At 44.0% G+C, this 243,869-nt stretch overlaps 1 protein-coding gene and 1 long non-coding RNA gene across 17 annotated transcripts; both read right to left on the reverse strand.

Annotated features, from left to right (window-relative positions):
- Positions 1-35,772: 35,772 nt before the first annotated feature.
- LOC311209468 (uncharacterized protein) lies at positions 35,773-227,594 on the reverse strand. 16 transcript variants are annotated; one of them, XM_084286822.1, is made up of 13 exons: positions 198,130-199,343; positions 197,187-197,262; positions 193,852-193,939; positions 189,008-189,155; positions 187,640-187,819; positions 154,285-154,455; positions 153,192-153,303; positions 149,676-149,747; positions 133,328-133,441; positions 102,082-102,713; positions 91,908-92,068; positions 39,023-39,184; positions 35,773-35,898 (listed from the first exon to the last, which is right to left on the reverse strand). In XM_084286822.1, the coding sequence occupies exons 10-13, from the start codon at positions 102,206-102,208 to the stop codon at positions 35,803-35,805; spliced, it is 546 nt and encodes a 181-aa protein (XP_084142948.1). In that variant the 5' UTR covers positions 102,209-102,713; positions 133,328-133,441; positions 149,676-149,747; positions 153,192-153,303; positions 154,285-154,455; positions 187,640-187,819; positions 189,008-189,155; positions 193,852-193,939; positions 197,187-197,262; positions 198,130-199,343; the 3' UTR covers positions 35,773-35,802. The 16 variants fall into 16 exon arrangements, 15 of the variants coding, with proteins under 15 accessions (XP_084142948.1, XP_084142946.1, XP_084142947.1 ...); XM_084286820.1 differs by having other exon boundaries at positions 193,852-198,264; positions 198,784-199,343; XM_084286821.1 differs by lacking the exon at positions 197,187-197,262.
- Positions 164,162-179,474, reverse strand: LOC311209161. The gene is made up of 2 exons (XR_014618377.1): positions 165,627-179,474; positions 164,162-165,537 (listed from the first exon to the last, which is right to left on the reverse strand). It is a non-coding gene; the product is annotated as an uncharacterized lncRNA (long non-coding RNA).
- Positions 227,595-243,869: the final 16,275 nt, after the last annotated feature.

Raw genomic sequence — 243,869 nt, forward strand, 5'->3', positions numbered from 1 at the left:
AGGCAATGCCTGAGCCACATCTGCACCAGATGGCAGGGGGAGAAAGGCTTGGTGAGAATGACTCCCCTCAAACATATGTATTCCTGTACAGTATTCCTGTAGCAGACTGAGATATTCCTCCATTATCCCTGGCCTGCTGCACATCTCAGACAGGAGTTTAAACTCCAGAGCAGAATAAAGCCTGCAAAACATGCCTGGCACTAGGGAGGCGGTGCCCGAGCATTTGCGTGGTGCTCTCCATGGCTAACTGCTAGCATCCCACCATGGTGCATACAGGGAATGGAGCCAAGTGCAACAGCCAGAATAATAAACAGAGATTCCACAAGAAAAGTTTCTCAGAGTTAATATTAGGATGAGCAGCACACTGGGTCACAGGCTCAATTAACTCAGAAAGAAAGGGGTATGATTTCAAATAACTTTTCCAGTGCCTGACTGCAGCTGAATGCTCTTTGCTATTAAGAGGAAAATATGTATGTTCTTGCCATTTACGTCACTATTTGTGCATGTTTCACAGTGTTGCCCATTAAAGAGTTTAAACCTCAATTATTTTTCTCATTGACCTTTAGGAAGCCATCAGTCTCCCTACCTCAGGGATCCAAGGAATCCAAACTCAGCATAAAAGGGAAAGAAAGCTCTGGGCAATTCCAAGGCGAGGAACCGAAGGGTACACTCGACTCTAGGAGAGACTTTCCCATAAAGGAATGTCAGCATAGGCTTCAGCGTGCAGCTGTTCAAACTCAGAGGCAGTGGTAAGAGCCCAATCTTGTTCAGTCTGTCTCTCCATTGGCTTCCGTAGACTTGGTGTCAGGGCCTGCTGGATGGCAGAAGGTACTGCTTGCTCGCTGACCCCATGTGTATGGCATCTGCCCCTAGCACAACCACGGTGTTATCTGGCAGGCTACAGGGGGTCCTCCTATGGGGAGGGATGTGGCTGGGTCTGCTCTGGAGCCCTGGTTCTGCTCATTGGACAGTCAAACACAAGGCAGCCTTATCTCTCACTCCAATGAAAGGTTTCTGACAAGATGCTTACATTGCACTTCATTACGGCAAACTTGTATAAATGACAGCAGCAGAAGGAGCTGGACAGATGAAGAGCAAGCGTGGAAAGATGCTTTTCAATTTTTCTGTGCCCTCCTCAAAAGAGCTTGATTTGGGACACACAGAAGAGACAGCAGAGGTGTGTGCCGACAGGAGATTTCTTGCTGCATCTGACAACACTGAACCAAGCTCTGCTTGTGGGTTCATCTCAGAGAGGCATCCCTTCGAGCAAGAAATTGAGAGATGCTGTGTTTTTCTCTCTGCAAGCACAGCCCTCATAATCACGATGATGATTTTATAATAATTAAAAACTAGAGTGGGGGGATTAGCAAAAGAAAGGAAGTTCCTTGCAAATGAGATCAATAACATCAACTCAGAACAGGAGTTCCTGCACTCCAGTTCAAAGCTTGTGGCTCATTCTTTGGATGTATTCATCTGGTTAATGAAAAGCAGACTTTTGTTTAGAAAAGTATGAGCCAAAAGACAAAGTTTTGCTGTTTATCTTATTATCATTTATTTGAGGATTAGGTCTTTTTTAAAGCTGGAATCAAGCTACTTTCTCTTTTACTGATTGTTTTAGGTTCTTCGCTGGTCTTAATCCAGATCCTATTTTGGAACTTTTGCACTATTTTTTTTTTTTATAATAAACAAAAATAACACATGACTCAAGACTGCTTCATTTCAGAGTCCGTCCTAGGGAGGGGTGCACAACTATGAAGGGCAAGTCCTGCAATGGTTACACGGTCATTTTCTGCAGAGAGGTGACAACAATTTCCAGTAACAGCACACTCATCACTGCAAGTCTACAGGGCATAGGCAAGATAGCTCCGGCCACTCCCTTACTGACACCATGGGGAGCTCGTGCACCCTGCTCTGCTGCTGGTTACTCAGTCCCAAAGGACAAATTACAGCCACCAAAAATCAATTATAATTTCTATGGCTGTCGCTTAGGCAGAAGTGTGATCACCTCCAAGCACTCGCTGATCTTGGCAGCTCTGCAAGGATCATACTTCCAGCAGACAAACTGTTCTTAAACATTTTTTTTTTTCTGCCTGCATTAGACAAAAGCAGCACTTGCTGCTATTTTGGGCTAACTCTCATGAAAAGCCCTACATGACTTCGTCTGGATGCAGCCAACAGAGCTGCACAAGAGCTTGAAAGGATTCCATAGAGGGCACTCGACCGAACTGAGCATGAGGCCTTTCAAAACTGCCCTGGGGTGTGCTAGTGGAGGAACAGCCTTGCAGGTTCCAGCTCTACATGTCCCAGATCCTCCTGTGAGGGCTTGTCTGGAGCCCCAGCAATGCAGCTCTGGTGCTCTCCAGACCTCCTTGCTCTTTGCCAGGCTGTGGCAAAGCAGGGCAGGATAAAGCAGAAATCAAAAGAGAGGCAAAGCAATCTATGTGCACATTGTATAAGAGGAGAGGGAATGACCTGTTTGTCCAAGGAGAAGTCTCTCTACAGTGGTTGTAGTTGAGTGGCAAACAGGGGCCTGGAAAGGCTGCGGGATGTCTGTCCATGGTGAGACTGTCACACTGAACAAGGCCCTGAGCAGTTCTGCCCCGCTCCACTGTGAGGGAAGACACCAGAGATTCCTTTGGCTCAACTGTTCTGTGATTCCACCCAAGGGTTTCCTCAATCCACGTTCGGCTTGTGGAAAAATTTTGGTTAACATTTGGTTAATAGTTTTCAGCATGCTCGTGCTTTTTAGTTGGAAATAAATACTGCTTTAAAACATATTTAATTTGATCATAAAAAGCCTGAAACTGAATGAAATATTTCATTTTGAGTCTAGGAAAACATTCTGTTCGATCCCACAAGAATTTTGACAGATCTTGTCTCATCTGCTGAAAAATAAAGTACCTTTGTTTCCGACTAATCCAAAATATACATTTTCTACTCTACAGTGCAAGGGAACTGCAGGTAGGCTGGGTGTTCCTACTTTCCCTACTGTATGTGCTCCTGCGAACAGTCCTGCTGCAAGGGAAATTGAGGCAAGAAGGACTTTGCCCAAAGCTCTCTGTTGCACCACGTCAGATTTTCTGGGCTCCACAAGCTATGTTTTTAAAAGCAATGTCAAGTGCTCACGGGCGCTCAGGCACAAACACCCGTAGGCACAATCAACACCCTGCACAGAGCCAAAATCATTTACGCTGCCTCCCCGTGTGCAGCCCATGAAAGACTAAACCGAAGTGCCTGCCTGGGCCAAGGAAACCCACCGCAAGCACACGGACAAACACACAAGTCATGGTGGCATGGGACCACCAACCCTTGCCAAGATGCCGATCGCCTAAGCCCCTCCATCTCCCATGGGGTGGTGGGGAGCAGGCAGCGGGGCTGGAGCCCTTCTGGGGAGCACACAGACAGTAAGGGACTTTTTGCTGTCGCTCTATTCCCTTTCCAGATTGATTCCCCACTGACCATTCGATTGTTGTTCGTATTCTAGCCTAAACACTTCCCTGCTTGAAGCACTGAAGCCCGACTGATCAGGGCACATGTTCTCTCCTAACAGGATGTGTTGTTTCTGCCCACTGTCTGACATTTATCTCAGTGTAACAGAATGGAAGTGCCCGGAAAATTTACCTAGGCTTTTGTTAATATTGTTTGCCTGTTTTGCACTCCCCACTGGCAACAAAAGAGTTGTCAGAAGTAATGTTTATAATAATTTAACGGATTATTTGCTTATTAGATATTAATCATTCTGCTGTGGCTGGGGCCCGTGCTGGTGCTCCTCTCCTAGAACAGCGATTCTGATCTCAATTAGATTATGTCTCTCTCCTTTACCTCCCCATAAATCATTCCGGCAAACTGAAATTAACAGCTACTGGAGCGCATTAATAATCTGCCCCACACATTGGAAAATGCATTAGCCGGAACCCTCCCATCACTCTGACTGTTAAGCACATCATTTTGTTTATGAAATATAAACATTTCATGGAAGAGCTCTCACACATTTCTCCAGGCCTTGTGACAGCTAAAATGATTGCCCACAATTGCCAGTCAGTCAAGCGCCCAAATAAAGTTTGTTTAAAGCCATGACTGCCCTATTTTTTCAGGCATTTAAAAGACCAGGTTTAAAATAAAATTCCTCTTTATCTGGGGAGAATAGAAAAAAAAAATATATCTGTAGGAGTTGCATGGTGACAGATGTGCACTATGCAAAGGCTCTAGATTTTGGTTTCGCTTCATGCCAGGGGAAGCGCTGCCAAATTCTGTGCAAAATAAAGCTCTGGAACAATTTAAGGATGATCTAATCAAAACATTTCACTTCTGACAAACTGGCATTCAGCTCCACATGCTGAGTAAGGTTATGTTCTCAACATTCGGTATCATTTTGTAAGGGATGTTCACAGAAAAAAACACAGTTCTGTTTCAAAACGAAATACAAAAATGCACTGCACAAGACCATCACCATGGCACGTTATAGCGTCACTAGGCTTTTTGGTGGCTTTCTTGAGAAGAAAATATCAGCTGGTAATTAAATGTGTTGCAAGCCTGCTCACTGTGTAGTTCAGCGGCAATGCCTCTGCTGCTGTGTCTCCTCCACTCAGCTCTGATTTTCAGACCTGCCACCAGCCAGGAGTTTGGGATTTTACATCCCGGTGACCCAAGGCTGCAGCTGAAGCTCCTCAACCCAATGAAGCAGTGTTGCAAAGCCTCCTCCCCATGGCTCCAATCGCCCTCCTCCTGCTGGCCTGGCTCCCTCCCCGTGGGCCAGCTCTGCTGAGCACAACTTTGCACCCAATGCCAGCAAGGAAATCAGGAGGTTGGAATTCCTCCACTGGTCCCAGCTCCAGCTGGCTGTGGTGGGACGTGACTGGTGCCCAGACCTCATCCCTCTCCTCCGCCACCAAGCCCCTCTACAACCCTGCTCAGCTCTCACCAAGATGACGGGGAGAAAAGTAGCTGTTACTTGTGCATTTGGCACCTCAGCAGCAGGGGCACACCAGCAGCCACGGCATTTCTCCCCTTCTGCTGGGAGGTAAGCCCCTGGGTTTCTCAGAGCACAGATTGTTTTCATGGGTTCCTGGAGAACTCTGTGCATCAATACAGCATCTCAAGTATAGCCATGACAGCACCACCCTAAGTCAATAAATTCAATGCTCAGCTACTTCTAGGATGAAGACTGTATAGGCTAAATTAAGGAGCAAAAATCAGAGAATGCACTGTTGGAATGCAACATTGAGTTACATGAACTTTAAATGGTAAATATACACCCAGGTACTCGCAGCAACAAAAGCAAGACAGCATCTGTGGTACAGATAAGCACCTTGCACACAACACCCTGCCTAGAAGTCAGCTACAGCATCTGATTAAATGTAGCAATGGTCCTGGGAGCACCTCAATTCCCACCTCTGCCAACCCTCACCTTGAGAAGAGCATAACACTTGCCCTGAAGCTCTGAGCATGCTGCAACAGTTCGGCACTTGTGACCACTTCAGCTGGAGTTCTCCTGTGCATTTACCCTCTCATCAGCCTCTGGCAGACCCAAAGCAGTCCAGCTTGGACTGAGCAAGCTTTTAAAATGTGTGCTGCTGTAAGCCCTGGCTTCTGTGGGCACATGGCCTTGGTGAAAGCCAGGTGTGTGCTCACATCCCCTGTCAAACTGGAGCTTGCATGAGCAGAGCCGCTCGGGTACTGGTGGCAGCATGGAGCTCCCGATTGTAAATTCCTGCGGGTACAGGCTGGGCCATTCTTGCCAGGTTGTGGTCGTCTGTGCACTGATAAACAATAAATAATTGTAATGAATGGTAGTATTTTTTAAGTACAGGAATGAGCCCATTTAATATTTAGCTGAGTTTTGTTTATTATTCTCAAAATGCATTCACAGCATATAGAGTAATGTCTCCAGAGGGCTGTTCTGCCATGGAATATTATGCGACTCTCTATCAATAAATGACACAGCTTTTTACATGTTTTAAGGAAAATAAATAATTGCTGCTCCTTGTGGAGTTAGGCAATTAATTGCCTAATTATTTTGTTAAGTGTCACTACTAAAAGAAAAACATTACTGGAGCTTTATGGGCAAATTCTAATCTGAACTAAGGGTGAAATTCTGGGAAAAAGTGTATATGCTGTATATCTGCACCATGTTGAAGTATTAAGCTCCTAATAAAAATGTCTTTGACTTGGGGAAAATTGAATTTGTTTCTTTATCAGTAGCTTGGGGTGATTTTTTCATACTTAAATTTTTGCAGCCTCATCATTTATGAGTTCTCCCAGGCTTCCTCTGAAGTGCTAATGTACATCTATGCAGAGCCCAGCTAGGAGAAAGGCAAGGTGAATTTGTCTATAAGTGACACACAATAAGGATGGGTATTGCCTGCACTGTCAATAAGTGCACAGCATCCTTCCCAGTACAGATTCACTGCTGGTGCCAGGAATGTGGGGCACTCAGTGTCCCAGGGCAATTCATAGTACTGCCATCACCCATACACTTTGGAGTGATGCCCCTCAGTGATCTGCCCAAACTTACAACCACGGAATGACCCGTCATTAGAGATAAAAACAAAGGCACGGGCTCCTTGTGACTGCTGCCACTGGTTGCAGCAGGGGCTCAACAGCCTCCAGACACGTGTTTGCCAGTGCAAGCAGAAGCTACAAGCTCCTGCTTCCACTGGGACCATTCAGAAGGCACCAATATCCTCTGCTCACCTGAGAAGAAGGCTGAGAAGAAGACAGACACAGGGGGACAGCGCTACAGCAAGAACAAGTGGCGTCCTTCCCAGTAGCACAAAATCATTAGCAGGGGCTGCTGAGCAAGGAGAGGGCAAAGCAGAGCAGGGCGGCAGGAGGCCAGGACACCTGCGGTTCCTTCCAGCACTGGGCCAGGGACAGCCCCACTTGACTGCAGGTATGGGCTTGCTGTATTGCCTGTGGGAGAGATGGAAATGGACTTGGGCTGTCTGCGGGCTTGGGGATGGAAGAGACAAAGGAGGCACAGGAACCCAGCCTGCAGTAATGGAGAGTGCTGTGGAGGACAGTATCATATAATTGTCTTCATAAACCAATCAAGCTTCATCTTAAAGCTGGCTAGGGCTTCAGTTCCTTCTTTTCCTATTAGAAGGCTCTTCCAGAGTCTCATTCCTCTGCTGGTTAAAAATAATGTAATTGCTCAAATTTATTCACGGTCAGTTCAAAGCCATTTGTTTCTGTGCCAATATTGTTCTTTAGCTCAAACAGCTCTCCTCAGCTGCACAATGGGCAGCAGATTCCAGTTTCTCTGAAACAAGGGTTGTTTGGGACACATAAGAATTAGTCAGGGCAAGCTGCAGCAGATTCAGAGGTTACACAAACACAGGCAGTTCTGGTGCGCTGTGCTATTATGGCTGTGAGCCCATGCTAGCAGATGCTGCCTTACAACTTGACTAAATCTGGCTTAACTCTGTTTTCTACAATCCTCCCAGGCAACAAGTTTCACCTGAAATTTTGAGGGAAATTTTTAGTTCAATGTTGGTGGAATAACAAACTATTTACTCTAAAAAGTCTACTGTTTACACTCAGTAGGAGCGCTTGGGAGAGGTCACTACTGCTCATGGCATTTCATGGAAGCCCTGTGCCTCACAGGACACAGTATGGTCAGATGTGAGAGACATCAGCACTTTATTCCATCTCTACCTGAACTGAGGTCAAATGATTTTCCCCACAGCCTCCTACATGCTGGGTGCAAGAAAGGCAGAGGAAGAAAATCCTTTTGCTGCGGTCTATTCCCACTAATATCCAGTCCCACTTACTCCTTCATGTAGTCAGCATCTACTTTAACAAGCAGCAGTCACTTAGTATTTATTTTACTTCTCCTTTTCTGAGATCTGTAGGAAGCTTTGAGAAATGGCTGCCACGTGATGTTTATCAATGTTTTTCTCTCCTGGCGGAGGAGAAAGCATGAGGAACATATTTCATGATGAAGTGGGTTTCTACTTAACAGGACAAAATTAAAGCCAAGCCATAGATCAGCATAATATGTCAAAAGAGAAAATAGCTCAATGTATTGTAAATGATAACCCAGGTTAAAAAAGCATAATGTTGGAAATCAAGATCCTGATTTAGGAAAGTACTCGATGATGTGCTTGAAATTAAGCACATACTTAAGTCCTGGTGAGGCTAGAGGATTTAATTGTTTTCTTCCATTAAAAAGATTACAAAAAAAATAATCTTTTATTTAGGTACTTCCTTGGTGCTGCAATGAGCCCTGTGCATGTTGCTTACCAGAGACAGTGCGGCAGTTTCTTCCCACTGTAAATATTCTGAAAACATCTAGGGGAGAATGCAACTTAGCAAATATTTTATTTGATGCACTAACATCGAAAAAATGAGACTATTTTATTTGATGCACTAACATCGAAAAGGAGACAGGTTTGTGGAGCCTCAACAGGCAAAAGACACTGGGCTGAAACCACAGTGTCTAGCTTGGCTTGTGTTGGCCAAAAGAAGGGCTGAGAAGTGCTTTGTGACTTCTGAAGCGAGCAAACACCAGGGTCATGCAAAAACTGCAGCCGCCGGTTTATTTTTTTTTACAAGGTAAGGGCAGTTTTCCCACAGGAAAATCTTTGCCAGGTGGTTTCACACCTTATCGCTGTGCACACTGTCTCTATCAATCCGCCTGTTTGTTGATGCCAGCAGAGAGGGACTCTCTCTTCCCACAGAGCCCATGCTACCAAAATCCCACTCCACCTTTACTTCGCCACTTCGAATTACCATCAGTCCCTTGAATTAAGATGAAACAAATCTGAAAGTAAAAGCAAGGGTAGAACCCCATACATGCTGCCCCCACTGCTTCTCTCCTGACCCAGCTGCCAGGCATCAACCAACACGCCATGGGCAGCAGCTCTCGAGTGGCGGCTTGATGGGGAAGGGGCTGCTCAGCCCAAAGTGTGCTCAGCAGGACCCAAACGTTAGGAGCCTCCTTGCTGCTTACTTTTGCTTAGAGCCCTAAAGACTAAGTCATGGAAAGCGGCCCAGTTTTCAGCTCTTTCCAACTCCACCAACACCAGCCCCCGCAGCTCAGGGGCCCCCTGAGGCCTGTGGCGAGGAACGGGGCTGGGCCGGCCCCATGCAGCTGCATTACGCACCCGCCCCACACGCAAGTGTCCGCTGTGCTATTTCACGAGCAGATGTCCCCTGTGTCGCTGCAGTGCCACTCCTTCCTGCTCCCATCAATAGAAACGTGAGCTGAGCAGCCCCGTAGAAGTATTTAAGGAATAATTTTCAACTGTTGACACTGCTAGGCTAAGCGGTGAATGCTAAAGTTTATGATGTATAATGTCTCTGGCTACCCCGGCTCCAATTTGGACAAACCTGCCATTAACACTGGCGTGGCAGTTATTTTACTGGGGGTGACAGATTGTGAGGTAGGGAGAGTAATTCAGACTATTACCCAGGTGAAGGCATGAAAGCTCTGTGATATATGAAGACCACTTAAATTCATTGTATCTTGTACATCACATCTTTGATAGATTATAGCTGTGGCATTAAAATGGAAATGGTTTCTCAGAGGCCTGACAGGGGCTGGGGTGACCCGTGACCTCCCTCTGAGGAATGTGACTGACCGAATTATCAGTTAAGAGAAAAATCTATGGGGAATAGACTCACTGTGATGGAGAATCCACCATGCATATATATATATTTTAACTTTTGCTCTGATTGAAAGCTGCAGTACACGAACCTCCCCCCCCGTCCGCTTCCCCCAGCCAATCCCAGGCTCCTCCGCTCCAATTCCAGATCAGCAGGGCCCCCAATATTGATTGAAAAATTGTTATTAGAGATAGTAGGTCTTGCTGCATGCTGCCTACTGATTTAATTTGGAAAACATTTAATTTTATGAAGCGGTAAATGATAGTGGCACGCTCTCTCGTGTTAGGGAGCAGCTGGCTCTTTAGCTGCTTGCCGTCACTACTCCCAGGTGTCCTCTTTGCAATCATGTGTTCCCTTCCCCTTTGCTTAACAAGTTATTTCAATTTCTAAACGAATGCTGAACAAGAGAAAGACAACATGCAAATTGAGATCCCAGCCGCCATTCACACATGAAAAAGTTCCCTTGGAATTCCCTCAACTCTGCCCGTCCCTCCTGCCCTCCCTCTGCATCTGTCAGGAAAAAACAGGGCCTTGTTCTCATCAGATTGTTTTTACCAATGACCTGACACCACCATCTATAATTAATTACATCATTTACATTAGACTATTGACTAAACAAATACATAAATCATAGGCAGAGTCAATAGATGCAGACATATTTAATCATGTTCTAAACAATGATTACTGCTCCCATAATGCAATAATTATTTTCAGCAGCTGACTTGAATTAATCTTCTGTCACAGTGCCATCTGAAAGGAGAAAGCAGGCGGAGATGGAGCGGGCAGCCCCGGTGCCGTAGAGGCCGCCTCGTGCTGTGCCCGGGCTCCCCCTCAGCCCCGTCCGGGCCCTTGCTGCCCCCAGCCCTGGGGGTGCTGGCGGCACCCCTGGCCCCTGTCTCTTGTGATGGAGGAACCTGGCTACACGCACCGAGCACACCCAAAACCATGCTGAGGTGGCCCCCGACAGACAGTGTTCTCCACCAAGGCTAATGTAATTAGTGTGAATTTAACTCTCATTTACTTAAAAGCATTTCAAAAGGCATTTAATTAATTTGCAAAGCACACATCTGGTCTATAGTGCCGATACGGCTGGCACGCTTGGACCGTGGCATGCTTACATCGGTGCAGTGCTCCTTCCCCTTGTTCTGCAGCCACCCCAAGCCACCTTCCTGCAAAGCCACTTTGAGAGAGGCTTCGGCAGCAGCCAGACAGAGACCCTGCTCCTCACAGGCCCAGTCCCCCGTGGTCTGCCTGCAGAGTGGTGACAAAGGCAGCACGGCATCCTGCTGAGCAGGAGGCATGACGCCCTCGCAGACAGGGGTGGCCATGGCTCCCTGCAGGCACCCATGGAGAAGAGGTAGGGAAAGTGCATGCAGAAAACAATATCCTGTTTTTTGTGCTGGACATCACCCTCAAGCCAGAGGTTTCTGGCCTGAGAAAGGCTCCTGCTCCAAAGCTCACACTGCTACAGAGCGTGGCTGTATGTGAGAGCAGCAAGGGAGAAATCTCTAGTTGGGTGAAATACGGCTGTTCTAGGAGGTACTTCATGTTCTAGCAGACACAGGAGCAATTTCAGAGAGGGAGAAGAGAGAATTTTCTTCTAGTTACTGACTAGGCTAACAGCCTTTTGCTTAATGAGACATTTTGATAACCTGTGACTTGATAAAAGCAGTCCTGCAACCACAGGGTGGTTTTAACTGTAGTCACTATTGTTGTCTCACTGTACTGTGTACAGAGCCAAAAATACTCTGCACCTGATGCTGGACAATGCTTGAATCATTCTGCAAGAGAAGAAACCCTCCCGGCCCAGGCAATACCTAAGTTGTAACAAAACCGAGGCAGCATATCTCTGAACTGACCACAGCATAGCTTTGTTCCTATCCTCTTACACTGTCAAGATGCTACGCCCAGCACGTTTGATCCAACAAAGCCATGCTGCTGTTCCTGAGGATGAAGAAAGAGCAGTAGTGAATGTCAGATCATTTCAGAAAGGGAACTGCCTAGGAAATCCCATCACTAAATCAAAGCCTGCATTGCTCTTAAAAATCAAACAAAAAAAAAAAAAAAAAAAGCAAAGCAAACAACAAACAACAAAAACAGGCAAGCTTCAATCCTCACATTTTAAATTCCCAAGTAGGAGGTAATTAAACCATGCGTTGCTCAATAACAACACGGCTCCAAGCATATGGCTGATGCTTCCTATCAGTATACATGTGCATCCACGCAATGCGTTTGTTGTAACACGCGTAAAAAAGCCTGAGGAGACGAAATCAACAACATTTGGATGGGTAGCTTAGTATTCACAGGACTTGACAACATAGCACTTCTGAAAGTTTTTCTAAAATAGAAGAATCAAGCAGACTACACTGAAATATTCATGAAGGATAATGAAAAAAACAGCCATCAATGACAGTGTTATAGATTGGTTAATATTGTATAATGAGTGTGTTATAACTATAAATAAACTTAGAAGTATAAATGATAGTGAATATAAATAATCACTAATACAAATAATAAATAATAAAAAGTAGGCTTGAGAGGGAGAAGTGATAGAGTCAGGATAGGCATCCGCTACTGAATGGTTTTCCCTCCTACTCAGTTTCTCAGAAAGCACTCAGAGCTGGCAGTATTGCTCTTCTCTCAAAATGAGAACAATGCAATATGCTGTGCTTCTTTCTCTTTTAACATGCATTAATAGCATTTCCACAATATGCTACTGCAACAAAAAATCACAATGTTGACCCTTTAGAGGGTACCAACCTTAAGCAGGCAATGGGCACAAAGGGAAGAAATCAAAAGAATGTACTGCCAATGATGTTTTCTTCTTCACTGGAACTAAAATGAAGGCATCTCAGTGAGCCATCTGTAATTGCAGTTTAATGCAATCTTCAAACTCTGACTTTAATCACTGAAGAAAAAAAAATGCTAATTTTGCCGGCTGTAGAGGTAAAATAGTAAACACACAGAGAGGTGAGAGACCTTCAAAAGCGTAAGTGGCCAAAGAAAATGGAAGATGAAAGTGCTCCTGTGGCCAAGAGCCTGACCTGGATGGAGACATGAAAACTGCACATCCCCTCTGGGTCTGTTATTCATCTTAGATGAGAGAAGGGGCAAATCATTGAACTCTCCCAATTTCTTGTTCAAGCAGTAAAACAGGAATAGAAAATTCCTGATGCCTTCTATTCTGTCTACAGGTATTGATAAGAACCAACTGAGCCCTGATAAAGACAGCCAAACGCAGCAGAAAAGTTAGGTGCAGCAGTGATGCCTGATCACAACAGCACAATTCAGCTTTGCAACTGTACCCTCATGGGGTGGATTAGCAACCTTCCCAGAAACATGTCTCACCCTATCTGGCACAGAAACCAGTGTAACCCTCAAGAGGTGCTCCCTCCTTAAACCAGTGCCCACTGGGAAGCTATCTACAAGGTAGCAGAAATGGGGAAAAGCTGGAGGGATTGATGTGGAAAACTGCACAGGTGCATGCCGGTAGGAAAACACAGAGTATGCCAGGAAAGTCACACTGACTCTCCCTGTTTCCATGATGCCTTCCGGATTTATCTTTTTTATCCAGGTGTGACACCAAAGGCATACCTCAGTTACATCGTTATGCTGGGCCTTGACCCACTTGTCATCTCTGACGTTATTCTGCCCCCCACGTGCCTGCAGACTGTAGGTGGTTGCTGAGAGGCTGCGGTACAGATGGAGGCTTTCTCAGGGAGGTGCCCTGTCCAGTGTAGCTGCTCACAAACCATTCATCAGAGCCACATCTTAACCTCACCACAAAAGCCCCTGCCAAGCACTGGGGTACTGATCTGGGGAAATGCTCAGCCAACCCAAGGGCACCAACTTGAGGCAGCTGCCTGAATCTCAGTACTTTATTGCCATCAGTAATTTACTTTGCAAGCACAGCTGTCCATGTAGATGTTGAAAGGGTTGCCCACAGTGCCTGAAGTTTTTTTTCCATAAACAAGTTCTTAGTCATTTCTTCAGAACCCTGCTCTGCAATGATGTTTTTCAGGACCACTTCTTGTTGATTTGTTTGGCTTTAGAACATGGCTTTTAAATGTTGTTCTTCTGTTGACCTGTGTTTTTTCCAAACCAGAAGAATAGCCCTGGCCCAGTTCTTTTTATTGAAGATGGTGGCCAAGAGGTGGAAACATCCTGGCCTTCCTGCCCCCTGAGAGGGATGCTGGGGGAAGGTGTGCCTGCTGGTATAAATAACAGCATGGATATAAGCTTACAGCCCACCCCGCAATCTTTAATAGAGAAATAAGGCTCCCTTATTACAGGCAGAGGTAAGTAGCCAAGTGATACGGTTATTTATAAATTTCTGTTAAACATAGCTAAAAATGACAGACTTAAAAGCAACCTTTTAAAATGATGTCTCAGGAACACAGTCAACAGCAAGACGAGCTGGTCTTTGGCTTGATTAGATTTTGCTCCCTTTACCTTGATGAAATGATGCCTTATTAGCATTCCAAAATGAGCACACGCTCTAAATGTAAGTGGATTTTAATACAATCTTTTCGAGAAAATGTCAAATTTCTCTTCCCCAACCCCCTTCTCCTCTAACAGCTGAGTTCAGCAAGGAACAATGCCAAAATAATGAGCAAGGGACACAAGGAATTTGGGAGTCAAGGTAAAAGGTGAGAAATAAATTCTCCCAGCAGTTACACCACTGCAGTTCTGCTGCCATCTGCTTCACCTAGTGCCTTGTCTTTGCTTGTGCACGGGTGTAGGTCACACCAACAAGGCTTTGGCTCCACAGTTCTCCCAGCTATGCAATCGCACATATAGCCACCTCCCAAAAGGCATTGCTGGTGAAAAGCGGTACCAAAGGGCACAGTGGTGTCATCTGGAAACATAAGCTTAAGCCCCACTCCTTGTTGCGCATCCTGGTTTGTTCAGGAAAGCTGGAGCTGTGCTGGTGGGGTCTGAAGAGGTTCAAGGTAACCTCAGCCACTGCCACAGGAAGCTGAGCAATCCAGAGTCAGGAAAAGGTAAGAGAGGCAGAGCGTATCTGCCTAAATTAAATTAAATATTAACATCCCCTGCTTTAGAGTTACACCATGAACGTAATACGTGCACTGTTAATGAACCGCAATTTATTTACACCTCAAACAAAGAGCATCCTCATTGCCCAAAAGTAGTTAAATTGCCCTCTTCCTAGTGAAATTTATTGCCATTTAAACATGCCAAAAGGCCATTCTGCTGGTCATTACGATAATCTATCATTTCTGCAACTGCTGGTATCCTGTTCTGTGGTCAAATTCAATCTGAGAAGGGTCAACAGAATTTTTCCAACAAATGCTTCCCTCTCACCTATCATCAATTTACTTTTGTCAACAAAAAGGGCATTACTACCGAATGAAACAGAAGATTCCCTTAGGACCTTTGGCAAACAGCAAGAGCTTCTCTGACGTTTTGCATCCTTTCTGCCTGCAGATGTACCCACGCTAGCACCATGACCGCACTAAATGCATGAGCAGCAATTTTGTAGTGTTGGGCTCCTAGTACTCAAGTGAACATTCATTTGCAACCTCCGTCAAGAGCTGAACAATATTTACTGCTTATCTGTAAAAAAAATTCTTCTATAAATGTTTTTCAGTAGGCAATTATGATTGTGTTAAGGACTCCCATTTTTCCCACGCTGCTCTTCTACTTGGCTTAGAAAAAGCGTGAGGAAAATCAGAGCCCCTAACACACAGTTGAGGTGCAGAACAGCCACTGCACGCACCAGACAACAGCTGATGGTTCACTCAGCTTCTTCGGGCCAGTTCTGCTGCCCTGTACCTCTGTGTTGCTATTGCTCCAACTGGTGCCAGGGAAGCAACACGATGTACCCACTGCAGGTGGAAATTCAACAGCTGGGCAACTCATGATTCAGTTGAGAGCACAGCTCATTTTTGGCTAGGTTTCTGAAAATCCTAGGGAACAGTCCAATGATGTTTAATGAAAACACTAATAAAAGCCACCATGGTAACCTTAAATGATTTTTCATCTGCTAGCGTGAGGGAACAAACCCAAATGAAGTCAGTGAAACCACTCTGAGCCATCAGCATTCCTGCTGTGGAGCTAAGAGATCCCAGCACTGCATCCTCTTCTTCTCAGTGCTGTTACACAATGATTAGGTATTTATTGCTAATAACGTGTACCCAATCTTTGCCACAAAGAGCTAATGGGCTAACTTTTCATGTACATATACAGAGAGAGAAATGAAAGGCAGGGAAGAGTGCAATGACAGTGGATGCATAATTTGAACTCCACCAAGGCTTTTACCTCAGCAGTTTCCTTCTTGCAGGAGCCCTGTAATGCTCTTGTTTTGCCACAGCTGGTCCTGGCTGGCAGGACAGTGTTCACATGCTGGCTCATATGCCAGCTTAGTGAAGACTGTGCAACTCCTAACCAGTGGCCTAGAGAGCAGCTGAAAGCATTTCCTGGTGCAGGGAGGCAAGGAACAGCTGGATGCATTATGAATGGAGTAAGGGAAAGCACAAGTGACAAATATGAGCAAAGAAGAAAGAAACAAGCAAGGCCATGAAGCAACCAAAGGCCACGAGCACCTGAAGTACTGCGTTCAGTACTCAATCAGGAGTGAGTTTCACTGCATTCTTCCCATCTTGGCCTTCTATAGTATGATCACTCACAAGAAACCCTGTTGGTGTTTGCCTCTTTCCAACTAAAATCAATGTGTCAATTCATTTCTATAACATTCCAGAGCCATATATTTTGATGAACTGCTGCACAGATTCAATGCAAAAGCCACTCTTCACATCCCCCCCCCAGACAGTCAAGGAACACACTTCTTTCTCTTCCAAAGCTAAAACAAAAACAACAAAACCAAACAAAACCTTTTCTGCATGCTCTGTCTCCCATATGGTTTTCCTGGCCAAAAGAACATGGGTTTTGCTTTGGAAAGCCCTAAGTGGTGTAGGGCATGATGTTTCCCAAAGGTAAAGTTTTCATGCGCTATCTCCAGAACATCATTGACATGAAGTGCCCAAGCTAACATCCAGAGCAATTAATGCACAAGGGATGGTAAGGGCAGCAAGCTGAAACGCTACTACCAAGGTATTTTTTTTTTTTTTTTTTTTACTGAAGAACCATCTGAACTTGGTCTACTTATTTTCTTCATCAGATGACTTTCCTGCATGTGAAAACGTGACGATCAGATGCTACTTTTCAGGACCATCAGTTTGGATGACTGTGATGGCACTGCAGATTTGAAAATAATGAGACAGCTTAGCTTTCCTTTTTGTATAGGTCTCGACAGACACATTCATTGAAAACAACATCCATGCTTAGAGCCAAAAATTCACTCAAATGGTCTTGTTTGAGCTTTGAAGCAAAACCCCCTTTCAAAGAAGTCTCCAAAATAATTGTGTCAAAGTTATAAAAATGCTAACAATTTATTCTGAGAAAATTAAATCCGCTGAAGTGAGACTGGGAGGTGTTAAACTTAACACACATAAAAGTATATAGCCTGGCTCACAGAGAGCTGAGACTTCTTGAGCTGGCTACAGTCCTCAGCATTCCCTCCTCTCTGATTTTTAATCACTTGGTAACATTCAGAGTCTTCTTCTTTTTGCAGAAAGATGATGAAAGCTGCTTCCGTCTTTGAGTATGATGCCAGAGAGGAGCCTGTGTCAGATTATAGACATTACTTGTCTTGACTTTTAACAAAGATTTGGTCAGCAAAACAAAACAAAGGCATGGGAAGTGCCCCCCTGCTTCTTTGAAGATCCCATGGCTAGCCACTGTCCCCATGCTGGGGCAAACAGCCTGCAGGTGGGCATAGAAAAGATGTGGCAAGCAAAGCTGCATCTCCCCCAGCCCCAAGGCATCAGCCAACAGATCTGTATGAAGAGGTTGTAGCAGGAAAAATAAAGACCTGTTTTCCTTAGTACAGGCCAAGTCCATATTATTTTGCACTCAAAGGGAAGCCAAGAACGGTGGATACCCTCAAGACATCCCTGCACAGGTATTATCCTTCAAAGCATCAGGAAAAGCCATGTGAACCTTCAGCTGCAGCTGTCACACCAACCAGTATGTCTGCAAGTAACCGACCAAACAGGCTGTCTGCTAACACACAGACCAAACAGGCTGTCTGCTAGCACTGGGCCACTACATGAATCTTCCATGCCCCCACTGATGAGAGGTGGGCCAGGGCCAGCAGGACATAGAGCCCATACAGTGATACTGTCGACCTCGCAGATGCACCAAGTGCCCTGTCTCCCTTGCATGGGAAATAAGATGCAGGTCAGAGGACCAGGAACCCACAGTACTTCCAGGAGTCCCGCCGCAAACCAATATAATATACTTCTCCATTGTAGAAATCCACCACTGTAGCTTTCTGTGTCCATGTGGTGAAAAACTGGTATCAGTTGCTCCCCCCCCAGCACTGTGGTGCCCCTCGCTCTGCCACTGGCCATCAGGGAGCCCTGACAAGGCTGCGCTGCTCCGCTGGACAGGGCTGCAGCTCCACAGAGGCTGGGATAGAGCCTGGCCAGTGGCTGCCTGGGGCTCACCTTTGCCACTGCTCTGCTGGGCCAGCTGCTTTGGGGACAAGGATAGCAACAGCATCAGTGCAACAGGCCAGGCACAGGACCCTTTTTGAGTTTGTGTTTATTTATTTATTTTTGTAAGCACTAGTGCCTTTTTTTTTTGTAGTTTATTTTTTGTTTTTAAATAGTTTTTCTACTCTTATCAGAAATATAACTTGGTTCTGGCTGGAGCTGCTCACCTAGATCTCTACTGCAGCAGTTTATATTGAATCTATAATGACAAATTTTGAAGGCTGAACTAACATGAAAGGCAGAAAATTAAATGATAAAAACTGAACATCAAGAATTGTCTCAGTCATACACAAAGACTTCTTCCTTGCTTGGCCTTGCATCAGACAGCAGGCATGAGATAAATTGTGAGAAGGGCCTGCACGCCAGGACAAATTCTCAAGTAAGAGCACTTGATCCAGGCAGCTATTTGCCTCATAGTAATGTTTCAGTATTTCCTTCTGCCATTGTTGAAGGTCTTTGTGATTGAATGTGAATTTTGTTTTTCACACAGACCAGGTTTTGTTTTGTAGCTTACAAGTCAAGTGAGACTTAATGGTACGCACCTGGCATCACCAAGTGTAGAATGAATGGGAACCTCACAAGTCAATCCTGAAACCGAGCACAGCACCTGAGCAGGACAGAAGAGATTGCATGGGAGGGAAAAAGCTTACATAAACAGCAATAATTATAATAACTGGCAACACAGTTCAGAAAATCATATAGCCAATGACGACCTTCTCCAAAACTCATTGCAATCAGCTGAAAACATCCTTGTATGTTCAAGGGGAGAACAGCTACGACATGGAAGTAAGGCTTTGCCACAGTCACACAGATGGTGACAGCCTTTCAGTTTTAATCTATTGAGTATGCTCACTGTTGCCAGATGATATCGTCTATTGACAATGGTTATTTTATGCAAGCCTGGTTGTTTGCCATAGTAATAAAAAGAGGGGGGAAAAATAAGGAAAACAAGTCATGGCTTTGTCATAATAAAATTTAAAGAGGCAATAATTCTAGCTCATACCCAATGGGGAAAACCCTGACTTAAGTCTCTCTGGTTAGCATCAAGTTGCCTGACTTGAAAAACAGTCAGACAAACCTACCATGTTTTACAGTAAAATACTGTCAATTATTCATCTATGTTTAATAGTGTAAAAGCATCACAAGAACGTGCTGTAGCACATCAACTGGGCAGGGCTAAACCCATTAAAAATATCCTGGATCGAAGTGACTGACAAATAGCATTATTCTTCATGAAAACCCCATGCCTCATGTTCTTTGTCACTGCTGTCTAGGCTGTGACAAACATCAGGCCTCAGGCAAGAAGGCACAAAACACTTTGTGTCATCAAAACATGAATCTGAGCTTTGCCTGACACTTCTCCAGTGAAGGACTGGGGCTGACAGCTTATGGCCACGCAGAATTATTGCTTGCCTAATGTTGAATAACGTAAGCCCTCACAAATCAAGTCTCTCTTTCCAGGTACCATAACAACTCACTGTGTAGCAACATCTCTTCCAATGACTGCACACTGAGCTAGAGAAGCCAGCACCAGCGCTGGGAAGTGCTTGGCATAACAACACATCTGATAGTGATCATATTAAATGCTTATTTTGTTTCTTCAGCAGACACCCAGCAGTTGCTGAGATCCTGACTTGCAGCCAGCCTTGCCAGCAGGCAAAGAACTGTCTGAAGCGGCACTTGGACAGTCAACCTCCGACAAGCTCTGCCTATTATTTTCCTATTCCTGAGCCAATAGCTGAGATCTTCAACACAACTCTGCATGACACGGGGGGTTGTTACAATGCAAAAGATAGTATCTTCTGACCACCCCATAAAAATGCTCTGAGGTCCTGTGAAGCTGAAGAAGTGCAGGGCACACGTAGCAAGCTGAGGATTCGTGAGTCACCCTCCCATCAGTGGGTGTTGGCTGGGTTCAGCTTTTTGTTGGTGCTTCTCGTGGTGCATCGTGAAAGCATCTCTTTCACCCCCAAATGGATGGGTGAGGCCAAAGTTGCCTGTGGGTCAGAGGTCGTGGTGAGTTGCATTTAATTCCATCTGTACACTATGCACACAGAAATGATCCAAGGCAGATTGCTGTACAAGATATAAAACTCTGTAAAAGCTTTTTTGCCTCCTCTCCTTCAGACTGCCATTTGTTTTTCTTTTAGTTATTTGGCAAGCTCTCACAGACATTTACCCCTAGATTCCTTGCTTAGCTTTTACCATTTCAGTTACAGTTTTGAAGCCAGTTTTTGAGACTCCATTCTGTCTCTACCTGAAAAGCAAGGGATGAGCTGCTTTTCTGGAGACACGTCTCCGCCCTGAGGCAGCCTGAACAGCTCTGCTGAGAGATGCCAAGCAGAGAGATTTTAAGATGCTCAATGAAGCAAAAGAAAAATCTTACTTTGTTTTTCAAGCAAGTTGGTGACTGGACACTTGATTAGATGGACTGCCTGCTCTGGTCCAGTCAGACTATTTCTACAGTTTTGTCTTCCATCATAACATAAGTCCAAGCTGAAATGCTACTTACAGAGAAGACAGACCCGAGACAGCCCAGGGGAACTAAACTGGTGAGCACATCCCTCACCAGGTTCAGGAGCTCCTTTGTGGATGACTGTAATGCCAGTTCTCACCAGCGCCTGTCCTGCCTCACAAAGGTAATTAGCCAGTCCTTCTCCCAAGCAGAGCAACTGACTGTGCTACCATGTCTCAGCTTCCCTGTGCATACCTCTTAATAAAGAAGAAATAAAAAATTAAGGCACCAAGCGGTATCTAGAGTTTAAGAGGTCCAGATCCAGCTGACAAGCATTGGTGGAAGGGGACCGCTAACTAAAATTGAAGACATTTCAAGCTCAGTTCTGAGCTCAGTGCCCTAGAAAACACTTTTTCTTTTTTTTTTTTCAAAGGTAATGGTGGACCAACATGTTAGGAAAACAGTTTTCAGAGAGTTTATTCTGCAACCCAGAGAACTTCCAGGGGAAGGCGAACAGTAGAGCTCTGAAGCTGAATAGTGGTGAGCAGGACTAATTCTCTACATGCAGAGGGCTTCCAAGCACAGTCGCACCTGGCAGAAAGCCTGGGCCTACCCGCAGGCACTGGACTGGGTTCTTCCCCGAACAGGGAGGACCCAGAGGCTGCTGGCCTGGCTCCTGCTTGCAGTTACGCCACCTTGCTGCTACCCTTCCGTTCCTGCTGCCTGCCACCACCTGCAGCCATCTGAAAGCTCACATGAGACCCTTATGTATCTGGCACTGCACCTCCACGGCCAGCACCACTCCTCTCCCACACTGAGCTGTGCTGCAGGGGCTCACAGAATGAGCGGAGACAGACCCGTTACATGTCCACAAACACCCAGCAATTGCATGCACAAGTAACTGCTTTTCAATACATGCTTCTAGGTACTGCTGCTACCTAAAACTTGTATGCAGAAATAAACAGAATATAATAAACTGAAACAAACTGAAGCCTCTGTGCTGCCACCAAGGCAGAGCACAGATTTCCCCATGGAGAACACACGATTTGAACAGTAAGCATTACCACAGTGAAGGCCAAGTTCTGGGAGAGTACATGTGTCCTTGAGCCTGCCCTGCCTAAGAGGCAGGACATGACTGTGCCCCAGGAGCCAAGCAAAGACCCAGCACTGCTGTGGCTCTGCACCATGCACAGGCTGCCTACAGGAGGTGGCTGCAGTTCTGTCCCTGAGCATACAGCCTCACCCTGCCCGACACAGGCAACTGGGTGCTCCAGGAAGCAGCTCCCACATGCCTGGTTTCCACCTCACATGTTCAGAGCACAGCAGACCTTCTCCTTTACACGTTCCTTTGCAGAACCGGGCTTCACACAGCCACGTGCTCGCCCATAGGGGCTCAGGAGCCTCCTACTGCCTATGCCCACAGTACTGCTGGGTCACGCACCACAGGATCATCAGGCCTCCCCCCTGCTGCTCCTTCCTGGAACACATGGACTTCAGAGATCCTGGACAACACTTGGCTCCTTTACCTAGGCGTGATCCAGGCACAGAATACTCATTATATCCCCTTAGAAAGGAAGTAGGCATGCTGCATGTCACAACAGCAAATGATCCTGTCTTTCTGCCAAGGCTGTTTGGGATTTTATTCCTCTTCCATATTATTCTCCCATTTATTACACTTCCATATTACTCTTGCACTACAGAGCAGATATTTTTCACTCTAAACAAAACAAAGATTTCTTTGAAGACTAACCACTGTTAAAAACAAAAGCACATCCTGGAAGCAACACTGCAAATTCCCATTTGAACCCTTAAACTTTCCTGGGCTTCTCCCCAAAATCCACAAGCCGTTTTCTAACAAGACGACCTGCCAAACTCCACAAAAAAAACACCTGTCTGAGGGCAGAGAAAGCACCCCTAACACCCTCCCCCCGCTCCCCCCCCCCCCAAGCTTTAACTGACAGGTTTCCCTGTGCCATGTCCCCATTAGCAAGCTCAGCTCCCAGGCAGGCAACTGCAACCACCTACACCTTAATTCATGGTGTACATATAGAAGTCAAAAATGACATACTGGAACATCTAAGTTTAGCAATTAACAGCCATACCTTATTTAGCTATCTTTTAATTAAGTTGAACCTACAAAATTAAACTACGTGTGCCAGAATGATTTCTGATTTCTTCATTCAGCTGTTACAAAGGAAGTTATGGTTTATAGGTTTGTTTAGATGTGTGTCTCTAAAACACAGTAATTACAGGAGTAGATGACCTATATGACTAATCAACTTCATAAAACTTAATATTTTGTATACCTTGCTGCACGTATACAGGCAAATGCTGGACCAAATGCTCCACCACTAAACACTTTGAACATCTATGTACTTTAATAATGGCTACGTGGTTTCATTTTTTCTAATGTTATTTTGGCTTTGCAGATCCATCTCCCAACACTGTGGTAGTACTCATTTCCTGCAAGACGTCTTTTGAAAGCTGCCAGAGTGGTACATATGGGAGTCTATTAGAAGAAAGGCTGTTTAACAGGACAAGGTCACCATCAGCAGCCCTGTTCCCACCTCAAGGAGGAAGCAGTTTTATGGTTTCCAACTCAGAGTTTCTGCAAAATGACAAAGTGACTGCCAGCACGTGATGTCCTTGGCAGTGACCAACATGGCTGATTCCACTCTGTTCAGACACTTTTATAAACCAAAGTGAGGATACTTGGCCAAATTAAAGCTTGCATCCAACATGATTGCTTTGGGCTCTATTTCCAATTGTGTTTGATACACCATCCCCAAGGTCTGAACCTGCCAGTCTTGCACAGGCGTGCAGGAGATGACAATCCCACCGAATGAGTTTTAACATCATCATCTTGCCCACACTGTGCTTAGTGCAATGCTGCAGGTGTGTGACAGAGGGGAGAAAAGACCTGGTGAGCACATCACCCTGGTAGTCATGTGGCTTTGGGCCAATGTCCCCTGGGACAAGAAGCACAGAAGATGAAGTGGAAGGAAGATGGGGTAAGGCTGTCTACAAATACTGACATTGACCTGCACCCCTTTTCTGAATACTACCCACAGTTCTCAGAGGAGAGCATAAAGCTGTGCTTGCATTGCTAATAAATGGCAGCCAAACGCAGCAGTCATCTCAGCATTTTTCTATGCAGAAAGGGCCATGCCTTCTGAGCAAAGCAGCAGGCTGCCCTCAACAGAAAACCCTGTTTATCACTTGGAGATGCAATAAAAATAACGAATGCCCAGGGTAAACTTAATTCACTGTGCTACTTAGTATTTGAAATACATAAATATGTCAAGCAAAAGACCTCTAATAGACCCTTTTATCCTGGTAATAGGGTACATATAATTTTCCTCTCATTAGTACAAAAACTACCTAGGGAACTATCGTCCCATCCTTCATCCATTTAATCTGCATTAGTTTACTTTTACCTTGTGTTTAATCTGCTTTCCCTCAAGGTATTTTGAATAAATCAATAGAAATACATGATTGTTTAATGATTTTTAGAAGAGCTCCCTTCGACCACAGCTGCATGATTTAGAATGACTAATTCCACTTTTTACAATTGATCCCGCCGCACACGGCCCATCCATTCCTGCCACGCCAGGCTGGGGGGACCAGCAGCTCTGCTCAGGGATGTCTCAAAGGGTCTTGGGCCACCAATGCACCCATCTGGCTGCAGGGGGCTGCTGGTGGGGCTGCACCACACCACCCACACACAGACGAGCACATGCCCATGGGCACTGCTCATCCCACTGTGCCTTCTTTGCCCTGTCTCATCTGCTCCTCATACTGGGGTTTTATAAGGAAGATGACACCCCTTAGAGGAATAAGGAATGAGGCTGACCGCTGTTGGTAGCTCCCTAATGCAGCCCAGCCCTTTACCCAACCACCCCTCATGGACTTGGGGCGCACAGCAGTTCCTTGCTCTTTGAAGCACTCCAAGGTGACAGTGAGTTTCACACGAGGTGCTGTCTGGGTGCTGCAGGAGCGACTCCCGACACCAGGATCCTGGCCATGGGTACAAGTACACATGCTGAGCCTTGGCGTGCAACAAGAACTTGCCTGATGACAGACACAAAGCCCTCCTGTTTTCAGGTGCAAAGGTCCCAGTCACTTCTCATTTCCATCTCTCGTTTACCTCGAAGTCATTTGCAGCAGTGTGAATAGACTGGTGAAGAAAACCATCACTGCGAAGTGCTGTTAGAACCTATGTCACACAGCTCCTCAATGGCAGAAACGCGCAGAGCTGTCACCTCTCTGGTCCCCAGCGCTAGCTTTATACATGCAAGACCACACTTCCTTCAGAGAATTCACAAGATGCTCAAGCCCCCAGAGCCTCTCCATCTTGACCCTCTTTTACAATACTGGTGGGTTCTGGATCAGGCTGTACATAAAATTCATCTGTCCTCCTAACACTAAGTTCATCTTATTTCAATGTTAGTAAGCTGCACGAGATATGAACACATTGGCAAGCAGAGCAGCACTATATCAACCCTCCAGCCTGACAGTACTACACTGCTTGAGGAAAAAATATTGACAGTTCGCTTCAATAAGTCAGAAATCTTCTTTGATTGGGATGCTGACAGTGATCGAGACAGGCTGTGTAAGACTCCTTACAAAGAGCCAAGCTACAGAAGATGTTACAGTTTATGGTGAATAATCTATTTCTCCAGGGTTTTTAGGTTGACTGCAGTCCAACAAAGACTGTCAAAGCTTGCCGCTGAGCACTGGCCGAGCATTTATTATTTATTCTATACTCTGCTTGCTTAATCCATTCCCAAAGCTCTTTACAAGATGATAAAGACTTTTGGAGACACAAAGAGCTCTCATGTAAAGATCAGAAAGGGATAATGCTAGGGAAGCTGGCAATGCCCAGGGGTGCATGAAGAGCCACTAACAGCCCGCATGGGAAGAGCCTGCTGCATGCACCCGAGGAGCATCCTTGGGGTACGGACACAGCAGGAGCACAGGTGCCTGTGCCTGGAACCCTGGAGCCAGGGCTGCCAGGAGCTGCTTGATGTGGTGGCCCCTGGGGTCAGCCACCCCCTTGCAAGATAACATGAATATTCTGAGCTGCCAATATGTGCACTGAACATCATGCCGCTGCTCTCGCGCATGCCCCACCACCCCATCAACAACAGCAGCTGCTGAGGACAGAGGTATCATAGGCCAAAGACATGCTGCAAGTCACGGGCCTATGCAGGTATCTCCACTTACATTCAAAGGCAGAGGGAATGGAGGGAATTTTCTTCTTACTACTAGAGTAATGAACTAACATCATGTATGCATTGTGTTTACAGGCACACACAGCTTCTTGGCTGTTGCTGCACATTACATCAACCACCTTGGAGTGCCTTTTTTTTCCCCTAAGCTTTCATGTAAGTAAAACATTTACTTTTTACTGGTTGACCAAACGATAAAAGCCTGTTTCTACCAGTAGACCAGACTGAGCTGCAGTTGGGAAGAAAGAAGGCACTGTCAGAGAAGGCTGTAAGAACAAGCTGAAAGGTAAAGGATGGTTTTGTTTCATTGCCTCCCTTCTTTTATCCTGTCTTCTAGTGATTCACTGCATTTTTCCCAGCCTCACTGGGTTAATATCCCTTCCCATCTTGTTATTTACCATGAACTCAATGTTCACATGACTCTGTTCAGCACACCCTTGTGATACAGCCAGGCCACCAGCATGCTGTCACCCTCTGGGCAGGCTGCTGAGCCTCAGGCTCCTCTCAGTTTTAGCACACTTCAAACCTCCACCAAAGTCTGACCAACTTACTTTCAGAAAGTTCATCTGATCAAGTCTGCAGTAAAATGCATGCCATACAAATGATTTCCCTGCTTCCCTCTTCTAGTGTTCACTGCCACTTCACCAGACTGTTTCCATGTTTCTTGTCTGCACTGTGAGATGACAGTTTCACAGGTTGTCTCATTACCATCACAATTCCTTTTTAATCATAAAATACCAGCCACTGTTTGCCAGCCAAGGAGGTCCTGCTTCCTTAGGAAGGGCAGAAACACCAGACCAGAGCAGCGTGCACTGCCTTTAGAGCAGCAGGCTCTCCCTAGACACCTGGCATGCACAGCACCAACACCTGCTTGCCATCAGCCATGAGCTGCCAGCACAGGTCACAGCTGTGCAGCCTCACACCTCCAAGGCTGCTCTTCAGCACTTTATGGATCTGTCCCCAGCACCAGTCCCTAAACAGAAGCTGCAAAGTTCTGCAGATCTAGGCATTTAATCATACCTAGCAGGTGGATCTGTCAAGCTTTTAGTGCAATACGCTTACATCCCTGAGTCAATAGCATGCCAGAGGGACTTTGACTCCATCTCCAGGATTGCAAATCCCTAGGCTGTATGTTTTCTCTTACTCTGCCAGCTCTTAGGAGCAGGGCTTATCATGGCTATGTGTGTGGGCAGTGAAGGCAGTACCGGTGCCATGAAGACGCAAGCAAATATTAATACCTCCACAGACCAAGTCTGCATTCCCACAGGAGGGGCTCGAGATGTTTGTGCTGGAATTGACATGACCGATGCAGCATTCATGTCTTCCACCTAACATAACCTTGTGGCAAGCCCTAAGGAGCAGATCAACTAGTTTCTCTGCTCATTTACTGCATCACTGGTCACTTTTACTACTGAGCAAAAGTGCCCCAAATATTGCCAGTTTGAAAGGCTCATGGTTAAGCCCTATTGTTTTTGAAGTGGTAAAGTGTGCCAGAAAACCAGAAACAGAAGCCTGCACTTGTTATTTGCATTTGTGAGCAGTGAAACTAGCCTGCAAGCATCACGCCGGGTAGATGCAAGATCTCTTAGCTGACTTTAGAGATGATCCAACACAGATCAGGACCATTATTTATCTCCATGTATTTCCTTAATAGACAAAACCTGGTGCAGAGATGTCTACACTTGCACTGAGATGCTCTTTTGGGATGTCTAGCCGGATGGGCTAAACATCAGTCTGGCTAATCTGCCTTAGAGCAAGCTCAGCCCCTAATTAAGTATAAAGTTTAATGCTTACACTAACATACCCTAATGCCTACACCTCTGTCTACCAGAAGCACGTCTCCACCAGCAAACTTCTAAAAAATTTTGAGAACCTAGTTCTTGTCAAGTGTTCTACGATTTGCAAACATAAGTTTCCAAAAAATCCCACTGTGTTCTTACACATTTCTTTCTACATGGATTTTGCAGGAGCTGGGCTGGGTGCAGGATGAGGCCCTCCTAGACCACTGTCACTTCCTGGCCTCTAAAACAGTCAAGCCTCCACGAAGCTAGGATTATGATCAACTGTGGCTCCCAAGTCTCCTGTGAGTAATTTCTGAACATGCAAAGACTGGAAAACAGCATTCATAAACAATTGCTTTAGAGCCCTTTTCAACTACAGCAACAGATTTTTTTTCCTACTCATCCCAAGATACACAGATAACCTCGTTCTTCACAGGATACCGGAAGCAACCCTTCTGACCTGACAGTAGGACAAAAGGAGTATTCAACTGTGACCTGGGCCAGCAAGACATTTCATGATATTCCCAACTACTGCAAAAAATACTAAGGGAGCCAGCACCCTAAGTCAACACCTTGCTTCAGGGTAACACATCAATGGCATGCAAAATAAGGTGCTATACTCCTGGGCACTGCCTTCCTCATCCCAGGAACCATTAATCCTATTAATTGCATATAAAAAGTCTGGTAGCAATCCTACAAATGAGTAAACACAGAGATAAAAGTGTAATTGTACTAGCACAGCAAATTGGATTCAGGCCCTCATTGAACATTCCTGTTTCATTTCAGCAATTTTATTATCACTGTTACTGGAACAAATTACTTTATTAAACAGAAAGGGCTTTTGTAAAAGAATTTCTTCTTGTGGGCAATATCATGAAGCTCTGTAACACAAAACCTGCAATTACACTTGTCAGGGGATTTCTTTAAGCAATTCAGCTAATGGCTTATGAACATTTGAGTCTTACCCAGCATTCAGGCCTTCCCTCTGCTATACAGATACGTTTTGTCAGCACACAAACATGCTTTTAGTGAAATGAAAGCTTTGTGCAGCAACTTGGTTGAAATTCTGTAACAGGCAGGAAGACTTGGGGCAGGTTTACAGGTGGGATAAGGAGATGAGGCAAAACATGCTATTTGCATCAGGAACGTGTAAGGACACTTACACAGCAACAGAGACGCAGATATCTGGAGCAATCAAGACAAGCCCCACTGCAAGGGGGAGTGGAATAGAAAAGCGACTGCTGCTGCACCCATCAAGCACTGTGCCAAGCAAGTCTCCAGCTCCTGATGATTTCAGATCAAGATGGAAAGACAAGCCAGAGCTAGAAGATGTTTCAATCAAAGACAAGCTACCAGGCTCACTGCAGAAGTTGCTGGATGACAACCCATGGCCAGGTACTCTGAGAAGGCTTGTTTGGATGCAATTCTGTAAGCTACACCATTTATTACATGTAGTAGTTGAAAGTCTGCTGTCCTAACCAAGCATGCTTGGACAAAGGACTGCGGGACCAATCAAAGAGAAGCATCCTATAAATAAAAATATCAAAGTGTTATTTTAATAAAAGTTGGAAAAAGAGCTTCAAGGACAGAAACAAATTTCCAAATAACACCAACACTCAGAGGTGCTGCGGTCTACCTTTGCACAGGCTATGAGGAGGCTGCCACCTCTGAGAATTAAGGCTGGGGTGCCTCATTTGCACCATGGCTTTGACAAGGTCAGGCGATCATGCTGTCAGTTGTTTGTGGTGAGATATCGGGTGACATTTTCCATCTGTTCTGCAGTTACCCTCCTCCTCTCAGGTTCTTCCCCATGGTTCCATGAAAGGGTTGGCCATGACTTAACTACTGTTGTGCAGAACAGGTAAAGAACAGAAAAATTTAACTTCCAAGCTTAATATGACATCAAAAGTAACAAAACTAAGCCCAACTTCAAGAGTCTCTTCTACCTGAGAGTTAAAGCAACTACACCAATTCCCAGGTGACTGGGACCAAGCGAGTGTGAAACTATATCAGACACCTATCCTTCATTGTGCTTGCATCTGGGTTTGTCTTTTGTGCACACTATGGAGTAAGAAGTTCAGGAGAGTTGATGCAAATCCTCACATTCTCATTCTCCACGTACATAGGCTACTAGGAGTCAATAGCAGGGCCCACCCAGACTCACGGGAACTTCAGCAGGGAGATCTGTGCACAGCTCCATTCAGGCCTGGCATCCCCTGCCTATTCTTAAGCTGTTTAATTCCCAAGGCAAACTGTTTTGGAGTCATCTTGGCCCCCACCTCCCTTCCTTACACACAAACAGCTCTTCAAAAAGGGAGGCCTGTGCTGGCCCTGTTTACTTAGAGCACAAACATATTCAAGGCAGCGATGTCAGATTAAAGGAAGAAAGGGGAGAGAAATCAAAGTCTCTAAACTGCACATAAAAGACAATCACTGGCAACCAATCTGTTCTACTTCCAACTCTTTGCACTTCATGAATAAAGGTCAAGCTGGTATTGGCACCCAAATGTTAATGTTCTTATACTGGTTTAAGCTGCTTTAACAGCTGAATAAGTGAGAGCGATGTGCAGGGCCACACCTCGCCATCCCCACAGACAGAGCTCTGCAGCGAGACCCGACCGTATAGCATTGCTTACCGACTGCACTAAGGACACTGGCAGATCAAGCACCCCTTATTCTTGTTTTCCATCAGCTCTGCCTGCCGACTGCTGTTACATGTTCATCCTTTTTGTTGTGCAGGGCTTGCCAGGCTCCTTTCGGGTTCTGTGGCTGTGGTCTGCAGGACATGAGCTGACACACGTGCCATTACACCCCAGCCCGACTGGGGAGGACTCCTTTCACCTTTCCTCTTTTAAGAAAGATGCGCTTGTTTTTGATCACTTTTTCTTTTGTCCCTCAATTTAAGGATAAGATGGCACAACTACCTACTCCCCTGTTCTACAGCAAAAAGTTATGGGCTGAACAGAAGCCAGACCTTATCCCCGTTTTCTTCCACGACCCAGGATCCAGCCCTCTGTAAACATATAAGTTAACCCAGCTCTCGCTTTTGCAGGCTTTCCCTAACTGTACTCCAAGTACCACCTCCCAGAAGGAGCTAGCTATTCAATTACCTCACCTAACTCTCCAGGAGGCAGCAAAGACCCAACAATGTCCACGCTTCCAAACAGCCAGCACGCTCAAAAAGCCCCACACTGACTCAAAACACCAGCTGCAAGCACCAGGCACTGCACAAAAGAAAAGAAATTTTGAAAGAAAAGAAAAGGGAAAAAAAAAGAGTCAATATTTGGGATGGGTTTTCATAAAGTCAGGACAAGTGCACTGCAGAATTAATTCATGTCTGGCATTTACAAACAGTAACTTGATCTTTTAGCTGGTGCCCTTGCCAAGTCGAGCAGTTTTTAAAAATTAAATTTCTGTAAAGGTGAATTTAGTGCTAATGAAATTGAAAGACCAGTCGTAGTAGCTAGAGCACGGCAGTGGCCTGGCAGGCTCTGCAGGGCTGCCCATGCCTGCTGGCATGGCCGCGCCGGGAGCCCTCCCAGGCAATGCCATGAAGGGGCCAGAGCTCTGCCAGCCCCCAGCCCTGTGGCACACTGACTCACTCGGCTGAGGGCAACACGGGCCACAGTGCTGGTGGCACAGGCAGGCCTCTGCCGCCAGCACTGCCAATGGGCCCCTTCAGTGCAGCCCCCAGTGCCTCTTCATGGAGCTCGATTGGGTTCTGAGGCAGCAGCCTTCCCTGAACACCTGTGTTCCTGTTCCTCCACCTGGATGCTTACAGTAACCCAATCCTCACTGAGGGTTCTCTCCTCCTGCCTCTTCCTCTCACAAACACAGATGAGCCTCCAAGCCACGCTTTCCGCCTGTTGAACTTGTTTTCCACATCATTAAGTACAATTACCTACCTAGCAAGGGGATTAAAAAGCAAGCTCCAGCTCAGACTCTCAGAAGGGCCAAGCAGAGCATAATTTCCATATCCTGGCTGCTTTTTCTCTGCAGACACAGCAGGGCAAACCCACCAAGGAGCGCGATAAACAAAGAGCCAGCAGGAGCAAGGAGCAGCAGTGAAAAGTGCACACATGGTTTGAGCCCAAATTCCTCCACGATCAGCCCGAGTTACCCAGCAGCGCCCGGCAGGCCCGGACCAGGGCTCTGCTGTGAACCCCCCCGGGGTGAGGGGTGGGAGGAAGCCCCATGCCTGGCTCCTGCAGCCACACACGCGCCCCCCCCCCGAGCGTTGGTCCTTGAAACGCACACGGAGCCAGTCCCACCTTCTGCCAGCAAGCAAAAGACGTCGCAACGCATTCTTGTCTTGTGGGGCTGCCTAAGAGCCTCTAGACCCCCAGCATTTACCCAATTAAACTAATTGAAGGAGCCTCCAAAGCCACATCTGTAGGCTGACGTCTGTCCCTGCCTTTCGCTTTAGGCTGGGGGAAACTGTTCTTCATCCCATTGATCCCCGAATAGTCACGCCTGTCAGGAAGCCACATCAACCATTATCATTCTAATTTTACTGCCTTTCTTGGTCCCTAATCTAATTTGCAATGATGCTTAAGCATTTCGCAAGGCCATAGCACTTTCTTCAGAATTTCAACAAGAGCATTAAACCCTCAATTTACATTAATGAAGTCCACATTTAATTAGGGGAGAGGGTAAATGGAGGGCTCTTCAAGAGCAGTTTTCGTGATGCGATAGGCACTCAGAGAACAGAGATGTACCTGATAAAAGTCTCCCTCACCAAGGCCTGCCTCCCATCGCTACCCCTGTGCCCCAGCCCGGTGCTCACTGCCCCAGGACACCCGCAGGGCTGCAGGGAGCAGGGTGTGCCAGTAGGAGCACCCCCGGAGCAGGGCAGGGGGCACCACCTCCGGTATCAGGGAGGGAAGGGGACATGAGCACTGCCTGATCCTGCACGTACCTGGGGCGGCAGCGAGTGAGATCTGTGGTCAGCAAACCCCATGCTTTTACACACAACCGCGTGCACAGCCGTGGCCCCACACACCCACAAGGTTTGTGCAGAGCCCTCTGCTGGGGCTTTACCCCTGAGGGGCACCCAAGCACTCTCAGACCTCAGCTCCGTGGGGCAGGCTCTCTCCCAACATTTTCCCTGTAACTGAAGCCAACCAGGCTCCACACCCAACATCAATATACACGTTACAAGGCCACTTATGATGCAATACACCGCTACAGAACACTGCTGTGGGCATGCCACCCCTCTGCATACTCAGGACCCCTGTGAACAGCACAGCATCCTAGCTTCCCTGTGCAGTGAGGGCCATGCTGTAAAGGGACAGAGGATGTGCCCTCTTCCCTTCCAGATGAAGGGGAGTCTACTTTTCCACCCAGTTATGCTCATTGCAAAAAGTGCAGCTGGCAAAAGACAGGATGCTAAGATGCTGAAGTGCCAAGACTTACTTGTGTTACCTTTGCCTGCTGTACAGCCCTACTAGTGGGAGTTACTCATGGGTTATATGGGTCCATTTAACACACTTCTCATTCCCATACCACTCCCAAGAGGAAACGGAGGGCACATTCCGGTATTAGAGGGGACTTTTAGAGGGGACTTGGGTGAAAACATGCTTTGAAAAAGGCAGTGCTCTCTGAACAATTTATCAAGACTGCAAAACGTGATGAAGGGGAAGAAGAGCAAAGACTATGTTTAGACAACATAAAAGCACCATGCAAAACCTGCTACAAGAGAGAGGATCGTGAAACAATCCCCAAACTTCTGACAGAAATATTGTCAGGTGAACAGCAGGATGAAAAAGGTAACACGAGAACACAGAGAGAGAGATATGTTGCTTTACAAGGGGAGGACTCTGAGAAGTAAAATAAAGGAAGTGATTTAGCAATGAGCAGCTGACAGAGTGGGAGCTGAGTGATTTCTAACAGCAGAGCAGCAGGAGACAAGCCTTAAGAAGGCAAGGATGAGGGTGAGGGTGAAGAGGTTAAGCAGCAGAGAATGAAGACATGAGAGAAATGTGAGAGCAATGCATCACAATTATATGTGGGCTGTTATGTCAGCTGAGACACTTGGGGAAACTCAATGCTCGCAGCCATCCCGACATAAACAAGTCGATCAGTGCTACAGACCACCACATGGAATGAAGACCCTGGCCCCAGGGCTCACCTGGGGACGGTGGGGCAAAGCAGCACAAAGTTTTGTGTCCTCACCCCTGAGCTTGCAGAGGAGTCCATCAACCCCACTCCTCCACCAACAGCCACTTCAGCTCCTGCTCAGATAGCAAAAAGCAGGTTGTGCTGCACACAATGGGCACAAGCCATCAGAAGATGGGCTGGAAGAGCCCACGTATGACCAATTCACACTCTATTTATAGTGTCACCCCCCACGTCCACCCCCCACTTACAGTTTGTTATCTTGCTGGGAGAAGAAGAAAGCCAGAGCAGGGCCACCTCTATCAGAGGAGCCCCACCAGAGCTGGAGACTCCAACTCAGGTCCCCTGCAGGCCAGTCAGCCCCCAAAGCTGGATTCCCAAAAGGACCACAGGACTTGGAGACCCTCACACCCTAAGGTCCTCACCATAACACCCAAACCCTGCTGAGGTGGGGAGCACTGCTGAAATAATCTCCTGGAGAAGCCAGGCAGGCCAGGTACCTGTGATGAGCAGGTGGGCAGCACCTGCCCCCAGCTGTGGCCCCTTGCTGGTCCATCAGCTCACCACAAGCACCAGCTGGGTGGTTGCTGGCATGGAGGCCACTGCCCCACCTTTGCTTGCCCAAATGTCACCTGCAGGTCAAGTCACTGCTCTTCTGGAAGAGAGAAGGCAGGGCAGGGCAGGGGAGGGGAAGCATCTGGGGGAACAGACAAGGCTGAATGCTGCTGTGAGCCTGCTGTGGGATGGTGATGCAGCACAGCAGTTTCTGCCTTATGTTGCCAGGGAAAATATCACTTTTCAGGCTTGGGGGACACAGGTCTTCTGCTACAGGATCTTACAATTTAACACTTGGCCAGCAGATCTGGATTTGGTTCATGGACTACTGCTATTGCTTTTTAAATATGAAAGCAACAATGGGTTCTCCTTTCCAAGAGTTTATCATAAGCCCAACTGCAGAGTGAGGGCCATTTAAACTGTCTTCTGGTTTGTTGACTTGTGTGTTTTCTTCTGCAAAAGGTAAGCCCTTTCCCAGTTAGTAGGATAAAGCAAAGTACTTGCTTAAATTCTGATGCCCCTGTGCATGGAGGTGTTATAAAAACTAGAGGACATGTGACACAGACCAAGTGGATATGGATAATGTAAATAAAACTGAGACCTCATGCTGCTATTGCCTTCTTTCTTGGAGTTGCTCTGCTTTCTTATGCCCAGCCATTGTCCGCCCCTCTGCGGGTGCTGGACAGAAGGTCTGGGTTTGGGCTGCCTGGCCCGACAGCACTGCATATGAGACCTCCCCAGGTGAGACCCAACAGAGTGCTACTGCCTGGCCCCTGGGGCAGCCAGAGCTGTGGGCAGCAGTGGCTACACTCACCTCACCTCCTTTCTCAGATCTGGGATGAAAAGCAGGGCTAAACATTTCTGCTGCTAAGTTTCACTGTCATTGCTGGTCCGTGACCCAGAGGCAGACTGCTGTTCACAAGGCATGGCTGAGCACTTGGAGGCTGTCAGCATCCACCAGTGCAGCTACGTATGGCATCAGCCACCTCTCCTGGCACTGTATCTGCACCCAAGCAACACAGAAATGCTGTCCGCTTGTGCCTGACTCTGCCAAGGTCTTTGTCACCTGCATTCCCACTGCTTGCCATTGGAAATCTGCCTCACTGGTGGTGGGGGCTTGGCCCAAGAGCTGATGGAGCTTTCGCTTAACAAAGGACCACGGTATCGGGCCACGCTGCCCTCCATCTGTGCACACATTGTGCTGTCTGGGACAAGGACAGGGTTTTCTCACCGCTGCCCAGCAAAGATGCTGAAGTGGCTTTTTTTCCCCTCTTACTTTGATTTCGTGGCACACAGATTGCTTTTTCCCAAAACTGCAAGCAAAAGATACAGTAATGTAAAAAATGTGGAACCTTTTCTCACTCCTTTTTTCCCCCAAACAGTCTAGAGGGATTTTTTTGAGTTCACAGGAGAGGAATTAGGCCCAATTTCCTTGTAAATAAAATGCTGTATTGAAGACGTATTTGTATCTCCAGTCACAAGTAGCACATGAGCAGTAGGATCACAGGGTTGATGCAGTATGGAATCCCATTTCTAAACAGAAGAGTAGCATCCAGCAGAGTTGTTGAAGCCTGGAGAAAAACAAACAAAGCATTAAGGTGGAATCAAGCAAGTTAACACAAAGCAAGAATACAAGAGCAATAACAAAAATAGTGAATTGCTTTACAAATGTCCAAACTTGGGAAACTGTTTAAACATCATTATTTCTTTTTAGTCAATCGTTCACAGAAAGTGTTAACTGCTGTTTTTTGATGTCCATGTCAACTAGATTACATCTTAGATGGCAGCTGTGCTAATTCATCTGTGTCAGGAGCCTGTCTGCTGAGATGATAGCAAGCTTCTTTCAGAATTTCTACAGCTGTGCTAGTCTGACAGGAACCTCACCAGAAGTCCTCCAAAAGGGAGAAGAGAAGGAACTACCAGAGTTTTGTAGCCTTAAAAAAAAAGCCAACAGAAATCTCTACCAACTAACTTCAAACACTTAAGAATTCATGGAGTTATTTTCCACAATATATTTACAAAGTCTCTGGATGTTATACTAACGTGAGTGTGCCCTCCCAGCATACCAGGACACTTTTTGAAAGCTTAAGATCCTTTTATAGTTCTAATTGTCTCCAAAACACAATATCCACTTCATATAGGTTTGACCTTATTTTTTGACCACAGCATGTTTATTTAGTAGAGGACCACGCACAATACATTTCAGATGGCTTTGCCTCATTTTGGCAAATTAGTAGAAGGAGGAAGCATGCAAGTTATCCATAAGCTGCCAATTACAGAAAGTTACCTGAAAACTACTGGGCTTTTAGAAATGCCCGCTTCCCACTGTCGGTAGGAGTGCAGGAGCTGCTGGCCTCTGGTAGTGTCTTTATAAACCTTGCAGATCTGAAACCCCTCCTATAAATTTACCTTGTGACCTGAGGTTAACCACACACTTGAAACACCGTTTCAGGAATCTGATGCTCCTGTTTCAGTGGCCTCCAGAACAGGGTGGGTTTCTGCAGATTAACGGAAGGCTGCTTAAGCTCTGCAAGGTGCCAAAATCAAAGTAATAATGAAACGGAGCATTTGCAGACTTCGTATTGCTGGGCATAATTCAAGTGCTTACCAGTCAGGGGGTAGATGATACACTGATAGCATTTATGACTGCTAACTGAACCAGCGCCGAGAATAACTGTAGCCTAAAGACTGGAAGCGAAATAGCTGCAAGGCCTGCAGTTGGGTACATGAGAAGTGACCCATCTTTTTAGCATCTTAATATGTTATACTGGGGAGCAAAAGTTGATATTTGAATTGTCTGGCTCTCATTTGCCCCTGCTAGGTCCCCCATTTCTCCCCACTGAATTTGCAGAGGACATGCTGAATCAGCCAGCTGAGGATGAAGACTTCCCTGGGAGGGCAGACCAGTGCTTGGCCCCGTGTGGCCACCAGCACTCCAGGCAGTGACAGTGATTTGGGCTGTGTCTGCCATGCTCACAAAGAGGCATCTGAATTTTTAGTGTGTTTTCCCAGTGGTGTGATGTTGGGCCATGTTCTCTTTTGTGTATGTTGCACTGATGAAGAATCTCAGTTCTGTCATATGGCCATCTCCCTTTCCACTTCTATAAAAGATAGCAGGGCTAACACCTTTAAATGCTATCCAGCATTAAAAAGTTAGGCTATGAAAGGGAAGAGGAAGGGTTGGGTTAGGTCTGGCAGCTTTGACAAGCCTTGAAGCAGATGCTTTTTCTATCTTCTGTCCCTAATACTGCTCCAAAACAACTGCATAGGAGAAAGCAGGTGCTAGTGAGAGTGGGACTATCCCATCTGTAGGAAATCTCCGTCTGTTTTATATCCAAACTGCAGACATTCATCAGATTTCCCATCACTGCTTTGCCATTTACTTGCCCAGTGCTATGGAGGAGTGAACTCTAACGTGAATCTTTGCCTTGTAACACGGTGTAGGTGAATACAGCACCGTGTAGCTGTTAATGAGAGCACGTGTGATACTGCCCGTCAGCAGGCTGCCTGTGGAAATGAGACGTGTGTAATCACCAGAGAGGCATTCTACACATTCAGTCATAAATAATTAAGACTAACCTGCCTTCTCCAGCCCACTGAAAGAAGATAATGTCATTTGGCTCAGGTTTGGAGAGGTTTCATTTCCCTTTGGTACAGCTTCAAAAAGCCTTATAAATACACGGCACTGAAACAATCACCTGAGGATAACTGCAGCAAACAAACGGGTTCTTACACCTGAGCCTCCCGGGCAGGGACTGCAATTAGTATCATGATCTGTGTGACAAAATATTATATACTAACAAATAGCGATTGCTTTCTGGGAAGGATGTGGATCAGGAGACAAAAGGAAAGGATGAATGAACTGAATCCTTTAACCGTTCAGAGAGGCAGTGGGAAGATAAGCACAGAAACACATTTAGGATGCAGTCCTCCAGGGAGGGTGTAATGGGTTTGTTAGCAGGAACGCACTCCCATACAGCATGCTCCTGAAACCATTCAAAACTGGGTGCAACGGCATCTTTCAGTGCACAATTGTCTCCTGCAGCCACAGACTCCTGATACACGATTCCCAGTTCTAGCATGTCAGGAAAACATTTCTGAGCACACACCAGCATTTTTGAGCACGCATCTGTTACATGCTCCTGAAGCACTGGTATTCTTCTAACATAACACAGGCATTTGTGAACATTTTTCCACAGCACAAGTGGGAAATGTGACCTTTTCGGGTACACGTGCTCCACCATGCTGCACCCAGTCAAGAAATTCTAGTTATCCCAAGATACTGCTGTAACAGTTTGAAATGTAGTATTTTTGTAGATAACTATTTTTCTTTGCTTTCTTGTCCATGTTTATTTGCATATGCTGAACTCTCAACAAATTTACTTTTTTTGCTTTTTCCAATCATCTGTTCACAGCCATTTCTTGACTACAGTTTGTACAGCTTTATATGCATACAAGGCTATAAAGCATTCACTGTTAACCTTACGATGAAAGGCAATAGCAAACATTTTATTGCAGATATTAATATGAAATTATTTTTGTCTTTTGGTAAACTACAAAACTTTGTTCTTGTGCAGGTGCTTTCCCTGACTAATAAATAATAGACAGATATCACACGGATGTGTGGCCTTATTGAAAGTCCACTACTGTGACTTGTAAGAGTGGAGTGGAGCAAACAAAATAGCTGATGTTTACCTGGATTCCTGAGATGAGGACGATGCCTGGTTTGGCTGCACAGCTGCAGTTCACATGTTTATTTCTGCTTATTTCCTCCTGCTTCCGCTTTTTGTTTCTCTTTCCTTCTCCTATTTTCTGTCTCTCTATGCTTCTCGTTTCAAGTCTTGTTTTGGGCAGGTGCTATGTGTGAAGGAGAGACAGCCTAATAGCAGGACTACATATTTGTCAATCATACACTCTTTCACTGAGCAGAACAACTGAAATATTAGAAACAAATTAATGATAACATTCACTGTTAGATCTCAAAGCTGGGGCTGTAATTATTGTTTCGTTGACTGAAAACCTAAAAAGCAGTAAAGGACAAAGTGATTTGACCTACACTTAATGCAGAGGATCAGTGGTAGAAATTTGAGTGCGGTGCTCAATGCATTGATGATTGTAGCTACCCTACAGCCCACTCTGACCCAAGACTGCTATTTACAATTTAAATACTGCTTAAAATGTCTCCCAGAAGTGTCAGTTTTGATGTAGTCACTTATTTTCAGGTGCTATGAATACACTCCTTGCTATCTTGGCGGCAGAAATTCAGCCTTGAGCTGCACCCACCAGCTACACTTCCTCTCAGTCATTCCTGCTTCTTCCTCATTCCACACAGTGCCTTGCATGTGCTCTTTCAGGAGCTCATCTCTGGCACTTTCCTACTTTCGCTCATTCCCTAGTATGTACAAATCTTGCTTATCCAAATATTCTTGTGTCTGCTTGTCCTGGTATTTTTGGTCTCTGCTAGCACGACCCTTTCCCTAGGGTTGATTTTTTCACAGTCAAGCTGAGCCCCATTCTGTGCTGCGCAAATTGCAACTACTTAAAGGATGAAAATGAAAAACACTTGTGCATGTGTTTTAAGGCTAAATTGCTGCAAAGTCCTCCAATAGCACTGTAGCAGCTGAGAATCCCCAGAAGAGACAGTACAGTCTAAAATCATGTGAAGTATTTACTCTTGAGGGGAGATCCACCACATACTAAGCAAATTTGGAAATGGTTTTCCTTTCTCTCTTTCTGTTTTCATTTTTTCTTTCCTTTACAGTTGTCTAACACCAGGATGGTGTCTCTTCATCAACAAATGCAGAGCAATGTATACAGGTATATACATGTATATATGTATATATAAAATAAAAGGAAGAGAGTCTATGCTGAGTTTTCAAGCTTCTTCACCTCCTTGTCTGTTTGAGATGCTGGTCCTGGTGTGGGATAAGCTGCCTCCTGGAGCACCTGCTTGCTATCATTTACTATTTCAGACTGGGCACTTCATCTGTAGGGAGCTCCACCACATCTACCCAAAGCAGCTGAAATCCTAGCAAAGATTCAAATTAGACTCTTCTTACAGCTTTTGTCAGTAACTAGCAGGATTCAAATCAAACAAAACCTGTTTTAATCCTTGCAAGGTATGAATTTTAACCAGACACCTCACTAGCAACAAGGGAAATACTTTTTTTCGTGAAATCTACACACACCCCTGCTTCCACAGTTTAGCGTAATCTGAAGCAAGTTCATTCATTCGCTTTTGTCCTCACAGCCTTAGTGTAGAAAGAAAAAAAGTGTTCTACAGTCTGATGAAGGAGGGTGTTAAGGGGAAAATGAAGCTTGTGTGCTTTGTTCTGAAATAAATAATTAGGAGTTTTCTGAAAACCCACTTATGAGAACAGTAGTAGCCTGAGAGCCAAGAGAGAGATACTATAAAGGGTGTCAGTCCACAGCCTAGAAATAATCTGTGACTCAAAAATAATTTGGTATGAGATTATTTTAATTTTGCTAAGTGTTCATTATTGGATTAGCATATTTATCCACTTCATATACACAGAAAATGTGCTTAAAGGAGTTGTGGAGCTGCTGTTACAAGACCCCCCCCCCCCCAATCCAACCAGAAACACTCTCCAAACCAAACCCTTTCTCTCCCTGTTCAGCCAAACACTGCTTATTTTTAGGCTTCTCTATTCACTTTTTTTTAATACGTAGGCTTTCATTGGAGATCACAGACTTGAATTTCAAATCTTGGATGCATCTGGGGAAGAGAAGAGAAAAAAAAACGGCAAACACAGAGGGGCTGGCAGTTTGGGTGGTATTAAAAAAAAAAAAAAAAAGTATTCAGGCAGAGTGTAGTGAGAATAGTGGTTTGAAAATACAACCCTAAAGGAAGAGTCTCTAGAGAAACAATGGGAAAGGAATAAATAAAAAGAAAGTTATAAATTCATCTATTTGCTCTTCCCTGACCCTTGCTTTTACTCCTCTTCACAGCAACTACCCTGGGAAAGGCACAATGCCTTCCCCTGTCACAATATTGAGAAAAATTGAAATGAGGAAGAAAGACCACCAGATGCTTTATTGTCTTAGGCGTTTCCACATAATTAGCTGGGAATAAAGGTCCTCTGCATGGTTTCATTGCGCTGAATGAACTTGGATATTGCTACACAGTAGTGTGTTTTATGATTCATCCTCTGTTATCCAGTGGCTTTTTGAAAACTGCCAGCTACTTTATCACTGACGGCCAAGCCCGGGCCTACAACTTAAAATGCAGCAATGCAAAGTTAACTGTGCATGACAGATGTCCATGAAATTGTTTAACACATGCACATGCACATACCACACACACACAAACACACACGCACACAAAGCTGTCTCTCACCCCCTGCTCTCTCTGCAGCTCTCACTGCAAGGTCAATGTCACTCCTAAATGCGAGTATGAGCGGTTACCGCAGAATATACAGTGGGTGCCCAGCGGAGAAGGCAGGCTCCCTCCCACTAGGCCTGTGCCATCCAGCCCCAGCTGCTTCTCCATGCTCCCCTCCCTTCCATGGCATTCCTGCCGACAAGAAATGTGAGGGGAGGGCCCAGGATTTTTAAGTTGTCCTCAAATTATCAGAGCCTGCAAGGCTTTGCATTAGCAGCAGTACTTCCACAGGAGAAATGCAAGGGGAATAACCTTCTTCCTTAACACCTTACGCCCATTTCCCACTGATTTCCTTGGCAGAGGTTCAGGCCATGTTCCTCCTCCGAGGCCAGCCCTGGACCATGTCAGCATGGTTGTGCCCTGTATGAAGTGGCCCAGAAGAAGCAGGCCAGGGCAGGAGCGAGCTTTTGGCTGGGGGAAGCGCAGTGCTGCGGGTACAGGGTATTCCCTGTGGGAAGCACAGGTTCACTCCAGCTTCCCGACCCACTTGTCAAGCACCGTGGCGTGAAGCAAGAGAGGGGCAGGCATATCCCTCTCCTTTCTTTGCCTTCCATGAACAGCTCTATTGATTGTGATTGGGTTATTAGCATGGGAAGGTGGTACCCAATGTGAATGGAAGTGACAGCAGCGAGCCAAAAGAAAGGGAACGGTGAATTGGCTCCCCCCAGAAAGAGAGGGGAGCAGTCCCCTGACCCTGCTTGGACTTACTTTGTATTCTGCAATGGACAAGCCCCTTCCCCAAGGTCTCCTGGCTGCTCCAGCAGGCGGGCTGGAAACCCTGAGAAACCCTGCAAGTGCTCAGCAAATGGAGGGGACGCAACACAGGATCAATCTGTCAGATCACAAAAACCACCCATGACAAATGAAATGTGCAAAGAGAAATCCAGACCCAGGCACGAAACAGAGAGCCTTTTGCTGCCCATTTCCTTACATTGAAACAAACACAAAATTCACTTCTGTTAACTTCACAGTATTTTGCAAGGGAAGTAATAATACCGCTACGGGGGATATCAGGCCAACTTCTCAGCCCTTGGGCAGGCATGCTTCTGTTTTCACAGAGGTGGCCCAACTTATCCTTCTTAGAGATTTGGGTTTGTGCCTAACACTTGGTCAGCAAAATAAATCCAAGCCCAAACTGAAGAGGATACTCACAATTCCTAACAGACCTCAGGGTAAATTCTAATCACAGAATCATCTAGGTTGGAAGAGACCTCCAAGATCACCTAGTCCAACCAATGACCTAACACTAACCAATCCTCCACTAAACCACATCACTAAGCTCTACATCTAAACATCTTTTAAAGACTTCCAGGGATGGTGACTCAAACACTTCCCTGGGCAGCCCATTCCAATGCCTAACAACCCTTTTGGTAAAGAAGTTCTTCCTAAGATCCAACCTAAACCTCCCCTGGCGCAACCTTAGCCCATTCCCCCTCATCCTGTCACCAGGCATGTGGAAGAACAGACCAACCCCCAACTCGCTACAGCCTCCTTTAAGGTACCTGTAGAGAGCAATAAGGTCGCCCCTGAGCCTCCTTTTCTCCAGGCTGAACAAGCCCAGCTCCCTCAGCCGCTTCTTGTAGGACTTGTTCTCCAGACCCCTCACCAGCTTCGTCGCCCTTCTCTGGACCCGCTCAAGCACCTCGATGTCCTTCTTGTAGCAAGGGGCCCAAAACTGAACACAGTACTCGAGGTGCGACCTCACCAGAGCTGAGTACAGGGGGACGATCACCTCCCTAGCCCTGCTGGTCACGCTGTTCCTGATACAAGCCAGGATGCCGTTGGCCTTCTTGGCCACCTGAGCACACTGCTGGCTCATATTCAGCCGACTATCCACCATCACTCCCAGGTCCTTCTCTGCCAGGCAGCTCTCCAACCACTCCTCTCCCAGCCTGTAGCTCTGCTTGGGGTTATTGCATCCCAGGTGGAGGACCCGGCACTTGGCCTTGTTAAACTTCATGCAGTTGACCTCAGCCCATCGGTCCAGCCTATCCAGATCCTCCTGCAGAGCCTTCCTACCCTTGAGCAGATCGACACACGCACCTAACTTGGTGTCATCTGCAAACTTACTGAGGGTGCACTCGATGCCCTCGTCCAGATCATCGATGAAGATATTAAAGAGAACTGGCCCCAGTACTGAGCCCTGGGGGACTCCACTAGTGACTGGCTTCCAGCTGGTCTAGAAGACATTTCAGGGTGGAAATGAACCTGCAGACAGGTGTCACTGATATGAATTTGCCCATGAGATTTATTTTTTTTAACAGGTATTTTTCGCCCCTCTGACACCCACTCAGATCTCAGGTCTGTTTTTAATCCCATCTTGCATGCCTGGGGCCGAGCAGAGCTGCTGTGACACAAGAGCATATAGGTGCCCTAGAGATGTTGAGAGAATGCTGTGCTCTGGTGCTGTCCCAGGGAGCAAGCTGCACGACTCCTCATTGTGGCTCCTGCTCCTTGGGGCGAGCGGCCGCAGCCCAGCGGGACACTGAGTAAGCGCTGCGGGATGCTGTGTGTGTTGCCGTAGGGAGGTGTGCCTGCCTGCCTGTGTGTGCATGTGGCTGGTGGGTGGCCCGCTCAACATTTCGGTGGATGTTTCATTCCCACCCCTTTTACTACGACCCTGGTCAGGCCACTTTTATGCCAGTGACAGCTTCATGAAGCACAAAACATGGAGCAATACATGGCATGAAATTGGCAACAAAGCCGAGCAAAAGAAGGAACAATTCTCTGGCAGGATGTGATCACAATATGGCTGATTGGATCTGGAAGCAGATGCCAGCAGTGGGTATTGTCCCAGTGACTGAAAAGACATGACCCCCAAGGTACAGAAGACAACGAGGCCCTCCTTATGAACCACAGGGGGAGGGGAGAGGAGGTGAAACCAATGAATAAATCAGGCAGTGGAATCAGGGGAGAAAAGAAAATGCTAAAGAGGACTTTTATGGGGAGCAGGGCAGCTCAATGCACTATAGCCCTACCTCCCCAGCTAGCTGAACACTTTCTCAGACAATGGCTTTTTAACAGATGGGAGCCCTGCTGAAAGGGGCCAAGTTTTGTGTGGTTGAGAATCCCTGTTTGTTTAGTCTGCTGCTTGGGCAGGTGTCTGCAGAAAGGCAATCCAGCAGGTTAAGTGTCTCAATGGCCATTTAATACAGGCAAGCCAGCGTATCGAGGAGGACTGGTTTCACTGGCAAGGGATGGACCTCGCTAGACTGGTGTGTGAAACCCTGGGGATAGAGAGGAAAAAAAAAAAAAAAAAAAAAGACCTCTTTTTCCTTTTCTTTTAAGGATAGATTTTCTTGTGCTGAGGCAATTGGGCCCCAGCAATAAACCCTGATGGTAAGGCTGCTTCATTTCACAGACACCGACAGGGCATGAAACAGCACAGCTTGCCAGGTCACAACTCTGTGCTCCTACAGGCGTTCAGTCTTTCCCTCCTCTCCAACAATACATTTGAAAATCCAGCTGCTCACACTGCATTTTTCTGAATGGGCTTCCTTATCTATTTCTGAATTTACCAAAGGTCCTCGAAATTTATCTCACATAGCTCCAGACCTCAGCAATGGGGAATTCTCTGCCACAGAGATACTGCTGTTCCAGTCAATTACAGAGGTGTGTGGTGTGTGCATGGTGCCGAGAGAGGCCACACCGCATGAGGCAGCCCACAGCAGCAGGCATGGCTTTGTCCTGCATGCTGAGAGGTGGAACTGATGGCACAACACAGGGCTGTGCCCACCACAGGCAGCAAGAAAGCTCTCCTGGCCCACTGGCAGCCTCTGGTGATGCCAGCCCCTGAGACTTCCATGGAGGAAACTGCCCTCTTTGTGCAACCCCCTTGTGTTCACTCAATGGCAGCCACAATGGGGCAATTTGCCAGGTTATAACAAGACGGCCTGTTCCAAGAACATGAAGCAAGGAGAGTGGGAAAGGGAAGAAAAATGCAGGCAGCATCACTCCTTTCAGTCATATTGCTCATAAGACATTGCTCCCTTTCTAGCAGGGCAGGTCTCTGGAGGATAAACAGGTGTCACTAGTTTTAGGGGCTGGATATAGCATCATGGAAGCATTGCTAACCCAGTGCCCTACTACCCCAGGGCTCCCTCTCCTACACGTCCAGGTCTGTTTTGAAAACGGTGGTGAAAGCTTCTTTCCTACAAAGACTGCGTTGCTGCATGGCTACTGAGCCCACCCACGAGAGATGTGCCAGAACATTTCAAAGCAATACTCACTGTACGGAGAGCTTTGTCTCCTCCTTTCTACTTTCTTTTCAAAAAAAAGCCAAACCTTTCTCCAGCTGGATTGGGTTAAACACTACAAAATACTAACCTCCACAGACAGCTACATATGCAATTAAATCTTTGTTACCTATTTTCTGGCATCAAAAACTGGGGTCTTCAACTAGCAGCCTAGGCACAAAGGTCTTTCTAGTTAATTTCCAACCTGTAAAGCCCCTTATTTGAATATTTTTGATACAAATTTAAGCATTTTTTTTCAAAGCACCTAACGACAATGCTAATGCTTTTTCTGAATTTTCCCCTTCCCATTTAGTTATCTTTGTACTATTCATTTTAGAGGCTTAGAGTAGAGTTTATACAGCATTAGTATTCATAGGCACATGCTAATTTACTCTCATGTTTGGATATGTAAGTGGTTTTCTTCAGATTGAAACAGAGGGGATTAGATCTAGATCACTTGCTCTGAAGAAAAGTTGTAACACACCTCAACTTTCTTTTCTTTGCAACGTAGAATCAATTACTAAAACTAAACTTCGTATTCCTCCTGCCAAAAGAAAAATAAAATTAATTTGCCGCAGTTGTGCAAAAAGAAAAACTAATGTACCCCAGCTGGAGAGAATCATGTAGCCTGCAACCTCTCCCTCTGCCTTCCTCCCGCTCTGCACGGAGCAGTGCCACCGCCAGCGGTCCCTTCCTCGGCCCCGTGTACCCACTCTGACCCCAGAGACCAGGGCGAGAGAGAGCCTTCGCCCAGCAGAGGGCAGGGATGTGCCTGCCCCAGGCAGCCCCGGCGGCCACAGCCAGGGGAGCAGAGGGTGCTGGAGGCCAGCACATCCCTTCCCTGGCTTTAGCAGACATAGAAATGTGCTTAAACCTACACACGCGGCTGAGAGACACTCGTGCAAAAGCACTTTTGGAGTGTTCAAAAGCGTATTCACCATATGGTTGGAGAGCAGCCATACTGTGTCTCTGACCATTTTCACTTTATAACTCAGATTTTAAATGTTATTATTCTTAAGTGTATTAACATCTCAAAGTCAGCTTGAATTCCCATTGCTTTTTCCTGTATTTTCTTTTTGGAAGCAGACCTACCTCCCCAAAAACCAGTTACAGGGTGAATTAGATTTGGAATATGTAACGCTGTGACACAGTAATGAAGTCAGACAGGGTACGAGCAGCCCTCAGCTGTGCTCTCAGGCCACAGAGACTATGAGCCCACCCCTCGGCAAACTCTGCATGCCTTCTGTCCCATCCCGTAGCACCATGACAGCCCGCAGGCATGTCCACACAGCATTCATCTTGTGTTTCTTTTTGATGCCCAGTACTACTGCCAGCTCTGCTTTGCCACAGTGGGAAGTGAGCAAAATGTGTAGCCTGGCACCGCAGTGCTACACGGGAAGGTGCTCGGCCCCAAGGTGCATCTTGAGCGCTGCCAAGGATGTGCCCTCCAGCCATTGGGCAAGGCATGGGGAGGAAAAGGCTTCCCTGCAGGCACCTTTTTATCCAGAGCAGCGCAGGTAACTGAGCACCAGTAGAAAAATGTCAGTACCTTAAAAATGTAAAAAGAAACTACTCATTTGCTTAGGGGGATGTATCAAAGACATTCAGTAGTGTTCATTACCTGATGACGTACCTCGGGTCTAGTGTGATTTTTAATGGCTATTTTATATTTTTCCCTAACTATGCCACTAGCGAGCATTGACAGGAGCCAGACAAGTACACAGAAACGACCTGGGTGTACTAATTTTGCACAAAATCAACCAAAGAAACTAACAGCTTCACTGAACATGTGGGACAACCACGTCCTGAGCACTGAGGCCTGGCGCAGTCCAGCATTGTGGCCATATCACAACCAGGGCACTAGGCGGAGGAAGGATATGGGCAAGCAGCTGTCCAGCCAAGCAAGCTGCTACAGCTTTCCCCTAGCACCCTTCTGGCCCTCATCGGCCAGCAGTGTCCCAGAAGACGCCCTGGCATAGCTCCGGAGGGTGAGCGTACCTATCCTGGGATGGCTTGCAACAAGCTGGGCGCAGGCATCTCCCTGCCCTGCCAGCTGAGCGCATTCAGAAGCCAAGCTGCAATCTGTCCCTTGCCACTGGCCTCTCTGCCTGTGAATGTTCCAGGGCATGTTTAATTGTGTCCTCTTGTATAACTCTGAGATTCACCCTCCCTTGGGAGGTGAAATTACAGCTGTTGCTTAGTGTCAAACTTTAAAACATTGCCCTGCTAGAACTTAAATGTTCCACAGCAGCTTGCTGTACAATCTACTGTGTAATCCACACAGAAGGGAATACAAAGTCTGTCATTCCTGAGAGAGGGCAATGACAACCACCCACTCTCATGGTTTTCGTCATTTTCAAATATCTCTACTTGCTTTTCCCAGGTACTGAAATAGTTCTGATTCAGCCCTGTATACATCTGAAGTACGTTCCTGTTGACTTTGGCTGTAGAAATTACAGCACGGAGATACTACCATAAGCATTCCATCTTAAGAGTCCAGAAGGCAAAGAAAAAGTAAGCACCTACCTGTGGTGCTTTTAATTGAGTCTCTGCACCAGGCAGAGGCAGCAGCCCTGTTGGAGGCAGGATGGCAACACAGCTCGCTATTGCACCACTTCCCTGCTCTACCTACAAGAGCAATGTAATGCCTTCTGCAGTTGTGTGCCTTGCCAATCTGTGTTTTTACTTTGTGTTCACCCCTGAGTCCTAATGAAATCTGATTTGTTATGGACTATGTAAAATGTACTTTTCACTAGATCTGCTCAGGTTGATGCTTCACACAGTATTTGGGCATCCAACACAGAAAAGCTGCCTTGGAACAGACAAGAACAGGTGAGTGCAGACAGGAACCTGGCCACAGCGATGGACCTGCTCCTTCCCAGGTTCCTCTCCAACAGCTTAATTTTCCTGCAGCCAGCGAAGCCCACTCACAGGAAAAAACTGGCTGACACAGCCACTCTTGTTTAGCTAAAAAAAGGTCCTGGCTGGCCTAAAATAAGGCATACAGAAGGTCACACTGTGTAAAAGAAGAAAGAAAACAAGTGCCATTTAGTGATAGTGCCATCAGAACCTGCAGTTCTGCCAGCTCTCAACACTTCACTCTGAACCTCACAAAATACTCCCATTTTCTTTAAGTTTTGTTCCTGCAGAGGCTAGATTGCCTGAATGCCTCTGGCTTTCAGTGGAATAATAAAGCAAAGCATTGCAATTCTTTGTACAGCACAAGGATGCTCAACATCACCCCGGCACAGTTACTGCTTCAAAACCAAAAAGCTGGGGAGTCCCCCCTCTACACATCCCCATTTGGGATTTCTGAAAAGCTTGCCATTTGCACAGCAGCTTCACACCAGCTGGGTCTCCACTCATGCAAGGCTCAAGCTGCACATGTTACATACAGGCTAAAGCAGGGCTCACCTGTCTTGCCCCTCTGCAGGGACTCAGGAGGGCATTTCCACTCATGAAACCTCTCAGGGGCAGGGACCCGTGGGCACAGCACGTGCCTGGGGCTGACCTGCTTGGCTCTAGATATTCTCCTCAGACACCTGGGGTTTGATGTGCCCAGGGAGAAATGTTTGCTGAGGGCTGCTGAAAGCACAGAACAGACAGAACATGTTGTCCATTTGTAAACTGGCTTCCACGGGCAGAGCGTTTGACAGATTGGGGCTTCCAACGCTGCTTGTTTAGCAAGGAATGCTCTCTTAATTTCTTTTTGTTGTGCATGAGATTTAGTGCAGATCCTTTAATTTAAATGTCAGAATGTGAGTGGTAATTTATTTCCATAAAATGAAAAGCAATAAAGTCAAATATATTAAGCTCTGGCTGTGAGAGCTGAGATTCTACAATTTATAATTGTAAAAAAACCACACCACCACCAACAACAAAAAAACACAAACGGCAAAAAACTACACCACAAAGGATGAGTTATTGTCACTCACTTAAGCATTTGATTCAGAGCTGGTGAAAGCAGCCATAAGAGAAAAAGAATAAAAGAGAAAGAAAAGAAAACAGGAAAAGCCAAAGCATGTGGGACATTGAGAGGTCCTCAGGGCAGCACCACCAGCTGACATATCTGTGCCTCCATTGCTGCTCCCTGAGGCTTACTTTCACCTCTCATTTTCACACCCTGGGTCTGATTCTTGGTTAACCCCAGGTCCCTCCACACAGCCCTGGCTTCTAGGAGCGAAGCCCTGCAGGACACTTCGGTACAAAGCGATCCTTGCATAGGCAAGCACTGGTGAAGCACCGCTGCCAACCAGCAAACTGCAGGATTCAGACCTTTTCCGTAATTGCTTTTTACCTTTCCAACTGCCACCAGTAACGAAGACCCCAAAAGCTCCTAATTTTGACAGTGCTTTCAAATTGACACTTGCAATGACTCACCTCATGCAGATGAGAGACACAGGTGAAGAAGCACTGTTGGGTCTGGGGCGCTGCAGCCACCGTCCCATGTGGGGAGCTGTGGTGCCCCCTGAACTCTGCATCACACAGCCTTGGGGTGTTAGAAAACAGAGTGACTACATTTAAAATCATGACAAAGGGACACATGCAATTACCTTGATTTCCACTGAGCCTGTAAGAAACAATGGAAAGTAAAACAACGTCCTTGTGCAGAGGTAGCATTACGTTGGGACTTGAGGGGACCAACTTAAGACTCAGCTTGTCTAGAGACACGTGGGATGATTCCTGACAAATTATCTAGACTTTCCCTGCCTTGCCCTTGTGTGAAGAACAATTTCTTTTCTATTAATCCATAAATGCTGCTGGACCAGAGGTCTGCTTCTGTGTAAAGCAGCAGGTTCAAAACAAGACGAGAGGGAGGTTCCTCCCCTGGCACACTGCGTGTCTGCCGTGGGACACGGAGGGCGCTATAAGCAGGTTCAAAAACCAACAGCACAGAAGTGAGGCAGGAAGATCCCCCCAGGCCCTTCAGTATGGTGACATCCCTGATGTGGGAGGTCTCTGACCAGCAGGTAGCTGTCTGTGGGGCGAATACCACCAGGCACAGCCCCAGCATGTAAGGGAGTCAGACTGTCTTCTCAGTAGCAGTGACCACCTACAGGACCAGCACCTGAGACAGCAGAGACCTGGTCTGCAACACTGCAACACCAGCAATGAAATAACTCTCCACCATGATGTGATAGAGGAATTCAAATGATGATCACCTGAGACAAATCACAAGGACTACATGTATAAGTACAGCCACACCACAAAAACACGTTTCTGAAGGTAGCAGTGGTATTTCAGCTGCCACCTGCACCAGAATTCAGGGATTTGGAGCTTTAATCCCTGCTCTGTCAGTCTAAGCCATCCCTAATATGACCATCTAGTAACAGGGAATATCTAAATTATCCCGGCAAAACCTAGAATTTGGAGGAAGCATGTAGACATTGAAGAGCACATTTCAGTCCTGCTACTTGTCCCTTCAAATGCACTTCAAATCCTCACTACCAGCATTTAACTGACAGAGCAGAGCCTGAACTGAGGACAAAACACCATTCCAAAATTCTGCCACATACTGCAGCAGTTTGAGCGACTGCAGACTAACAGCAGCCACTGAAGCTGAACTAAAGCAACAAACATCTGGTGGCAGTGCAACTTCTGCTGAGCCTCCCCAAGTTTGTGGCTGAGCCTCAATGCCCTGTGATGTGGAGAGGCTGAGGAGCAATATGACCTCTGAGCCTCTTTTGGGGAGCAAAGCCCAGCCCCTCCTGGGTCCTCATGGCTGCTGGGTCTGGTTTGTGCTGGTGCACATAATTATTATTGTTTGGTCCCTGGACACAGCAGAGCCTGCAAAAGCTGCAGTGGCAGCAGGAAGATCACCTGCTTGCAGGAAGGGCTTCCTCAGCAGAAACCAGCTACTGCACTGCTGGAGACCAGCAGGGCACGATCTGCTGCAGCCACAGCATGCCCAAGGGCTCAGAAGGACCAGGAGGACAGGGTGCTGCATTTTGGGACCTACGTGATTTCATCGCTTTCTCCACCTCAAATAGGCTGGAGAGCCTTTGTAGTGGCTCTTCCACCACCGCTTAATGCCATCACTTGCCTGCTTCAGGGAAGCTTGAGGAAATAGTGATTAACAGTATTCACTCCGGACTGGGGCGTACGCACACCCCTCCTTTTAGGTAACCTGTAATGTATTCATTGCCTTATTTTCATACATGCTGATTGAATAGCGATTTATTCCTCCAGTGCTAGGCTGGTCCCCCCATACTAAATGTGAAATCTTTATTCGCACCAACGTCTAAATCATTGTTTTCTGGCGGCACAGATCATGTGGCAGAGATTATTAATAGCTCTGGTCTCTACACCACTTGACACGGCGCTCCAGCTGTCATTCTGCTCCCTGGCTCGTATGATTCTTGCACTGGTGAAGTGCCAGGCCTGGGCCGAGCCCATCAGTCACTGTCACCCAGCACCCAGTGATGAATAGCCCCGCGAGCGCTGTGGCGGGGCCCCGGCTCCTGTTCACACGCGCCTGACTTTTACCAGCTCCAGCCCGCCAGCTGAGGCCAGTCCCAGCCGAGGTGGGCTGCAGCGACCTGGAAAGACCACCCCCCTGCGCCCCGGATTAGTTAAAAATGAAACAAATCCTAATGCGATCATGTCACTAATTATGCATTTAATTCAGTTATAAGGAGCTAATGGCTCCCTCAGTGACAGCTTTCACTGCTAAAAGGCAATTCATTCCTGAAACTGAGAAATCTAATTACACAAAATGCTTCGTCCTAATCCTTTCAAAGAATAATCTTATTTGTAGACATTAACATCCCAGATGCTGCTGCTGTTTGTCCATTATGACAGTGTTTGTCCTGAATAATGTATAAATAGCTCTTTCTGGACAGTTGCATGTCACTAAATCAATACAATTTGCTGCCTTCTGTTACATTAAGTCAGCCTGGGCAAGCTAGAGAAAATTAACCTTTTGTTTCCCACTCAAAAGGGCCTTTGAAATTAGAAACAAGAAAGGGCTGGAGGGCCTATAGGAATCATGAGGTCTATTTTTTTTTTTTTTTTTTAAGCCTACAAAGTGTTCGGCAGAATTGCAGGCTGGTGATAGATATATTGGCAACACATTTCCAGGCAGCAGGAGAAGCACAAAAGGAAAAATTGTGTTCTCCTTTCTCATCTCCTCCTTAAACTTTTCAAGTTTCCTTTACCGAAGCAGCTTAATTACAGTAAATTCTCACCATAGTGTTTTGTTGTCAAGGGAACAGTGCTTCTACTGAGATGGTCCTTGACAGTTGTAGCTCCCACCATGAGCGACAGCAGAAGCATCCCTGCAGTGTTGCCCTCTGCACAAAAAGCCCTTCCAGCAGGTGGAATACCCTAGAGAATAGAAAGTCTTTTTCTCACGTTGTGCACAACTGAGAAGATGAGCTGAAGGCATGCAGCTTCACATAGAAATACCACCAAGTGCAGAGCTGGGTTTCTCTTGTAGCCTGTTTATTGCATGCAGCAAGTAATAGCTGCCTTCATCTACTGCTGTGCAACGGCTTGCACTTAATTTTAGTATCAGGGTTCCAAACTTCCATGTCATGACCTAGTAGTATCCCAAGAGACAATCAGTGGATTTCTCAAAAGCCACTCACCTTTATGAAAGCCTCCAAGATACTTGTTTCTAAGCCATAAACCCTGGCCCTACTGAAACCTCTGCCTTTGCCAGGCATCAAGAGGGCAGCTGAGCAGTGCTCAGGATGGAGAACAGGGCTCTGGTTGAACAGGAACTCACAGCTGTTACCAAACCCATACTCCAACTCACAGTACGGATCAAGGGTACGTACTCAATGTTCCACCATAAAGTCATTAAGAAGTAAAGTTCCTGGAAAAAAAAAAAAAAAAAAAAAAAAACAGCACTAAGGAATTATGCCCAAGCTCCTTACCAAGTAGAAGTGACACCTCCGGCTCTTATTTTTTCCCTGGACTTCTGTGTGTCCATGCAGGGAGCCTCAGAGCAACGCACTGCCTTCTGAAACACCACTGAGGGAACTCAGCAAGCAGAAGGATTGGGGGAAATTATGAAGTAATCTGCTACCCAAAGAGTGCAGAGTACCAAGCAGAAAATGCCAAGGCTCCTAATTGTGATTTCACATTATGTTTGGGTTCCAACTTAGCAGGAAAGCTTTCAAAGGGCCGTCTTCAGGGCACAGAACAGATGAAAAAGGGAAACCAGAACAGAGCTTCACCAGCATAGATGCACGTACCTGTTCCTCAGACACAAGCTTGCACAGAAGTGCAAAACCACATCCTTGCCAGCATGCAGCTCTAACAGATGCTAATGGCATAGGAAGAAATCAAAAGCTTGCTCTTGAAAACAAAAATCAAATAACAGTCTATTTACTCAGAGAACTAACAGCACAATAAAGCATTCACATCTGCCATCCTGTGAAAGGATAAATGAGGGAGCTCCCCATGGCAGTACAAGCACTACATAGCATTAGAAGGATTCCCCTGCATGGTGAGAGCAGCCATTCTGATTTCCTTCCAGACAGATAAACCACATCTGATGGCAGTGCCCATTCCATTTTACTGTGATTTCAGAAGTGTCCTCTCCCTGTTTCCTTGTTTCACGTATTATTTTTTTCTCTTCCAAGCCCACCTGAGTTGCTTCATTTTACATTCAAACACTTCTCAGGGCAAGTTTCTGCTACGAGGGATGCAATTCAGCTCCCCAGGATTTTTTGACATTGCAGCTTCCCTGGCAACCTGATTGCAGCTGTTTGCTTAACCAAGTTTACCTTTGCTTTCTCATCCTACCAGCAGCAGATCTGAAGTGCTACTTACACAGCTTCTTTTGCCGTCTTTCCACAGCCTCCCATGTGGTCGGATTTGCAGGGTCTCAGGCCAAATCTCCTCATGAGAGCAGGGAGTCACATGCAAAATTGCAGTTTTTTTCTTGAGGTCCTAACTATTGCCTTTTTCCAGAAAAGAAAGGTGCCAAACACCCACCCTTCCTCCCAAAGTGCTATTTAAAATACCCTGGCCGCATGCCTCACCTGGGCTTGCATTAGAGGCAGAGGCGAAACACCAACCTACAGTTCTCCCATGGCTGCTGTTCCATGAACTGATGGCCTCAGCCAAAGGAGGATGACTCCACAATCTCCATACAAATGCATATCTTTACTCTCTTCAAGTCAGATTCACAAGGCACTTACCAATTATAATGGTTTTGTTTGCCAAGCTGATTTAAGAATTTCCAGATTTCTCTTATCCTAACTGCTTGGTCTAGCTCTGGCACAGGACTGAAGAAGGGGCTGGGAATGGAGCATGGTGATGTTCTTAGAACTGACTGCACCACCACAGAAAATACAAACCCCCTTCTTCAGACTCCCTGCTGTTACTGCTCTGTGGCTAGGAGGAGGAGATAGATATGTAGTTATGTCAGGTCAGCACTTTCCACATGTACTAAATGTATTTAAAATATTCACTGTATCCATTTGAATATTTTAGGGGGGATTAATTGTTCAAATCTAAAAAGTTTATGCCACTCTAATGGACTACTAATGGAAGAAGCTTTTAAAAACATCTCTGCATTGTTCTGAGACTGGACTGTGACCTAGCCACCAGGTATAATATGTACCAATATCTCTTACCCTGTGAAATTTAGATTGCAAATCTGTTATGATAGAGTCTGTGTCTTTATGTATTGTGCACTGCTGAGCAAGCTCACAGAGCTCAATAAATAATAAGTGGTAGGAACTTGACCTTGAATATTAAACATGATCTGAACCATTCTTCACCTAGATTTTTGGGTTCTTTCTTCCCCAGAAGCTGTATCGTGGGGACCGAAGGGCAGCTGTGACAGAGAAGAGAAGGGAACACTGTATTCTTGTGGGGCTGACTGATTTTGAGTCATGGCTGTTTTCTTTACTGATGGAGACAGGGGGACAGCACTGCCCACCTTCTCCACAGGGTTCCCGGCTACACATGCGGATGGCAGAAGACTTATGGAGGAGTTTACCTGGGGCAGGAAACGCAGCTTCCCACAGGATGGCTTTCAGGTCCCTACACCAAACCCAATCCGACAGATTCTGGCAAGAAAACGTAATAAAGCTGTTTGGCAGTATAAAGCCTGCATCTCACCAGCTGCAAAAAGAAAAGGCCATGATTTTGTCAAGTATTTCAAGTAATCTTGGGAAGATCATCCCCAAAATACTTCCTGTACTGGTTAAAGGAAGACAAGGATAAAACACCCAAGCACTATCTACTGACCATAGTGGTTTGAGTGGGTGCCTGGAACCTTGTTTAGTAAACAGGATATCATCATGTTACTAACTTATTGCTGTTAGTGAAGAGGCCATGTAGAAAGGGCTTTCTTACAGCTCTCATGATAAATGACGGTTCCCTCCTGCTTAGTCAGTAACTATTGCTTACCGGTGGGTTTAGTTTTCATTTAATTAAACAAATCAGACATAGCATCTGGTTACCTGTAAGAAAAGGCCACAGAAACTGGCACATGCAGAGTCAGGAGTGTGAGAGCAGTTTTTGATATATTTTTATTTCCAAAGGAGTCATGGTTCTTCAGAAAAGCCTTTTCACCCCTCATGGCATACACTGCCGCTGATCTTTGCTGTGGAAAATTGCTGGCGAGAATGAAATACACATGCAAGAGACAAGGGCTGGGGGGCAGAGTGTGATGCAGATGATCTCTACTCCAGTGGACACGAGAATGGTATAGTACTTTGGTTTGGAGCTTCCCCGTGCAGGGGCTGCCTTCTGCCACTAAAATACTAAGGACTGACTTGGCAAAGCTACGAGCTACAACACTGCCTGAAGAGCTGGCCCAGATGAGAAGAGAACCATGTCTGCTACAGGAGTAGGGGAATTAAGAGATCCAGAGCAGAGAGGAAGGCATAGATGTGAGTATTACATGGACAAATTTGTCTCCTGATTAAACAGTGCATCACAACTGCATCGGTGGGCACGATAAGGGAATCCCTTTGAATCACCAAGTCTTTGCAGTTTCCAGGTGCACTTAGAGAGACCACACATCCAAGGCAAAGAGCTGAACCCATCCTGTGAAAGGGAAAAGCACAGACTTGTATCACACCAGGGGCACACATGCGCCCAGGAATAGCCTCAGGAAAAAAACAGAGGGAAGGAAAGACAGGGAACAGTGAGTTCCTGACCTCTGCCTCAGGCTTGCTATTCTCTCATTTCCCAAGTGAGAGAGGGTGTGCTTTGGGTTGTATCTAATGTTATCATCATGCATATGAACGAAAAAATGAGAATTACAAAGCATATCCCAACTAAGTCCTCTCTTTACAGTCTGGAATAGCTTCCAAAAGGAAAATCTATCAGAATGTGATTAAGGAGGGAAATTATTAATCCATTTATTCCCCCCAAAAAATACTGCTGGAGAAGTTGGCTGGACACTGGCTACAGCACCATACTTTCCAACTGTACTTTCATGTTTTCTAGATTTCTTCACTATTAGACCATTTTAACAGGCAGTGAGAAATAAGAAGGAAACGATCATGAGCATGATGTGCTTTATGAAGACGGAATGAACATCATCAGTTTCAGAACTATCAAAAAATTATAGATGCATGTAGTAAGTACCTTAAAACGTAAAATGAGTGTGATATTACTGCTTATCCAATGATCAGTGTAGCAACATTGTCATTCCAGCTGAAAACAGCAAGGTGATCTGTGCGCAGCACCAAAGGCTTTGTCCCTTGGGAATGGCACATCAGGCACATCGCTTGCACCGTGCACCCAAAATACTGAGGTCCCTTAGAGGTCATTGGAACAGCATCCAAAGAGTCAGATGCACAGGAAGAGCAGCGTCTGGCAGGCCACTGCTAGCTCTGCTCTGCCACACGGCTCACTGGCGAGTTGGTGTCTGCCTGAGCAGCCTGTGTGGTCAGGCAGAAAACACAGCTGCGCAGCAGGGCTTAGGCACCCCTCCATCACTGTCACTAAGTGAAATGGAGGGCCCTTACATCATTTCATTTACTATTTCAATGATTACATAGATCATTGCCTTCTCATTGTTTCAGTGATAGATTTAATTAACTTCCAATTAATCATGGAGGGTGATATTTAATGCTCAGACCTGCACCAAGCGCAGTGTCACAGACCAAAGAATATATTTTGAAGGCTTCAGTAATCAAGAGGTCATAGAAGATAGATGTTCCTCACCAAGAGAGAGAGAAGATAAATTTGCATGTCCACTCTACTCTGGCTAGCTGTTTTAGGATAATTGTTTCACATCCAAATTATAAATTTCCAAAAGGCCCATCCATGTACTAAGCTAGATAAAAGGGAAGAAGAGGGGCGGATTATAGGGTCATCTTATAGACACTCCATAGGGCTGTAATTCTCATCTGCAGGCAGCAGCAGCGTTTGTAGCTGCAGTGGTTAAGGCCCTAACAAAAGGGCAGAATGAAAATTTCTGTAAAGATACTTCTGTTTGGATAGAATGACTTAATCAAACAAACCAACTCAAATCACCAACAAAAAGGGGAGCTTCATTACACGAAGGGGGATTACACAAAGCACAAACCCCGAATCTCATCTGCTGCCTTTCTGGTGGCCAGGTGTCAGTGTCAGGCCATATGCCAGTGGACTTTCAGGAGGGGCTGAAAAGGCCTCCATTAGAAATACGAAGCCCCGTTATTTTAGCTAGGAACATTTCATTAATGGCACTCTCCTGACGTATCCTGATGAACATACTTGGGGTGCCTGTATCACTTCCAAGAAAATCAGGTAGTAGGCATTACAGATCTTTGGGGCATTAAAAGCAATTTGCTTCTTTTTACTCTTTTGGAAGCATTCAGGTCAGGCTTGTGCCTAAGAGAGTGCCCAAAGGCACTACTGCTCTCCACCTCTGTGTTGTGCTGCCCGCCTCAGCACCACTCCTTCCACTCAGAAAGGGTCATGGCAAAGGGGGAATGCTTTCAGACCCACCTAACAAGCAGAGCACCTAAGCCCATTTTGTGTAGGGCAATTTCTTCTGCAGTATGTAGAGTGAAACCCAAATCAGTGAGAAAGAAAGGAACAAGTCTGTGCTTGCTGAGAAATCTTCCCAGAAGGCTTTCCGCCATGCAGGCAGTCCTGGCCAACCTGACACGAAGACAGTAAATTCAGCTACATGTATGTTTGTATATGTGAGTGGGATGGAGGCAGAGCAGGAAACCTTCTAACAAATGCAGAGTATGATTCTTCCCTTTCCTTTCCTATAGCTAATCTCTGAGTGCAGAGTAATTATCTTTCCCATGACTTCAAATCTCTCTCTCTGGTATATTCTTGCCTGTCCAACATGACTTTACAACTCCTTCATCTGGCACACAGCTGGCATGCCTCACGGTGGATTCCTCTAAAGAGTGATTTAAAGTTGCTTTCTATCAGTGTAAAACTAATGAGCAAGAAACATCTTGACACATGGTAACTGTAAACAACACACTTGGTCAACTGCATACAAGCAAGACACCCTCACTTAAGGCTTTCCAACTGTTCTCATACAAGCACTCACAAGGCTCAAACCCAGGATGCTTATTTATTGGGATCTTTGCTTACCCAGGTGTCTCTTTTCAGATACACTCCACACTTCTAATACAGCTGCCCAGCTGGAAGTGCTGCTTTTCTCTCCCACTGTTTCTAGAGATGCACTCTGGAATTGATCAGTTTTATATCACAGGATATGCCCAATGCTTTCAATTAAAATAAATAAATAAATAAATAATCAACCTGAAGCTTTTTTTTTTTTTGTAGTGCTGAGCACCATGCTACCTCAGGACCCTGTCATAACAGAATTAATAGGCCTGTTAACTTTCCTCCATGATGCTAGACTTACTTCAGCTGAACTAAAAGCATTGTGAAATCATTTCAGTTTTACAAAGCCACATGTAAGAAGAGAGTATGACCCCATACTAATTTATCTTCACTTCTCCCCTGTGAAACAGAGAAGCCTGAACATAAATGACACATTGGGCCAGCCTTTTCTAACACAAATACCTAAAGCTAGGCTCCAAGCAGATTCAGGCCTCTAAAGGTAAGCATCCTCATTCACTTCACCTTGATCGAAATAACTCCTGAGTGACAGGAGTTTCAGCGATTTGGCTCACTTGAGCACTGGCTTTTTTATTTAGTACCTGGATGGGATTCTGTGGTCACTTTCAAAACCATGAACACAGCTGAGGTGATACTCACTCAGCATCTAACAGCTGAACATTTACGACTCTGTGCTTCATAGACTAAGTTTGAAACATGTCAGCCGTAACATATCCTTAGCACGAACTCATCTGTGGGGAATGCCTTCTCCTCCCATGTGTGTGAGACCACTCAGCTCCACTTGGAGAGCACTAAGACTCTCTAAGGCCCCTGGTGCTGTCTTACTTGAACATACATAAGGTGAGGCTTGCATGATCCCAACCAGATGCAGTTGTGGGAAGCAAAATAAACAAGACAGAAGAAAGCCTTTACTCACAACAGATGGAAGGACAGACTGAAGACAAACTTTTGTGCCTGGAAGTCTGGGTGCTTTTGCCAAACCATAACAGTCTTCCAGGAAAGAGGTTCCCAAGCCTGGAAGACTAAACACTCCAAGCAGGCCAAATTACCAAACTAACACCAAATTCACAGGCATTTTCCTTTAAATACTGTCGTTTATAAGTCCTTAGTCTACTGTGCACTTTCTGCCTTCTCAGTGCCTCCTGAGCTGTACTTACCAACAAATGCTTTCTCCTCTGCTCTTTGTGACAAAAGCACTTTGAAAAGCCACCTATTCATAAAAAAGACAATAAAGAGACCTGCAAGCTCTGTGGGCACTGCTATTCCTTCTCTGCATTGAGGCTGAAAAGGCAACACAAACAGGGTGCTGTAATGTGCACCAAAGTAAAATTAAACAGTACAACCAAACAGAAGCGTCAACACTGAGAGCAGCCAGAAGGGAGGTTTGTGCTTCAGAACGCCTTCCAGTTGCCCCACTGAGGAGGCAAGCCTCAGCAATCTGACCAACAGAGAGCCAGGGAAGGTGCTACTAGCAACAGGGAAGAGGTTTCCATAGGACTTCTACTTGTGACAAAAATTAACTGGATTTCCCCCGCTCTGCTGAAAACACTGGATTATGAAGCCTGAGCATCCTTCCCCTAATACCCCTCTCACAGATGACAGTACTTGGTGATTGCTTTCATTATACCGTTGTGTGAAGAGCTCTGTAACTAGAGGGGCTTTCCTCTTCCTGCTGCCCGAAGCCTAGTTCCCATTCTCAAATGCAGCTCCCCACCTGCCAGATGGGCACAGACGTCCAGCCAGAGGGGCACCCTCCGTGCTCCCCTTGCACCACGGGAACATGCTGGCTCCACCTGCAAGGGCTGCAGAGCTGGCTGCAGAGTGCAGCAACGCACACGGAGCTTCTCCCCGTCACATCTCAGTGCACATGCAACCGTAGGGCTCACTGCAACACTGCCGAAGAAGAGCAAAGATCAGTCCCTTGCATATTCTAGCCTTTCTGTCCCATTACATGAGCACAGTATGAGCACTTCTTCAAAAGGAGCTCTGTCGGCACTGAGCAGACGTGTAATATGGGGGGAGGGCGAGGACATGCACACAAGCGCATGTATGGACACGCACACATGCTGAACGCACCACCCACGAGTGTGGCCCTGTCACTGCATGACTGACAACGGGAGTGAGGTCTAGCAATGAGCCTGGTGTAGGAGTATCTTTCACTTGTATCTTCATTATTTAGCAGCCCCAGGCACTCGGGAATGCAGCGTGCCAGGGCCCTGGCACCTGTCCCTGCCCTGAGAGGCCCCTGCCTAAGCAAACGCATGCAGGGTAAGTGATGGGAGAGAGGCCCTACAGCAATGTGGTACTGCGAGATCCAGCCAGCTTGTCACCTGGCAAGCCCGTGGCCAGGCTGAACGTGATACCTAGGATATCCTGTGTGAATCCAGTGTCCTGGCCACAATCCCTCTGAAGCACTGCAGAATGAATAGGCATTTCAGTTAGGACCCCAGAATATCTTCTGCAATGACACATCAAGATACTCTGAAAATGAATCAGCTATAAACCTATTTTCTAGAAAACAATGTCACTGCTTGCTGAAGGACATTACTCATAGTTTGGATAAAAATAGCAGTATAGTGCTATTCCCCAGAGGCTATATCCACAGTACCTGGCCATTCCCTTTCCAAACAGCGCAGAAAGGAAGATCCTGATGGGTATGAACGTTGAGGTGAGTTCCCATTTATTTAACAGGGGCAGACTGAGACTGCTGGCTTATCCCAAGTCAATAAAGCAGCCTGCTGCCAGGGTCTTTCTGAGTCCCATTCCAGAGTCTTCAGTTCCAGACCCTCCTGCTTCTCCTTTCCTTCCAGTGACAAGAACAAGGAACAATCATGCAGGATTAACTTCGGATTTATTTTCAAGAGGCAGTACTGGATTTGGGATATGCCTCAGCTGTCAGTGAAGGCATACACAGGGATCTAAACGTAACTTAATTCAAGAACACCACAGTGGGATCAGTTTTTTACAGGGAACTATCAAAACCTCTGCTAAGCCTGAGTTAAATTGTGTTTCCTTGTCACTGCCTAGGATCCTCCTCTGATTCACTTTCATTTTCTCTGGCCAAGAGACCTGCACGGTGTGTAGAGATAAATCCAGGTCATGCTCTCTGAAGGCGGATCAATAACTCCATCAGAAGCAGAGAAGATGTGCGTTTAACAGGTCTGTGGTCACTGATGGAATTCGCAGATCAAGCCGGTATGCTCTCTTCCTCCCTAAGCTTGTGTAAGACAACATTTAAAAAAAACCTGCTGTCTGAATTTGTCGCCTGATGATAGTTCGGAGTCACGCAGGTGGCCCTTCCCAAAAGTTAGGAACAGCAGGGGCAAAACCCTACTGCTTGCTAAAAGTTGTGCTGCTTCCTTAAAAATATCTGGTGCTGGACACTGTGAATGCTGGAAAAGATGAATTGCTGGTCTGATTTAAGGCAATTCTAAATCTTTCCAGCCGTCTACCTCTCCATTTACTTTCAGAGGTTATAAAACACCCAGGGATCGAGGAGCATGTTTATAGAGCTGGAGGCTCCTGGACATGCACACAGTGAGGAGACGTGACAGAAGTCCTGGACAGCTGGATCCTGTTAACCTCAAGAGTTTAGGTTTAAATCTCTTTCTCTGCAGCTACTGGAATTCGCCCGTTCTTTGGGTCAATGATGTAAAAGATCAGAAAAGCTGTCAGAAAGAGAAGAAAGAGACAAGAAAAAAGGATTTGATCCTTTATGAAAAGACTAAACAATGCACATCTCCAGTGCTGGAACACTATTTTGGAAACATCCTTAGGCTGCCTAATTGCCTTCAACAAGGTGACTGCCAGACTCACTCCCTTTCTCAGCTCCTCAGCGGTGTTCTTTGTGTCCCTGCTCACAGGAGCCACACAAAGCTGCTCCATCACACTGGCCCCCAGGGATTTGGTCACTCTGAGACAGATCTCCACTGTGCACGTAGGAGCACTGCAAAACCCACCATTCAGACATGCCCACAACACTGTCAGGTGCTGGTGTTTATCCCTTCTTTTTCTCAGATGGTCAAAACCCCAGCCTAAGATCCCACCTATTGGTACAGCACATTGCTGTGCTGCATCTCCTTAAATACTTCTTTCTAGTGTGGTGTCCAGCTCTCATCTGGTTTTTCACAGCCCAAACCACAGCTTTTCAGGTGCATTGATAGGTGAGAAGGAACCTCGGGCCATCCTCTGGTCTGGACCTCCCTTGTAGCTCCCAAAAAAGCACTCTGAGTATTCATTTTTGTATCCATGAGCACATTATCACAGGCTTCTATGCTTCCAAGACAGTACTTCTCAACATCTGAATCCCCAATCACCTTAGTTTAGTTTATTTGTAGTCTTAACAAGGTGCTGTTTCACTTAACTGCATGCTTTAACTCTACTGACCTCTTACCTTGGTGCTCTTATTGTAACAAAAAAGCAAATATAATTCTGTATACTACATGGCCAACCCCCCTAACAAATAACAAACAAGTTAAGAGGGCACCTGTCGACACACTGTCTTGATGGATTTCAATCTTGCAACCTTTGCGTCTCTGCCTCTGACTGCATCAGCTTATTTGGCCTAATTAATCTGAGTTTTCCTTGCTCGACAGAAATCATCCCCATGAAAAAGATGAAGCTTGCAGATTCTGAGAAGGGTTTTTCTGTTTTGAAATATGAATGAGAACATGCTCCAGGCACTGGCTTTAGTAGATTCCAGAATGGATTTATTACAAATTAAAAAGGAATTTTGGGAGTCTATTTTTTTTAGATCATTCTAGCGTTTACATATAGCTTGAGACTGCAGAAGTGTGGTGATGTGCAGTCAATACTTGAACAAAGGTTCCCCCCAAAATCATTCTTCACTTCTAGTGATTAACCCTAAGGTCTGGGGTATTGGTCTTTGTGTATAGGAGCAGATATTGTGGCTTCTCAAAGACAGAGTTGTTCTTGCAATAAAACAAATGTCATGGATAATTAATGTCTGGGAAGTGTTTGCCATGTTCCAGTGGGGAACAGGTGTACCCATGGAAGAAGTCAGCAGGACCAACGTGCACAACTCACCAGGTGAGCAGTACCAGCATGTGAATGCTGAGAAGTACCAGCATGCTGCCCACTTACTGCCACTACCTTTGGCAGAGGTGCTGCCAAGCAACGTGCTGCAGAAGACATGGAGCTCCTCTGCACTAGCCCAAGCAACTGCCAACCTAGAAGCAGCAAACCAAATGCATGCGATGCCTAAGCTCATACAAATGCTGTAAAGGCAGGAATTGTTAAACTGAGCATTGTGAACATTAATGCAATTGCGCTGCTAACGAGACCTGAGCAAGTATCTCCATATGGTGCCGCGCCAAACTGTTTGGGGAGTTCAACAGGGCACATCACATCCCTTGTGTGATGCTCATAGGACATCAGATTCCTACAGCTGTTTGGTGGAATTGTGCCTTTTCCATGCAGGTTGGTGATACTAATCTGCCAGAGCAGCAGCAGGCACTGGGAGCTATCATCCAGCTCAGGAATGAGCATGGGTTTGTTTCTCTGCTTGCCTGTTGTGAGACAGGAGCAGCCTTTAGTCTTTTGAGCACAAAGGAAAGAAATAAAAATGGTGGGAGAGCAACCCTCAGGTATTCTGTTGCTGCAGGAGTAAGAGCTTTAAGCTGGCAGTTTTAAAAGCACAGTTCTGTTAAATAAATAATCCAAGAAATTGGGAAAGCTGATTTTCTAGTCAAAGAACAAACTCATTTCTGAGTAGTTTCACTCACTTGGGAATAGTGCATATTTAAGAGGAAAGAAATACCTACCAAAGCCCAGAAGCAAGATTTACATTCAGCTGAATGAAAAAGGATACTGAAAAGAATTGCTACATTTTGGTGGAAATCTTTAGCTTTTAGCATTTGTGAATTTAGGAATACTTTCATTTAGAAGAGCTTTCACTGAAGCATGGCTATCCCTAAAAAAATAAAAAAGAAAGAGCAAACTTGCTGAAAAAATTAATTTCCAGTGGTTCAGTTCTATTCCCCCAGGTCTTTAAAAATCTCAGATTGAAATGGATGAATATGCAAGTGCCACTTATTGATGGCCTCCCACAAGCAGTGAAATCCTTTGAAATCATTGTGGAGGTAATTGTAAAAGAAGTTATATGCATAAAATTACTTCTCTGGTGCAATACGGATCATAAATCAGTTCACAATCAATCTATCTGCAACTATTTCAATCTAGAAGGTTTAAAAATATGTATCTGTACGTAAAAACCCAAAGTGGAATGATCAGTAACAAAGGACCATGTGATTGAAAAATGTATTTCTCTCTTAATGTGATGCTGCACGTAGAAGCTACAGAATATTTTCATATTCATTGGATTTAGCCTGGCAACTTGCTGGCAGATGGGTTTTGTATTACCTAATAACAATGAAAATGCTGGGACAACCCTGGCCATGGCAGTTACTGCACCAGCTAAAAGAAGTAAGGCAAGTGAGAGACACCAAGATTTCTTGGGTTTTGTGCTCTTCTCTTCCCACTGCTTCGTTAAGGGTGCCCAGACCCAGACTTCTGCCTGCCCTCTGACAGGCATCTATACCAATCACCACCCCAAACACTGGACTCCAAGCACAGCCCAAGTCCAGTCCAGGCTTTGAGTACTTGGTTCTGCTAATAGGGTTGGGATTACTTTTTCCCCATCAAATGCTGCTTCTGTGTAAGGCCAGAAGTGAATGGTTTGACTATACGTGTAGCATAATTTTATTCTTCCCTTAAACCTTTTGAAAGTTAAGAAGTCACCTGCACAGAAGCACAAGGGCTCTCAGTGCTGCTGTACCTGGTCATTCCCTCTAACACTTTAATTGGTTTTAATGAACCGGCTTACAGGTGGGGAAGAAGGCACCAGCTGCAGATCAATCAGACCACTGGTGATGAGGAGAAAGCTGTGTTTTTCTAGAGAACCTGGCAGGCTAAGTATCGCTAACAGCATTTGTGTGAGATTCAAGCCAATTTGCAGCTAATCGCATAAAAACATAAATCTCTGAAAACAAGGTGCTCTTTTTAATGGATCCTGCACTTCAAAACACAGCGATTTTTAAAGGTTCACAAGAAAGAATAGCAGGGTGGGCTGAGATGACGGAGAGAGCAGGACCTCTAAGGTCCACACCCAAATTTTATTTCCTCCTAAGGAAAAACCTTATAGCAAGCCTCTAGATCAACTGCTTCATTTTGTACCTAAGAAAATATTTTAAATTGTGAAATAAATGCATTCAATGAACCCAGAGCTTTATAGAGGAAAAGACTCTGCAAAAGGATATTTCCAAAGGACAATATGAGCAGATTCTGACTGTGTTCACATACTTACAATAACAGTAGGTGAAATACATTATTAGTGACTGTTGATGTTGACTTTTACATTTTCCAAGGGTAAGGTTTACGACTAATGAGTCCCATAGTAGCTCCATGTTACCAGAAATAACACCATTATAATATCAAAGCAGTAACCAGGGCACAGAGCACACTGCAATACAAAGCCGGAGGGGAACTATGCTTACGCTGTGCGTTTTCTCCCCTCTGCTTTAAAGAGATGAGTTTTTAAATAATAATAATAATAAAAAAATGATGGTAGCTTTTCACCTCAGAAGCAATTTGGAAAATTACCTCTGACCTCCCTAAAGTTTCTCGCCTCATGTGCGGTGGGGGCAGATGTCGCTTCCCTTAGTCGCGGGGCCTGCTGTGCAGCATCCCCTGCAGACCCGCGCCGTGCTGAGTGCCCAAAGCATGGAGCTGGGGCTCATGCCTCTGCTCCACATCAGTGACAGGACTGAGGCCGCTGGGCTCCCTGCCCTCTCCTTGGAGTGCTGGATGCTGTCTTTCTGGGCAAAAGCAGCTGGTCTTTGCTTCTGGCTTCCTACAGGATTTCAGCTTTTTACACAAGTCTGTTGGGAGGCGCTGGCCTCTCGAAACAGGCATTAAGGAACCCTACCAGGTAACCATGGGGTTGTGGGAACAGCCACTTGCAGCAAGCACCTGAAATACCTTCAGGAGCATCTCTACCCCAGAGAGATAAGGTTGAACACTGACATGATGTGCCCCCAACACAAACTGCTAGAAAGCAGCTACCCAACTGTCAGAATCACTTTATCATTATAATCCAGAGTTCTTTGCTATGTATTTTTTTCTAATCTGCAAATTATTCCTGAACATTTCCTTCTGCTGACTTTGAAGAACCAAGGCCACCCTGAGTCTTTCTCACCACTCATGCATGTTTTTTTCTTCCCTCCCCCCCCCCCCCCCCCCCCTTTAGATTTCTTTCTGTTTGTAAAAAAAAAATTGTCTTGACATTGAAAAAGTTAGTGTGGATAAAAAAAGAAAAGTAACTTGAATTCTTCTACAGTCATGTTTTGAAAGCTGAAGTGGTTTTGAATGTTACGTATGATATAGTCAAATCTGTTTAACAGAACTAGTTGAACGGAGAATCTTTTTCCATTCCATTACAACCAATGCTAAAAAGAGAGACAAAGGGGAAAAAGCAAGCTGTTCAGCTGAAAGTTTTCATTGCCAAATTTTTCCACTTTAAACAGAAAAGGCTTATCTAGTTGCACTGTAAAAAAAAAAAAAAATCTCATTTAAAGTAATCAAAATTACATATTCCTGTGATAAACATAACTTTTAAAACACTGTCCATAAAAACCTGAGTGTATAACATCATTGACACTGTGAAAAAATGCTCACAGGAATGGTAAGATGCTCCTTTTATAGTTTTCTCACTACTATCAGCAAACCTATGATATTCACACTGTAAAGCTGAGAAGGATCGTAATTAATTAGCTTTGAGCTCTGCCTACACATCTTACTGATTTCATCAGGTCTGTTAGAAGTAAAAATCACGCTCCCAGTAGCTACAACAGTAAACCACAGTCCCACAAGTACCATTTAACAAAAATCTGTTCTTGCTGGTGTAACTTAGTACCCACTCTTCCCACACCCCGTTGCAGGCACCAGAAGGCTTGCCACTTGCAGCTCTACCCAGTAAGCCCAGGTTCGCAGACCCTTCCTTGCAGCTGAGGCTCGCATGCAAAAGATGCCCATGAGGACAGAAGCACAGGTACCACATGGTGTGCAAGCAGTGAGCATGAGGTGATGAACAAGGCAGCAGAGGCAGACAATGCTGCACACCAAGCTCAGTGCGACTTACCAACAAACTCCCTTATTTTACAGCATGTTACAAACGGCGGTGTTTTCCTTTAGGGAAGCTGAACCAGGCCATAATATGCCCCATGTTACTACCTACAGAGAAGAGGATACTTGCCAGGTGGGGGCTCAACTGCACTTTGTATCATCCTCTAAAATATTTGAAAAGCTGATCCAAGACATGATATCATAAGAAAAACAAAAGTGAGTTTTGAAGCACTGGCTGGAACAACCTGAAAGTTTCTATTTTGTATTCCATGGTCATAGATTTTTGTTATGTCTTTTAGATAAAAGCAGTCCCGCTGGCTTCAGTGAGTTTAGGATTTAATACTTTTTCCACACACACTCCCATTTGAAAAAAAAACTTCTCACACGAATATGCATGGTAATAAAATAAACACGGACAATCACCTCTAACCCAACACCTTTGCTCCATCACCTGGCAATGCTCATTACTTTACATGGGCAGCTCCACAGAATGCAGCCTCCCCCTCCTTAGCTAACTTGACCATTGCTCAGCTGAATAAATAAATTGTTTCAGGTAGCCATTTTTATCTTGGGTCCATATCCACTCCCAGAGACCCACCCACCCCTTCTCCCCTGGCTACAGTGCTTTCACGATGACTTTTTGCAGCAGGACATAGGAGCAATGAATATCCTGTCCCATCCTTTCCTGAGGCTGCCCTTCTTCCTTACTTCTCAGAGCTCTCAGAAACAGCGAAAGTCAAGAAAACATATACAGCTATTATGGGTTGTACTTCTTTTGCCCCATTTTTGCATTTTTTTTTCTTTTATTATTCCAAGTTTCCAAAATGATCATGACTTTCAGTTTAAAATGCTTCTTGAAGCACACCAAAACATGACATTATTGCTTTGCATGATTTTCCTTTATTCCAACTCAGGAGCTACCTAATCAAGTCACAACTCTTCAGAAAGAAGCTGTAATTGCTGCTTAAATTGCTAGCATCCACAACAGGATCAGATCAGACATCTGTGACAAAGTCAATCAGTAACTGCTCCTGTGTAGCTTGTCTTCCTTGGAGCATTTTCTCCTTGGTATACATTAAGAGGCCTTTACATACTCACAAGCTCCAAAACTATGTGATATTTGATTTTAAAACGCTGTGGTCTTAGCTATGAAAGTGATGAAAACAAGGACATCTCACTAGCTTTCTGTTTCTCATCAGCCACCTCCTTCACACACCATCTCCTTCTCATGCAGAGTCACATGGGTTTTACTTGTGACAGCCCCACGTGCACTACAAGAAGCATTTACCCGTTCTGGGGGAGGAAGCAGGGCATGGCTGAGCTTTTTCATTACTGCAAAAAGAGCAGCCATTTCCAACAGCTGCAAATATTGAGAGTGAATTAACAAGACAAATTAACCGAAATACCAGGTGTCATACGCCTGCCATTTTGCTTGATTGACGTGCATATCTGCCCACTTACTATTACCTTAATGAAGATGCCATGAAATCCCCTAGTTACTTAAAAGACAGTAATTAGTACAGTTTAAGCGTGCATAAACTGAGGAGTTGTCACGCCACCCGCGCGGTGGGGTAGCTATTAGTGAAATGGGAGAGGGAAGGCCCAGCATGCAAATTGCAGTCATTACCCTCTCGGGAGCAGCATGGTGGCTGTGCCAGGCGGCCCCCAGCCCCTGCCCGCTGCCGGCTGTTCCTCCCACACCGTGCTGCGCTGCACGGCCCTGCTCGCCGCTGCTGCTGGTGCAGGGCTGCAGGCGGGGGCTCTTCTGCTACGGGCCCTTGCACAGCTTGGGCTGCTGAGAGGGCTTGAGGTTTCTATCAGTGACGATGTGCAAAATTCTGCTGTTTTTCTTGACTACTCACAATATTTGCAGACAAAACTTAGACGGAAGCATCTACCCGAAATCGGTGGGCATGGATCTTGCCAGGAGCACTGGGCTTACCACAGGAACAGCCTTCATCTCTCCTGAAACTTTCAGGGAGAAACTGCGTTTTTACCAGAAGAACTTTGGGGAGAGAAACCCCCTTCCAGCATGCCCCCAAAATCCCCAAATTCAAATTGTTCCTGGTCTTTTTCAGTGCAAAATTACTTTTCACTAGTGTAATGGAGACCTGCAGGGTAACCCCCTTGCTATGAACCCTGCCTTGCTGTGCCCTAGTGCAGTTACTGTACCATGGGGATAGCAGGATGCAGAGGACAGAATCACACAGATTGCTAAGCTGCATCGCAGTAGGAGCCTCTTATCTCTTGTCTGTTGGGTTGAATTTTAGCTCATTAAACCAGACGGTGTTGTATTCGTGTCATTTTAGTGCCACAGTCCTTTACTCCACCAGTTTGGTTTAAAAACCAAACACACACAAGTTCTGTGACCACGACAAGCTTGAAATAGCGGATCTATGTGAAAACATCAGCTGATGTGAGTGGCTGCTTTAATGCATAACTTGCTGCAGATTTAACTGCAAATTCCACACAGCAGATCCAAAACAACGGTCAAAATTAAATCTCCATACCAGAATAGTTCTGAACTTATAAAACACAGCTCCTCATCTGAATTATTCAGCTGAGCTCATTCTCTTGGTTGTATCTATAAAACCCAGAGTGTTCTGAGAATGTACTTTTTGAAGCAGATCAAAATGTAGCTCATTACTAAGTCAGTGTATTTGTTTTGAGGGTTGAGGGGGCTTTATTTTTATTTTTTTCTTTACATGACTAATACAGAACCACAAAGATCTTGCAGAATAAACAAAAGAAATGTTAGTTTTTTTTTTTTTTTTTTTTTTTGTTTTTTTTTAAATAGAAATGTTCACAGTGATGATTAGCGGTCTGGGGAACTTTTACTTTACAAAGAAACATTAAAAAGGAAGTGGCTGTTTATCCAGTTCCTGGGAAAATAACTAAATGCTGGCTGGTATTTATTCAGCTGAATTATTAGAATAGCATTTGCTTCTATACTTAAAGTTGTGTCAGCATTTCCATTATGAAACTTAGCACTTAAGAAAATCAACCCAGAAACAAATTGGTTAATAAATAAAAATAACCCCAATGAATCAAATTAGCATTTTATAAAGTTAAATTGCTTTTTAAATTCTGATGGCTTAAAAAGATGTTGAAAAGAACAAAGAAAGCTTAGTAGCAAACTGTACCAGAAAGCCTTCAGGAAATGCTTTTATTCTGAGAACTATATAAAATGTCTGTAAGGTGAGATATGAGAATCACTGACTTTTTTCTCAGTATGTATCAGAATAAAGACAAAATTGGGCATTATCTGCTGGACAATTTTGTCACTTTTAAGTTATTTTTCTATGGAAAGAAATGAACTCTTACTTTGAATTTCAGATAATTTCTGTGATATTTCTCATCATTTCATTAATGGTTTTGTTTATTAGAGGCTGCTTTCCCATTACAGAATTTCAGTGAACTGAATTTCTTAATAAGGATTTTGATTAATATGATTAAAAAGCCTTTTCTCAATAATTACTAAGTACTATTCCATTTGAAAGATATTGACACTCTCCTGAATATTTCAAGAATAATAATTTCCAGTGACTATAACAAATTGCCATATGCTTCTACTCAGGCAGTACGCATATATCCACACTTTCAGTCCTATTAAATTGAAGCTACTCTGGTGTGCAAAGTTATGCACTTGAACAGGTTTTTGAAAAATCGTCTATTCTTTTTTTTCCACAAGCAACAGCTACAAATCCCAAGTACTGAAATTGCTAAACGTGAATGTACAGAAGGGTCTCTGCCAGAACAACACGGGCATTTTCTGGGTGTACACAGCCAAGAACGAAGCTAACCCTGGCATGGAAGGCTGCCATTTAGGCGCTGTAGAGCTGGGTGCTGAGCAAGGCCCGTAGGGCCCAGCTGCTTCTCAGGACACCAGCTCACCCACCCCAGGACCACTGCCCCACCCTGCACCCTCCCTGCAGTGTCCCACCACCTTTTCCTCCTTAGTGCAAGTCTGCGTTTTTGTCTCCAGTACTGGGAGAACCGACACCCCTCAGCAGCTGTCCCTGAGCAATGTTCCCCCTTGTCTCCGTGCACAAGCTCCCTTCGCTCCCCGCTGCCTGCCCACAGGATGAGAAGGATGACCACGGGTGTCTCTGCGTTAGCACTCCCCACTGCTCGCTCAGCGTCCAAGCCCTAACACCTTAACGCTTCTTGCTGCCAAAAGGTTCACCTGCAGGACAAACCCAGTGTGCTGGCACAATATGCACCCTGTTGTTATTGATAACATTATTACAAGCTTAATCCACGGCTTTGCCGTCTATTCATGGAGCTGTGTTAACAGAAACATTCCTAACATCGGTCCTGACATCCTTCAGATTACATTTAATGGGTGTGTGACCGAAGGTAACCCCCCGATGCACAATCATGATGCTAAGTGGTTTATTTATTTATTCTTCCTTATTTCAAATGGTTAAGATGATTAATGCAGCTACCTTTACTGCAGTGACCTCTGCTTTCTGGGGGCTGTTCTTGAAGGACATCCCTTTAAAGAAAATGCTGATAAATCTAATCTCTCCTCCTCAGGCTATGCAAATGATGACTCTATTAGACCCTGTGAACACCTACTTCATAGATGTGAAAATCTGCTGGAAGAGACTTAGAAACTTCACTGGATGTGGCAATAATCCACAGCAGGAAAAAAAAAAAAAAAAAGCTACTACAGTGAGTAGCAGTGGTGTAAAACATGACACTGCTGGGGAATGAGGCTGCACAGTTCAGATCGGCTGATGGAGAAGTAAAATACAGCCAAGCAACTGGAAATTTCCAGACGTTGTCTTTAAGACAAAGAAGAGATGGAAGCTTTTCTGGTGACACCGGCACACTCCACAGCTTTACACAGGCGGTGTCTCCATATTTGATAGCTGTTACTACACGTTCAAGAAGAGTATTTCATGTTAAACAAATGAGAGTGATTTCTCCATTTCCTGCCTCCACCCTCCGATTTACAGGCAGATTATGATTTTCTTGGACAGTATACATCTGTCAGAATGATTCACCATGCAGTTCCTGTGAACAACCTTTTGCTCTAGAAAGTTTTTCAGGAACATGGTTAGAGCTTGACTTGAAGGCATCTCATTTAATCTCTGCTCTTCCACCTCTACTCCAACACCTGAACACCCCCTGCAAAATCAACTGCAGATGCAAATGCACACCGATCTTTGCCAAAGATGCATTTGCTAAGTCATAATTTTGCTCTCAGTTAGATCATAGGATTGCTTTTTAAGAAGCTTTTCTAGTGGTCAATTTCTTGTTTTCTATGCCAGCCCATACGGATGTGCTTATGGCAAAAGCACAGAAATGGCAGACTGTCACTTCTGGGTTGGAAAGGCTTTTCAAAAAATGGAGTTCAGTATCATCTGCAAAGGACAAACAGACTAGGTGAACGTGGCCATATCTGGTAAACAGCAGCATTAGCTGAAGGTTTGGTAGTAGTCACGGTGGTCCAAGCATACAGATGAGGTGAGGTCAGCAAGATGTAACATCTTTTCCAAGTCTCATTGAAATATGTCATTTTATCCCCAAGATGTGTCCATCAGTCATAGGAAAGAATCGAAAAAGACCCTCTTCCCCCTGCAAGTCGCACCTGGCCTACAGATGAGAATGATCTTAATACAGATAGGGCACAAAGTGCCTTTTCCCTTTACTTCTCTCAACCAAGAACAAGGGGAGTGCTGGAAAAGATGGTGGCAGAACCTAATTGCTCCTCATTGACTTGGTCATGGTTCCTTCTAATGTGTAATGGAGTTTTATACAGCATACCACTTAGGATATGATATCTAAGAAGGAGCTAGAACTACCAGCCAAAATTTCTTCCAAACCAAACAAATTTAACACTGGGTTGCATATTTCTTTGGCTAAATTATGTCTGTATTTAATTTGCACATGCCTGCGTATTTCTGAGTCAGCTGTACTACAAAGTGAGAAATTTTAAGAAAACTTGCTCTTGCGGTATTCCCAGCTGAGTCAGAAGTCAGCAGCATCCAGACCTCACGGCAAAGCCACTGGGCGAGCTTCCCTCCCGCTTTCTGGGCTGAGGAGGCTTCATGTTTGTAGACCCTTAGCTGAGAACATCTGAGCCAGAGGCAGACAGCAGAGGTGAGTCCATGCTTCCCAGCCACTTGCCCAGCAGAGGAGCCGAGGGGATCCTGCCTGCGGCTCCGCCGGGCGGAGCTTAACCTGCCGCAAGCAGCCAGCCTGGCGGCCCCGGTGCCCCCGCCGTGCGGGAGCCCTCTTCTGACCGAAGCCGGGCACAGCTCTGGCACAAAGATCCCTGCACAGGACACCCTTCGGGTCACCCACACGCCCCGAGCCTGTTGGGATGGTGTGGCAGCCTCCAGGACAACTGCTTCGCCGCCCCCCATCTTGCAGACGCAGGTTCTCAGCAGCAGGCTTCATGCTTCTGATGTTTTGCCTTGTTATTCCGAAGAATGAAATTACCTGTCAGGGATGTTTGCTGTATAGTTTCACCATCACAGCAGAACTATTTTAAATACTACTAGATTATTAAAGTTCTCCTTTAGGAATACTTCAGAAATAATTTTGCTGCCCTCTAGCCTATTGCTGAAATCTCTCTAGCATGCCAGCATTATCCTTTATGAGCGTTTCTGAAATAGCTTTACTCACTTTACTGTCCTTTTCATTACTATTGAAATCCTTCCAGAATGCTAAAGTTAACCTTCAGCTAGATGCCAGAATAACTTTCACATTCTGGAAGGGTTTCAATACTGATTTAAAGGATATCAAAATGCACTTTTATCTTGTTTTGTTTTAGAGGAAGGATTGTGGTGGTAAAATATGGATGTATGCACTTCACTGTGTCATGTTGTGTGTTTGCATCAACACAGATAACCACTCAGGTAGGAATAATAGTGGTCCTGCAGCCCAGAGGAAGTTATTTAGAAAAAGAGCTTCTAAAAATTGCCAAAGCATGAACTGAGGTGGCAACAGGGAATGTAGTTTTCTTTGCTTAATGGACCTGTAAGTGAATTCTGCTGATCCTGCTCTGACAATGGAAGTTTTGAGAGCATGAGCCAACTTCTTTGATTAAAATGAGAAAGATCACCAACCTTTGCCCCAAACTCTGCCTGAACCCAAATTACATCTATTTTGAGGCGTGAAAAGTTCCTTCTGTTTTCTGTTGCTATGCACGCCTGGGTTCAACAGGGGAAAACATTCAAAAATGCAACAAAGACCATGCTCGTAACACTCCCAGCTCCACAGAACAAGAATGTCCCAAAGTCCCAGGATATGCTTCTAACACTCTCATCAACACCTGAAATTATTAGGGAGTCCAATGTATCTGATGCAGAGAGCACTTACTATTCTCAATAATTCCCTCAGTTCAGGCATCTGTATTAAACCAGACACAAATTTAAATCAGCCCCAGATTCCCACAGCTGACCTATGCATTCCTGCTACTAGCTCGCTGCAAACACCAAAAAGGCTTCTACTTGTGGCGTATGGAGAAAGCCAAAACCCCACCTCTTCTGTCAGTCGAACAGAGCGCTCAGCAGACAAAGGAAACCCAGAGACCTCCTTTTCCAGCTCAGAGCCACCCTCAGAACTGGGGGGGGCACAAAGGCTCCCTGGCACCTCCTCCCAGCTGCACGCTGGCATCTGCTCAGCTGGCAGACCTTTCCCCAGCTCAGCCCCTTCCCCAGCCACCACGGCCAAGATGCTAGGTGCCTCATGGAGGGCTGTGGGTACCGAAGGCAAAAGGCACTTCCACGTCCCTCCTGCATCCAGCCTAGTCAGGAGCAGAGCCCTTATTTAGGAAGGAATAATTGTGGTGGTTGCTAGCATTTTCAGGCTCTGGCATGCAATCCTGGCTCTGCTGAAGCCTAAAGCTCTGACCAGAATCAACAGAATAAAAATAAAGCGATGAATGCCTAAGCAGTCACTGACTGTTTCTTTGCATGCTTCTCTTCAAAGAGATTTTTGTCCATGAGTGATTTTTTCCATTTTACTCTGCAATTGCATCCATAGCTTGTGGAGATCAGCTAGGATGATGGGGTCAACCAAACTTCCCAGAAAGAGCCCAAAGAGTTTTGATTTAAAATAACATCTTCTGAAAAGATTTCCTACTGTGTCACTAAAAAGTTCTATTAAACTTTCATAAGGTATCCAATGATGTTTTTAAAATGGTTTGTCATAATGGAAGCCTGTAGCTAAACCAATACACAAACACATTGATGTGACTTTTTGTGAACACCTTATACAAATATTTTTAACAATAGTGCTATGGAGAAATATGAAGTTTGAAGAACCTGATCGTATTTCATCTTTCTGTCTTAGTATAAAACCAAGACTATTTGTTCTATACAGGAGAGCTAACATGCTTATCCTGCTGTAAAAACCTAAGGGCAACAAGGTTCTTTACCCCAGCACAATGGTCACTCCATGCACAGGGTTGCCTGTTAAACAGACAAGCTACCTTGAAAAAAGCCATCGTCTCAGGACTGCTCTGAGGCAGCGAGCTCTTTTTAAGATCACACCTGTATACACACTAGAGAAGCACCTACATTAGGGTCCACAAGCAGATGTTACACAATCTGAACGTTAAGCACATGAGTGAGCCCTGGGGATTAAAGGGATTATAGTTTCATTTTCACACAAGAGCTTTGCAGGATTAAGATCTATTCAATTGATACAAAGCAGTGACAGGTTCTCCTCTCCAGATCATGAAAATGCCTCTTGGATTAAAAGAGTACTTGCAATTGTTTGTTTTAATTCATAGCAGCTTCATTTTCTTATTGGAGGCAAAAACATGTAACTTTTCCTGTTCAGTATGGCATCCCTGATTCTTCTACTGTGCTGCTGCTGGAAGAATTAGAGTACAGGGGTAAAAGCAGTCTTGATCACATTCCCTGCCCCACCACATATTTTCACTCTTTCCCAAGTTTCCACTTCTGAATACCAGCTATTCCTCATCACAAGGGGACCTTTACTACAACAAAATATTATTTCAAAGCCATTCTAACAGTAATTAGAGGCAATTGAGTTTTATCAACTAACACAAACTGTGGGATTTCAGACTTGGATTTCAGCTGGTATTTTAATGAAGTGTGCGCTAACAACACAAAATCTTCTGTCACTCCAGCAGCTGAGTTTCATATACAGACCTTTGATAGGGAGACCATGTGTTAACACTCAGCTGCTTACAGCACATGAGCGTACACACCAGCAGCCCATAGATGACTTAGGTCAATTCGCTAACCCCCCTCCCCACCCTAGCAAAGGATCTGATGTGGTGGGTATGAGCTCTTGTTCAAGCCCCAGGAAAGCCAACTTCCAGAAACAATCCGGCCCCAACATCTGTGCTCCCGGTGTGGCACCCAGCACTTTCGCCGTGTGTTGGCGCACACTACAAATGATGTTATGTCCTACAGACTTTGCTGCTGGGGCTGATCCTCTGTCCACCACAGCAGAACATTTTGCCACCAACTGAAGCAGGAGATTAGACACTGCACCCCTGGCACTGCACTGGGGAGGAGACTGAGTGCCAGATTCTTCAGCAGCCTGTGGCATCTTTCAGATTGCAAGCTGACTGGATCAGATCTGTCAACCAACCTGATTTTGGTGTCCTATGTAATGCTTCGTAAGCTTTCTACTGGCTAGAAATATTTCACTGTGGGGGCTTCAGTGCAAACCCTTTGCAGCATGTAGCCATCCTGATGGGAAGCAGATATTCAAAATATCTACAGGAAAGAGTCAGGAATGGACAAATCTCTTATTGGTACTTATCAAGCTTTCTGCATGCAGATGAAAAGAAAATGTTCTGAGCTTAAGCGAAGGTTGTCTGTAATTTTGCAGAAGCATTCAAAGGTGATACTGTGATACTTTCTCCTTTCTCTTCAAGTTAACCACCTGATTTCATATCTGACATGACACATTCTCAACAAAATTTGAAGTATCCACACTTATGTTATCTCTTTCACCTGTTGCTGTAACAACCACCAGGTAATAGATACATCAAGTCTGGAGAGAACAACATGAAAATTCTCTTGCACAAAAGCAAAATGTTTTGAGTATTTCTTAAAGCCATCAGAAAGCACACAGGCTTATTTAGAAGGGTCTGTTTCTTCACAGAGCAGAAACTCCAACATTCAACTTGAATTTGTGTGAGTTTTTTCCCTCTAAATCTCATCTTGATACAAATCACAAAAACTAACTAAACAACAACTTTGATGAAGATAAGGCTTTCTTTTTTAAGAAGCTGGCCATAAAAGATCTTACAAACTTGATACTGAAGATGAACTACCAAGCTCATTGGTACAACAATTTGATTAACTTTGAATTCATCATCTGGAGTATTGCTATTTGAATAATTGCAAATTATGCCAGAGAAAAGCAGTATGACTTTGCTCGAGGTAAAGCATTATTCTTTACAGATGTGAGACTGGTGCTGAAGATGAGCTACTCAATTGAATTATATTGCAATCTGATTAGTCTAGAACATCTATCTACTCTAGCAGCTTTCTGACTTAGGATAAATGAAGCAAGTGAAAACTCCCATTAATTTGTTCTGATGCCTAGTGACCCAGCCTATTTTCTGCTGAGACATCTTTCTCTTACCTTGACAAAGTTGCAAACGTTTTTCCCAACATCCATTGCTGTTGATGCTAAAAATTAACTCCAGTCTTTGAACCCCTCTGCTGACTGGGCTGGCTGCAGAGAAGGTGACAGCCCAGCAATCAAAGAGGAGAATTTTGGAAAGGAGAAAAAAGATGCTCAATTTACATGCCCCAGCAATATGATAGTGGAGAACGGGTACAGTTACAGAAGAGATGTTTCAGTTTGAGTCAGCTCTTGGTACAGTCATGCCTGTACGTACACTCAGGACAGGTCACCGTTTGGGTTGGAAATACGAAAGATGCATGATTCTAGCCTCCAGAAGTCCATGGTTCTGGAGCAATGTTCCTGCAGGCAGAGTGGCAACTAAGTTCTTCATTTTACATGTGAGCTTGATGAAGGTGTGAATAGGACTGCTGGATGTAAAACCTGTGACAGCCAAAGCCCAGATGCAATGACACAGAAAGCACCAGTATGATGCTTCAGTTTTCACTACCGAAAGACATATGATGATGTGACTAACAACATTTTAAAAAGAGAAAAGTGTGGCCTAGGAGCTCAACAGAGAGAGATAATTTCCAGACTACCCCAACAGATGGGCTTGAATTCAGAGGGTGATGCTTAGGTGCACTTTCATGACAGAGCCAAGTAACCAGAGATGAAACACTACAGAGTAACATCTAAGTTTCCTTAAGGTTCAAGTTCTCCTGTCCCTGACACAAGAAATCTTCAGAGTACCTCAGATACCAGCTTGTATGAATCGTGATCAAAGGCATTTTGATCCCGATTTTTGATACCTTCGTTACTACAAGTGTCTGTATGGCAGGAAAATATTTCTGAAACCCATGTCATTCCTCTGCTTTCCTTCCCAAGATACATAGAAGAAGAAGGTTATTCTCATGCAAATGCAGACACGCACACATCACGCTGGATGCCTGCTGTCTTACCAGAAGAATTTGGCAGATCAAAGAATTCAGATCCATTTTTCCCAGGAAGAAGGAGATGTTCAAAGTTAAGTGGGTGGACAGAAAAATGTGAGGAAGCCTGAGCTTGTGCTTAGGAAGTGTAACAACTGATGGACTGCTGGAGAGATGGACATGCAAGCAGACCGACGAGAACAAATACTCAGTGCAAACAAGCATTTCCGGCTGCAGGCCAGACGAGATGATCACAATACTCTCTTTCTGCATCCTAATCTGCAAACCATTTGTATACATGCAAAGAGGGGACTGGATGTATAAAGATGGCCACATGAGTACACAAACCAGACTCTGTAATGGTGCGCAGTTTAGCACACCTAATTCTGGCAAGCTGATTTCTAACATTTTTGTTTCCCATGTGGTATTCACAAAAATGCCACAAAAATACAATGTGTGTGGCTAACTCTTTCAAATACAGTCAGAATAAATTGCCTTAGGACTGTATATTATTGTTTTTATTATCTGCTATCCCACCAACCAGGAACCATTCAGTACCAGTTCTAAAGGTCCACATAGGAAAATTAAATATTAATCTAGTACTTCTCAAAACTGCTCATTTACATTTCTCGACAACCTTATACCACTCTTGCCAGATTAAGGAGGACTAACGCAAATTCTTTGCTGACATGGAAAACACGTGTGAACAAGGACACTGAAGGCTTCAGCTCCCACATTCATGCCCATGCTTAACATGTGTCGTGCTGGAAGAATGGCTGGGTTGGTGCAGCCAGCCCCTGCGCCCTGCTCTGAAAAGACAGGAAACCCAAGGATGCCAAAGGGAAGCCCCTTGGCAGAGCCTTCACAGGGGCCAGCAGGAACCCCAAGTCCCAGGAGCCAGCCCATCACCACAGCGCAGCTGGGGAGCCCCAGGCTGTGCTGATCCAAGTCACGGGGCCAGCCTTCCTTCCCTTTCCTTTACCTCAACTTCAGTAATGCTTTGTCTCAACCATTTGTACAGCGCCAGAGATGTCTGTCATGACAACTGACCTAGCAAGGATTGCATAATGCAGGCACATTAAATATTAATTTAAAATGCAATGTGGTGAAGAAAATCATACTTAATAGATGATAGCTTAATACTTAATAGGTGATACCATAAACTGTATATACGCACAGCCATTTCTCTTTTTCTTTTACCAAGGCAGGTACAACACACAGTAACTGACTTTCTGGACGTCAGGACACTGAACATTCTGCAAGTCTCACCTGTCAAGGACTTGCTAACCTACACAAGCAAGCACTAAAAAGAGCACCATAGTATATTTTGTTCCCGAGAGTTTGATTTTGGTTTGATTTTGGCCTCAATAAGTTATCTAAATGGACACTCTGAGACATTGTGGAAATATGGAAATGAACACAGGAGTAAATAAACTTCTGCTTAAACTTCTCCTCCACCAAAGCTCAAAAGGAACTAAAGAGGGAAGCTATTTGCTGCAACCTATGTGTACCACTGCAGATGAATATAATGGAGCAATATGATTATAACATATGTAAACTAGGACAGACACATTTCAGAGACTCTCCTACAAGAATTATGTGTCAAAATAAGGTGCTAACAAAAACTAATTTTAAATTACAAGCTCCCTGTTTTATTTAGGACAGAGCTTTACATTGCACAGTTTTCTACATACCAGCATCAGAAGCATGTGACTGCTGGCAGCTGCACGATGTGCTTGTTGGTGGTCTGCAGGAATGCCTTTCAAATAACGAACAAAGATGCCTCTCTGTGGCTTTGAAAGCTCTCTGTCTCTCTTTTGGAAAATCATGCTATTCAGTGATCACATGGTGGAATTATTTATGGGAGGACCTGAGTACCTGGATACAGGTGACAGATTTCTCCAAGGGACATTTTAAAAGAAGAAATACCACAATGACTAGTGTCTTTCTAACTAACTAGGTAGATAATATCCCCCTTTCTAAAATGCATTACAACATGGACTCGGCTCATCAAACAACTCGGTTGTCCAACAAGAACTTGAAGCAGAGACAGAAAAAAGAAACAGGGAGTAGCCCTGTAAGTATACATGCTCAGCTCTTTCCCACAAGGACTTAGGAAGCTTTATGTCAGCAAGAGCATCAAGTCTATCATCTTACTGAAGGTTAAATGATAATAAAGGTACAATAACAGAAAATATATCCATTTAAATTACAGAACTGAAAGAGTAAAATTCTTTTGTAAAAACAAATAATCTCATGGTAACAGAGGAACTTAAAGAAATTAAAGAAATTAAAATAAAAATTGATGCTGAAATAAATGCAAAAGCATCATAGGAGTGAATATATTACAGAACAGCCATGAAATGACTGCAATTGGTAGCCAATATGCTTACGACAAAGTCATTTTTTTTCCTTAGCAGAAGAAAAAAAAATATTATATATATATATATAAATAAAAATATAATACTCATTAATGAAGAATAATGCCTTGAAAATGTGATCTAAGTGCAGAAAAGTGGTGTTTATCTTTGGCTTGTGATGCTGACATCAACAATAGAGCTCTCTTATTAACCCACTGCCCTTAAAAATAAACAGAAGTGCACTTTAATCTTGGCAATTTTACTTTTAACTGAGATTAGTCCCTCCACTTTGTTGCACTACAATTAGAGTGGGAGAAAACATGTGGAAATTAAGCAAAAATTATGAGTACTTTTTAGAGCACAGGAATCTGATTAAATCCTAGTTCAGGCTCTTACGTCAAAACATTTCTAAGATGCATGAAGCTCTGCACCCTTTCAGCTTCATGGCAACAATCAACAATTTACAACAATTGTGTAAAACGTTTTAAAAGTATTTATGTTCCTCATGTTAAAATATTAGTCCTTGTAAACACAGCCCTCAATGTTTGCCCCTCTGCAGTCCCCATACTGCTGTGTTCAAAGTTTCCAACTGGGGGAGCCCCCAGAAGTGCTGATTTCTTCAGGCCCCCATCCAGCACTCCAGAATCTGTTCCAAGTGATGCCTTTGATTTGAACTGGAAACTAATCAAGGCCAAATTTTGGTGGTTAAACAAGCACTCGGTTTTCGGAAAGCTCTCCCTTGGAGTGGAATTCCAGCAGGGCACAGGATGAGAGGAGGCAGTGGTGCAGGTCTGGCATCGTCTTTCCCAACAGCAGGTCTGGGGAGGGGGTCCTGCTGCCCTGGCTGAACAGGTTCGCAGTGCCCGTATTCTCCAGCACTCCCTGGTGGTATTGAGCTGTTCCTGACATCGACAGCTAAAGCCCTTTTTTTCCATGATTCCCTTTGCCTAGAACCAATGTGCTTCCCTGTTAGAATCAATGTCCCAGCTTCTTTGGCCGCAAACAATAGGAAGCCAAGGAGAGATCAGATGGAGACTGAGATGACTCCCAGCAGGGGAATTAATGGAAACAAGGAAAAGCAGCAAGGCATGCACTGCACCTGGATTACAAACCGAGCAACACAAACTCCTGCACCGTCTTTCTTTCAACTACAGGTCTAGATGGAGTGATTTGCTTGTCTGCTTATGCTCCTCCTTGATGCCATGTTTAGTGTCTCCAGTGTTCTTGCAATGAAGATTTGCCCTGCCTACCTGATCGGAGTGTGCATTTCACTCAGCAGCAGCAGGTAAAAATGTGTGCTGAAATGTCGCTGTGAATCTGTTACTTTAGGAAGTTATGATTACTGCACTGAGAAGAGGCTGTTGGGGAACAAAGGCCTATTTTCTGTGCTGAGCTGCTCTAGCATCAAACATGTTACACAAAGCACTATAATGTAAACAAGCTGGAATGAGATTGACCTTATTACACAAGGATCACAATCTAGTGGAAAGTTTGAGCCCCAAATCTGCAGTTAACACATTCTAACTTATATGAAAATGCTCCACTGGTATCACTACCCCCTGAACTGTGAAACACAGAGCAAAATTAAAGAATGACTTTTTCAGTTTCTCTGAACAAAGAAAAAAGCAAGAGCCTTTTTGATCCAAATCAAGGAATCCAAGAAACATCTGTTTCAGTTAACAAAACCACTCTTTTATCTGTTTCTAGCTTTTCACAACTTTCTGAGTACTCTAAGCACAGCCTTTTCAGGCAGCTTGTTCCTCTCTGCATCCGATGCGCATTCAAGTGCGCAAGGTGCCCCTCAGTACGTCCAGTCTTTTGTGCAAGGGAGCGTTTAAAGAGCAGACCACCCAACTGTATCCTGCCAGATTGGAACTACTGAAAACAGCACCTTACTGTGTATTTTATTTTTAAGTTATTCATGGCCCATAACACTTTTCTCTTTAAATCACTCTTCATTTTATCAACACACAAATGCCAAAACTTGGTGTGACTGCTGTACCTAGGAGCTTTCAGAGCTGAGAGAACAGCGAGCTAAACACTGGTGTGAAAACGCATGCTGATTGTCCTTTAGAGGAGCAGCGTGGCAGACAATGCAGAGATAGAAGTTTCAGCCTGCAGCACACACGTGTGTCCTATGCACAAGCACCTTTCTGGTGTGTTCTGCCTTCACGCTGCTCTGTCCACAGCTGAGATGAGAAGAGAGTCAAGGACCAGCTAAGAACAGCATGCGCTCGTCACATTAACACTGCTGGTGAGACAGAAATCAGTTCAAATAATAAACAAGATGACAAATGCACACAATCATTTTAAGCCACTTGTTGGAAGGAAGGAAGGAAGGCAGAGAAGGAAAATAGAGAAAAAAAGTCTCCATTCCCAGGTGCAGAGTGTTTTCTCAAGGGAAAAACCCAAAGGGAGAGACTTGCTGTGTATCTGACCCTTTTCGGGATGATCAGAATCAAGTGCTCTGATCTTGTAAATTCAAACAATTTTTTTGAGGATGGCATTAACCCTACACTTGTGATTTTGGCATACACACAGTACCAAGTGCATTTTGGCAAAATCTTCATGTGGAGGCAAGGCTCACTTATGACAAGCCTGGAGGTGGGGATGTACAGCAACAGCAGTGAAGGGCATCCTCCATCCTCTCCTCATCGGCAGGAAGGAGCACCACAGCATGCCACACTGTGCACATCTGTCACGGGGCTTCTGCAACGTGTGGCATGCAAGTTGCAACCTCTGCAAGCCTCCCACAGTCTGAGGAGCTGCGAGCTGCAGGAAGCCATGGTCCCGACCTGCTGTCTGCCTGGCGGCCTCCATCAGCAGGCACTGGAAAGCAGGGCCTGGCTCTGGAGAGGAGCACATCCCACAACACTCCTCACTGGATGTGTCAGGAACCTTTCTTCACCGCGGGGCTGCTGCCTCCTGCCAGGCCCCAGCGTCACCCCCTCGTGCTTGGTTTACTCACACAGCATCAGCCTATGGGGCCTTCACAAAGATGCATTATTCCCCAGATAGCCTGGTTCTCCATACATGCCGATTTTTGGGTCTTTTTCAATTCGCTCTTCACATTTTTCAGGAAACAGGTGAGACAGAGGGCACCCTCTGACAGACCTGACTTTCTCCATAAGCCCTAAAAATTCTTTTAAGATGAAAATATGGCAGACAAAAGATGTTTCATCTCCCATCAGCTACAGCAAGAGGTTTACGGCTCACTGGAACTCTTCTTCCTGCATGCGCAAGCGTCTCCTGAGCATTCAGAAAGCTGTGCATGAATATGTAGGTATGCACAAGGCAAGCAAAGCAGATGTTGCAGGGATCTCCACTGAAGCATCTTAGATCACAGAAGTTAATCTACGACATCTTTCCCAGCTGCCAATTTGCACGTCCCTCCTCCCCTTGAAAACGCAGAGATCTCCCCTGCTGCCAGAGTGAGCAGCTTGAGCTAAAGGAGACAGCCATGCTGACAGGGCTGTGAGTGCGGCTCACTGTTTTTCCTTGCAAGGGCCTCAGGACATGTAGCTCTACACCGCCAGCTGGCTGCAGTCACCACCAGAGCACCCGCACCTCCATGGGTGAAGACACATGCACAATCCCGTGTTGTGCACCAGGTCTACATCGACTGCAACACTTAATTCTGCCTACAGAGCACAGGGGAATCACACGCTGGCAACACCCTCTAAATTCACATCGTGGTAGAACTGCAAGACTTGCAATTCCCCATATGCCCCACTGTCTCCCCCCACCATGTTGGTGGGGTTTCATGAAATAGAGCATTTCCCATGCAGTTTTGCTGGTAGGGGCAGTGGGCAGCATCCCACCTTGTCCTAGGCAGGGCATGGCCTCAGCAGGCACTGGGAAGGAAAGGAAAGGGCTCCTCTCATTGCTCTGCTCTGCTGGCATGCTCTCTACCTTGCTGCCACTGCTAGACGTGGGGCACAGGCATTGGAGTTTCCACAGGGGCAGGTGAAGATGTCCAACAGCAGGAGCTAGAACTGTTTTATGGGCAAGCCCTGGCAGCTCAGGAGGATCCCACTGTGTTGTGCCTGATACAGAGCTGGGGGAGCAGGTGGGATGAACTGCTTTCAGAAGACTCCATCAGCTTGTCAGGACCAGGGAAAATGCAGCTTAAGGGAGGAAGAGTTAAGGTTGCCGGTTACAGAAGTCAGCCCATGTCCCTGTCAGCTCCCACATTTACTACCCATTTACCTATAAAAACGTCTGCATGACCATCAGAGCCCAGAAATCATCATGGTTTGGGGGAGAACAGTTTCTCACAGCATACAATATATCACTCCAGACCTTTCCTATGTACATACTTGTTAAAAAAACGCAAATGTGTTGTTAAACAAACCAAAGTGCATGCCAGTGCTTCACATCAGAAAGCAGCAGTGAGCTTGCACTGGGAAAGCAATGAGGATAAAGCCTGATTATATCCTCTCACATTAAGGATGTCAGATGAGAAGCACAACTCTGTCACTTTGCTCCACATGATGCACGGACATACAGCATTTTTGATAGCTCAGTGAAGGAAAAGGATTCATTCTTCTGTAACGGAGACATATGAGAAACATGACAGCAGACAGCAGCTTGTACAAATGGTTCTCTGGCTGCTGACACTGGTCAATGATAATCGTACAACTTAAGCGGGAAGGATCAAATGACTCAAGATGTAGAAACAAATGAAAACAAAATCGAACTAATGTCGGGAGAGACTTCTGGAGATCTGAACGTTCAAGTAGACTATCTCCACTACACAGCAAGAGTGAGCTCATTATAGAAAGCATGAGGAGTCAGACCCAGAAGAGGCATGGACAAAACTGCAATTCCCTCTTGCTCAGAGATGAGTGCTCAGCCCACATCTGCTCCTCAGAAAATCTCAGTTTCCTTTCCGACGTGTTGGGTCATTGTTCTATTTGACCACCATTACTACTGAGATCTGGTTTTAGGTTTAAGCTTTTTTTTATTATTATATTTATATTATTTATTAATTTTATATTTATAATATTTATATTTACAATATATTTATATTATGTATTAATTTTTAAAATTATTTATTATATTTAAATTATTTTATGTTATTATTATATAATAATAATATAATTTAATATAATAAAAAAAAAAAGGCTAAATGGAGAATGATACTGTCTCTTTTCAGCAGAGGATACTGAACAAATGCATAGTTTCCTCTGCACGCATGTTCCTTCAGGGGCATTTCTGCAGCAGAGATGACTAACCACACACAGCTATGCCAGCCATTTGTGTTTGTCTTCCCTTCTGTGTCTGGATCATATACGGGCTTACAAGGCAACAGCTGTTGACAAGCTAAGAGAAGCAACAGGGCAGCTCAAGCTGGGAGACTTCAGTTTCCAGGTTCAGAAGTCCCAGGTCATTTCCAAAGAGTGACCATCCTTATGTCTCCATGAGATCAGCTCAGCTGCCATCACAGTACCAGCAGTGACTCCTGGCGTTTCCCTCTGCTGTACCTGCACAGCCTCCTCAGCTTCTGCCTGATGACATCTTGTGTGTTTCCTCCAGGGTGACTTGGACTGTGAGGCTTGCAAGCTCCATTCCGCACATCTTGATCCTGGGGCTACTTACCAGGGGAAACCCTGGGGCTACTTCCAGCTCCATCTGGTTCTGTCCTGCAGGCACTGTTGCTGGGATTCACCCACCAACTCCACTCACCTCCCACTATGTGTGTGGGGTGGGAAAAGTCCCTCCACTCGGTGTTCCCAACATAAAAGTCACTGCCAGTGCAACGAGGAGGGAGCACCTCAATGATTTTAGTGCAGCAAAGGATCTCACTTAGCTCAGGAAAAGAAACATAAAAACAATTGCTCAGATGATTTTGTCTCATTTTAAAGAAGAGAGCAAGACCCACAAGGCTGGGCTTCTCCAGACAAAGAAAACCACAAGGGCTATCTCCAAAAATACCTGTTTAAATCTGGAATGTTTCTTTTGTATCCAGAGTGCCCACTGAAAGTAACAAATAGATGATGCTTTTTTCCCCACTCCGGCTAAGTCAGAGAAGCTAATAATTCGAGGAGCTGGCATTCTGTGACTCACTTAGCTCAACTGAGGCAGGCATAAACTGTGTCCTAATGCAGATGTTTGAAGGGGGAAAAAGCTGTATTTTCTCTGGGAAAGAACGAGGAAGTGACAGACATTGAGATTTAAATGACAGCATGTGACATTAGGAGCCACAATTAAAAGTCATTATGGGCTCCACAGTAACAAATTATCATTGTATGCTACTCCTTTGGGAAAACAGCAACAAATTAATAGATAGACCACTGCCTTCAGTCACGAGGGAAAAAAAGACCAGGAAAAAAATGCCCTTGGAGCTAAACTGACTTGAGAAGAAGGGAAAGAAGCCCAGCTGGCTGAGAAGTACTACCTGGGCGCTGCCAATGCACCCATGGGCATGCCACCCCGGGCAAGAGAGCTGCAGGCTGAGGAGGGGGCACATGAATCTGACATGCAGTGTCTTTGTTAAGGCCAACTCACAGTTTATTATGGGAATGTTTGGAGAAGCTGCCTTTTTGTTCCCTTCCCCATCAGTTCAAAAAAAATGTGACTACTCCTCTGTATCTACTGAAACTTCAGTAAAGCTTCCTCTGCCTGGTCCACAGTTATGGAGAACTCCTCTCCCAAATCTGCTCTGAAAGCATTCACACCACAGAACTGAACAGGTCTGTGAGAGTCTTGAGCTCCTTCACCAGTTTTTGCAGACACAATCTTCATGTAAGTGTTTTACAGAAAACACTGTAGGGCTCTGGCCAGGGTAAGCAGCAAGGGATAGGCTGCAGCCTGTTGGAGATGTAGTTCTGGACATACCAACAGCTGTTTGATAAAGCTTATACAATAATAATATAATTTAGCTAAGTGCTGTTCCTTCCTGGTTTGTTATTTCCAGGTCTGGAAGCATGTCACTTCAAAGATGAAAGTCCCATTCCTTTACATCTGTCCAACTATTTGACACAATATATACAAATAATAACAATGATCACCAAAACTTTTGATAGCTTACTAATATGAATCATACTGGCTGCATTTTCTTGGATGGTTCCTAAAGGTGACCATGGGTTGTTTTTACTGTCTGAAATTCACCTTCAGTGAATAAACAGAAAGGTTATTTCCCTGCAATGTTGGAGAGAGAAATTGAGAGTGCACGGATGGCCAACAACAGGCTGTCAATCAGTGCCATGCCACTGATTTGAAAGCTTACACCTGCAAGTTACTTTCGTTGCTGGCTGAGCTGCGTGGGTCCCTAAATCCAGAGGGGAACAGCTTGGCAGCTTGGGTTTGCTGAGCACTCATCTCAGCTCTAAGTCTCTGAACCAAACTGAAATGAAAAATAAATAAAACAAAACAAAACAAAACAAAACAAAATAAAATAAAATACAATAAAATACATTAAAATAAAATATGAACTCAGAAGGTCTAGAGGCCGAGTGTCCTGAAGTGCAGGGTCACATCCACTACATGCCAGAGCAGAGGTCTCCCTCAGATATGGGAACAAACATCTTTTGCCTGCAGAGCGAAGTGCTTTCAGTAGGAAATGGAAGAGCAGGACAGCAGTTTCTCTCTAGCAGTTGGTACCCAACCTTTTCTGTCAGTTGTCAATGTTTTCTTCTCCCTCACTGATCCCTCTGAGTTACAATGCGGATAAAACAAACACTGCTATGGCAGAACCCAACATACTCTTTGTATACTGTAAGCCAGTCCTGCACACAAAGCAAGATCTTTATTTGTAACCAAACACAAGAATGAATTTATTTATTTCAAAAAATAGAGATGCAATTATTGCTTTATATGCCTGATCAGCACCTAGCAGCTCTGTAAGAAACTGGAGCCTTACAGTGACAGGTGAGGTAGGATTCTTTTGCTCAAATCTGAAATTACTACAGGTTAGGTATACTAATAAGAGCTAAACACTGTAGGTCGCCTTTCTGTTCAGCATAGGAATTTCTAAGCAGCAAGTTTATTTCCTCACAGAAAAGGATATCTGAAATAGGTCGGATGAAATTTACCTGGGAAAGCCCAATTCATTCTGTACGCTGACTACTGACAGGACCCAGACAGTGACACCAGGTGCAAACACCTGTGCACCAGATATGAGAAAGCTGCCAGTCCCTTCAGTCACAGAAGGCAGTCCCACCCAGGAGCTAATCTTTTGCAGACACATGCCCACAATGACAAAAAGGAGCACAGTACTTCGTTCTGCTCACAGCAAACATGCCTGATCTGACCCTCCAGGCCAGGCACCATGCCTCAGATCATGCCTTTTAACCCATCCACCTGCCATTGGCTTGTCTACTGGCAGGTCACAGCACTGCAAAACTTCTGTAGGAGGAAAAAAACACTATTAGTGAAGAAGCTCAGGAGTGGACCACCCTTCAGCTTCTTGGAGAACAAGGGACTTTTCATCGCTTTCTGAATGGATGCTCATAGGATTTCAAAGAAAAACAATAACTTAAGCACTCCTAAATCCTTCACATGCGTACCACCACAGTCCATTCAAACAGGCACGTGCAAAAATGGCAACATACTGTTATGAGAGGCTCCTAGTTTCTCTTCCACTTTTTCATGGAGTTTGGCTGTGGTATTATTTCTGTTTTTCTAAAAATAATCCTTCTATCACCAAATCTCTTCCATAGAGTCAGCAGTTTCACCCTTTACATTCTTTAATTAAAACTGACAAATGCAAGAATAATATATAGGTCTATTACAGTACTTGTATCATATCTGTGATATCCCAGTTGTAACAAAAAAGGTTATTAGCATATATTGAAAAGCCTGAAGAAAAACAGTATGACCTTAGAGCCAGATGAGAGCAGCTGATACAACCAGAAACAATTAGAACCCGATTGTATGATTACAAAAAGATTATAACATCTCCTAAAACCTAATGATGGGTGTTTCAACAGCAAAAAACCCATATTGATGAAAACTCAGGTAAAACATCATGAAGTCAAAAAGTGAAATGATCAATCAAATTAAAATCTCTAGCTCTGTAAATGAAAACACCTTTGCTCATTACAGAGATGCATTTTGTTTCACTTATCTTTTTTTTTTTTTTTTTTTTTTTTCCCTATACCATGGCTTTTTCTACCTTGCTGTATTTATTGTGATGCAGAACAGTTCGCTCATTTTCTGAGGGCTGATTTGCTTCTACAGAAGCAGTCATATCTCTGCACCGAAGCACATACGTGTTTATACCAGTGACAGACTCACCTTTAGCTATCTTCATTTCACTAGCGAAAGATGGGGTATGAGGAGGCCAACTATAGCCTCGCAAGACATCCAGAATGCTAAATGAGCAGGGCAAAATGTGCATGAATTTGGCTTCATGATTTGCTCAGCTCTACTGCTGGATTTGCTTTCTGTGGGGACCAGAAGGGCTTCCCCTTGTTAACTCACATTTGCATGCCTGGTTAGCAGAAATTCTCCTGGGCCACCAGAGCACCTGTGCCGTTGTTTGCTGGGAGAAGCTCTCCTGCTCTCCTGTCCCAGGCAGCCCACAGAGCACTGCAGTAACATACAGCTTGCAGACCAGGGGCAATCTTCTGGCACATGAACATCTGTGGGGTGAAAAAAATAGTTCCTCCAAAATTGGTCTGCTAAGAAGACTGAGCCCACCAAAAACCTCTCCTTGCCTCCTCCCCGCTCCTCCCCCTAGCTCCCATCACTCACACCCAACGTATTTATTCTTACATCAGAGCAGCATTTGTATTATTTATAACAGCCAATGTTAATCATACAGACAGAACCTTCAGTTTTTATTACGTGGGTCTGCACTCAGCTGTAAAACACTTCTGCAGGCTCCAGCATGAGCAATAGGCTGAGTGGGAGGATGACCATCAAAGCCTGGGCCAGTGTCACAGAGGTGGCTGCTCAGCCTGAGACTCTTAAATCCTCTCCTTCTTATCTTTGTTACAAACAGAGGTGAAGAGACAGAAACATCTCTCTTGAGCCATTCAATCCATCTTCAATCACTTGATGGGATGTCAGTAAATACCAAATACATTTTCCTACTATTTCCATGAATCATTACACTGTAATACAGCAAATACAGTTGTGTAACTGTGAAGCTACCTTTTGTGTGCTGCATGTACACTGTAAATTGAGAGCTTCAGTAGGGGCACTCCCCTTGTCAGCTCAAGATAGCTTGTGATTACAGAGTTATTCACATACACCATGCTCTCCTATAGAAACCTCTCTCCCCCTTTCTTGCTTCCATGTTTCTAAAATAAAGGTTATGTGGAGTGAAAGAACATTTGTTTTCCAAAGGAAAAACATAAAACTTAAACTGAAACCATGCCTCCAGAAACTTCTCCCTAACATGGAGCCATTCGTTTGCTCTCTGCAGTAGTCATATCACTTTATCTCCCTGCCTTTCAGGCTGCTCTTCATTGTGAGTGGCTGTCATTCAGGAGCCAGCTCCAGAGCACCAGGTGATATAATATAATATTTATGGGTTTCAACCTTTTCACTAGCTACTCCTCTGTATGAAACTATATATAATATATACAAGTTTGTTCAGGAAAGCAAATTGAATCTTTAAACAAATGTGGCCTACATTATACAGGGGGTCAGAGAAGGTGTGCATAATAGTCCCTTCTGGCCTGAAAATCTAGGAATCCATGAATTTAGAAATAACTGCATAAAACACTATACTCGCACCCTAAATTTTACACTAAATCTTTTCAAATATTAATGAGAAGCTGTGCAGCTGAGAGAGGATGATGCCCTTGGATCCCTGGCTAAGGGATGTTTGCCAAGCTCTCCTGAAAAAACTTTTAGCTTCTGAATGAATGAAAGCAATAGCCTTACAGGCTGGACCAGTGAGTAACAAGCGTATCAGCTCATTAAAAAATCATCATTGCCATCCGCACCACCACCACAAAACAACTCAAAGACATTACCAGCCAAGCTAGCTGCAAAGAAATTAATTGAAAAGCTTAAGTGACACCGCCAGGTCATTACCAAGGCTCTGCTGTCCCAGTGCCTTTCCAGTGGAAGACTGGCAGCTTAAATTTCTCCAAACTCCCTGTGTAGCGTAGGCCCCCTCAAGGCCTGGGCTTTGACAGCAGCCAGCAGGGACAGCAGAATACCTCTGGCACAGACTGACACAAGTGCAGGCAGGATGACTCCATTAACTCCAGCGCCTGCCCCTTGCACAGCCTGGAGGTGGGATGGTGAGCCCATGAGGACTGCAGCTGCACTCATCGCCTCTCTCTGGTGTGTGCTAATGCTTCTCCAGGCTGTTATCCCTGCTTCCTGCAGGAGGTTATCGGCCCCATGAGCTGCCACCCCAACAGCTCTACACCCTGTGCCAGCTACTGTGAAAGGCTTTAAGTAACCACTGTTTGCTGCCTGGGGTGAAGGCAACCAGCGGACTTTAAGGTGAGGAACAGACACGCCTCAGGATGCGGCGGGAGGTGGGCAGAGATTAGGTAAGATGATGGCAGAAGCCTCCTCCAGCAGGACAGCTGCAGGTGATGTACACAGGTCTTGCACAAGGCCAGCTTTGCAGAATCAGCCAGGCTCCTTTGTTCTGCTCTGGCTCTGAAGTCGCACAGCCCAGAATCCATGGTAACTGTCATCCCATAAGCAGAAACACGGGTCCCCATATCCTGTGGGTCAGGTAAGGGGACGGCATCCTCTGGTTTTGTTAATGCTGCTCTCCTTTCTGTGCGTTCCCAGGTATGCTCTTTACTGCTACAGATGTTTTCCTGTCTCTACCCATGCAGATACATACAGCACAGAGCTTCCATACAGCCAGACATGGGAGCTGCTGTGAGTTGTTTGACAGGTTGGGTTTTGGCATGCAATGTGTTTCAGAGAAATTAAATCATGACTCTCTGAGAGGCACAGAAATCTTGCTTTTTGCCTCCTAATACTGCTTGAACTCGAAATGTGAGGAAAACCTTCCAGGCTTGCATGGGCATATAGCTCAGGCTATTCCCACTTGTCAGAGGAGACATGAGACCCTTTTTGAAATTCATTTTCATGTCCACAGTCTCAGCGACGAGGCCTTGTTCTCTCACAGGGGACAACACAAAGCCTGTACCTGTCAGTCATCAGGATCATAATGCTAGTGTTGAATCCTGAAGAGACAATTTGAAGAACTAGACAGGAAAAACTGTGTGGTCTTAATCCTAGCCTAATTCAGGACACCAAGTGGTTTAAAACATCTTTGGGAGCCAAAGAATGCATTGGTGTGTTAGTGGCACTAGCTACTTGCCTTCTTGCTGGGATGAGGGGAAGACAGCGAGGGCTGGAAGGAGCTGCTCTTCTTTCCGAGACCACAGGACTCCCTCAGACCGCAAGTGAGGGCACCACTCTGAGCAGGTGGACTGACATGTGCACGACTCTTTGAAAGTACTGCTGCAAATCAGAGCTGTTGGCTTTACTGAGCTGTCTGGATCTGGACTAGGCTGTTGTCCAGTTCCATGGCTGAATCAGAATTTCACAGGTGACAGATGCAATCATATACACGTCCCCTTCAAAATATGCTGGGATGGTTTGTCCTTGCACGTGTGGCGTCAGGGCAGATAAAATCTGCTGAGCTGAATTCTGCCTCTGCACTTTCCAGAGAGATGCCATCGAGACCTGACACACAGGGGTTTGCCAAGGCTCTTTGTTCTTGGAGGGAAGGTTTGCTTTAGAATTTGAGTATAAACTAACCAAAATTACAACAACAGGAGCTGCAGTCACCTAAAAGTTCCTTGAAGTTTGGCTTGACCACATCTGAGATAAGACAACATGGAACAAAGTTTTCCAAGACATACCAACAGGAAAGCAATCCAGTCCAAAGACGTTTACTTGGCAGCTTTTTGGGCAGCTCTGCCAGGTAGTTCCCAATGGGAGGGGGGAGGACTCCTAAAACGGCCTGACCACCTCTGATAATCCCCACCAGTTTATTCAGGGCTGGGCCAGGAAATCCCCTTCCCCCAAGACATAGAGGTTGGGCTCCCAGCCGAGGAACACCCAGGTCCAACAAGCCAAGATCCTCCCTGCCTCCCCTGGACATTTGTGTTACAGCCATAATGTGACAAGGTGAGCTGTCAGATGGCCGGAGTAGGGTTGCTATTACAATGTCTTTAAAAGGGGGAGCCAAGAAGCACAGAAATGTTATTGAAATAACCGTTACAGTAAAGGCCTCCTTCTTCAATTTTGTCTAACACTGTAGCAGGAAAAAACGCACACCACATTTCTTAGCTAACCGCTCTTAGTAACATAAAATCCTTCAGTGAACAACGCCCTCCCCCTTTTCCCAAATAATGGGGCACAATGGTGAGATTTACATTTCTGAAGGCAGTGTGTGAGTGAAAGGAGAGCAATCCTTTAAAGAAAATTAAAACAAGGGGGGAGTGATATCCCCTCACAGCAAGGATAAAATTGTCTTTCCACCATGAAGAATGAAAACTCTCCTTTCCACAGATGGATCTCCACAGCCTGATTGTTCATCCCCCTGTCTGTCCTGTTTGGGCAGGGCACCACACACAGACAAGATGCTGTGCCATCCATGACGAAGCTGATAGCACAGCCCTGCACTGGGGGGGAAGTTTGGAGAACTGTGCAGACAGGGATGCAAGCAGATTTAAATATTCCTTGGAATTTTTGAAGAAGTAGACATTTAGGTGAATGTTTCCAATAGCTGCTTTCAAAACCGACCTTCTCAGTGCAGCCAGTGGGAGAAAAGTACAATTAAATGGTGCTGCAGATAGACTACTATCTGCAAATCACACATTCGTGTTCAAGTTGTGAGCAGAAGCAGCAATAAGGCAGGGAAATCAACATTTTACTACAGCTTTAGCAAAAATTGGAGAAAACAGTTCTTCCCTCCTACGAGAAGCAATCATGTTATTTTTATTTTATTCAACTCATGTGCCTTATCTTCAGCACCATTTAGAAATATCAAGTGAAGTCCCAGCTGACAACAGTGACAAAAGATGCTCCTGCCTTCACTTAACTGAGGATTTTATTTATACTCCTGGCAAACCACCATGACAGCACTGCCCACGCCATTCTAACTCTGTTGGTGACTGTGTGTTGCCTCCATTTCTGAAAAGAAAGGAAGCAATAAAAAGGGGAGCATAAGGTGGTGTGTTGAGGCCTTAGAAAACAGGTATGGAGTATGGCTATTAGTCTCTTCCTCCTCTTTTGGAAATCACTGAAATGACACAAAACTACTACAAGAGCTGGTCCAGACAGTCACACCTCCATCATACACCTACCTGCAGGGATGGCTTGGTCTAAAATAACCATGGTGTAACTACGCCTTCACAGACTAGCAGCTTGTATAAATAGTCTGAGGGCTTCACGGGTCTGTAGGAAATTTACCTGCATGCAACAACACTAGCACTTCCTTTCTTAAATGCCTCCAAATGTGCTGGGAAAGTCATTATTAGTGCATTGCTTTTAAAATTGTGCAGGAAATAATTTGGAAACAGGAAGCCTCTAAAGGGATCTATGAGACGCACAACCAGGGATGATATGAGTGTCACAGACCCTCAGGTACTAGAAACCGTGTGTGCCAAGCCATGGAAAAGCTCACAGTGATTGCTTATTCATTGAGGAACAACGGATCCTAATCTTAGAACTTCAAAACAAAACAGAGAGAGAGGGATTTGCACCTTTGTTCACAAATGTGTTTAAAAAATCAGACTGATGACTTTCTATGCAGTTGCAGTGCACCTGCGCTTATTTTGCACAGCACCCTAAGACCTAAATCACTCACCCATTCACATGCTTGCTGCAAAGGTAGACTTTACAGATGCAGGGGAAGGAAATCTGTTTGGATTTTGTATATCCATATGTCTCGCTCTCTCTGACTCTTGTTTTAAACAGATAGATGAACACAAACAGTATGCACATGCATGAAAATATATGCTGATACAATGTCTTCAGACTGCATGAGCTGGGGATACCTGCTTTAGCTACAGCAGGGAGTTTTCTCCCCCTCCACCACCCCAAAAAACATTGACATGTCACAGGGAAACAGTGGAGGAGGTGAAAAATGTGTGAGAGAAGGAAGAAAAGCTGAATGTGACAGGAGGTGGGTCACACATTCCCCCAACCTCTGCAAAGGACACAGCACTGGCTCTGTGTTATCCAGCAATGTCCCCCTGGCTGAAAAAAAAAAATAAAAAAAATAAAGAGAGGCACATGTAGTATACACAAATTTGAATGTACCCTACAGCCCTGTGCGATGGATTCTCCATAACATGACTAGCTGCACACACCACTAATTGCAGAGGCTGCTAATCCATCCGAGGAGGTAAATTACATTAGCGTTCAACAGGATTTACATATATCCAGTCTTATTTCTGAATCAGCCAGCAATTACAGCTTAAACTATTGAACACGCAGCTTGCTGTGGGCCTAAATAACATTTAATAGCATTAACGACACACTTGCCAGTAAGCCTCCCGATCTCTTTCTGGGCGCATCGATGAACACAAGAACACTGCAGCGCAGCACCGCAGCACAGCCTCCCCCGAGGCCTCTGCTCCTGCAAGCTATGGCTGGGTGAGCCAAGGAGCACCCAGGGCCATGCACATGCCTCAGGGACGCCCCTTGCCTGTGGCTGGCTCCGCGGCACATGGCACCTCTGCTATTGGCAGAAGTCAACAAGGTGGGGATCAGAGCACCATCTGCACCACACATATTGCACAAACCACACCTGCTCTCAAGAAGACCCGTGGCAAAGCTTTCATTTTCCTGATGGAGATCCGAAGTTAACGTGACAAAGGTAAGTGCAAAAACACAGGTGCTTTTCTGAACCAGAGCCAAAACCCATGCAAAGTATTTAACAAGTACGAAAGGTGTTTGCTTTTTTTTTTTATTCTTTTTTTTATGAGCACCTCTGCAAATTGTGTTATTGCAAACATTCCCGCCTGTAAACCCTTTTGCTAGCATTTTCTTCAAAACGGAGCAAAAAAGGTGATGTATTTGTTCACAGGGAGGCCGTCCGAGGTAGACAAATCAGATGACTGTGAATGACCATCTGTAAGTCCTTGTGCAGTACGCACTCTGGTATGTCAAATAGTCATTACTATTATCAGAAGGATTTAACACAGTTGCTCCACCATAACTTCATCATCCATTACTAAATCATTCCCACTTCATTTTGATTGTCTTGGTAGCAGCAAACAGACCTTTGAAACAAAACAAAACAAAACAACAACACAACATATATTTATACTTTTCTATCTTAGTATTCAAGATATTAAGGGAGACTGAAAAGCCAGCTGTAATACAGGGCTGTCAGTAATGCTGTGCATTGCTCTTCTCCCTTTGTGATGTACTCAGTTGACAGCAAGTAAAACGAAGTGAATCCTACTAAAGATGAGTGATCTCTCAGGGAGGCAGATGACTCTGTATATGCACACAGCCAGGTAAATATGGTGATATGGAGTAGCCCTTAGAAAATAACAGCACCATTCAGTGTGAAACAACTTTGGCATCCTCTTTCCTTCTGAGCAAAACTGGGCTCCCTTAGTTTTCCTCACTACCACTTTGTGAGTAGACAGGTACCGAGTGATTTTTGATAGCACTTAAAGTATTTCAGAAAGATCACTCAAAGAGACCAAATGGTGTAACTAGATGAAAATGCAACTGCTATTTCAGTGGTCAGAATAAATGAACTGGGTTTATTTGATCATGACAGCAGATAAGAGTTAGTATGTACCCTTTTAAAGTATCAGTTGATCTGCTGGAGCCATAAACGGATAAGACCCAGGACTTTTCATAACCAGTCTCACAATTGCTGCCTCTCACCATTCTGCAAAATGAACTAATTTATTAGTGCCAACTTAGAGCACCTCGCTGACACGGCCCCAGCTTCACTCAGTGCAGCAGGGACGGTATGCCCTACCACCCACGACAGGGAAGCCCAACATCAAACATGATCAGTTCCCTACTACCACTTTAAGACCATGAGGCCTGCATCCCTAACATCTGTCTGATTGTTCTCAGGTCCCATGACCAGGGAAAATAGAACCTGGATGAGAACTTGGTACAGGGCTTGCTGCAGCTTATGGCAGGCAAGGGCTCAGCTCTCTTTTGGCCATATGCACCTGTATAAGAGCAGATGTATGTTTGTTTTAGTGCAGTAAAAGATAGACATGGGATGACCTCAATATTTCAGGAAAATAAAAAGCAGATGAATGGCTTTCCCAGCACTTCTTGGATGCAGTTATTCAGGCCAGCAGCAGAAGAAACTTGTCACTTTTATACAAAGATCACTTAAACTGATCTGTACTTTACTGCAGCCTCAAAGTCACTCCACTTTTAGGGATGTCCAAACAGATTAAATACCAAAAACAAACTACTAAGGGTAGTCTAGTGAGCAGGGGCTTATGTCAGGATTCAAGAAAGAGGGTTTACAGATAGCCTTTGGATTCACCTGAAGACACAACTAGGGGAGGGATTAAGAAAAACAAAACCTCATTAATGTTTTTAGCAAGTATGAGTGATGAGAGACAGATATTTTTCTGCAACAGAAAGACAACAGGCTGCACCTTAACACAAAGCGTCCCTACAACAGTACCATGTCTTTAAGGAAAGCTGTGTTCATTTAATAGAGGCAAAAATGTCAATAATGAACAGAAGAGGAGAAGGTTGGAAAGCTCTGAGAAAGTGACCGACCTGTAATTTTCAGAGGCAGACATGAAGCCAAGGGTTATAAGGTGTGGGTACATAAAATAAAATTATATACATGTGAGTGAATAAGGCAAGAAAGGCATCCAATTACACCATCATCTAGTCCTGCAAATCTGTACTGGTGCCAGTAGCTGCATCACTCCATTCCTAAGGTGGTTTTATCACAGCTGCGTTTGCACTTGGAGCTTTTGGTCTCTTCAGGACTCATACCCTCGGCTGGGGGGACAACCCAAGCGCTCCCAGTGTAACTGGCATGGCCATTACCATACAGCACACCTGCACAGTAACTTGCACCAAAGGGCTTGGCCACACAAGGCAGCAGAAGCTCTGGGCCGGTCAGTGCTGAAGCAGCACGGAAGGACGTTATCATTGAGCTTCTCCTCTCCCCTGGGCAGCGCGTCCTGCATGCCAGGTCAGCTGCTGCCTGGGCCAGACTCCCTGGTGGTACACACTGCCGCAGCATTGCATGCCACTCCCACGGCTCCCTGGTGCATGCTGGCTCCCTCTTAGCAAGGGGATCTTGCCTGAGTCCAGCAGGGCTGCTTCCCCGTGCACGTACAAACAATTAAGGCACCTGAAGATTGCAACCGGCTGTCTCCTACCTGATCACCAAGGGCATGGCCGATGCAGACACTCTTGCTAACGTGCACCGTATTAAATGCATGTCAGGCACAGGCTGGACCGGGGCAGGTCAACAGAGCTCTGCAGTATAAAGGAGCTATAAATAAGGAAGCAGGGCTCCAAAAATCTCTGAGTGGCTGCTAGCTTCAACAGCAACAGCTTTTGGTTGCTCAGATTTTTATTTTGATTTTTGATTATTTTATTTTTTTTTTAATAACAGACACCCCCTGGTGAAATATGTGCTAGGTGTTTAGGAAATCCATCCATTCTATCTTTAAGTATCCTGAAATCCAACCAGTAAATCCCCCACATCTGACCCTGTTCTGATTTAAAACGGTGGGTTGATGGGAACAGGTTCACTCATTAAAACTTCCCTGGTAGGGAAAAGTATGATATGACTGAAGGTATCCATAGCAATCAGTAACTTCTCCAAGCTGTAAAGTTTGCTTTTTATACAGTCAGTTAGTAAAATTTAAATGGAAGTCATTTTGTAGCAAACATTCTATATACTCTGAGTGCAGTACTGTGAGAATTTAGAACTACCTGTTCTTGTCTACAGATGTGTCCATTTATATGAACAGAAACCTATGTGGAGAGCTTGTGCTCAGCCTCAGATCGTTTGGGTCAGGCAGAAGGCCTCCATGAACTTTCCTAAAAAACAGACGCTATTTGAGGTGCTATACTATTAAACATGTACCCTATGCAGATCATGCAGCTGCAGTCTGGCAAGGCTTTCTTTCTAGTATAATCTCTGTAATATACAGAAGATTCACACAAGCTCTGGCATATACTGTGGGGCAGGAGGTTAACACATCTGGCATAGGATGAAAACATTCTCAATCACAGGTCAGAGGAAATCCGCCCAGTGATTTTAATGGCTCTGGCTAAGGCCCTGTATAGACAGCCAGATGCACACAGGTCACACTTGCTTCGAAGCAGGTCTTCCATCCTGCACAAAACAAGTCTTGTAAAAAAAAAAACAAACACCCTGCTTAAAAACCACAGACTGGAAAAGCTGATTCTCATTCATCTGATGGTTATCCTAGAAAATAATTCATACATCAGAAATTAAGACCGATGCTGATTTGCCTTTAAAAGCATGATGTAGAACCCATGCTGAAATAAATACTCTGAATGAAGCTTAGAATTTATGCAGTGAGAGCATGATTGTTTCTAATTAAATGATGAGCACTAAAGCAATCCATGGTAGAACCCACCTGATTTAATGCTGGTGGGAGTAAAAAAAAAAAAAAAAAAAAAAAAAAAAGAAGAACTGATTGATTCACATTATTCAGCATACCTTCCTCCGGTACTTGCTGCAAAATTTCTCCAACGCTTTGTGCTGAGTTTATGTAACAGGATGTGCTGGAGACTGTACAGCAGATTTGGCTTGGGAAAGAGGAGAGCTGCCATTCTGAGAAAGCCATCCTGGGTCATCTGCCTTCCGGAGCTGTAAACCTTCCTAACTATCTGTCAATGTAGATGCTGAACTGCTCCAGCAAGGAGCTGAATTCAGGGCTGCTATGAGACTCATGAAAGCACAGAAACCCATCAAGGGAATCCAGGGCTGCCTTTCACTTGGCAGCAGTTCAGTTACTTCGTCATCATTTGACTGGGCACCTGTCTCATCTGATTCATTTTCTGGTTTTGCACAACATCAACTCTCTATCTTCATCTGTGAAATTTGAAGAAGTTTCCATGGTGTACACTGCCTGCTGCTAAATGCCTCTGATATCTGCCTGTGACCTCTGGCAAAGCTTCTATAGAAGCTGCAGCAGCTGCTGTGGTACAAGAGGCTTCCACAAGACGGTGGTATATCACAAGTCTTTTGCTCCATCTGGACCGAGCTCTCTACAGACTTTGGGGCCACACGTTGCTTTATGCCAAAGCCCAGGAATAATTCACTGCTGTGGAAAGGCCACCTCCAGAGAGCTAGAAAACAAAAAAGGACAGGCGGTGCAATTTTCTGTTATTAAAATTCAGTTGTTCAAGCAAAATTGCATGTCATCTGCCTCACATTTCTCATTGTAATGGTCACTTCATTTTCATCCCTTTCTTTTGGAGCATTGGTGTCAGTAAGCTTCGCCCAAAGCCATGTTATATTGCAAGCATGTTTGAGATGAATGGAGCTGCTGTTCCCTCCAGATAACATTGTCAGAGCTGAACATTTTTGGCCCTAAAGGTGAATGACAAAGCTTTTGTAATGCCGTATTTTTACAACTGTAAATGATCCCAAGTAATTTAGAGAACATGGGCAAATGCCTGCTTTTAAAAATCAAGGGGGTGAAGTGCAAGCAGCTGAACTATGCCAGCTCCTCACCCAGCATCAGAGCTTTCCTACAGCTGCACAGCCGACATGCTGAGGGTGGGCCAGCCCAGGGGACCAATTTGCATCTACCATTTGCAGATTTTGCTCTGTCCTCCTATCAGCAATTAATAAAAAATCCAGAAAGGCCTTGATTGCCACTCCTTTGGGAACTATATCAAAACAAACAAACAAACAAACAAATCCCACCACCTTATACGAATTAATTTTTCAATTTAGATGAAACCATGTATTCAAGATGACCCTGACGAGGAAATGACATGGGTACGAGAACCTCCTGCCACTTGCTGGGTTTCAGTGCTGATGACAACTGTCCTGCTCTGAATTTCTTGTTCCCTGAAGAGGTAAAACCAGAAAGCTCGCTTTCCTCTGCTATTATTTTCCCTAGAGAAAATGGCTTGCTATGTCCAAGCTCAAAAGGATGCCAACAAGTCCAAAGATGAAACACTTAACCAGCAGTAACAAAAGCAAATGAAAAAATAAAGTCCAAGCTGTTAAATGTTGGGGGACCACAGCAATACTCTCTGATGTCTGTGGGAAGACTAACAGATCACACCGTGACTTCTAATGATCCAATCTGCATTGATGCTGATAAGCAAGCCGGAAGTAACACAGTTTGATTTTCAGCTTCTGGGGAGTCTGTCCACTGCTGGCAGTTTGGAAAACCACCGGACTGCAGGTAGCTAAGCACCTTTGATATCAAATTGCTGGAAAAAGTGCAACAGCTTTTTGTGGCCCTCAGTTTTACAGCTGTTTGTCAGTTAGACCCACACCGCCAAATACAGTACATTTGACTTTTCCTGTCTCCAGAGTTACAGAAATCTAGAGCTTCTGTGTTTCTAGCCTCCAATACAATGAGCCCCTTTTCTTGCTGTCAGATGGAGCAGCTAACTGATATACTTGTACCAGTGAGCTACAAAAATGTCCTTTTGTAATTACAATTGGAGAGTTTGCCATATCAAACAACCATGAAGGGCATAATCAAAGCTCTTACTTCCTACCTGCCTCTCTGTCAGGCCCTTCTCCACTCAATGGCATTAGATTGTTTCCATTACCATCCAATTCTTTCCCTGTATATGCTTGAATTGTTTGGTAGGATGCATGACATAGATATTAAACTCATACCAAGCAGATAGTGTGTATATCCAATTAAGTATAAAATGGACACTTTTCTGCATAGGAGCTCATTGCTTATGCTTGTCTGGTATATTGAAAAATGCATTTCTGGGAAGCTGATATAAAGATTTGTAAAACATACTTCATCACAGTGATAAAAATAAACTTACATCTGTACTGAAAGATGATATTAAGTAATAAGGCAGAGATGATTTTGTCTGTTGGAATAGCCAAGGAAGCTTAAGGAGAATGTTTACTCTGAGTGTTTGAATAGCATTTAAGAAAAGACTTATCTCCAAATTCTTCTTGCAAGACAAGAACCATTTTGGCAGAAATATTTTTACTTTCTCTCTCTTGTGCCCTTCAGCACAGAGAAAAATGCAAGCACACTCATAGCTGTATAGCCTTTTTGGAGTGAAGCCCATAAGGCCTTGGCCAATTGAAAGGTACATCCTAGTCCAGTACTGTATATCATACCTTCAAAAATATGTAAAACCAACCTCTTGTAGGCCCTGTCACCTTGTCTCCCATGTCCACAGACACAGGCAGGGACAGTTCTTAGCCACAAACACACAATTGCGTATTCACCTAGCACAGCGTGAAGTCTGGCTGCCTGGAAAAACTGTTAATCATTGGGGAGCAGTTAGAAAGGGGGCTGAGGACTAGAACAACATGGTCCTAACACCAACTACTAGCCATGATGTGAACCTCTGGGAAGATTCACATCTGACACTGGTTTTACATCATTCTAACTGTGCTGGAGTTAGGGAAAGATCTACTCCACACTTCCAGCAGGATTGTGGAATCTGTCTCTGATTCTCCCATGATGTATCTGCCAGCTTCAGTTCCCTGTCATTATTACCTAGTGCTGTATACCCCCTGCTGAGCCTCAGATCTGCCTCTCAGGAAGGAAAGACAGGTTTAACTGATACTAGATCCAGTTTATTTCTGTCCACCCCAGCCTAGAAAAGCTTCTTTCTTCTCTGTGCATCAGCCAGATACTGACTTGGTTCTCTGGGGCAGCTGCTACGTAAGGCACACTGAGCCCACTCCTGATGCTACACAAAAGCAGACACCACAGCTCTCATACAGCTCTCCTACATATATACAGCAGCATTCCCTGCTCCTTAGCAGAGGTGTGCCCCCTTATGGTACAGCCACTAAGACTTGACTCCCTTTTGCCTTTCTTATCAGTTTTCAGTTTTCTTTTCTTTTGAAACCTGGTGCTCTGCAGTGCTCCATCACATTTCAATGCCAGGCTGAGATCTACACTTCACAGCTGCCTGTTGTTCTTGCAGGTCTCATTTCTGGATAGACACAAACACTTTCTGGTAAATGATAAACACAAATATTCCATCAGGTAGCTAACTCTAGTGAGTATTTAAATTATTTTACTTAAATTGGATTACGTGGCTGGTAAAAAGGTAAAATACTGCGATGATAAGCAGGATATCAAACTAACTTCATGCAGCTTTAGCAATGTTATGATTACTGTGATTGGAGAAATGACAAAGCTGTAGCACTACCCTATTAACCTAAGCTTTCCACATCGTTTTAACTCAGAAACATGGTCCTCCTGCTTGTATCCACTACCCTGGTAGAGTTGGAGATGTTGAGGGAAAATATACCTTTTAAAATGAGCTCTTGGATCTAGGTTCTGACTGGGTCACCACAAAGATCTAAGACGAGGTTGAATGAATAGTGAGGTGGAACATTTCTCATTACTTGTCAGATGCTTTAAATTCTGCATTTTCCTTTGAACGGCAGTCCTCAAACTGCAGGATACAGGCAGTAATAAGGTGATATATTTGAGACATCAGAATAAGTTTGCATTATAATAATACTGACTAAAGTTACAGCCATGCTTTACCAAGTCTGTTGGAGTTTGATTTGCAGTACCTCAGAGGACTGCAAATTCTTGCTTGGGAGACACTGCCTGTAAATATGCTTTCTTAACTTTACCTGTGCTATTGCAGTTAGTTTTCAAAAAATATTCAAAGTGGTAAATGCTTATTTGTGGCTTTGTGGCTTATTTACATATGAACATATAAAATCCACAGCTAGGACTCTGAGGAATTTCTCCAAATGTTTATAGATGCCAGTAAACTTAAAATTAAAAAAAAAAAAAACTTCTGTCAATAAAAGTTCCCCTTTTGCTATGTTGATAATGATCCTTTTAAAACCCTTTATTACACTAGAAAATCAAAATTGTGTCTGCTAACTCCTGAAACCATTGTTTATGCAAAAGCCTACTAAATGAAGTGACCAATATAAAATACCCTTGAAGACAGCTTTAGTAACTTCAAACCAAAACTGTCCTCCAGACCTGACACAGGACGCTTGTATGAGGCCTTTAAATTACCACACGAGTAGGATGTCAAGGCACTACACTGCAGCCAGATGTTAACTCACCGTGCCCATGTCCCTAGAAGATAAGTGCTCATTTGACCGGCCCATCAAGGCAACCAAGGCAGAGTGGCCATATACATTATCAGCTGGATGCATTTGCTAAAAATGTGTGTCTGTGTGTGTTTAGATCAATACCAAACTAGGAGGGCCACATGTGCTTCATGCCCAGCCAGGCTGTGACCCCAGGCTGTGCAATGAGGAGTGTGCCGACAGCCAAATGGCTCCCAGCAGCACACGCCTGCAGTTAGCTGTGTACTCTGTTTCTCCTGGAAATCAAGTATCTTTCAGGTTCTTTGCATCTAAAATGGGCAGATTAATGACTTCCGTGGTAACTGCTTGAATCCAGTTCTGGACTTTATTTTTTTGATCATTGCAGTGATCCAGAGGAAACCATTATGAGACGTGTAGTTATTTCCAGAGGCTATCCCTCCTGCTTTCAAAAGCCAGTCTTCATCATAGTTTCTGGAGAGCCTTCTCATCACAGCATCCCCCAGATAAATACACCTGGTTTACAGGTTCATAGCAATCAATGGACCTTTCAAACAGATGCTGTTGGAACACATAACGTGTCAATTCCCAGTCACCCCCTCCTGCAGAAAGATGGCTCTTGGATTTCGATGGAGAGATGGAGGCCAAGCAGCCAACTGCAAACATGAGGAACTCCGCCGTACAGTTGCCAGGGGATGCCACTGTGACATTTCAGATTAATAGCCATGTTTTGTTTTCCTTATCCAAATACTGCAGATTTTGGTTTCTTTTTCCGCTGACACAGAAGTCTCCTTCTCCAAGTGGGAAGACGGGAAGGGAAATATTTTACTACAACTTTACACGGAACAGTTTCCTTCCTAGCACTGCTATCCAGACGGGATGGTTTATTGCATATATTTCCTCTAGTATTTTCTGAATGTTGTAAATTTGTCTCAGCCTCTATGGTAAGGAAAGTGTAGAAGTGGGTTCTCAACCATTTTGCTTACTTTTTTCTTTTTTCTTTTTTTTTTTTTTCTCTTCAGCAGAGTACTTTTTAACTCACTTTATTATTCACAATTAAGCTTGTGCCTTCCTGCCACTGAACAGAAAGAATGAACGCCTGACAGCATGAACACCATGCTGCTTATGAGGACTGCTTTCGTTGGGTAGCAGTTTGGAACAACATAATTTATAATAATTAACACATTAACATTCCAATAATAAGTAGTCTTCTCTGTACTCTCAGAGTACACTGCAATAACACCATCATCATAATAGTTAAAACATTACCTTAGCCTGCCAGAATCACTGGCTCACAATCTGCAATGCTGAATTAAGAAGCTCCTTCTATTCCCATACACTTAATAGGTTATTTATTTTCAATGTAGCCTTTGGTTCAGAAACCATAACCACACCGGTGCTAGGCCCACCTTTCCTCCCTTCTCCTTACAGATCTGTACTCATCACCCCCACATTACTGTCTCTCCACCTGGACCACAGTTACCCTTCAAACAACTGTGCTGCCACAGCCACAGGTCGGGGGAGCAGCCATCCCCTGCACCCCCAGCCTACTGCAGAGGGTTGTAGACTTCATCTCTCACCACTCCCAGCAGGCACTTGCTGGTGTACAAAATACCACAGAAAAGAGACTAAGTCAGGGTATTCTTAGTGTTAAATCTGGAATATGCTACTCTATTCTTTCATTTACTAAGCAAAAAATAAAATAAAAAATGATGGGTGTAATTACTGCACCTCATTCTGCAGCCTTGGTCAGATGATTTGCACTGCCCCAACACAGCAAGTGAATCTCAACCACAGCGTGCCTTCTGAATCCACACATGAAGTACCAGGGAGGTGCCCTGGCACCAAGGAAAGGCAGACGAGGGAAAGGGACCACCGGCAGTCAGAGCCCAGCTTCTGGCTCTGCTCCACGTCCTACCTGTTGCTGGTTGGATGGCGAGGGCCAGCACCCCGCCATTTGCACACAAAGGCCCAGTTTCCCTGTTCAGACAGAAAATCTCCAACACTGTCGTGGCAATGTGCGGCCCCTCCTGCAAAAGGGACTTTGATCTTCTGATCCAAACAAGACTCTGATCTTACCCTGAGGCTCATAGGTGAAAGTGCTGAAGAAATAATAACAGATGGAATATCACAGTGATGTATTAATTACCATACAGAACCATATAAAGCTAACCGGGGAATGTTTCTGGGCAAAGATCTCATAAATAAACTGAACGCGAATGCATAAGTAAGTAGAACGCAAAAACATAGGGCCATTATAACAGCATATGTGTGAAACTTATTTTTGTCTCTATGTTAAGCAGTCCTTGACATCTCTTTAAAAATTTATATATTTATACTGGCAAACGAACAATCCCGTCCACCTAAACTACAGAGAGAAACCAAAAATATGCTGGATAGCTTTACCAGCAAGATCTATTTTGTCTTTCAAATGTATTCCAATTCCTTCTAATGCCTACCTGCCCATCACATTTCTCAGGAACTACGTACTGCCACCTGAGGAAGGTATTTGAAGTTACATCCATGCTCTAATGGTCAAAATCATAAACTAAGCAACACCTTCGAGGAAGAACGCATAGTAAGAACTACCTAGTGAATAATTTGGATCTGACAAATCTTGGTCCCTAAAAGGTACTGGGCTTTCTAATGCTTGCTCCAAAGAAGCCAACTGCTGCCTGGAGGTGTCCAGCAACGGCCCCCAGCACCGGGCTATCTGTGCTGCTGAGCCCCTGCACAGCACATCTCAGTCACCTTCCTGCTCCTCCCTCACCTATGAGCTGGTTTCAAGCTCCATTGCACTCTGCCATGGCTCCACCAGGGAAGTGACAGTACCAATATGAACATTCAACATTTCTTCTAAAACCAGCCAATACGGATAGCCACACAAACACTGGGTCTAGGGATAGCATTGACTTAACTAATGTGTACTGCACAAGGCAGGGTTTTCTCCAATATTCTGGAGCATTAAGCTCCTTTGATGAATTGCAAAGTGTATTTTATGATTTTTCTTAAAAATATTTCCTTTAAACTGTTCAATACAGTGATCAGGATAGTAATGGCTATTTTCAGCCTTGGCAAAGGTTTTCTATTATAATTCCTTGTCCTCTGTTGCTTGTAATTTTCCATAAGTTTCACCTCTCAGGCTGAGATTTTCCAGCCCTGAGGTCTGCCCCAAACCAGAGGTTTTTTTTTGGAAAGCTGAAGAAACTTTCCCTTCAGTTAAGCAGTGCAAGTTTAACAAGGGTCCCTTAGACCAGCGCAGTAAAACTCTCCCCGTTGAAACCAAAACCAACACACGTTCTGGTACCTATTGCTACAATCAGGATGCAGAAACAGGACAAAAAAATTATTCAGGCTAAATAAGACTGTTAGATACACTAGACTAAATTCTTCCATGGTGTCAGCTATGGTGAGCTCCCCACCGCCAATGGGATTACACTGCTTTACACCCAGGCTGAGCCAAGCCTGCTCTCTTCCTGTGAGTGCACAGCTCAGGCTCTCCCTTGTCGCTCCATACCGTTCCAAGATCTGGCAGGCTGTCCCTTTGAAGTATTTAATCCTCAGCGAGATCCCCTGCTGCAAGTTCAGGACGTTTCAGTGCCACACAGGCTGCTGCTGCTCCAGGCAGGGCTCGGTGAACACCCCCTAGCCCTGGCGCTGCATCCCTCCCAAGGCACCCTCGCTCCTCTCTTCCCACTGCCACACAACCGCTCAGGCTGGGGAGGGTGAGCCCTCCCAACTGGAAGGTCTCCAGACGTCTGTGTCTTCCCCCTTCCCTTGTGCATGCTGGAAGGGAGCCACGTTGCACAAGGAGCAGCCCCTGCACCCTCACGCATCTCTGAGGTCTTTGTTTGCGCTATGGGAAGCAGTCAGGCTCCTGCAGCACCAGACACCCGGCCCACACAGGTCCTTCTCCAGCTCCAGCAGCCAGTTCTGCTTCCCTCTCCCCAGGGCTACAGGATCACCTTCTGGTGACATCTGGTCACCACTTCTGCAGGTTCTTTTGCCTCGGGCAAAGAGATCAAGAGCCGCTGGTGCCAGCCTGCCAAACATGGTGAGCAGGCACCCAGTGCTCACACAGCCCAGGCCTGCTTCCACCCTTGTGCTCCCTGCTCCCAGGTCAGACCTCTCCCCCGTCTCTCCAAAGACATGCACAGAGACAGATAAAAGCAGAGACATGCAAAGAGACAGATAAAAGTACCTACAAATGGTAAGAGGATGAATCCTTTTGGTTCTGAAACAGACTCCAGGCCTTAAATTCCTTATATTTTTTTTTTCTTTTTAAAAAAGTTCTCCTGTTAGCACTTATTCAAGTGAAAATCACCACCTTGCTATGTTTAGAGAAATGGGCTCTTTACAGCTAATTAATTATCTGCCCGTTAAACTCAAGCATTCACCTAAACATGTGTTTGCCCTGTGGGAAAAGTGTGCCTTTTTCACACCTCTCATTATAAACCAGGCAGAAATACAGGCTGACGACAGATGAAGGTAAAAACCACCTGCTCTTATTCAACAAGATCTATCACGACAGCAACCCCTTCTAACAAACCTGTTGATTAAATAGAAAAAAAGGATCCTATGGAATTATTTATTGCAATTAGAGAAAGCACAAAGAACACACAAAACAACAACCAAAACCTACCAGGAAACATCCCAAGATTCATAAAAAGGACTATTTACTTTCTCAGCAGATCTGATCCGTGCTTCTGAACAAAAATCTTTGTCTTGTCACATGGAGAAAATGGTTCGCTTGCTTATACATATGGTATAATGATCCCACTTGACACCTTGAAAGGAAACCACACAATTGCTGACACTGCTCAGTAATTTGCTCAGCTTTGGATTTTGATCTGAACTCTCCCTGGTTTGGGATGAAGATCAGTTTGAACACTGTTAAAAGTACTTACCTTGTTGACTCTGAGCAGTTTAACTTGCTCACAGATCAACTGCAAAGAAGAGGACGTTAATGGCAGCCAGGACAGTTTCCCACGCTTTAGACCTGATTTGCACTTCAAACTACCAAGACGAATTACGTGAAAACAGCAGGAGAGATCTCAAAATTTAATTTTTATGCCTGTTTTTTCTCCCTCCCCCTGCAAGTCCCTGGGTATTTGGCCCATAGAAAGATTGCAGTGTCAGCTTTCATAATCAGCACTGGAAAAAGGTAACGAGTAATCAAAGCATCCCGTCCCTGTCCTTAGTGCATGTCCCGGGAGACTGCTGCTAAGCTCTCAGGAGCAGGCAGTGCTTTGGGCTGGAGAAGGGGTCAGCAGCCACCAGCTGACGCAAGAAGGGAACTGCAGCAACAGAAACGCTCACAGAGAAGAGAAGCCAACTCCATCACTCTGGAGGTCTCATTTGTGTTTGTTTGTGTTTTTTTTTTTTTTTTTTGATAAACGATGGATATATAGGAGTGAGTGCATAAATAAAGCTGTTGAGGTGTCAGTGCCCTTATGAGAGAGAGTGTGTGTGCTGGAGAAAGTGGTCCAAACCCCCAAATCCCCTAGGGTGCAATGAAACTGCATTAGTACTAACAGATTGCACAAGTCTGCTCTCTGTTCATAAATGAGGACCCTGATGCGGGTCTGTCAGCAACTGGTAAGCTGAAGGAGGAGACAGCTACACAGAGCAGCTCCATCTCCCTCTATTAGAACATCAAACCCCGGTCCCATTGTCAAACTTCTCCAAGTACCATTTGTTCTTCCCACCACCAGAAACAACCTTTCCATATTTAAGAACAAGTCCTTCAGGACTGTTACAGTTCCTAGATATGCTTGAAAACACTTGAGTGATGTATCTATGCTGTCCTTACATTTTAGCTACTAGCACAAGCAGTCTCTTAGGGCACTCTTCCACATGAGCTGTGCAAGCATGTCCTCCACATGTCACAGCTCTGGAACAGAGTTCAGCTATCGACCACAATGATTCTCCATTTTCCTTTTTATTGTTTTGCCATGATTCTCATTGTGCTGTTTGAGGTACCAGTTATGTTCCCAGGGATACTATCTGTGGAGCTGTGGAGTCAGATGCTGGGCTCAAGAGCCCGAGGCTTGCAAATTTCTGTCTTAACTCTGACTAGACTACAAAACTTCCTTTCTCCCACCCTTTTAATCATCAGAGTCCATAACAAAGATCCTCCCTTAGAGGACTATACAGAAACGGGGACACAATATACCTTTTTTTTTTTTTTAACTCTAAGGAGTGGAAGAAACAGAGACCCACCAGTGATCTCCCCTCTCTCCTTGCCACCTCAGAAACACATTGTATGCAACATTAACTTGTGAGTAACATAGACAGATGATTTGCTTAAACAGGATCTCTTGATCCTGAACCCAGGAACATCTGAGTTAACGGGAAGTAGTTAGCACAGAGGCTTGATGAAGTGCTTATGGCAGTTTATGCTGCCAGTATAAAAGAAGTTCATGCCATCTCCCATACAGCTAACGCTGCTATCAGGTGGAATAACAACACATTTAGGCTCAGACTGCTCACATTGCTTGAATGGAAGCAAAGAAGTTTTCATTACACCCACAGTAAAAACAGCAAAAGTTTAAACAACTTGTTATTAGCTGCAGCATCTCCCCTTGATTGAAGCTAGTGCTTTGTTTAACCATTCACAGTCAGCTGAAACACCTGTGCACAGGCATGGCACTTTGGCAGCAGCATGAGGTCTCTTGAGTCAGGTCTGATCTCCTGATCTTCTCCTCCTAAAAACAACATTGACCTGAGTAGCTTTCTGCAAGTCTCAGAGACTTAATGTACCTCATCTGTCAGTCTTTAAGACAAATAATACCAGGCTGAATTCAGGGAATCTCATGGGGCTTGAAAGTAGTTTGTAAAAGAGCATGGGACAGACCTAAATAAAATTTGCTTGCGGAAGTTGATGAATTTTGGCAATTCATCAAGGCCACCTCTTACACCATAAAATGCAGAAGTGATTGCTACTATTGTTTCTTCCATTTAAAATGCAGGGCATAAAGTGACATGTCTAAACATGCTAGTGAAGAGAGGGTAAAGAAGTGATAATTTATTTTATGAAGAAAGTGGGAGATGCATTGCCACTGAAAGACTTAAGATCAAATAACTGTATGCCTACTAAATGGAGTGGCTGAAATTCTGCACCACAGCACAACACAATTGATTTAAAATAATTTGGTCCAAGTGCTGCAAAAACTGCTAAACAGGCAGGGAATATAGCATTGGCTCTGAAAAACAGTTTTGGCTGAGGAGTTTTTGGAGATGCACTGCTATCTATCAACAATACACAAATAAAGAAAAAAAGACACAACCTTTATAGAGTTGATGTGAAAAACAAAGTCCAGAAATTCGGCACAGTATTGAAATTCCAGGAGATTAAAAGCTCCCTGGTAGTCAATAAACGACAACTAGATACATTTCTTCTTAAAGATCTTCCCTGAACAGAAAATAAAAGCATTTCCAAAGTGAATGTTCACTGGACACAGTACATTTTCTCCCAGCTGTATTACCAAGGCAGGACAATTTTGCAAACACTTTGCAGCTTGCATGGCAAATGGAGACAATTTGTTTCCAAGGAACTGTGAGGAAAATAGTAATGACAGATGGACAACTGCCCTTCCTGGTTCTCTTCCCTCAGGAAAGGTGAGGCGATTTCTAAGGAGTCTTAAAAAATAAAATAAGATGCCCGCTACCTTGTGTAGAACAGCTTATGCTGCTGGTGTATTCTTTACAAATAGTCACTATGGGTTGGCAGGGGACCAAAGGACTATGAATCTCACAGTTAGAATTCAGCAGTCGCCATCTAGAGGGCCTAAGATCATTTTGTTGGATTCCTGATCCAGGAAGAAAGTAGCCACCGACATGGTTAACAGCATAAAATGAATTCCCTCTCTCCTCTTCCCCTCACTATACGAAGCTCTACCCACCTTTTCATCTGCTCACAAGTGGCAACATTTGCCACTTCACACTGTTCATTGCATGTCCATCATTTTCTTCAGATACCTGTTATACAGTGAAAGGAGACAAAAAGAATGTAAAGGGGGTTGAGAAATGGTGTGGCAACCCTGTTGTCTCCCAGTTCCCTTCCAACACAAACCATCTGCTCTCAGCATGCTAAATGCCAGCTTCCTAGCAAAGCATTAAACCAAATACACTGACCTCAAAAGACTAAATTGCTGCCTAGATTAGGGCTGATAGACTGCAAAAGTTCATGTAGTCCCTCCAGTTTCTGAAAAGAGGATGGAATACGAAGCAGTCCATACAACGCTCCTTTCTTACACAGAAGACAATGACAACAAAATATGGAAGGACATCTCCTTGAGCATTAACCTCATCATTAGGCCAATTCTGAGCATACATCATGCTCTGTCACTCCTCTGATTAAAGTCTGTCTGCAGTATAGGTAGTTCCTCTTCAGGTAGTTTTATTTTTTTCCAACATTCAGTTTATAATACCACCAAATGCCTTTCTTGCATAAAGTGCTTCTCATGACTTGGAACACTATTTGTTTTTATTGACACAGGAAAGGTCAACACTTTATATCTGCACCTTGTCATCAGTGGTAGGCATAGAGAATGTCCTTTCTGTAGATAAAGGAATGGTTCAATAGCTATTTATGTCCATAAAACCTTTACGAACTTGTCTAGGCTGAAGAATGGGACGATCGTGTGGGGAGGGCTGCATCATCATCTCAAAGGAGTCTCCAGAATGCTAGTAACCAGCTCAACTTTGGGTGTGAAAGACGATGTCATTCAGAAAGTGGCACTTGACCCAAAAGATGTGGGGAAGTCTGCAATACGCACAGTTCATTTAGACTTGTAGCATGAATTAAGTAACAGCTGACATATCCAGAGGACAGCGGTTAGTATGTGCAACCAGTCCTCACTACCTAATCCAACCTGAAATGTAATTCAATTGATTTCTTCTCCCCCAAAATGACTCACTCCCAAAGTCAGCTCTCAGAAAACTTCACCGATGCAATTTGTTGGCTCTCCCAGAAAGCAAATATGCTTCTGCTGCTTGTCACTAGCACTGATTTTTCTCAGTGACAAAGTACTGTCTTCCAGCTTGGGTGAGTTATAACTTCTTCGGGTTCAAGTTAACAGAGAACTCAATTCTTTAGTACCTAGCATCCTATTCCCGATCATCCTTTCCACTTCTCCACTTATTTTCAAGTCTGAAAGGATCAACACTCACTCTAAAGAGCATGTAAGCACCACCCTCTCCCCATCAGAAACTAACATTCCCCTCCTCCTTGCTTGCAGAGCCCTCGTCGTGAATGCTCTGCAAACCAGACATTTACAAATAACCTGTTCACGGTCCTCCACAAGGAGGAAAAGATACATCCACTGAATTGAATTCACGTAATCTTAACTACCTACAACAAAACTGGGCAAGGCATGCACTGAAATCAAAACTGTAGTATGGGCAGAGAGCTATTTACAGAAAAGAGCAAGCCACAAACACTTTGTAGAAGAGGTGGGTTTAGCAAACAGACTTGAAGAGGTACACCAATGCAAAGAAAACTCTCCTCCAACTTCCACTGCAAGTTTTTGAACTCTTTAAAAACTGGAAGGTGCATATATGGCTTGAAAGCACTATCAGGCCAGTCATTATTCAGCTAGAGCCCCATAAGCACGCATAGAGACTGGAAGCAGCTAGAAGAAAGAATGGTAACGAATTGAGACAAAAAATTAAATGAGAGCAGTTGAAGCAGTAAGATTATTCCTGACTTGGAAGATGAAGGTCTGGCAGGGGAATATGGCTTTGTTAAGGCTCATGAAGCCAGAAGAAGGATTCAAACAGAAAAAACGTCAATTACCCTGTGCTGTGTGAAAGGAAGTCCATTTTGGCAACCATGTTTTGGCAGATGGCAAGGGACAATGTGACACACAATGGATGTAGAGAGATTATTTTAGTCTGCTAGTCAAGATCTTGGCATGGACACAAGGTTTAACGGTGAATGATTAGAAGACCACAGGATGTATTAGCCTTAATTTTTCGAGACTGCTCCTGAAGAGACATGTGCCAGACTACGGCTTGTTCCTGCACTTTGGTTTGTCAGAGCCTAAGGGAAACACAGAAAAGCACTTCTCTGTTGCCCTGGGTCTGTGATTCCATGCAAGTGCTTCGCGGTACACACCAAGCTGTCACTGTCCATACCTCTGAACACAACTCTCGGTGGGAGGGCCCCAGAAAAGAGCTTAGACTCACACAGCACAGTATAGATGGTAACAACATGGCTCATCTACACCTGCAGTCCGAGGCAAGGCTCATGTGTGCTTCTACTGAAGCACAGTGCCCGGCCAGATTTTCTGTATGAATTCCCAGCACCCATCTGTGACCTTGCTGAGAAGCAGCACAGAAATGGATCCACGGTTCACAGGGTGTCTGACAAAGAACCTCAACGAGAACAGAAGGCCAAACTCACCACACAAAGTATATTCGTAGCACAGTTTGGTGCCATATGGATGAGAGGGGGAATGCTGCCCAGGAGCCCTCAAGTTCAGTGAAGCTGTTGAGGATGCCCACAGCTTTCACAGGACATCTTATTTTCACCAAGTTACCAATTTATCACATGCTTTACTTCCAACCACCAAATTAAAGACTTTTCAATGCAAGGTAGATGGTGGAAGAAGGGAACAGCTAATCAGACTTCTTGGGACTGCAGATTCTCTCATCAAACTTTTGTTACCTCCTGCTTCAAGGCAGCATATCAATACCAAAAGCAAATAATTTCTCAGAGCTTAAATTTGGTTTTCCCAGGTTTAACCTAATCTAATCTAATCCCATCCTAATGCTAAGGCTGTGTGAGCAGAGGTTAATATAAAGAAGGCTCAATCAAGTATGTAACTCACCCATGGCTTTTGAAACAAATCCAAAAGCTGCCTCTCAGTCAGAAAGTCTGTTTGGCGTGAAGACTTTCAAAAAGTACATTTTCTGAACACATGGAAACAAAGATCAGAAGAATACTTTAATGCTGTTACAGGCAGTTGAGCAAGCCAGAAAAACAGAAAATGAAACTAAATCAACAGGGGAGCTGATGCCACACAGGCTATGCTCTGTGCAGGCTGCGAGCCTCCTCGCTCACACACACCGAAAAGAAGCCAATTATACCAAGACTTAACAGGCATTAAAAACATCAAGTGTATCAACAGTACTACTAATCCTGAACTAGAGGTAACACAGCTTACTCTTGTCTACCTCATGGAAAGAAAGCTTGGAACATCATCACATCTTTCCTCGTAACATTCTTGCCTGAGATGCATGTATTTAGCCCCACTGCTGCCAGCAGCAATTTGTGACTGAACTTTGGACCACCATTACCCTTCCCTCAGAACAAGGAAAACATCTCCATACTGCTGCTTGAGCCAGAAACATGCAGCAAAATACTCTCCTCCCATATTTCCAAGACAGATGTTATAGATATTTTCTACTCTTAAAAGACTCTCTCTAATAATTTAACAGCACATACAGGTGCTGCCATAAGTTCATCTCAGCTCCCAGTAGTGACTGGCAAACCTAACCACCACCAAGTTCCTCATAATACTGGAAGAGGGTGAAGCCTGTGAAGGCCGCATAGCAGGAATCAAACCTCTCCTTTGCATGCACAGATCAGGAGACATGCTATAAAGCGTCCCAGGTCTCTTACAGTCCACACACCAAGCTTCCCTTCTGTGGACACCAGAGGTCGGAGATAAAGTATATGTGTGGCCTCTTCCCACGTGGCACTTCTCCTTGGTCCAACACTGCAGCCACAGCCAGAGCCATCTGTCTGAGGTCAAACTGCAAACCTGAGGCCACTTGCAGACCCAACCTGAGGTCATGCTCTCCAGCTTCAACCACTGGGTAGTGAATCCTCCAGTACTGCTACATAAGCTTGCAGCACACATCTTCTTCTACCCAAGCGTGCTAAGCGAAAGGCGCATTAGAAGCTGTGTGGATTAAATGTGGTGGTGTTTTTTCTTTTTTTTTTCCTTTCTTCTGTGCAGAGACTCTGCTTATTAAACACCTCCTGCACTATTAAAACAGCTGCACACTGTGCAGCTTTGAGCACAGAGGTCCCTGATTCATTTTCCTGTCACAGCTAAAGCCATGATGGTCAATGCTGGTTTGCAATAGCATGTTTTGAAAAATTACTTGCCATGAAAATACTCAGTTGAGAGCAGCACTTTTTTTCCAGTCATCTTTCACCCCTGCTTCTTCCTTCGTTTTTTATACAAGCATCAAAGGAGACCCAGCACAGGATTTCCATCAAAAGCACTGTATGTCTAAAAACTGAATCCAAAATACTTTAAAACCTTAACTCAAATACACTGGACATGCATATTGCACTTTTTTTCCCCAACAGCAATACCCAGTCATAGAAATTTATCCAGAAACAAGAGAAAAAGACATTCTATTGGAAAGCTACACAGACTTTTAGAATTGCCTCAGCTTGGTCTAGTTCACTCATTTGTTTTTTCTGCTTCCTGTTGTATTTACATAACTTCGTTAATATTTTCTTCATGCTATGTTTATTTAAAAGTTAGAAACTGCAAGACAGTTAAGCTCTAATGTACTAGTAAAAAAAAAAAAAGTGAAGATTATGTAAAATCAAACAGGTTGCATATTTCTTCTGAGTGTTTTAGGCACACGTTCCTCAAGACAAATAGACAATGCTTCATTCCCCTTCCCTAGAAAGGAGTCTACAAAAAGTGTTCTTGCTGACTTTTCAAAGCATCTGAACCTACCTGTGAGGTACGCTGCATGGTGTTTCACAGCCCATCAGAAGGTTTAAACTCTGTGTATGCCTTTTTGCAGCCCATACCTTTCTGCATGGCAAGAAGCAGAGGTCTGGAGGTAGTTGCAAGCACCATCTCTGCTCTGGAGTTGCTGCTACAAGATTTGGTTGATGTGGTGCATTCAAAAGACTCCTCACCGCGGTGTGCACTTCACTGGAAGTGATTCTGAATCACTTCCAGTGTCAGCACACTAAGCCACCTTCAGCATCATCACAAACCTAGACATTAAATCCAAAAACACATTAAAGGGCTCAACCTGCCTTTCTACATTGCTTTATGTTCCCTAACATCCTCACCAGCACTCGCCTACCGGAAAAGAAAGGTTGGGAGGGAAGGCCTCTAGGAAAGGAAGATAACAGACAGCACTCAAACCAAAATAACCATTTAACAGCAAACCGCAATGTCCTACTGCCACCAGAGTCATGAGTGCTGTAACAAGTCCAGAAGAAAGGCCCAGCAAGGACTCTTCAGCAGTGTCCCAAAGGGAACCTCGGCCCTGGTGGTGATGGAGATGCAGCCAGCAACTGTGGTATCATGCTATTGACAACTGGCTGCTCTGAGTGTCTGGGGAAAGCAGGTAATGAAAAACTGACATGTTAAAAAGGGGGGATTGACATCTCCCCCACACATTCTACTTCTACATTGCACATAAGATGTCAGACAAAACGTGGGAGAGCAGACATAGAAGACAACCTGGGAGAAGACAAGGCTCAGGGGCAGGGGAATCTTACCCATGTGTTTAAGTCCCTGAAGGGAAGGTGCAGGAGACAGAGCCAGGCCCTTTTCAGTGGTGCCCAGGGACAGGGCAAGATGTAAAGGGCACATACAGGAGCATAGGAGGTTCCCTCTGACCATCAGGGAATAGTTTTGACTGTGCAGGTGGCAGAGAGCTGGCAGAGGCTGCCAGGGAGCTTGCGAGTCCCCCTCCCTTCAGACTTACAAGCACTGCCCAGATGTGGTCCTGGGTGGCCCTGCTGGAGGGGCTGGGACCAGAGGGACCCAGGGGTGCCTCCAGCCTCTGCACCTCTGGGATTGTGCAATGCGAAATGACTTCCCACTGAACATGCTGCTTCTGCATGGATATCCTGGGACTTTGCAGCCTGGGTTGTCAGAGTGCAGTGCAGCATTAATTGCCAGGTAAGATGCATGGGGCAGTTCAAGGCTTACACTGCAGTTTACAAATTCTCAGTTGTTATAGTAGAAAGGAAAACTAAGTCACTCTAGGATCGCTTGAGAGTTAGAGAAAACATGTAAAACAAAAGGAAGCAGTTGAATGCATTTTTAAAAGCCAAAGAGGTATGTCGAGGCAAAGTGAGAATCAGTCTGGCTTTTGGAGATTTCTTAACGGGACAGCAGGTTACCTGTGATTCCCAAAACACTACAAAGTAAAACAACATTTGTATATAAGTTTGACCTGTGGGCATGCAGGGGAAAACATCACCAGAAATGTCTCAGCCCTGCTTGTCTATGGAAAACAAGAGACGGCATAAGTGGCCAGTTCGGTGTCAGCTGCAGGTGCTGTGGTACATTTTGCAGTGAAACAAATACTCGTCCCCCTTCCAATAATTCCTGTCTCAGTAGCATGATGACTGAATGCTAGGACATTACAAGTAATAGAGAAAATCATGGGAAATTGGATTAACAGAGCTTTCCAAAGCTAAAAAAGAAAAACTAACAGACTGTACAGAACTAGCTTATGCATGAAGCCAGTGCCTAAAGTCAATAAAATCTGTTAGTAAAGTAACCTGAAAACCTTTAAGAAATTAGAGTACACACGGATTTATTGAAACATTAACTAACAAGACGCAGGTCAAAAGTAGTCCAAAATTTTTTCTCGTAGGCATTCGGAGGAACAAAATATTCCCTGTTCAAAAGCAAAGCATTTGGTAAACAGACCTACTGTTACAAAAAGAAAATGTTTTGAAAATATTCATTTTCCAAGTCTTAGATGTCATTTCAGTTGTATTTTTGCGCACTTTTTATCTGATCTCAGAATTGTGCTTTTGGCTTCCTGAGCTCTCCTCTACTTGCAACTGCAAGAGGCTGTTAGCCATCTCTGCCAGGTATGCTGTTCTGCCTACTCTTGCTGAGAAGCTAAACATTTACTTCAACACTGTAAATGAGAAAATGGACAGAATGGTTTCAAAGGGCATCTGCTCACTCTGCCACCCCACCATCCCCATCCACACATTAGCACTCTCCAGCAGTGTGTCAGCATGCCAGGACATTTTGTACCTCTAACAGTTAGATGCATCACACAGATAACGCTGTCAGCAGCGTCCCAGTACTGCCCACAAGGAACCAGTGCCTCCACAGTGTTCCTTACAGGATGGTTAGCAGGGAGCTGGGGCTAAAGGCTCAAGGCTGACCAGCACTCCACAGCTCCCACAGCCACTTTGCCCACAGAGTGCTCAGGACTGGCGATGCCAGGAGGAACATCGGATGCTTCAGCCAGGCAGCCCTGCCAGCAGCCAGAGCAGTCAGCACTGCTCATGAGGCACGGACGGAGTGGTACGTGTCTGTCTGCTACAGCACCGAAGGGGCAAGGTGTGGACTGTCAGTAAATGATCTGGAAGGCTTTCTGAGCAGGTACCATAAAGCTGCAGCAGTAAAGTTCATGTTCCACAGTTAACCCCAGAGGCTGCCAAAAGCACGAGTTCAACAATGAAATCGTCAAGTGCTGAGGGAATCTTTGCCAGTCCCTACAGAGGCTTTCTGCACAGCCCAAGGTGCCAGCCACACTCTGTAATGTGATCTAATCTCATCAGGCTTTACGGAGAGTTCAGTTTACAATTCCCCCAGTCTATTCCATTTATCACTGAGTGACTTCACCTAAAAAGAATCCGAAAAAAAACACACCCAGCCTGTATTTTGGTGTAGTTCTCTTCCCTTCATTTTTTTTCCCTCCTAGAAATTGCCGCCCAAAGTGAATACTTGCAGTGTTTCTGTTCCATAAACAGCTCCGTGCTTAGCAGCGGGCAGCAGCCAGGTTCAGTCCTCTCTCTGATCCTGTGTTTACACGGAGCTGTAGGTGGACTTAGACCATCTTCCATATTTGGGATCTGCTCAGAGCTGAGTGACCTCAGGGCAATCCACCAATGCTCCATCCATCTCCTAGGGCTGCAGAGGGGCCCTCGGAGCAAGCGGAACACAGCCAGAATGTGCTCCACTGCCTCTCCCCCTGGCAGGGGCTGCCCCAGCCGGGGGCTCCTGTTCTGCCTGCACACAGCATCTGTGCCCCACGCCTGCACAGAGCCACAAGCACCCTGACTGTAACAGCCCCAGGAAAACAGCAAGTGCAGGGCTGCACAGCCTGGAGCAATGCAAGCCTCCCCTGAGGCCCATGGATTCGAGGCATCTGTGGGGCCATCAGGATGCAGCAGGTCTGGAATGGGCACCCGCCTGCCAAAGTGTGCACCATGGTGGGTGCGCTGAGCACAGAGGGGCTGTGGATCAGGCAGCCCCACAGAAACTGGCTGATGTGCCTCATGAGAACAGCGCTACTGAAATCATACATCATGAAAATCTGCCTTAGTGAACGCTGAAACAGGAACAACAGGAAGAAAGCAAGAGGAGCCCAATGAGGCACCAGAAGCTGTTAATAAAGACAGAAGAAGAAATTTCTGGTTAATCAACATCGAGGTCACAGTCTTGTGGAATAAATTTCATATACAGTGAATAACTCACACAGGGCGATGGCACGTTTAGCATCAACTCTTGCCAAAGATTTGTTTGCTTAATGACTTTTCTCTTCTTTTTCAGGCCAGCCACCTCTGACAGCAGAGAGCTTGTTAAAAGAGCTAAATGCCATTGAAAATGTGCTGCTAATCCTACTCATCAACAAACGTTAACCACGAAGTGATAATAAAGAGAAGAAAGAAAAGATGTGGCTCCAATCGGGATTACGCCTGGTAAATGCAGAGACCCCCATCACTCTCTGACAAGCAGTTCTCATACTGTTTCTCCAAATATATGTCACCATGCCTGATTTTGCAAAAGTGCTTTGATGTTCTTTTGCAGACGGATATGCTGCACTTTTCCTTTGGCTTGTACAAACAAAGACAGGCATTTTAGTTTTCACGGCAAATACTGTCAGATGTTTTATGTGCAGCAATGAAAATTAAGTAAATCTTTGGTATTACAAGTCTTCCTCACTTGAAACAGGCTTGGCTTAGCTACTGGTGAATGTGAGAAAAAATATATAATTTTGTTCTAGACAAACAAGTTTACAGATGTTCATAATGTTTTGAATAACTCAGTACTCACCGACTTTAATGATCTCTGTGGAATCTGTTGGGAAGCAATAGTTGTGGAAACGAGCACATCAAACTGGCCTTGAGCTCTTCCCAGATTCTGACCTTTTCTGCGCACACACCCTCTCACTCTACATCATCTCATGGATCAATGTAATTCCATCATGTTGCAGGCAACTATTCCGCTCTCATTTGAAGCTTGCTGCTTAAATTTCATGTTGAAGGAGCATGCTAGCCTTCAAAAGCTTGCCTGTTCCTCCAAACACACTGCTTTCAATGAAAAGAACAAAAATTCATGTCTACAAAAAGTCACTGCTCCTCCATCAATGCTCACCTCCCTCTGGTTGTGCTGTTCCATTTTCTTTCCAAGGAAAGCACTTTGCCACCTCCCCTCTACTCCTTTCAAGACCAACCAGTAACACTCTCAGGATGCCTGAGCAAATTCTGATTCACAGTCAACTTCTCCAAGCAGTTCTGCATCTTGTTAAGTGCCGTTTTTGAGCCTTCAGATGAGTCACTTACAAACTGCTAGGCCACTAGTAATATTATAGGGTTCAGCTAAATTTGTTCTTTATTACTACTGCTAGAAGCTACAATAAAGTAAGCCTTAGGGTCAGGGTTTGATCAAAAGCAGCACTGAGAGGCTCTCTATTTCACATGGAGGTAAGTGGAGCTAAAGGGGGAAAATAGCTCCTTCACAGAACATGGCCTGCTTATGTGCTATTGTGTCTTAAAACATCTTTGCTGACATGTTCAAATAGTTAAATGGTTATCTGCAACACAGTAATGTCCTTCTCTAAAATATGAGCTTTTCAGTTAATAATGATTTTGCTCAAGAAAAGCAAGTTTAAAAGACATGCTTTTTATTTCTGCCAATCAGACAATATAAGTGTAAAGTAACTAGGCATTTCTTGGTATAGTACAAATACACCTATATAAACGATAAGTAGGTATAAAAAAAATCCTTCCCCTGAATGTCTTTAGTATCTGAAAACCATTCAGAGTCCTGCTGTACTTCTATAACGTTTATGTTAGAAGTGCTTCTAAGTGCTTTTTTTTGACCATTTCAGTTATGTTTTCCTCTAGCATTGAGTAACCTCATTTCACAGTGTTGTGGAATGCAAAATGACAGAGTATAGCTACTTATCTATGTCTGCACAAACATTTCTGTTTTGTCTTTTTCTTTTTTAAATCGGGGCTGAAGTTATTTTTGAGGCATTTTTATATATCCACTAACATTTTGCTTTGCTTTTATTTATATATATATATATATATATATATATATATATATATATATATAGTTGCTGCTGCTCACTGCTGCAGTTAACAGTGAAGCAAATGCAGCATTTTTTTTTCCTAGAAGACAGCACTAACATTTCATGTGTTCAAGCTTCCAAGTATTAGGAAGAAGCATGTGGAAGCTTTGTGAACCTCAGTGTCAATGTAAGGTATGAAGGTCCAGCACACTTACACCAGGCTCCCTCTTTCAGAAGTTGTCAGGTCTGCCACTGCTTCTCAGTTTCACAAGCCTACCACATAGCTGATGATTTTACAGCCAGCCCACAGATTAACAGGCTCTCTAAACCACAACTCTGAAGATATTACTTTGGATTTCATGAAAGTGTAAACATACTGTGTTTTTTTTTAAACATCACAATTGTCGTTCAAATTTTTATCAAGCAGGAATTTTATGTGGGTGCCTCTAGGTGTTTGTTTCTGACCACTTCTCACAAGTATCCACAATAAATATAAGCACAACTAACACTACTTGAAATGAATTACAGCTCAGACTCCAGCACCACAATCTGGAAGGCCTGCAAGTTAGGGCATTTACAGAAACAGTACTTGAAATGGATACAGATATAACAGCTAGCAGCTCTGCTCTTTGCTCTGGTTCCCAAGAAAACACCAGTCCAGCCTCCAGTGCCCTTCGACTTCACAGCACCAACAGGTGGTGCCATCTCGCTGAGATGTGTTCTGCCGCCACAATCTGAATGCAGTCACCATGACACTGCCAACATGAGCTCTGCCAGCACCTTAGGTGCAAATGGAGTGATTCCCTCAAAAACAGGACCTAACTTCTTTCCAAATAATGCAAGTCTGCACCGTTTTCAATAATAAATGCAAAACTTTTCCTGAATGGTGACAACCTTCCATAAATTAGGCAGAAATACAAAGTCTTGAGGGAATAAATTGATCTACTACTCCAGTTGGCCAGGAGGAAATGAAGGCAGAGAGAATTACTGCTACTTGGAAATTCCAAGCAAGTGCTCAGTTGCTCAGGGCAGCAGAAGCAGTGAGCATCATCACAGAAATCCCAACATCCAAGGAGCACAACAGGAATCAACTGGGTTTCCATTTTTCCATTCCTATAAAGGCTGACTCCAAGGGAAAACAGAATCCCTGTTACGATGAAGTTTAGTTTCACACTTCTGATAAAAATAGTTAGGACACCCCTAACTGTCAAAGTAAAGCCAGGCGTTATCAGCCCCAGTAACTTCAATCTGCAATGAACAAGAAAGAGTAGGAGACCCCCAGCAAAGGGCTATACACATTCTGCTTCAGAAGACCATCACGCTCTTCACATCATTTTCAAAACAGTTTTGTATATTTTAAGGTAGGTCCTTACAATTTATTCTTTCATGCAAAGATTAACAACTACTGAAAGAATAATTCACCATCTCACTTATCACCAGTGTCCTCTGATCTTCTCTCATTTAGTTAGAGCTATGTCTATGCATATATCCCCCCTAAACACATTTCCACGTGTGAGCACACACTCAACCATATTGCTTTACATTTAAATAGATATTGCTTTTAAAATTTTAATGTAGATGTGACTGAAAGATCTTTGGTAGCAGAGAAATTAGATTGTGAAGTCGAGTGAGAAAGACAGAAAACACAAAAATATTAAAATACCATTTTCTATGCAAGGGGCCAGAATTTGATCTCCTTTTTCCGTGTATAATCTCACATCACTTTTACTGAAGCTGGAGGGGTTTAAAAATGCAAAAAGTAGGACAGCATGCTTACCCTTGCTAGAAAGCAAGAGGAGACAAAATTTGAAAGCACAAGAGTCTTTTTTTTTTTTTCTGCAGTTGTAAGGTTTTGAAGTCCTCTCAAATCCAGACAGATGTCCTAAGTCATGAGTATCATGAAAAAGATATGTAAAGTAGGCTGAAACTTCCTTTCCTAAAGTGGAGATAGGGTAAGTACTCCTGGGCGCTGCAGAAACCTGCAGCAGCTGCAGGGCAATCATCACTTGGCTTCTATATTCAGGCACCTGTTCATAGGGTGGTTCCCCACTTCCTGCTCTAACTTATTCTTCCCGACAGACACCAAGTAGAAAAACAATGTTCAAAAGGAGGACATCTCATTAGTTGCCCTTACAAAAAAGGACAAAGCTGTTAGATATTAAAAAGGGCACAGTTGCCTTTCTATGGAAGGAGATAGGATCCACACAGACCTTTCAAGTGTTTTCCACGTGTAGCAAACTGCTGAACCAAAATACCCACTTGGGTTTCTGTATACATCACAAAGAAATGAAAGTGAGGGGAGGATCAAAAACTGCCCTGAGCTCTTTTCAAATACAATTAAGGACTCAACAGGACATTTCAGTTCTTGATTTTGTAGTGGGTTTACGTGGCAAGGTTTTGGTAGCAGGGAGCCATAGGGGTGGTTTCTGTGAGAAAGATCTAGAAGCTGCCCCATGTTTGGGAAGGGCCCCACTGTTTTCCAGATCCGAGCCAATAAGCGATGTTGTTTTGCGCCTCTGTGAGAGCATATTTAAGACAGGGAAAAAAACGCTGCGCCACACAGCAGCCGGGAGAGTCAAGGGAGTGAGAGAACAGCCTTGCACATGTCAAGGTCAGTGTAGAGGGAGGGGGAGAGGTGCTCCAGGCGCCGGAGCAGAAGTCCCCTGCGGCCTGTGGTGAGGAGCATGGTGAAGCAGGATGTCCCCCTGCAGCCCATGGAGTACCACGGTGGAGCAGGGTTCTGCGCTGCAGCCCGTGGAGGAGACCACGGTGGAGCAGGTGGCCCTGCACCGACGGAGGCTGCCGCCTGTGGAAGACCCCTGCCGGAGCAGATTCCGGGCCGGACCTGTAGCCCGTGGAGAGGAGCCCATGCAGGAGCAGGTGACCCGGCAGGAGCTGCTGCCCGTAGGGGAGCCAGGTTGGAGCAGTTTTCTCCTGAGGGATGGACCCCGTGGTACGGACCCATATCTGGAGCAGTTCTGGAAGAGCTGCTGCCTGTGGGAAGCCCACGCCGGATCAGTTCATCAAGGACTGCATCCCGTGGGTGGGACCCCACAGCACAGGGGACGAGAGTGACCGAGAAGGAGCGGCAGAGAAGAAGTGCTGTAGACTGACCATAACCCCCATTCCCCGTTCCCCTGCGCCGCTCGGGGGGAGGAGGTGGAAGAGGGTGGATGGGGGGGGAAGGTGCTTTTGTTTTTTTTTTCCTTTGTTTTCTCACTTCTCTCGCTTGTTAGTTGTAGGCAATAAATCTTACTATCTCCTTATGCCGAGTCTGTTTTGCCCGTTACAATAATTATTGCGTGATTTTCTCGTCCTTATCTCAATCCTTGAGCCCTTTTCACATATTTTCTCCCCATTCCTCTTTGAGGAGGGGGAGTGAGAGAGCGGCTGTGGTGGAGCTCGGCTGCCCACTCGAGCGGAACCACGGCAGATTTAGAGTCCTCCCCACTTTGGCAAAAGAAGCAAAGGAGCACTGCCCTTCCTAAGCCTGAACTTCTGACTTCGCCCCACATGGACAGAGCATGCTTTACCACCATAAGGTCTTCTGCAGGGATCAAATAGATCACTCTCCCTGTTCCTCTCACCAGCTACTGGTGCCAAGACATTCTTCTAGGGGGAACAGCTTTGACAAAAATGTCACCTGAGCTCCAAGCATGGAATTACGCAAACTCTGTTTTGTGTACTACCAGACTGAGTTATTCCTATGGTACAGAAACCTATATGCCAACAAATCTTAAAGGTATTTTGCTACTCAGGCCTTTCAAGCTGTTGCCAGTCTTAGCAGAACTGCCCCCAAAGCACTGCACAAACTCACAAGAATTAGTGAGCAAATGAACATTTGATAGGAGGGAGTGATAGGCATTATTTGGGAAGGCCAGTCACGCCACGTTAGAGCTAGTAAATAGTTTGCACTCTAGGCATCCACTACAATATGAAGACTCAGAGAGCTTTGCTCTCCTGCTCTCACCACCCTTTGTATCATTAAATCAAATATTCACATAAGGTATTTAGGACCTGCTTGCCAGATTGCAAAGGTAGATGTTGCTTTTGGCTCTCCCAACACAGCCAAACCCTGAAGTGAAGCCAAGACCTGCAATCATTTGCCTTGGTTGAAACAAAAATAAACACACCCCGTACCATATGCACTTCTGAGGTAATTACTGCCATTAAATCACAGCCCGGAAATGAATTTTAAAATATGCAATGAGGCTGAGTACAAAAAACCTATGTTAAAACCGTGTTAAATGCCTGCTTATACCATGCCAAAGTGAGAAGAGCGCCACTGAAAGAAGCAACTAGAACTCCAGCCCACCTCATTGGGCCCAGCCACTGTGACCCACAGGATTAAGCCAAACCATCTCTGGGTAGGGGTGACCTGCAGGCTCAGATTGAACAGGCCAGTTACCACAGCTGAGGTAATTCTGCCTCTAGAAAAATAGGCACTGTGCTCCTACAACCCTGCCTGAAGCAGACATTGTGTCTACTGTGTGTTCCCCACTCCCTGTTCTTCGATTTCAGTTTCTAGCTGTGTGACTCCGCTACTGCAAAAGGGCATACCAGCTGAGCACCATGCAGCCAACACTCATTCTGTCCAGCCAGCTGCCCCCTGAACTCTACAGCCTTACACTAAGGCCTCCATCTCCTTGCATGGAGTGCTGGAAAGGGACACAATACATAGAGAGCACAAGCCAATTTCAAGTTCCGGACGAGCTTCACAGCTCAGCAAAACAGCTTTCTCGTAACATTATAGTGTGAAACCATTTCAATCCAGTTTTAAATGATTTACCTATGTTAAGTCAGATCTTACCTAACAACATTCCCAGTTGCTGCAGTCATTATCATCAATGGTTTCAAATGCTGTATTGTATGCTAGAGAGAAGACTGAGGACTGCAACGCATCTACAACTGAGAAACACTTTATGGAAAGTGTAAATAGAAAAAAAAAAGAAACTAGTCTGTTCTGGTACATGGGAGAAACAACAGAGCAGCAGTGAAGTTGTTCACTTGCATCGTGGCTGCCAGAAGCACACTCCTTAGCCGTAGCGTGACACTGGTAGCCATGTCTGCCCTTCCCCTGACCTTGCTATTACTTTCAGGACTGCTCCTCACTGTGGCTCCAAGGTCCTTTGTTAAACTTACTGCTGCTGACCCAGTGACAACACCACCAGATCTTTAGCTTCTGATTCAGAAAACAGTCATTCAAATGAAGGATACACTGACAGCCCATTAACTACAGCAAAGATTGTTGTTGTGGCTACAGTTTGAGAGAGACCTATTTAAAAACAGATTAGGGTTTTGGAAAGCACTCAGCTTATTCTGCCTTTTTCCCTCTTCCCTGCGAGACAAGTTACCAAACCAAATCTGGCATTTGCTTCCCCCTGATCTAGTTACAACTTCATTATGGCAATACTGGCCAGCAGAAAGTAACTCATTAAATAAATGCCATTTAAGTGCTTCTACCTGGGCAGTTGTCTCAGAGAAGGGAGATGGGGCAAAGCCCCCTGCTGCCCTCCCTTGCAGAGCTGGGCGGCCCTGCCCAGCAGCAACCCAGTGCTGCAGTAAGAGGCCGATTGAGACAGCCCGTGCCAGGCCCCGCAAGCTGCTTACAAGCATCACAAGAGAATCCTCATTCCCATTACACAATCCCAGTCCTCTGCACTTCCACAGCTGTAGCCAGTGCTCCTGCAAGGTGTCTTTGTTGAGGGTTTCTTGTACCCTCTCGAGACCAACAGCCCCCAAGGAGCTGCCATGCCACAGGCCCAGCGGGAACCACGTTGCACCAGCAGGACAGGTGACTTGTCCCAGGAAGCTCTTCCCCATGTACACGTTGCGCTGCAAAGCCCTAGTGTCCACCCTAGAGATGAGCACAGGCATTTCTAACAGCCACTGCCAACAAATTAACTTCTCAAGGAGATGTTCGACCTCAGGAATTTACAGCAAGCAAGACCAGCCCAAACCACAATACTGCAGACTTTTGGGGAAGGCCTGCTTAACATCACTTGTTGATGCGCATCCAACACCACATATCTAAAGATATCATCAATGTGGAAAAGGCTAATTAAAACCTTCATCTGTTCATAGAACGCCAGAGACCTAGCACGTGCTCAGACCATCACTCACAAGGCAAATACTCCACCACCCCCTGCCACGGCACTCAACCCCAATTGGAGGACTGGACACAGATAATGACTACAGAACATGGGGCACTTCTCGGTCATTTTACTGCGGTGTCCAGAGTTGACTGTGCTAGCCTGGGTTTATGGTTTAGGGTTTTTTTTGGACATCGAGGGGTAGATAAGCTTCAGGAAGGCATTTGAAAGAAAACAGTAATGGGACCAAGAATATCCAACCCAGCATCAGTGTATGTACATAAACTAGCCTGTTTATGTGTGCGTACACTCAATTCCTCCAATATTGTTGGCAATCAACAGATAATTGAAATCTGCCAGAGTGGAGCAGAACAAGAGGTATGCTCAAAGTTCATGAAACACGTCTTAAGCTACCATCTTTCCGGGATGATGGGGTTCATAAAGTTCACAGGCAAGATCAGTTAGCGTGCCAGTCCAGAAGATCCCATCTTGGTTTCACCTAAGTATTCATTTCTCTGTCCGAGACCACAAGCCTTAACCACACAGAAATGAGGGCAGTTACAACCACTGCCACATCTGCCAGACCTGATATTTATTCAGTGTGATTCATCACCCTTCTCTTTGCTACACAATTTCAAAAGTACAATTAAACAACTTGAGGATTTTTTTTTATTTTGAAAGGATCATTTGAGATGGTCTCACATTAACTTTGATCTATGTCCCCCTTTAATGATGTAATCCTCAACATCCATTTCCTGACCATTTTGCAAAGATAACTGTATTATTACAAAAATGTTTACTTGCCACCTAACCTCACTTTAAACCAAACGTACAGTGAGTTTTTCCCCTCTACAAAGAGAAACTGTTAAACAATCTTTTCCACAGGCCTATAATCAACCCTTTAAATCACACTTGAATAACAGACTTTCATTTATCAATTGATCCACTGTTTTCCCTCACCCCTTACTTCTTTGGGTGCAGCAGATAAAAGACCCGGCTGTACCAGTACAACCCATTGCTTTGTAACCAAACTCTGCATGAGAGAAACATTCCGAAACATCCCCCCCCCCCCTCTTTTTTTTTTTGTGGTGGGGAAAGAGGGAATGGAGAGAGAATAAGAGTTAAGTTTTGTTTCCTCATTTCTGCCTCCTCTGACTAAGCTTTTTTCCCCCTTGTTCTTTTGCTTTGTTTTGAGGCTCTGGGAGAAGGGTAATGGTGATGGCTTCTGTTCCTCTCAAATCCTCGAAAGCCATTGTGTAGGCAGGTCAAAGAGAAACCAAATTAAAAACTAACAACTTTTGAATTTTGGCAGCCAAAGTTAATGTTGACTAAGAACCAAAAAGAAGGGGGAGGAGGGAGGAAAAAAGTGGCCCTATGGAAAGCAAGGGCTGGCGGAGAGATCTGGAGGACGGCAGGCTTAGAAGGGGCAAAGCTGCTCCTTTTGATGTGGGAGGTCTGCAAGTAACCTACTGGGACACTCCCTGGGCTATCTCATTAACCATGTCACCAAAGCCCCCCAAGGTCCAGAGAATCATAACATTATCTCTGACATTACCACACAGATACAAGGTTCCTCAGGCAGTCTATAAACATGCCTGTACTAACCAATTCATCGTGCCTTGACACCCCTGCAAGGGCTGGATGCCCTTTAGTGAGCCGCATGAATTGCCCCAGTCATTCATCAAAGTTTCTCAGAGTGCATTTCACACAGCATTAAATTTAATTAAAGCAACATTGACTGCATTGTAATCCTCTAGAGGCTTTTTGTCAGAAGAAGCTGGAACACTTTCTACTTAAATATCTATTGTTTAGGTGGGATTTTTTTTTCCTTTTCATTGTCTCAACCCAAGTGATTTGCTGCCTCTCCGTTTCCTATTTGAAAACTCATATCTCATGAAAAAGTTGTGCAATGACAAGAGGAATCCCAGCCTGGGAAACAATTCAGCTCTGATGCATGTGCCTGTAAATGCTCTAAAGAACAGAAGATGGTTTAAAAACTAATAAGCATGCAAACAACAACAAGACACTCGATGCACACAAAAGACGATTAGTAGCCGAAAGGAAGCTGGCAGTAAAAGCTGCCAATTTGTCTGTGGGCATCTGTCCACATGTCTTCCTGCTGAGGTGCCTCAGCCACGGGCCACCATCTCTTCTTGTTGCTGCTGTGATGAGCGTGGCTCCAGATCCACACAGTGCTGCACAGCCCAGGGAGCCCCTGCCAGCACCCACAATTATAGCTCATCCATGCAGGGCAACAGCAGCTGGCATTATCCTGGTGGAGGACAGACCATTGAGGTCTCTTGCTAGCTGTTGATCCATGCTAGAATCCCATCGGTTTCCCTTACCTTGTATTTTGTTGTTCCCTCCTAGGGCAGCACCAGAAGACGAGTTGTCTCAGGGTCCTTTCTAGCAGCTGCCAGCAGTCTACCAACTCTGCTCTTACTTGGTGGGGGGATTACCTGGGAGAAGACATGGAAAATAGACCACGTAATTTTCAAAATGAAAAACATTCCAACACTGCATTGCAGTTAATGTGGACTGAAACATAGTTTTGCACAAATGGGGACAGCTGCTGTGACCGCTTGAGACCCATCTTTCTGTGCACAGCAGGCCAGGGAGTGAGATCTCATCTCTTTTCACAAGCTATGCAACACAAAAGCCACAAAGGTCCCTCGATGCTGTAAAAGTGAACTGCAGAATAGAATAACAAAATCTGCAGTACTACATGATCTAGACTAAGGTTTTCTGGTTAAACCACTGAATTTTTATCCTACCATCTCCACCCCCCTAAATAATGGATTTTGTTTCTGTTGTGCCAGTGATGTTTTGTTGTTCCTGTTACCAAATAACTTTAGATGACATGTTCTCAATGTGTCTTCAACAGCCACAGTAACAGTAGCACCCTCCTTGTTTTATTCCTCCAAGCAACCCTACTGAAAAATTTGACCTCATCATTACCGTTCCAGGAGCCTGACAGTTTCTGTTCTTTCTATTTTAAAGTGGTTTAAAAAAGGAGAGTATAATATGAAGAGCACTCATCTTGCCATCATTCACAGTTATCAGTGAATGACAGAGAAAATGTCAGGCACAGTTTTGCTATTCTCCAAATAAAAGCAACTAGGCTGTTCTGACCAGAACGGGACCTGCTTAGGAACTGCAGTTTCAAAGGGCCTGACAGAAGGTTCTTGGGAGAAATTCTGTGTTATGCTCTGCCAAGGTCAATCTTGTTGTTTATCTCAGAGGAGTGTTTATTTCAAGTTCTCAGTACTTCTCATAGCTCCTCATGTGAGACCTTCTGCTGCCATTCCGTCATGGAAACTGTTCTGCAAAATCACAGGAGGCTGAGCAGTTCCTTTACTTCCTTCACCAGATGCACCCATTACCACCAACGCGTCAACTACAGTGCAACATAGTGCACACTACTTCGACACCTAGCCTCATTGCCTAATGTCTGCCAGGTGTAGGATGTACGAGGAGACTAAAAGATATCAGCAAAGCTTCCTGCAGGTCCTGAGCCTTGTGGCACACCTTTCCCCAGGTAAAAGTCCAGATGCAATCAGGCAGAAGTAATATTAATACCAGCACCAAACTGCTATTTAACAGCTGTGGACTCAAAGCTGTCTTTCAGAAGTCTAAAGCTGATGTCAAGTGAAGAATGCTCTACAAAATGTGAAGAATAGCAGGAACCAGCAGCTGGGGAAGAAATGGCCTCTGCTCCTCATTTCCCAGCAACTCTCCCTGCATCAGAAGGAATGAGTGCAGCTTGCATATACATAGCCCACTGTAATCCTGGCAACACAACTCTAGGGGGGTGCAGGTCCCACTTTTCCATTACCCACAAATGCATTACCCCCAGAAAAATGTTTCTTTAAATAAACATTTCTGCTTTCAAGACACTCAGATGACTCAAGGAATAGCCTCATTTTTTCTTGCAATGCCACAAGTTCTGCTTTGTGCTGCTGGAGTGTGACTCTGCTCAATACTAAGCTGAAATAAGGCACAAGTCCGCTATGTTTCACCCACAAGCCCACCAGATAGCAGAACCAGTGCAGCAGTTATGGGCTACCTGTAAGTGCTGGATTACTGCTGCACAGCACGCAGATCTTACTACTGTAATGGTGCAGTTACACCCCCTCAGACAATCTCAGTGCTAAAACTTGAGCACATTATACTTCACACGACCTCCTGCTGCTTTAGAAAGCAAAACTCTAACTTTACTCCATTCTCCCTTGGTATTTACTTCAGTTTCCTTTTCAAGCTTCTCAAACACACAATAGGCTTTTGATTATCAGGATCTTAAGTGCTCCACTAGACACCCAGTGTGTATTTATGAATGGAATTAAGAAAGAAGCAATCTGACTCCATCAAGGGAGCATTTGCAGCTACTCTTAAGTGTTACCCAGTGACATAAGTGGAAATTCAAAAGACCTAAAGGTTTCTGGCCTTCATTTTTTACATTTATTTAGTCACACCCGGTAGAAACCCTAGGAGTTCATGTTTGTCATTTTGTGATTTCTGTACAACCAGTTCATTTACTGAACTGAAAATTATTTGGATTGCTTATGTGTGCAGCTTCTAAACTATAAAACTGCTTGCCTTGCAAAGGAATGTTAATAATCCCACTGCTATTTAGGACAAAGTATTTGGGTTGAGGCTTTTTTCCTCCACAGATTTTGGAGTCACATTTTCACCTTCCTGTTGCAATTCTCCGTGAATTCTAATAGAAGTACATGAAACATGGACTGCAGGTTCATTATTAACACAGGATGAGACCAAGTGACTTGCTCCCAAAAGAAAACAAGAAAGGGGTATCTTTAAGGGGTGGTATATAAGCTGTGTGTCTGGAAAGCCCTGCCAGTCCACAACCAGTCCTTAACTTTATGTCCAACCTTAGCATTAAGTATTAAACACACTTGAGAATTCTTTTTACCATCAATAGGTCTGTTTATAAATGAGCCTACAAGCTAGCAAGTTTCTTTGCAAGACACTGCCTACCCTTCAAATGTGAGCAGCCTGCCCTCTACAGAGAATTTTTTTGATGCACCAAGTATCAGGAGAAAGAGAGAAACAAAGGGAGGTGAGTGGCACTTGAGATACAACAGGGATCATAGAGCAGTTCCAATATCTCCATAAACTGCTATCAGGAAGCAAGATTTCCAACACACCACAAGGAAGAGTGCATGAGTATCCTGGTTTCAGTTAGGACAGAGTTAATTTTCCTCCTAGTAGCTGGTAGGGTGCTATGTTTTGGCTTAGGATGAACAGAGTGCTGATAACATGCTGATGTTTTAATTGTTGCAGAGCAGTGCTTACACCAAGCCAAAGACATTTCAGCTTCTCACTCTGTCCTGCCAGCGGGCAGGCTGGGGGTGCAGCAAGAGCTGGGAGGGGACAGACCCAGGACAGGTGACCCAAACTAGCCAAAGGGGTATTCCATACCATCTGGGGTCATGCTGAACAATATATAGGGGTGGCTAGCCGGGGGGAGAGGGGCCGGCTGCTTGGGGATAGGCTGGGCATCGGTCAGCGGGTGGTGAGCAATTGCATTGTGCATCACTTGTTTTGTACACATTATTAGTAGCAGTAATATCAGCATCATTATTGTTATTGTTATTGTTATAATTATTTTCCTGTCTTAATAAACTGTCTTTATCTCAACTCACAGGCTTCACTTTCCTGTTTCTCTCCATCATCCCAGAGAGGGAGGAAGAAGGGTGAACGAATGGCTGTGTGGTGTTTAGCTGCTGGCCAGCTAAACAACAAGAGCAAGCCCTCCAAGGACACCCAGACATGTGCTATGCTCACACCTAATGTCTTTGTGCAGGCTCACAAGCTTTCCCCAGTGTGCTCAGTCACTGACATTTTTGGTAAGAATCATTTCTCATCACCTCCCTTGGTTCCGGAAAAAGTCAAGTCTGAAAGGCTTGTTACAGCACCCTGCACTGGTGCTCACTACAACCCAGTGATTTCTGGTGCAGCTCATGCCTTGGCCACTACCTTTAAAATGAAACTACAGATGAAATACCAGGAAGACAAGAAAGCCATTTCCCTCTGTTATCATACAAAAGGCATCACAGCCTGAAGGGGGGCTTCAGTGAGCACCCACAGTATCATCCCAAAGAGAGGGAGATGTCTGGCTGCCAAACTGCTGCTACACCAAAACGCAGCAGCTGCCTCCATGTGCCAGTGGCCAGTGCACACGGACCAGGCCAGGGCTGCCAGCACCATAGCACCCACCCACATGCAGCAGGACACACGGCAGGGAAGTTTGGCAAAGCTTCAGCTCTCGTTGCCATGAGGTCAGACTTCCACAGGTGGTAGCAAAAATGAAGGTGTTTTTTTCTTAATGAATCATTGCACATATTGAGGACAATGTCTACAAAAATTAAGAAATGGATTAAGAAATGCATCTGTCAGTGTCCAGGCACCCCAATCTATTCAGGCATCCAGGCATAGAAGTTCAGCGTTCCTTGGCATTAATTCCAGTCTCCAAGGTAAGGAAATACATTGGAAGTGCGGAGGAACTTCTCCCATACAGGAAGGAAGGCCAGGCTGACCCCTGTTCCATCTAGGCAGGTCCCACACCCTCTGCTGCGCCTGTCCAAAACCATGACGTACATCCAGCTAGCCCATCCTCTGTGCCAGAACTGCAGTGTGAAATGCTCTCCCCGCAAGAGCCCCGAGCCACGCAGTGCCAGCGATGCTGCTGTCTCCTGACTCATTGTAAAGGCCCCGACTAGGCAAACAGGAAGACGAATGGTTATTCGGGCAAAGTTGGGCCACCATGATGGGAAAGGTGCAGCGGGAAAACATTAAGAGCAGAGCTCCTTTGAAACAACCTGACAGTTGATAGATGAGGATCCATAAAATGACAAAGGCTCCCTGTGTAAAGCCCCTTGCTACCAATGTCTTCTCCCTGGGAAACTAATTACCCTGTACTGTCACTGAAAATATTATTTTTCTGGTAATTATTTTCCCTTTTCAGTGAAAAAGTGGCCATGCTAAGTCCCCCCAGGTCTTTTTTTTTTTCTTCTCATTGTCAAAAACTTGAGCTGAAAACACTACTCACTGCTGTTTGTGTGATTTTAGCTAACAAGAAGGGGGGGGGGGGGGTGCGTCTTGGTGATGCTGACTTCCCCTGGCTGGCTCGCAAATTCCAAAACCTAGTCCTCAGAACATTTTTACATTCCTTAGCAGCAGAAGAAAACAAACTCTTACTTCCCAGAAGAAAACATGTGATTTGATCACTCATTATTATTTGCCTAACTGAAGTTCCACAGCAGCTGATGATTTTGAGGTTATCATAAGAAAAAATGGGTTGATAGCAATCCAGCAGCTAGATATGAATACAGACGGTCTAAAGTTTCCCAATCTGCATTCCAAATCCATTATGCATTAGCTCTCCTGACAAAGACACAAAGAAGAGAAATAAGCTGTCCCTCAAAGTGAGGAGCAAGATTGCATTCGGCTGCAGAACCACCCACTCACAGCTGGTCTTAGAAATGAAGCTGTCCCAGCTCAGTCAGCACGTCGCCACGAGGAGCCTGCTGCTGCCGCCCTTACTTTAGTGAGGCTGCCACCTCCTGGGCCGCCGGGCAGGCCTCCATCCCACAGCACTGGGTACGGGTAGGGAAGGCTGGAGGGAAGTAGCATCCTTTGTGAGACTTGCTGACACAGTTGCTGTGGCCACAGCAATGCAAGAACACATCATAAACTGTACTGCTCCAACTAAATACTAACAATCCTGCTGTGCAAATCTTGCTTTCAGGTAAAGCTGCACCAGCACACATGCACACAGAGGACTGTTGGAAGAAGTGTGCTCATTCACCACTGACAATGAAGTTACCAGCATCAGCCAGCAGCAAATCCTGGTTAGAAACAGCCAAGGCCAGAGGGAGCCTTCTGATGACTGAACTTCAATTCAGAAGGCCAAGAGCTCTCTCCAGCAACATGACCAAAGCCTCCCTGTTGCCAGCGTGTGACAGACCAGCCTATCCTGCGTGCTGCATTCCCTGTAGGAGATGTTGTCAACTTCCCCCAGCTAACACCACCAACTCCAGTAAACGTTGTCACATCATCTACTACCAACAAAAGCCTCTGGTTAAGTTATTCTATACTGTAGGGCACATTGAAAAATCACCTTTGTTACTGCCTCTAATAAAACCTTTATTTCTTACCAAAGCTTTATTCAGAGGTGAACAGACAGAGATCTTCTCTGTCACCTTTGCAGCAGTCAGGACACAAAATAACTGAAATGGTAAATGCCTGACAACTGCACACCACGGCGTCAAACAGGTGAAATAGGTGGCACTGATATTATTTGGACAGACTTATTGTTAGAGGAGGAAACGTCTGCTGTTCAGGCTTCTTGCAAAATGTTATTACTGAACTATAAGCATCCAGTCTGTGCTGATCCTGAAAAAGTTAAAAAAGCACCTGCCGGCCTATTTTCTCTGTCACAAACAACTCCCATTCTTTCCTCCCAGTCATTTTCAGTTTAGGCTTTCAATGAACGTGAAAGCCATCTGCAATTCCTCACCCCTACAAGTCAACCTGGAACAAAGACAGCTTACTTACACAGGTATGCAACAGGCTATCTATAAAAATGCTTGTCCCTAGAAAGAGAATCTGTCTAAATAGCCAAATAAAAACCATATCTTTAAGTCAAATATTATTATTTTTTTTCCTTCTTCAGTTATGGGCTCTGCTTAGGAGGAAAGCTAGACATTTCTAATCCTGTGCCACAGTCCTACGTCACAAAGACCTTACGTCTTGGATGTGCCAACGCATTCTGTTATCACTTGTCAAGTCTCCTGGATCTGATGACACATGACTTGCTTCAGCACAGTTGTATGAGTCAGCTGATGGACAGTGCCAGGGGGAAATTTACTAGAAGTGAAATACCCTCTTACCAGCCATGTTCTTCTTTATTTAAGTACTATTTTTTGGCATCGAGGCCACTTGAGGCAGCCGAGGGAGTCACCAGGGCCTGGTAGCCCTCACGAGGGAGGCTGAGGAGGTGTAGGCACAGCCAGCAGCGCCCCCTCCCTGGCCATTCAAAAGCTGCCCCTAGGGAGCGCGGCAACCAGGGCGGGCAAACAGGGTGAGACGCGGCAATGTCCACGCGCAGGGCTCCTCACTGCTCTTTTGCAGCCATCTTTCCCTTCGGTACTTGTAACCTGCTTGCGAGAAACCTCGCCATGGTATCAACCAGGCAGAAAACCATGGCCTCCGCATCTCTTGTGGCCTCTCCAGCTGCAGTCACCGATGTGGCTACTCAGATGGAAGGCTCGGGGTAATACGCCGCCATCCAGGTCTTGGGCTGCAGGGTGTGCCCGAGTCTTCTGTTGGTATCCAAATGGCAGCAGCGAGGGGTATGCCTGTGGGAGGTGTGCCGAGGTTGAAGAGTTGCTCAGCCAGGTACTGAGCAGCTTTGGGAGGAGATGAGCAGGCTCAGGAGCATCAGGGAGTCAGAGAGGGAAACTGACTGGTGGAGATGTCCTCTACCCTCTCTGAGACAGACTCACGAGCCTGCCACAACACAAGTGTCTCCTGCCATGCAGAAGATGAAAGTTCCCTCATCCTGCCAGGCAGCAGGAGGGGACATAGGCCAAGGGGGGGAATGGAGGCAAGTTCCTGTTCAGGATGGTAGGCGAGCCCTGTCCCTGCCCATCTCACCTTCCCGTCAACCCTTATGTAACAGGTATGAGGTTCTAGAACACGACAGTCAGAATAATGATGCAGACAAAAGCCCGTCCCAGTCGGAGAGGGTGCCTAAGGCAAGGCAACAAAACCCCCGCGTCATTACATCATCTGTCAAAAAAGAAAGAAGGGTTATTGTCATGGGGGACTCCCTTTTGAAAGGGACAGAGGGCCCTATATGCTGACCGGAACCAACCCACAGGGAGGTCTGCTACCACCCCCCAGGGCTCAGATGAGAGACTTTGCTAAGAAAGTCAAGTGTCTGGTACGACCCATCAACTACTATCCGCTACTGGTCTTTCAAGCTGGTAATGACAAGGTAGCAATGAGAAGTCCGAGAGTGATCAAAAGGGACTTTAGGGCTTTGGGGCGACTACTTAAAGGATCAGGGGCACAGGTTGTGTTTGCCTCTGTCTTTCCGATAAGGGGGATCGATGCTGACAAGCAGGTTCATCACATTAACATGTGGCTTTGGGACTGGTGCAACCGGCAGAGCTTTGGGTTCTTCAATCATGGGAAGGTCTATGTGACACCAGGCCTGCTGGCACCAGACGGGATGCACCTCTCTCAGAGGGGGAAAAGGACTTTTGCTCAGGAGTTAGCAGGGCTGATACATTGGGCTTTAAACTAGAGTTGAAGGGGGAAAGGGATAAAACCAGGTACACCGGTGATAAGCAAAGGGATGGTGCACTAGAATCAGGGGGACTGTGCTAGTGAGGTCCTTTGGTCTGCTCCACAAGGTGCTGTGTGCAGGGAGGCGCATTTGAAGTGCTTCTACACAAAGACATGCAGTATGAGGAATAAAATGGACGAGCTAGAAGTCCTGGCCCAGTCCCACAGCTACGACATCGTCGGCATAAGTGAAACCTGGTGGGATGAGTCCTGTGGCTGGTGTGCTGCAATAGATGGTTACAGGCTCTTCAGGAGGGACAGGCAGGGTAGGCGAGGTGGCGGGGTGGTGATGTATGTGAGGCAGGGGCTGGACTGTGTGGAACTTCAAGTTGGCGATGGCAAAGTTGACAGCCTCTGGGTAAGGATTAAGGAACGAACAAATAAAGGGGATGTCGTAGTGGGAGTCTATTACAGACCACCCGGCCAGGACAACAATGCCGATGAATTATTCTTTGCAGAACTAAAAGATGCCTCGAGATCAACTCCCCTTGTCCTTATGGGGGATTTCAACTTGCCAGATGTCAACTGGGATCACCACACGGCTGACATGAGCAAGTCCAGGAGGTTCGTAAAGCACCTAGATGATAACTTCTTGGTGCAGGTGCTAAGGGAGCCAACTAGGAAAGGTGCCTTCCTAGATCTGTTGCTGGAGAACAGAGAGGGTCTTGTGGGAGACGTGGCAATTGGCGACCGTCTTGGCCCTAGTGACCATGAAGTGGTTGAATTCTAAATTCCATAATTTAGAATTTATGGTGACAGAAGGAAAACTGCCACCAAAACTTCAGCCCTGGATTATGGGGAAATCAGACTTCAGACTGCTCAGAGAACTAGTCAGCAAGGTCCCCTGGGAAACTGCTTTTGAAGGCACTGGTGTCCATCAGTGCTGGTCAATCTTTAAGCACTGCCTCCTAAAAGCACAGGATCAGGCAATTCCAAAATATCAGAAGTCAGGCAGGCGGGGCAGAAGGCCAGCCTGGCTGACCAGGGATCTTCTGCTGAGGCTCAGGCAAAAAAAGAAAGTGTACAGCTGCTGGAAGGAGGGTCAGGTGACATGGAAGGAATACAGGGATGCTGTTTGTGTTTGTAGGGAGAAAATTCATGTGGCCGAAGCCCAATTAGAGTTGAAGTTGGCCAAGTCTGTGGGAGACAATAAAAGGCTTTTTTTTTTTTTTTTTTTTTTTTTTTTTTTTTAGCTATGTAAAGAGAAAAAGGAGGACCAAAGAAAACATAGGTCTGCTAGTTGATGGGGAAGGTCTCCTCACAGACAAGGTCATAGGCAAAGCAGAGATGTTTAATGCCTTCTTTGCCTCCTTCTTCAACGCTGATGATGGGCTTTGGGACCCAGGGCGCCCTGAGCTGGAGGACTATAACAGTGGGAATGACAAACTGCCAACCGACCCTGAACGTGTGTGGGATTTGCTGCTCCACCTGGATCCATACAAGTCCATGGGTCTGGATGGGATTCATCCCAGGGTGCTTAAAGAGCTGGCTGACATCATCATGGGATCTCTCTCAATTATTTTTCAATAATCTTGGGAATCTGGAGAGGTCCCAGTAGACTGGAAGCTGGCAAATGTTGTATCAATTTTCAAGAAGGGCAAAAAAGAAGACCCTAGCAATTACAGGCCTGTCAGTCTCATGTCAGTGCCTGGTAAAATTACAGAGAAGATAATCCTTGAAGTCATTGAGGCGCACCTGGGGGACAATGCAGTCATTGGTCCCAGCCAACATGGGTTTATGAGGGATAGGTCCTACCTAATAAAAGGAAATCAAATTTGTGATAAGATCTCCCATCTAGTCGACCAAGGGAAACCAGCTATTGTGATCTTTTTGGACTTCAGCAAAGCTTTTGACACAGTTTCACACAGGAACCTACTGGACATAATGTCCAGCATACAACTTAACAAAAACATCATACGATGGGTGAACAATTGGCTGACGGGCAGGGCTCAAAGGGTTGTGGTAAATGGGGCCACATCAGGCTGGCAGATGGTCACTAGTCGGGTCCCTCAAGGCTCCGTTTTAGGGCCGGTCCTCTTCAATGTCTTTATAAACGATTTGGGTGTAGGACTAGAAGGTGTTTTGAGCAAATTTGCCAACAACACCAAACTTGGAGGAGTTGTAGACTCTGAGGGTGGAAAGACCTTGCAGAGAGATCTGGACAGATGGGAGAGCTGGGCGATCACCAACCACATGAAGTTTAACAAAGGCAAGTGCCAGGTCCTGCACCTGGGAAGGGGCAACCCTGGCTATATGTACAGACTGTGCGATGAGATGCTGGAGAGCAGCCCTGAAGACAGGGATCTGGGGATTGTGGTTGACAGCAAGTTGAATATGAGCCAGCAGTGTGCCCTGGCAGCCAGGAGGGCCAACAGTATCCTGGGGTGCATCAAGCACGGCATTGCTAGTCAGTCGAGGGAGGTGATTGTCCTGCTCTGCTCTGTGCTGGTGCAGCCTCACCTCGAGTACTGTGCGCAGTTCTGGGCACCACAGTACAGGAAGGACATTAAACTGTTGGAGAGTGTCCAGAGGAAGGCGATGAAGATGGTGAAGGGCCTAGAGGGGAAGACACATGAGCAGTAGCTGAGGGATCTGGGCCTGCTCAGCCTGGAGAATAGGAGGCTGAGGGAAGACCTCATCGCAGTCAACAACTTCCTCACGAGGGGGAGTGGAGAGGCAGGTGACCTATTCTCTGTAAACACCAGTGATAGGACTTACGGGAATGGTGTTAAGCTGAGGCAGGGGAAGTTTAGGCTGGACATCAGGAAGAGGTTCTTCACCAAGAGGGTGGTTGCACACTGGAACAGGCTCCCCAGGGACGTAGACACTGCACCAAGCCTGTCTGAATTTAAGAAGCGATTGGACTGTGCACTTAGTCACATGGTCTAAGCCTTTGGGTAGACCTGTGTGGTGCCAGGAGTTGGACTTGATGATCCTTATGGGTCCCTTCCAACTCAGGATATTCTATGATTCTATTTCTGAAAGGTGCCACAGCAAGATTTGGAAACTCTTGGAAAACATAAATACCATCTGTGACCCAGAAACCTGACTCTGCAAAGCAGATGGTTCTCAGTAGTCCTCGTTCAATAAGTAACAGGTAAAACTTTATTAGGCTACTCCTTAGATTAAAGTTTGCATTCTAAACTAAAAGAAGACAAAGTACAGAAGGTTTGTCAGATGAAATATGAGTCAACCTTCATTCTTAAATTTAACTAACATCAACAAAATGAATTGGATGAAGCTTACAGATTGTAATTTAGAGAGAGCAAGTGACTCCACGTAGCATACCTGAAATGTTTGGGCTGACTGAGCGCTGCTAAGCAGTAGCTTGCATGCATAACTAGTGGGTATGCAAACTGCCCCAAATAGTGGTGAGGGAGAGGGGCTAATCTGACATGCATGGAACTGAACCCTCATGGAACTCCTGTAGATGGGGATTTTAACACTCAGCCTCCCCAGACCACCTATGCTTCACTCCCAAGACCTCATCCAGCCTTTGTGTACCCAGGCAGCCCTGATTGCCTGGAACAGGGATGGCAGAATGCACATGAGTAGACACTCGGCCTGCCGGCCCTTACAGAAGCCACATTTCTGAGGGAACACAACATCAGTTGGCAGTGGTCACGAAGAAACTATTTCCATATGCCTTGCTATTGTAAGCTCAAAAAGCAACCAGTAGAGTTTCCATCATCTGTGAGTGGGATGCTTCTGCAATCATAGCTGCCATAGTCCCCACAGAGCAACACAAAGAATATATTACAAAGGGCAATGAACTACTGTAGTAATTGCTATTACAAGCTCCACAGAGAAGTCAGAGTGCACCATGTTGCTGAACTGCTGCCCTCCTGAAGTCATGCTCTTAATTCCCATATTATTTAGTAAACGTTAATTATTTCCAAATGGTGCAAATCTTCATTTCAATGCAAATCATTTCATCATAGCAACTACTTAAGATCTCAGCTGTATAGTCTCTAGCCTTTCCCCCATAAAACACATTTCCATAGATTTCTAATACTGTTATAAATTGGCCATCAGCTTCCTCCTCCTTTGCGTGCATGGTCCACATTCCATATTTTGCCCCTGCTGCAGTGAAAGATATTGCATCTACCCAAAGCAGCGAGGGCTGCTGAGGCCAATGCTCAGGGTATCACTGGCTGTCAGGATACCCACACGGGACCCCTCAAAGCAGCTGCTGGCACAGGCAAGGAACTTGATGGACATTTTCAAATACCATCCCTTATATGGCACAACAGAAATGTTTTTGGTTACGCACGAAACACGTTTGTCTATCTTTATTCGTTAATGGCATATTCTCCAGAAGTAGCTCAGTGCTTACCGAAGATTTATTCATTCTATCCCTGCAGTAGCCAGCAGAGCATGCCCTGGGAAGGTCCACAGCATGTAATCCACCCTATCAAAAGCTCTCCAAGCAAAATGTATTCCTGTAGTATATTCTTTTTAGCTTATGTACCTGAGAATCACCACACAGCGTGAGGTGTTTGACACAAGCATCAAGGAAAGAAGTACACACAGAGCACAATGGATGGAACAAACAGTGACTATCAGTAATATAAGTAATTTACAAATACCTGTTTCCATTTCCTTCTATGCTCTTCATATACATGTATATTTATACATATTTATGTATGTAAATGGGACAAAGGCACAGGATCATTTTTCATGTAAGCATCTTAAAGACACCGTGGATTCCCACACCCAACACACATTCTTTTCCCCAGCTTTCTGTGGCGGCATTAGTAGCAACGGCCCTTTGGTACACTAGTGAGATGTGCCAGCACAAACACTGACACAAGAGGACAGGGCACACCTTGACTAGAACCCTAAAATTCAACCACTGTGGATTAAACACACTTAAGTCTTGTAAGTGTCTAACTTACATCTAGAAAGCCTATTTCAGATACCTAGGTGCAAGCTGTTTTCATGATCGTAACAACCAAGAACCCATCATTTTACATCTACACCAGTTCTCATGTGATCTGCAGAATCCTTTACCACCTGAGCACACCACAGTGACCTATGGTCCATCTTAACCATCAGCAGAAGATGCAGGTCAGCATCCTTTAGACTTACTGCTGCCTTGTTTATACCTGACATTTGAATTTCTTACAAATCAAACTCAGTAAGCAAACATCCCATCACTGTCACTTAACCAATACCAGAATTGCAGTTTTATCTCAGATATCCTCCACCAGAACCCATGTCTCATTCATTCCAGTTTTCCGCTTCAGTGGCCAACAGCAAAAGGTTAGGAGAAGCATACAGAGCTATGGAATCATATGCCTTCTCAGCCCCCACAGACAGCTGTGTCCTGTTTCCTAAGCTAGACATTACTATAGTGTACTTAAAAGCTACAAGTAGCCTTACAGATATTTTGTCAAAACCCCTTCCTTGTTCAATTCATTTGTAGTTTTTACACCAATGGAATTCAACAGACATGACTTCAATGGGATCAGTGCGTACCATATTTCCCCCCACCCCCCCCTCTTTTTTCCTTCTTTTTTTTTTTTTTTTTTTTTTTCCCACTAAAAAGGAACACACAAAATCTTGCTATCAGGTCACTTCCTTGGGTTACTTCGTTTCAGCTAACATGAAAAGTGGCAACCAGCTGTTCTCTCTTCACCTTCCTCATGCTGTCCCTGAATCTATACCTCTGTCTGTCTGATAAATCCTACTGAATAACTTGGTCAAAAAAAGTTTTTTTTTTTTTTTTTTTTTTTTTTTTTTTTTAAATTTGCAAGGAGGAAAAAGAAAAACCTGTTCTTGGCCTAACTGATTTTGCTCTTTCTGAGCAAAAAATCTAACTGATTTGCTCCCTGTATACTATCCTCTGAGGATCATTTTTCTGGTAATTTAAACAGATTCAGCTGTGGGGCAAGGATCTGGATCACTGCCAAGTTATGGGGTTTTGTTTTGTCTTAGAAATAGACAAGTAGAAAGAGAAGAAGGGAGGCAACAATTAAGAGAGCTGAGAAAGAAAATCCTTAGGTATTAAGTAATTCGTCTCAGGTTGTCCGTCATCATTTTCCCTCTCTGAGCCTCAGCAGAAAAAAAAAGAAAAAAGGCGTCTCGCAGCAAAAGAGACACACTGGTGGATGTCAAACGTTTAGAGGAGAAGATCACAGGCTGCAGCGGAGATGGCAGGCCTGTGAGCAGTGCCAAGAGCAAGTGATGCATAAAATCATTAAATGTGAAGGGCTGGGCAACAGTGCCTAGACTTATCTGGAAGTTTAATCAGAGAGAAGAATTACACAAGAAAAGAATAGAGACGGCTGAAAGCTGCAAAGTTATGCGTTTGACCTTTTTATAACAAACTCCCCCTTCTCCCCCCAGCCAGAAAGAGCAAAAAAAAAGAAAAAGGAAAGAAAGCCCAGGTAATCGCAGTGCATTATTGTGGCTATTACCAAATGAGTATACACTTATTTCTCTCTCTGGCTGTCTCAGGAATGCAGATGTGGCCTAAGGATCTGACAGCTGTTAAGTCAACACAAGCTCCACTAAAGGAGAGCCTCTTCCCATCCGTAGCTTGCAGAGAACACAGATGGCCTGCTATAAATGCTTGGGCTGAGTGACGCTGATCTGAAGGCAGCTAGCATCTACAGGTGGGCTTCACATATTTACAAGTTCTGCAGAAAAACTGAATGATTTCACACCAAAGGAGCTTGCTAATTCTCCTAAAGGAAGACCCTTTCTACCCAGTCTGCAGCCACAGGTGACATTCAGCAAATGCTCCATACGAATACAGAAAACTCTCAACAGCCACAAAGCAGGGAGGAGACAAGGTCAAAAGGCATCAACAGCTACTCCTATAGAGAGCTCCCTGTGGATATGATGGGGTAAAAGAGAGAAATGAGCCTGATCATTCTCATCTTTGAATGGCACCTTCAAGAGAGCCAGTCTCATTCAAAAAAGAGACCTGGAGGCTCACAGGGGAAAGCTGGACACAGCATAGCACAAAAACTTACCTGCTTTTCTCCATATGGAGGACCTGGCCCTAAGATCAAGTGCCAAGTGGTTATTTGGCTTAAAATGATTGCTGTTGAAACTTGTAAGAGTACTCTGAGTTACAGCTATTATCCCACCTGCATCACTGTGATCAGGTTTCTGAGGGAACAGTAAGCTATGGTCCAGATTAGTGTTTAGCGTGTACTTGACAACCCCATTTCTACTTACAGAGAAAGGCAACACCTCACACGATAAATACAAAATACTCTGTAACAGCAGTCATTTAGCCTGGTATAGCATTTGAATTTCAACATCATCTCATAGCCTTCAACAATCTGCAAGCAGCAATGAGCTCTGAAAGGGGTAACCTCAGAAGCATTCAGCAGAACCAAATGTGGCATGGGCATCCTGATGTAGCTGTTCACATGCTCAGCCCTAGGTGCTGAAGCGATGGCTGGCTAACAAGCCAGGATTGCCTGTGTAAAACACCTCCCCAAAGGGAAGCGGTGAATCAGTGACACTTTACAGCCACACAATAAAGACTGCCAGCTGCTCATATAGCTCTTTAGCAAATCACAAAAAGGGCAGAAGAAATACAAACGTGTGTGTGCAGCAGTCAGTCTCATTTCCAGATTCTGCTCCAAGCAACACAAGGTACTACTAACATGATGGATGATCTTCCCCATATTGTATTTAAGTGGACAGCTTTTCAAGAAAGCTCACCTCCTGAGAGCTCTCCTTTTTCTCCATCCAAACTACCGGGGAGCCAAGTGCTTTCAAAACTGACTCATGAAGGTGGTTAAGTTTGAACTGACCTCCACAGAAAACCTGTCCTGCTGCCCCTTCTTTACTGCATCAAGCCTTTATTGTTTTAATTTCACAAGACACAGCCAACTCCACAGACATTGGACCTGATCTTGATCTTTTCCTGTTGGCACAAACCAGCTTCATAAATTCACAGGCAACATGCTTATGCAGCTGTGCTATAAAGTTGTTTTTTTTAAAAAAAAAAAAAAAAGTCTCCTGCAGGTCACCTCATGGTGAACCAGAGCCTTCCTGAACATTAACAGTGGTACAAGAGAAGAGCTGACAAGCTGGAATTAAATTCTCCAACACAGGATGTCTAAATAGCCTTTCACATGCTAGTATCTATCCAGACAGCCTGCTTCCCCTGAACTGTTATCTATGAGTATTACTGCAAGTGACACTGAAACAGCACGGTGTGTATTTAACTTCCAGCCACTGGAGTGCCACCAACACAATGAGCCAGAGGAAGGAGAGCAGCGCTCTTTCAGGCTTCAGCACCATATTGAGTACCCAAAACCAAGTGCTTGAGAAAGCAAAGACAGCCCTTACCTTGAGGATTCTGTGAAGAGCTTCCACAACTGCATTTAAAGACTCTTCAGACTCTTGCAACAGATGAGTCTGCTGCAACAGAAAAAGAAACCTTTCTGAATTTCTCCAACACAGAAACATCCAAGTACAACACTACATTAATGAATCACAGTACTAAATTAAGTTGGACAACATGCCCTACTTGTATGGGATTTTGCAGGAGTAAGTTCCTCCTCATCTTTCACAGAAGAGTATGAGGATACCCATATTGTGGACAGGCTGAGAATTACATGAGCTCTTTCTTCGTCAAGTGGTATTTTCATATCAACAACCTTTGATAGGCCTTCTGCAAAAACAGGGATAAACAGAAGGGACTTAATTTCTCTTCCTGACCCCAGCATTTACACGAGGGGTTGACAATTCAATACACAGCCTCAATATTTTGAAGAGACTTCATCTTCAGTGACAGAAAAGTTCAAACTCAGAGCCTCAGAAAACAGATAATTATCAACTAAGGCTTCTAAGATTAACACCGAGGACCTACCTACACATTTTTGATAGTTCTATAATTGAGGTTCTTTCACTATCACCTTAAGGGTAGTTGTATACAGGTATAGAAACATTTTCTGAACAGACAGGTAAAAAGCTACTGCATTGACTCACTGCCATTTTATTTATTTATTTATTTATTTTGAGCAATATAATGCTGTGTGTTATCTCTTCACGGTAAACGTTTAACCTGCTTATTCTTTTGGGGAGCATGCAGCAGGTCCAATATGCCAGAGGAACTGCACAGTGCTATGGACAGTGCTGGGTTAAAAAGCCTGAAGCACAGGAGAAGGAGAAAAAAAAAAAAAAAAAAAAAAAGGAAAAAGCATGAAGGGGCTCAAAGCATGCTTCTTCTCTGCCTTTCACAGGCCAACTGCTGAGGTGGTGCACAGCTCCCGGACAGCTCTGGGGGCTGTGGCCATTGTTATCATCAGCCCGGGGAACAAAGGCAAGCTCTTCTACAGGTGCTGCCCGCAGGCTCAGTTCATGGCCTAGCTCCCAGCACAGCGCACAGTGGGTTCAGTTTGGCCACTGACTCTCCCCACAGCTGTTGTGATTGCTCAGTGGGGAACATGTCTGTTCTCACAAAGAATTTAACAAATTAACTACGAACAAAGTAGCCTGGAAATGACACAGATTAACACGCGCTGTGCCATGCCAAGAAGAAGCTTGTCAGCTTGTTGTTTTCACAAACCTGAAAGGAAAATTCCCAAGACCCATTAAGTATATGGAGATGTTTCCATGTTTAGATATGTTAGAAAAGAACATAATCATTGCCGAGGGAAAATAAGAAACAGTCTACATAAAAGGCTGCATAACAACGCCCCTAGGAAGCATCTGCAGCACAAATAAGATGGAACGGGGGTGGAGGGGAGAAGCCATCTTTGTATAAACTCTACAGCCAAAGGAAATGTTAAGGACAAATCTGGGAAACGTCAACTATGTATTTTCTGTTTACAGGCATTAAAAAAAAAAAAAAAAAAAAAAAAGCTCAGGGTTCACAGATCTTTAGCCCCCTCTTTGCTCCTATTTGTGAGTAACTTGCGAACCACTTTAAGTACCCTCCCAGAGAAAACCTAAGCTGGTTGCCTGCATTAGTTTGCAGTGTGCCTTTAGCCAGTACACATCTTGACAGTTCAGAACAGAATAACATAATCTCCTCAAAGCAAAACAAAAAAATCAACTCAGAACCAGTTTGGCATAATCTGAAATACAGTAGTTAACAAGACATAATTTAACAATAGCTAGCTTAAAGCAGTAATTAAAAAATGTTAGCGGGCACATTAAAACAAAAATAGTATTTAAGCAGAGCAGTGATCAGAAAAACACAAGGTTTACCACTTCCCTCGTACAGTACAGGGGAAGTACTCACCACTGCAGCAGTAACAAGACATGAAAACAGCCAGGGCCTCACTGCACATACAGCCCATGGTCCTTGGTCGGGAACCAAGCACTGTACCAAAACCTTGTGCTCTCCACCAGGGACTGGCAACAGGCCCAGCAAACAGCTCAAGTGACGTGTCATGTATTGCAGCTTCCACGAAAGATGTTACACATTTCTTTCATTTGACAATTGTATCACCAAATTAGAGAAATAGCATCTCAAGAAAACTGTTGCAGGGTGGAATTGAAGCTAGCTGGTCAGCTATAGCTGTGCCATAAAAACCAGCAGCCCACTCCTAACATGGGAGGACCTACATTTTGTGGCTTTGCGAGTGTCTGGTGTTGCTAGATGCTAACTATTGAAAAACCCAGACACTCGGCTTCTATTTGCAACTCAGCCTGTAGAGTCTGCAGCAGTAACAGGGAGCACATGTTCCAAGACAGTGCAACATTTCCAGGCAATCCAGGTGACTGGAGAAAGAAGCTGACATTCAAAGAGGATGTTAGGGCAGGGGATACACAAACCCAGATGGGGGAATAGCTGGTTAGGCACTGACTGCCTCCTCATATGGGTAAGAAAGCATCAGTAATATGGAACACCGTGCTGTTGCCAAAGTGGAACTACGGTGCAGGGATCTGTCTTTTACAGGAGCCCATGAGGGCTGTCCTTGTATCCCATATCACACTAACAATACTTCCATTAGAACACAGTGACCCACTTCAGGTACATGAAGAGAAACATGAAAAAAAAAAAAAAAGAGAGAAAAACAAACAAAAACAAACAAACAAAAAAAACCAGAAACATAATAAGAGTAACTAGGATGCTGCAGATCTAGAGAACACGACCATTAAGATTAAAGTAATTGGATCATTTTAACCAAATACACTACAGGAAAGGGAGAGACTAACAGAAAAATACTTGTGCAAAGGCAAAAGGAATAACCTGCCCCAGCTGTCATCACGAATGGGATCAGATCCAGGAGGTCTGGGCCACATGAAGGCTGAATCCCGTGGGCTGTGAGAACACTTTCTGAGAGCAATCAGCAACGGCCACTGCCACACCGCTATCTAAACACTTCAGCTTCAGGAGCGATCCCAGCACAGGCAGGCCTCTCCTCTCCCTTAGGGCTGCACCACCCTCAGAGCTGCACCTCACAGCCACCACAGAACAAGAACAGGCAGAAAGTGCTGGAACCTGCCAGAAAGTTCCAGAAGCTTTGGGGAGGTGCCAGAAAGGACCCACCCCCAAGTGGTGGTGGGTCCCACTCTGCAGGTGGCTGCTGGAGCCCTTTAGGGCTTTAGCCAAGTGGGAAACCCACTTACTTTGATGGTGACCCATGAGTGTTACTTCTCCTTCAGGAATGAAAAAGCCAAAACCACCCAGGGGTATGTTTTGTATATATCTCCTCCCTGCCTATTTGCTTTCATTAAGCAAAAGGTGAGGTGCAGGAAGCACAACAGCTGCGGGAAGGTGTGATGCTTGCTGCAATAACAACTCCCAGCCCTGCTTTTTGGGGCAGCAGTTGTTACAGATTAATCTTTCCTTGTCAAATCCAGACCATATTTTATTTCACAGAATCAGGAACAATATTTCAGTGCACTTACTGGAGGCCAAGGGCTTCTGCATTTGAAGGCAGTGGGGCAATTTCACAGAATGTTTCAATCTCATCACACATTTGGACTATTCATGTAGAAGTTACTGAAAACAAGGCCAGGCCTAAAAAATAGGAAGCAGCAGTGAGTCAGCATTTTAGATATTCTTAGGTTTAGTAATTTATTGTCTTCATTAGCCTGTTGCCAGAGGAAAACACAGTATGGTACCCTTTAGAGAACAAATACATTTTTCTCAGAAAATGGACATCTACAGCATCCTGGTGTGGAGAAAACTCAAAGGTAACCATTTGGAAAGGACAAGAGGAAAGTAAATTAAAATTTCATCTGTTGGATGCTGAGTTCCATCTGACAGCTGTAGCTGGTATTTATCTGTATTTCAATTCGCCTTTTGAGCCAACAGAGAAGGACACAGGAATTGCCAGTAAAAGTCACTGGAAATGAGGAACTCTTCTTTGTATACCGTGCATCGTTGTCAGCTGATGTGCAATATGCAAAGAAGAGTACTCAGTACTGTGCATACTGAGCGTGGAGCTCTTTGCATACTGTGCATCAGCTGACAGTGCTTTCTAAAAAAAAAAAAAAAAATGCTTCTGTAGCTATCAGTTTGAGTATTTGGCCAGTTTTCAGACAGTTTGGAAACACGCTGAAAGCCTGAAAATGTACATATGTGACGTTTATTTTATTTTTTTACAGCTAGCCAAACCTTTCTGTCTCTTAGTAGGAGCCTTTTAAGAAACTATCCATTAGTCCCCACCAGAGATAAACCTGAATAAGCAGCTCTCATCTTCTCTTGTACTGCCACACAAAGACACAAGAAGGAAAAGACTACATCACTTCCCACCCTACCTACACTAAGACTAAATTAACAAGACAAAAAATTAACCAGACCAAAGACAGGGAAAGCCCATGGCAGTGATTGAGCAGACAAGGGATACATGAAGCAGCAATAAGAAGTCATAAAGATATACCCTTCTGTCTTCCAGTGTCTTGATGCTGGTCATAGCATTCAACATAGGACCACAGCACCAAACCCATGTCATTCTGTAAAGGGCAGTAACCTTCTGGCAAAGCCACATCTCTTTACCTGCTTGCAGCTTCTCATGCCACCTCTGCAGCACTCCACCAGCTCTTCTTGACCAGCTCAGGCCTTCCGTGGCTCTCATGTCCCGCAGGTTCAGTTGGCCTCCCTAAAGAGGTATCGAACCAAGACTCCATCAACCACGAGTATAATGGCTTTTAAAGTGATGGACCAAGTCTGAAAAATTAATTTCATATAGAATAAAGAAATGATTAACAAAGATGATGGTGCACTCACCACCATCTTGATTTGGTGAGAACGGTCCACATTGTGACATGAACTGCTATACTGAGTGAGATCAAGCATCTGTGTGCTTCAGCACTGCGTCTTTGTCAGTAGTCTGTGTTAGCCACCTCAGATGAAACTGAAACCTAGGCAAGGAAGAAAAATTTCCTAGGAAAAGTTTCCTCTAAAACTCCAACATGTAGTTTAAACCTGCAGATAAAACATGCAGATTTTGATCCATGTCCAAAAATCTTACTCAGTTTATGACTAGTCTCATCAACAGGACTACAGAACGGCTTTTAATAACTTCCAGTGACACCTGAGAAAAAAGAAACCATGTTCCTGAAGTAGCTGCTGACTGTACAGCCCACAGCCCAGGGCTTCTCTCAGACCATGCACTGCTATTGCAGACAGAGCATACCTACCTTTCCTTTTTGAAGTGTATTCAGATACAAACTGTGAGAGGACAGGCTCTCCACTGCCTGTTTAAGAATCACTTTAGGACTAGGACTCATGCTATCTTGATAAACACGGTAATTATTTTTTAATTATTATTTTTAATTAACTTGTGCAAATTGGCTTAATTTTTATTAGAAAGAAATATAGCAATTTATCCAAGATGTGCATCTGGCCCTCTTTCTAATCTTGGAGATTTTGCATCTCTGCCATGTCAAAATAAATATCACAGCATGGTGTGTGTTTTCCTTTTGTTTATTGCATGTCCTAACAATGCAGGTAGATTTCAAGAGATGCTGAAAGCATGACTAGTAGGTGTCAATTTTTATTAGCTATACACAAGATGATCTTAGTTTTTGCAAAAAGACAGGTGGCATATGTCCATCTAAGTGTATTTGGAATGGGTTATATTAGAGCCTTTTTCTTCTAGCCCTGGATAGGCTTTGAAATACAAATAACAAGGCAGAAAGAAAAGGAACAAACGAATGTCTGAAGGAATGATTAAGTGCTTCTGAATTTACACAGTGAAATATGGACAGTTTAAATGTCCCAGCTATTTGCTTCTCTTCAGCTGGTGAGCAGTTCGAACACCCCATGGTGCTGTAAGATTAATTGAGTTCTGCAAGCTTTCAGCCTGCTTGGGGTACCAAGGAGAGAGAATTTCCACAGAATCTCTATTTGCCAAAGCAAAGAGAATATCTCATTAATGTATGATTAATAGCCATTTGTGAAGCAATTAATTAGTCATTTTGACTGTCAATTTAACCAATACACATGCCTTTGCCAGACTACAGGTTTGCTTTAAAAGTAGTAGAAAAGAAAAAATAAAAGGTTTCCCTGTTCTCATATCCAACCCTCCAACAAGGAGGGGAAAAAATGGGGGGGGCTTTGCATATTCTGGTCTTGTCTGGATTCATCTGGTGTGTCTTTAAGAACAACATCGCTGGAATGGAAACTCTCTAACATGATTGATGGCTTCTCCTTCTATCTGCAAGTTGAAAATTCAGAAAACGGGTATTTTTTCATTGGCCTCACTGCTTATTGGTACAAGAGTTATTTCCACTTTGCAGCAGAATTGATTTGCAACACCAGCATATGAGTTTGTATATTTTTCTTACCAGCCCATCATGAAGTATCACTCAGCAAGTCTTCGGTGGCATGATGGATTGTGGAAATGAAAGCCTCACGACTCCATTTGCCATCGAAGACTGGGATAATTGTCATTAACTTACGCAAGTAGTGCAGCATCTGCATCCTTGCTCTGGATATCTGCATTTTTGCAAAGCATATTACCCAACAGATGTACAAAGCCCATACCGCCATGCTAATTTAATTTCTTCCTAACCAGGAGGCTAGACTTTTTCCTTCAGAGCAAGCTGTCTTACTCCTAGAGCAAGAGAAATGAAAAGCAGGCTTCTGGGTTGCACATCAAGTTTTTCTGATTCATCAGGCGACCTATGGTCAGCTGCTGACCTTTCCTATACACTAATTACTCCTCTGCAAAACAGGCACTCATCAGCCCTGCAACAGATATTTATTTTGTTATTTTTTAACAACCCATTATAGAGATTTTAGCAATTTTGGACAGGCATTATTACTGGAACCAGTACAATACTACAAACAATACAACTACAAGTTCTCCGTTTTTCATCTGTATTGACAATTTGTTGTTCATTTTATTCAGATGTCTGCATTATCAGCAGCCATTATAGAAATGAATTTGAACACAGGATTAACTTGGAGCATGGATTTATGCATCAAAAAAGTGAATGGGATGTAACCCATGCCTTGAGTGAAGATGACATCAAGTTTCGTCATTGCACAGGGGGATGATGGGCTGTTTAATGTGAAAGCTTACTGCTTCAGAACAAGCAATGGTCTTTCTGATGCATCCCAGATGAGTCTGAGTCATTCAAAGTAGGGCATAAAAATGACAATTTGCCCGCTTCAGAGGAACATTGCATTTGTAAATAAATAAATAAACAAATAAACAAATGAAATGGGGGACAGAGTGGGATGCATGCCAATAATCAGAGAAGCTGATGAAGCATATGCCCTGTATATAGAGTCAGCGTATTACTCCTCTTTTGTTTTCTTCTCCTCCCTACCTTGGGATGTGCTTGAATATGTAAAGATAGGTTCCCTTACAAATTTCTCATGCTTATACTATTTTAAAGCAGTAGCTTCTCTCTGCAGCAAACCAGCCTGATGACTGACTGGACGTAGTTCAAAAGCTCCTACCCTCAAATGAATCTCTAAGAAACCGCACAGCACGACAAAAATACTCAAAGTGCTAAAGTGATATCCAGTAACATTGATTACAGAGAGCTATCACGCCTATCACTAATATTTTATAAACTGTCTGTTCTTCAAACAGCATCTCATAAGTCAAGATCTTGTTCAATTCTACTTCCTTCATTCATGCCAACCCTTATCAAAAATACTGATTTCAAAAGGGTTTTTTTGTTTCTTAAGTGTCAATATCAGGAAGATTATTTTATTTTATTCTTATTTTTAAACTAAGGAAGAGTTCACATGAATGTTAATCTGCTGCACTGGACATGGCTCTCCAGCAGGAATGCTGGCATTTTTTGCAGCGGAGGGAGAAGCCCAGGATTCAATAGAGAAAGAACACGTGAGCGCATCACCTTTAGTAACATTTCTTTCAGGTTAAGTGCGAAAACATTCAAAGTCCATTTAACGCTTCATGTGCCTTTCCAATGCTTTCAGTGGGTTCTGGGCTGTCACAGAAGAAAGGATTTTTAGGGAGCCTTACTCATACCCACATTTTCATCTTTTCTGTGTGAATAACAGAGATCCTCAGAGTCATGAGACATTTAGCCTGGCACCTTTGACCAGCAGCACATAAATTTTAAGTATGCACATACACACATTAGTTCCATCAGCCCAAGAGATGAGAAACTTCTTCTATCACCAGTACTGGTGCCCTAGGCTAAAAGATTCCTTTCCTCTTACAAACTGCCCTAGCAAGTGAAAACAGCCAATCCTCATGACACAAGTGGAAAATGACATTTCTGGGCAGAAAACTGGGGGCAGGAGAGGACGTCCATTTGCCACCTTGGGCCTTGTTGCAGGGCTTTAGGGGATTCCGTAGTAACGGCAGGAGGAGAAGGCTGTAACAGTGAACTGTCAAGGGAGCATGAGTGGTTATTTGTGATCCCAGAGCACACAGAGATAGGACTGAGATAGGACCTGGGCTAATATAGAGACAGGGGCTAATATACTTCTGCAGTAACTCGTTGGTTTTATTTAGGAATCTCTCTAGCTGGGAATGGAGTTTCTTATATCCTTCAAGTGCTAGCACTATATAAATGGAATAACATTATAAAGAACAGACAGATCTCTGCACCTTTGCATATTAATGACCTGTTAACATTCTGGAGTGGCCCAGAATTCATAATGAGCATGTTTGCTTCTACTCAAGCACCCGATAGCATAGCTATATAAATAAATACATTGAAAAGCGACCAGAACCTGCTTACGCATGTCCAGTGTAATGAAATCAATCCATAAACATGGGGCCAAAATATTTCATTGTTCATTTAATTGTTTGCTATCTGTGAAGTTCCCATTTCTCTGTCTCTTCCCCCCTCCCCTTCCCCCAAATAACATGCATCAAAACTGTCTGCAATGACTACAAATTAACCACTGTGGATAGGGCAGATCAAGAGCTGCATCCTCCATTTGTGTTCATTGCTGTGTCTTTACTCCAGCAAAACTATCCAAATTTGTAGCAACTGAGATCCCATCCCAGTATCATTGCTCCCTGTGGTGCACGAGGTCAGCAAATGGACCGAGCTTCCTCAGAGTCCTGCACCTCCTGCACCAGCCCCAGCGGCTAATGAACGCTGTGGTATCACAGAGCACACACGCCTGGCTTGGCCCTCCCACAGGCAGCAGCCCGGGCACTAGGAACACCAGCAGATTCAGCTCGGATTTCCACCACACTTACTTGTTTCCCTTTCATACCAGATGACACTAGCAGCAGTGCAGCAGCAGGTGCCCTGCGCTCCCCACAAAAAGACCTACACCCTCCCTGGGTGCTGAGCTTAGCTGCTGCCACTGGAGCCCTTGCAGCTTGTCAAGTGGGATTCCTAACCCAGAAATCCCACCTGGTCTATGGAAATATGCACTCGTGCTGTCTGAAGTAGCAAATGCGTTACAGCTCCTCCTGAGCCACTAAAATCAAAGGAGAAAGCTTTCACTGCGGAGCCTCAGTTCAACACACCTCAAGCACAAATGGTTGGACATGTCCAGATGGGATTTTGGGAGGGTTGTTTGCATTCTAGGTTACAGGAAAACTTCAGGGCCAATAACGCACTGGTCCTCCTGCTGCCCATCTGGGTTTGACTAGGAAAAACAACCAAGACCAGCTGCTAAGTCAGCGCTGCAGGCATCAAGCAGCTCTGGGAGGCATGGTGCAAATGGTATACGATGCTCCCCACTGGACCAGATCAAGACAGGACCCCCAGCTGATCTGAAAAAAGAGAGAGCACCAAGGCAGAAGAAGGAAGAAGCTGAGCTTCTATCAAGGACACAAATCTAAGAACAGGTCCACTTGACATTTTTAGAAAATACCTCTGACAGGAGCAGAGCCTTGCAAACTCCTGTACCCTTCTGTGTTCCTGTTCTCATGAATTCCCCATGAAATTCTGTGGGACTTTTTCCCAGCAGTAGCCACTAAATATGGAGAGTAATAAATAACCACAGGCACAGAAACATGGTAGCCTGACAGAAAATAAACAAGGATGATGAAGAGTACAGAAAGGTTCAGCACTGCCCCTCTCTGTATCAGTCCAATTTTGGGGAGTGATTTCTGTTGACCCTGACCTTGGCACTGACCTTCCTGTTTGAAGTGTGTCAGTACCCAGCCATAATCACAGCTACAGATCAGCAGTATCACGGCTCAGCATATTGACTATTATTAAGCAGGTTAAGTAGTCTCCTACTGAAGCTAACCCAGTCACACACATCTATTAGGCCACCACTGAATCAGGAATCAAGTTGCCACTTAATTACAAGCTTCTGAGGAAACCAGAAAAAATGTTTGCACCTGCATAACATTAGGTACTGGAAAACAGAAACAACTCTTCAACCCTACTGACTTTGCTTCAAGTTACCCCTTTAGGAGAAGGTTTTCTTACCGGAAAAACAAATTTGGATGCTTGCAACATTCTGGGTTTTCACATTACCTTATCTTGGAATATTAACTCGCCACGCTTGTTCTTTTCTCTCACAGACATGGAGACTTCAGGAAGATAGCTGGATGCTCTCTGTAAACGTTATCCCAGAACACCAAAAAAGCATCCAGTATGAAAATGACTGAAGAGAAATGCAGACATTGTGCATGTGTGGCAGAGGGGTGTGAAGAAATAATTGCTACTCCTCTGCAAGAAAAGCCTGTGCCACTCCCTTGAAGCTGAAAGCTTGACAGGGCACAAAAAGCAAACAACTTTTGTAGAGATGATCCCTACTATTACATTATCTAGGGTAGGAGTTCACAGTTCTTTCTGCAGTGATGGATTCCCACTTTCATTTGCACATAACCGATCAGAACACCACTGGAAGCCCTGGAAAACTCATCTCTGGCTATGCTAACCCATTGGGCTTCACACCATCTCTTCCTCTGAAGTACCTGTACCTGTACTAACAGGTACAGATTTCATGGCTAGCACTGCAATCACTTTCTTCCTACTGCTTCTTCTTCCTCTATCCCAACACACCCAGGATTCTTTCCACCCCAAAGCCCTTTTCACATGCGCTGTGACTTCAGGACACATTGAATTGGCAATAAATACACATGCACTGTAATCTAAAACTACTTGTTGTGGACTTCACTGTCTATACAACATGTGAAATCCAACTTTACACAGTCTTAATGTGAAGCTCATACATGACTCAAGCACTCAAAGATCAAAGAGATGTTTAAGTCTGAAGGTATTCCCTCCGTCGCCTGACGTGGACAAAGAGTTACCAAAAAGCAGATCATCCAGACAAACAGCTCTGGATATTGCTTAAGGTTGTAGACAATAACAATACAATATAAGATAAAATATTCTGTAAAATATACATTACCTATGAAATAATGTGAAGATTTTCACCTACATTTAGAGTAACAAGCAGACAGATCAATGCTCTGGTTGCACCTGACCTTTTCAGATATTTAAACATGTACTTCTATTGGCATTTGTATACCAATCATTTGCGTAAAAGGAAACAATATTTGTTATTTAAGCAAAAACATTCACAGAACTTCTGCATCTTTCTCTAATGCTGTTACCTTCTGTGGAAGTTCAAGTCCTCTTCCAGTCTCATTAGAAGACCATCACTCCTAACCAACACCCTTTAACAAAGCCCAAGCCCCTCTCACAGTGTTGGTAGCTGCTCTCCAGTGCAGGAATCCCACCCAGCTGACAAATACTGGGAATGGGGCACTCCTGGGGCACTTTAACCCACACAGAAGCAGAGCTCAGCCTGGGCACAGGGAGGAGAATGAAGATGAGCAGAGCCTGCTCATCAACAAGGCTCAGCACTGAAAGGTGTGACAAGAACAGGTCATAGGGCAAACCACAGGCTCTGATTCAGAGTCTGTGTTTTCTTCATCAGGACTAAGTGTCATGTAAGCCACCGCGCAGAAGTTCTGAGACATCCACCAAAGCTGACAGCTTTGTTTTTGGCTGTAGCCTCTGTACTGTGCAACTTCACAGACAGACACTCTGCTCTTTAAAGAAAGCTTGTTCCCTACCCACATCAGGACCTTGTTTAGAGCACAGTTAAAGCGCTTGCAAGTCTGAGTATAGAAACATCTTACTAACCATATTTTAGCTGTGTCCTCAGCCCATCGTAAAACTCTGTCTGTGCCCAGTGAACTTCTCAATAGAAGCCAAAGAAAACCCCCATAGACAGAAATAAAAGCCTGGCAACCCTAGACTGCAGGCACCGTCACAGCACCAGCGGCAGCACGTTAAATCTCGCAGGGCTGCAGCACTCACATCATAAGCCTGTGAGGAAGCAGGAAGCCCATAGACTGCATGAAAAATGAGATGCTGACCAGCTGAAAGGTACTGTCCACATAAGAGAGCTTCAGTGATGTAACAACTTCTTTCTTTTTTGAGTAATTTATTAAAGCTTGAGTGACTCAGCCAGCATTAGCCACTCCATTTGTGCTCAGACCTGCCAATGACTGAAATAGCCCCAACCATACAGCATGCTCATTCTCAGTAAGCTTAAGGAACAATTTCTACACCAAGAGCAGCAAATGATTAACGTATGTCAGACTATGTCAAAAAGTTTTCTGCAGGTGTTTTTAGTTTATTTTAAAGAATGCTTTAAGGCAAATTTACATCCTTTTATACCCCAAAGTCTGGAACAAGACCATGCTCCGCCTGAGATGCTCAACTGAACAGGCTTTGCGCAGGGAATTTTCATATTTTATCTTCTCCTGCTGTAGCTGCTTTATAAGGGTTGAGGTCAAACACAGCATCCAGCAGCAGAGCAGGAGCAAACACAGGCAGAGGTACCATTCTGGTATTTCACATGCAACAGATCCATGAGATGGTGTGTATTTCTAGGTGTAAATAATTCTGTATCTAGTGAAATATCAAGTCAAAAAGTTCTCTCTTTTAAGAACTATGACAGCAGCAGTTCTGCTGTCTTTCCTGCTGAAGCTGTCCCCAGCAGGCACCATACCAGCACCCTCACCGCTTCTGAAGTGGCCCCGTTCCTGTCCACACACACCATCCCTGGCATGTAGCACCGTGCCCAAACAGGCTTATGAATGGGGTATGACTATTACCTGTGATAGGCACAAGGACACCTTGTACTTCTGATAATATTTTGCATATACATTATATTTCCTTGCAGATTACTTTATTTCTGCAAATGAGAAATGTGGACGGAGGCACGCTTGGGAACTCTGAGCAGCAGAGAGTGAAGCTAAAGTATAAGACTCAGATGAAGAAGAGCTGGCCGACTGCTCATGGTGTACATTTCCAAAGGGCCCTGATGCTAAACCTGGTCAGAATGCATCATCAGTGGAAAACACAAAATATCAGGAACCCCTAATATCCCTGCATGGCACAGCCTGACACATGTTTCTTAACATTTGCATATTTTTGGATAACTAATTAATTGCTTTGGGAGGTACTCCCCAGTCCTTGCAAGGCACACATGTTCAGACCACTGGAGACCAATCCAAAAACAAAATCATGCTGATTATTCCCAGAATAAATCCTACTGCCGATCTGAAGATCTCCAAGTGGCATATAAACAATGATATGCCATTTTTCCTCCTAAATGCTGGATGTGAGAAGAAAACCTACAGACAACATCTTCCCCCAGATTAGCAAAAGGCTTGTGTCCTGTTGTTCCACAAAGACAAAACTTCAGTTCTACCATCCTTTCACATGTTCATGTGCCTATTTGCTGTGCATTATTCCAGTGACATACGTCCTTCCAGATGTTAATGTTTTATCATGCCCTTTCTTGCAGTTTTTATCAGGTCCATTTACACAAAACGTACTATAAATCCTCCCTCACTTCATATACTATATCATGTAAGACACCCTGATAAACATAAAGATACAGATATATGAAGGCTAGTAAACATAACAGGAAATTTAGCATGCTACTTGTACAGATATGCTATTATTCTTAATCGAGTGATTAATATGGACTGGCACTACTGTAGGGATTTATTGTTGACCATATGCTCTTTAATTGTCATTGCTTCCCCCCGTTTATCCCCTCGCACATCTGCAGCATGTGTGGGCTGATGTGCTCTCCTTTTGCTTCAGCAAGATCTGAGAACAATTTCTCAGCTGGACGCCACGACGAAGAGAAAATTCCAGCAACATCTCCAAAGAGCGATTAATATTTTTTTTCTTTTTTGGAACTGAGCAAACAGAGGGTAGGGAGGAGGGGAGGGAAGAAACTCACTATCATTGATGTTCTTCATCTGTGTGAGCACAAATTAGCTGGAATACTATTTAATTGTGAACTGCTAATGTGCTGCCTCAAAAAGCCAGCTGTTGCTGGAGCAAATGGACCCAGGAAAAAAAAGATTTCCCAGTCCAAGAGCAGATGAGGTCGCAAGGAATGTGAAAACACTGCCACAGCGCTCTCCATGACAGGTCTTAATGATTTAAGATCCTTTTGACTGTAAAACTTGTCCGAGACATAATTCAACAAAGACTTTGATTCATTTTGTAAAGATTTACACTACAGTTTTAAATGAAGCCCAAGTTAATTGTCTTCCTACATTACCACCAAACAGGTCCTCTAAGTTATTTTTTCCCTTGTGAACTTTACAACTTGTTAAATAATCTTTTTCCTCTGTTCTGAATTATACATAAGCAAACAAAATACACATCGGTGAAAGGATTTGGAAGCAATTGCCAGGTTATTGCAATAGGTAGAATTTTAAAGATTTTTTTTCCATCTAAATGATTAAAAAAAAAAAAAGTATTGAGTGTTGAAAAGTACTGAAAAGTGAAGAGATATATATATAAAAAAACCTTATGTGTTTTCTTTCTCTGCTGTTTAGTTTTAATATTTATAAAACCTTATTTAAATGGGACATCTCAGTGACAATGAGTGCCATAAGTTTACATGCAAATCATATTACATTAATTAACTAAATAAATTTGCCTGTATATAAATGAGAAAGCAGTCAATTTATATGCCTAATAATGACTTTAAACTTTTTTCTGTGTGTAGACTTTGCTTAGAATATTTTTCTTGTGAACAGATTTACCAAAAAAAAAGTGTGAGTTTAAAAAAATAAGTTTTTTATATCTCCCATTAAAGTGCTTATGAACTTAATTTTCAAAGGGTCATCTTTTTATATGGTGCCTAATTCTTAAGGGAGGGAAGCCAAGCCCAAGTCAGAGCTGTACATGCCCCTGCACTGCGGTACGGAACCTACATGGGATCACATCCCTCAGCCCGCTTGGGGACCAGAAACCAAAAGCTGTCAGGGGGCTGCAGCTACACGGACGCTGCCTGCAGGCGGCATCAGCCAGCCTGTACCTGGTCGCAGGGCTCACTTTCTCCATCCTACAGGAGTTCTATGCAGCTGTAGGAAAATGTGGATGAAGAGGAGTGTTATAAATGAAGTCTCAATCTGAATTTAGTAATATTTATAAAAGGCAAGTAAACAGCGCTGGGTGCACAGGGAGTCTATGCTCTACCAACACACACATATGAACATCGAACTTTCTAAATGTACAGAACATTGCTTTTACACACTAAACCCGGGTACGCCTATACATATGTACAATCAGAAAAGTATCAATGGAAACATAATGGAAACATAAACAGAAAGGTATCAATGGAAACATAAACATGGCAAAGTTTTCCTCATTCTGGCAAGTGTTTAACAAACAATCCTTTAAGTCTATTACTATTAATGTCCATGACTGGGGGAGCATAGTTGGAGTTGGTAATCCTGGTTGAAGTGCTCCCATATCTTCCATGACTTCATTAATTTCTCTCAGATCATATAACAGTCTCCATTGTCCATTCCTTTTCTTGATTTCAGGATCACAAACTGTCCAACTGTTAATTAAGGAGAATAAGTTGTAAGGTTACCAGGACAGTCTTCGTTCCTAAGGACGTATGATTCCCCATAATGTGCAGCTGCTTACCAGCGAGGGGCAGCTGTGTGCGCGGCTCCACTTCTCTCAGCTTGAGCTTCTCTCCAGCTCCGCTGCGCCTCTTTCCAGCAACTTTCAGTACGAGCTTCTCTGAACAGTTTGCTGAGTTTGGCCGAACCGATCTTCATGAGGCGATCAATGTGCTTGTTCCTGTCCTGGTCTCTGTTCTGCTAGCCTGTCCCTATTCATTCCTTTTTCCTACTTCTTTACTGATGACATAACTTCATTATATTGCGTTGCCTTTTCCATCTTGAAGACAGGCTCCCCTCTTATAACCCTCGCCCCACAACAGTTCTTTTCAAACAACTTTTCATTGGTCGAACAACTTTGTCCAGCAACCAGCAAACGCCCAGAAACTTCCACGCCTTAATGGCTGGAGAACAAGCAACCCCAGACGTCATGGTCTGAATCACCCTTCTTTGTTCCCTCTAAACTCTTCACATTCCTGATGGCCTCATCGTTAAGAGTCTGATGTTATCACCAACCATGGGGCTTGTCAACCCCCATGGCCACACTCCCACATCTCCCCATTCTTTATTAACATCAACCGTCTTCTTGACACAAATTATTACTCTATATATCACAGGAGGACACCAACTTCCTTACCTGTGTAAGAAACACTTTACTCTGAATAGGACCATGGTTATTTTTATGTCCAGAAATACTTTCAGTAACTGCAACGAGACATAGATTTAATGATTTCGGAAAGCAAACCGCGTTATTCCCTATAAGCACTTGCAATCAGCTATCTATCTGTCCTTTCTCTGCCCTCTGCCAAGTTCAAGAAGAATACATCATGCCCCAACACTAACAAACCAAACAATGGAAAAAAGCAAACGAAATATTTGGAGGGGCAATAGAGCAGCGAGCAGGACCCCTGCCACCCCTCTCTGCTTCCAAGTGCCCATCAAAAGGCACCTGGAACTTGGCCTGCCTGTCACTCACCCCCACAGATGGGGAAGCATGCCCTTTCCATGGGTAGGTGAGCACTCACTGGGGTTGCACTGCAGACCTCCACAGGGAAGTAAATCCAGACACCCACACTGAGCCCCTTGCTTCTCTACTACAACTCCCAGGCTGCTCCCACGTTGGAGGAACCTTTGAGCAAGCTGTCAGGAGGCAACAGCAAACACCGCATGCGTTGCCTTCAGGCTGTGCCACACCACCCATGCTAGGCAAGAGAAGGCCATCTGCCCCTTTCTGCACCAACCTGGGAGAAACATCCACAGGCAGAGCCTGTGGGTTGGGGTTCTCCAAGAGGCCCCCTTCCGGAGCTGGGGGCAGGACCGGCCAGGCTCTGCCTTCCAGCTGGTGAACATCCCCACTGGAAGGTGTCCAAACTGCAGAAAAACCACTTGGCATGTGTCTTCAAAATAGCAGATAAATGGATTAATGGCCTGCCCCCTCCCCTGCCACTGCCTCATTGCTTTAATATCCTGTCCTTTATGAGTGACTGTCAGAGTCACTTTGTGTTATGTTATCTTCCCAGGAAAGCATTTCTTGTTTTAACATTATTTTTGCTTTTTTTTTTTTTTTTTTTTAAACACTGCGTTGATGCTGTCTATGAAATGGAAAACTGCATCCATGCCCCACCAGAAGCTAAGACCAGGCACCACGTACTGCACAAGGGCCATTCCCCCTCACACTCACATCCTCCCTCACTTCTAGGACTTCTGCTTGTCCAGGCGCTGCAGATGAGGTGATTCACCATGTGAAGCATGTTGTGCAGAAGCACCCAAAGATTCAAGCACTTACCTGGACACGAGAAAGTCTTTCACCCAAGCAAGTGGCTTTGAAATACATTAGCCCAGGACTTCACATGCTTTGCTGATTTATTTTTTTGTAAAGCAAGGAAATTAAACAAATTTGTAACCATATTTGGCAGGTTCATCAACACCATGTAACACACAAAATAGGAAAGGCGGGTAGGCTGAATTTATTTTTCTATAAATCTTGACTGAGGTCCAGGAAAGCTGACTTAAAAGTATTTAATAGCTATTGTGCATCTTCCTCCAAATTTTCAACAGACTGGAGGACTCCATCTCCCTTTACAAAAACCACAGACTTCTGAGTGATTTGTCCCAACAAAATTATGGGGCAAAATCTGTACAGGCACTCACCAGTGCCACCGACTGGGCTGAGGTTGCTGACCCAGGTCTTAGCTTCAAGGCTCAGTTAGACATCAGTTAACTTTGCACAACTTCCATGTTAGCATCAATGAACTCTGCCAGGAGAAACAGAAGCAACACCTGTGCTGGGGGCAGACAATTGGTGCCCCTAGTTTGACCAAGTATCCTGCTGTTTATTTAACAGCTTACACTGGGATAAATACACAGCAAGTCTACGTGAGGGGTAAAGCTTGTTGTGCTTTTAAACTTGCATTTTTCTCAGTATCAAGCAGCTACAGTGAGACACAAATGACAGAAGCATCTCTGATGTTTTGATGCTACCGGATTATTTGCTCCTGTTCCGTTGCTGTTTTAAACATTAATAAAAATGAGTTGATGGCAATATTCACAGCATGCAGACAGCCAGGCTGTGTGATAGAAGAAGCACAGATATATCCCCCATTACGGGATAATGAATGATGGAGGGGCATGGACAGTTAGGCACACAGTAGACAGTGACAGAAAGCATACTTGATTATTTTAATTTCCTAAACAATGTGAGATCTGAAAGGTTATTTAAACTTCATACTCTCTAGCATTTGTCTGAAGCTATTATCTTACCCAAAGCTCTCACCTCTGTGCAATCCAAAGAGACTTCAATACCAAAACTGTGAGATCTAATCAGAGTTTATTGCTTCTGATATAAGTACTGCCACATTTTTTATCTTTTTTATTAAATTTACCAACTTGAACAACCGTATTTGGGATCAAAAGGTGATTTCTGCAACCAGCCTCAGAGAGGTAGGCTATATTTCTCATACAATAAAAAACCTTTTCTTCTAATTTGCTGGAAAAATAGGTGACTGTTCATTACCAAAGCAGGGCAAGACAACTTTTCTTCAGATTATATTCAGAGTTGATAATCTCTTTAGCTAGCAGGGGGTGAGTTCCTACACCTGGACCTCTACCAGAGCTTCCCTGCAATTGTTCAGAGTAATCCCATCACTCACAGAGGACCCCATGAGAATTGCCTATGCAGGAGAAAAACGAGTTTTGGGGAATCTTCCTTGGAAGCACTAAATCATAGCTGCCCCATACTGCTTGATATGCTTCGGGGCACCCAAATGCCACTGACACTTCACCACTGTGCCACTAGCACCTTGCATTTCTCTAAAACCTCTCATCTTCCGCTCCCTGGTCTGCCTCACCACTGCCCCCTATGAGCCTCTCAGGGGTCTTGCTGGAAGCACAGATTTTAGTCACTGCTTGGACGTACCTGTTATGGGCAATCCAGTCTTTTTACCTGACTGCAGACTGCTGGGGTTTGTATGTTAGGTTTTAGCCAGGGTATTCTACACCTTGTGGTGAAACTTTTAGTTTTCTGTTTGCTTTTGTCTTTACATCCCCAGACTTTTTTTAAAAAATGACATTCCTAGAGGCTAAAAACTGATTAAAAACCATTCAAGAAATATTACATAAAAATGGAGGGAAAGCAGATGATAAAGGTGTCAAGCTCCTCGGGGTCAGAAAACAACAAAAGGAAAGGAAGGGGAAAGAAATATTAAAACCATATCAATGCAATTTATATCTGCATGTAGAAGACATACTTCTGTGAGATGGCTAGATTTGTAGAATGTCAAAGTTTGGTTTTCACAAATGTTGACTATTTTTACAGGCAAGTTTTGTGCTAGGGCTAAGAGAAATACAAATTAATTCTTTGCAACTGGAGGATACAGGAGTATCCAGCTCTGATGTGACATTAAGGAGCCTCAAGCTCTTCTTAGTGCTTTTTTCTAAATGTTTCACCAAATCTTAGCATATTAAATCATGCACAGTTCTCACTAAGTCAAAAATAATACAGCTTAGGCAAAGAGCAGTAATTTTGCCTCATTTCTGAGGGCTTACTCTGACTTGTATCAGCAAATTGTCCCTCTTCAGGCTTTTTGCTTTAATGAGAAAAATCTGTATTGCTGCCCTACCCCTGCATTGTACAGTCAATGCTCATTTACAAACACTGAACAAATTATCCACATATCAATGGTAATAGCAACAACAGTCATAAGAATACACGTAACTCACACAGCCATCTATTGAACTTAGGGGATTGACTTGCCAGGATGACACCCATGCAAAACATTTTCATAAGTCCTGCATTCCTGAAAACTATTTATTCAAATAAAGGAGTTCGCAACAGCATCAAAACAAAACGGAAACTGAAATCAGATATTTTTTGTAGATAGCAAAGGTTTACAGAAAAACACAAACCCAACTAGTCAGCAGCAATATATGAAGCTGAAATCATGACGGAACATTGTTATGTTGCCACCTGGTGACAGCAATACAGCTTTTTTAAGCAGGCCCATGGTACCACCTTGGCTCCTGCAATATGCACACGGCTCACCTGGCAGGCCAAAGAGAAATCCAAGCTCTTCAGCATGGAGGAGAGGAACGCATCGAGCTGGGGTGGTAACACAGTTCAGGTTTCTCCGATGTGGCTGTCATCCCCTAACGCAGCTTTAGACAAGTAGTCAAAGCCCATGTGCATTGTGGGGTGATAAAACTCACCTTGGAGGTAGTTAATGCTTAATTAAAAGGACGAACAGTGCAATAAATGCTGTAATGAGATAAAATCTCAGTAATTCCTAGATCTTATGGAACCAAAGTGTCAGTCTGAGTTTTAATTAATAGAGTTCTCTATGGGTTCCTCAGAAATAATAAGAAAACCTTAAAGCAGTAAATCATGCCCCAGATCCGTCACAAACTTATTTTAAATCCTGCAACCTTTTTCTTCAGGATTCCACAGCCTGCTCACCTCCAAAGGGTGTCCCTTTAAAGGCGTGATTTTACATCACCACGACACTTTGCTTTTAGATTGTCTTCTTGTCTCACTGTTGGTTACCGGCACCCTTTGCAGGCATCCTCCCCAGCACTTCCCTTTCCCCCTCCAGTTCTTTCTGCGGGTTCCATCAGTGCTCGGTGCTTGAGCTCTACTCTACACATGACTGAGTTGGAGACATTTTTCCTGTAGGTTTTCCCCATTCATCTTCATCAACCAAGACCCCATTCCCACTTAACGAGTCTGGCAGCATGATGGGAGCCTCAGCACCAGACTGAGACATAAAACCTTCCCCTGGGCGTTCAGTGGAAACCCTTGGGGTGAGCACAGGAGGGCAGCCAAGGGTGCCAGCTAATGAGACCACCTAAACCCTGTGGGCACTCTCCATGCTGGCGGGGCTGGACCCCTTAATACTCCCTGGAGCAGGCCAAGGGTGCCAGATCCTGATGCTCAGGACAGCGTGTCACCTCTCATGTCCTAGCATAAGGCTCTGTCACCCTCTAGCGGGTGATGCACGGTGCTTTGCCATCCCACCTGCCCTGTGCAGAATGCCTGGAGAGCAGGCTTCAGTGTCAGGAGATTACCAGGTTCTCTTCCCAGGGACAGCCCAGACTCTTGGCACTTGCACATCTTCTCCGTTTTCCTCTCCTACTTGCTCGACATCCAATTGTTTATCGAGCAGCAATGACAAAACACTAAAAATGTCAACATATAGTGGTGGGAGGTACAAGAATATGCCCGCATTAAACTTTTATGTATGCATTTATGTATTACACATGTACAAGTCAGCAAATCTATATTAATTTGCAGAAGACATAAATTAATATTAATATACTCATTGCACATGTTAAGCAGATTATGACCCATTTTTTGCCTATTAGTACACAAAATGTGCAGCACTGCACATTATTTTATGCCCTGAAATACATTACAACAGGGCGAGGACTCTAAGGCAACTTGAAGGGGAATGCAAACAAGACTTTCACTCCTGACAAAAGCACCGGCAGCTTTTTCTTACTTATATTCCAATTGTTAAAACGCTTTGTAATTCTGACCTACTGTTAGGTTAACACTGTAAATCTTAAAATAGACCAAGTCTGCTTTGTGTGCCAGCCCTGTTTTGGAGTATCTCAGCATGACTAGGAAGCTTTTTGTCTTTCACATCTCTAGCTGGCAAGGCCCGATATTACAAGGACAGGTAGGTACTTTGGGTAGGAATACCTTGCTGAAACATCCCCAGCTATCACATGGGCAATCTTCTCTGGCCATCTTACTTTTGCTGCACGACCTGCAAGGGACAGACCTGGCACAAGGGTTACTGGGTTGCACAGGTCCTTGCAGTACCATTTCCTCAAGCTAGTATTAATGCACACTGCCAAGGGAATGTGCGATAAAAACAGTGTTTTTGTCTTGGAAAAATAAATTTAAGAATAAAATAGGAGACAAGGGGTAGGACCTACTAGCGTAATTCCAAAATTAGCGTATGAACCAAAGCCAGCAGCCTTTCTTCTTAAAACCTTCTTCCAAGTCCAAAAATCACTGCAGCCGATTTTCCCATCCTGCTTTGTGTTATCAGGTACTTACATTAATGTGGCAAATGGAAGCACCACATAGAGATCACGTCTACAAGCTGCCAAGACAAAATAACCATCTCTATACTGATGATGAAGGCCCCACAACCCAACTACATGTGACGAGACCTTCGTTACCCACTCCTCTTTCAAGGGTGCAGGGGGCAGAGAATTACCCCATGAGAGCGGAGGAATTTGACATTTTTCCCTGCTGCCCTGCTCCAGCTGTCATGGCGAGGCAGATGCTCACACTGTTTGACTTTATTACAGCACAGCCAAATCAAATGCACGGCCACTGCTTCCTCAGATGTCTATATTTCATTTAAACTGGGATAAAGCAAAGAAACTGGAATATTGTCTCATCGTGCATTCTAAATCAGCCAGGGCAGAAAATAATGGGGAGTTAATCAGATCACTGAAACTCTAATTCACTTGGTATTGATCGGGCAGATTCCTAATGGGACAGCAGACCAATTTCAAATTACAGTAAGCTGACTTATCCTGGAATACCAATGACCGGCTCCCGCAAGGAGCCTGGGCAGACCACGGACTCTCCTCTTGTTATGGCACATGCTTGACCGAATGCATGAATGTATAATAGGATGCAGCATTTAGCTAATTAATAGGAGATTGATGAAAGGTGCAGTTTTGAAAGCAGAAATCTCACTTGAATAAACGTGGGATGAAAGCCCCAGCAGGAATTAGGGACACAGAGCCTTAGAAACAATTATAAGGAAGAGGAGGTGAGCTAATGGAAGGTAATGCAATTAAACCAGGCTTATCATTATATTAATCAGAGGCTTCATCACTGAGATCTAATACATGCAGCATTTAATTCTGCACTGCCATTATTTATTATTTATTTACAAAATACTTTACATTTTGACCATGATGTCACGGAGCATCTGTACCGAGCAGTATGCCTGGGAGCAGGGGGTGGCAGGGATGGGTGACATGCACACAGCCACACTCCCAGGTCAGCACTCCTTGCTCGAGGAGCTATCCTCCAGCAAACCCCACTGTCCTCAGGCAGCAGTGGTGTTCAGAGGCAGCTGTGGTGGTGTTTTTTTTTTTTTTTCCTGAGCTACTGGATGGAAATGATTACTTTGGTTGGTATGCTCTTCAGAGCAGGGGAGGTCTTTGTCCCACTGGGGACGTTACTATAGGAGGCTGGCTGCTAGAAGACATTTCTTGCACTTGCTTTCTCTCAAAAAACAGTGTTTCCCTCTCAAACAGTGTTTGTATACTGAAGATCGTATACCACTCATCTACACCTCTGACTAGTGCTTGCTGCCCATTTTTCATATTCTGTGTCAAAGCTACATCAGCACTTTCATTGCAAACATGCATGTAAAGACCTTGTTGGTCACTGCTGCCTGTGCAGAAGAACAGCAATACCTGCTGAAGGAGCCACTGCAGCTGTGGGCCCTGGCTTTTGCCCCAAGATGCAGGGTTTAGCATGGCTTGTCTTGCTCAAGGAACACCTCGCAGGTAACAAACATGCCTTGGCTCTGCATAGCGTGCTCACTTATGTTCTCACAGAAGTCCATGCTGAGCAAGTGTGGCTGACCAGGCAGCTTTCTGAACAGGGGCCTCTTTCTGAAGGCACACCAACAGTCCCTGGGTGCCGTGGGAGTGGAAACTAACGGCTGGACTTGCACTGCTGAACACATACAGCTTTCACTGTCAGGGATATGCAGATGTAGCCCTCCCTATGGAGGTGCATTACAGAAGCTGAGAACAAGCTCATGAAGTGTTCCGTGGGCAGGGCCCACCGTTTGGCCACAGCACTGCAGGGACAATGCAGTCTCGATGATGAGAGCAAATATTTTTGCCTGCAGCTTGTGAATGTAAATTATTATGACAAAGGAATACAGTGTTCATTTTCAATTACTACCTCATCTGCCTAGAACACTAATCCTGACTCCTGAAAATATCCATTATTCAGATTAATATTTTCAAGTACTTATAAACAACTGATGTTTAAGCTATGAGTACTTCACAAAACATTCACTTACAAATGCAGCCATCAAGCTGTGTGATGGGTTCCCTGAGACACAGTGTGATTTCTACTTTCTGATTGAAGGCTTACAAGGATTTTCAGCCAAATGCTGTATCTGGGTAGTGATCTTTCAAACACATTCACACAAGAATTCATTAAACTGTGTGGAGATGCCCAGCAGTCATCCAAATCTGGCATGTCATAGCCTACCTCATGTCATGTACTGAACGAGGCCCATATCACCCCTTGTGTGAACAGCACTGCTTCCTGGAGGGGGAACACGTCCCTCCGTCCCCAAGCGAGAGGATAGCAGATGGGAGCAATACAGAGCTGCAGCTGCACCAGGGCTCCAGCAGAGAGGATGGTCCAGACAGATCATACCCCTTTTGAAAGTGGTTTTAATTCACTGGTCTCCTCTGGGCCCACAAAAGATACTGTAAATATGAAATAAATATATGCATACGCAGTACTGAAGACATATATCAGCACAACATGCGGTAGACCTTTGTAGTGAACTTATTGGTCACAATTCATTTTCTGTTTTAGTCCTACATTTTCACCTGCTGAGAGTTGCCCGTTGAGCCCTGTCACACTGAACTATTTTATGGTTTGCCCTCGGACTGGTGCATCAAAGTAAATCATTCAAGGCTTCTCTAACAGTCATGCCTTTAGCTGAAGCAAAGGAAAAAAAAAAAAAAAAAGAAGAAAAAAAAAGCTCCCCATTTTTGGAGGCACTTTTGCACCCTCATTTGGCATGTCGGGTGAAAGCACTATACCAGGACAGAAGCATTTATTTCAAAAAACGAACAAACAAAAAAACAGGAACATCATTGCTGAGCTAACATTCAGCCTAACACGGAGGGTTCCTCAGGGCTTTCCCCAGGCTGGTTTGACTCTGGCCAGCAAGCTTTCATTTAGATTTCAGGGCTGAAAGTAGCCTGCTTTTTAGCAGGTATTACAGTTGTTAGATTTAGATTATTCTCATTAGTTGAAGAAGGCATTTAGTCATTCCCACAGTATTATTCAAGCTTATTTAGTATTTCCTCCTCTCCTTCCACCCTCTTATCATTTAATGAACATTGCAAGGAGTTTATGAATATACATGAACACATATGCATTTGGTGACAGTTTTTCAATAAAACATTAGAGAACACTGCAGGACAATAGCTAAAGCATTCCTCCTTGGGGTCAAAGCAGCAGAGGGAATGGAGCTAAGCCAATGGTGCCTGGTTTTGAGCTAACTGACCATCAATGCAATAGACGTTTCCAACCAGCTCTGCTCTGCAGCCACCAACACTCTCACTACTGCTGCAAAGCTGCAAAATGTCCATGGCTCACCAGAAAGGATTCAGAGATGGAAGAGCAAGAAGCTCAGAACAGCAAGTAGGATGTTTCTTAGGCTACCTTGGCAAGGTTTGCAGTAAAGCAACAGCTCCTGCCAAAACAAACACCCTCCCCCCTGCAGAGCAGGAAAAGAAGAAAATCTTTACTGAGGACAGACTTTTCCTACAGCAAGACTGACCTTTTAGTCTGTAACTGATGGGCTAAGAGAAAGGTTGGAGAGAATGCCACTGCATTTACAGGGTTTCACGGCATCCTCATAAACTTAACTGAGGGTATTGATCGCTCTGCTCCAGGAAGCCCTGGTGGAGATGCATTGCTAGGCTTCAGCTGATGCTGACTGTTTTTCATAAAGCTATATATCAGCTAGAAATTATTATTGTTAGATGCTTTAGAAAGGCAGCCATGTTTTCTGAATTGCACAAACATGTTTTCTGAATTGCACAACACATACTCTGAGCTATTGATGATCAGCATCACACAAGATAAACTTAACTGTTGCTGATGGATGTCTGCTCATACTCATGACTAAAAACCAGCATGGAATAAAGGGAATAAACCTTTTGGCTTAGGAAGTAGCATTCTTTTTTTTTTTTTTTTTTTTTTTTTTTTTTTTTTTTTCCATATCACAAATGATAGGGGGAGCATTTAATACTTCATGTTGCCATCCAATTACGGGGTTCAGGAGCAGCCCATCAGGTGGAAGAACAGGTGCTTCTCTGGGCAAAGCCCAGTGGTCTTTCATACAGCCAATGTATGAAATTTAAATTTCAAACAGTTTCAAATACAGTCCAAGGGGTCACACATCATCCACAGACCATCTTCACTGTTATTGTGATTTGAACCAGCAATATTCAAATTCCTTATTCTACATGTGAGACAAGAGGTTTGGGGAAGGGGCTCAGTTTTTGGAGAACCAATCTTGCACTTTAGGACAGCAGCAGTGGGAGGAGACCCAAGGTCATGCTCTTGGGTGCTTTGGGAGGCCCTCTGACTTGCAATTATCTCATATTGTTTTCTCTGGAACAAGAAATGCACCAGAGCCCACTTCATCTATGCCTGAGCAGTCACCAGCTAATTAGTTGATCCTATCTTAAATGTCATCCCGTTTACATGTTACATCTTACCAGAAACTATTTGAAGCTATTCCAGGAGGTATTCCAGAAGCTATTCCAGGAGTTGGACTCAATGATCCTTACGGATCCCTTTTGCAACTCAGGATATTCTATGCTTTGGGTAGGTTGATGACCTTGCTTTCAAACTTCTCTAAGGTGTAATGCAAGAGGTATTTTTACTGCAGCATGTGACCTCAATACCCAGACTTAGGTCTTTTTGTTCTGTTTGTTTGTTTTTAAATCCCAGTATTTTTGTGTATTTGCTTTTAGACATGTAGCTCTTTGTGTCTTCTGCTGACATTATAGCTCCCACACTCAAGTGGTTAGTTAAAATGCTCAGCTGAAACTGGGGCATGTGCAAAGTGAACTACAGACCTCCTAAGAGGTGGAAAAAACAGAAGAGAAATAAAAGCCACATTCATCTTCAAACAGTTTCACCTGAATTTCCTCAGCATTTGCATTGTCCCCTCCCATTTTAAGACATTTTAAGGCATCGCTCATCTTGATACAACTAGTACTTATGCTTGCAACTAAATAGTACAGCGGGATTGTTTTTCCAGCTTTGCTACACACATGAATTTACCTATGCTTCTTGGATCCTTGTATGCATCAAAGGAGAGATGAAACACAGCTCTATCCCCTCCTAAGCTGAGTGTTTTCTATTTCCAAAATTGAGTTCTGTGCATGCCAGATCTTCACGTCAGAGCAAAGATGCACTGCAACATCAATTGCCACTGCCTCCCACTACCTGCATCCATGCACACTTACATCCAAGTATTGATTTCCAGAATTTCTCCAAGGAATGCCAAAAATAATAAACAAAAAATAAATCAAAAGCAAAAGCCTCTTTCCATTATGTATTAAATATCCTTCCATGAAGTTAGAACAAATAGGAGATGTATATAGAGTACAATGGAGACATAAATCTAGTGTCATAGTAATCGATTTCTGCCTTGTTCTTTTATTTCCAGTAAATAATGATCTTCAGGTCTTTCATGGTGGCACTACAGTAAAGTCTGCTAAGGGAACACAGGCAGCATTTCATCTTTGCTACAGCCAACAATAATGCCACTCTAAAATCATTACAGTCACTTATTTCCTGTAGCACTCTGGTAACAACATTTAGCAGGATCAAAGGAAATTTACAGAGGGTATCCCCCCTTCACTAACCTTCATACAATCATGTATATGATCAATAACGCATTTTGTATTGTTCAGCAGCATGCGGAAAGTACATTTTTCTGCAGAAAATCGTGCAGCCGTACATTTCTTCTGGGTCTTCAGCTTTCTAAAGAATCCCCCTGGAAACTATAAGCTCTGTTCAGGCCTGGTTGAATCAATTATATTCTGAGATACTTTTTGTATGTTAATTAAAGAAACTTCCGTAAACAACCATATTTCCACAAGAACATTCACACATTTATTGCTAGTGCTGTGCAGAGCCTTGGCATTGTTTTCTCTATTCAGACCCTGAAGTAGGTTTTTCACTTTGTGCATCATCAAATGAGGCTATCAATCTATAAATTGCCAATAAATTAATTAAATAGCAACCACAGGTTCATATAATTATCCTTCAAAATAACAAAAAGCATGAATCTCAATGTACCAAATAAGTAAAATACTTGCAAGTCATCGGATTAATCGGATGATTAATACAGACATTATTTCTCTACTGTGTAACAATGGGTAGCAAAATATCATCCTCATACACCAACAAGTTGACACAACTAAATAAAAGAAAAGCCTTACACTATTCATGCCCGATGCAATCAAATGCACTCCAGGATAGCTGCTCATCACTGCACTCACCATAAAGAGCAAGTAGAATTCATCTCATTTAGGTTGGCATGGAAAAACCAGAAACATTTTTAATGTTTCTGGCCTGCTTCCATGTTTAGTGTGGACAACTGGGCAAGAGAAGCTTGTATGTGGAATAACAACCTTCATTAGACTGATGTATTTTGAAGAAGGTGTGTGACTTTATGATACTCTTCCTGACTTCACATTCTGATCTGATCTGAGGAAAAAGCACATTTTCTCCGATCACTGTGATTTTTTCCACTTATAATCGTTCATTGATTAAAGATAATATTTCCAGTTTGAAATATTCCTTCTGTTGTACCCAGAAAAGTATTTGGGGGATTACAACATAAACATCCAACTCTGGACAGTGAATCTTTAGGTGGACTTATCCCCTAAGCAGGGAAAACACAAGGCACGTAGCACCTAGTCCACCCGGTCTTCTACTGCTGTGGTTTTGCTCTTGTCCTTTTGAGCATGCTATAGTAGTGAAACAATGGAAGCAGTTTAATTTACAAACTACCCAGCCCACACACTAAGGAGTGAACAGCTTTGCATACATAGGAGACAAGCTGCAGTGAAATACAGTGGTCTGTTTAGGGGCTATTGATCTCAGAGACAAGATCCATCCTTTAATGCAACAAAGGATTCACAGACTATGCACAGAGCCACACTGAAATGAAGGCACCGGATCAGGGCCGAGCAGCTTATAGCCAAGTTGTCTGCCTGATGTTTTAGCCATGCTCTCACCTGTTTTATTTGATCACTACAACCATTTAGATTCCAGTACAGTTTCTCAAAGCAGACCCATTTCACCCTCTTACAGTGTCCTTTTCTTGAAGGTCTTTGTCCAGGGAACAACTGTGGCAGATCAGACGAATGGGAAGGTGACGGCTGGGTTTGCTCCCCCACCAATAAACACAAGTAAGGAACAACCACCAGTGGTGATGCACACCTTGGGAGCTCTTAGTGAAGAGACAGCAGCTCTCTGACCATTGCAGAGACAGGAACCACTAAACATCTAAGAGTGCCATGTTAGCTCCTCATTAGTTTGACAATAATTATCACAAACAGAATTTGTTTACAGATGTTGGAGGTTTCTTCTGAAACAAAGGAGAACTCAAGATGCTGAGCAGTCCCAAACTAAAAGGATTTAAACATTTAATCTTAAAGAGATGCTCCTGAGTTTCAGGCTAAAACAGTTTATAAAGGTCATTAAAAATTAACTTATCTTGCTGACTGAAGCTTTTTTAATGCACTCCAAGTTACAAAGGAATCACAGCTGTAGCCTTTAGGCCAATGGTGTACTATATTTTTCTCCCATTAGCAAGGACAGCAAATATCCTCCACATTTGGATTTTACCACTGCAGTCATCCCCAATTCATTAGTCTTTGTGTGATAAAAAAAAAAAAAAAAGGCATGGAGCTAGTTGGGGAGATGTATTTTGTACTTGTTTCACTGAATACCCTTGCAGTCATTTGCCACAATAATTTAATAAGAAAACTGCTGAGGGAAAAAATGATTCCTTAGCCCAAGCCGAGGTCTTTCTCAGCTCTAAAAACCAGTCTTTGGTTTGGCATGATAAAGACCACCTCAAAAAATAAAAAGCTAGAAGGATGATGCTCTGTCTGCAGCAAGAAGTTTGGTTACAGGGACACAGATCAACCAGCTGCACCAGCACATGCCTCTACATGCATCGCTGAGATGCTGCATGCTGAAGGTTGGGGGTCTAGGGGCTCACATTGGGATGTTTTCTGTTTTCAAGGTTTCCAGCTTAGAGCCAACTTATTAGAGATGACATCCCTAAACTATATCGTCTTTCATACAGAAAATTCAAAAGCAATTCAGGCCTTCCAAGGATGTTATTAAGGTTGTTCTTTGAAGTAAATTGAATTGTCCCCATTTGTATTAAGAGCGAGAGCCTTTGCTGCTTTATGATATTACATTAGCAGGTAGTGGATAAAACTGGAGGTTTTTTTCTATGTTACCTTTTTAAGCTGCAATTTTCCCATACCTTGATTAAAATACATTCCCACCATTGTCATTATTTATTACATATTCAATCAAGACACGGGTCACCACCCACATCCTCCCTTAACCACAATAATGACAAACAGAAATCTGACACAGTGCTGATCTCTAAGTGCATTACAAGATCTTAGATCAAGCTTCCTTTTCCTCTGAACCATAACTTTTACTCTTGTGGGGGAAGGGTTATTGTGTGGGCCCTTACCAAATGGCACTCTTGTCAAAGCCCAGATGCCAAACTCTTACCTTTTAAAACTATAAAAACAAACAAAGAAAAAAAGAAAAAAAAAAAAAAAAAAAGGAGAAAAAAGAGGCAAGCTAACAAAGGAACCTGGAAATGCATAGACATGGCCTGCCTCTCCAACACCTTCAAAGTGTTTGACAGGTTGAATTTCAAAACTGACCATTCCAGAGGCTTTACACACAGCCATTTCAGATACCTCACCACACAAGTGATGGGCTGTGCAACGCCCCTTGGATACAAGACTGGAGAATGGGTAGGTGCTGCAATGATGTCTGAAAGCACATTGAAGAGTAAGGGATGTTCAGATAGCCCAGTTATGAACTAGATGGTATATTCAAACTATCCTAAAACAACATAAGTATTATTTACTCCTAAAAGGCTCTGTTAACAATAAAACTTCGGATGTTTTTGAATAATACTTTCTGTAAAGTACAGAACCACACTTTAAGGTAGGTCTTTCAAGATGACAGCATTATCTTAAAGGGCAGCCAAATGACAATCACAAGGTTTTTAATTAAATTGGGACATACCCAATTAGACCAGATGTTCATCCAAACCTGTGCCTGACAATGGCCGGCAGAGATATTTATGGGAAAAGGGATAAATCAGGAGGAACACATGCTGTATCAGGACAATGGACTGAGTGCAAATGCACCATTTCCAAACTGTGCATCATCCCCAGTGCAAGAGCAATGAAGTTTTACTGGCAGGAAAAGCCCCACTTAACTCACTCTGCTAATCCACGTTCTTTGCAAGAGCCCTCAAAGAATTTGGCGACATGCTCCAAATCTACCTTACTGGAACTTATGGACAGGTAGAAAGTAAAAAATGTTTGAGTACTGATTTTCATACAAATTGGCAGCCTGTTTTTCCACAAATGGTATTATCCATAGTACAAACTGTAAAAATTAAGACCTCTAATTGATTTCAAGATCTACTCTTTGGTGCATTATGAAGTTGGAAAAGCCTGATACAAAACATTGTTCTCATTTTATAATGCTGGGTATGTGACATACTCTGGGCTGGATTTTATTTCTTCTTATTCAATTAAGGCTAGTAAAAGTATTTTATAATTATGCATTTTGTTTACCCGTGACTCAGCCCTTATTTCAAAAGAAACAAACCACAAAGTCAGTCCCAGTGGGATGGTACGGGTGACAATCCCCCAGTACAACTAAATACACTTTTTTACTGGTGGCTTTAAGTCCCTTCCTCCAGCAGACCTCTTCATCTGTACAATGGACCTCATCAGTCATAATTAGCAACACATTCCAGGCCCCCTAGTGAAATCCAGTGTTATGCTTCCCATCAACACAGGTGTTGTTACACATGTTCTGCTTCACCAGTGCTTTCAAGCAGGCGTAGGCCCTCATACAGTGTGCTTTATCCAATGCTCAGTTTTCAGACCAAAAGGTAAGATCTACCTGCAATAAAAAACTGGCTCTTTGTTCTCATGAAGCATCCTTTGAAGAACACAGTGATAGCAGCAGATTAAAACCTTCAACAATGTAGGCAAAGATTTAGCATCACACTGACAGAAGGAAGGGTGATTCTGGGTATATGGGATGTATCATATGGAATACTTAAGGCCGGGAAGAGTTTGAGTGACCAAGGTTTCTAGAGCCCATAGTGGGCACAGAGCACAGCATACAGACCTCAGTGTGGCTGGTCTGGGACAGGTATGTAATTTCTCTTCCCTGTTACCATTAGCCATTAACAAATGTACCCACAGCTAAGGTGTACAGAGACCCAAGATTTGAAATCAAGTACCAAACACAAAAGGTCAGTAGTGCGAGCAATGCTAAGAGTAGAAAGTGTTTTTCAGCAGTCAGAAGGACACTTAATTCATAGGATGCACAGAAAGACCATTTCTGATCCAACATATAGCTGACAGATCCTTGTTTTTATTTTTCCTATCCCATCTGTCCCAGAAATTTGTCCATGTCCAGTTAATAGCCCATAATCCAGTCCTCTCCTGCAGGTTGTATTTCCCTCCCTGAGCCTGTCTTGCAACCCTGCCTTGCCAAAGACTAAGGCCAAGGCAGCATCAGATACCTCAGTCTTCTCCCTAGTTGTCTTAACTTGTTGCCCACCTGACTCAGCTGGGACCCCATGTTTTAGTTTTATCCCTTCACATTCCACACCAGTTTAAAATCTAATAGAGCCTTTGCATTACTAACTTTGCCCTGATAATTTTATTCTAGTTATCCTTTAGTAATTTTATGGGTGATGTCTTTGAACATTTCAGTAGCTCATCCTTATTTGTATCTCCCAAAGGCCTTTTTCTCCTCCCTCCTTTTAGTTTAAACAGGATTGCCCTGTTTAACCCTGCTGGCTGGCTGCCTTTCTTGCCTGCAGATTTTTGTGCACTTGTGGATGAAAGGTTACTGTGCTTAGGGAAGACTGTCCCTGAAGATGGTTTCTCCTGGACACATTTACCCTACAGAGCAGCCTGCCATGGGATGCTGCTACACAGATCCCTAGACAAAGTTTCCTGCCCCACAGTTGTAGCTTACCCTGCTCTTAGCCTGTCTTGCCCTACTGTAGGTCTTAACTTCACCATTTCTTGTCCCTGTGGCCAGCACTGTCATTGACTGCCATGTCCTTGGCCAGTTCCGTGTTCTGAAGGAGATGGCCTCCTTCAGAAAAGAGAAGTTGGAAAAAGTGGAGTTTTGATTTCCTGCTAATTACTGATTGATCAAAGAAAACTGTGCTCTGCTTCTTGGAAAACAAATGGCAAAATTAAACCATAGAATAAGCTGCTGAGCTTATTCTTTTAGCCTTCTGCTAAAAATAAAAATATATATATATATTAGGGATCCAGTATTATGTTATAAAATGAGGACAACATTTTGTCCAAGATAAGGTTATTGCATAAGTCTGACTAAATAAAAGGAAGCCTCATTTCTGAAACTAAGTGAAAGCAAGTTTACTAAACTATTACACATGCAGCCACTTACTGTAAAATCCCGTTTGGAGGAGAGGACATCATTCAACTGTAATCAAGACTGATAATATTAGATTGCTGATCTATTGATCAGTGAACTAATTGTAGATTTTCTTTTGATCTTAAGAGCTATTGCCGTCATGCTCTGTAATGTAACCTTGAGACTGGTAGATCTCGGAGGCAAATCCTCACCAATATACAGATAAAATGAATTCCTGTACGGTATCACTTTGCAGCACCTATTGAGAAAGACAGATGAGCTCCTACACTTAATTGAGGTGGCAAAGAGGAGGATGCATGAGAACCTGATGTATTTATGTACACAGAGAAGCCCCATCCCAATACAGCAAACACACAAGTACTATAGAAAAACCTTACTGGGTAGACAGAAACTCAGCATCTCAAACATTAGCCTCAAAGGTGATCTGCATTTCAGATGAGTTTGTGAGGAGCAGTATTTACAGCTCCCTGGAGTAAAACAATAATCACCACTATGAAGAAATCACGAACATGCATCTGTAATAAGTAAATGGCAGAGCAGCAGTGAATGGCCTGGCTACACAAGGAAGTCCAGCAGATGGATCTGCACCATGTTGAAAGCAAATACATTTGTGTGTTGAAGCTGAATACATTTGTTGCCTCCAAGTCACTTAACTTTGCTGACCCAGTCCATGCCCCCAAACACTCACATGGAAGGCAGCCTCTTTCCAAACAGGGTAAAAAGCCACCTAATCTTTTTCTTTTCATTTGCATTTTTATTCCATGATCATCTTTGCTTTGCCCTGGTTTATTAGCCTTATATCCTGCTACCCTCACTGCTCATCTAGGAGAAAAGTAAAAACAAAAAGCCTCCAACAATTCCATCTCAGCTCCTCGCAGACAACAGTGTATAAATAGCACTGGTGCATACTGGTTTGCCAAAATACAAGAAGGTCAGAAAAAACATTTTCTTTTGAAATGAAAAAAAGGAGGTAAAAGCTAAGAATTGTAATAACAGCCTTGACATGAGACCAACATAATACCAGCCTGAATTACACTTGGTACCAGACTCTCATTGGAAACCCTGGATTACTTTGTTCCTGTCCCTGACATAATATTCAAGACTGGGTTTATATTTGCACAGAATGGGGCTGTTCAGTAGAGTCCATGCAAATCAAACACTTGATTTATGCATCATTCCACTGGAGGGTGTAACATTAAATTTAATTTTGTAAGAAAAGCCTGAGGTGCCTCTATGCCTGGGGTTGACATTGTGAACTAGGGAGAAAGGTGCACAAGAATTCATTACTGTTTCCAATATGCGAAATGCAGCATTTGAATGAAACATTTGTCTCTTGTCAAAAAGGAGTAATGTCTGTTCTTTGTAAAAAATATTTCTCCCCCCACTTTGATTTTATCGCCAATTCAGCATATTGGGAGCTGAGGTTATAAGCATAGTTCAAACTTGTGATGATGGTGGGATGAATTACACAATGAAATGGAGGAGCATTGGTTGAGCTGTAATGTGGCTGCAGAGCATAGATATCGATGGATAAACATTAATGCCTCCTGGTAGCAGCACTTCATCAGAACAATTAACAAAACTGCTCTTTTTTTCTGACCTTACCCACCAGATCTGTGGAAAAGCCACCTGTCTGCCTGATAGACTCTTTACAGTTGCCTACACCTAATTTTACACATTAGTTCAAAAAACAAGCTTGGAAATACCAGGAGAAAGTTTCCCAGGGAGCTTCACTCTGATGCCTAAACAAGTTAAATTGCCTGAACACTGCTGAAGGATTTTGACTGTCTTTCATCCTAGGTAGCATCTGAGAAGCTCCAGTTACAAGACTTTCCATCTCTTTTAGTTTTAAGAGGCTCTTCAGAAAACTTTCCACACTTCAAATTTGGATAAATACAGTATAGAGACAAAGATCTAAAAGCAGGGCAGGAACCTTAGTTGAGTGGTCAGGATGCCAGCTAATCGTATACTGTAGCCTGGTGGTGCTGATACCCATCAATAAGAGGAACAGTAATCCTTCCTCTCAGCCCCTTCTGTTTCCTCCCCATGCTTCCATTGAGCAAGCTTGCACAACCTAGAGAGAGGGCAGGAGTTCTGCTGTTACTTGAGCATACCAGAGAAACTGAATTCAGGTATCCATGGGTCATTAACACTACGGTAATAGAAGTAATAGGCCACTCTGTTTTCCTTCCTAGAACACCATGTCAGCTAAACGATTTCTCATCAGACTTCTGGTACAGTCCACATCAAATGGTACTAGACCAAGCAACGGAGCCGTCTATAGCATTGTGCTCCAGACCAGAACCAGAAGCTAAAGTAAAGTTAGACAAGGCTCTTTGCCAGTACTGAAGAATGCTGGAATGTAGTTCTACTCGATTAAAGATGTACAGAGAAATGCAATTATTTCATTTGCACAACCTGCTAAACTTGACACTCAGAGCAAGCATCTCTTGTTCCCTATTCCTCACCATACACTACTAGCTATTCTATAGCTGAAGGTCTACACAAGGAAGAGCTAGGCATGATCTGATGAGCTGGATGCTGCTCCTTCACTAGGACATATTCAAGGAATGTAGCTCTCACCCAACTTTCCTGCAGCAAGCTGTAAGCATCTGCATAGAATTAGAAATAAAAATCCAAATATAAGTCCTCACCAAGTAAAGCACCATATTTGCAAAGCATTTTGATGTGCATCTGGTTTGGGCAGATTTTTTTTTTCTCCTTCAAAATGATTGGAGCAAAGGCTTTTGAACGGTTTGTTTTCCTGGCCAAAACAATGCTTTGCTCCACAATCATCAGTATTTAAAGATAACCAGAACAAAATATTTTAGGGTCAACAGTGAGGCTTAGCATTTCCCACAGTTCACTGTAGGAAACACTGTATTCTGTTTCTGTAAGGGCATTTGTTTGCTGGGCCAACCCTGGAGAAGTACCCTGCTTTCACTTTTTCCAGGTGAGGAAGCCACCAAGCCTCTCCACTTCCCCACAGCCCTACTGCCATGACACGCCTGCCCACACTGTCCTGCAAAATCATGCTTTCAAGGTCATGCCGGAGCACTCCTGTCCCATGAGGCCACGCTTCTGTGTAAGTTGTACAGCTTGCCAAGCCTTGATAGACTCTTGATCTGAAATCTTGAAGCTATTTTCTTTGTTCAGCTAATGAACAGTATGGTGATGAATACACATAAGGCAAAATTGATCCACTTAATTCATCATTTGTAGATATGTATGGATTTAAGCCCTTTTAAATGGATTCTGGGATTAAACACCTATAGCTACATTTGCTAGCCATTCAAAAATACCTAAGGGCATTTTGGCAAGTTTTGTCCCTTAATTTCTGAGATTCAAGGACTGGCCCCAGGTTTAGCATCTGCAGCTTTTTAAAGCAAGTTGTTTTGCTGGCTGGTTCAGTAGTGCCTGTGCAAGGCTTCACTCCAGCTGCATCACTGTTTCCTGGGTAGCTGCAGCAGGTCCATCCCTGGAGGCTGCACCCAGCTTAGCACTGTTCTGCAAACAACTTTGTGGGAGATTGAAAAAAAAAAAAAAAATCAACACTGCAACCCCAAACTTTAGAAGGCATGCAAGAATGCAAGATAGTGTTAGCTAAGAACATAAGCCAAAAAATTGAGAATTAAGAAGTAGGTCAACAGTCATTGGGGGTGCAAATTTCATCACTAGCATTGGATCCCATTAGCTCCAGGTACCTTTCAGTCCCCGATATCATGCCTTCAAGTGCCTTTCAGGTACCACTGAAACCTTGCTCAAAAACAGCAATGCGAGTCAATCTTACACAAAAGTTGATATGTATCTAGGAAACGTAATTCAAGAACAAAGACCATGCCCGTTTCCTTGGATAACTTTCTTTTTCATGTTTAGATGATATTGGTTGCCACCAACTCACTAGTCCCCTGGTGATCTTCTATTTTATTTGTTTTTTCACACTTGGAGTATTTCCCTCTGTCCCTACCCTTTTCGATTTGCAGAAGCCTGCATAAGTAATTTAAACTTACCAACAGACTTAGCTTCTGAGTTGCTCTTTGCTTCTATAAGTAGCTCTGCAGAGCACAGCTTGGAATCAACTACCTAAGTCTCAGCCAGGCTTCGGTGTGAGATCCATTCTGTCAGGTGCCTCCTTTGACAGCCGTAAATGATTTTTGTATCGCCATACAGCACCAGGTCAGGCAAACTTCCTGATGACATTAAAATCAGTCATGATTTTCAACGTTTGCTACTCACAAGCCGACACTAATATGTTAGGAATTGCTGTACTTTATTACTTCAGTCACTTCAGTAAACTTTTCCCCTGCTAACTATTACCATTACAAAAAATGTTTAATAACAGGTAAAATAATAGCAGGTAAATAGCAGCCCTTGCAGTTAGCTTCTCAGACACAGGATATTCAAGCATCTAGAGGAGATGTACATGGGAAGCTCAAGCACAGCCCACGTCAGATAAATTCAGATAAATTATTTTTTATATGTTCCACTAAAGCAGAAGACTTGACCATCTGAAGCATGCCTAATTGAGGAAAACAGCTTGATATCTAGCAGCATGCATAAACAAAATAATCAGCTTGGATACATTGCTACTAGAGTTATTTCCTCTTGTTTGACTTAACTCTGATCCACACAGCGAATTTCTTCCCCTGTGGCCCCAATCCCAGACTCTGCAGCATTATTTGCCATTGCTCCATCCTCCCTGAAAACTTCTGGTTTGTGCTTCCTGCCCAATCTTGAACAGTGTTAATTATCTCGGAGCCACGGATCCTGCTGGGCACTCACTCCTCAGCAGCCAGTAGCTCCTCAGAAATACCTTCCCAGGCTTCTCCTACCAGTGTTTCAAACCATACCAAGCACTGTGCTGGCTTTGCATCGTCCTACTTTCTTCATTCTAAGTCACATGCAAACAGCAAACACCAATCTCACTGCAGTGTATTTTTCAACAGCATCATCAAATGGATCTACAGTCAGCTCCTGTGAAGTTCTTGAAAAGAGCACTAGCAAGGTGTTTTAAGGGCTCAACCCTTAAAAAGAAGTACCCACTTTCATGTTGTTGTCAACTCTTACAGTGACAACCCTTACAGTGACAACCCTTACACCACTGGAAATGAAAGCCTCATCAACCATATGTGGTTACCATTAGAGGTTTACTGCAAACACGGAACCAATACTTGCCTTGATCAGATCTACTTTCTTATTTCCTGTTTTACTCTCCCTCCACCAACAGACTGGTACTACTCCTGAGGTAGTTTTAATTCCTCACAAAAATGAAAAAGATGTTTCCTATCCTAAAATCTGACAGCCACACATCTCTCCCCACACCCTTTTGCTTCCGTGCCAGGTTCCTACCGTCCCAACTTCTGATTTGTATTAATTACCATCAGCATGCTCATCTCTTCCATTTAATTTCCATGTTTTCAAGCTGCTTTCCAGTCCCTCTCTGAGCCAGACTGTTCTTTCTGTTAGGATGGTGCTCCTCCCCATCCAACAGCTGGGGAGCAGGAAGCTGACCATGCAGTAAAGGGCCTGCAAGCAGAGTAATTGTGTAAGAGATTTTGCTCACACACCTGGTAAGTTTGCAGCTGGGTCACGGAGCTCAGACCCAGCAGTTCAGCTACCCCGTTAGAGAACCTTCATACACAGTCAAGCTACATCCCACCATCCCACCCCTAGGTAAGAGCCAGCAGCAGTGGGGAGTAATACACCCAATATCCCAACAGAGAACAGCACAAAGGAGGGCCCCTGATTTCCAGCTGAAATCAGTTCACAGTTTATAGCCATGAGTTTGTGCTGACAGTAGCCTCTCCTTCAGAGATTTATTCTCCTGATAGAATTATAAGGAAACAATGGTATCACCTCTGAATATTGCTAGGCTAAGCAAGTCACGCTCTTCCAGTCCTCCCTGGGAGGAGAGTCAGATCAGTCCTTTAATTTGATTAAGCTCTAATTATTAAGCTCTTTTTTTTTTGCACTTACTCACTGCAAGTTCATCCTTTTTGCACTTCATGCTGAGGGCAGCCTTGCATTCTGTGCGAGCTCTCCCACGTACCTGATGCTCAGGTGCACAGGATGCACCTGATGCACAGGAAGGGTACGTGCTGGCAAGATTGCTGATGGCAACTGAGTGAGAGTCACCGACGAGCAATCCCTGGTGGGGAAAAGCCAGACTGCCTTTCCTCCAGTAGCACCACAACCACTTGCTTGGCCACCACGCACCTCTGCCATCCTGTTCTCCTTTCTTCTCTGATTACTTCCCCTGTGGGAAACCTGCTGTGCTTTGACAAATCAATGACCAGCTACTGAGGACAGGTGCTGGGTTAGTTTGTCAATTTGGTTTTAGAACAAGAATATCCCTTTTGATTCCATTCAGCATTTTTCTTCCCATCTTCAACCAGTTCTAGGTGAACAGCTTAGCCTGATGCAATGGAAACCACCGAAATCAAAGCTATCTGCTCTGAAGCAGCAAATAAAGACATTAAAGCTATGGTTATCCAATCACACAGTACTTAGGGAAGGCACCAAAACAATCAAATGCCCTATACCTAATGCACTACTCTCAGTCAGGATACAGTCAGATGTGTCTTTGCACCACCCTGAATGAATTCTGACAACTTTTCACCTATGTATATTTAGGAATAGTTTGAATATTGTACCACTGCATCGTTATCTCACTGTACAAGGTAACCAATAATGTTATTTCTACTGTAACCTCTCATATAGAATAGTGTTTAATAAGTGCTGCTGATTTCGTTCCTGAGTGTGTTTTTTGGGTATACTAACTACATATATATGGCCTACAGATGGAGGTACCTTTGTTATCTACCTCCTAATGGAAACCCACACATTAGAAGCATGCTGGAATATTTCTGCATTGAACCACTTGGCAGTGAAAATATCCCCAGTTGTGACAAAGGAGGAAGGCAGAGGCACAACACAAGACATGGATCTTCTGATTCCTCACTGATCCTTTCACTTGTTTAACTTAGAAATGCATAAAGATAATCACAAAACTATTTAGGAACCATGTTATTCAACCTATACATGGATTTAAGGTTAAGAGCAATCAGCAGCAGGGTAAGACAGGATGAAGGAATAATACCATCACTTAATAAGAGAGCAAGAGAACAGATAGTTTACAGGTATTTTTTAGTTTTTATCAAAAACAAATATATATATATATATACATATATATATAGTTACCAGAAACTGAAGCTAGATAAACTCATGATACTGATGAAATGTACATTCTTAGTGAGGGGGCCAAACAACCACTAAAACCACCGCCTTTGGAGAAGTAGATTGTATTCATGTCACACTCTTAAATGAGAGTTAGATGGTCATGAGCAGACCAACAGCAGTGGTAGTCACGACCAACTGTACCATCTAAGGATTTAATCCATTTTGTGCACCATGCAGAATTTGTAAAATAACTATTGCTTTGATATACTTTACTGTTTATTGCAAAGTGATTGCATAAACAAAGATCCTGTCTCATACCTAAAAATGTCTATGCAATCGAGGTCAAAATTAAGTATACCAAAGCACCCTCTGCCCTACGAGAAGTCTTTCAAGAGCCCATACTTCATGCAGGTTTAAGATAAATCCCTAGATTTCCATTACCAGAGTGTTCCCTGCCCCCCACAAGATTTCACTGCATTTACATGGGTCAGAAATGCTTCAGACCTCATTATATGAATATTGATTTCAATAAGGAAATCAATAGGCATGAAGTAGCAGCATTTTCAAAACGTTTTTAAAAGGACTATAATTGAAACTTGCTCTTGAATCTTACACAGGGAGTGCTGATACACAAATTGCTGCATACAAATACCATCATGCATTCTGACGCTTTGTATGGCTTTTTTGGGAGGGCTGGACCTGACTGGGTTCACAACTCAGACACAGATGAGATGTCCAGCTCTAGCCTCTTGCATCTTGCAGTGTTTCAATGCAGTGTGTTTTTTTTGGTGGAAGAGGGAAATGTTTTCTTCATGGAATAGAGCTAGATGGAAGGGGAAAATTCCCAGAGTAAAAGGAGTTTGACAACTGGAGCCTTCTTGAGGGATTGTGAAGAGTTAATTTTCATTTGCATATGAAATGTTCATATGGTTATTTGAGTCCTTCCTCACTGAAGTGAGATGCTCTCTGCGTTAACTTAGGGTTGGTGCGAAGCTTGATATTGGTTTAGAACCACAGCTCATGTAAATTGGATCCTTTTAAAATCAGTGAAGCTACACATTTAACTCAGCTACATCTCCAAAGCTTAAATATGTTGTCATCAACATGTCCTGTGGGGAAAAAAATAAAGAGCAGCAGTTTCCTAAAAAGTTTTGCATTATGGTAACATATCCTTATTCTGAGCTAGAAGATATCCATCTGAGATGTAACAGCCACATTCTCATTAAATCTATGATTACGATATGACAAAAGCTAGATCCCCTTTCTATACCTTGACTACATTAGAGGCACTTGTACTACACATTTTATCACCACACACGTCATTCAACCTGGGGTTAAGCAGAAGGAGGCAGTTAATTTCTCTGCAGAATTAGACTTTGTTAAAAATGCAATTCCCTTATATGTTGGAACTCTGAAACACTGCAATTCCTTAACAAATGAAGGATCTCTGTGCAAAAAAGGAAGGAGTGCACACACTCAGTAAAGCTCCTCACAGCCTTTCCCAAGCAATACAATCCAGGCCTTATCTGTGAAAGCACCCAATGAAGAGATCATTGATGACAACAAAAGCTCTTTGCTACACAGAGCCTCCATGCTCGCTCTTCCTTCTGAGAAGGCTGTATGGACAACAAGAGCACTATGTATTTTGCTGGATCGGCTCTTGGGATGCTCAAATAACCTGCAGATGTTCCTTTGAGCAGTAACAAATGGTGGCAAAGGCATTGCCATCAACTTCTTAAGGGGCAGCTCTTGGATTTTTTGTTTACTCCCTTTAGAAGAACATGCAGGGCATTTCTCAAGGGCTGTTCAATGTAACAAGGATGTGACATTTGCGGATTACCCGTGTTGGACCAGCACTGCTCCAGTGAGGATGAAACTAGCAGGCATATGTTACAGAATAACTGCTCCACCACTTATTTGTATTCACCATCTGATGACCACTGACAGGATGAGTCCTTGGGAGTTATTCTTTTCCAATTTTTTTATTCAAGACCATTATTCAAACTGACCTAACACAAAGGACATTAAGGGGAAAGACTGAAAACCGACCTGCTCCTCAGCACACTGAGCTAGATCACTACCTGGTTTCACACCTGGACCAAGGTGGGTTGAGCAAACTAACCTGGAATTGCACTTTATTATTATTATTATTATGTTTTCTTTTAATTACAAGCTATGTTTAAAATGGGCATGTCACAGATGTGCTCAGGAGGACAAGAACGTAGCAGAGACTTCTACACAAATCTGACACTGCCTGATGAGTAAAATGACCAAATCCCAGCAGAATCCCTGTCACTCACTGGGCTGCATTGTTCTAATATTCCAGCTACTTTATTTCAGCTGTGGACATAGCTTCACTGAGTAAAACACATTTACAAATGAGATGAGCTGCTTCACTACTGCACAACTGACAAGCAGCCTGAAACTTGTCCAGGAATGTAATCCAGGGCAACGTTAACAACCTCACTGGCTTCTTCCTCTGTAAATACACTGGAATGTTACTGCAAAACCAGCCATTTTGTCTACTGAACTCTTACCCTTGGACAGGCATTATGCCCACAGACTCAGACAGCAAACAATTCGAGCATTAAGCTAATTCTTTCAGATTTATGACAGACCTATCTGCCTTCTACACACATTTTATAAGCATTTGCAATAAATTAACTAGTGGAGGCCAGCTCAGTGGCACAGGGACAACATTGTGCATGAACAAGTAGTGGAACCAGGTATTTTGCAAGCCCGGTCATCACTCCCTGAAATAAGGACTGCAGCTTCAACTGCAAAACTTGCAGGAAGCCTCACATCGCACAGCAACAATGGGAGCCAGGTGCTCACCAACCGCTTTAATAATGGTACGGAAGATGCCACGTCATTAGCGGCCTTGGGAAATAAAGGTGAGGGGCAGCAGTAAAATCCTGTATGAAGCACTCCTCCAAAGGCAGCTTGGTACAGGTCAGAATCCATGACTCAGTTTAGAGCTGAAACTTTTTGTTCCTGCTGTGGTTATTTCGGGGGGAGGGGCGCGGAAGGAATGATCACTTACGCGAAGGGATAATAGTTGGTTCAGAAGAAGGAAAGACTGTTGGCTTGAGTCACACTGCAGCATGATGGGTTCTCCTTTTGAGCACAATCTGAAAAAAAGAGTTCAGAGAAAATCCTGAATTGTTACCACAAAAATCCCAACAAAAATAAATATTTTGACCAGGTGTCTACAGCGACACCTCTTTTGTGTCTGTTTCACCTGTAATCATGTAATTGCTCGCAGTTGATGTTACTTCTGTTTTGCAAGCACAGCTAAGGTTACTGCCCTTATCCCAAAGACAGACAGCTTTGCCTCAACCTCCTGGGCCAGCAGCAGTCTCAGGGGATGAAGGACTGCTAGGATGGGGTTCAGCAACAGAAGCCATTTCATGCAGTAATACTGTTTCCTTCACTGTATAACTGTGTAACTCAGAACCTGTTTTTACAATGGGCAATTGCACTTCATGCAAACCTTCCGTTTTCAGTCTTTCTGCTTTCCTTCATTCCTCCAAACTAGTTTTTTGTGTTTTTTGTTTGTTTGTTTGTTTGTTTTGATTCTTGGTTTTTGTTTGTTTGTTTGTTTGTTTTGTTTTGTTTTGTTTTTGTTTTTTAATCCCCTTGCATTGGCCTCCAGAGCCTGTTTGGAACAATACTGTGAAGCAAATGACCAGACATAATGACTTTCCAAGGTCCTTGTGATTCCTTATTAACATTCGGTTAGCATAAGTCCTGACTTTATTATTGACTACATTGAATACACAATACACTGACCTCTGCCATCTGCAACTAAATCTCTTCCTGCAGATCTATCACAGTGATTTCATACACAGAGGAAGTGGAAGACAACAAAGCAGTAACTGCTTAGTTAGTTAGTTTGTTTGTTTGTTTTGTTTGTTTGTTTGTTTTTTGTCTTGAGAAACTTTAACACTCTGTGGGAAAGGCCACTTTCTCCTTGTGGTGTTATGCCACCATTGGTATTGCAGCTATTTATTGCTGCTGTCAAAAATATAGTGCACAGAGGAAGTACCATACCAAATCATCCTTTTTAATTATGAAACCTTGCTAAAATGCAAGCAGAATCATAGAATCATAGTACTGACTGAGAACCCCAGTGAGACTTCTTTTTATAGACCTCCCTTAAAATTGCTGGTGGAAATACAGGATTAAGTTACTGAAATGTAGCATCTTCAGGTACTGATGATGTCAGCGTGTTGGCCACAGGAAAGGGCGCTAGAACAAGTAACATCTGTGTCACAAAGATACAGGGAAATGATTATCCACTTTTCATGTTCATGAGTTATCTTCATATTCCTAAAGGCCAGCTGTTGCACACAGAATGGTGCTGTAAGGAGAAGATGGGGTCATCCCTGTGGGAAACTCAGGGGCAAGCTACAAGAGCTGGATTTCACCCATGTTGAGCAACTTGGTAGGAGCCACAGGTAAGTAATTCACAGCCCTAAACACAGAATCACCATCAGCCTGAACAGCTGAGAAGAAGCAGCAGAAGACAACAGCCAAGAGCCAGAAGAGCATGCTCAGGAAGCTTGCTAGTGCAGAGCTAGGGAGAGTGCTTTGTTGACAGTTTCATGCCAGAAGGACACAGATTTGGGCGATATTTGGGGGAAAATATACTTTCCCTCATTCATTAATCTGAAGTGTTAATCCTCTATTCTGAGCACAGGTGGGAGAACACAACTGCCTCTGCCTGCTCAGTTCAAGAGCATCCCCTTCTAAGAGGTCTGATGTCAGGTACAGTGCATGTCCAGCCCTTGCCACTCCTGTCACAGGTGAACTCACTCTTTGAAGGCTTGTATTTAGGTAAAGCTTTATCTTGCCTATTTCAGCCTCAGTTCACACTTGCTATGGACTGCTGTACAACTGTCTCCTATATCATGTGTGCACTCATCACACCACAAATCACAGCAGAAGGAGTGATCAAGGGAGCCATCAAGGTCAGCAGGCTTAAAACCAAGCCTCTGTTCATCACCTTGGCACACAACCACAGCTCTTGGCACACAACCAAGCCCGTTTGGCTTCGTGTGCACTTGCTGCCTACTGACACAGCCACTTTGCTCAGAGCATGTGACTCACACTAAGGGCAAGGAGGCTGACAAACAAATTTCAGAGTCTAGGAAACCAACAAATCATTAGCCTAAATGTCTGTTAAAGATATTGCTTGCTGTTGGACTTCCTAGGATGATGGGGAGCAGAGGAAGGAGGTGACTGAGGCTGGGGCTGAGCCGCTAGCATTGCTATGGGCTGGGGCACAGTCACCAGGCTGCAAAAGGCACCCTGGAGCTCACAGACATCTTGGCCTGAGCCACTGCCTCTCCCCAGACCAGCTCAGGCACTCTCCATAGCTCCAAGATGTTCTCTGCTCCTACTGTGGTGACAAATCACCTTCTCAGACCGAGCTGTGGAGCATCCTGTCAAGAACACGGTCATTTTACATAAGGCTGAGGTTCACTCATAGCACACTGAAGTGTAGAGATTAAACCAGCTACCTGTATCCCAAGCCTAACACTAAGAAAAATCCCTTCTTTCTGCTCCTCCTTCCAGCAGTGGTCAGCACGTGCTGCTGTACTCTGTCCCTGCATGCATGTGGACCTCAAGTTCTGTCCCTCTGCAGCCAGATGTCCCACAAGCAACAGCAGGCAGGGATTGTATTTACAAGATACTGGCAAGTAGAAATGAGAATTTCCAACAAACGCTGTTAGATTTTGTCTTTCGTATCCTTCCCATACCATAGAATCATAAAATCATAAAATATTCTGATTTGGAAGGGACCCATAAGGATCATCGAGTCCAACTCCTGGCACCACACAGGTCTACCCAAAATGTTAGACAATGTGACTAAGTGCACAGTCCAATCACTTCCTAAATTCTGACCACCATCCTGATCTTGCTGATGAAGAAATGAGGGTGTGAACTCACATATGATGCTCTGGAATTGGCTCCCATTCTCCTCTTGAAAACTTAACAAAATAAAAAATCTGTTACAAATCTCCATTAACTATCCTAGAGGGGGAACTTGTATTTCATTGACTGTAGTTTATGCAAATAGGATCAGAGGAATTAACATATTGGAAGGAGCTGACATTTGTCCTGATATATTGAATCGTTAGCATGACAGAATCACTTAAGCTGGATCCACTAACATCAGGTTTCCTCTCATTATTGACCCCTGCAGAGTAGGCCTGACAAGTGGAACTGCTGCAAAGTTCATTAATAATGTGAAATAAATCAATTTGTTCGGGAAATACTGAAAACGGATGACACTGAACTCAGGCTTTCTGCAAATTCAGCACATATCAGTTTCCATCAAGGACACTGGTTATAACAACGTCCTTTTCTGACCTATATTCAGGAGCTACGCTTCACTCCAAGGCAAGCTCACAGGGATGTGTTGCCATCACTGGAATAATGTCCTTCACTGTGAAATGAAAAGCATTGTTATCTTGCAGACACTGACATATGTACCTACGGACGTTTTAACCTACTGATTGACACCCTCCATGTGAATTACGGGCAGGATGCGCTACCAGTAGCCAGGCTTTGTTTTTGTCACAGAGAAGCAGGACTTCTCACAGACTGGCCAGGCTGCCTTTCCCAACATGGACACACTGCCAAAGCTAACAAAGACACATTCTATCTCATAACCTACAGGAGGTAAAAAAAATCTAGGTGAAATAAAGCTTGGAAGAAATATGCACATCAAAGAGAACAGGACTGAACATAAGATCCCCTTCTTTGTGTTACTACAGAGTTTAGAGTTCTGTAACATTGCTGTCGGAAAGTGAAAAATGTAAAGCAAGTAATTCACATGATTCATGTTGCTTTTTGCTGATTGCAGAATGTCCATGAACAGACTGAAATTTTCTTTAACATATTCATGGTTCAAGTTTACTCCAGTTTTAGTTAATTTTTATCATTGATTTTATGGAGATGAATAATTTCTTCTGCAGACCACAAGCTAGCTGTAAATATTTGACACATGCTAATTGAAGCAGAATGCTTCTAAAATAGCCGTTGGTGTATGTCATGCGACATTACTCTGAGCTCTGGGTTATGTAAGTTGAGCTCAAGCAAACCAGGAGAGAACAAAAAAGCTAAATTACTAAAGCTCCTGAGACAGAAACAAGTTAAAGTGCAGAATAAGCTAAAAAAAAAAAACCTGAGAAAAAAAAAAATAAGGCAAACTTCTTCCTTTTTGTCATATGCAAGCTTCGTCCAAAATCTTATATCTAGAAAAAAGTCCTGGAATCTGTGGATGACCACAACTAATCCTTAATACACTTACGATCAGCCTTTGTTGTTTATCCCATGTTTCTCATATATATCTGCATGTGCAACAGTTTGGATCCAATCATTCTCTAATGCCAACAGGTTCTTTTTGAAATTCATTCTTCTCAACTCTTACCAAGTTATTTGGTCACTGAAATGTTAGAGAGAGACAACTTGAGACTAGTGATGAGTAGACCAGTGACAGCAAAATAAAATTTTTCATCAGAAGAATGCTCATGGAAATCTCTGCCTAGTATTTAACTGCTGTTCTGTTCAGAACAAGGAGTTGAAAACCATAAAGGGCAGTTGATGTAGAGACTGAACTACAACTGCAAGACGTGATCACAGGTACATATGAAAATTTCTTCAATTTCTCCCCTCCCCTTCCTTTTTTTTTTTTTTAAATAGTAATTTAAAATTCTGTAATTTTAATGTTTTTATTTTTAAAATTTTTAAATTTTAAATAATTTTGTCAACCAATGTTGACAAATTAAGGCTGTGGCGAAGACCTGCCCATCCAGCAAAATTGTAGGTAAAAGACTAAACAGCTTTCCTTTCCACCTTCAAATCATCTATACTGCTTGCAATGTGCACTGACCTACACTAGTACAATTGCTTTGTACAAAGCAATATGAGATCTGGAAAAAAATCTTAACAGGTAGATAGTTACCTGGGCAAAATCCCACTGCTCACAGTCCTGGGCAAGCTGTTCTCTGGGAAAGCTGAGGCCCCTGTTAGCCCCAGCCACTGATACTATGAAAACCATTGCAGCTTCACGTTTAAAGTTATTATTATTCATTGCCTTTCTGTCTTTCTGTCTTGCACCTCCAGTATTTGCTCTTTCACTTCCTTCCTGTTCATTTCTGCACTTCATCTTTTTTCCTTTTTTCTTTTTTCTTTTCTTTTCTTTTCTTTTCTTTTCTTTTCTTTTCTTTTCTTTTCTTTTCTTTTCTTTTCTTTTCTTTTCTTTTCTTTTCTTTTCTTCTTTTCTTTTCTTTTCTTTTCTTTTTTCTTTTCTTTTCTTTTCTTTTCTTTTCTTTTCTTTTCTTTTCTTTTCTTTTCTTTTCTTTTCTTTTCTTTTTCTTCTTTTCTCTTCTCTTCTCTTCTCTTCTCTTCTCTTCTCTTCTCTTCTCTTCTCTTCTCTTCTCTTCTCTTCTCTTCTCTTCTCTTCTCTTCTCTTCTCTTCTCTTCTCTTCTCTTCTCTTCTCTTCTCTTCTCTTCTCTTCTCTTCTCTTCTCTTCTCTTCTCTTCTCTTCTCTTCTCTTCTCTTCTCTTTCTTTTTCCTTCTTCCCCCCCCCCAAGTGTTTCAGCTTCTCACAACTGGAAGCAGAGCTCACAAGTCGCACAAGTTAAAACTCAGCTTGTATGCATGACAGTGTTCTCACAGGTTTAGATACCAGTTAATTTGCTTGTCCATAAAGACACTTTTCTGTGTGGTTGCACGTGTTGCAAGTATTCAGTCATGTTCTTGTTCTACACTCTAAGCATGGCAAATATTAACATTAATTGTATTTGTGAACAAAGATCTGAAGGCAGAGCTTTACCAGAGGTACACCTAATGTGCACCACTCTGATACACTCCAGCAAGTTGCATGTGGACACCTATAGTCACCCCCATGCAAGTACAGCAAAGTACCCACCACCGAGCTAGCCTCTGAAAGGCACAACCTTTTTCCAGTTGGAAAACAAGTCATTCAGCAGTAAACCATTCACTCAAGGTCACACAAGGAGCTGACAGCAACGCAAGCCAGGACAAACCTGTGGTCTGTAATCCCCACGTATAAAAGCCTTCTCCCCCCACACCCTGAAGTTCTTTGGCATATAATCAGTATTTGAAGGAGTCTGCAAACAGGACTAAGATGGCATTACAGATGATGATTATGTGGGAAACAAAACAGTAGACGGAGCATTTTGTGCAGAACAGTTACTGCTCTTGGCCTCTTCTTTTATAACCTTACACTTTTCAAGGTTTAAATTATTGATCCTGTTATTTCTGGGCTAGCACTTTAATTTACCATCTCCAAAAATTATAATTATGATACCGTCATGACTGTTGTGGTCTTCATGGTGGCCTTTCAGTCACATCCTTTTCATTGGTTCATCATTCTTTACTCTATCGATTACTTTTGTCAACATCCTCCCCCCAGCTCGTGCAGACCTGCTGAGGACAGGTAGAGCAAACACTGCAATGCCAAGTCAGCAGTTTGCTTGCCGATTTGAAAGGCAAAGCATTCCAGGAAGCATGGCGAGCACTCGGCCAAGCGCAGAAGCTTTGTCAGGGTATGATATAGTGAGCATCGAACTGACTTTTCCTCCTTTACGGTGAACACGACAGGAAGGGGTGGCTAAAACTCCTCATTTATTGTCCTCCTGGTATTCTGACATCGTATATTCAGTCATTTAAGGTTTTGTGCCTTCAGTCATTTAAGGTTTTGTGCCTTCTTGTCACGCACTTACTGAACTAGTTAATTTTGGGAAAACTTGGATGCCCATTCAGTGTTCCCGGGTCATAAGGACCACACTTAATTGGGAAGGTAAAGCACCAAAGAAGGCTGAACTGGCCCCTTTGCACCTCCCTCCTCTGCCACCTTATGCTGTATAAGCAAGGTCCAGGTCTGTCCCACTTATTTCTTCTCCATTCAGCCACCCTGGAGTCATAGGGTCCATTAATTCAGGCACTTTTCCTAGGTGCCTGGCTTTCCATCAATGCATAAGTCCAACTGAACCATACCCACAGCTATGTTATGTTTACAGAGTCACACTGCTGACCTACTACCAAATGATTCCCTCATGTCCAGCTAGGCTCCTCTCATGCCATACCTAAGGCCAGATTAAATATTCAAGTGTTCTTTAATTAAAGCTCAAAAGTAAGTATTGCAGAAATTATCTACATATGCAGTTTGTAAAATTGCTTTTGTTTTGCACCTGCTGCAAAACACATGCAGGTGAAGCACTCTCTCCAGCAAATCCATCTTCTTTTACTGCAGAAACACAGCCAGACTGTGCCAGCAACTTGCCCTTCCAGAAGCAGTGGGATTTTCTCCACTGCAATGCCCTGAACACCTGAGTAGCAGGTTGCAGCTGGTACAACGTGCTGCTGCTGGGATCCTGCCTGGCACCAGATGGAGCAAGTGCACAGTACCCCTCCCGTCTCCATCAGCCACTGGTTGCCAGTCAAATTTCACATTAGCTTCAAGGTGCTTTCCTTGACCTATATAGCCCTTTAAAAACTTCAATCATGTTTTCTGCACTGATGTGATTGTCTTACTTCGTTTCCTGTGGGTCTCCTGCATTTCAGAGGTAGATAGCTCTGAAGAGGTGTAGATAGACACTGCAGAGAGGTGGGCGCAATATAAACATGTGAATAAAATACAGCTGCACAACAGCTGATGAAAATGTTTACCTTTTGATTAAATGATCTTAAAAGATGATGTGAAAAGCAATTATTTAAAAAACAAGAAGCAATACAAATGGTTGCAAACCTCAGGAAATACTATTTACCTTGTTCCTCCATCCTTAAATGACTTCAAGGTAAAAAAAATAAATAAACTTGCATTGTCAATATTTGTAAAAATGAAGTAAGCTCTGGACTGTAATTTGATTTGATATGGATTATTTCTTTTAAATTGTTGAGGTATTTGCATTAAAAAGTCAAACCACACTGTGCAGCACCACAGAACTACCAAGCTACACGCCCACCGTGAGTCCCTGGCTGCACACACGAGGGATGTTGCTGCTTGGCTTGTACCAAGGCAGGAGATTCGTACTTCCCTTCCAAATTGCCACCCTGAATTTATCACCTGGATCATTAGTGGAGAAGGAGAAAATCCCAGGCATCTCAAAACCAGGCCTCACCTGGAGTACTGTGTCCAGTTCTGGGCTCGCTGCTACAAAAAAGACAGAGATCTCCTGGAAAGACTCCAGCGGAGAGCCACAAAGATGATACGGGGCCTGGAGCATCTTCCCTGTGAGGAAAGGCTGAGAGACTTGAGTCTGTTCAGCCTGGCGAAAAGAAGACTGAGGGGGGATCTTATTAATGTTTACAGATGACTTAAGTGTAGAAGACAGGGATTTGGCCAACCTCTTTTCAGTGGGTTGCAGGGACAGGACAAGGGGCAATGGTCACAAGATAGAGCACAGGAAGTTCCGCACCAACATGCGAAAGAACTTCTTCACGGTGAGGGTGACAGAGCACTGGGACAGGCTGCCCAGGGAGGTTGTGGAGTCTCCTTCTCTGGAGATATTCAAGGCCTGTCTGGATGCCTAGCTGGGCAACCTGCTCTAGGGAACCTACTTAGACAGGGGGATTGGACCCGGTGATCTCTTGAGGTCCCTTCCAACCCCTTCAATTCTGTGATTCTGTGATTCTTTGAATCCCTTTCCAGCATGTGTACAACAGCAGCATCAGGCAAGGAGAAAGCAGAAGACAGGGAATGAATAAGGGAAGCACAAAGCTATTGAGACATCATTTTGACTGAAAACCTCTCATCTTGCCACATCTCCATATACCTTGCTAAAGTAGCTACCTATTAGCTATTTTGTTAGCTTATTTTCCCAGTAAATTCCAGGTGTAATCATCCTCCTTCAGGTTTGCATCCTCAGGCTGTAGACCTGAGGCCCAGACAAGGTTGCACAATGGATTAGCAGCACCAGGGCAAACTCAAAGCTTTCAATCTGAAGTTGCTCCTTAACTGAGTAGACCATGTTGGCTTCCTCACCACTTCCAAGTATTTGATGGGTGTGCAATTAAAAGGGGTAAGTGCTGAACCAAAGCTACTTCAGCCAAGAGAGAAGAGGGGCAAGACAGCCAGGCAAAGCTCCTGCTGGCTTCCTGTAATTTGCCATACATTCTTAAAGGCCCGAGTTGGCTTGAGCATGCACAGATGAAGAAGCAGCTCAGTTAAGCAGGGCTGAAGGCAGCCTGATAAAAGGCTTTTCAGGGTTTTTGCAGACTTCCCTACAGCTACAGATTACAAACTGAGCCAGTTTTGCGAAACAATCCCATAACCCCGCTCCACTTCAGAGGGAATTTGTGCTCAGTTATGAACCTCAGAAATGGGCCTAAGCCCATTTGGGTTTGTTGGTTTGTATCTGATGTACTGAAGCCAGAATTGTGTCGTAGCAGTAATGGGAGGTGACTCAGTGCCACCCAGAGCAGTGACCCTCGGCTGCTGTCCGTTCCTTACACTGCTTTGCTCTCTGTGGCAATTAGTGACAGCCACCCCTTATCCACTGACTAACCTGATGCAGCCTTCATCCCACTCTAGCCATCGACCTCATCCTGCATTCACCTGTCACTTGCTGAAGGACCCCTTCAAAGCGGGCAAAGTAAACATTCCTTCTCTCTTATCATTCATTTCCTTACACAGTTGTTTTTTTAACACTGCAGGTCATGGTGCTGCACCCTCCGACAAAGCTGATCTACGCACCAGGCAGTGGAGTCGCTCAGTTTGTTCCCAGTACATTTCTATGTGACACTTGCCCCTGGAGTATGCTTGTAGCTTAGCCAGTCAGGAAAAGAAACAAGTTCTGAAATAGCCCCAGCAGCTCAGACACAGCATGAGGCAGGGGACGACCCCGACTTTTCAAGGAGCACAGCCACCAGCGCATCATGTTATGTATATACAGGGAGAGCAGGACAGTAGAAGACGAGCGTTCCACTCAATCATCTGGAGAACATTTCCAAACTATGGAGCAATTATTTCAAATTTATGCCCACGTTAAGGTGTGTTCTAATAGTCTCAAGGCTACAAATGCAGAAATGGAGAAGGTAAGGTTGAAGAATGAACCTCACAAATCCCATTGGAAACTGTTGCACAAAAATAAGCAGGCTGTGCACTGGAGAGCATAAGGCTGCTCATTGAGAAGCAGGAGTCTGAGCCACTGAGAAAACAGTCTTCACTTTATCCCCAGATAAATGCGTCACCTGTATATATAGGCAACATCACCCACAAGAGCTGTGCTGAAGATGAGCAGCTTTTTAACTTCATGGGGCTAACCAAAGCAACCACAACAGAATGCGCCAGTATGCCTCCCAACCTCTCTGCAGCTGTGACCCCTTCCACCACCTGCCCACAAGCCTCCCTCATCCTCTGTCTTTATGGTGTCTTCACTCTGCTGTTTATGGCAGCGTCGTCATTTAACCTTCCTTGGGGTAAGCTGGCTGTTCACACACAGGTGGCTCTCTGCCTATCTTTTTCCAGCAGACTTTATTATCAGCAAAACCCAAAAAGACAAATTTATCCTTTGTGCTGATGCAATTGACTTGTCACCCTACTTTTACAGCTAATTAGCTCTTTAGTAGATTATGCTGGATGTCAGAGGTCATCTGATAGATGATCCTGCTAAACTGACCGTAAATATTTCTTTCCAATTGTATGCAATTGCCTCCTACTGCTACAGCCCTCTCAAATTAACATTGCACATTTAACCTATTTATTCAAAAGGGATAAAGTCCGGATTTAAAGTCCAGATATTAAGTCCGGATTTAAAAAATGACACCTTCATATGGCACAAGCACTCAAAAACAAATCTTTCACCAAAGACCTAACCTAGTAGGTGAAGATGTCAAAGACCTCTAACTAGAGCCTGATAACAGTGCTTTTGGTCCACAACTTCTATTGACATTCACTGCTTTCAATATCAATATCTATAGACAATGTATTGTGTAATACAGATACTGTATACTGAGCTAATTGAAAAATTTAAGTCCTCACCTCCTCAAAACATTTTCAAAACAATTACCCAGGCAGAAGTTTAGTGGAAACAACTAACAAGCATCAGTGGGAAGCCATCACTGCAGGGCAGCTTGTGAAAAAAGGGGCTGAAAACATTCCTGTTGAACTGAAGGATTTTCTACATTCATTTTGCCCCCATATAAATAAAAGTTGAAGATGCACAAGCTTTGGCCACCAGTCCTCGTTCAGTCCTCTAAAGACTCACTCATCAGAGAAATCAGTAGATACACCAGTCATCTTGTATTTGGGGTTTGACTGACAAGATTTGTCCTCACATGCATTTTGATGGCAAAAGCCACACACGCACTGCCTGAAATCCCAGCAGACAATGCTGGGATTTCAGACCACTTCTACTGCAATCAGAAAGCATCTTTAGACCTGGAATTACTGAAGGACAACATTCAGTTCCCTTTTAAGAAAATAAAGTAGTTCTGCTGATGAGAACACCTGCTGTTCCACTGTTGTGAAGCAAAGGCATGCTTCTGGCTGCTGGGCAAGTGGTGCCCACCTGCAGCAGGGGAACCAGGATCCCCCCGAGCACCTCAAGGGGACAAGGCTCTCCTTGTTTCTCCCCAAGGAGCCTCCTGAGGGCAAGCCCCATCCCAACTGAAGCCAGAAAGCTATGAGAGATCCTACTGAGTGGGAGCTACCTGCACCAAGAGCCAGAGATAGCACTGCAGCTCCATGGCCTGTGCTGAGCAGCAGCTTTCATTTAATCAGCTGATGTTATCAGCATCTCCAGGAGCCACAACTGCAGCTGAGGACTGTAGGAAAAACAGCTTCTCCTGGGAGCACTTTGCCCATGTTCTATGCTTCGGTGAGAAGATCAGTATCTGCCTGGGTTAAGTGCCAACAGCTTGTTGCAGCACCCAAAATCTCAGCCAGCAGCAAGCCTCATGGTGGCGTGGAAGGAGTGGCAGTAGGCAAGATATGCACCTCTCCAAAGCCACGTCACGCTCCCCACCTAAACCTATCCTGCTCCTGCTACATGAGTAGTTGTGTTCTCAGAAGCAAATAGAATAGAGGATGGAAGAAAAGGAAAACCAGTCCTACAGGCCAAGGATGGGGCAGGGGACACCAATTCGACACACAGCATCAGCTACGGGCTGCTACTGTCACCAGTCTGAGGCCCTGGTTTGAGTCCTTAGATGATACCGACACAGAAAATCCAAAATTGCAACACCCTTTCAAGCCTTCGACATTAAACATTAGTTATATTTCTTGTTTGTTATTGATTATCAATCTTGTTTCTATGGCACTCGGTAAGAAGCATCTTATTTTTTGACAAACGCAGAATAAAAAAGTTGATGTGTTTTTAGCTTGTATAGAGCTTCAGAAAATACTCCATCTCCGAACAAAATGACTGCCAGGACTTCTACACAAGAGGAAAATAATATAAAAGATTTCTTTACATTTTCAAGAACTAACAGTTTTCACCCCTTGAAAGTTGTAATCAAAACAAGCTCTCCTTCAGTGAAAGGCGTGCTTTATACTGCCAGCACCCTGAGTGGCCTGAGGCAATCAAAAAGTTCCTTCGTGCTGTGCAACTGGGTGGGGTATGAGCTGGGGTGCTGACAGCCTGTCTTCACATTCAGCTTCACATTGTGAGAGCTCAAGTTCAGGGACTACTCCTCACAACTGACTTGGCAAATGGGGTTATGCTACTAGCCATCTAATTTTGAGGTGCATTGAAACTGAAAAAACTACTGATTTTTCTCATTTACTGGGGGGGTTACAGCCTGTCTTGTACAAAGATGTCATATCTGTCAGATGCAGTCAAAGAAGTAGTTAGGCAAAATATTCAATAATCACAGATCAATTTTCCCTTAATTTCATGGGCCAGCTGTGGGGGAATGCACAGATATGACCAAGAAAAGGATGACTAATTTCTCCAGAACATTTTGCAAACATATTTAGGAAATCACACTAGCAAAGTATTGTTGGTTCACTGATCACAGGCTAGGTGAAACTGCTTGAAAAAAAAAACAACAGTGATTATGAAAGAAAGACTGCCAACAAGCATTTAGGAATAGGAGCAGTGCTTCTGTCACTTTCTAGGAGAACAGTCTTGAGCAAAAGACACCTTTACCTTCAAACATCAGGCAGCCAAAATCCCCAGTGTGTTAGAGAAGCACCTCTTCAATATTCGAAATTCCTGGCATTCAGAACTGTCTTCAGCAGTGATTGCTTGAAATTCATTTTGCTATTCTTTCTGTATTAAGAAATCAATGCCCCTTTTTTATCATTTATCTATCCAAAGCTCCTCCTAATTTATTATCAGTTCATTAATGTACTGCCTACTACCTTTCAAGATCATTAAAGAAGTTAAATAATATCTTAAACCTTCTTCCTCAGCATTTTGTCCCTTTGAGCTGTATTGTATATACATGATTAAATTCGCCTTACTGGTTCAAGTCTGATCATCCCTCACTTCTCCTCATTATTATTATTTTATTTTTTTTAAGGGGACATGATTTCAGTTTCCAGCCTTGTAATTTTAAGGTGTAACAACTCATTTCTGGAGGTAAAACATCCTCTATCCGTCAGGCCACAGGCTTCTCCTCCCTTCAAGCAGGAAGAGGCTGTAATGCAAGGCTCCAGCAGGACACCAGAGCCTCTCCAACCCAAAGCTCCCCAGTTAATTTGGGTTCTGCTTCAGGAGCAATCTGGGTGAACCAAAGCTGGGCCCATCAGTAGGGTCACCTCTTCCCCCATGGCTGCCCAATCCCATCCAGCTCCATGTGGTATGTGTTCTTCTGTCCCCAGTCTGACGTGCTGCCTCAGAGCCACTCCCGTGCACTGCTTCCTCCATCAGCCAAGCAAAGAGATTTTTTTTCTACTTCAGCAGCTCAGCGGGGTGATTTGCATGTGATGGACTGGCCTTGGCTCACACGTTTTTGTGCTGGTACGTTGAGGGACTTATTTTTATTTTTTTACATCGCTGTGGCACAGCATATTGATCCTCAGCCATGCAGATGCCCAAAGCACCTCTGCTTATTTTGCACTCATGATGCTGCCTTTTGAAGCCATTTGTCATCTACGACCAGGCCTTCTTCTGCATGCAGACCTACATCCAGACGGCATCTCACTTCACATCAGTGAGACTTGTATTTGGTGAGGAGTAGAGAACTTTGCCCTAAATTAGTGATGACTTTAATGAGGAGTGATATGCCCATTCAATCATCAATAGACAGCCCACATTAATATAACACTAACAAACTGCAGCAGCATAAACAACTGTCACACCTGATTACAAGGTTTCATCTGACTTCATTTACACACAGTGCCTACCTGCTTCATTCTCCCTCCATCTTCGTCCCCGTGGTTGCAACCCTTCCAAGCCCCCTGGGCACGGCCATCCCAGCTGACCCGCAGACTGCCCTGTCACGCAGCAGCCTGTTCTTTGACATGTCCCCAATTAAAGTTGTAGCTTAAAGCCAAGCACAAGATTAAATGCTTAGCTCTAAGAATCATGTTTGGTCAGTGTTCAAAAGAGTGTGCTTTAGTGAATGAGATAGAGGGAAGCCAAAGAACACCTTCTGAGGAGCTGGCTGCTGCCAGGACGGTGTGCCAGCTTGCTGAACACCACAGATGCCCCGTTCCCTTTTCCACCCTACAGCGCAGCCTGTCTCTACTACTTCTCCCTGTCCGGCAGGCCAGGCAGCAGTAAAAACTACTGAGTTTTGTTCTGACAAATAACCCCCTGTTCTAATCTGCAGGCTGGTCTGACATGCAGTCTGTAGCGCAGACTCACACCTCTGCTTGTTCCTCACTTCTGAGCAAGGATCAGCTTGCACTATGAATTACTAGTCCCTAGCACTAAGCGCCCCCATTTTCCCCTAATGTGCCTGTATCTATCGTCTCCTCTTTGCATGGAGCATAATCCCAAGAACTGCAAAAAAAAAAAAAAAAAAAAGAATTTGCCTGAGCCAGTTCTCAGAATGCTGTGTCTCACAGCATTAAGGCCTTTATTAGGCCTTAATAAACCAAGTGTCAAGCCACACAAGCACGCTGTAAACAGCAGTGGCAGAAGACTCTGGCTCTTCAAGTAGATATTACAAAAGTCATTTAGCAGCTAAGAGAAATAGCGTATTTAAGATCAGTAACTGCTGTAATTAAATGAGGTCAAGGATCATGCATTTTCAGTCAAGATGCCAAAATATGTCACTTCCTTTAGTGCTCTCCAACTTAAAAAAAAATAAAAATAAATACTTGGCTAGACAGGACTGTATCATTAAGTAATTGGTATGGTGTATTCCCTTACCACTGAAACTTCTGTCCTTGACAGGATATTCATAATATTAAAAAACTGTTATGACAAGAGTAACTTTGATCTAAATATAATTTAGAGAATTGTAACTGGATCAAAGGACTTATCAATGGATTTGTGAGCTGTGATTTTCAAGACCGGCAAGCATCATTATGACGTTTCTGTTGCATTCATCATCCACACAGACTTAAATTGTAGTCCTTCACACAAACCAAGGACTCCAGTGGGGGCACCACCCCTCACCCGACACTGACGAACAGCAGGCACCTGCTTCTGCGAGGAATTGTCCATGGAAGAAGCTTCGACTCAGCCATCACAAAGGTCTCACTTGCTCCAGAAGTCACCTGCAGCCCAGTCTCCCCGATGCAAACCCACTTCTCCTTGCCTTGCAGAGATGACAGCTGGCTCCAGCAGTCCGTACAGCAGCAGCCTGTGCCTATGCAGTTCATCTTTTCCTTTCAGGGAGTGCAGACTGCTCCTCAGGTTAAGGAGGAGGCATCAATTTTCTGTGCAGTCTTGGTCCAGCTATCAGAGGCCTTTTCCAGCATCAGGTGGAGGTTTTCAAGCCAGCCTTGTCCTTTATCCTATGAACTGCCTGAGAACTGCTCATCCAGGTACATATGGACCATTCTGTTTCATGAGCAGCAGCTTTGCTCTAGGAGGGCTGCTGCAGGCAGATCCACCATCATCTGCAGAAACACTCAGCTCACTGACTCCTGGTGTCAAACTTGAAATCCTGGCCTGCTCGCTCCACATCTGCTGTGCATCTATTTGAAAAGCCAGGGATGGCACAGGCTATAATGGCAGGAGAGCTGCTACCAGCAATAGCTTGTTTTTGCTACTGTATGTCCAAACACACATGGGAACTAACCCAGTGCGATTTCACTGAAATCCTGGCCAGTGTCACTAGAACACTGGTTTATAGAAATAGCAGGCAGGACAGCTTGCTGCTTTTAATATTTCCAGACAGTGGTGGGTGTAAGGAAAATCCTAGAGCAAACAGTTTGTTTAGTGCTCATCTAGTTGTTTCTCCATAGTTTCCTAGTAGGTCTATTTTGGCCAGTACCAAACCAGCACTATACAAGCCTCTGCTATTGAGATGCCGTGCTGCCTAGGTGTTGCTAGTAAGCCTCTTTTATTTGTTTTGTCTTTTGCTGTTTTTCTAAGCATTATAGTAGAACCAGTTACGCTTTCTTCATGTCACAGGCCTCCTGGGCTGATTTTGTACACAGAGAAAAAGAAGCTTCTGGCATTTTTCACATTTCAACCAGCAGTGGCTTGGCTGCATTATCAAAGCAGGCCTGGCAGAAACACACAACAGAGCATCCAAGACCCACCACAGACACTGCCTGCACAAATGAACTAATCGCACAGATACCGCTGGGCCACAGCAAGGAGGCCAGGGGAAAAATAAAAGCCCATGGAGACGGGGCTAGGCCACGGCTATAAAGAATCTGCTTTTCTTAGCAGGTGCTTCAAGTTCCAACATCTGCTGGCCATATAAATCAAAGCAGCTTCTACAAGCATTTACGCAAGTGAATGACGTGAACATATAAATACACTGTAAGGCTTCTTCCCTGTTACTATTCTTGGCACTGAACCCACATAGAAGGTTCACCAATTTTTTGTCTGTGAAAAAAGTAGGCTTATGGTAATAAAAATATCTAAGACTTGTGTTGTGCATGGGATTTTTAAAGGTATCCTTGCACAAAGTACGTAGAGTACACATAGCATTTTAGAGCTGGAAGCCTTCCTACTTTTAGCTGTATTGCATACTCAATTACCACAACTGAGTCCTGATTTTATTTAACTCAAAAGGAACTTCACAAACTTGATCAAAAAGGGTATTTCCCTTCTATTGATCACATGGCTCCTGAAAGCAAGCAAAGCTGTCAAAACAATCAGAACCCCCAGCTGAACATCAGTGGCTGTCCAGTGTGTTATTGTTTGCGACCTAATTATGTGATAAAGTATTCAAACAAAAGTTTATACAGCACAGGACAATGAAATGCAACACAGGAACAAAAATTAGGTGCTGACCAATGACAGTTACAGGCAAGGCTGGGTCACAGGTGTCACATGCATTTCCGTTTGGGCACAGAAAAATGAAACATGAATCATCTACCAGCAAGAACATCTGGCTGTTTGCACCAGATCAAGCACAAGCAAAATGAGAAAACAAAATACTAACTTCAAAATTGAGAGCATCTATGTGGCCTTCATCCCTGCCAAAGCTGGCTTTCCTTCAATTAACTTCCCACTCCCTCCAAGCAGTTTATTTTAAAACTGATTTTTTGTTGTACAGCTACCCACTGATCTCCTCTGCTAATGGGGGTGAGCTCCTCACCCCTTGACCTGCCCCTCTTTGTGCATCATCACAGAGCACCCCCTTCTCATTCAGAAGGTCTCCCACCCTAATCTGGTCCACAGTTGTCTGCCAAACCCCTATGCACTTCTACAAGGAAAAGCATTTAGACTTCACTTGCAGGGATTTGGTTGTGTGAAACCCGTAACGGTGCTAAGAAGGTGTCAGTTCGTTTGTACGCACTGATCAGTAACTACCTTACAGCCTTCTCGTCCTTCTTGCCCAGGTGTTTTGGGGTGACAGTTGCTGAGGTAGCTGGTGTTCACATGTCCTGAGGCAGAGCGCTTCCAGCCAGCTTTGCAACAGCACGCTGGACTGGCTGCCTCATTCCTGGCACAGGACGTGTCTTCCCCCATCTGATGTTTACAAAGCCACAGTATGAACCCTCTTTCTCACTGGGCTGGTATCTCTCAAACAGCAGGCTCTGTAGACATTATGCCCCAACCTCCACGTGCAGAACCACCAGCTCCACCAGCTCTCAGGATTGCCTGCTCATTAGCCACACACACGGCTCCCTCCAGCAGGGCCCTGTCCAAGGCAGAGAGCCCCAGACAGCCGCATCTGCTGCTCCAGCCTTGGAGGATGCATAGCCAACAGGCAGTCCCAGCTGGGTCCCTGTGACTCGATTGTGCTGGGGGGCTCCCACCATTTCAGCAGCCCCACAGTTTTGCCTTCCATTCGGTAATTTTCTAAGTGCATCCCCAGTCTAGTAACAAAAATACAGAAGTCAGGCATCTGAAGTCTGAGGACTGTATGTGAAGGCTGCTGTCTTATAGCACTGTCATAAGAACAAGGACCACATGCTTTTTAACTGTTATGCCAAAACACTTTCTGACCCTCAAAGAAGCTTTCCCAAAACATGGAAAACTAGCCACCGCAGAGTGTTACTGGTGCCCAGCTTCTGCTGTCTATGGCCATTACCCCCACGTAGAGAAAGGTTCAGCCAGACAGATTCCAGCTACAGCAGCTACATCATCCATCTTCTCATGCAGGTGTTTGCAGTGTACGAGACCTGGTTAACAGTCACCGATTGCCTGCTGTCATCAGACAGGAGGCCGAGATAGATGCCTACGGCTTACCACCAGGTGCCCCTGCCTGAGTGGTAAACAGCCACTGAGAGGCAGGCTCTGGGACTCCAGATCCAATGATAATTCCTGGCCTGTTTTCCACAGTATCACATGCTAAGTGTCATCTTCATGTTTTTAAACTAGTGTGTAATACCTTGGAGCAAATGATTAAACTAGAAGTGCTGAACATTTCCTTGCTGTACCCCATCACTGACAAGATCTCGCTTGTACAGCCACTTGGACTGGGAAAGAAACCTGTGCAGAAAATGCACTCATATGCTGTCAAGAACAGGCACTGGCCATTTTTAATATCAAGATTAGTGACTTTTAAACATTCTCAGCTTGGGCCTGTATTTCTCCAGCCCTCAAAAGACACTTGTCACTTTAATAAATCTTAGCAAGTAAGTCTAGAATGCACACTTGTGATTCATTTGAGCAAAAAGCAGAATAAGGGGAAAGAAGAAAACTGAACCACCTAGAAGCATTAAGGACGTGATACAGAAAATACACCGTAACAGAAAAATATTGTCAGGCTTGATTTGCTTTCCCACCTTGGAGCTCTTCTACATGGCATGTTTTCCCTCTTGCCCTATTTACTCATTCTAATACTGCAAGTGATCTGAAAAAAAATCAATGTGAGCATTCCAAGAATAAGCAAATAATGAAAAAATAATGTCGTCCATCCCTAAAAGACAAATTCTTATGTCAGACTGCACTGAAATACCATTGCAGAAAAAGATCAAAGAAAAAAATTATAATAATGATTGATATTGAGTCATTATTGCTCTGGATTTAACATAGACTAATTTGCCATATATCAGAGCAAAAAGTACTGTAAAAAGACTGTAGAGCAGCGGTAAGTATTTAAATGGTATGTGATAGCTTTATAAAACAAGTGATGGGTCTTGGAAAAAAAGTAAATCCTTGCAGAAAGTAACTAGCTCCTGTCTGCACAGCAGAGTTCACAAAATGGCAATACTGTGTCATTAGGCTGGCATGACAGCTGAATCTCTAATAGGCCATCAGCAAAGCATGTGCAGAATGAAGCCCCTGAAGCCACCGACTCCTGCTGTGTGCCTTGGCACACTGGCCTGGTCGCAGCCCTCACCGCACACTCACTGGGACACATTCCAGCTAACAAAGCACATGGTGAGACAGGCTCATGCACCAGCAAGCAGGTCCAGATGTGTACTCCACCTTCTGAGCTTCTCTGCACCTCCACCACAAAGCAGGCAACAGGTGCTGTGCAACTTCAGGAGGAGGATGTCTTCAGGGCAGGGACATAAGCAACCACCCGTGTACCAAAGAGATGAGCTCCCCTCCACCCAGACACACTGGCGGTGCTCAGATCCTTGACAGGTCCCTGTTCGCACAGAGGAGGGGGCAAGAACCTCTGCTGGCACTGGAGCTCCACACCTGGAGCTTCTCTCCAACTTCTGCACTACCTTCTTTTACCAGCAACTGTCTTCAAGCCCTCTCTCAACATCTAGTTTTCTGACTGAACTACTCGCAGTGCCTCCTCTGGCTGCTCCTCCAACCACAGCAGAAAGTCCACACCAAGCACTGCATGTCTTTTCAGACCCACCTGTGCCCTGCTGTGCGTCGTGAACACTACCAGCCAAGACAACTGCTCCTGAACTGCCAAAACAACACATGGTTCTCATGCAGATCTGCCACCCAAGCTAAAGCAACAGCAAGACTATAGCTGTGTATTGTGCAGGCTGCTGTCCAGGAGTAATGTGCTTCAGGCCTTTGTCTGATGTAATCAAAACCCAAATATTACCAAAACAAATACTTGACAGGAGCAAAGTGCCTGTATTGTCAAAGTACTGAGCAAACAACGGCTAATAAAAACACCTCCTCCAAATCAAACAAGGTCAGATTAAATATTGAAAGGTTACAACACAAAGGTACCCTCCAGCAATTTTGAGGGTAAACTGATTAGAAATACCAACATGTAGAAAAGCCTCTAGTCTGGAGGAGGAACTTCTTTGTGAATAAAACAAGTGCAACCGTATGTCTGAAGAGGAAACTGTCTGTCTCAGAGCAGAAACAGATGAATAATAATAATAATAGTTCCAAAAATAATTACAGAAGGAAATACACATGCCAGGCAACCTTCTGCTAGTATAAAACAGCAGAAGACACGCTAAAATTAGTACACATTTGACTAGCTGGAATTGAGTTATACTTTCCCTCCCCAAAACAACCTAGCTAGCATGGCCAGCTAGGATGTCATTCCTGGCTACAGAAAAAGTCTGCAGCAGATCAGCCAACTGGGACCTCTTCCCAGCAGTTCGGGTTCAGATGCAGAATATTTAGTCATCTCCATCCTGCAAGAGTTGATAAAAAAGCATGACAAGGATCTAGAGGCAGATGCAGCCTGTAAAGACACATGACTAAAAGTAACTTGAGCCCATTTTCTCCTGTGGTTAATACAAAACTTGTTGGCAAAATTAACACCCAATTTTAAACAAACATTTGAAGCATTATAGTTAGTTTGGTAAAGAAAAGGAGAATCCCTCAACTATTAACTATACAGAGCAGGCAACAGTTGTTTCAGATGGCATTCATGGATTTTTGAGCATACACTAAAGCATTGCTGAAAATCTTTCTGTACATACAACCTAGCATCATACTTGGTCTAACATTTCATAACCAGCAGAACTACAACTGCTTAATATTATGTGCTGATTTCTGTAGATCACCTGCTTAAATTTTCAAGTTCCCTTTGATTGTATTTACAAAAACCCATATTTACAGACAGAAAGGAGAGAGGATAAAATAGCTTTGAAAAAATCAAATGGACAGAAAAAAAATTCAAAATAAGCTGCATGAGCAGGGTTTGTTTAGTTAAAAGCTACCAAGGCCATGCTAGTAGCTACAGCTCTCTACTACAGCTGAAATCAGGTTGTTTCACCATCAGTTTCATGTTCCTGCAGCTTTCTGCTTGTCTGACCTTGGTCAAGTCACTTTATACCTGTTCACTAGCTTCCTATCCTTAGATTGAAGACACCGGCCTTCTCCCCTATCCACCAGACTTTTCAGTATGAATGCAGAGCTTGTAGAGCAGCAAGCACCTCTGAGCAGGCGTGCAATGAGTCCTACATTTGGCTTGCTTTGCTCATTTTATGTAATTAAATATTGCCTCAGCAACATGACCCAGAACTAACATAGGTCTTTTCGCCACTCAAACCCCACTAAAAACATACAGCTCGGCACAGCTGAATTCCAGGATTAAAAAAGGAATTACCCCATGTTTAAGTTCTTCTTAAAAAGACCAGGCAGAAGAAGGAGATTTGGGTGGCTTAGGAAAGAATCCTGAAATCTAAAAGGATACATTAAAAAAAGAAAAAAAAAAAAAAAAAAGAAAAAGAAAAAAAAAAAGATAAATTACAAGGTTTTCATGTCTACACAATCGTCAGGCTGTGGATCCGGAGAGATTCTGCCACGTTTATGAAGACCTGGGGTGCCTACTTGACTGCTAGTGCCCTTGGAAAAACTCTACCCATTTCCCAACTTTGAACCCACCTCTCCCTCTTCCCACTCTGGGGCCTGTGAGGGAGCATGTCTGGTAGTTCACAGCTACAGTCCTTTGAAGTGCCATTGATATTCAAAGCTTGTGGAGCCTTCTGAGTCGTAATGGCACCCTCAAACGCGACTCAGGCCACACTACAAATAAACTTGCTCTGGTGAACCTGCGAGCCGCTTCACTGTGCTAACGTCAGTCTACCTCTGAGAAAAGGGCTCTGCAGCATAAGCATTGCAAAGGAAAATAAAATCCTCAGCATGGAGCCCTGGAGAAGAAAAACAGTGAGATATTTAAACCTAACCATTTCTTTTTAAATACTTGGGTGTTCTTTATAGAGGGAATTTCCCCCTCCTCTGCTCCCCACCAGAAGCGTCCAAAGCATTACTCTATTTACAGAGCTTTGATGTGAGCCTCCAAATTTTTAGTTCAGCTTTTAGGAATGTGAGGGTCAACTCATTTTCTCCTTCTGGGGAAATTAGGCTGAATTTCATACCGCCATTTTCTCCAAACATGGAAATACACTGAGGAATCCTACTTTAATTTGCAACAGTCAGAAGTTAAAATCTCCATCACCAGAAAGTTTAGGCAGCCTACACTGAAAACCCATGTAATTTTACAGACAGTGTTCAGCCACTGAGAATTAGCAGCATTGCATGATCCATTTACTCTCAACAGTCCAAAATAAAGTGATATCCTTCATATCCACACACTGGGATCATCACTTTCCATCTGTGCAAAAAATGGCAAGTGAAGAAGTAAAGGACCGGGGTCCTTTAGAAAGAGTCAAGCCTGGCTTTCAAGTTGCGTCCCCAGAGGCAATGCCTCTTGCAGAGGCTGTTGTTAGACCCACAGGATCCAGGCAGGCTTTCCACCCAGAGGTGGGAGTGCTGATCCGTGATGGATTCCCCCCTTTCTCAGGTAACAGAAAGGGCCCTGAACTTCATGAAGTGCATACTCATAGCCCCTGGCATTTCCGTTTTGTCTTCTGACTTCCTTGATTGGTGCACCAGACACTTTTCCCTTTGGTAACAGCAACCTCCCAGATATATTGCCTTGTCTGCTGGGATGTGACTGAACCACCATCTCAGATCCCAAAGTCTGACGAGGCACTGAAATATGTCTCCAAGTCTAGGAACTGACTCTGCAGAACACTGTGGGCTTCAAATACTCCTTCCTGTAGGAAAGGGTTTGAAATGGTAAGGCTTAGAGGGCTTAGTAGAAGACGTGCCCTGAGCACTGCCTACAACAGCTATTTTTTCCCTTATTTATTTAATGTCCTTGGACCCTTACTTGAAGCACATTCCGCTGCAGAGTGTCTGTATTTCTCTAGTGGACCACAGGCAAACACACATGCAGCAATGCTATGTACTGTAAGCATAGTTATAACACATATATCTACAATCAGCTATTCCTGAACTCAAAAAGGGAAAGAAGAAACTACTCCCTTTTCTGCTGGCTTCATCTGAAAAAAAGCAGTGCCTTGAAGATGAAGTGGTTTGGGTGTTATCAGCCTCGTAACTAGTTATGCGGAGTCCACCTTCCTTTCTATTCTCTGGCCATTTCCCATCAAACTGCACAGAAAACAGCCGTCAGATTAGTTCCAGCTCTGTGCTTTGAATGGGATACACACTGAGCAGGTCACTAGGAGATGTGCTATAACTGATAGTCCCTTGTGCCTTACAAGCAGCTTGCTGCATTAAACTAATCACAGATTAAAAACTAAACTAATCTCACCTTCAATATTTGGGTTACCTTTACATAATAAAGGAGCAATCAGGTAACAACAAAGGATGGCCATGCAGGGGCAAAGCAATTCTTGTTTATAATATTAAAGCATTTTCCTACTTAACTCACTCAACAGAAAAATAATATTCACTTCAGGCTGTGAAAGAGACATCAAGCTGGTCCCTGCCCTAGCAAACATGTTCTAGCAGTATTAAAATAATCAAATAATACAGTGCTAACTATGACTTGGTTTCAGTTCCTTTGGTATCCCACTGGTTAAGACTGAAGCTGTAACAACATGAGCTAACATTTTCAGATGTCTTCATCTACACTTCAGTAAAGAATGCAAGTGAGCTCACTCACAAAGGGCCTGAGGTCACTCTGCATTGGTTCTAGATACACAGTAAAATGCATTTAGATGCTCGGATTAAACACAACAGCTTCAAGTCACATCTCTGCCTTTCTTATTCTCACTTGGCAGTGAGGGGATGGAATTCCTTCAACTTGTATGTGAATATCAGTCTGGTTGTCAAAGTCCCAACTGTGAGATGCATATGAAGTGCAATATTCTGTATTTGATACATTTTGATAAATTACATAGTTACTAAAACACGCATATTTTGCACATGCAAAATTCTTCCACATAAAACCACTATGAGACATTGATAGGTTTTGAAAACTAAGCCCTTGGACTACAGCACTTGACAGTGTGCATTTCTAACAATGCCAGTAGTTATCTCTCATATCTCTGTTTCCCAAGAAAGGAAATCTGGCATTAAAAAACCTGCAAAACCCTTGATGCATGTTTGGCAAAACACTGAATGGGCTGCACATTCACTCGGGGGGCTTCCAGTGAAGGCAAGTCAAGAGTTATTGACTGCTCATTACTATAGATGGGAACATCTAGAAATACAATATGGTTGATGTGGAGAGGTAAACAGTTCATGTGCTTTGAAGTATATTTGTATTTTATCTTCTTATGCCTAACAAGAAGCATTAACTCCTGTAACAAACTGTGGCATTTTCCAGAGCCAGTACAGCACTTGGTACAAGGAAATCTAATGGTCCCTTGGTTTTGGATGCTATTATAACACAAGTTTTCAACTGAAGGAGATCTTGACATTCTCTGAAAGTCTGAAAAGATGGTGTATGATGTAAAGTACTTAGCCTTCCTGTGTTTAGATATGCTCGCAGACTCTTAGCTTAAACATTTGACTTGGTTCAAAAGCTCAAATAGTCTACTCAAGCTCTACAGATCTATTTCTTCAATTCCTTTGAAGCCCACCAATGCCAGTGTTTCTGAATATCTTAAATAGCAAGCTACAGTTTCTGTCAGCTTTTGGACAGGAATTTACATTAACCAAAAAGGCTCAGGATCCCACTACTTTATACAGCTTGAAATGTGCAGGACCTGCTCCTTGCAAAATAATTAAGCAAGCTCTAAATAAATTCTGGGAAAGACTGAGTTTATTACAAGGGCTGGGCAAATAATTAACATGATGTTGCTTATGGTGGTAGTTTCTGTAAAAAATGAAAAGACCTTAAAAAAAGGGCATCTTGTTTGTTCTCTTTTGAGGCATACATTAAGCCATGTAAGATGAGAAATTGAAGTAAACACATACATTCTTCAGTACTACTGGGGAACTTCTTACCAGGTGACAAAAGGCACAAGGCTTTCCTGCAGGGACCTCGCAGGAGGCAGACAGCTTTCGTCCTTACATCACTCTCCAGGATCTTCCTGGAGACACTGCTGTACATATGGGAGTATTGCCATGGACATCAATAAAACAGGATATCCTTGCTACAAAAGCAAGGAAGTTACATTGAAGTAACTTTGAAGTTACATTTCACGTAAGAGAGCAGACCATCCTAACATACGCTCTGCGTGCTGCAAAAAAGACAGACAAAAAACAACGCAAGCCACAGCTCAACAAGGAATGTACAAGTGCAGCTCTAGTTACCAATGTGCATGTACAATGTCTGCACACCTACAAATTTTCTCCACGTGCTCTTCGGGACACACTAGTAAACTTAGTACCAGGAAGTCACACCGATGTTATTTACAGTTTATTTTCATTTTTGAATTGCAGCTATTGCAGAAAGGGCATTTGAAACCCTCATGTGGCAGAAGTTTAAGCAAGTGCTTAAGTGTAAGCACTTGAACATTCTCCTTGACTTCCATGAATTATATTCAATGACGTAAGCATGTTAGTTCACCATTTCACAGTAAAGTAATAAAGATAGATTCATTACTATTTGTCTGCAGCAGTGATGGTTGCCACAAAGAACAGCACCAGAAAATTATTACATGCATATTCATTGCAGAGTTTACACAAGCCCTGACATTGAGCCATCACTGCAGAAAGAAATATTGAGGAGCTGTTTTGCACTTTCGCATGGTTAATGCTGTGTGCTGAAGCCAGTGCTATTTGGAAAAAACAAGCATATTTTTATATCACTGAAGTCCATACTAAAATGTGCATGTGCACACACACCAAATATGTGACTTTGAAGGATAGGTTACCTTAAATGTGCTATTTTGCAACTTCTGCGAGCTTGACTTTGAACCTTGCAGTATTGTTTTGATTAAAAGGCTTTGGGGTTTGATTGCTTTTTCCCCCTCTGCTGTCTAATAGGTTATGCATTTACCACTGTAAAGCTAGTGTATATGCAGTAAACCATCTGCAGTTACTGAAGTCTTCAACCTTGCTTCAGCATTAAATCAACCACAAAAGCAATTTACTGCTTCATATATTCCAACACCATGAACAATATCCATTAAATCTCCATCTCACAGAGTGACCACGCAGCTTTATGCTGGGATTGCTGTCCTGCATTACAGCCTTGCTGAGATCGTGGATTACCCTCAACCTTGCCACGTAAGAATCATTACAGCATCCTGCTGCACCCAGATTCCTAAGATGTGCCGAGTATTTCCACCTGTGAAAAAGCAGTCCCTAGCATTAGCATTCCTCCATCACAAGGCATAAATACCAAGCCTACATCAGCACCTGTCCTGGGAACAGAGGAACAGCTGAAAATGCTTCTTCAAGAACCACAAGGTAAGAGCCTCTGAAGGTGCAGTAACATCTCCGCGCTAAATCCCATATGGAACATGAAAGTCTCATAAATGTACCACATAAAATCAATTGCAATGTCACAAGCATTTAGCTTGTTTTTTCCCTGAGCCTGTACATCTTGTTGAAATAAGAGCCTTTCAGTCCACTTATAGCTAAATCTGAGTCTAATGGATATTGCTTTTTAAGACACTACAATCACTTTTATTTCTTCCTTTGATGGTGTAGAGCAGGCTGTCATTAATGTACCGTGGTTATTTTTTAGACTTTCTTCCTCCACAGCCATTGGAAACACCAATTCAGCAGTTCCAGCCTTTGGTGGCTACATCTCAGAAAGGATTTACAATAAGAAATCACTATTCCATCTCAATGAGATAATTTTTGGCCAGTGTTTAGAAAAAAATCTGTCAAGCAATCCAATACCCGTGGCTTAAAAAGGCTAGTGCAACTAGTTTCTATTTCTGCAGTGGCTTCCAAGAAATTTATTGCACCTTTTTACATAAGAGTCTGAAACTCAGATGCAGACAGGCCAAAGAAACTCTAGGAAAAGAGCCATCATGCAACAGGTATCATGAGGACTTTGCTGGAAACACAAAAGTTAAGTGTCGGCGTGTCACACCCTCCCAGAAAGAGCTGATCAGTCTCAGCTTAGGTGACAACCATGTTGGGCATTTCAGGCAGCTTTTTCAACCTTGGAGGTTTGGGCAACCTGCCAGTAATGAAGATGTATTAATACTTAATGCAGCTTAATGTAATAGGTGTCATGTTCATAATTTACAGAAGCTCTTTCTAAAGCATTAAATTCATTTATACTCCTTAAAAGCTACTCAATCCTCAGGGCTAAGTTAGTTTGGTTGGTGGGAGGGGGCTCTTTTTTTAGGATTAAATGATATATAAATTGTTAACATATCCAAACTAATCCATTAGTGCGTGTGAAAGCAATAAATGTGCCAAAGTAGCAATAACACGATCGAGGAAAGTCATTGTGGTCATTAGGGCTGAAAGGGTTTCATTTATGGCCCCAAAGAGAATGAAGGCTATAAAATAAACCTTAGTAGTCCTGATGACCAGAAGGTTTGACGTACTATGATAAAATAAAAAATAGAACACATTTTTAGTTTCATAAATGGCCACATATTGCACCACCCATTTCACTGCCACTTCTGTCACCATACCCTCCTTTGGGGTGTCATGTCAGATACAGGAAGGAATACAAAACATGAGACAGGTGGACTGGTGCACCCAGGGACAACACTTATCACCTGCATCTTCCCACAGCAACTCAGAGGCACCCCACAAGGTTGGGAGTCACCTGTAAGGGCCACAAAAGACCAAGAATTTGAGACCTTGCAAGCTCTGGATTGCATTGTCTTGACAGCAGTGTTCGTGCTGATGTAAGAAAAGGTCTGTGCTGCCTCCTCACCAAGGGGATGCAGCATATTTCTGTCCCAGGACCTTCTCTGTTGTACTTCATATCTTGCAGTCTCCTTTCTCCAAGACATGAAACTGTAGCTGTGAAGGGCATGTAGCACCCAAGAGCACGGAGGAGCAAGAAGGCTTTATTTTCTTTTACATTCAGTAACACGAGGCTGGCCCTAGTGGTGGAAATGTCCACAAGCTCGTGACAATGACACAGACTCAATGGTTATCAGAACAAGCCAAATGCCAAAGCCCATAGTTCAGTAAATCTTTCCTTCATGACAGTGGTGGGTTAGTCCAATTCTGAATCAGGCAAAAGCTCTGGGAACCCATGATTTTACACTTTAGATCACTGAAGACCTGTCAGATTCATACTTGCACAACTGTATTTACAGTCTCCGCATTGTCAGAAATGTCAAAAACTTCCCATGTCCTAAAATACAGCACTATCTTTGTCCTGATGCAACCATAGGCCATTTTGGAACCCCAGAGTTTAGTTAACATTGTAAATTAAAATCTTATATTAGCTTATTGCCATTTTGTTTTCAAAATGTTCTCAGAAACAAAGTACCAAACTCCATTCCTGATAGTCTACAGGCGTCCACCAGCTAGGGTCAGTCAAGCAGACCTGCAGCGCTGCTGAGAGCAAAGCCTGACCTGAGGCACACACGCTGAGAGAAAGACTCTGCAGAAGTCTCTGCTACCTGCTCCTTGTCCACCATGTCCTAAAGGAAAGGCTTGTGTCCCCTAAGGAAGGTGAGCACTAGGCAGGTGAGCACTCAAAAATGCCACCAGGTTCCAGAGCACCGGCCTTGCTCCTCTGTTGCCTACCTGGTTTTTGGTGAGTGTTTTTCCACAACCACAGAGACCTGCCCGCAGCTGTCAGGGATCCACATCCACCCCCAAGCCAAGCCTGTTGATACAGGCCCATGTGTGCCTGCGTGCGCCTGCGCCGCAGGTACGGAGCTGAAGCTGCACCTCCGTGTGCACCGCCACGGGATCAGGGACTAAGTGTGTCTAACAACCCATAATTAAGTCATGTCATGTAGCCAGATTCAACTTGGAGAAAAATGCCTTCAGTAATTGCATTTAGTTCATCTTGTAGCATGGTCCCAATCATAACTGTTAATTCAATTGTACGTTCATTCTGCCAGCTCACTGCCATTAAGCACACATTTAATTACTTCAATAAAGGATTAATATGCAGCACACAAAAGTAAGGGCATCATGCCGTGCCAAAGCACACAGCTGCCCCATCATTTAGTGAGGAGATAAAGAAAGAATATCATTGGGCAGTATAATCCTGTTACGAATACATCATTATTAGATGAACATTTGGGACTTTTATTTTCGTGCTTGTTATTCACCACTCAGCATACGTCTATTTCCTTGGCACCAGAAAGAGTCATAATGCGCAAGTGACAGCTCTGCCATTGTTGTCCCAGCACTGGCACTACTGGCCTCCCTCCGCGCTCCCCCCAGCGCTTGTAAGGTTGCTCTTATCTCGTCTCCAGGCGAGGGCTTACAGCAGCTACATCACAACATCCTGAGATAAGGCGCCCCGCTTGACATTATTCCTGTCTGTGCTGCAAACAACTGACAAGCATGGCAAGTATAAAAAAGGAGCGAGAACAACAAAGACTGCTGCCCCCCCTGAGCTTCCCCCTCCCCCCTCAGAAGACAGATCATCAATTCTCCAGGATGTACACAATCATTATTGTAGGGGAAACAAAGACCAGTGTCAATTGTGCAGTGTTATAAAGCAGTCCCTCAAATTAAAACCATGTACCTAACTGCATCTGATGGCAGAAGCTATTTAGCAGTGATATTTAACGGAAAGGCAATGAAAAGCAATAACTGCTTTATTTAATGTATCTGTTCAATCCAGCTGCCTTGGATGGGCCTTAATAGAAGCTGTCGATCAATGTCACAGCTTTTGAAATAACTGCAGCAGATTGCAATAAACATGAAGGCAAGATAACTAAAGCTACTGATCAGCTTCTTGTTACCTTCCTGCACCCAGAGATGTGTCATTTGTTTGTGCTGGTTATAATAGCCAGTGTTGATGATTATCACACGAGCATCAGGCTGGCCAAGTGCAAGGGGAGGAACAAAGCCAACTGGGGAGCGGTGCTGATGGAAGAAAGTTCGCCTGGGACACCAGGAATTCAGAGGCCAAACCTCTGGAAGATAAAGGCCTGCCCTCCTGCTGTTTCAGTTCAGGACAGCTACTTCCTCACTGCTCTCTGGTCTGCAAAGGAATTTAAAACCAGTGTTTGGGGCAACCCATCTTGCTCACCCTGGCTACCCCTCCTCAGCAGCAACAGCTCTTTTATGTAGAGGATGCCTTGCCATACTGAACAGGAACACTGAGTTACCTGTTCACAAAGATGCTGAAGGTAGTGGTGTAGAAGTGGGTGGTATGCAAGCAGTTGCCCTTTATGGGATAAGCCTGTCCCAGTCAAACCAAGCAGCTACCTTTGAGAGAAGCAGCAAAGCCTACTTGCCCAATTTGTGGGACTCAGGAAAGCAATTCATGATGTACCTCTCTGCTGTGCCGAGCATTTTGTCCTGGGCATTGCATGGCAGCTGATCCTGCAAGAAGATTGGACAGCCTAAAACCCACAACTATTTCCACAAAACAGCTTTTGATGGCAACAGCAGGGAGCTGAGCAGACCCCAGTGCTCCAAGTGCTGCAGAGGCTCACACAACTGGTCACATAGTTAAGGCACAGCTTTGGAAAAGGCTATACAACTGAATAATTCAGCAATGCAACAGAGAGAGCTATTGGCCTTCAGCTGATCTGGTTGACCCATTCACCACGGGTTTGAATGAATCTTTAAAGCAAGTTTTGATTACCTAGTTTGCTAGGCAATATTTTAAAGCTTCCTTTTGGCAACTTTCACAGCAACAAAACTTGTGTTCAATTTAGCTCTCGAGTTTCAATAGGCTGCTCCTTCTTTGTTTTGCTTCAAGGAAGCGAGGGAAAACTCAGCAGGAATCTATAAAAAAAAAACTTCAGGAAAAACCTGAAAGGTTCTTTTCACTTTTTTCAGTCCATATATTTTACTGAAAGATTAAAACCTAAATTATTTTTTTTTAATCTTACCTAAACCTGATTTGGCAGACATTTTGTGAGAAAGGTGTCAGTTATCTCACACCCTCCATGGATGTAATAGGTTACATAAAATAAATTCCTTGTCATATTACATCATTTTTTACTCAGGTAGATTACAGTAGGAACTGACTAGACAGTTTGCTTCAAGGTATACCACTTGTCAGATAAGATTTTTGTAAAAGGCTCTGGAAACAAATATTGTGTATTTCAGATTTTTTCCCCTCCGTTTTTAGTTGTTGCTAGCATTATGCAGACTTAGGGTTTATCTCTATGCATGCACAGAATCAGAATATCCTCAGTTGCTAGTTGGTCGAGGGAGGCGATTGTCCCACTCTGCTCTGTGCTGGTGCGACCTCACCTCGAGTACTGTGTGCAGTTCTGGGTACCACAGTACAAGAAGGATGTAAAATTGTTGGAGAGTGTCCAGAGGAGGGCAACGAAGATGGTGAAGGGCCTAGAGGGGAAGACATATGAGGAGCAGCTGAGGGCACTGGGCCTGTCCAGCCTGGAGAAGAGGAGGCTGAGGGGGGACCTCATCGCAGTCAACAACTTCCTCACAAGGGGGAGTGGAGAGGCAGGTGACCTATTCTCTGTAAACACCAGTGATAGGACCTGCAGGAGTGGTGTTAAGCAGAGGCAGAAGTTTAGGCCGGACATCAGGAAGAGGTTCTTCACCAAGAGGGTGGTTGCACGCTGGAACAGGCTCCCCAGCAAAGTAGTCACTGCACCAAGCCTGTCTGAAATTAAGAAGTGATTGGACTATGCACTTAGTCACATGGTCTAAACTTCTGGGTAGACCTGTGCGGTGCCAGGAGTTGGACTTGATGATCCTTATGGGTCCCTTCCAACTCGGGATATTCTGTGATTCTATGAAAGAAGGCATTAAACATCTCTGCTTTGCCTATGACCTTGTCTGTGAGGAGACCTTCCCCATCAACTAGCAGACCTATGTTTTCTTTGGTCCTCCTTTTTCTCTTTACATAGCTAAAAAAAAAAAAAAGCTTTTTATTGTCTCCCACAGACTTGGCCAACTTCAACTCTAATTGGGCTTCGGCCACATGAATTTTCTCCCTACAAACACAAACAGCATCCCCGTATTCCTTCCATGTCACCTGACCCTCCTTCCAGCAGCTGTACACTTTCTTTTTTTGCCTGAGCCTCAGCAGAAGATCCCTGGTCAGCCAGGCTGGCCTTCTGCCCCGCCTGCCTGACTTCTGATATTTTGGAATTGCCTGATCCTGTGCTTTTAGGAGGCAGTGCTTAAAGATTGACCAGCACTGATGGACACCAGTGCCTTCAAAAGCAGTTTCCCAGGGGACCTTGCTGACTAGTTCCCTGAGCAGTCTGAAGTCTGATTTCCCCATAATCCAGGGCTGAAGTTTTGGTGGCAGTTTTCCTTCTGTCACCATAAATTCTAAATTATGGAATTTAGAATTCAACCACTTCATGGTCACTAGGGCCAAGACGGTCGCCAATTGCCACATCTCCCACAAGACCCTCTCTGTTCTCCAGCAACAGATCTAGGAAGGCACCTTTCCTAGTTGGCTCCCTTAGCACCTGCACCAAGAAGTTATCATCTAGGTGCTTTACGAACCTCCTGGACTTGCTCATGTCAGCCGTGTGGTGATCCCAGTTGACATCTGGCAAGTTGAAATCCCCCATAAGGACAAGGGGAGTTGATCTCGAGGCATCTTTTAGTTCTGCAAAGAATAATTCATCGGCATTGTTGTCCTGGCCGGGTGGTCTGTAATAGACTCCCACTACGACATCCCCTTTATTTGTTCGTTCCTTAATCCTTACCCAGAGGCTGTCAACTTTGCCATCGCCAACTTGAAGTTCCACACAGTCCAGCCCCTGCCTCACATACATCACCACCCCGCCACCTCGCCTACCCTGCCTGTCCCTCCTGAAGAGCCTGCAACCATCTATTGCAGCACACCAGCCACAGGACTCATCCCACCAGGTTTCACTTATGCCGACGATGTCGTAGCTGTGGGACTGGGCCAAGACTTCTAGCTCGTCCATTTTATTCCTCATACTGCATGTCTTTGTGTAGAAGCACTTCAAATGCGCCTCCCTGCACACAGCACCTTGTGGAGCAGACCAAAGGACCTCACTAGCACAGTCCCCCTGATTCTAGTGCACCATCCCTTTGCTTATCACCGGTGTACCTGGTTTTATCCCTTTCCCCCTTCAACTCTAGTTTAAAGCCTGATGTATCAGCCCTGCTAACTCCTGAGCAAAAGTCCTTTTCCCCCTCTGAGAGAGGTGCAGTCTTAAGCCCTTCAGAGGCAATAGCTAATTTAGACTGAGGTGTCAGTTACCCTGCCATAAAAATACACCCTTTAAGGATCTCAACTCCTACTTTGCATGCAATTCCTTCTGGCCTTGGGTTTGTATGGGCTCGCCACAGAGAGCTATTAGAAAGAGGTTTCTCCTTTTCTCGCTGGTGTCCAAATACTATTAGAACAGAGTCTAAACTGAACTGCCATTAATGACAGGTGCAGTTGTAAAGGCTTGCTTTTGGATCAGCATCCAAGCATGAATGCACAAATTCTCTTTGGGAATTTCCTAACTTCCTAGACCATAGATCCATTTTTCATCTCATCTCTTAACCACATGTCCCACACCTATGCAAGTGAGTTCTGGGTGCAGGAAAGCAGGACGAAATACATGCTACCACTTCTGCTCCGCATGTATGGAACAATGGAGCATAGCCCAGCAGGTAAGCTGACTCACCCAAGGACACCGAAGAGCTGCACAGCCCTTACCTCCCAAGTCTTTTCTTATCACTGCCCACACATTAATGCTGTTCCTCACAGCAGGCAAGGCTCATCTCCTCCACTGAAGCTGATACACCCTGCCCGGGACTGGCCCTTCCAGAAGCACTTATGTCCTGGTTTCAGTTAGTGGGTGTGCCCAGCTCACACCCCCGAGCACTGAATTGCAACAGTCTCTTGGAGAGATTGTGGCCTTTACACGAGGATGGCTTACTGCATGCTGCCAGGAGCAGCACCAGCAGCATTGGACATGGAGCGGCACCTCCATAAAGTTCACAGCTGAGCAGTTTGCAGGAGAATACAGCAAGGGCAACGTTCTGCTGACAGCTTCAGAGACAACATGCATTGAAATGCCTCTTCACTCACTGGTCACATCTGTGGCAGACCTTTACTAACTCTCACAGCTGAATGCCCATTCCTTTCAGCTCAGGGATGTTACTTCCGCATCCATATTTTTTCACAGCATAGGCCTCATTTATAAAACAGCACTTCACAACTTTTAAAATAACAGAATATTTTTTCCTTACTCTTGGCTCTACATACATAAAAAAAGAAATAAATGTGTAGTAAGAAGAGAGATGTAGGGTCCTATCTATCCCAGTTGTCTAAATGAAAGCCTGCTTTGAGTTTGAGAGCAAACTGTCCTTAGAAGCCCTGACCCTCTTCCATGCAAAACCCCCTTTCCTGAGAAAGCCTGAAGTCTCTCAGCTTCTAGTAATATTTGGTTTAGCCATGCCCTGGACTGGGAGTAGTGCCTGCATTTCACAGGACAGACTATCAGGGAGTGAAGTTTATACCCTTCAAGTAAGCATCTTACACAAACACTTACTGGAAGTCATTTGCCAGCCAACCAGTCTCATGGCCCTCATGAACTAGCATTCAGGAAATTAGTTTCTGTTATTCCAGTATATAGGACAAAAGTCTTGAGAAGCGGTCTTTTCTGCTCAGGATTAGAGATCAGTGCTTTTTATCCCATTTTGGCCACTGAAAATCTGTCAGATATCACCAACAGAACTTTGTTAGAATTATACCAATCCCTTCCACTCACTGTTTTCCGTTGGATAGTCTACTCATCTTAGAGACATGATGCTTCTCATTTGTGCATTGTAATGGATTAAATTAAGAGAAACTCGAAAACTACTTTTAAGCCCATGCTTACAAACAAGTGTATTGCTTCCTAAGGCCAGCAGCAAGATGGGTCAGTGTCAGCTGCCAATACATGGAATGATAGCCTGTGCTTGAATATATCCCAATATCAAAGGAGGGCAGAGAGAAAAGAGGAGCAGAAGGAATCATTGTCCACATTTTGTCAGCCTGGCAGGGCCTTGAGCATCCAGGAGGAACAGACAGCATGCCCTCACAGCACAGCAACTGCCCCAGCTCCAAGATCTCCGGCACTTCTCCGAGAGCAGTGGGATGAGTCACAGCTCACATTTCCAGACCCACAATCTGCAAACCATCCTCATCAGGATGGAGAAGCATCAACCAACCACATTGCACCCTCCAATGAAGCTAATAACACCAAGTGCTGTCAGGTTGCCAAGCCAGGGCTTGGGATCCCTGATCACACAGGTAGCTAGTGCCACAGGAGGAATAGTGCACACCCGCTGTGGTGTGCACTCCCCAAATAAGCTGCAGGCACTTAACTGTTTAACAGAGGGGATCCAGTCTTTGCTCTACATTCAGAGCTAATCACTGTTATCAGTCCAGAAGAAAATGGGAGTTTTACAGACTTTGAGGGGGAAAAGAAAACTGTTACAAATTAACGGTGTGCAATACACTGCAGGAAAACTACTTTGAGACTAATCTTTACCTCCCACCTAGGGCCCAGCCAGCTGCAGGCCAGCTGCGTGTCGCAATTGTGCCCATGGAGCCAGCCCTTGGAGAGTTTGCAACACGACTACAGTGCCCAACTGCAGGCTGGACTGTGGAGCTAAAAATCCCAAGGCCATTAGCAGAAAAACATGCACAGCCTCCACATGCTGTCCAACCCTCTCCTGCTGCTGGGCTGCCCACTGTGCTTCCACTTCAGTCCTTGTTTGGGAGGAATTAAAAGGGCAGGAAGTACGCAATTTAACACAGCAGCAAACACATTTTCAAAGTGCCGTGGCTCTTTAGCCTGGGAGGACAACTTGTTTCTAAGGTTTTGCAAAGTAGCTAACAAAGATAAAGGCCCCAGAACAGATGCACTAGCAGTGGGTGGGTTTTGAAGCAAGGTGCAAGACGCAATTCCTCTAGCTAAATGAATCAATGTGTGAATTTAAAGCTTAGAAATGGAGCAGATGACAGCCAGAGACATTTAAACAGGTTCAGCTCTACACAACGTTGACCTCCTTATCCCATCTCCCCCTTCATTTCCAACTTTGCACTTGTTCACTTTCAAACCAAGACAAAAGAGCCAATATTTCCATTACATTGCCCTAACCTCAAGTTAAGTAAGAAAATAAATATAGGATATTGAGCCAGTTACTAACACCTAACCTTAAATAAGCTACCTGCTACTTCTAACCTGAATGGGCTGTTGGTAGAATGAAGAAGTATGGTGTTTATTCTCCATCTTAAATTCTTCAGCATCAACAACAAGCCCCTTTAGTGCCCATAAATTAAAGGCTGTCACCTGGTCATCTTCTGATCTGACCCTTCTCTCTTTTTTGCAACATTTATATCCCTCCACTTCCTCTCCTTAAAATCAAAGCTATTTTTTGTCCACTTCTCTCTCACTATGGCAGCCTTTTCTTTTGGCTGCCCTTCTCACACTGAAAGAAATCACCATTAAAATAACACCCCACCTCTCCCATAACACTGCATGAAAACTTGATTTTACACCTTAGTTCACCCCTTTTGTGCAGCTCCGCCAGCAGTAATATCAGTCTCACTCAATGTGTTTTGGAGCAATGCACTACAGCTCCCCCTTGCTGGTACAGTCCGAGTGCTGAGGCAGCCCCAGCTCTCCACCTGCCCTGAAAACACTACTGGCGGTCCCCTGCATCACACAAGGACTTTTAATGTAAACAAATGTTTGCTGAAGATTAGCCTGAGCTCAGTAATTTCATTTCCACTTGTGACCCAAAACTAAACTGATCCTACTGTCTCCAGGGGTGAAAGGCTAGTGTACTACATTAACCCAAAGAAATGGAGGTGTTTTTCCCATTGTCTCTTTGCCTGTTCAAGTCTCTCCACTTAGCATTCAGCCTCTGTCCCACATGTTGGCACAAGCATCACATAAAATGGTTCTGTTTCCCTGTTTTTCAGAGGTTGGTAGCTCAGACTTTGCCAGGTTCCCCAGCATTGACACTTCTCGCATGCCTTGGAGTGCTACAGGACTGTAACTGGAAGACAAGGTCTTCATGCTCAGTCTGTCAAATACTGCATGTTACAACGAATACACAATACCCTGTACCACCTTTTAATTCTCTATGGCCAAAATACAGTGATGAAGAATGGCAAGAACTGTTTCCGCACCACAGGCTCTTTGTGGAACTGAGAAACTTTGAGGAATTGAGTCCTTGGGTATGCTGCACAGATGCTGTCTCTGTCTCAGCCTTCGTGGACTTTCATCTCTTTTAAAGGCTGGAAGGCCAAGTCACAATGGCCTGCCACTTAATCAGGAACTGTCGAGAATCAAGGTGGTGTGTGCTTCTGCACTTAGATAAAAAGAACCCATAAAGAAAATACTCAACTAACTTTTTTAAAGACTTCTCAAGTGCAAATATTCTTCACTGAACTGGACAAGTACAAGGAGAAACAAAGCTGTTGTCACAAAAGGTTATGTGCTGCTCAGCAAAGTTTCTAGTTTTCTAAATCTCTAGAGTAAACTGTGGCTTCAGAAAGTACTTATGCACAGACTAACAACAGCCAAAAAAGTTGACAGCACTGACACAACTTTGTAAGACAAAAATCAAAACACCTTGCTACTCAGAATAAGTCAGGGATGAGTAGTTCACATATATTCCACCTCAGTCTCCCTGTATTACCTTAGTAACAGGCATCCTTAGAATTGTGGTTTTACAAAGATACTGCCCTGGTTTCAGTTAGGATAGAGTTAAGTCTCCTCCTAGTAGCTGGTAGGGTGCTATGTTTTGGCTTAGGATGAGCAGAGTGCTGATAACACGCTGATGTTTTAATTGTTGCAGAGCAGTGCTTACACCAAGCCAAGCACGTTTCAGCTTCTCACTCTGTCCTGCCAGTGGGCAAGCTGGGGGTGCAGCAAGAGCTGGGAGGGGACAGACCCAGGACAGCTGGCCCAAACTGGCCAAAGGGTTATTCCATACCATCTGGTGTCATGCTAAACAATATATAGGTGGCTAGTTGGGGTGGGGGAGGCAGCTGCTCAGGGATAGGCTGGGCATTGGTTAGCGGGTGGTGAGCAATTGCATTGTGCATCACTTGTTTCGTACACATTATTATTAGTAGTACTATTATCATTATTATCATTCTCCTGTCTTAATAAACTGTCTTTATCTCAACTCACAGGCTTTACTTTCCCATTTCTCTCCCCCATCCCAGAGAGGGAGGGGGTAGGGTGAGCGAATGGCTGTGTGGTGTTTAGCTGCTGGCCGGGTCTAAATAGCTACAGAGTTTGTGGGACATTCTAAGGCTATGTTGAGCAACCCAGGATAACCCACCGCATTTTTCATTAAAACCAGTCATTTCTGTCAGTTTGAGCACATGGAAACACAGACGACCACTGTCCATAATAGACAACAAGTATTAGATATGTTAAAGAATAGTTCAGCTGGAAGAGAGCTACAAAGATTGTCGAGTCCAACTGCCTGACCAATTCTGGGATAACCAGGAGTTAAGGCCTATTTTACATAGTCACCTCCACATTAAGCAGCGTGTAAGGCTTCAGGAGCATTTGCCCTGCAGAGGGCTGGAAAACAAAACACTGCACAGCTCACTGACAGACAGAAGTCCTGGCGCACCTCTGCACATCTGCCAGCCTGTATACAGCTTAGCTGACTCTTCTCTTTTGCAAGGGGATACATACCTATAATTTCATTTTCAATGCTTTTGGGGTTTTCCTCCCAAATCTTATATGCGCCCAATATTACTCTGTGCAAAGAAGCTCTGCATTTAGACTTAACCGTGCATGTGTTAAAGAAAAACCAACAAATCAAGAATATTAGACAAGAATTGATAATATAAATTTACCAGTACCTCTGGAGATGTAAGTAGAGTAGTCCCAAGGGGTGAACTAAGAATACCATCAAAGAGCTTGGCTAGGGTTATTGTCTTTAATGGACAAAATTGCATTGACCGCATAGTGTCTGTAGTTAATGGCAAAAGTAAATTAATTTACAGCAAATGACACCACAGTATGGTCAAAAATTGGTATGATCAGTTACTGACAAGTCAAAGACAGGTATCGAGCGAGTCCTGCAGGATAGCAGCAATACAGGGTGGAAACAGATCCATCTTCAGGGTAAACAGCAATATCCTGAGCTGCCCACCCACCAACTTCAGACATATTTTGCTAGAAGCTTACCTACACAACAAGACATTGTCTTTCAAAAAATATCTTAATTAGAGTTCTGTTCTATTTTTATTGCTTTGTACCATGCACAGTTTTCAGAAACCTTTTTTTGTACCTCTTTAAGGAAGAGGTACACAAACCCATCAATAAGCTACATAAGCTACTGTTTCTCCAATTGAGAAACAGCACGTGATCAGATGTAATTCATGTAGGCAGCAAAAAGCAGCATGACAGTTGCATTTAAGTTGCCTGGCGAGGTTCATGCAGAGCTTTGAACTCTGAGGGACTCGTTGACACTCACTGAGGGGCTGTACATGAAATCTGCGGTCTGCTGAAATGGCACAAGAAGCCAGGAGTTACTCTTTTTTGAGTAAAATAACTTCTATGCTGATGGTCTCTTAAAGTTTCAGTGTCTCATCACACACCTCTAAACCTTTTTGTTGAAATACAGTGAACCTAGACTCATCCTGAGACCTGTGAACTCCCATCAGTTTCCTATTCTTTCCATGCTGCAAACCCTTGCCAGACAAGGCCTATAAAACTCTTTCTTTCAAGGAAAGCATGTGGTGTGACTTGCAGCAGCCTGCTCTGCTGCTACAGCCTCTCTGATGGACACGAGAGCATGACATACAGGCATGGGGAAGCTGAGGTGTTTCTACCTGTTCTACACGAGATTCAAGCTCCACACCTAAAACAGCTGCCAGCTTTTGCTAACCTCTACATAAGCTGCCTGCATCTCCAAGCCATGCTACCTGGAACACAGGAGCTGTTATCACTTGAGATAAAGTCAGCAAAGCAAAACAAAATAAAGCCAGAACAGCTGGGAACCTGCAGCCCTTGCTGCATCATTACTTACTGGATCACCTTGGAAAGCCATTTAGGGCATCCAGTGAAGCTGAAGCACCATTCTAGCTGTAATCTCTAATACTGTTTTCCAGCCACTATAACCTCTGAGGAATGCAGCTGGTGTCAAAGATTTAATGCTTTTTCACATTAGTGATGTCAGTGCAAAATGGCCATCTTCTCTGAATAATTTATCTCCCTGCTGCATAATTTTCTTACCTCCTTTTTTTTTTCCTTTTGGCTTTTTACTGTAGATGGGAAGGCAAGTGGCTGTTAGTCCTCGAAAAAACCTATGGAGCATCCTTCCCATCAATCAATTAAAAAACACTTACCTTACACTCAACATGATTTATTTCTTGTTAATACAATTGTCTCACTATATCCTTCTATTATTATACCCTTAATTCCATTAGCCATTCACTTAATGCTCTCTTTAAAGCTGACCCTAGTCTGGGGAGAAGAGAAAGAAAAGTTCGTCAAATAGTGGCGATGCCAATAAAATTTTGAAGCTATTCTCTTAAAATCCTGTAGGTCACTGGAAAGACAAGTCCAGAACATATCCTGCTTGCTCTACAGGAGAATATTTATTTTTCATTCGTTTTCAACTAAATGACTTGTTGGCTCCAAGCTATTTTAATTTTCATATTTCACTACCTATCATACTGTTCTGATGCTTTGGCAGACTTCGGCAGAGTAGGGAACTCTTTACTCATGTCTGCTGCTCCAGCGAAGGCAGTACCAGCTCGCAGAAAGGTGAGGATATCTGACCACTTCACTCACTGCGGCTCTCATGGCACCTGCTTGTGTACTTCTCAGCAAGCCAGCACTCCCATTAAAGCCTTCACAGTCTCTGGTTGAGAAGCGCCCAGTAATTGCTCAGGTGGGCTAGGAGCTGTCACCCTCCCTCTCAGCAGGCAGGGGTTATTAAGGCAGCACATGGGCAGTAGGGAGGGTGCTCTGGCACAGCACTTTGCTGTAGAGCTCCTGGGACTTGAAGCCTACCCCAGCAGGCTGCTCACTGCACTGACAGCCTCCTCTGCTAGTGGATGGCCAAAGCCCTCTGAGAAATACACAGCAATCAGTCCTACGCTGCAGATGAGTCAGCTGATGCCTCAGCAATGGAAGAACTCCATCGGTGGGAGAATGCTGCTTGCCTTTTTTGACAGCTCCCTGTAGCGGCTCTGCCCAGCCTCCCTGAGCACCAAGAAAGCTCAGCAAAGACAAGGGCTCAGCCCTGAAGGCTGCTCGTGCTGCAGCACCGACTTTCCCTGGTGAATTTTCTTCCATTTTGGAGACCAGATGTGTTGTTTCCTATTATCCCAGATGCATTTGAGCTCATGCCATTCATACAGTTATGAAAGCACTTTGGCTAACATAGGTAACAACACTGCATAACTAGTGAGACTCGCCAACTGATGTGTGCACAATCTGAACTCAGTGGTGTGCCACTGCCACAGACATTTACACCAAAGAGCTCCATCTAGCTAGTAACATGTGGATGCCTCCACCCAGCTTCGCTGACAGATAAGCAGGCTCACCAATGACATCTGTCACAGCTTTGCATCCAAAGCAACACACTCTAGAAGCAGAAGGCAGACTGCTGCTCCTCATGTTGAGTTGTCACCTGAGCTGTGGCCACACACAGAGTACCGGACCACTCTCCAGGCAGCTTGGTGCAACAAAACATTGTTCTGAGCAGCTTAGAGTTCATATTGGCAGACTCAAAGCAGAAAATTCACAATTACAGTGTGCTGCCTTTCACCTGAGTACCAGTAGTAGGCATGACCAAAGGTTGATGGACCTTTAGGGAAAATTTAAAAGAGTAATTCCTGTAGATTGTTTTAGGATCATTACGCTCGCTTAACAACTTCCAGGCAATTAGTCTTCCCTGGACTCCTTCCTTCCTTTTTGTTTTCAAATTAGAGTAATATTTTAATAACACTGACTATGAAATATTTTCTGCCTCCCTCAGTAGGCATTCAGACATGGATCTGAGCCAGGGAAATGGTGTTTGGATGCTACTCTGGAAGAGGCAAAGATCAGGATCTCAGACTTTGACCCCATCCCTTCAGGCAGTAGCCCAACAACAGGTTTCAACAGCTGAATCTTCTCAAAGCCAGTTGAGCATGAGACCTTCTTTCATAGCACTGCTACAACCCAAGCAGTTTCCAAGCCGCACATAGTATAGCCTTATTTTCTTTTCCTTTTTTTTTCTGTATGTAAGAAGGTGTGGTTATTTCTTATGATTCCCAAGCCCAGGATGCATCCCAGGAGCCCAGCTGAGGCCAGCTCCACAGGAAGGGCTGAGATTGTGCTCCCATCTTCAGGGGAGCCACAGTGTCAACTTTGTCTGCCTCATGCAGATACTGTGAAAAACTGAAGGAGCAAAATGAAAAAGAAGTCTCCATGCTTTCCTGAGGACATCAATATGAATCCTCCAGGAAAAAAAAAAATATAATAATAACAATTCACAAACTAGCAGAGGACATTATGTGCCCAACCAGAGGTTCAGCTTCTCCACTCAGTTTCTTTGTTCCACCTGTATCACCAGACATTTAGCTGGTGTTTCAAGTAAAAATACATAGGTTTCAGTTACTGGTGTCAGATTTTAGGGTGTGATTTTTATTACTATCATGACCACTGTCAGCAATTCAAGAGTGAAAGGCCTACCTCCTCTTCGTTTGGGGCAGTGCTCTGCATATTTAGCAGTTTTCAAAAAAAAATAAAGCTATGAAAAGTGAAGGTCATTCCCAACACATGCAAAAGCTTCATAGCATTTACAACAGAAGTGCTCAGCAGGCCACATGATACACTGATAGCTTACCCCAGCACTCACACTACCTTTGGCATCAGTTGGCTGAGCTCTACACCCTGCAATGGACTTTCTTTACCTTGTGCATTTCCTCCTCATCCTCCTAAAAATTCCTCACTATAACACAGCCTATTTCATGAAAGCTACAACCAGCGGAAATTGAGCATGTGTTTCCTTGTTCCTGGTGCGTGTAACAGTCCTGGAAGTACATGCTGTTGGTATGTTAGGCAGTTAAAGTCACCACAAATTAAGTGGAATTCCAACTTACTACTGATTTTCTTTCAAAACTAGCCCTAGAGTTGTCAATTACTTAACTTATGTCCAAATTAAAACTTCATACTTTGTAAACATCAAAGCTATATCTATGTGTTCTATTTTCCCTGGTATTTATAAACATATACTTTAAAGACTGAATCTTCTGCTACGAAACGTCATTGCAGTCATACACAGATGTTTGATCTTATCCATGGGCCTTCCCTGCTCTGAATAACTCAAACAAACATACATCTTACTGTAGGCCCCACACAAACAACCCTGTACCACACATTCCTATCAGAACTCAAAGTTAATGAAATGGAAGACGGGAAAAAATCAATACCACAGGTAAGCAGATCGGTCTGCTGGCCTCTGACACAAACGGAGGCTGTGCCAGCCAGAGCAGCACATCTGCACAGTAAGGGAAAAATGATCAGCTCCACCACTAAGGAGGCAACTTCCCATCTAACTGATCATACATGGGGGTTTTGTTCTAGGTAAGCAACTCACATCTCACCTTGTCCTCACCTTGTCCTTTTAGTCTCATCATTTCTCAAAGTACACGCAGCAGGTCTTCCTCACCCTAGATGTTTTTAACACATCCTTGTCTATTTAAATGTTCGGCCATGTCTCACTCCCATGACCAAAGGTGCCTGTAGTTAGCTTTAGCTTGGTTTGAGTCCCAGCTCAAAAGCAGACTTCTTTCTGCTCTTTTTAGTTACCTGAGCAGAAAAGACAAAGGTTTAAGCCTGACATCTCAGTACATCGGTTAGAGCACACGGACCCCTGATGGCTGCATGACAAAGTCGCATTTGTCGGTGTTTTGCTGGGAGGTGGAGCTCTGCTGGCTCTCCTCCTTCCTCAGCAAGCAGAGCCAGTCTTGTGGCCATCATTACAAGTCTCACAAGCTAATAAACTGAGCTTTGCACAGCCTGCCCATAGTGCTTCATTGTTTAGACTGAGTAGAGGAAAACTTCAGATGTGTGCTGAAGAGGAAAGGGTATAGAAAAAAAATGGTTGGTAGTTTCTTTCCACAGAGTTACTTTCCTGTACTATCAGAGTGAAATGAAATGGTATTTCTTCTGCCCCGATCAGTCATAACATTTAAACCACAGGGCTAGCCACAAAATCTTATGCATCATTTAGATCTTTGATGTTGAAATGACTACACAGTAAAAATGTGTTGGCATGGCTAAAGCGCCTGCTGTCAAAAGGAAACACCAATTTATTTTTTTGAAGAGTTCTTCTCTTTCACTTTCATGAAGCTGCATTATGATAATCTCCAAGTTATAGCTCTGATGAGTAATTACTCCTGCAGTGTGATTAGAGAACTGCTACTCAAAATCCTCATTAAAACCCTTATGTATTTCCTCTGCATTTCCCTTCCAGCTATTACCAACTACAAAGATGTGCGTATAAATATATACTTTCCTCCTTGATGATTATGGCTATTTCTCCTTCCTGATTCATTCAGTAAGGCCACAGTTCAGTGCTTTTGAGGCCACAAGAGCCACTATGGGAATTAAGGCTGATGTCAGAAATACTGAATTGTGGCTTCAGTGAATGAATTAGATGGGAAAATCATGCTGAATATCATTGAGAGACCTCCTATTCACACAGCCAGTGGCAACCTACGTAATATGAAATAAGGACCTCACTTTAAGGAGAATCAGTAAAATTAATTTACCACTGGGGACGTGTTCTTCTGCTAAGAAGCAGAAACAGAGCACAGTTGTACACAGACACAATACACATACATATTTATATGTTTATCTTCTGTCCACTGGGAGAAGCTATTAGCTTTTGTTTGCTTCTCCTGCAGCCTGAGAGGTCAAGGCCAATGCACTCTTTTTCTTCTGGAAAATAAATAAATTCCCAGATCATGCAGCTGGTCATTTTAAAGAAAATTATCAATGAGCAACAGGCTCATTTCCAATGGTCTTTAACAAAAAATAAGGTTCTTGGAATGAGAGCAGGTCCTAGATTAGTTGCCACAGTTAAAAGCTTCTTACCAAGAGAAGGCTGGGAGGAAAACACTAGTGTTACTGCCTGCTTTGAAAAGCTATGCCTCCATTAATGCATCTTCAAGGGTAGAAGCATTAGGAGTAAAGCTCATTCAGGTCTTCTCTACCTGAGGCAGTGGCAATGGAAAAGCATACTGATGAGACAAGAGAAGGAGAACAATCCAGCACAAACCTTTGGCAACTCTCTGACAAAGTCAAACTCTTAGAAGCAACCTGTCTGTAAATCTAAGCAGCTTCTTCATATGCTAGTTTTAGGTAATGTATACAACATCTGAAGAGCAGCCTTGACCTTCCCAGCCTCTCTAGGGCAGAGGTAAGCACCTGCATTAGGTCCCACTACCTTCTAATTTCCTCTGTGTCCCAGAAGAGAGAATAAGACCTCTTTTCACAACAAAGCATTAGAGGTGCCTGACAGAAGACCTGCACTGTTGCCAATATTTCCTTGCTTCTGTGTGAAAATGAACACTTGTTTATTTTTAAACATCAACAAACTCAGTGTCTCAGCTGCCCGGGAAAGTTGTCTAAATAGGGCGGCAATTTATAGAACAAAACATGACAGGTTTAAAATGCTCCAGACACTGAGACATTTAAAATCCATTCCCAACCCAAATGGGCGGGGAAACTGAGCTTGGAGAACTGCATTTGGAGACAAAATACCAGTTGGAAAGGTCTTCTCTACTTCCAATACTGTTACAAAGCAGCCCGATAACACATACACAATGAAATTATGCCCCTTTGAGGCATGTAAGAAAACATGTATCTAATGATTCTCTATGTAGTGCAAGGCATATGTTGTCAACACAAAACAGACTAGAAAAAAATCCTCCGCTAAGTGATCCTCTTTTGCAATGGCTGTCAGTTTAGGCAACAGCTCTCAACTGGGGAAATAGCTGCAGGGGTAATGAAACACCACAGAGTAGAAGAATCAGGTGATTTTTCCCTTGGAGAACATCAGTCAAATTGTGAGGATGAGACACAAACCTTGAGGTTAAATGGAACTCAGTAAATACGAATTATTCAGTGTCTTCATAATAAATATGGCGCCAGTCAGGGATCCCTGGCTTACGGCACTACTCTGGTGATGAAGAGTAGAAAGGGTTCAGCTTAGCAGTAATGAATCTTTACTTCACCAATGCTAATCTAGAATCCAGATATGCCATATCCAGGGGACAGAGTTGGAAGGGACAGTTAAGAACAAAAAAGCACAAGAGAACACATGTGGCAACAAAGGGCTTCCACAAATCCCTCAGCTTCTGCATCTTCTGTGCTAGAACGGTGCATCTCCCCACAGAGAGCTATCATCCCACCAGTGAGTTGTTATTCTCATAGTAAGGCTCGTTAAATTGCCCCAATATCATATTGCATGGTCAGTGACAATGTTCAGTTTGGTACTATTGCCTAAAATGACTCTGCACTAAATATTTAAACTGTCTTAGAAAGTTAGTAAACATTAAAAACACCCTTGGATAGTCAGATACCTTTTCTTATACACTGTACACTGAGAGCCTTATAGACAGATATTAGAACATCACGTCTATGTCAGGGCAGAGCGAGTTTGATACCCACAGAACAAACCAACACAACTTGCGTGAGTGTAAAGATGCAAAACACTTCATGGCAACAATGTGCTCCTGGCACTGAGTAGCACACTGAGTTATGACACTCCGCAAATGTAGTTGCTCCCTGTGATAGCTCATGTGTGCACAATCATTTTTATTTTTTGTGAAGAAGAAGCGAGGTAGATGCCACAGCCATCATATTTACAAACACGGTCACTTCTGTAACATAGGGTTTGAGAAGTTTCTTTCCTATTGTCTCCAAAAGCTGTACAAGTCTGAGGCTCTTATATACTCTTTGAAAGGTCTAAGATGTGCATGCAGGAAGAGCAAAACTAACAGGTCACAGTTCACTCAGTAAACGTGTTTCAGCACCGTAAGTTTATTGACAAACATTGCTACACAAGCAGAAGTTAGCCAAGAAAACAAGCACTGAATGTCAAGGGCAGGTAGACTGTGCAGTAAAACCAGTGCATGAGCCATTCCACAGGAGATAATCCATTTGATCCCCAGCAAGGCAGTCAGAGATGAGAGATAATAATTCAGCCTCAAATTGCTCAGTATTACTAAGCTACAACATTCAAAAAAACAGACAACTATTCAAAAAGAAGCAGGGAGGTGGGGAGGGAGTTAGGAGGGGGTTGAAACAGTAAAAAAAGCAGTTAACTTCCCTCCCCATAAAAACAAACAAACAAACAAACAAAATGTAACTTTCCATTTTTTCCTCAAAAACCACAAGGTTATCACTTTTTAAAAGGTGAAAAATGAGTTTACGACTGTTATATATGAAGTCTCAACTCAATCTGAATTTAGTAATATTTATAAAAGGAATATTTATTAAAGGTATATAAAAGGCAAGTAAACAGCGCTGGGTGCGCAGGGAGTCTAAAAAGCAACAGACACCTAGAAGTCGAATTCAACTGAAAATTAAAGGCAGTGAAAACACCCAATCCCAGCATCTCCAAGCTAGCCTTTGTGAGAGATGGAGCTTCCCAGGAGATGGCACACTGTCTGAGCACAAAACAGCCCTTACAGTTCTTGTGTGAGACCCAAAGGCCCACGTATTTACGTTGCAAAACGCGCTGGCTCTACTGGCTCACACTGAGTTTAGGCAGCAGCACTGCCTTCAGTTACGCCACACAGCAGCTCTGTGACTTTCATGATAAAGCCATATACAAACTCTTCAAAGGTAGTACATGGACAGAAACAGCACTCTGCTGATAAACACATGGTGGCTGTATCGCCCTCTGCAGCTCTCTCATAGTTCCAACAGAGGAAAAGACAGAATGTAAAGGGCGTTGATAACCCAAAGGGAAAAGACAGAATGTAAAGGGCGTTGATAACCCAAAGCAACTAAACAGGAGGATGACTGTCCCAGCACTGCTCTGCAGGACTGAAAAAGCTCACACTCCAGACTGCACAACCACAGCATTACAAAGGGAGAAGAAAAGTAGCATTAATGATTTACAGCTTACCACAGAAATCTCATTATGAGGACGGGTGAGCTTGCTCTGGGCAGTGAAGGTTCCAGGTGCTCTCAGGGCTTGCTGACACAAACATTAGTTCAAGTTCCCACTACCATCCACTGGTGCAGGCAAACTGAAGCCAGCCACTAAAACACTTCACACTAATCTAGAACCACCATTTTGTCGCCTCTAAAAGGCACCTGGGCAGCAGGGAGATGTGTGCACATCTATGGTGCAGGTGTCCAAACGCCACAAAGGTGAACCCCTCCTGAAGGTCCACATACTATAGTGTCCTGCTCTAGGCAGAAGACACAGTTGGAACCTGAACTATCTGCAAACCTATTTGTTTCTTATATTCATGTATGTTTTTAAAAGCATTTTCCTTCATAAGGAAGTTGCTGTGTCCATAGGCCCTGTACAGGGCCATAAGGGAAACCATGTGGTATTGTTTCTGACAATAAACAACACATTTAAATTTTTATCCCAAGACCTTCAATTTCTGCAAACACAGAAAATGGCCAGGCTGAGAGCCATTCCTCGGCACAGGGGCTTTTAGCAAGAAATGGCTCCACAATGCGTTTTCCTGTCATTGTGTCACGACTTCAAATATACCATGTGGTTCATTCATGCCTGGGAAGCGCTTATTTTGGACTGAGGAAAACTGGGGTTGTTTAAGAGCAAGAGATATCCATAAATTTGGATCACCTAAATGGGAGTATCATTTCATAAAATACTTTTTATGCGAACCCTTTTTCACAATCTGGTTAGGTAAGTAGTTATAGCCACTGTATATTTTCAGCAGTTGTACCTCTAACTTAGAAATAATGGTGCTGAATTGACCACAAGATAACCCTTCTTCATTATGAGTAACATCAGAGAATATATCTTTCATACGTTTTTGCTTTATTCAACAGTTTTTGCTGTGCCTGACCTTATTCTATTAATGTTAAGCAGAATTAATTAAAGCCAAGTCCTTTTTTACCTACTGCAACATATTTTGCTTAAAAAAAAAAAAAAAAAAAAAAAAAAGTATCTCTCCCTGATTAATTTTTCATGACTTAAATTACTACCTTTTTCCATGGTTGTCATTGTTCCATGTTTTTTTTATGAGCCACTATTTATTTTTTTAGCGTATAAATCTGAACCTGCTTTGCTAACGTGAACAGCTGTTACACTTACACGGCCCAGGCAGGGCTCCCAAGCAGCCTGGAGCTGAAAGTTTGGGACCATGAC

This window comes from Netta rufina (genome assembly GCF_964035555.1).
Source record: "Netta rufina genome assembly, chromosome: 4".
In the NCBI taxonomy this organism is placed as follows: domain Eukaryota; kingdom Metazoa; phylum Chordata; class Aves; order Anseriformes; family Anatidae; genus Netta; species Netta rufina.

Bases quoted from the DNA above. Each gene is read 5' to 3' on its own strand.
- LOC311209468 (XM_084286816.1), bottom strand. From the start codon at position 227,461: ATGAGGAATAAAATGGACGAGCTAGAAGTCTTGGCCCAGTCCCACAGC. The intron at 193,940-227,018 runs GTTCGTAAAGCA...TCTTTTTTTCAG, and splicing joins GACATGAGCAAGTCCAGGAG to ATTGTGCTCAAAAGGAGAAC. The intron at 187,820-189,007 runs GTAATTAATACA...TAATGTCATCAG, and splicing joins AAGAGATGAGCATGCTGATG to GAAGTTTGCCTGACCTGGTG.